Source organism: Hyla sarda, chromosome 2, assembly GCF_029499605.1.
Source record: "Hyla sarda isolate aHylSar1 chromosome 2, aHylSar1.hap1, whole genome shotgun sequence".
Classification (NCBI taxonomy): domain Eukaryota; kingdom Metazoa; phylum Chordata; class Amphibia; order Anura; family Hylidae; genus Hyla; species Hyla sarda.
Window position 1 is genome coordinate 393,850,568 of NC_079190.1, and position 231,206 is coordinate 394,081,773.

The 231,206-nt window shown below is 43.6% G+C and overlaps 3 protein-coding genes, 1 long non-coding RNA gene and 1 pseudogene across 6 annotated transcripts; 2 read left to right on the forward strand and 3 right to left on the reverse strand.

Annotated features, from left to right (window-relative positions):
- Window positions 1-17,945: 17,945 nt before the first annotated feature.
- On the reverse strand, window positions 17,946-42,846 carry LOC130356762 (protein spinster homolog 1-like). Of its 3 annotated transcripts, none has more exons than XM_056558692.1 (5): window positions 42,581-42,846; window positions 42,026-42,200; window positions 30,017-30,095; window positions 22,141-22,358; window positions 17,946-19,531 (listed from the first exon to the last, which is right to left on the reverse strand). In XM_056558692.1, exon 5 carries the CDS (start codon window positions 19,504-19,506, stop codon window positions 17,992-17,994), a length of 1,515 nt encoding a protein of 504 aa, XP_056414667.1. In that variant the 5' UTR covers window positions 19,507-19,531; window positions 22,141-22,358; window positions 30,017-30,095; window positions 42,026-42,200; window positions 42,581-42,846; the 3' UTR covers window positions 17,946-17,991. The 3 variants fall into 3 exon arrangements, with proteins under 3 accessions (XP_056414667.1, XP_056414665.1, XP_056414666.1); XM_056558690.1 differs by having other exon boundaries at window positions 42,557-42,846; XM_056558691.1 differs by lacking the exons at window positions 42,026-42,200; window positions 42,581-42,846 and having other exon boundaries at window positions 30,017-30,685.
- Window positions 42,847-45,807: 2,961 nt separating this feature from the next.
- Window positions 45,808-144,943, forward strand: LOC130356761 (apoptosis-inducing factor 3-like). Its single transcript, XM_056558689.1, has 20 exons — window positions 45,808-45,960; window positions 46,293-46,344; window positions 58,697-58,778; window positions 62,905-63,014; window positions 70,243-70,352; window positions 70,621-70,665; window positions 70,757-70,838; window positions 73,925-74,037; window positions 78,496-78,582; window positions 87,159-87,250; window positions 90,217-90,347; window positions 91,582-91,697; window positions 105,973-106,044; window positions 106,379-106,442; window positions 108,616-108,692; window positions 110,240-110,357; window positions 131,548-131,646; window positions 133,877-133,952; window positions 135,547-135,651; window positions 144,485-144,943. The coding sequence occupies exons 1-20, from the start codon at window positions 45,856-45,858 to the stop codon at window positions 144,519-144,521; spliced, it is 1,773 nt and encodes a 590-aa protein (XP_056414664.1). The 5' UTR covers window positions 45,808-45,855; the 3' UTR covers window positions 144,522-144,943.
- On the forward strand, window positions 61,657-61,782 carry LOC130359898 (U2 spliceosomal RNA; annotated as a pseudogene).
- Window positions 121,777-123,067, reverse strand: LOC130356764 (transcription initiation factor TFIID subunit 4-like). Its single transcript, XM_056558693.1, has 2 exons — window positions 122,589-123,067; window positions 121,777-122,504 (listed from the first exon to the last, which is right to left on the reverse strand). The coding sequence occupies exons 1-2, from the start codon at window positions 123,049-123,051 to the stop codon at window positions 121,777-121,779; spliced, it is 1,191 nt and encodes a 396-aa protein (XP_056414668.1). The 5' UTR covers window positions 123,052-123,067.
- Window positions 144,944-146,575: 1,632 nt separating the features above from the next.
- On the reverse strand, window positions 146,576-170,909 carry LOC130356766 (uncharacterized). Its single transcript, XR_008888985.1, has 3 exons — window positions 170,421-170,909; window positions 161,845-162,095; window positions 146,576-148,094 (listed from the first exon to the last, which is right to left on the reverse strand). It is a non-coding gene; the product is annotated as an uncharacterized LOC130356766 (long non-coding RNA).
- Between the last annotated feature and the right edge of the window lie 60,297 nt (window positions 170,910-231,206).

Sequence of the window (231,206 nt, forward strand, 5' to 3'; positions counted from 1 at the left end):
GACCGCGTCAACCAATCGACGACTACAGATGGGTTGTCGGTAGAGACACGAACGGTAGCTGATACCGGGAGCTCAGGCCTCTTGCTGTGACTCTTGCTGCAACTCGACCTCTAGTCTGCTGCGACCTCTGCCTGATAAATTTAGGCCTCTGCCACTCCTCTGAGCACGTCCTGGCACTTCTCTGCCTGACATACTTAGTGCGTATACAAGGGGAGTAAAATACGCTTCACTACACGCCTTTCACTGTATGTGGGCTTGTTGCAGATTAACAGATTCAAAAAAGTACACTACTTATTTGCAGGTATGTGGTATGCACATATGACAGAAAAAAAGGCTCTATAGTACACTTGGAAAACGTATTTTTGTTAAACACCAACGGGTGATGACTTTTGCCCAGACTTTCCCAGTATCTAGACTTGTTACAGATTTACAGATACAAAATAGTACACTTCTTAGATGTAGGTATGTGGTATGCACTGATGAGGGCAGAAAAATGTGCTACAGTACGCCTAAAAACTCAGTATTTTTTTTAAAACACCAGCCGGTGTGTAATTTTGCTTTGACTTTCACAGTATGTAGGCCCTTGACAGATTAAAAGGTAAAAAATAGTACACTACTTAGATATAGGTATGTGGTTTGCACGTATGAGGGCAAAAAAATGCTCTACAATACGCCAAAAAACTCAGTATTTTTGTAAAACACCAGCCGGTGAGTACTGTTGCTTGGACTTTCACAGTATGTAGGCCTTTTACAGATTAACAGTTACAAAATGGTACACTAATTAGATGTACGTATGCGGTATGCACTGATGAGGGCAGAAAAATGTGCTACAATACGTCAATAAACTCAGTATTTTTGTAAAACACCAGCCAGTGAGTAGTGTTGCTTGGAATTCCACAGTATGTAGGCCCTTGACAGATTAACAGGTATAAAATGGTACACTAATTAGATGTACGTATGTGGTATGCAGTGATGAGGGCAGAAAAATGTGCTATAATACGCCAACAAAACTCTGTATTTTTGTAAAACTCCAGCCGGTGATTACTTTTGCCAGGACTTTCCCAGTATCTAGACTTGTTACAGATTTACAGATACAAAATAGTAGACTGCTTTGATGTAGGTATGTGGTATGCACGTATGAGGACAGACAAATGCACTACAGTCCGCTGAAAAAATGTATTTTTGCACAGCAGCAGGACACAACAGTGCAGCACCATGCAAAAAAAAAAAAAAAAAACGGGGATTAAAGTCTAAATTGCACTCACAGAGTGTTAAGAATGTTGTGAACTGGTTTTTATACCGTCTACAGACTAATTTAAGCAGCAGATGATTTCTTGTGGAAAAATACACAGAATTGCGCTGAAAAAATCTTTCCTGCCTCCTGTGATAAGGTTCATGAAGTTCTGGCAGCTTGTTGATATGTATGAGACAACGAAAAGCTATCTGCCCCTCTGATAAAATGCTGAATGAAGTGACTGGGAGCTTAATGGCTGGCGTCAAAATCCTTCTCAGTGACAACAAGCACTGCTCTGTCCACAACGCTGATGTGGCAGTGGAACGCTGTGGTATAATCAATTCAGCGTCTCTGTGTAACACAGAAACGCAGTCCGTCCTATCTCTACAGTGAATATGGCATGATATGAGCAGCCGCAAGATGGCTGCCGATTATATAGGGCTGTGACATCACAGGAGTCAATGAATGCTGATAGGCGGCATCCCGCATGTGATTCAGGGTCTTCACGCCTACTTCACTTCCTGCCTCGCATTCCCGCCTTCCCAGCATCCCCTGTCCCATGTAATGACATATGGATCCGCCATTTTAGGTGTCCTGGAGCCTGGAACGCTGTAAAATGGAGTTTAATGAAGCAATTCGCGCAATAGAATCGCGGCGATATTCGCATTCATTTCAAATCGAATAATCCTGAAATTCGTAACGAATTCGAGTTTGTCTGCTTCAATTCGCTCATCTCTAAATGAAGTGTTTTACTGGGAACATGCAATTACAGTCATTTTATATTAAAATGCGTCACAAACACATGTTAATACAGCCTCTGATCAATGCAATAATAATACCTTAAATTCCATGTACATTTGCTCACCTGAATTTTTGGACATTAAAAGTTGACGTAAAAAATTTAAATTGCAGAGCAAAACGAGAAAAATGGGACACAAAACTGTAACCTCCCATATTTTCAAAGAAGAATTAAAAAATGTGTGGGGGAAAAAAGGTCAACTATACGTACATGGATAAAGTCATACGCAGACCGATAATCAAACCTACGGGTATCAAACCGTGTAAACAACTAAGTAGGTGCCTTAAAATATAACTTTTAATTAATAGATACTAAAATACACACCAAATAATAAGGAATACAGTGTATTTATCAAAGTGGCCTGTCACCAAAATAGGGAACAACTGAAAAGGGAACAAAGATGCACATCCCCGGTTATCGCAGAGCAATTAAAAATAACTGTACACCAAGTAATATTGACAACAAACCCCTTCTTATAGCACAAATAACCAACGCCTTTCTGTTCATGGAGAACTTCATCAGGGGTAGATGAGAATGCAGAGGTAACAAAAACACATATAATGATATGTGTAGGTGTCAGAACCAATCAAAAGACTGCAGCAATAAACCCAATCAATATTTAACCCCTTCAGGACCAAGCCCATTTTGGCCTTAAGGACCAGAGCGTTTATTGCACATCTGACCACTGTCACTTTAAACATTAATAACTCTGGAATGCTTTTAGTTATCATTCTGATTCCGAGATTGTTTTTTCGTGACATATTCTACTTTAACATGGTGGTAAAATTTTGTGGTAACTTGCATCCTTTCCTTGTGAAAAATCCTAAAATTTGATGAAAAATTTGAAAATTTTGCATTTTTCTAACTTTGAAGCTCTCTGCTTGTAAGGAAAATGTATATTACAAATAAATAAAAATGTATTCACATATACAATATGTCTACTTTATGTTTGCATCATAAAAGTGACGAGTTTTTACTTTTGGAAGACACCAGAGGGCTTCAAAGTTCAGCAGAAATTTTCCAATTTTTCACAAAATTTTCAAACTCACTATTTTTCAGGGACCAGTTCAGGTTTGAAGTGGATTTGAAGGGTCTTCATATTAGAAATACCCCACAAAAGACCCCATTATAAAACTGCACCCCCCAAAGTATTCAAAATGACATTCAGTCATCATTTTAACCCTTTAGGTGTTTCACAGGAATAGAAGCAAAGTGAAGGAGAAAATTCACAATCTTCATTTTTCACACTCGCATGTTCTTGTAGACCCAATTTTTGAATTTTTACAAGGGGTAAAAGGAGAAAATGTATACTTATATTTGTAGCCCAATTTCTCTCGAGTAAGCACATACCTCATATGTCTATGTAAAGTGTTCGGCGGGCGCAGTAGAGGGCTCAGAAGGGAAAGAGCGACAAGGGGATTTTGGAGAGTACGTTTTTCTGAAATGGTTTTTGGGGGGCATGTTGCATTTAGGAAGCCCCTATGGTGCCAGAACAGCAAAAAACCCTCACATGGCATATCATTTTGGAAACTAGACCCCTTGAGGAACATAACAAGGAACAAAGTGAGCCTTAATACCCCACAGGTGTTTCACGACTTTTGCATATGTAAAAAAAAAATTATTTTTTTTCACTAAAATGTGTGTTTCCCCCCAAATTTCACATTTTTCCAAGGGTTAATAGCAGGAAATACCCCCCAATATTTGTAACCCCTTCTCTTCTGAGTATGGAGGTACCCCATAAGTTGACCTGAAGTACACTACGGGCGAACTACAATGCTCAGAAGAGAAGGAGTCATATTTGGCTTTTTGAGAGCAAATTTTGCTCGGGGGGCATGTCGCATTTAGGAAGCCCCTATGGTGCCAGAACAGCAAAAAAAAAAACACATGGCATACTATTTTGGAAACTAGACCCCTTGAGGAACGTAATAAGGAATAAAGTGAGCCTTTATTACCCCACAGGTGTTTCACGACTTTTGCATATGTAAAAAAAAAAATAATAATTTTCACTAAAATGTGTGTTTCCCCCCAAATTTCACATTTTTCCAAGGGTTAATAGCAGAAAATACCCCGCAAAATTTGTAACCCCATCTCTTCTGAGTATGGAGGTACCCCATAAGTTGACCTGAAGTGCACTATGGGCGAACTACAATGCTCAGAAGAGAAGGAGTCATCTTTGGCTTTTTGAGAGCAAATTTTGCTCGGGGAGCATGTCGCATTTAGGAAGCCCCTATGGTGCCAGGACAGCAAAAAAAAAAAACACATGGCATACCATTTTGGAAACTAGACCCCTTGAGGAACGTAACAAGGGGTACAGTGAGCATTTGCCCCCCACTGGTGTCTGACAGATCTTTGGAACAGTGGGCTGTACAAGTTTTCATTTTCACGGACCACTGTTCCAAAGATCAGTAAGACACCTGTGGGGGGTAAATTCTCACTGCACCCCTCATTACATTCTGTGAGGGGTGTAGTTTCCGAAATGGGGTCACATGTGGGGTTTTGTTTTTTTTGCATTTGTCAAAACCGCTGTAACAATCAGCCACCCCTGTGCAAATCACCTCAAATGTACATGGTGCGCTCTCCCTTCTGGGCCTTGTTGTGCGCCCCCAGAGCACTTTGCGCCCACATATGGAGTATCTCCATAGTCGGGAGAAATTGCGTTACAAATTTTGGGGGGCTTTTTTCCCTTTTACCTCTTGTGAAAATGTAAAGTATAGGGCAACATCAGCATGTTAGTGTAAAAAATTTAAATTTTTTACACTAACATTCGGGTGTAGACCCCAACATTTCCTTTTCATGAAGGGTTAAAGAAGAAAATACCCCCCCAAACCTTGTAAGGCAATTTCTCCCGAGTACGGCGATACCCCATATGTGACCCTAAACTGTTGCCTTGAAATACGACAGGGCTCCAAAGTGAGAGCGCTATGTGCATTTGAGGCCTAAATTAGGGATTTGCATAGGGGTGGACATAGGAGTATTCTACGCCAGTGATTCCCAAACAGGGTGCCTCCAGCTGTTGCAAAACTCCCAGCATGCGTGGACAGTCAACGGCTGTCCGGCAATACTGGGAGTTGTTGTTTTTCAACAGCTGGAGGCTCTGCTTTGGAAACAGTGGTGTACCGGACGTTCTTATTGGGGGAGGGGGGCTGTGTAGGGGTATGTGTATATGTAGTGTTTTTAACTTTTTATTTTGTGTAGGTGTAGTGTAGTGTTTTTAGGGTACAGTCACATGGGCGGGGGATTACAGCGAGTTTCCCAGCGCAAAATTTGCTGCATCTCAAACTTGCAGCGAGAAACCCACTGTAAAAGCCTCGTCCATGTGAATGTACCCTGTACATTCACAGGGGTGGGGGGTGCACCAGCTGTTGCAAAACCACAACTCCCAGCATGCATGGTCTGTTAGTGCATGCTGGGAGTTATAGTTTTGCAACAGCTGGAGGCACACAGGTTAGGAAACACTGAGTTAGAAACAGACAATGTTTCCCAACCAGTGTGTCTCCAGTTGTTGCAAAACTACAACTCTCAATATGCACTGACTGTCCAGGCATGCTGGGAGTTGTAGTTTGGCAACAGCTGAAGGGCCAGATGTTGCTGAACTAAAACTCCCAGCATGCCTGGACAGTCAGTGCATACTGGGAGTTGTAGTTTTGCAACAGCTGGAAGAGCACAGATTGGAGACCATTATACAATGGTCTCCAAACTGGGGCCCTCCAGATGTTGCAAAACTACAACTCCCAGCATGCATGGTCTGTTAGTGCATGCTGGGAGTTATAGTTTTGCAACAGCTGGAGGCACACAGGTTAGGAAACACTGAGTTAGAAACAATGTTTCCCAACCAGTGTGTCTCCAGTTGTTGCAAAACTACAACTCCCAGCATGCCCAGACAGCTGAAGGGCATGCTGGAAGTTGTAGTTCGGCAATATCTGAAGGGCCAGATGTTGCTGAACTAAAACTCCCAGCATGCCTGGACAGTCAGTGCATGCTGGGAGTTGTAGTTTTGCAACAGCTGGAAGAGCACAGATTGGAGACCATTATACAATGGTCTCCAAACTGGGGCCCTCCAGATGTTGCAAAACTACAACTCCCAGCATGCCCAGACAGCCAAAGGCTGTCTAGGCATGCTGGGAGTTGTAGTTTTCAGACTCCTAGAAGCAGCAGTGAAGTTCTTCACTGCTGCTTCTGAGGACCATATACTCACCTGCCGGTCCCGTCGCTGCTCGTCCACGTGGCCGGTCCCGCGCTGCTCCTCGGTCCCGCCGCTGGATCTGGTAAGGCTGCCGGTCCCCACGTGTTCCCCCTCCTATGCCGCGAGCCCCCGCAGCCATCGTCCCCCGTTCTGACCGACTTCCAGGGGCGGGCAGTGCGGGGGATCTGAACTTTCACCCTAGATCACTGTGATTGGTCCACAGGGACCAATCACAGTGATCGCTGACCAGGACCATCAATGGATGGTCCTGGGGGTGAAGCAGAAGTTGTCCCCTGCTGGAAACAGCGGGACTTCTGCCAGTTAACCCGTGCGATGCTGCGCATCGCCGGGTTAACTGAATGTCATTTATAAACGTCGGGATGCGCGAACGCACTGCACAACCCGGCGTTTATATATGACATTCTGCGGGAAGGGGTTAAATTACAAAATTATGGATACAATGGCAGCAATGTGGTACTTAATATACATATAGATCCCTGGCAGGAATGGTAACCTGCTTATGGTCAATGCCGATTATACAGGGAACAATAACACTGGACCCCTATCCTCAGCATATAGCGTATCGCAGGGGTAGGGGGGAAAAGGTATAACATTAATTACTCAGGTTTTTGAATATGTCTACCTGTTTGTGTCACTTTTACTGTATTTGTTGTTATTTCTATTTAAATATGATCTTGGATTGTATTAACTAGCTGTACTTGGATTGCCACAAGGCAAGCCAGGAATATCTGGCAGGACTGACTCACACTGACTAGTTATAAAAATTGGTTATATGTGTTTTTTTTTATTTGAATAAACAATTTAATGCAGCTTTTAAACATTATAATTACCCTTTGATATGCAGTAGGATTACCACCAGCCCTATCTATATGATAGACTGCAGATAAAATGGGAAATTGCAATGAGTTCACTACGATGCCTACTACCTCCCTCCTATTTTGATCCTTGTACTATAGGGGTTATGTAGTATTATATAGCCCTCTGAGGTAAAGTGACAAGCAAAGTTTGGTTTAAGGGGTAACAATAAGTATTCATGGGTTAACATTGTTATTTAAAAACTGCAAAAAATATCAGATTTGTTTAAGATCTGTCTTAATATGAGACAGCATTCATTGCAGGATTCATATGCTCAGCCAATCAATGGCCCAAATGGGGCACAACTACTGCCAATATTTGGCTGATCCTGCTCGGGACACTTGACAGAGCCAAACAGGAGCTAAAGGGAACCGGAGCTAGTAAGTATATTTTTTTTCTATATTTGTCCCAGCAGGATATGAATTTTTGGGAAAACACTGGATAACCCTTTGAGGGTATGTTTACATAGGTGGGTTACAAGTGTGTTTTCCGCTGCGTGTTTGAGCTGAAGTAGATTACACTGACCTCAAAGATTTCATTGACCCACACGTGTGACCGTACCGTAAATGTCACCTCCAGATTAGTTTGTTTTTTTGGATAAAATTTTGGCCAACTTGATTATGCATTTGTCTTTATTACTGCCCACCTATTGTATTAGAGTGTGTGCTACACTAAGTGTACAGTATATGACATTACCTCCAACATGCTAGATACAGATATAGCCACAGTGCACCAGTACCTGCAGCCCTTGTACTGCTATTTATTTAAAGCTGTGCAAGTGACCATTGCTGTACATATTGCTGATCACTTACACAATAGTTTTTTTTGAGGCATGCTACACAAACAGCATAAAGCGCTACAGAAACTTCTGATCTCCTGTCAAAACCAATATGACAGTACCGTACAAAACATGCTTACTACAACTGCAGCCAGTGTGTCTAAAATAAAAAAAATAAAAAAATGTTTCCACCTTAGGTGGGAGTTTTTACTTTTTTTTTTTTTTATAAAAACTTTGGTTTTATATTACAACTTGACCACTAGGGTGTGCAATTGCTTGTACAATATACTGCAACACTAATAACTGGCTTGCTTTTATGCTGGCACTATTATGCGGGCATTGTAAATCGTGTAGGGGCATTGTGGCAGTTGCTCTTATAGAAGCTTTGTGAGTGAGGGGCACTGTAGTTAACATTGATATTGGGACTCTGTGGCCAACATTATGCCTGGCACTTAAAAACTGGGTTCCTATGTGGCATACATTTTTGCAGCACAGCTAACAGCTGTCACTCCCCCTCCCATAGGCTTGCATTGAGGGGGCGGAGCGTAATGTCACACGGGGCGGAGCTGTGACGTCACAATGCTCCGTCCCTGTGATCGACAGTAATCAGACCCGGAGCGAACACGCTCTGGGGACTGATTCTAACAGGGTGCGGCAGGGCCCCCGCGATCAGGCATCTTAACCCCTATCCTTTGGATAGAGGGGGATAAGATGTCTAAGTGCTGGAGTACCCCTTTAAAGTTGTTGTTAATGTCCTTTTCTGCAGATGTATGCACTTTCTATAAGCCAGGTTGGACCTGGAATACATATGTGACTTTTAAATGGAGATGCAACTTTTTTTCCTTATAAGTAGTGACTATTGCATTTAATCAATTACTACGTGAGCAGATTTCAGAAATGTGCTTTGGAATAAGCAAAAATCAAAAAGTCGCAGCATGTATGGAAAAGTCGCACATCCCCAGTACGTGCAACTTTTTTACGCAAAAAAAAATACTACAGAGCTTGATAAATCTCCAAAGATTTTTTTTGCGTAAAAAAGTCGCACGTACTTGCGCACGTGCGACTTTTCCATACATGCTGCGACTTTTTGATTTTTCCATACATGCTGCGACAACAACTTTTCTTGTTCTGCATCATGAAACAAAGCTACTACATTCATGTTAATTATAGAAAAAAAATTATTAACAAAATTATATAACTAATAACTATTCATTTTCAGGTTGAAAATACACACTGCACACCTTGTTAATTTTAGGACACTTACATGCTGGCGTACACACAAAATTTTTAAATTAATGATGTGTTAAAATAGAATAAGGCACAAAATAATTGTGTAAGAATTTTTACTGACTACGTAAATAACCCATATGTGGCACTAACATTTTTCATCCATAGTAATACAGCTTCATGCACATTTTGCGGTAGGTAACAAAAAGTCGCACCTGCCTTCAAAGCAGTGTAAATGTGCCTTCAAAGCAGTGTAAGTGAGCACATGCTGGGAGTTGTAGTTGCAACTCTTGGGCAGGTGGTTGGTGGCTGATGGCTGGTGGCCGGGGCAGCGTAGCCGGCCAGCTCCTAGAAATATGAAATTACACTGTAATATCATATTTCCCAGGTGGTGCCGTAATTGGCCGGTTGGTCTCAGCTAATCACGTCCCCGCCAGGAAAAATGAAATAACAGTGTAGTTTCATATTTCTGGGAGCCCTCCGCTGCTCCAACCCCTCATGGTGCCACCAGGGTGCCTCCAGCTTTTTCTAAACTACAACTCCCATCACAGAAGTTGTAGTTTAGAAACGGCGTGCCTCCAGCTGTTTCTAAACTACAACTCCCGTTATGAAAGTTGTAGTTTAGAAATGGGGTGTCTCCAGCTGTTGCTAAACTACAACTCCTATCATGGGAGTTGTAGTTTAGAAACAGCGAGACTACAGCTGTTGCTAAACTGGAGGCTCACTGTTGCTAAATTAAAACCCCCATCATTCCTAGACAGCCAAAGGCTGTCTGGAAATGGAGGGGGTTGCAGTAGCAACAGCTGGAGGCTACCTGTTTGGAAACACTGCTTTATGGGCGTTCTTCCCAGGAGAGAGCCCTATAAATGTACTATATTTATGTGGTTTTTTTTTCTTATTATTTCAGATCCGTATATGCAGAGTACTACTTCGGATTCGGAGGACTACAACGATGACCCTAATTTTTTTATTTTTAATTAATAATAAAATGGTTAACGAGAGCTTGTGGGGGAGTGTTTTTTTAAATAAAAGTTTTTTAAACGTGTTGTGTTTTTAAAAAAATTTACTTTACAGGCTTAGTAGTGGAAGCCGTCTTATAGATGAAATCCATTACTAAGCCGGGGCTTAGAGTTAGCTTCACAAACAGCTAGCGCTAACCCCCAATTAATACCCCAGTACCCACTGCCACAGGGGTGCTGGGAAGAGCTGGTACGAACAGGTCCGGAGTGTCAAAAGTGGCACTCCTGGGTCTAGGCAGTAACAGGCTGGTGTTATTTAGGCTGGGAAGGCACAGTAACAATGGTCCTCGCCCACCCTGGTAACTTCAGGCTTTTGCTGCTTGGTTGGTATCTGGCTAAGAATGAAAATACAGTTTTTTATTTATTTATTTATTTTTATTATTTCCAAAAGACGTGTGGGGTTCCCTATATTTTCATTCTCAGCCAGATACCAACCAAGCAGCAACAGCCTGACATTACAGCCAGACGTTACAGACATTACCAGGGTGGGTGAGGACCATTGCTACTGGCCCTCCCCAGCCTAAATAACGCCAGCCTGTTACCGCCTAGGCCCAGGAGCGCCATTTTTTATGCTCCTGGCCTGTTGGCACCAGCACCCCGGTGCCAGTAGGTAACAGGGTAATTGCAGGTTAGTGCTAGCTGTTTTTTAGGTTAACACTAAGCCCAGCTTAGTAATGGATTCTGTCTACAAGACAGCTTCCACTACTAAGCCTGTAAAGTTAATTTAAAAATACAGGCTAAGTAAAAAATATTCCAAATAAACACTCCCCCTACAAGCCCTCTTAAAGCATTTTATAAATAAAATTAAAATAAAAACACTGGTCATCTACATAGTCCACTGAAGACAAAGGATCTGAAATGAGAAGAAAAAAACACTGAAAATATTTTAGTACATTTAGGGGGGAAAAAAGTGGTAAAGTGGTAAAAACTTTTAATAAACACAGAGGAGAGGAGGTGGTGTTTCCCAGTGGTGTACTGAAGTTATTTATTGGTTTTTGCAAAAAAAAATTGCATTCTAAAGTAATTTATTGTTTTTTGCTTATGTAAGCCAAATTTATCAACCTGTGATAGCATGATAAATAAATACGTCATACATAAGCAAAATCAAAGAAAGAAAAAAAAATGACTACAGAACTCACTTAACAAAGCAACAATGATAAATATCCCCAATTAAGATTTGAAAATATTCAGAATGCTCATATTTCTGTATAGAAAAAGTCTGTTGCAAGTGGATGAGATTTGTAAAATTTACCACATTTCTACCGCGTGTACATATAGCTTTCTGGGGCACTGTGGCTGGCACAGCTATCCAGGACACTTTTGGCTGATACTGTGATGGAGGCTTTGTGACTGACACTCTAAAATAAACCTGGATCCAAGGATCGGATGTCATTTTTCTTTAACTTCTTTGGACAAAACCAAATGCCTGAATCATTTAATATATATAGATAGATACTTAGTTAGATAGATGGCTGACCTTATAAGTTAACAATAAGTGGAGAACAGTGCTTTCTTTGGAAGTAAATCTGTCAGCTCTGTACCAGGTACTAGGCTACAGTCACCAGCAGATAGGTCACAGTGAGATCAAACAAATGATTTCAAACTTGACACAACTTCCCCAATATCGCGCCACACCCCTACCCCTTAATTCCCTGGTTGAACTTGATGGACATATGTCTTTTTTCGACCGTACTAACTATGTAACTATGTAACATAACGTCTGCGCACTTAGAAAAGTTTTTTTTTGCAGCATGCCTCCTCCCTCCCACACCCCTCCCGCTTTTATTGATTGACATATACTATATACACTACATGCACCAAAATTAATATGCTTATTATATGACAGCTCAAATTTTTCACTGTGATCTGTAGTTTTTAGCTGTACCATTTTTGTTTTGATGGGACTTTTTGATCGGTTTTTATTACCATATTTATCGACGTATAACACGCACTTTTTAGGCTAAAATTTTTATCCTAAAGTCTATGTGCGTGTTATACGCCGATACACCCCCAGGAAAGGCAGGGGGAGAGAGGCCGTCGCTGCCCGCTTCTCTCCCCCTGCCTTCCCTGGGGTCTAGAGCGCTGCTGCCGGCCCTTCTCTCCCCCTGGCTATCGGCGCCACTGCCCGTTCTGTCCCCCTGACTATCGGTTCCGGCACCGATAGCCAGGGGGAGAGAAGCGGCGCCGATAGCCAGGGGGAGAGAAAGGGCAGCGGCACCCATTGCCGGCGCCGCTGCCCCGTTGCCTCCCCCCATCCCCGGTGGCATAATTACCTGGGTCGGGTCCGCGCTGCTGCAGGCCTCCGGCGTGCGTCCCCGGCGTCGTTGCTATGCGCTGCACGGCGCATGACGTCAGTGCGCCGCGCCGTGCATAGCAACGACGCAGGGGACGCGCGCCGGAGGCCTGCAGCAGCGCGGACCCGACCCAGGTAATTATGCCACCGGGGATGGGGGGAGGCAACGGGGCAGCGGCGCCGGCAATGGGTGCCGCTGCCCCTTCTCTCCCCCTGGCTGTCGGCGCCGCTTCTCTCCCCCTGGCTATCGGCGCCGTCACCGATAGTCAGGGGGACAGAATGGGCAGCGGCGCTGATAGCCAGGGGGAGAGAAGGGCCGGCAGCAGCGCTCTAGACCCCAGGAAAGGCAGGGGGAGAGAAGCGGGCAGCGACGGCCTCTCTCCCCCTGCCTTTCCTGGGGGTGTGTAGGGGTATACACGCGCACACACGCACCCTCATTTTACCATGGATATTAGGGTAAAAAACAGATAGATGAAAGATAGATAAATATGAGAGATAGATAGATGATATATAGATAGATATGAGATAGATAGAAATATAGATTAATAGATGATAGATAGATAGATGATAGATATGATATAGATAGATAGATGGTAGATAGATATGATAAAGATAGATAGATAGATAGATAGGAGATAGATGAATAGATAGATGATTGATAGATAGATAGAGCAGTGTTTCCCAACCAGGGGGCCTCCAGCTGTTGCAAAACTACAACTCCCAGTATGCTCATAAAGCCAAAGACATGCTGGGAGTTGTTGTTTTGGAATAGCTAGAGGCCCCCTGGTTGGGATACACTGATCTATCTATCTATCTCATATCTATCTATCTATCTATCTCATATCTATTATCTATCTATCTATCTATCTATATATCATCTATCTATCTATCTACAAAACTAAAGATCCAGCGGCACTCCCAGATAGGGTGCAAAAACAAAGTGTTTTATTCCCCCATGTATGTGTGACGTTTCGATAGCATCCCGCCATCTTCATCATACGTACAGTTATACATTCTGTAGTCTCTGTAACATCACTGTGCTTCATAATAAACTGTGACATCACTGTGCTTCATAATAAACTGTGACATCACTGTGCTTCATAATAAACTGTGACATCACTGTGCTTCATAATAAACTGTGACATCACTGTGCTTCATAATAAACTGTGACATCACTGTGCTTCATAATAAACTGTGACATCACTGTGCTTCATAATAAACTGTGACATCACTGTGCTTCATAATAAACTGACATCACTGTGCATGATAATAAACTGTGACATCACTGTGCTTCATAATAAACTGTGACATCACTGTGCTTCATAATAAATTGTGACATCACTGTGCTTCATAATAAACTGTGACATCACTGTTCTTCATAATAAACTGTGACATCACTGTTCTTCATAATAAACTTTGACATCACTGTGCTTCATAATAAACTGTGACATCACTGTGCTTCATAATAAACTGTGACATCACTGTGCTTCATAATAAACTGTGACATCACTGTGCTTCATAATAAACTGTGACATCACTGTGCTTCATAATAAACTGTGACATCACTATGCTTCATAATAAACTGACATCACTGTGCTTCATAATAAACTGTGACATCACTGTGCTTCATAATAAACTGTGACATCACTGTGCTTCATAACAAACTGTGACATCACTGTGCTTCATAACAAACTGTGACATCACTGTGCTTCATAACAAACTGTGACATCACTGTGCTTCATAACAAACTGTGACATCAATGTGCTTCATAACAAACTGTGACATCACTGTGCTTCATAACAAACTGTGACATCACTGCTTCATAATAAACTGACATCACTGTGCTTCATAATAAACTGTGACATCACTGTGCTTCATAATAAACTGTGACATCACTGTGCTTCATAATAAACTGTGACATCACTGCGCTCCATAATAAACTGTGACATCACTGCGCTTCATAATAAACTGTGACATCACTGTGCTTCATAATAAACTGTGACATCACTGTGCTTCATAATAAACTGTGACATCACTGTGCTTCATAATAAACTGTGACATCACTGTGCTTCATAATAAACTGTGACATCACTGTGCTTCATAATAAACTGACATCACTGTGCTTCATAATAAACTGTGACATCACTGTGCTTCATAATAAACTGTGACATCACTGTGCTTCATAATAAACTGTGACATCACTGCGCTTCATAACAAACTGTGACATCACTGCTTCATAATAAACTGACATCACTGTGCTTCATAATAAACTGTGACATCACTGTGCTTCATAATAAACTGTGACATCACTGTGCTTCATAATAAACTGTGACATCACTGCGCTCCATAATAAACTGTGACATCACTGCGCTTCATAATAAACTGTGACATCACTGTGCTTCATAATAAACTGTGACATCACTGTGCTTCATAATAAACTGTGACATCACTGTGCTTCATAATAAACTGTGACATCACTGTGCTTCATAATAAACTGTGACATCACTGTACTTCATAATAAACTGTGACATCACTGCACTTCATAATAAACTGTGACATCACTGTGCTTCATAATAAACTGTGACATCACTGTGCTTCATAATAAACTGTGACATCACTGTGCTTCATAATAAACTGTGACATCACTGTGCTTCATAATAAACTGTGACATCACTGTGTTTCATAATAAACTGTGACATCACTGTGCTTCATAATAAACTGTGACATCACTGTACTTCATAATAAACTGTGACATCACTGCACTTCATAATAAACTGTGACATCACTGTGCTTCATAATAAACTGTGACATCACTGTGCTTCATAATAAACTGTGACATCACTGTGCTTCATAATAAACTGTGACATCACTGTGTTTCATAATAAACTGTGACATCACTGTGCTTCATAATAAACTGCGACATCACTGTGTTTCATAATAAAGTGTGACATCACTGTGCTTCATAATAAACTGAGATCACTGTGCTTCATCCTGTAATTTGATGTCACTACAGGGTTGTTATACACAGTGACATCACAGTTTATTATTCTTGAATGCTGACTTCACTGTGTATATTTTCCCGATACAATGACATCACTGTATAGTTACCCTCTACTGTGACAACACTGCGTTTATTAACCCTGTAGTGGCAAAACTGTTTATTGTCCCTATACAAAGACATTACTGTTTATATTAACTCTGAACTGGGATGTCACTGTGCATATTTACCCTGTATTGTCACTCGCAGTGCAAGGTAAATATGTACAGTGGCATTAGGGTATACAGGCTTAATATATACAGTGATGTCACAGTGCAGTGTAAGTATCAACAGTGATGTTGCAGTATAGAGATAACACACAGTGATGTTATAGTTCAGAGATAATATACATAGTGATGTCACAGTACAGGGATAATACACACAGTGATGTCACAGTACAGGGATAATACACACAGTGATGTCACAGTACAGGGATAATACACACAGTGATGTCACAGTACAGGGATAATACACACAGTGATGTCACAGTACAGGGATAATACACACAGTGATGTCACAGTACAGGGATAATATACACAGTGATGTCACAGTACAGGGATAATACACACAGTGATGTCACAGTACAGGGATAATATACACAGTGATGTCACAGTACAGGGATAATACACAGTGATGTCACAGTACAGGGATAATATACACAGTGATGTCATAGTACAGGGATAATACACAGAGTGATGGCACAGTACAGAGATAATACACAGTGACGTCACAGTACAGGGATAATACACAGTGATGGCACAGTACAGAGTTAATACACAGTGATGTCACATTACAGGGATAATACACAGAGTGATGACACAGTACAGAGATAATACACAGTGATGTCACAGTACAGGGATAATACACACAGTGATGTCACAGTACAGGGATAATACACAGTGATGTCACAGTACAGGCATAATACACACAGTGATGTCACAGTACAGGGATAGTACACAGAGTGATGGCACAGTACAGAGATAATACACAGTGACGTCACAGTACAGGGATAATACACAGTGAAGGCACAGTACAGAGTTAATACACAGTGATGTCACATTACAGGGATAATACACAGAGTGATGGCACAGTACAGAGATAATACACAGTGATGTCACAGTACAGGGATAATACACAGTGATGTCACAGTATAACCATCTCACAGCCGGACCACCATGTAATTTCAGCAGAAAATAAAGCAGGGCCTCATGTTCATGTTACGCTTAAGGCCTCACAAAGTCTAGAGCCGCCTCTGGTCGGCCCTACCATGGGACCCGGTGGGACCATAAGTCCCAGGTGGCACTTTTCAGGGGCGGCATTTTGCTGCCCCCTTTTTTTTTGTGCCTAGTAGGTTCATGGTAGGGTTGGCGCCGCCGCTGCTCACTGTTCTAAAGCAGCTGCGGGGTATAATAGCACTTTAGACAGTGAGTCTGCCTCCGGCCGACCGGGGTCTGACGAGGGACGTCGCACAAGTGACGTACTTCTGCAGACCCGCTCAGGAGGACGTCAGTGACATCACTCGTCAGGCCGCTGCCGGAGAGGAGAAGCGCTGTGCAGGGCCGGTATGTGTGTCTCTGTGTGTGTCTGTGTCTGTCTGTGTGTTTGGGGGGGCTATGGCTACCTAATGTGAGGAATCTATGCTACCTAATGTGGGGAAACTATGTTACCTAATGTGGGGAATCTGTGCTACCTAATGTGGGGAAACTATGCTACCTAATGGGGGGAAAGTATGCTACCTAATGTGGGGAACCTATGCTACCTAATGTGGGGAAACTATGTTACCTAATGTGGGGAATCTGTGCTACCTAATGTGGGGAAACTATGCTACCTAATGTGGGGAAACTATGTTACCTAATGTGGGGAATCTGTGCTACCTTATGTGGGCAAACTATGCTACCTAATGTGGGGAAACTATGTTACCTAATGTGGGGAAACTGTGTTACCTGATGTGGGGAATCTGTGCTACCTAATGTGGGGAAAATATACTACCTAATGTGGGGAATCTATGCTACCTAATGTGGGGAAACTATGCTACCTAATGTGGGGAAACTATGTTACCTAATGTGGGGAATCTGTGCTACCTATTGTGGGGAAACTATGCTACCTAATGTGGGGAAACTGTTACCTAATGTAGGGAATCTATGCTACCTAATGTGGGGAAACTATGCTACCTAATGTGAGGAAACTATGCTACCTAATGTGGGGAATCTATGCTACCTAATGTTGGGAATCTATGCTACCTAATGTGGGGGGCTTGAATGAGCTGCGGCATATGGGAGGCCTTAATAAATAATTAGAAACTTATACAGCAAGTGACATATGGGGGTCCACCTGAGTAAGTGACACATGGAGGGGGGGTGCTGAACAATTGATGTTTTGGGGGGGGGGGCACAGGCACATTCTTTGCACAAGAGCCCTCTGCTGTCTGTGTCCGCCCCTGGGTAGAGAATAAGGGGTAAAGTGGAACATAGAACAAATGCAGTTATTTTTTTCTTAATTTTTTTTTTATGAAGTAAATGAGATAAAGGTAAGCAATGACTTTTCCTCAGTCTGAAGCGCAGTCCTCATCGGCAGGAAGCAGTGAGGAGGAGGAGGATGACGGAGGTTCTGATTCCATCTCTGCTTCTTTTTCGTCCCTCTCTATATATAGGGCCGTGGCCATGAAGAAGGCCCCTCCGATGACTGCCATTATGGTGCAGGTCATGAGGGCATACTCCAGGCTGCGGTATTTCAGAAGAGGGGATTTGGCATATCCTCGTTCGTAGGTGTCAGATATCATGCCGATGAGGTACGGGCTGCCGGCGTCACCTAGGAGGTGATAGATTGTCATCTGCACGGCCAGGGCTGAAGATCTCCTCCACGGAGTTACTACTTTTAGTATAATGTCAGATATGAGGGTGAAATTTACTGACAGAAGCGTCTCTCCGATGAAGATGAAGATGTTGGTGGCAACGAGGCTGATGTTGCCAAAAGTCAATGCCAACAGAAGAAAAGGGGCGGAGAGCATCATCGCGCATCCACACACAAGCGGGTCTGCCCCTGGGTTGAATTTGCGATATCTTTTACTTATTTCCGTCCCTGCTACAACTCCCAGAATGCCGGAAACGACTGTAACCACACCAAATATTAGGATGTCGTGATAGTCACACGGTTCAGCACGACAAGGGTCCTTCTCTTGTAGGAGTGTTCGTGCGTGGGTCAGGTATGACGGACCCCATACACCTATGGCTCCCACTATGAAGGATACAGCCGTCGATCCCATGGTGGTTAACATGAAGCTTCGATTTTTAAATAGTTTTTTCAGATCTGTCACCCATTTGGCAAACTTCTGGGATTTGTTGTTCTTCTTCCTGTTTGTAGTCGTTCTTGGAAGCTCCTTTGTGACCAAAATCATCAAAGCCACAGCTATGAGGCCCAGGCCAGGGGTGACCCGAAATGCCCAGTGCCAATCGCCCCTTGCTGCATCAGTCACTTTGGGCCCGATGATGTATCCTAGTCCGCAGCCTACAGGTATGACGGAGTAAAACACGTTCAGCATGCGGGTCCGCTGGTCACTTGTAAAAAGGTCTGCAATGATGGAGGGGGCGATGGTGCAGAAAGTCGCCTCTCCGGCTCCAACCAGTCCACTCGTCAGCAGGAAGAGCAGAAAGTACCCGTCAGGGATGAATGACAGGGTAAGTGTCATGCTCAGCCAAACGATGACTCCTGCGCAAACAGTATATTTCTTATTACAGTGGTCGCCCAAATATCCGGCAATTGGTGCGACCAGCACGTAGCTTCCAATGAACAATGTATTCAATAAACCGGACAGACTAGCATTGGTGTCATATGCTTTCTGTATATAAGGCAGCACCCCCGCCACGCTGGAGCGATTTGCATAGATGAGCAAATTAACAAAGGCGAGGATCACTACGGTGATGATGGAACGTGCGGTGGACATCACGCTTAGAGATGGCAGGTTCTGCCTCTCAGGGATATCGCCCTTTTCTACATCCATATAAATATGGTCCTCCATTGCTTCTTCCTCCTCCTTCAGCAATGGGTCTTGTGGAGAGGCCATGGTCACAGGTCAGAGCCTGAAAACACTAGAGAGAGAGAGATAAGTGAACACATTAGACAACATGTCATCATTCCTGTCATTATACAATAGATCCTTCATACAGAGCAGAAATGTCCAGCACAGAACCACAAGATAACACTAAGACCATCGCAGCCTCAGAAGAAGACGCTTCTCTATAAGTGTTTTATATGGAGACGTCTTCCCTGAGGTTACCAATGTCTGATAACCCTGAACCTGTCCGGTCCTAGTAATATCTGATAACCCTGAAGCTGTCCGGTCCTAGTAATATCTGATAACCCTGAACCTGTCCGGTCCTAGTAATATCTATAACCCTGAACCTGTCCGGTCCTAGTAATATCTGATAACCCTGAACCTGTCCAGTCCTAGTAATATCTGATAACCCTGAACCTGTCCGGTCCTAGTAATATCTGATAACCCTGAACCTGTTCGGTCCTAGTAATATCTGATAACCCTGAACCTGTCCGGTCCTAGTAATATCTGATAACCCTGAACCTGTCCAGTTCTAGTAATATCTGATAACCCTGAACCTGTCCGGTCCTAGTAATATCTGATAACCCTGTACCTGTCCAGTCCTAGTAATATCTGATAACCCTGAACCTGTCCGGTCCTAGTAATATCTGATAACCCTGAACCTGTCCGGTCCTAGTAATATTTGATAACCCTGAACCTGTCCAGTCCTAGTAATATCTGATAACCCTGAACCTGTCCAGTCCTAGTAATATCTGATAACCCTGAACCTGTCCGGTCCAAGTAATATCTGATAACCCTGAACCTGTCCAGTCCTAGTAAAATCTGATAACCCTGAACCTGTCCGGTCCTAGTAATATCTCATAAACCTGAACCTGTCCGGTCCTAGTAATATCTGATAACCCTGAACCTGTCCGGTCCTAGTAATATCTGATAACCCTAAACCTGTCCGGTCCTAGTAATATCTGATAACCCTGAACCTGTCCGGTCCTAGTAATATCTGACAACCCTGATTCTGTCCGGTCCTAGTAATATCTGATAACCCTGAACCTGTCCGGTCCTAGTAATATCTGATAACCCTGAACCTGTCCGGTCCTAGTAATATTTGATAACCCTGAACCTGTCCAGTCCTAGTAATGTCTGATAACCCTGAACCTGTCCGGTCCTAGTAATATCTGATAACCCTGAACCTGTCCGGTCCTAGTAATATTTGATATCCCTGAACCTGTCCGGTCCTAGTAATATCTGATAACCCTGAACCTGTCCGGTCCTAGTAATATCTGATAACCCTGAACCTGTCCGGTCCTAGTAATATCTGATAACCCTGAACCTGTCCGGTCCTAGTAATATCTGATAACCCTGAACCTGTCCGGTCCTAGTAATATCTGATAACCCTGAACCTGTCCGGTCCTAGTAATATCTGATAACCCAGAACCTGTCCGGTCCTAGTAATATCTGATAACCCTGAACCTGTCCGGTCCTAGTAATATCTGATAACCCTGAACCTGTCCGGTCCTAGTAATATCTGATAACCCTGAACCTGTCCGGTCCTAGTAATATTTGATAACCCTGAACCTGTCCGGTCCTAGTAATATCTGATAACCCTGAACCTGTCCGGTCCTAGTAATATCTGATAACCCTGAACCTGTCCGGTCCTAGTAATATTTGATATCCCTGAACCTGTCCGGTCCTAGTAATATCTGATAACCCATAACCTGTCCGGTCCTAGTAATATCTGATAACCCTGAACCTGTCCGGTCCTAGTAATATCTGATAACCCTGAACCTGTCCGGTCCTAGTAATATCTGATAACCCAGAACCTGTCCGGTCCTAGTAATATCTGATAACCCTGAACCTGTCCGGTCCTAGTAATATCTGATAACCCTGAACCTCTCCGGTCATAGTAATATCTGATAACCCTGAACCTGTCCAGTCCTAGTAATATCTGATAACCCTAAACCTGTCCAGTCCTAGTAATATCTGATAACCCTGAACCTGTCCGGTCCTAGTAATATCTGATAAACCTGAACCTCTCCGGTCATAGTAATATCTCATAACCCTGAACCTGTCCTAGTAATGGAGGATTATAAGGGCTTGGCTGCATGGTCACTGGGCCATGTGAACTTCATACTGTAGATACAATTGGGCTATCCTGCTATATACATTTACTAATAATGAACCTACCCCACCTCATAGGGATCTATCCGTCCCCTATATGACTTTCTGCCACTAGTTGATTTGAAAATGTTCCCTTTCGGAGTACCCAGAGTATTTCTATTGTTAGTACACACAGAATTCTATTATATACTATTATATTTCTGCCCTAATCTTTCTGTCATTCTTTTACTACACCACCAAATCTTTCTCATAGACTTATATCTTTTAGAACTTCATGAATTAGGACTCTTTTTCTTGGGGGGGCTTTTTTGGGCATAATTGCATTTTAGCACTTTTACAAGAAAAAGCTCTGGTCATGATACTATCTGTGCGTTTTATTATGTTTAATGCCTAAGCCAAGTATTGTCACAATGCTATGAGGAATATAACTTTTGTTATTTCTTTTGGGAAAAAAAAGCAACAGCAATAAAAAAAAACTGTCAAACAAAAAGCCCTGTGTATGTATGAATAGAAGAGGCTGAGACTTACCTTGTGGTTCTCTCTTCAGACAAGGAACGGTCAAAATCTTGAATTCTCTATCGCAAATAGAAACTCTCTAACAAAACACTTTGCACCACAGGTTGTGAATGCAAAACACACTGAAGAGACTGCAGCCGGCGCGCACCTCCTTGTACAGCTTACGGTGACATCATCACAAGCATGTGTGACATCACAGGGTTCTAAACCATCTTCAGGTATGTGTATATCTGTATAGTAAATGTGAGTAGCCATATTAGTCCAGTGATGCAGATTGTAATACCTTTTTTTATTGGACTAACAGAATTTTGTAGAGACAAACTTTTGGGATTCCTCCCTGATAATTTATAAAGTCCTTTATTAGTCCTTGTCTATTGGACTTGATAAAGGGAGGAATCCTGAAAGCTTGTCTCTACAAAATTCTGTTAGTCCAATAAAAAAGGTATTACAAGAGACTGCAACATATTTTTTGATTTGTGTGTGTGTGTATATATATATATATATATATATATATATATATATATATATATATGTATATATATAGTTCCAAGCGTGAGTAGGTGCCTCCAGCTAGGGTCCGTGTCCAGGATTCTGCATACGTAGTTCCAAGGAAAATGCTGTGGCACTCAAGGTATGGTGAAAAAATGAAAACTATTTATTCATCCCAAATGTGCAAAGAGCAACGTTTCAATGGTCTCACACGATCATTATCAAGCCACTTGATAATGATGGTGTGAGACCATTGAAACGTTGCTCTTTCACATTTGGGATGAATTTGAAATGAAGCATTTTCCTTGAAACTACGTATGCAAGATCCTGGACCCGGATCCTAGCTGGAGGCACCTACTCACGCTTTAGGAGTGCTGCTTTCTTCTTTGACATATATATATATATATATATATATATATATTAATATACACCTAGAAATACATCAAGTACCGTATTTATCGGCATATAACACGCACTTTTTAGGCTAAAACTTTTAGCCTAAAGTCTGTGTGCGTGTTATACGCCGATACACCCCCAGGAAAGGCAGGGGGAGAGAGGCCGTCGCTGCCCGCTTCTCTCCCCCTGCCTTTCCTGGGGTCTAGAGCGCTGCTGTCGGCCCTTTTCACCCCCTCGCCGACAGCCAGGGGGAGAGAAGGGGCAGCGGCACCCATTGCCGGCGCCGCTGCCCCGTTGCCTCCCCCCATCCCCGGTGGCATAATTACCTGAGTCGGGTCCGCGTTGCTCCAGGCCTCCGTCGTGCGTCCCCGGCGTCGTTGCTATGCGCTGAACGGCGCGGCGCATGACGTCAGAGCGCCGTGCATAGCAACGACGCTGGGGACGCACGACGGAGGGGGTGAAAAGGGCCGACAGCAGCGCTCTAGACCCCAGGAAAGGCAGGGGGAGAGAAGCGGGCAGCGACGGCCTCTCTCCCCTTGCCTTTCCTGGGGGTATATCGGGGTATACACGCGCACACACGCACCCTCATTTTACCATGGATATTTGGGTAAAAAACTTTTTTTACCCAAATATCCTTGGTAAAATGAGGGTGCGTGTTATAGGCCGGTGCGTGGTATACCCCGATAAATACGGTACATAAAAACATCTTTTAGAAAAATATTTCTCCAGACCTGCCGAGTATATCCCCGTACTTCACAGTGTCTTCTTAGTTTATATATTTTAATCTTTTGACCTTTTAACCCCACTAGGACCAAGGGCATCCTGGGACTTAAAGGGGTATTCCAGGCCAAAACTTTTTTTTATATGTCAACTCGCTCCAGAAAGTTAAACAGATTTGTAAATTACTTCTATTAAAAAATCTTAATCCTTTCAGTACTTATGACCTTCTGAAGTTAAGGTTGTTTTTTTCTGTCTAAGTGCTCTCTGATGACACGTGTGTTGGGAACTGCCCAGTTTAGAAGCAAATCCCCATAGCAAACCTCTTCTAAACTGGGCGTTTCCCGAGACAGGTGTCATCAGAGAACACTTAGACAGAAAATAACAACCTTAACTTCAGAAGGTCATAAGTACTGAAAGGATTAAGATTTTTTAATAGAAGTAATTTACAAATCTGTTTCACTTTCTGGAGCCAGTTGATATATATAAAAAAGTTTTTGCCTGGAATACCCCTTTAAGATTGAACCGATTATTATTGATATATGTCATGAATGCATCAACGGTCAGATGGTCGGACGACCAAATGATGATCACATCGTCTACATACCTCCCATACCATGCGAGGCATGTGGAAAATGGATTGGTGTCAGAAAAAATTAACTGCTCCTCCCACCAAAAAACATAAAGCTTAGCCCGAGCTGGTGATGACTTTACTCCCATTGAAGCACCCGTGCGCTGCAAAAAAAAATTGTTACCAAACATAAAATAATTGTGTTTTAACACAAAATCTACCACCTCAATAATGTAATGTCTCAAATCCACAGAATATTTAGAAAATCTCATCAGTATATCCGAGATAGCTGATAATGCCAGGTTTTGCGGAATACTGGAATAGAGCGATTCAATGTCACAAGTAAGCCACGACAGAGAATCGCTCCATGTGAATTTAGTTCTTCTGACCAGGAGTTTACTGAAAATTCAGATTGTTCAGATACCACGGACACTAGCGGGGACTCAGAACCGCAATATGTGAACACTCACAAGAATCACAATGCGAGAAGACAGTAAAAAAACGAGGAAGGCGCAGTGGCAGAAAACATAGGAAGAAGAGCTTCGGAGCGTAACAAGGACAAACAGAAAAAAGTAATAAAAGAGGATTTTCAAGTCATCAACATTTCTGCACAAATCATTACAGATGAAGAAACCTCGGTCCTGTGGAAAGGACTGGGTTTCTCTCCTACACATCATTTTGATGTTTATCGGACAATTTTGGATATAAATAAATTTGTGAGAACTTTAACAGTTAAGAAGCATTTTTTTGTGGAAAAAGCTGATGAACCATCGGACCCACCTCAACTTTCTATAAACCCTGATTTACCACTAATGCATACGTTAGCAGAACAAATTGCTTTTAGAGATCTCTGTCTCCTTGAAAATAGTGGGATATCAATTTGTGATGAAGTGAATACTGTCACGATTCGGCTTACAGGTTGTGGATCCTCTGTGTCAGCGAGGGATTGGCGTGGACCGTGCTGGTGGACCGGTTCTAAGAGGCTACTGGTGTTCACCAGAGCCCGCCGCAAAGCGGGATGGTCTTGCTGCGGCAGTAGCAACCAGGTCGTATCCACTAGCAACGGCTCAACCTCGCTGACTGCTGAGAAGGCGTGGGACAGAAGGACTAGGCAGAGGCAAGGTCAGACGTAGCAGAAGGTCGGGGCAGGCGGCAAGGTTCGTAGTCAAGATGGATAGCAGGAGTTCAGGTAACACAGGCTTTGGACAACACTAAACGCTTTCACTGGCACAAGGCAACAAGATCCGGCAAGGGAGTGCAGGGGAAGTGATGTGATATAGCCAGGGAGCAGGTGGAAGCCAATTAAGCTAATTGGGCCAGGCACCAATCATTGGTGCACTGGCCCTTTAAGTCTCAGAGAGCTGGCGCGCGCGCGCCCTAGAGAGCGGAGCCGCGCGCGCCAGCACATGACAGCAGGGGACCGGGACGGGTAAGTGACTTGGGATGCGATTCGCGAGCGGGCGCGTCCCGCTGTGCGAATCGCATCCCCGACGGCCATGTCAGTGCAGCGCTCCCGGTCAGCGGGACCGACCGGGGCGCTGCAGGGAGAGAGACGCCGTGAGCGCTCCGGGGAGGAGCAGGGACCCGGAGCGCTCGGCGTAACAGTACCCCCCCCTTAGGTCTCCCCCTTTTTTTGTCCGACAACTGCTTTACCTGGGACGAGGACACCGGGAGTGAATGGAGGGTTTCCTCAAAGGCAGGCAGTACAGCAGGAGTGGGAATGGGGAGGGAGGGCAGAGGGTGAAGCTTGGCACGGGGCAGTGTGTCACCAGGACGGGGGCCATGAGGAGGCACTGAGGCTTGCCTGACGGGACTGGGAGGGGGGGAGAGGCATTTCTTATGGCAAGCAGAGTCCCAGTTCTTGATCTCCCCGGTGGTCCAGTCAAGGGTGGGAGAATGAAGCCGGAGCCATGGCAGACCGAGGAGGACCTCAGAGGTGCAGTTAGGAAGGACGAAGAATTCAATCATTTCGTGATGAGGTCCAATACACATTAAGAGGGGTTTTGTGCGGTAACGCACGGTGCAATCCAATCTGACTCCGTTGACCGCGGAAATGTAGAGCGGCTTGACGAGACGGGTCACCGGGATGCAGAATTTATTCACCAAAGACTCCAAAATAAAATTCCCAGAGGCACCAGAGTCCAAGCAGGCCACGGCTGAGAGGGAGGAGTTGGCAGAAGGAGAGATCCGCACGGGCACCGTGAGACGTGGAGAAGCAGATTTTGAACCAAGAGACGCCACACCCACGTGAGCTGGGTGCGTGCGTGCGTTTCCTAGATGTGGAGGACGAATAGGGCAATCCACCAAGAAATGCTCGGTACTGGCACAGTACAGACAAAGATTTTCTTCTCTACGGCGATTCCTCTCTTCCTGGGTCAGGCGAGACCGATCCACTTGCATGGCCTCCTCGGCGGGAGGCCCAGGCGTAGATTGCAAAGGATACTGTGGGAGAGGTGCCCAGAGATCTAAGTCTTTTTCCTGGCGGAGCTCCTGATGTCTCTCAGAAAAACGCATGTCAATGCGTGTGGCCAAATGGATAAGTTCTTGCAGGTTGGCAGGAATCTCTCGTGCGGCCAGCACATCCTTGATGCTACTGGATAGGCCTTTTTTAAAGGTCGCGCAGATAGCCTCGTTATTCCATGATAATTCGGAAGCAAGAGTACGAAATTGGATGGCGTACTCGCCCACTGAAGAATTACCCTGGACCAGGTTCAGCAGGGCAGTCTCGGCAGAAGAAGCTCGGGCTGGTTCCTCGAAGACACTAAGGACTTCAGCGAAGAAGGACTGGACTGTGGCTGTGGCAGGATCATTGCGGTCCCAGAGCGGTGTGGCCCAAGACAAGGCCTTTCCTGAAAGAAGGCTCACTACGAACGCCACCTTAGACCGTTCTGTAGGAAACAAGTCCGACAACATCTCCATATGCAGGGAACATTGAGACAAAAATCCACGGCAGAGTCAAGAGTCCCCATCAAATTTGTCCGGCAGGGACAAGCGGAGGCCAGGAGCGGGCACTCGCTGCGGAGGAGGTGCAGGAGCTGGCGGAGGAGATGGTTGCTGCTGTAGCAGAGGCAGAAGTTGCTGTAACATGGCGGTCAACTGCGACAGCTGCTGTCCTTGTTGGGCAATCTGCTGCGATTGCTGAGCGACCACCGTGGGAAGGTCAGCGAGACTTGGCAGCGGCACCTCAGCGGGATCCATGGCCGGATCTACTGTCACGATTCGGCTTACAGGTTGTGGATCCTCTGTGTCAGCGAGGGATTGGCGTGGACCGTGCTGGTGGACCGGTTCTAAGAGGCTACTGGTGTTCACCAGAGCCCGCCGCAAAGCGGGATGGTCTTGCTGCGGCAGTAGCAACCAGGTCGTATCCACTAGCAACGGCTCAACCTCGCTGACTGCTGAGAAGGCGTGGGACAGAAGCACTAGGCAGAGGCAAGGTCAGACGTAGCAGAAGGTCGGGGCAGGCGGCAAGGTTCGTAGTCAAGATGGATAGCAGGAGTTCAGGTAACACAGGCTTTGGACAACACTAAACGCTTTCACTGGCACAAGGCAACAAGATCCGGCAAGGGAGTGCAGGGGAAGTGATGTGATATAGCCAGGGAGCAGGTGGAAGCCAATTAAGCTAATTGGGCCAGGCACCAATCATTGGTGCACTGGCCCTTTAAGTCTCAGAGAGCTGGCGCGCGCGCGCCCTAGAGAGCGGAGCCGCGCGCGCCAGCACATGACAGCAGGGGACCGGGACGGGTAAGTGACTTGGGATGCGATTCGCGAGCGGGCGCGTCCCGCTGTGCGAATCGCATCCCCGACGGCCATGTCAGTGCAGCGCTCCCGGTCAGCGGGACCGACCGGGGCGCTGCAGGGAGAGAGACGCCGTGAGCGCTCCGGGGAGGAGCAGGGACCCGGAGCGCTCGGCGTAACAAATACTGCACATACCTTCTCCACTAAAAACCCAAATTTTTACCCCATACAGACCAGACCAGCAATTTTTGATTGGTTCCAGGACCTTATTATGAAAGATTTGGTTAATCTACAATCAAAAGTAATGTCCAATACAACTCGTCCTAATTTGAATAAAAAGGAGGCTGCTGCCATAAAGAAATTAAAGAAAAACAAAAATTTGACGATCCGATCCGCCGATAAAGGCGGCTCGGTAGTATATATGGACACGGGACTGTATATCAATTTAAATGAAAATCTACTATCTGATGATAAAACTTACCTTAAACTTTGTGGGGATCCCACTGAACCTTTTAAAAAAGAACTGTTGACTCTGTTGGAAGAGGGGAAAGCCAGATCTATTTTGACCCAAAAAGAAGTGGATTATATTTTCGTGCCTGCTCCAATTATCCCTATCTTCCACTCGCTACCCAAGCTGCATAAGGACCGATTCCCGCCGCCGATGCGTCCGATCGTGGCGGGGATCGGATCCCTTAATGAGCACCTATGCGAGTGGTTGGACTCAGTACTGCAACCTCTGGTTATGCAATGCCCAAGTTATATCAAGGACACTAAGCACTTGCTAAAAATCATGGATGAATTCACATGGAGCGATTCTCTGTCGTGGCTTACTTGCGACATTGAATCGCTCTATTCCAGTATTCCGCAAAACCTGGCATTATCAGCTATCTCGGATATACTGATGAGATTTTCTAAATATTCTGTGGATTTGAGACATTACATTATGGAGGTGGTAGATTTTGTGTTAAAACACAATTATTTTATGTTTGGTAACAACTTTTATTTGCAGTGCACGGGTGCTTCAATGGGAGCAAAGTCATCACCAGCTCGGGCTAAGCTTTTTGTTTTTTGGTGGGAGGAGCAGTTAATTTTTTCTGACACCAATCCATTTTCCACATGCCTCGCATGGTATGGGAGGCAGTGGCGTTGCTAGGGTTGGTGTCACCCGGTGCGGTAGAAAATGGTGTCACCCCATACCTCCCCCCCCCCCCGAGTAAGTTTTTAGCCTGTTGTGACAGACACCACTGTTGTAGCGCATTGTGAGAAATTCCAGTATAATAATCATATATACCAGTTGCCTCAGAATGGGAAAGTGTTAAAGAAGTTTTCACCATTTAAATATACAGCTCCCAGAATTACTTAAAGGGGTACTCCACTGGAAAATATTTACTTTTATATCAACTGGTGCCAGAAAGTTAAACAGATTTTTAAATTACTTCTATTTAAAATCTTAATCCTTACAGTACTTATAAGCTGTTGTATTCTCCACAGGAAGTTGTGTAGTTCTTTCCAGTCTGTCCACAGTGCTCTGTCTGTCCATGTTAGGAACTGTCCAGAGCAGGAGAGGTTTGCAATGGGGATTTGCTCCTACTATGGACAGTTCTTGACATGGACAGAGGTGTCAGCACAGAGCACTGTGGTCAGACAGAAAATAAATTAAAAAAGAAAAGAACTTCCTGTGAATCACGTATACAGCAGCTAATAAGTACTGGAAGGATTAAGATTTTTAAGTAGAAGTAATTTATAAATCTGTTTAACTTTGTAGCACCAGTTGATTAAAAAACATTTTTTCCAGTAGAGTACCCCTTTATGCAGTGGTGAGGTTATGCTGGGAGTTGTAGTTTCACTCATCATAACTGTAGAACTGACAAGTGACTCCAGCTCTGATAGGACATAGTGAGGAGAATGTACAACGATATCAGTGACTACAGGTAACGTCTTCTCTATAGTCTTCCCTTATCTAATTCAGATAGTACATACCGCCTGGTCCAGCTAAAACTTCTGTCTGCAGAATGTGACGCCCAGACGTCTCCTCACTATGTCAGCGCATTCTCATCCTCTATATGAAAACAATAATTATTATAAACCTGCCAGACACTGTATCCTCTAAATATAATACTACTATACACTATACTCTTTGATTATAAACCTTCCATACACCGTACCCACTGAATATAATACTACCACACACTGTACATTCTAAATATAATACCAACATATACTGTACCCTCTGAATATAAATCTGCCACATACTGTACCCCTGAATATAATACCGCCACACACTGTACCCACTGAATATAATACTACCACATACTGTACATTCTGAATATAATACCATCACATACTGTACACTCTGAATATAAATCTGCCACATACTGTACCCCTGAACATAATACCGCCACACACTGTACCCTCTGAATATAATACTACCACACACTGTACATTATGAATATAATACCATCACATACTGTACCCTCTGAATATAAATCTACCACATACTGTACCCCTGAATATAATACCGCCACACAGTGTACCCTCTGAATATAATACTACCACACACTGTACATTCTGAATACCAACACATACTGTACACTCAGAATATAAATCTGCCACATACTGTACCCTCTGAATATACCGCCACACACTGTACCCTCTGAATATAAATCTGCCACATACTGTACCCTCTGAATATAAATCTGCAACATACTGTACCCTCTGAATATACCACCACACACTGTGCCCTCTGAATATAAATCTGCCACATACTGTACCCTCTGAATATAAATCTGGTGGTGTTGCTAGTTGATGATGGGGGTGCTAGTACTGGGGAGGTGTTGCTGGAGGATGATGAGGGTGCTACTGGCCATCCCCCCTGGCAGTATCACCCCCATCGTCCATCGGCAGGATCATCCTCCTGGCAGGAGCACCCCCATCATCCACCATCAGGATCTGCTGATGGAGGTGCTGCTGCTGGGGGGGGTTGCTGGTGGATGATGAGGGTGCTACTGCCAGGGGGGGGGGAGCATTAGGTAGGCAGCAGTTCCCCCACTTAAGGTAGGTAGCAGTTCCCCCACATTAGGTAGGTAGCAGTTCTCCACATTAGGTAGGTAGCAGTTCCCCCACATTAGTTAGGTAGCAGTTTCCCCACATTAGGTAGCATAGATTCCCCACATTTGGTACCAGTTACCCCACATTAGGTAGTAATTTCCCCACATTAAGTAGCACAGATTCCACACATTAGGTAGCACAAATTCCACACATTAGGTAGCACAGATTCCACCTATTAGGTAGAAGTTTCCCCACATTAGGTAGCACAGAATCCCCACATTAGGTAGCAGTTTTCCCACATTATGTAGCAGCCTTCGCACATTAGGTAGCAATTTTCCAACATTAGGTAGCAGTTTCCCCACATTAGGTAGCATAGATTCCCCACATTTGGTAGTAGTTTCCCCCCATTAGGCCGCAGGTTCCCTTGCATGTTCCCCACAATAAGTCAAAGTCTCCCCACATTAGATCGCTGGTTCAAACAAACCCCCCCTTCCCCCACACAAAAAAAACACACACACACAACATAGACACACACACACACACACAGATAGATAGAGAGAGACACACACACACACAGTCAGAGAGACACACACTCACAGAGAGACACACACAGAGTCACACAAAGACAGAGAGTCACACACAGACAGAGAGCCACACACAGACAGAGATTGCGACAGACACACACAGTCACACACACACAGAGACACACACTCACAGACACACACACAGTCACACACAGACAGTCACACACAGACAGAGAGAGACAGACACTCACTCACCCATCCAGCGCAGCGCTCCTTCTCTCCAGTCGCTCTGCGAGTGACGTCACGTCCTCCTGCGCCGGCCCTGCGGAGGGACGTCGGACCGGCACAACAGAAGACGTGGGGGCGCAGGCCGCTTCACTGTGCAGGTGACGGGGGGGGGTGCTAGTACATAGACGCAACAAGTGAGGACCGGGGGGAATGCTCTTACAGAGGCAGCGCAAGTGGGGGCCGTGGGGGGCTGCTAGTATGGAGACAGGCAGCGCAACTGAGGACCGGCGGCGTACCTGGTGTCACCCCATCAGGATGGTGTCACCCGGTGCGGGCCGCACCCCCCGCACCCCGGTCGCAACGCCACTGATGGGAGGTATGTAGACGATGTGGTCATCATTTGGTCGTCTGACCATCTGACCGTTGATGCATTCATGACATATATCAATAATAATCAGTTCAATCTTACGTTTACCCACACATGGTGTAAAAGTGAAACCGCCTTTTTGGATGTCATATTACGTGGCAACCCTGATACAAATAAAATTGAGGTTGATCCTTACAGAAAAAATATATCAGGCAATACCATCCGAAGGGCGAATTCATGCCATTCCAAGCAAACAGTAAGAGCCATACCAGTAGGTGAACTTATACGAATTAAGCGGAACAGTTTTTCCGCCGAGGTGTACCGCAGGGAAGCTGATGCAGCATGCACACGCCTGGCGGCTCGAGGTTACCCTGGATGGCTCTTGAAAAAAGCTCGGTCGAGAGTGGATCCTATGGATCGAAAATCCCTTTTTACAAGTAAGCAACCAACTGAATCACAAGATTGTCCTACATTTGTCACCACGTACAGTCCAGAATGTAATGACATCAAACGCATTGTAATTAACCACTTACCTTTGCTATCAACAGATCCCACGGTAGGGGAGATTATAAAGTCAGGTGTGAGATTTGCAGCGAGGCGGGCACCTACTCTATCCAATCTCCTTGTTCCCAGTATGGTGGACACGGCTAGTGTAACCACCCAGTGGCTTAGCACCAAGGGCTTCCACAAGTGCGGTAAATCGCGGTGTGTGGTATGTCCCTTTGCCGAAAAATGCCAGAAAATAGAAGGTACGGTGGATGGCAAATGCCATGTCATTCACAACTTTATAAACTGTGATAGCACTTTTGTTTTATATAAAATCATGTGCACACAATGTCACTTAACATATGTGGGTTCCACCAAAAGGTCCCTTAAAAAACGCATGCAAGAGCACATTAGACATGCTGCTGGCCCTTTAAGCTCGAACATTTCTAACATATCTAAACATTTTCTAATATATCATAATTCAGACACCACTTCCCTCAGGTTCTCAGGCATTGAGAAGGTGAACCTAAATAAAAGGGGAGGTGACCATATTCGATCCCTCCACAATAGGGAAATCATGTGGATTTATCTTTTGAATTGCATTTAACCCCATGGTCAAAATAGCAAAACAGATTTAATATTACATTACTGATATGTCTCCGAATAATTTATCTGTGTTTGGTCCCATGTTTTTGTTTTAATCATGCGCACATGTGATGTGGACCTGTTCCTCCCCTTCCTGTGGGAATGGGGAAAATGCCCTGGCTGCCCGGGCTTGCTGGGAGTTGTAGTTTTGAAACATCTGGAGGTCCGCAGGTTGAAGACCACTTTATCAGACATTGACAAGCGGTGATGATGATGACATGTGGTGATGATGACAAGGGGTTGATGAAGGGGGGGGGGGGATTATGACAAGGGAATGATGAAGTGGGGGGGGGGTGTTGTGATGACAGGGGGATGATGAAGAGGGAGGGTGGGATGATGACAAGAGGATGATGACAAGAGGATGATGACAAGGGGATGATGAAGGGGGGTGGGGATGATGACAAGGGGATGATGAAGGGGGTGTATGGGATGATGACAAGGGGATGATGAAGGGGGTGGGGATGATGACTAGGGGATGATGAAGGGGGGGTGGGGATGATGACAAGGGGATGATGAAGGGGGTGGGGATGATGACTAGGGGATGATGAAGGGGGGGTGGGGATGATGACAAGGGGATGATGACAAGGGGGGTGGGGATGATGACAAGGGGATGATGACAAGGGGATGATGAAGGGGGTGGGGATGATGACTAGGGGATGATGAAGGGGGGGTGGGGATGATGACAAGGGGATGATGACAAGGGGATGATGAAGGGGGTGTGTGGGATGATGACAAGGGGATGATGAAGGGGGTGGGGATGATGACAAGGGGATGATGAAGGGGGGGTGTGGGATGATGACAAGGGGATGATGACAAGGGGATGATGAAGGGGGGGGGTGGGATGATGAAGGGGGCAAACCTTTTACTTGGCTACCTACCAACTGAACTTACTACCTGCCTAAATAACTTGCAAACTTACTACTTGCCTACCTACTCAGAGAATGTTCTACTTACCTAATTTACACTTGCAAACGCACTACCTGCTTACCTAGCAAACATATTACCTGGGTGGGGGGGGGGGGGCGGGGGGGCAGGCATATTCTTTGCACAGGGGCCCTCTGTTGTCTGTGTCCGCCCCTGGATCTGTGGGAGTAAAAATTCCAGCATTTCTGGAATAGAATGCCTTAGCCAGACTATGCGGCAATTAGAAAAAACTGCTACTGACCCAAAAAGTGTCTGAATGGTGAAAAAATGGCCCAAAAAAATCCCACATGTACGTGTTTTCCCTATTGGGCCCAAAAAATGTAATGTGGTAGCTTTCCAAAAAGGCAGCATGCTGTAGCTATGGCATTCTTCTGCTTTAAACCTCTCTTAAAATAATGCCAATGTACATGTGTGTTATGTTTTTCACATTCTTCAAATGAAATCCCATGCAGATTGATAAATCTAGGCCAATGTACAGAGCCTAGGATTCTGACACTGTACACTGGGGGAGATTTATCATTCTGTATTAGGGCCCATTCACAGGACGGAATACCTGACATTCCGTGCGCAGCAGACGCCGCTGAAATCAAATGGTGGTAGGACCACGGGAACATGCGCCATCCTGGTTGAAGGCGAAAGAAAGAATGAATCTGATTCTGAAATTTCCAGAACAGAAATTCTGCAGTGTGAACAATTCAATGCAAATACCGTTGATTACAATGTTAGCTTCATGCAGCTTGATAATTCTGTAGTGAGAATAGGCTGTTAAAATAAGATTATTCTTTTTGTTGCCCATAGCAACCAACCAGATGACAAATGATAGCTGAGCTGTTATTGGTTGCTATGGGCAACAAAGAGAATCTTCCTATAAGACAGCTTGATACATCTTCCCCACTATGTTTATATTTGGGCCCTGTCACTAGTGATGCTGTGTCCATGCATCACCACCTACGTCATGGACACACTTCCTTGATTGACAGCTGTGAGCGCAGGGCTCACAGCTAGAGGAAAAATCCTCCCACTGTCAGCTTGTGTCCCGCTACTGTCAGTGAGGACAAGCTGGGAGTTGTAGTTTTGCTAATGCTAGGGGAGATGTGAGCAGACAGCATACTGAGGGAGGGGGCGGAGACCTGCACAGTGAGGCCACGCCCCCTCCCTTTGAGAGTAATTCAGACTAGTGAGCTAAATTAAAAGTGTTATAAAAAAAATAAAGGTGCTAGAGACATAACAATGATGTACATGGTCAGGATTAGGTACTGAGTGATATATTAAAAAAAAAAAGTTTTTAGTTGGATCTGATGGGCACGCTTTAATGCTATTTTCACACAGCGGAATTTCTGAGCAGAATCCGGCAGAAACATTCCACCATGCACCTGGCAGAATTTCCGCAGTGGAAACATATGCCATGGCAATTCTAGTTCCAGCCTCTGTAGAAGAATTGACATGTCAATACTTTCTGCCGAATCCACTCAGAAATACATCGCCGTCTTTGGAGACAGGGCTGGGAAAATAGGCCTCTGCCTTGATGAGGGCGCCACCTGTGGCTTTGTGAAGTCAGCGGTGATGCGCTGTCTCCTCTATCTGGCAGTCAGTATTTATTACTGTGTATGTGATAGCACTGTGCTCCTGATGGCTGAATAGAGGAGACAGCCAGGGGCATTGCTGGGGGGCTAATGGGGCTTTAGCCCCAGGTCTCAGGCATCAACCATTGCTCTTATAGGTATTCTCAAAATGTAAAATAATCCCCTAGCTTTATGATAGGGGATAGCTAGGTGATCAGTGAGGTCTGCCTCCTGGGACTCCCACTGATTACCAGAATGGAGGAGTAATGTCCCTGATAATGCTTCATGCCTTCCCTTACAGGCATGTCTGAGGGCGTGTATGAGGGTGTGGTTAGGGAATGTGGCTGGGCTATGGGCTTGAGCCCTGGGTTTTTTGGACACCTAGCAATGCCCCCTTGAGACAGAGCAGCACCGTTGCTGCATGCTCCTCCACTAATATGCAGAGCTCAACTTCTGCTTACCCTTCCCTCCATCCCCACCCCCGGCCAGGCCGACAAGATGCTTAAAGGGGAACTCCGATGGAAAAAAATGTTTTCAAATCAACTTGTGCCAGAAAGTTATAGAAATTTGTAAATGATTTCTATTTAAACATCTTAACCCTTCCAGTACTTATCAGCTGCATTATACTACTGATAAACTATAGATAAATTTGTGTAGTTCTTTCCAGCCTGACAACAGTGATCTCTGCTGACACCTCTGTCCGTGTCAGGAACTGTCCAGAGCAGGAAAGTGTATCTATGGGGATTTGCTTCTACTCTGGACAGTTCCTGACAAGGAAAGAGGTCTCAGCAGCGAGCACTGTTGTCAGACTGAAAAGAATGACACAATTTTATCTGTAGTATACAGCAGCTGATAAGTACTGGAAGGCTTTAGAATTTTAAATAGAAGTAATTTACAAATATGTTTAACTTTCTGGTACCAGTTGATTTGAAAACATTTGATTCCCACTTGTTTTCCACCAGAGTTCCTCTTTAACCCCTTAAGGACGCAGGACGTAAATGTACGTCCTGGTGAGGTGGTACTTAACGCACCAGGACGTACATTTACGTCCTAAGCATAACCGCGGGCATCGGAGCGATGCCCGTGTCATGCGCGGCTGATCCCGGCTGCTGATCGCAGCCAGGGACCCGCCGGCAATGGCCGACGCCCGCGATCTCGCGGGCGTCCGCCATTAACCCCTCAGGTGCCGGGATCAATACAGATCCCGGCATCTGCGGCAGTTCGCGATTAAAATGAACGATCGGATCGCCCGCAGCGCTGCTGCGGGGATCCGATCATTCATAACGCCGCACGGAGGTCCCCTCTCCTTCCTCCGTGCGGCTCCCGGCGTCTCCTGCTCTGGTCTGTGATCGAGCAGACCAGAGCAGGAGATGACCGATAATACTGATCTGTTCTAGGTCCTATACATAGAACAGATCAGTATTAGCAATCATGGTATTGCTATGAATAGTCCCCTATGGGGACTATTCAAGTGTAAAAAAAAATGTAAAAAAATGTAAAAGTAAAAGGTCAAAAAAAGTGAAAAATCCCCTCCCCCAATAAAAAAGTAAAACGTCCGTTTTTTCCTATTTTACACCCAAAAAGCGTAAAAAACATTTTTTATAGACATATTTGGTATCGCCGCGTGCGTAAATGTCCGAACTATTAAAATAAAATGTTAATGATCCCGTACGGTGAACGGCGTGAACGAAAAAAAATTAAAAAAGTCCAAAATTCCTACTTTTTTAATACATTTTATAAAAAAAAAAATTATAAAAAATGTATTAAAAGTTTTTTATATGCAAATGTGGTATCAAAAAAAAGTACAGATCATGGCGCAAAAAATGAGCCCCCATACCGCCGCTTATACGGAAAAATAAAAAAGTTATAGGTCATCAAAATAAAGGGATTATAAACGTACTAATTTGGTTAAAAAGTTTGTGATTTTTTTAAGCGCAACAATAATATAAAAGTATATAATAATGGGTATCATTTTAATCGTATTGACCCTCAGAATAAAGAACACATGTCATTTTTACCAGAAATTGTACGGCGTGAAAACAAAACCTTCCAAAATTAGCAAAATTGCGTTTTTCGTTTTAATTTCCCCACAAAAATAGTGTTTTTTGGTTGCGCCATACATTTTATGATATAATGAGTGATGTCATTACAAAGGACAACTGGTCGCACAAAAAACAAGCCCTCATACTAGTCTGTGGATGAAAATATAAAAGAGTTATGATTTTTAGAAGGCGAGGAGGAAAAAATGAAAACGTAAAAATTAAATTGTCTGAGTCCTTAAGGCCAAAATTGGCTGAGTCCTTAAGGGGTTAAGGTGAAGAACCTTTGATGATGTCACCATCATGTGACCATTTACATGTTGGGGCAGAGCTAAACATGCAGGATATGAGAGATAGTTGCTGGGGATAATTACATGGAGAGGAGCTTTGTTACAGTGTGTAACCTCAGTAGTAAGGTGATTACATGAGGAGAGGGTTTGTTACAGTGTATTACCCCAGTAGTAAGGTAATTACATGAGAAGGAGGTTTGTTACAGTGTGTCACCCCAGTAGTAAGGTGGGGTGTGTCAAGGGGCGGCAAAATTTGCTTTTGCCTAGGGTACCAAAAATCCTTGCACCAGCCCTGTTTGGAGATGGCGCATTTCTGAGCGGTCCTAGAACCGGCATCTTCTACCGGCACCCACTGTCTGCACAAAAAATTTCCAGATGGTCATTTTGTCATGTGAACATAGCCTTATGGTATGTTCACACAGTAGAATTTCTGTGCGGAATTCCGCTGAAGAATTCCACAAGGACATTCTGCTGCAGCAGAGTCCCATTGATTTCAATGGAATTCTGCTGCACTGGGCACACGGCAAAAATTCCGATTTGGGAGTCCATTAAAAGAATAGACATGTCTATTTTTTCTGCGGATTCCCCTTGGCTACGCATTGACATCTGTAAGACGGTGCATTTCCGAGCTGGCCTAGAGCCCGCCTGAGTATTCAAATGTGTGGAATATAATAATATTCCGCACATGTTTTCTGTGTGGACATTCCGCACATTTTGAATAGTGTGAACCTAGTCTTAAGGGGATATTCATGAATAGTAAAATAGCTGATTTCTTCCAAAAACAGCACCACACCTGTCCTCAGGTTGTGTGTGGTATTGCAGCTCAGTTCCATTGAAATGAATGCAGCCAAGTTGTAACACCACACACAACCTAAGGACAGGTGTGGTGCTGTTTTTAGAAAAAAATATCTCTGTTTTTCTATTCTTGAAAAACCACTTTAACCCCTCCAGGATGAAGGGCGTATGGGTACTTAAAGGGGTATTCCGGGCAAAAACAGCTTATGAGATATGCCTCCTCATAACGTCACACCACACCACCACCTTTGGATAGGGGATAAGATGTCTGATCGCGGGGGGCCCGGTGCTGGGACCCCCATGATCTCCCTGCAGCACCCGCATTCTATGCGGGGCTGCGTCTCCAGGCTCGGAAACCTCCGGGTTCCTGTGACTGGCAACATGACATAACACCACGCCTCCTCGTGACATCATGCCATTCATTCATGTCTATGGGAGGGGGCGTCACGGCTGCCACGCCCCCTCCCAAAGACATTAATGGAGGGGGCGGGGTGTGATGTCATGAGGAGGCATGGCGTTAAGTCATATCTCCAGTCCCGGAAACCTTCGGGTTTCCGAGCCTTGAGATGCAGCCCCTCATAGAATGCAGGTGCTGCAGGGAGATCGCGGGGGGACCCAGCGGCGGGCCCCCCGTGATCAGATATCTTATAAGATGTTTTTGCCCAGAATACCCCTTTAAGAACCGAGGGCATGCCTGTATACCCTGTTTCCATTACCAGGGTTTGAAGTGTGCTCACAAGCGGAGCACTCTTCAAACCCGATGGGCCCTGGTTGCTATGAGCCCCACGATAACACTGATCAATGTTATGCATTGAAAGATTGCATGGAGACAAAAAAAAAAAAATGTAAAAAAAAAAGGGTAAAAGGAGTACTCTGGGAAACGGACACTTAGGATAGGGGATAAGTTTCAGATTGCGGGGGGTCCGCAAGAGGGCGTGTCTGACCGATGCATGAAACGGCGGCTGACATGCCCTCTTAATACATCTCTACGGGAGAGCCGGAGTGCTGCATTGTATTGAGGGGGCGTGTCGGCCGCTTCATGTGGTGGTCGAAATGCATTATTTTGGCAAAGAGCTGGTTGGGGCTGGTTGGCAAAGAGCTTAGGATAGGGCATAAGTTTTCATATGCCGGAGTACTCCTTCAGTAAAAGTGAGTTAACCCCTTCCCGTATAAAAGTTTGAGTCACCCCCTCTTTTTCCATTTTTTAAACAAAATAATGTAATAAATAATCAACAAAATCATGTGTGGTAGCGCTGCATGCGTTAATATATGGTTAGTTAAACCGTATGGTCGATGGTGTACAAAGTCTAAAACTGTACATTTTTGATCACTTCATATACCATAAGGCTAAGTTTCTACTTGTTTTTTTTTTTTGGGGGGGGGGGGGGGGACGCCAAGAAAAACACCAATTCTGCGGCCAGATGTTAGCTGTAAATCAATGAGAAATCGCTAAATTCTTTATAAACTTGGTGTTTTTCAGTTTGCCGTTTTTTTAATCCTTTTGGGGTTTTTTTCACTCTTTTTTGGCATTTTTCAGCTCCTTGGCGGTTTTGCAATATCGCAGCATGTTGAGACACTGGCATTTTTTCCCCTGAAAACGTGGTGTTTTTCTCCCATAGTCCTCTATAAAAAATTGTATTTAATGAAATGTATCTGTTTTATAACAACATTTTTATTCATTTTTCACAGGGATCAATTTATGTGGGCAGGCAGGGCACTAAACATGTAGCTGACAATAATAAAAATGTAGTGTGTGTGTGTTTTTCACTTTTTATTCTTTATTTTTTAGGTGGTACTACTACTTCCAGCATGGAACACACTGTTCCATGATGGGAGTAGTAGTACCTGTACTAATTGACAGATCGCTCCGGGTTCTGTTGCGATCCTCCTGTATAATTTATAGATGTGGCTGGCCGCTCTTCTATGGTCCCCTGCACTGCCGTATATACACACCTATTCATATTTCCCGCAGAGAGCTGTGATTGGCCAGATGGTTCCAGCCAATCACATCTCTGTGGGAAATATGAATAGGTGTATATATACGTCAGTGCAGAGGACCATAGAAGAGCGGCTGGCCGCATCGATACATTATACAGGAGGATCACAGCGGGTGTAAGAAGTTACATCCACTGTGATCTTTCCTTAACTGCAGGTACTACAGCTCCCAAAATGGAACAGAGTGTGCTCAATGATGTAGCTCAGTGGTAGCTGCAGTTAAGGAAAGATCACAGCGGGTGTCACTCCTGACATCCGCTCTGATCATCCGATGCGATCGTCCATAATATAGCAGAGATGCGGGGCTGCTCTATACAGAGATCACATCTCTGCAATGTACTCAGGCCAGTGATGTGAATAGAACATATTCATATTTCCAGCTGAGAGCTGTGATTGGCTGCATCCGGCCAATCACCACTCTGGGTGGAAAAAATGAATGAGTGATGTTCTATTCACATCACTGGCCGGAGTACATTGCAGAGATGTGAGCGCTGTATAGAGCCACTCCGCATCTCTGCTATATTATGGACGATCGCATCGGGCGATATGTCTATTAGTACAGGTACTACTACTCCCATCATGGAACAGTGTGTTCCATGCTGGGAGTGGTAGTACTACCTACAAAATGTCAAAAAAGTGAGGAAAAAGTGAAATACACTCCCACTTTATTAAAAAATAATTAAAATTTTGTTATAAAAAATATGAATTTCGTTAAATACATTTTTTTTCCATCACTACTGCATGCTTTTTTATTGGTACCCAACAAATTTTGGGTACCAAAAAAAAAAGCCAAAGGGGCCAAAAATGCAATTTCCACACAAATGAAAAAACAACAGATGCAGAAGATTGCACTGGCGTTTTTTCAGGCATTTTTTCTTGCGTTTTTTTCAAATCAAAAAACGCAGGACAAAAAACCAAGTAGAAACTTAGCCTAAGAAAACTAATAAAAATCAATCAAAAAGTCTCATCAAAATGAAAATGATACCGATAAAAACTACAGATCACGGCACAAAAAAAAATGAGCCCTCATATAGCCCTGTATGCGGAAAAATAAGGGGGGTCAGAAGATGACAATTTTAAACATACCAATTTTGGTGCACGTAAAAGAAAGTGGAATGTCCAGCGCAGTATGGGTCCAACGAATTCTCTTTATTGATTAAAACCCAGGATACATGGATGCAGCAGGCACAAGTGGCGCGTTTCGGCTCAATAATGAGCCTTAGTCATACCAAATTTTATCCACCAACAAAACAGAACCAGACTGTGTTAAATAAATAAATACGATTTATTAACATATATGCAAAAACATGACATACATTTAAAATGGGAAAGAATAAAATACAGCACTAGAGTTACAACCGCAGAAGATGGGAGACGGCAGGATGGAAGTCAATACATGGAGTACATAATATACAGGGAGAATGAGCACGGTATCTTAATAATACAAAACATGTGGGACTGGTTGACAAGGGTAGTTGAAGAATAAATAATCTAACATTTCAAGAAGTGAAACCAATATACCACAAAAGTAATGATATAACCTGTGAAAAAACATGGAAAAGCTAACAAATGTTAGGCAAACCACACAAAAGGTCCTCCTGCCATGCAGACACACACCTCCCAGCTCCTACCCCAACGTACGTTTCGCCTGTGCTTCGTCAGGGGGCGTGTCTAATGCCCCTGCCTGATGGGTTTATGAACTATCTCTCATCCAATGAAATGCCTGATGTGGCTAGACTGATGCCTCCGTTAGCCAATCCTAACCATGGACCGCCCACCTATTAAGGTGTTCACACACAAATTACTCCTACCTTAGATGAACACCACCTGTGTAGTAATAGTGACATCACAGAATGCGTCACTGTGTCATCACTGTGTGCCCTAATAACCCCTAGTCAAGCCAATGTAAGCTGTCTAACTCCGCCCAATCATGTGACTAGAGTGACCACCATGTGATCCCGCATAACACACAGGGAATCACATGATCTCACTAGTCACAACACAGTGCATCAACAAGGATCACCCCCTATGGTGATTACTTCGGCCCGGTCATATGACTGGGGCGGCGGTAATGTGATCCCGCGTCATGCTCGGGTAGTCACATGATCGGGGCTGGAAATGCAAATTTTGGTGCATGTAGTTATCATTTTTTTCAAGTAGTAAAATAAAATTAAAACCTACATAAATTGGGTATCCTGTGTAAAAACGGAAGCCCCTAAAAATTACAAAATGGTGTGAAAATTTCACCCCACAAACATATTTTTTTGGTTTTGCCGTAAATTTTGTTATGAAATGATGGATGTCATTACATAGTACAATTGGTGACTCAAAAAACGAGCCCTTATATGGGTCTGTAGGTGCAAAATCAAAAGCGTTATGATTTTTTGGAGAGGAGGAAGAAAAAAAAAACGAAAGAGCAAAAATCGGAAATAAACCTGTTGGGGATGGGGGGCGTACCTGTACGCCCTTCACCCGCTCCCTTTCTATACGCCATGCCATGGCCCCACATCATAGCGGGTCGGGCTCGGCCTCTAACAACGGCTGGGACCCGTGGCTAATAACGTGCGGCACTGATCGCGGTGCCGCGTGCTATTAACCCTTTAGACATGGGATTCAAAGTTGAACGTCGCATCTAAAGTGAAAGTAAACGAATGCCGGTTAGCTCAGGGGGCGGTTTGGGATTGCCGCGGCTAAATCACTGCATCCCGAACAGCTGTAGGACAGCAGGAAGGTCCCCTTACCTGCCTCCTGGTGTTCGCTTGCCAAATGACTGCTCAGTGCCTGAGATCCAGGCATGAGTATTCAAGTGGCAGAATCATTGATCAATGGTTTCCTATGAGAAACCATTGATCAATGTAAAAGATCAGTGTGTGCAGTGTTAAAATAAAGTGAAAAAAAAGTTAATAAAGATCATTTAACCCCTTCCCTAATAAAAATTTGAATCCCCCCCCTTTTCACATAAAAAAAACCCAGTGTAAATAAAAATAAGAATAAACATATGTGATGTCATATATCTTGAATTAAACCGCATGGTCAATGGTGTACGTGCAAAATAATTCCAAATGCCAAAATAGCGTATTTTTTGTCACTTTTTACATAATGAAAAAAAAAGAATAAAAAGCGATCAAAAAGTCTGATCAATACAAAAATGGTACCACTAAAAACTTCAGATCACAGCGCAAAAAAACGAGCCCTTTTAAACGTATACATTTTCCTGCATGTAGTTATGATTTTTTTATGACAAAATGAAACATATATAAGTATTGTAGAATTTTAATCCTATGGACCTACAGAATAAAGAGAAGGTGGATTTTTTACCAAAAAATTTACTGCATTTTACAGAAGCCCCCAAAAGTTACAAATTGGCTTTTTTCTTCAATTTTGTTACACAATGATTTTTTTTTCCGTTTGGCGGTAGATTTTTTGGTAAAATGACTGATGTCATTACAAAGTAGAATTGGTGGCGCAAAAAATAAGCCATCATATGGATTTTTTGGTGAAAAATTTAAAGGGTTATGATTTAAGAAAACAAAAAGAAAGTTCAAAAGTGGAAAAACTCTCGTCCCCAAAGGGTTAAAGGGTATTCAGCTGGAAATATCTTATCCCCTATCCAAAGGATAGGGGATAAGATGTTGGATCGTGGGGGTCCCCGCTGCTGGACGCCGCTGCTGCCAACCCAGAGATCGTGGGAGTCCCCAGCGGCAGGACCCCCGCAATCCAACATCTTATCCCCTATCCTTTGGATAGGGGATAAGATATTTCCAGCTGAGTACCCCTTTAACCCCTTGGGGACGGAAAGTTTTTCAATTTTTGCACTTTGTTTTTTTTTTTTTTAAATCATAACCCTTTCAATTTTTCACCAAAAAATCCATATGATGGCTTTTTTTTGTGCCACCAATTCTACTTTGTAATGACATCAGTCATTTTACCCAAAAATCTACGGCAAAAACGGAAAAAAAAAATCATTGTTTCCAACAAAGCACCCCTTTAAGGTCAAAATGAGTCCTTAAGGGGCTAAATCACAAGATCAAAGAATCACATGACTTTTAATGAGAATAATGCAACTAAAACACACATGCACTAAAACATATCTTTGTGGCTAGAGATGAGCGAACTTACAGTAAATTCGATTCGTCACGAACTTCTCGGCTCGGCAGTTGATGACTTTTCCTGCATAAATTAGTTCAGCTTTCAGGTGCTCCCGTGGGCTGGAAAAGGTGGATACAGTCCTAGGAGACCCTTTCCTAGGAATGTATCCACCTTTTCCAGCCCACCGGAGCACCTGATGGCTGAACTAATTTACGCAGGATAAGTCATCAACTGCCGAGCCGAGAAGTACGTGACGAATCGAATTTACTGTAAGTTCGCTCATCTCTAATTGTGGCACTAAAAAACCATTTCTTTCTGTTTTTTTTTTATTTTTATTTTTTTTTTTCAAGCCAAATAAAAAAAAAATTTGATTTCTAAACAATTTGGAAACATTTCAGAGCCAACTTCCATGGCTTAGATCTAGTTACCAGCAACTATGCTACGTACTTCAGGTTTAACTAATTCATGAGCTGGATGTACCAGATGTGAGCATGCTCAGTTAACTATTACTAGATTATAAGTCAGTGTTCCCCAACCAGGGTGCCTCCAGCTGTTTCAAAACTACAACTCCCAGCATGCCCGGACAGCCTTCGGCTGTCCGGGCATGCTGGGAGTTGTAGTTTTGCAATAGCTGAGGCGCACCCTGGTTGGGAAGCACTGCTATAAGCTGCCATAGTGCTGAGTTGTATAATACAGGATATGGGCTAATTACCAGTGACTCCGCCTGGATAACTTCCCAAGTCTCCTGTGGAGTTGCCAGGGAGGGCTGGTTGCCAGGTAACGAGACTACGTTGGACGGTGATTGGCCGCTGGCTGGCAGCTTGCTCATGGTGAATGTGCATATCAGCTTTGTATCTGACAGGTCCAACCAGAAGAGGAAGCACAGATCTCCAGTGACAGCTACTACTTACAGCACCTACTGTGTCAGCCGGGTGAGTACGTCAAACTTTCTCATCAAACAACAAACGTATAGTTTTACAGGTGTGGACACCCTCTAAGTGCTTATAGTCTATGTCAACAAATCATCCTGACGTAGTCGCAGGTAAGACTATAATTTACGTAGACGCTCCACTAAGAATGCAAATTGGTTTGCGTAGATCTACTACGTAGATCTAAAGATCTACTATGTAGATCTAAAGATCTACTATGTAGATCTAAAGATCTACTACGTAGATCTAAAGATCTACTTTAGAGACTCTAATAAATGTTGTATAGCTTTTTAAGTCAATTGCTTAATATAAACTTAGACTTTTCTATTACAAAGGTAAATTTCATCTGTCCAGCACAACTTTCCGCGGTGGGAATACATCTTTCAGGTAGGGTCAAATTTTACGTATTTGGCGCTAGCAAATACGCTGCAAACGTACCTCCGCTGTGGATTTTGTCCTCGCACCTTGTCAGCTTTCGTATGTGCTTTGTTTCAATTAATTCATTCATCCCCGCAGCAATATTGTGTAGAAGATTTGCGTCTCGCTGGCAGAATCTTTATTTATTTTTATTTTATTATTATTATTATTATTATTATTATTATTTTAAACTTTTTTTTTTTTTTTTTTCTTTTGTTACTTTATAGCAATAGGTTCACAAAAGGGTCTTGTAAAAATCTACATAAAATAGCAGTGATATTGACAGGTTCACACATGCAGTTTTTAAAGATGTCTCGTCCTATAAATTATTGAAAAACTTATCCCCTATCTGCCCCACGCCCCCTCCATATATCTCTATGGGAGAGCCATTTGGCTATATTCTGTACTCCCATAGAGATAAATGAAGGGGGCATGGTTGCCCCTTCAGGCAGGGGTCATGACTCGCTGCTCCTGGGGGAAGTCGGGGCCCCGTACAGGAGGTCCCAGTTATCAGAACCCCCCGCGCAATCTGAAACTTATCCCCTATCCTGCAGATGGGGGATACATTTTTTCAGTAATATTTAGGATGAAACTTCTGCTTTAATGCAGTTTTAAATCAAAAAGCAAAAGCAAAAAAAAAAAAACAGTTTGGCTCTAAAACCTGAATCAAGTTTTGCATGTGTGATTTCTGCCTGATGGATTGTGCATATGTCCATATTAAAGAAGCACTCTTATATAGTGCAGCATAGGCTGTTATTAGAGACTAATGTAGAGATTCTTGTGTAAGCCTTGTGCTAACCTGTTTTAGCTGATGTGGCATGTGTGGGTTTGCAGCCATACTGGTTTGCAATTTAATCACTAAAATCATTCCCTAATGCAACCTACATTTCTCTGGCTTTGCAGAGAGATTGAGTGTGGGATTTGATCACTTCATCTGGCCATTTACTTAGGCCCATTAACACTATGGAATTTCTTAGGTGAGAAATTCTGCTTGGAAATTCCAAAGCAGCAGCATCCCATTGTCCTCAATGGGATTCTACTGAAATTCAAATTCCAGACTGACAAAAGAATGAACTTGATTTGTGTGCGAACTGCATTGCCGTCTATGGTGATAGATTTCGGCAGTGCCCACTGCAGATAGAATCTCTGCCTGGAATATCTCCGGGTGGAGATTCCGTAGTGTTAAAGGACCCCTTTGAGACTGATAAGTGGGTTTTGGTCAGTTCACACTGTGTTTTGGCATGGGTAAGTGCTGTCACAAAAAAAAAAAAATGTGTGTGTGTGTGTGTGTGTATATATATGTATTATATATATATATAATCTCCAACTTAACCCCTTAACGACGCAGGACGTATATTTACGTCCTGCACCGGCTCCCGCGATATGAAGCGGGATCGCGCCGCGATCCCGCATCATATCGCGTGGGTACCGGCGCTAATCAACGGCCGGGACCCGCGGCTAATACCACACATCGCCGATCGTGGCGATGTGCGGTATTAACCCTTTAGAAGCGGCGGTCAAAGCTGACCGCCGCTTCTAAAGTGAAACTGAAAGTATCCCGGCTGCTCAGTCGGGCTGTTCGGGACCGCCGCGGTGAAATTGCGGCGTCCCGAACAGCTGATCGGACACCGGGAGGGCTCTTACCTGCCTCCTCGGTGTCCGATCGACGAATGAATGCTCCGTGCCTGAGATCCAGGCAGGAGCAGTCAAGCGCCGATAATGCTGATCACAGGCGTGTTAATACACGCCTGTGATCAGGATGAGAGATCAGTGTGTGCAGTGTTATAGGTCCCTATGGGACCTATAACACTGCAAAAAAAAAAGTAAAAAAAAAGTGTTAATAAAGGTCATTTAACCCCTTCCCTAATAAAAGTTTGAATCACCCCCCTTTTCCCATAAAAAAAAAAAAGTGTAAAAAAAAAAAAAAAACATATGTGGTATCGCCGCGTGCGTAAATGTCCGAACTATAAAAATATATCATTAATTAAGCCGTACGGTCAATGGCGTACGCGCAAAAAAATTCCAAAGTCCAAAAAAGCGTATTTTGGTAACTTTTTATAACATTAAAAAATGAATAAAAAGTGATCAAAAAGTCAGATCAAAACAAAAATCATACCAATAAAAACTTCAGATCACGGCGCAAAAAATGAGTCCTCATACCGCCCAGTACGTGGAAAAATAAAAAAGTTATAGGGGTCAGAAGATGACATTTTTAAACGTATAAATTTTCCTGCATGTAGTTATGATTTTTTCCAGAAGTGCGACAAAATCAAACCTATATAAGTAGGGTATCATTTTAACCGTATGGACCTACAGAATAATGATAAGGTGTAATTTTTACCGAAATATGCACTGCGTAGAAACGGAAGCCCCCAAAAGTTACAAAATGGCGTGTTTTTTTTTTCGATTTTGTCGCACAATGATTTTTTTTTCCGTTTCGCCGTGCATTTTTGGGTAAAATGACTAATGTCACTGCAAAGTAGAATTGGCGACGCAAAAAATAAGCCATAATATGGATTTTTAGGTGGAAAATTGAAAGGGTTATGATTTTTAAAAGGTAAGGAGGAAAAAACGAAAGTGCAAGTCCTTAAGGGGTTAAAGGGGATTATCCAGGAAAAAACTTTTTTTTATTTTTTTTATAATATATATATATATATAAATATAATATAATATAATATAATATATATATATAATCAACTGGCTCCAGAAACTTAAACAGATTTGTAAATTACTTCTATTAAAAAATCTTAATCCTTTCTGTACTTATGAGCTTCTGAAGTTAAGGTTGCTCTATTCTGTCTAAGTGCTCTCTGATGACACGTGTCTCGGGAACCGCCCAGGTTAGAAGCAAATCCCCATAGCAAACCTCTTCTAAACTGGGCGGTTCCCGAGACACGTGTCATCAGAGAGCACTTAGACAGAAAAGAACAACTTTAACTTCAGAAGCTCATAAGTACTGAAAGCATTAAGATTTTTTAATAGAAGTAATTTACAAATCTGTTTAAGGGTATGTTCACACTGAGGAATTGGGGCGGAAATCAAGCAGAAATTTTCTGCCTCAAAATATTGTTACTTTTCCACAAGAACTCACAGAGATTTTGCGCGGAATTTTAAACGCAGAAATGAAAATTTCAAGCGGAGGAGAAGAGTATAATATATCTTTTTTTTTTTTCATGAGAAAATTCTGCGGCAATTCTGCGCCAATTCCACGTGGAAATGATTCTGACTGAAAATAAAATAAAATAATAACATTGATCTCTATGGGAGTAAGAAGCTGATTCAGCCTGAAAGAAAGAACATGTTCTTTCTTCAAGCGGAACAGACTTCCTCGTCAGAATTCTGCTTGAGGAAATTCCTCAGTGTGAACTGAGGGGCAGAAATTCTGCACAGCTCTATGGGGATTTTCACTGCTGAATGAATTGGAGAGGAAAAAGCAAGCGGAATTACTCGTGGAAATTCCTCTCCAATTCCTCAGTGTGAACATACCCTAACTTTCTGGAGCCAGTTGATATATATATATAAAAAAAAAGTTTTTTTTCCTGGATAACCCCTTTAACTCTAAAGGAAACCTTTTTAGAGTTTAGTTGGGGATATAAATAATTAGTTTTAGATATAGATATATATATAGATATGCTTAAGTCCTGTTCCTGCCTTCAGGGATAGTGAGGATATGATGCTAGAAAGTGTTCCCCGCTGGCCCCGTAAGTGGCCCCCTGGGCAGGGAGCAGGGGCGGACATATCGCCTGTGCAGCCGGGCCCCCTCACACGACACACACGTGAGCAGCAGCGTTGTGCCGCCATTGCGCACTGCTCTAAAGCGGGCGCGGCACATAATTGCGCCACGGGCACTTTTTAATCAGCGAGTTTGCAGGTGGCCGACCCAGGTCTGACGAGGAACGTCTCGCAAGTATGTCTGTGTGTCTGGCAGAGCAGTGAAAGCAGCCATGGAGTACAGTACTATAGATGGTCAGGATGACAGTTCTCTTCCTCACCCCATACACCCTATTGCCCCTCATCCACGTCTCCCTGCCCGCCAATTTTTCCTCACTCCATTCATTGTCGTGCCCTTCACAATAGAGGCCAAATATCGAGCGATCGGTGGTCACTTCAGAAAGAATGACATATATCAGCAGAACATGAGCAGTAAGAAATAGACACCCGCCATATATATCACCCCATATCACATTACCCCCTACTGGTCCTAAATCACACCACCCCCTCCTTGCCCCAAATCACACCACACCCTCCTCGCCCATAATCTCAGAGTCTCCATCCTCCTCACCCCAAAATCCCAGGGTCTCCCCCTCCTTGCCCCAAATCTCAGGGTCTCCCCCCCCCCCCCCCCCCTCCACGCCCCAAATTCCAGGGTCTCCCCCCCCCCCCCCCTTCTCGCTCCAAATACCAGGGTCTCCACCTCCTCGCCTCAAATCCCAAGATCTCCCCCCTCCTCACCTCAAATCCCAGGGTCTCCCCCCTCCTCACCTCAAATCCCAGGGTCTCAACCCTCCTTAGAGAGTGTGTCTGTCTGTGTGTTGGGGGCTATGCTACCTAATGTGGGGAATCTATGCTGCCTTAATAAATAATTAGTAACTGATATGGGTGGGGGTGGCCCTGAGTATGTGGGGGGGAGGGGGGGTCCTGAAGAATTGACGTATGAGGGGGGGGCCCAGGCACATTCTTTGCACAGGGGCCCTCTGCTGTTTGTGTCCGCCCCTGGCAGTGAGCTATACTCACCTAGGATAGCCATGACGCGGGCTGTGGCCGGGCTGTCAATCATGCTGAGGGGATAAGATTACAGCAGGAAAAGATGGAACTAGGTAAGTATAGCTCACCACCCAGGGGTTCTACTTACAAGGCCAGCTGGGGGGACACTTTTAAACTTCATTTCCTCACCAACCCTGCAGGCAGGAACGTCTCCCATGGAAGGTGAGGCAGAAGATTTTACCATATATAATGTTTTGCCATGAGCTATACATGGTAAAATCTGACAGGTTCCTTTTTAATAGAGGACACAGAAGCTGAGGTAATGAACAGAAGTTGACTGAGGACTGGTGTTGTGAAGTCATTTTCCTGGGTGTTTTGTGGGCTGCTCCACATTTATCATACATAGTGCACCTTTTTAATAGATTAGGTGCAAAAAGCATTCACACAGCACATACATTAATAAATTCCCCTCATTGTTTCTACAATGAACAAAATGGACTGCGCATGCCCAGCCAGCGCTTCATTCATCCTCTGTAGGGCTTTTGAGCATTGCTTAGCTCAGTATTCGGCAATGCTTGGAAGCCCATGGACAAATGAGCACTGGCTGTGTATATATGATGCATTCATACATTCCCTGGGGTATTTCTGATTAGTCGGGCCCCCACTAATCAGCATGTTATTCATCCTGGAAATAAGGGATAACATGTTTAGCTGGAAATACCCCTTTTATGTAAGTTTTGAAATGTCCTATCACTGGCATATTTAATCTATATATGCATATGTTTTCCTGAATTTCCTTTTTTTTTCCCCTGATGAATAATTTAAAAGAATTATCTATGGACACGGCCAACCTTATATTAGATGCTGTGCCTTTTGTTTTTCTCATCCAAAACCCCTCCACCAACCAAGTAGCCTTTCTCTCCCTCCCCCTATGTATAACACAAAGCATCATCTTTCCCTCTCATGTATCACTAATCCCCCACCTTTCTCCCAAGTATCACCTCTCCACCTGAGGTATAGTCTCTACCTTCCATGCAGGGCTGGGTCATGTGGCCTAAAAAAAAAAAGAGGAGATGCAGTGTCCAGGAACTAAAAACACTTTTTTGGCAGCCGCTGTATTGATAGAAAAAGCCTCCTTTGTACTGGGATGATCACCCATAAAACCGGGCCTGTCTATGGGTAAATACCCATGTAACATGAGTGGATAAAAACAGTGATTACAATTTTATTGTGCTCTTTAACTATTTGTTAGTATGTGTTTTTCAGTTAAAACTGCTATCCTGCAAAAACCTTCACACTACAGAGAACCTGTGTGGAATTTCCCTGTGGAAATTCCAAGTGGGGTTACAACTTGCACTGCACGCTTATTGATTTCAATAGGTTTTTGTGGTGCTCAAGTCAGGTCTCGCGCCTGAAGTTCCGCAACTGAACTTTCAATGAGCAATTGGATTCTGGCCAAAGATCAAGCATGTTCCATCTCCCACCTGAATCAATTTGTCAATGGGCCAGCGCTTAAAGGGGTACTCCGGTGAAAACCTTTTTTCTTTTAAATCAACTGGTGGCAGAAAGTTAAACATATTGGTATATCACTTCTATTAAAATTTTTTAATCCTTCCAGTACTTATTAGCTGCTGAATGCTACAGAGGAAATTCCTTTCTTTTTGGAACACTGATGACACAGAGCTCTCTGCTGACATCTCTGTCCATTTTAGCAACCATGCATAGCAGATGCATAGCAGATGTATGCTAAGGGCAGCATGGTGGCTCAGTGGTTAGCACTGCTGCCATGCAGTGCTGAGGACTTGGGTTCAAATCCCACTAAGGACAACAACAAAAAAAGCATTATTATTATAATAACGTCAGCAGAGAGAACTGTGCTCGTGATGTCATTAGAGAGCATTCCAAAAAGAAAAGAATTTCCTCTGTAGTATTCATCAGCTAATAAGTACAGGAAGGATTAAGATTTTTTAATAGAAGTAATTTACAAATATGTTTAACTTTCTGCCACCAGTTGATTTAAAAGAAAAAAGGTTTTCACCGGAGTACCCCTTTAAGTCCACGGCAAATTGCTGCGGACATAAGCACCGATTCTGGATAATTTCTGCTCCATGGTGAAGATCCCAAATCCACTGGTGCACCAAATGGTTGTTGCAACATATCTTGGTCCACAGCGCCATTCTGGGTGGCCCGCAACCATCAGGACATAGTCATGCTTGTCTGTGCCCTAAGCGTGCAGAATTCCGTGCGCTGAATTGTGCGTCGGAATTCCATGGCGTGAACTCCTAACAACATTAGTGTGAAAGGGTCTTCCGCTGACCCGTTCACACTGCGGAATTTCAGCGGCATGCAATTCTGCCGTGTAAATTGATTTGCGCAAAGAAAGAATATGTTCATTCTTTGTGCGAAAGTCCGTGAGCACTACATAGTCTTCACGGCACAGTGCCGCATGGTCCTACCGCCAAAGTATTTCACCGGCGCCCGTCAGACAGGATCTCCGCTCACAGAATTCTGCGAGCGGAGATTCTATTCAAATGACGCAGTGTGAACATATCCTAATGGTTCTGATACATTTTCTGTTTTCTGCATTAATCATTTGATATTGGTACAAGATTTGGGTGGTCACCACTTCCTCATGTAGTGCAGATGGGGATGTATAGGACCCTTATTCTCCCCCCAAAAGTCTACTACATAACTATCACACATATATGGCTTATGCTGTCCATATGTCATACATACTTCTGGTAACAAAACCCCTTTTGTTCTATTGTGACCTTTTGACTGAACAATGTTCTGCACCCCCTGCCCTGTAGAAACTGTTATTGCTATGGATACTTTATTCACCAGTATGTTCTCGCTGTCAGTTGTGCGAGCTATCGCAGTGGCTGCACCTTTCCTACAGATTACACTGTTTGGTTATTTGGGTAGGGAAAATGTAAGCAGACGTTCATAAAACTTTTTTTGCTGTGTCACTGCTGTCAAAGACATTGTGGGAAATATGAAAAATGAACTGTTTATAAACCCTTGTAAACCCTCACTAGTATCATGAACAGCTTTTCCAACATGTAATTATTCCCTTTACAAGCAGGAGCCCTAATAAGAGGTCAGGGGAGCAGTATGGATTTCAATAGGGAAACAGAGGATTCGGCGGCGTCCCCATAGCAATAGTCCCTGAGGGGCGAAGGCTCAAAGAGGTTTGGTGATATAGCGAACATCGCTCCGGGTCTGATGAATCGCGATCAGGGGGCCGGAATATCGTGACATAACGGCTCCGTCCCCATGTGACGTCACGCTCTGCACCTCAATGCAAGCCTATGGGAGGGGGTGTGACAGCCGCCATGCACCCTCCCATAGGCTTGCATTGAGGGGGCGGAGCGTGACATCACATGGGGACGGAGCATGATGTCACATGGGGCGGAGCCATGATGTCACAATACTCCGGCCCCCTGATCGTGATTCATCAGACCCAAAGCGATGTTCGCTCCGGAGGCTGATGAAAATGGGGTGCTGCATGAAAGATTGCGGGGATCCCCAGCGGCGGGACCCCCGCGATCAGGCATCTTATCCCCTATCCTTTGGATACGGAATAAGATGTCTTAGGGCCAGAGTACCCCTTTAAAGAAACGTTTTTACAACTGGAAAGTGTTACAGCAAAAGTGAAACAATTGCTGCCATACTGAGTATACAGTACACAGCCTTTTTTGGGCCAGTGCAAAAAATTCTATATTGAATCCACAAAAAGATGTCTACCTTCAAGGTTCATGGAACATCTGCTATCCATTCAAACAGGATCTGTGCCCCCAGGCTCATAAAGCTTATGAACATGTGCCACAATGGAGATTTCAGTCTCCGGATGTTTGCAGGTATCGAACACACTGAAAGTAAAGAATAGTGTTGCTCGCGAATATTCGCAATTCGAATTTTATTCGCGAATATAGCATATTCGCGAATTCGCGAATATTCGCGAATTCGCGAATATTCGCGAATATAGCGCTATATATTCGTAATTACGAATATTCGTTTTTTTTTTTTTTTTTTTTTTTTACAGTACACATCACAGTGATCATCCCTCTCTGCTTCCAGCTTATGTGGTGCAAGAAGGCTCTAATACTACTGTGTGAGACTGGTGCGCAAATTTTCGCATATGCGAAAATTTGTATATGCTAATTTTCGCATGTACGAATTTTTGCTTGTGTTAATTTTTGTATATGCAAATTTTCGCATATATTAATTTTCGCACACGCGAATATTCGCGTATGCGAAAATAAAACGAGAATATTACGAATATGCGAATATTCCCGAATATGACGAATATTCGTCCATATATTCGCGAATATTCGCGAATTCGAATATGCCCTATGCCGCTCAACACTAGTAAAGAAGCAGAATTTGACAGATATAAACAAAAGACGCAACATGGATTGTGTGCTGGGAGGACTTGGCCTAATTGACCGCAACAAAATGAATTTCTTCCTCTGGTCTCTTGTCCCCCCCTTTGCTCATACCTTTTTCTTTTTGTTCCTTTTCTGCTGTCTCATTTCCATTTTCTCTTTGCTATGTGTCTTTTCTTTACAACTCTTCCCTTAGTGTGCTGACGTCCCCTAAAAGGGCACTCTGCGCTGACGATGGGAAGGCCAGAGGAAGCGAGTGACCGTGAAAACAGCTGTTGCTGTCCTCTTTCAGACAACTTCAGCGTGATTCTACCTATCCGGCCTGATGTGTGCCCTTGTCATAGTGTAAGGGGGCAAAAACAAAATGCAACATAGGTATAAGCAAACACTTTGAGTTCACAAGACAGTCATTTATGTATCAAGATTCTTGAAGGCCCTGGCTATCTCTTATTAAGGGTAGGGTCCCACGTAATGGTTCTGCAGCGTATTTTGTGCTGCGGATCTGCCAGTGACCGACCCCTATTGTGTGCCTCCTGCTGTGCCTGCTTGTAGAAGCGATCCGCTGCTGCTACCAACATACACACAGCGACCTAACGGATCCATTACGTGTGACCCTACCCTAAAGGTCAGGAATGTTATGCGGCTGTACCCCACAGCTGAGGAAGCCCTGATTCTAAATAAATGCCCAAATAATGTGCTGGATCTAGACCAAAAGAAGAGGTGACTGTACGGACGTGACTGAAGAAACTAAACGTGGAGATTTAGGAAAAGGAAGTACAGGGTTATTTAGGGAAGAATGAGCCAGGGCCTGCAGGAGTTGGTTAAACACCTCAACAGGTCACCATTTGCTGTGAGTGACAAAATATAGTACTGTATTAGGGGACCCTGTCTGCTGAGTTTAGTTATGTCTAAAGTAGGTGAAAAAACATGAACCTCTCTACACAGGTGAGCTTTCCGTAATACTGGTGCATCATGGCGGAGTCTGGCAAACTCGCCAGGTCTAAGGAAGCTGTAAAAGGAGGCTTTAATTATGAGACTGGGCAAATAACCACAGGGAGAGAGATACAAAAGTTTACTCAAGTGCTGGAAAATACCACTGTGCACTGGTAAACTAGGGGGAGTAACAACTGTAGCACATTTCTATAAACTAAATAATTGTGGATGTGCGGCCATGTCTTTTCTACCCGGATTCACATTGGCCCTCATTTACAAAGACTGGAGTGTCGGTTAGGTTTTTTTTTTTCAGTGTACTCGTCTTTTTTTTCCTTGTGATTTACTAATCTGTCGCCCAATTTCCCTTTCTTTCTGTCACAGGTTTTTTTTCTGTCGCACAAAATGTATTCTGTGCGACAGAAAAAAGTCTCTGCAAATCCTGACTACATTAGTGCTTGTACTACTACCCCCATCATGGAACAGGGTCTGTTCCATGTTGGGGGTAGTAGTACAGGGGCTGAGGGATTGAACGCACCGGGTCTCACTTCTGAGACCCAATCCGATAAAAAGTTATTAAGCAGGGGAGCGGGCGGCATGTTCCGATCCCCTGCAATGTAGAGTAAACTTTCATTTTTAAATTCCCCACCAGAAGCCCTGAATGGCCGGGACCGAGGAGCCAATCAGGGCTCCTGGCAGGGTTTTAATATAGAAGCGCTGTGGTGGGCAAAGATGTATAGAATCGCTGGGGGGGGGGGGGGTATATATCTGGCACCTCCAGTGTTTCTATATATATTTCCCCCTGCTGCGCTATATCAAACTTAGTGGCCGCTGCGCTTGAATAAATGTACTGCCCCCCCCAGCACTATTATATATCTATACTTACCCCCGCTGTGCATATACTGACCCCCGCTGCGCATATTTATATATATATACTGCCCCCCCCCCCAAGCTGCGCATATTAATCTTCATCTTCTCCCTCCCCTGGCTGCCAATGAATGAAAACTCCATTAGCGGCGGAGCGGAAGGCTGCTGCCCGCTCTCGCTGCTAAGAGTTTCATTCATAGTGGGCAGCTGCATATCATGCTTTTAAACTCTCTGCTTGTAAGGAAAATTGATATTCCAAATAACTTTTATATTGATTCACAAATACAATATGTCTACTTTATGTTGGTATCATAAAATGGACATCTTTTTACTTTTTTGAAAAAATTAGAGGGCTTCAAAGTAGAGCAGCAATTTTCAAAATTTTCATGAAAATTGCAAAATCTGAAGGGACAGATGTTACAGAACTACAACTTCCAGCATGCCTGGGCAGTCTAGGCATGCTGAGAGTTGTAGTTTAGCAACATCTGGAGGGCTACTATTTGGGCACCACTGTAATAGTGGTCTCAAAACTGCGACCCTCCAGATGTTGCAAAACTACAACTTCCAGCATGCCCAGACAGCCTTTGGCTGTCTGGGCATGCTGGGAGTTGCAGTTTGGCTTCTACTAGGAAGGCAGCAGTAAAGATCGCTTTTACTGCCACTTCCCTTCATGCACCACGCTGTCGCCTCCCTACCTCCGCCGCTGATCTCAGCTGATGTCACCGACGGCATCTTCTCCACAGGTACCGGCCTCCATCTTCTCCCCCCATTCTGCTCCCGGGCAGAGCGGGGGAGTTCCATGGCAACACCCCGTCTTCAACTGCCATTGGTCAGCACTCATTGCAGACTAATGGCAGGGGATAGGAGGAGGTTGCAGCACTGCAACCTCACTCCTATCCCTTAGGATGATCGGTGCTGTCAGGGGGGGCTTTTGATTTTAGCCCTAAAATTTATCCATACGTCCTTAAGGGCTCTGGATGCATAAGCCCTGCGTCCTGAACAGGTTAAGCTGAAAGAAAATTGATATTGTCTCTGAGGGTCCCAGCATAACAACTCTTCGGAATCATTGTATTGTCTAGGAACCCTATAAACAAACTTAGTGTCCAACATGGACAACCTTCTTTAGAATTGGTAAGTGTTAGTGGAGAACGCAGTATAAAGGGGCAAAGCTGTAATGGTAAAACAGACAAATTTAAAATAAAAAAATTTTGCATTTTAATAGTGTAACAGAGGACATCTTTAAGGAATAAAGTAAATGTGGGTTATGTTTCTTGCTACATTAAGTCTAATAAATACATTTACAGTCGCTTCTGTATTGTTTTGTTGTTACAGCTATTACAGTCGTTCATAGTCTATTAGTATTTGAATTATCTGGTGACCATTCTAGGTTTATTTACTGCTGAAGGAATATATAATGATGGTTTTTATTACAGGAGCTGAAAATAAAATCATTATGAGTGGAAAAGAGATGATTACTCAAGAACTGTGCAAGGAGTCGGATATGAAAGATGGAGAGTAAGCGCTAGAAATAAATGTTACTATTGTTATTGGGCTAGAACATTCTTTTGTTTGCTCCAGTGCCTCTAAAATATCAAAACTGTTCCACAAAAAACTGTGGTTGTAGTCTGATCCCGCAGTCTGGTATTGCTCCCTTCTATCTGTACCTCTTCTACTGTTTGTAGGTAGGGCAGAGGAAGATTTCTCCAAGGTACATTCTGGGAAATACGCATTAACTCTTTAAAGGGGTTATCTGGTGTAGACCTTTTTTTTTTTTTTTTTTTTTTTTTAAACATCATCCCCAGACTGCCAGCATATAAAACAAAATAAAAACCTTGATGTAAACAAACAACAAAAAATGTGGTCTCAAATGGCTGGAGGTGCTCAACCCCAAATGCGGTTGTGCATTTATACTGGGGGAGCAGATCCTGCCGTAGCAAAGGGCGATCCCCAGCATAAAAATGCATACAATGGAGGATGCCTGCAGCGGACTACAAGTGCCACAATAGAATCCTACACCAGATAGACGGTGTGGATGTGTAACAATTAGAATAATACAATACAGGAATATGGGTGCACTACTGTGGTAGATGTATACAATGACATTGGCTATGCCTCAACACTGATGTTAAAATTGAGACATTCGCCAGCATATCCTTATATGAAGGACATACCAGAGCCCTCACACCAACGCCAAGGTTTCTCAAAATGGCGCGGGACCGAACGCTAATCCTACCTGTGCGTGATAAGCAAAACAGGGGCCAGTGGGCAATTACGGCAGCATTTGGTCGAATTTTATACTTGGAGGTGTGTAAACTCCATAGTTAATGCGCCTTGAATATCTTCCAGGCAGCATTAGGGTAGCACCTGTGAGGCCATGCACCTATATTAGCCAACTCGGGTGGGGCTTGCCTCCCCCCTCCCATTGTATGTGTGCTCATTCACGCTGGAGGGTACTTAGGAGGAGGTTGTGAGTCGACCGAATGCTGCCGTAATTGCCCACTGGCCCCTGTTTTGCTTATCAAGCACAGGTAGGATTAGCGTTAGGTCCCGCGCCATTTTGAGAAACCTTGGCGTTGGTGTGCGGGCTCTGCTATGTCCTTCATATAAGGATATGCTGGCAAAATTCTCAATTTTAACATCAGTGTTGAGGGATAGCCAATGTCATTGTATACATCTACCCCAGTAGTGCACCCATATTCCTGTATTGTAAAAACCTTGATGTACCTCTTGCCACTCCTCTCCTTGATTTAGAGCCATAATATTGTTGCTCGCGTCCTCAGGTGCGGTCTTCTCCTTGTTTGTCAGTGGTTGACACATAATACTGTCGCTCAGCTAATCGCCAGCTGCAGTAATGCCCTGCCTAGACTGGTGACAGGCTGAGCTACAAAGTGACATACTGAGCCCCGGGGCTCAATATGTCCCACTGCTGCTCTGCCTATTGCTGGCCGAGGCAGGACATTTCTTCAGCCAATAACTAGCTGGGCCGCAGTGGGACACTTCGACCACAGGCAACCAGAAAGAGGACCACAGGAGAGGACTGGAGCAGCGATAGCGGGGCACCAAGGTAATGATCCATATTAGACCAATATATGGAGGGTTAATCCAAACAATATACCAAAAGATCACCGTAGTGATCCACTAATTCCCTAAATTTACCATATATTAAGAAAAAATGTTTATTGTTTCATATTAATTCACACGCAAAAAAGATTAAAAAATCAGGGTGTCTCTCTTTCCAGAATTATTTAGTGCAAAGAGTACTACCAGGACTCGATAGTATTACAGTATGCACCTTCAGTGTGCCATACTGAGGGAAAGGACACCACTGTGTTTTAAAATCAAATTGTAGCCCCCCTCGACATGTTTCGCCGTACACACGGCTTTGTCAAGAGGTAACAGGGCTCTTGACAAAGCCGTGTGTACGGCGAAACATGTCGAGGGGGGCTACAATTTGATTTTAAAACACAGTGGTGTCCTTTCCCTCAGTATGGCACACTGCAGGTGCATACTGTAATACTATTGAGTCCTGGTAGTACTCTTTGCACCAAATGATTCTGGAAAGAGAGACACCCTGGTTTTTTTAATATTTTTTGTGTGTGAATTAATATGAAACAATAAACATTTTTTCTTAATATATGGTAAATTTAGGGAATTAGGGGCACCAAGGTAGCAGCAGCAGCAGGTAAGTCCAGGTTTTTGTTTTATATGCCAGCATTCTGGGGATGAGTTAAAAAAAAATTAAGTTCTACACTGGAGTACCCCTTTAACAATACAACATACTTGTATTGAATGTATGCTACCAAAAATATTGGTTGCTTCCAATAGAAAGTTGAGTATTTTCTTTACTACTGGTTAAACCCTACAACATAGCGTTTTATTTACCATTTACACGTTTGACGTAACACATTATTTATGTTTTCATTAGAAAAAAATATTTTATTTGCACAGTTATCCCTGGTGTAGCACTGAATCCACGTTTTTATACTGCTCAGAGGCCCCCAGCCAGCTATGCAAAGAACTAAAGTCATTTTAATAAATGAGGCCAACAAAAGGGGATACAGTACAAAATTGGCTCTGTGTCTCCTTTTATACCCACAATTATTGGAAGTCTGACCCCAAATGATCATAAAGTGGTGGTAATATGCCATAACCTATTGATATACCGTCACTTTATGAGATGGGAATACCCCTTTTAGGGTATGTTCACATGTTGTGAGTTAGCAGCATATATCACACAGGTAGATTTATGTGTTGACTTCAATAGGTCTGCAAATCTTCCACGAACTTACAGTAAGCTTGCCAGTATGTACAGGAGCAGGGACTCTTATTGGACTCCCTGCTCCTTTACTATGGTGTGCAGCCATGCAAACAGTGCTGTTTGCATGGCTACTCAATTGCTTCTCGGCCTTTTGGCTAAGATCAAGTGTAGTATCTGGTCTTATCAGTTGGCCACTGGTGAGGATGGATGGCTGCATGGAGGAGAAGGTGTACGGGGGGCATTCCGGGGCTGGTACCACATAACCAGCTCAACTGCTGCCCTCATGTGACCGGTTTCCTTCGGGTCTGGACATTAGGTCGGGGGGTGTTGAGCTGAGGTACTTTTGTGCCTCAAGGAGTGGTGGCCCTGTGGTGCCAAAACTCACTGGGAGGTCTGGTACACTGAGTGGACGCACTAGCACCTACCTCTACACTGTTAGCTCTTACCTCTTGATTCCCGGCCTTCTGGCTAAGATCGGATAATTTATTTTTATTTTTATATATCCGGCCGGATGTCTGGGCAGTATATCTGCACTCATCCACTTATTTACTTTTAATTTTGTTTGTCACTGTGCCACTATACGGGTTTGTGTGTGTCCACAGGATTTGTTAGGGTGCGGTAGCCCTTCTGGGTGTCCCTCCTGGTGGTCTAGGGGAGGTGTGTGCAACCATCAGGTTCCTCACCTCCCTGCAACCCTGGGAATCTTGACTGATACCTTGGTTAACACCTACATTAATGCCAGGTGCATTTGCGGCCCCTTAGTAGCTTTGGCGAAAAGGGACATCGAACCCCGACCCTCGCAGGTGGCTTTTGGCCCGGAGGGGGAAGGGTAGGTTTATTGGGGGCCTCACTCCTGTTGGAGAAGGGCTTTGCAATAGACTGCATCCTTTGTGCACTTTTTTTTTTTTTTAAAGTGTGACACGTTTGCACTTTTTCTTGCACTTTGGGTGATAAAGAGCATGTGAATCGACAAGGAAAAAAAAAAAGAATAAGGTTGCTCAATTAGGGTACCTGCAATTAAAATGAAAACTGATTTATAGTGCAGAAATGTGCACTCTATTTAGTGCTTCTTAAACAGATTTTCAGCTGCTAAGAGGAGCAGAAACCGTTGTTTCACTGTCACACCTGTTTTGGCAAAGGCCTTGTGGGTAAACCCCCATCTCTCAAGCTTTTATACAATAGAGTTTGTAGAAGTAATGGTATACCTTGGTCAATAAAGCAACATTTTAAGGTCAGATAATGCTGGTGGACTTCTCAGTAACTTCATTTATACTGCCCTTTTATTGTTCTTTTTTCTCTAGGTGTAGCGGTATTGAATTGAGCATTCTCTTCCTCCCCCCCCCAAATGTAATGTCACCATATTATACTTTGTTTTTTTTCCAGGATGCGGGAGTTTGAGGTACAAGGACAATCAATTCTCTTAGTAAGGAATAATGGTGTGTTCAGTGCTGTGGGAAACAAGTGCTCCCATTATGGTGCACCCCTAAGTAAAGGTATAAAAAAAAATTCTATATTTTTTGTTTATTTTCCATGTTTTTTTCAACACCAACATATCCATGTGTGGGTATGATAAACACCAACCAAAAACTCCCAAAAAGCTCCTATACAATGCATATTAACATATAATACAAAAAATAACAGCTATAATAAATCCCTTTCTAAACTAAGTAATCAAAGCTTCTTGTGAACAGTGGCATACCACTTTATCCACCTCGATTTTATATTCCTGTAAGGTTCTATAAAAATCTCATCATTCACTATTTTCCCAAATAATGTGTACCATTCTCTGTGAAGTCTTATCTTGTGACCGTATCCTGTCATAACATTAGATTAACCTTTGCCGCAGTGTTTCCCAAACAGTGTGTATCCAGCTGTTGCAAAACTACAACTTCCAGCATGCCCGGACAGACAAGGGCTGTCCGGGCATGCTTAGAGTTGTAGTTTTGCAACCGCTGTAGGCACACTGTTTGGAAAACAATGCTTTGCTGATTGATCTGTGATACAGTGTAAGGCATATTTTTATCGCTAGTCCAGAACTATTTTAGGACATTTGGGAGCAGAGGCAGCTCTCTAATTAGGCAAGTTAGGCAACCGCCTAAGGCCTCGCTCTTCCGGGGGCCTTGTTGGCACCTAAATCGCCCCCTAAAAATGTTAAATGAATGGCAAGTGTGCAATATGCTATTCATACATGTTCTAGTTTCGCCTAAGGCCTCACATAGTCTAGAGCCGCCTCTGCTTGGGAGATATGCATAGATATCATTATAAATGCTGTTACCCCCCTCCTTTTCTTAGAAAATATTTGTTTATATAGCACCAAATCAATTAGATGGGGAAACACTGTGGCTCAGTAATTAGTATTGGTGCCTTGTGGCACTTGAGTCCTAGATTCAATCCTGACCATCTGCATGGAGTTTTAACCTTCATTTAAAACTGTATGTAGAATATACTTGTGGTGACACTGGGGTGCTAGACATTCTTGTTAATTTGTGATGCCAGGACACCGTTAGCCTATACGCGGTCCAAGTAGCAGACAGCTTCTCCTGGGCCATACACAGGGCATAAGAAACACACTAACGTCAGGTTATGGATAGATGGTACAACACACAGTATGGAGCAGAGTAGAAGTGCTGCAGCCTTGCTGGGACTTATGGTTCTTTTCACCCACTTGGAATATAGGGACTTGAGATTTGAGACTGGAAGATTTCCCATGCTGACTAGGGTTCTGACAAGGTCCAATTACTAACACTACCAGGGCTCGACTCCCCACTGTACGGGGAACTCTTGCAGAATGGTGGGGCTGAATTGAGAAGATATTTTCTTTAGGATTCCCTCAGGATTCTCCACACACATCTTCCACTTCCTTTCCATACTGTAGCTCAGCATAAACTGGAACTCTGCACTGAACTGGGGCAACTCCTCCACCCCTACACTATATACATGAGAATTTGGGGGTTCCCATTGGGCAGATAGGGTCACCTGGTTACTGCATTTTATGTTATTTATGTACTTTATCTTTAAGCACTTTATTCTATTCACTGTGTTTACCACTGCATCTCCTCCTTTTAAACATAATTCACATTATAACAGTGGGCCCAACATGAGCAGCAGGCATTCCCGAGGAGATCCGCAGCCCACAGGACAGTCTTTGTTGCTGGGACACCACACACTGGCGCTAGGTTACTTGTGCACTCTAAGAGGTGGGAAACCCCCTATTCTAGTGTATCCTGCTATTGTACTAGTGGTTCCCCTATTAACCACTTATAAATAATGAAAAAACTGTTAAATGGGCACTGTCATTAAAACTAATTTTTACTATTGCACTCCTTTATGGTAAATAAAAAAAATCTTTCTAAAATACTTTGTTTAAAAAAAAAAAAAAAAAAAAAAAAAAAAAAAAGAAACATGGAAACAGAGAATGTGTCGGCAGATAAGAACCATTTGGCCCATCTAGTCTGCCCAATAATCTGAATACTATGAATAGACCCTGGCCCTATCTTATATGAAGGATAGCCTTATACCTATCCCTATCTTATATGAAGGATAGCCTTATGCTTATCCCATGGATGTTTAAACCCCTTCACTGTATTTGCAGCGACCACTTCTGCAGGAAGGCTATTCCATGCATCCACTACTCTCTCAGTAAAGTAATACTTCCTGATATTACTTTTAAACCTTTTCCCCTCTAATTTAAAACTATGTCCTCTTGTGGTAGTTTTTCTTCTTTTAAATATCCTCTCCTCCTTTACCGTGTTGATTGCCTTTATGTATTTAAAAGTCTCTATCATATCCCCTCTGTCTCTTCTTTCTTCCAAGCTATACATGTTAAGGTCCTTTAACCTTTCCTGGTAAGTTCTATCCTGCAATCCATGTACTAGTTTAGTAGCTCTTATTTGAACTCTCTAGAGTTTCTATATCCTTCTGGAGATACGGCCTCCAGTACTGCGCACAATACTCCAAATGAGGTCTCACCAGTGTTCTGTGCAGTGGCATGAGCACTTCTCTCTTTTTACTGCTTATACCTCTCCCTATACATCCAAGCATTCTGCTAGCATTTCCTGCTGCTCTATTACATTGTCTTCCTACCTTTAAGTCTTCTGAAATAATTACTCCTAAATCCCTCTCCTCAGATACTGAGGTCAGGGCTGTGTCAAATAATCTATATTCTGCCCGAGGGTTTTTACGTCCCAGGTGCATTATCTTGCACTTATCCACATTAAATTTCAGTTGCCAGAGTTCTGACCATTCTTCTAGTTTGCCTAAATCCATTTGCATTTGGCGGATCCCTCCAGGAACATCAACCCTGTTACATATCTTTGTGTCATCAGCAAAAAGACATACCTTACCATTGACACCTTCTGTTATATCACTAATGAAGATATTAAACAATATTGGTCCCAGTACAGATCCCTGAGGTATCCCACTGGTGACAAGACCTTGCTCTGAATATTCTCCATTGACTACAACCCTCTGTTGTCTGTTACTCAGCCACTGCCTAATCCACTCAACAATATTGGAGTCAAAGCTCAATGACTGTAGTTTATTGATAAGTCGTCTATGTGAAGTTTTATTTGTGTTTAAAAAGCTGCCACTAGGTGTCTCCCTACTTGTCCAGAGCACATTCCCCCACCCCCCATCTCTTGCACAGACTTTGGACTCCTGCTGGCCTGGCAGAAGTCCAAAATCAGGAAATGGAGTCTGGAGTGCTGAGGGGTGTGTGCGCAGCCTTAGCCAATCATAGCTCATCTCACATTGAACTTCTCTGGGCTTTGTGTAGCAGAGTGAGGGAGGAATTTCTACCCTGTATGGCTTCAGATGATGTCACGCCTGCTGGGGAACGCCCCTTCCCAGTTTGGGAATCTGAAGGAGACTGAGCAAAAAATACAGAGCAATATCAAGGTAGAAAACTAAAAAATAATAAAAATAAAGGCAGGGGGTGGCTTATCATGATGGTGGCAGTGAACTGGGAGTCACTCTTTAAATATTGCCAACAGCGCAAAGTGAGGGAGAGTAAGAGTGATGTCACAAACCGGAGAGACATTTTTTAACAGCACTACTTGGTTGAGACTCCACCTGCCGGGGCTGTCTCCCACACGAGGGGTGCTGCCCAAATGAAGGACTTAGAAATGCTATATCAATTGTTACGCCTAGCGCTCCGGGTCCCCGCTCCTCCCCGGAGCGCTCACGGCGTCTTTCTCCCTGCAGCTCCCCGGTCAGTCCCGCTGACCGGGAGCGCTGCACTGTCATGGCCGTTGGGGATGCGATTCGCACAGCGGGACGCGCCCGCTCGCGAATCGCATCCCAGGTCACTTACCCGTTCCCGTCCCCTGCTGTCATGTGCTGGCGCGCGCGGCTCCGCTCTCTAGGGCGCGCGCGCGCCAGCTCCCTGAGACTTAAAGGGCCAGTGCACCAATGATTGGTGCCTGGCCCAATTTGCTTAATTGGCTTCCACCTGGTCCCTGACTATATCTAACCTCCTCCCATGCACTCCCTTGCCGGATCTTGTTGCCCTTGTGCCTAGTGTAAGCGTATTGTGTGTCTAAAGCCTGTGTACCAGAACTTCTGCTATCCACCCTGACTACGAACCTTGCCGCCTGCCCCCGACCTTCTGCTACGTCCGACCTTGCTTCTGTCTACTCCCTTGTACCTCGCCTATCTTCAGCAGTCAGAGAGGTTGAGCCGTTGCTAGTGGATACGACCTGGTCACTACCGCCGCAGCAAGACCATCCCGCTTTGCGGCGGGCTCTGGTGAAAACCAGTAGTGACTTAGAACCGGTCCACTAGCACGGTCCACGCCAATCCCTCTCTGGCACAGAGGATCCACCTCCTGCCAGCCGGCATCGTGACAGTAGATCCGGCCATGGATCCCGCTGACGTCCCTCTGCCTTATATCTCTGATATCACCACGGTGGTCGCCCAGCAATCCCGACAGATCGCCCATCTAACCCACCAGCTGTCGGAAGTATTCACCATTGTGCAGCAACTTCAGTCGCAACTTCAGCAGCAATCAGCTCCTCCGCCAGCTCCTGCACCCCTTCCGCAGCGAGTGGCCACTCCTAGCCTCCGCCTGTCCTTGCCGGACAAATTTAATGGGGACTCTAAGTTTTGCCGTGGCTTCCTTTCGCAATGTTCTCTGCACTTGGAGATGATGTCGGACCAGTTTCCTACTGAAAGGTCTAAGGTGGCTTTCGTAGTCAGCCTTCTGTCTGGAAAAGCTCTGTCATGGGCCACACCGCTCTGGGACCGCAATGACCCCGTCACTGCCTCTGTACACTCCTTCTTCTCGGAAATTCGAAGTGTCTTTGAGGAACCTGCCCGAGCCTCTTCTGCTGAGACTGCCCTGCTGAACCTGGTCCAGGGTAATTCTTCCGTTGGCGAGTACGCCATACAATTCCGTACTCTTGCTTCTGAACTTTCCTGGAATAATGAGGCCCTCTGCGCGACCTTTAAAAAAGGCCTATCCAGCAACATTAAAGATGTTCTGGCCGCACGAGAAACTCCTGCTAATCTACATGAACTCATTCATCTAGCCACTCGCATTGACATGCGTTTTTCTGAGAGACATCAAGAGCTCCGCCAGGAAAAAGACTTAGATCTCTGGACACCTCTCCCACAGTCTCCACTGCAATCTGCGCCTAGGCCTCCCGCCGAGGAAGATATGCAAGTGGATCGGTCTCGCCTGACCCTGGAAGAGAGGAATCGCCGTAAGGAAGAGAATCTTTGTCTGTACTGTGCCAGTACCGAACATTTTTTGGTGGATTGCCCTATCCGTCCTCCACGTCTGGGAAACGCACGCTCGCACCCAGCTCTCGTGGGTGTGGCGTCTCTGGATGCTAAGTCGGCTTCTCCACGTCTCACGGTGCCTGTACGGATTTCTACTTCAGCCAGCTCTTCCCTCTCAGCCGTGGCCTGCCTGGACTCTGGTGCTTCTGGGAATTTTATTCGGGAGTCCTTGGTGAATAAATTCCGCATTCCGGTGACCCGTCTTGTCAAGCCACTCCACATTTCCGCGGTCAACGGAGCCAGGTTGGATTGCACCGTGCGTTACCGCACGGAGCCCCTCCTAATGTGCATCGGACCTCATCACGAGAAAATTGAATTTTTTGTCCTTCCCAATTGCACTTCCGAAGTTCTCCTTGGACTACCCTGGCTTCTACACCATTCCCCAACCCTGGACTGGTCCACTGGGGGGATCAAGAGTTGGGGTCCCTCTTGTTCCAAGGACTGCCTTAAACCAGTTCCCAGTACTCCCTGCCGTGACCCTGTGGTTCCTCCTGTATCCGGTCCCCCTAAAGTCGTTAGGGACTCTGCCTGCCACAGAAAATGCCTCTCCCCCAGTCCCTTCAGGCAAGCCTCTGTGTCCCCTCATGGCTCCCGTCCTTGTGTCTCCCTGCCCCGTGCCAAGCTTCACCCTCTGCCCTCCCTCCCCATTCCTACTCCTGCTGTACTGCCTGCCATTGAGGAAACCATCCATTCCTTCCCGGTGTCCTCATCCCAGGGGAGGCAGTCACCGGACAAAAAAAAGGGGAGACCTAAGGGGGGGGGTACTGTTACGCCTAGCGCTCCGGGTCCCCGCTCCTCCCCGGAGCGCTCACGGCGTCTTTCTCCCTGCAGCTCCCCGGTCAGTCCCGCTGACCGGGAGCGCTGCACTGTCATGGCCGTTGGGGATGCGATTCGCACAGCGGGACGCGCCCGCTCGCGAATCGCATCCCAGGTCACTTACCCGTTCCCGTCCCCTGCTGTCATGTGCTGGCGCGCGCGGCTCCGCTCTCTAGGGCGCGCGCGCGCCAGCTCCCTGAGACTTAAAGGGCCAGTGCACCAATGATTGGTGCCTGGCCCAATTTGCTTAATTGGCTTCCACCTGGTCCCTGACTATATCTAACCTCCTCCCATGCACTCCCTTGCCGGATCTTGTTGCCCTTGTGCCTAGTGTAAGCGTATTGTGTGTCTAAAGCCTGTGTACCAGAACTTCTGCTATCCACCCTGACTACGAACCTTGCCGCCTGCCCCCGACCTTCTGCTACGTCCGACCTTGCTTCTGTCTACTCCCTTGTACCTCGCCTATCTTCAGCAGTCAGAGAGGTTGAGCCGTTGCTAGTGGATACGACCTGGTCACTACCGCCGCAGCAAGACCATCCCGCTTTGCGGCGGGCTCTGGTGAAAACCAGTAGTGACTTAGAACCGGTCCACTAGCACGGTCCACGCCAATCCCTCTCTGGCACAGAGGATCCACCTCCTGCCAGCCGGCATCGTGACATCAATGTTAGATCTAATTTCTTCATCTGATGACACATCAATAGCAGGTACTATTTCCTCCATCAGAGAACACTATCCACATTCAGGATAGCTGCTTTTTACACATGCCAGTGACCTTCCACATTTATGACTTCTAAGTTTAATTGCTGTAAACTCTACATACCGTCTATACTGTCACACTGTCTATATTCTCACACTCTCCCACTTTGCGCTGTCGGCTATATAGAGCAGAGTGTTTGCGTAAGTCCCTCCAGATTCCATAGTTTCCTCCCAGTTTCCAAAAATATACTCCTAGATTAATTCTCTAATATTACACGGCAGTGTGTGACACAGGAATATTGGATTGTCGTCTCTTACATCAATCTCTGTCTCCAATGATGCTCCCCATTCTTAAACATTGCTATGAAATATAATCCTGCTTGAAATATAATAATGGTGATATTGACAAATTGATCTACTGAATTTCAGGGGTTCTGGTAGGGGACAGAGTCCGTTGTCCCTGGCATGGTGCCTGTTTTAATGTAAGGAACGGTGACATCGAAGAGTTTCCTGGGCTGGATAGCCTACCATGCTTCAAGGTAATGTACTTATTTAGCACGTGATTTTTTCTATTTCCCTAATACTGTGACCAATGATACATTGCCTGTACCAGCCTTTAATATATTTTCTTATTCAACTGAAATAATCTGTATTCTTTATAATCTTTAATGCCATTAGCTTATGCAGGACAAAGTGAAACTTACATTTTATGTTGAATGGATAAAGCTGGTTTGAACAATATATAGCATATACAGGGGTGTATTTGATTCCTAGTTTTCATTCTTTTGCATTTTCTCTTACTTACAGGTCACAGTGGAGAATGGCAGTGTGTGCATTGTTACCAGTAAAAAGGTAAAAACTTTAATGTATTCCTAAACTTAGCTGTCCAGAACAGCTGCGTGTATATGTTGTTATAATAAATTAATTGTTCCATTAATTGTAGTCATTGGAGAATCCTAAACGGATAAAACCTATGAAAAACCGCTCTTCTGGTGACCGAAGCACTGTTGTGATCATTGGAACAGGTAAATACAGTTTGTGTGGTATTGTAGTGGTAATTTGATTGTTTTGACACTTCTATGGTAAAACAGATTGTATTGATTTTACAGAAGAAACATAGATCATCACAAGAACTTAAATAACCCTCAAATTAAATATCATACAATTCAATAAATAGATTTTTGTACTTGCTGTAGTATCCCTTTCTCATTGGATTCATTGGTGGACAGTGGGCATTGGCTCTTGCCACAAGGAGACAAAAATAAACAGAAAGAAGGATTGGCTCTTCCTAGGCAGGTTATACTCCTCCTTCCTACACTAGCATAACCAGCAAAAAGTAGTAGGAAGGCAATAGAAAAAACAAGAACAAACAGCCTGATCCAGGAAGAAGAATCAAGAACAAAACTACCTGAGATTATAGTATTCCAAAAACAAAATGAGGATGGGAGCTATGCCCCTCCAATGAATCCAATGAGAAATGGATTTTAAGGTGAGTAAGAAAATCTATTTTTTTTTTTTTTTTTTTTTTTTGGAATGCATTGGGAACATGGCACTGTGGGGCAACACAAAAGGTGAAAATAAAGAAGAGAACTTGCCAAGCAACATGCCTAGAGCTCAGCGGCTTAAAGTATCTTGTGGCCCAGAAGAAGCAAAGGTATGGATCTGGTGGCAGACTGGGAAGCTGATGCCAATGGCGGAATGCTCAAGAATCCCCCACCTCCTGTAAACTGCTTTTCACACATGGTAGTAAATCCTGGCAGATTGAAATTTGCATGCCTTAAACGTAGTCTGAATGACAGACTCAAAGAAGCACGAGTAGTGCACGCCTTGCCTACCCAGGAGGAAGTTAATGCAGGGCGAACCAGCGGCCATGAACATAGACTTGGAAAGGAAATCTAGTTTCTTGTCCACTGGGTCACTATGAGAGGTGTAATCCACTAGGGGAAGGGTGGTTGCGAAACTGGAGGATGCACGGACAGTGAAACTGCCCACTTGGAGATCAGGTCCTTAGGAAAGGGGAACATGGTATCTGTTCTCCTTGAGGAAGACCTACATCTATCAGGATGCTTCTGCTTCTTGAAGACCACAGCATTAGAGTCTTTATGATCCGGGAATTCCACAGGAGGGTGCTGTGTCGGCGGGAGACTCGTCCTGGACCTATAGTGTGTCCCGCACCACACTGATCAGCACTTGCCATACTCCCAGCAGCAAAGAGAGAAAACTCTTTCTGGAGATCCAAGGTAAGAGGGACCGACTGGAAAGGGTAGTTGCTAAATAGCCTGGACCATGGCCTAGGAAAACTTGGAAAAGTAAAGAATGGTCTGGTACATTCTGGGGGCCAACTGGGATTTGCAGGGGGCCCTGAGAAAGAAGACCTGGAATGAAGGTACAGTTAGCAAAGGGAACTAGGCTGTCCCCATAGAAACTTCTTACCACAGCAGGCATGAGCAAAATGCATTGCCAACGCTGCAAGGCAGGGATTCCTCCTGGAAAGCGGACATGGAGGAAGATTTATCAAAACCTGTGTAGAGGAAGAGTGAAGCAGTTGCCCATAGCAACCATCTTCAATCACTTCTATAATTTTTTTAAAGTTCTCTAACAAATACAAGATCTGATCGGTTGCTATGAGCAACTGCACCACTCTTTCTCTACACAGGTTTTGATAAATCTCCATGGTGCCTGGGGAATGGGAGGAAGGAGTTAGCCTACCAGACCCTAGCTGCTGATGTGCCACCAGGTGCCCTCGAAGAAAGAGTATGACAACGGGTGACTGGATGAAAGTCCTGCAGGGAAGGAACCCTGGTGCTGTGAATCTGAGAAATAAACTGACTACTGAGTCTAGGAAGGCCCACAGAGAAAGGCACAGGCTAAGAGGATGACCCCAACAAAAGGTGTGCAGAGGAAGCGGCCCCCGAAGCAAGGTAGAGCCTACTGTAGTGCTGGACCGGAGGAAGAAACGGGTGCAGGCAGAAGGCCCACCCAATGAGCAGTGAGGGAGGAATGCCCTCGGTGGCATAGAATAGGCAGGGAAAAGAGTGTAGCCCTTTTGTCCAGACATGTCAAACATTTTGATTGTACCTTATTCCTTAGCCAATCACCAGATCCAAATCTTTCACTCTATAGACTTATGCAGTCAAATAGTCTGATTTGATTGGCAGTCGGGGAGTTAAAAGCGTGCTGCTGGGCACTTCATCTGGCTATTACTTCTGATTGCAGCAGTCTCAAGGCTGAGACCGGGTGTGACCTAAACTTTTGACGTGTCAGGACAACATAATGACACTAATGGTTTAAATAAATGGGGGGGAGGAGAAAGGTAAAGTTAGGTAAAGATTAGGGGGGGAAAAACAGGCTGGTCCTTAAAGGGGTACTCCGATGGAAAAAAATTTTTTTTAAATCAACAGATTTGTAAATTCTATATAAAAATCTCAATGAGCTGTATGCTCCACAGGAAGTTCTTTTTTAATTTCTTTTCTGTTTTACCACAGGGCTCTCTGCTGAGCAGTAGCAGTACATTGTTTTTCGAGGATGAAAAAGCTGTAAAATGCTGATGTCTCATCCAACTTAAAAAAAAAAAAAAAAAAAAAAAAAAAATGGCCCAAATGTAAACCAGATGAAAGAATCTGGATTCTTTGTGCATAAAATAAATATTAATATACAACACACTGGGGGGGGGGGGGGGGTTGTGTATATTCAAGGAATTTAGCACCACTTTTTTTGCTTGAACTGTGCCACATTTGCTTACAATGTGGTGCACACTGTTAGCGCCACATATTCAGATATTTAGCACCTGATTTAGTGCCCTGTTAGCCAATTTTTTTAAAAGGGGTGTGGTTAGGGCGTGGTTAGGCTTTTTGTGCTATTAGCACCCTATTTTGAAAGGCTTAGCTCCACTTTCTGGTGAATGAAGTGTTGCAGCTAATACCAAGTATACCTGGTGTTAAATGATTTGCTATTTGTGCTATTTGCCCCAAATTTTTAAAAGCCCAAACATTTGTGAAAATCGGGGTCAGTTAACACTCTTTGAGGCACAAAATGAAGAGCCCTAATAACACAAGTCTTTCAATATTTCCCCCACTATGTTCTGATATTCTGTCTTTCCTTTTTAATGTAGGCCCTGCTGCCTTGGTCTGTGCTGAGACACTTCGCCAGGAAGGTTATACAGGGAGGATTGTCATGGTGACAAGAGAAAAGGATTTCCCATATGACAGAACAAAACTTAGCAAGGTCTTTTCTATCTGCTTACCCTGTAATGTTCTATGAAAAGTAGTTATTGTACTTTCCTATATTGTCCTTCTATGTCAGATGTTACTCACTAATCTATACACTAAATCTAGTATTGCAGATTAAGATCCATTTTGTTTATGCGTTCTAGCACCACCCCCAAATTATATCTATATCTGGAAATTTGAAGTCCAAATTGCATCAAAACTTTTTTTTGTGTCTAAAAATTAGAAAGCAGACAGGTGCACTTTTTGTATCTAATGATGAAAGGTGGGATATTTAAAGGGGTACTCACGCAAGTCACGCCCCCTCCCATAGACTTGCATTGAGGGTGCGGGGCTATGACATCACGAGCTCCCGGCGCCAGCTCCAGTCTTCGAAACGGTTTGTTCCAAACTCTGAGAAGCGGAGTACCCCTTTAAAGAACAAAGGGATTTGGGTCAAAAAGTAGGTTCTGCCTCTCCAAAAGACGAACACTTTGATCAAGGAATGCATTTTGTGCTTGTTAGTTCTGCCAGAAATCATTTTTTTTCTTTCCTGTGTACGGTGCACTTGGAAAGTTTTCAGACCCTTCCATTTTTTTTTTTTTTTTTACATTTTGTTAGGTTGATGCCTAGTGTTAAAAAAAAATTTTAATCAATTTTTTTCCCCATCATTTTGCATTCAGTACCCTGTTTTGATAAAGGGAAAACCGAATGTTAGAAATCTTTGCTAATTTATTGGAAAGGAAAAACCAAAAATACTACATTGAAATAACCATTCAAACCCTTTACTCAGTACTTTGTAATTGCTGCCAAAGGTGCTTAACTGTCTCCAATCAGGGCTGGCTCAAGGCATTGCGCTGCCTTGGTCCGAGTTTGAGATATCCCTTCCCTACCCCAGCCCATTTCGACCGGGGGCTGGCTGACAGAATTTAGCCTGGTGGGCACTGGTCCACCTATTTAACTCCATATCACCCGCTTCCTCCCCTAAAAGCATTAATAGGGTATAAAACAAAATAATAAAAAATGTAATAAGTAAATAAAGAGAGATCCTGTATACTGAGACCAATATACAAGGAGGAATATTTTCACCATACATATTACCATTATACTTTTAGTGACCAAATCCTGTATACTGAGATCAATTTTACAAATAATACCGGTATACAAAAGGTGTTACCATACAAATTACCATTACTGTTGCTGACCAAATCCAGTATACTGAGACCAAAAGAGGACAATATTTATATTATACCACATAAAGACTAACTATTACTGCCAGTGCCACACTGCTACTTAATAAAATCTACTATGTACAGACCAATATTCTCCCCATACAGTGACCATATAGAGGCAGATGCCAGCTGTACACAGGTTCTGTAGACCATATACGTGGCTAAAGTATATGTACATCTGGTAACTTGCAGGTGTCCTCTTCTCTAAGTTAATCACAGGTGACATATTTTTTGTTTGGGGTTGTCAAATTTTTTTCCCCATTCTTTCTGGGACATCTTAAAGGTTGCTTGAGGCTACAACTCGTCTTCAGACATTTGCCGGTCAAACATGTTAAACCCATCACTTCAGTTACCATCCTCAACTCGATACAAACTCCTCATGTGAATTACACATCAGTGATTGCCCCCTTTGGCAGACTGACTGTTTACCCTGCCCCCTTCCATTACACTGTTTCTCCTGCCCACTAACTGACCCTCTGTCACACGGTTTCCCCTGCCCCTTTCCTTCACACGGTTTCCCCTGCCCCTTTCCTTCACACTGTTTCCCCTGCCCCTTTCCTTCACACGGTTTCCTCTGCCTCCTATATCACACTAATGGTTTTCCTTGCCTCCTTCCCTCACAATGACTACTCCCTATAGTTCCACCATCTCTTATAGACTGCCCCTCACCCCATATACCACTTTCACACATTGGATACCCCCCCCCCCCCCCCCCCAAAAAAAAATCAAACAAACAAAAAAGTATCTTTTCCCAGCCATGCACAAGGTTGGCAGCGGCAGTAGGAATGTCACCAGCTTGTGCCCATGCTACCTGTACTGTATTGCAGATCTTTAATGTAAAAGCATACTACCTAAACAGAAATTCCATTATATAAAATTATAATTGGTGATTATGGTATTATATAATGTCATTTTGGTTTAGGTAGTATGGGGGAGATTTATCAAAACCAGTGCAGAGGAAAAGTTGCCCAGTTGCCCACATCAACCAATCAGATCGCTTATTTTCATTTTTCACAGGCCTTTTCAAAAATGAAAGCGATCTAATTGGTTGCTATGGGCAACTCAACAACATTTCCTCTGGACAGGTTTTTATAAATCTACCCCTTTTGTCTTTACATTTTAGATCCACAAAAGCATTTCCGATCGATCGATACAGGGCAGCAAGAGTTAAAAGCTCAGTCTTTCCGTCTCCTCCTAACATCAGTGTGCTAGAGGTGGTGGTAGGACATGGAGAAATGCCGCCCATAGTGAAAACGGTTTTAGAATAACTAAAAGTGAAAAAAAAAAGGAATAAATATATTGGGCGGCGAAGTGCCACCTGGGTCCAAAGCCAGGACCTATAGTAGGACCAGCCCTACCTCCAGTCTTGGGTATGATGCCACTATGTTTGAACACCTGCCATTTTTCTTTTTAGATTCTTTTAAGCTCTGTGAGGTTAGAGGGGAACCATGGGTGAAAACTATTTTCAGGTCCAAAAATGTTCCATTGGGATCAGGTCAGGGCTTTGGCTGGTCCACTCAAGGACATTTACAGAGTAGTGTTGAGCGGCATAGGCCATATTCGAATTCGCGAATATTCGCGAATATATGGACGAATATTCGTCATATATTCGCGAATATTCGCATATTCGTTATATTCCCGCTTTATTTTCGCGCATGCGAAAATTAACATATGTGAAAATTCGCATATACGAAAATTAGCATATGCTAATTTTCGCATATTCGAATTTTCGCACGCCAGTCTCACACAGTAGTATTACAGCCTTCTTTACACCACACAAGCTGGAAGCAGAGAGGGATGATCACTGTGATGTGTACTGTGAAAAAAAAAAAAAAAACGAATATTCGTAATTACGAATATATAGCGCAATATTCGCGAAATTCGCGAATTCGCGAATATGCGATATTCGCGAATAATATTCGAATTGCGAATATTCGCGAGCAACACTATTACAGAGTTGTCCCTAAGCCACTCCAGTGCTGTCTTGGCTGTGTGCTTAGAGTCTTGTTGTGAATCTTCAGCCCAGTCTGAGGTCCAGAGCACTCTGGATAAGGTTTTCTTTAAGAATATTTCTGTACTTTGGTCATCGTAGAGAGCAAGATTAATGGAGCAGTCTCCCTGTCTCTGTCCCAGCCACTGAAAACACTGCCACAGCATGATGCTGCTACCAACTTGCTTCACTGTAAGTAGGAGATGAGCATTGCCTGGTTTCCTCCAGATATTATGCTAGTAATTAAGGCCAAAAAGGTCAACCATAGTCTCTTCAGATCTGAGAATCTTGTTTTGAGAGTCCTTTTATGATGTTTTGTGTTTTTTTTTTTTTTTTTTTTTTTTTTTTTTTTTGCAAACTCTTTTTTTTTTCTTTTGTATTGTGTGTCTTTTTTTTTTTTTTTTTTTTTTTTAAACTTAAAGTCTCCTTTCTGGTCACTCTGCCATAAAGACCATCTGCACACAGAATCTTAGGAGCTCAGTCATAGTGACCAATGGGTTCTTGTTGGTCACCTCTCTTGCCAAGGCCCTTCTCCACCGAATACTTAGTTTGGAGGGGCCAGCTCTAGGAAGAGTCCTGGTTGTTCCAAACTTCTTCCATATAAGAATTATTAAAGCCACTGTGCTCTTGAGAACTTTTAGTGCAGCAGAAATGTTTTTTTCCCTCCTCTCCAAATCTGTGTCTCAACACAATCCTTTTTCTGAGCTCTACAGGCAATTCTTTCTCTTCGTGAATTGCTTTTTGCTGGGATATACATTGTCATCTGTGAGACCTTATGTAGACAGGGTTGTGTATATCTAAATCATATCCAATCAACTGAGCTTACCACAGGTGAATCCAATCAAGGTGTAGAAACATCTCAGAGATAATTAAGAGTAATATGAGGCCCCAAGAGCTAAATTTTAGGTTTCATAGCAAAGGGTCTGAATACTTAAGTATGTGTGACATCTTGGTTCAATCATTAATCATTTTAAAAAATGTCAACAATTCTATTTTAACATTCTCGTTATGAGGTATTAAATGCAGAATGATGGGTGGGGAAATAGATTATTTTATTTTAGTACATTTAATAAAATGTGAAAAAAAAGTTAAAGGATCTGAAAACTATCTGAATGCATTGTACCTATTTTTTCATGTTGCAAATGAGTCAAATCTGCCAACAAGTATCTCGCACCTGTGTACTGTTCTTACACTTATGCATGTCCATTTGACATTCTACTCCATGATTAAAAGTTACTTTGGTATTTTCCTACAGGCAATGAATGCAAAGGCTGTCGACATCTATCTGCGGCCTATAGAATTTTACAAAGAGCATGATCTTGAAGTATTAACAGAGAAAGAGGTAATTTTTTATTTTTATTTGAATAGAATGGTCACCATTTCTAACAAACTTCTATAAACAACTAGCTCATTAAGTAAAGACAAAGGAGAAGATTCATCAAGACCTGTGTAGAGGAAAGTTGCTGAGTTGCCCATAGCAACCAATCGGGTCGCTTCTTTTATTTTTCAAAGGCCTTTTCAAAAATAAAAGAAGCTATCTAATTGGTTGCTATGAGCAACTGGTCAACTTTTCCTCAGCACTGGTCTTGATGAATCTCCCTCCCCCAAAATATTTTATTTGTTAAACTCAATTGGGGAGATTTATCAAAACCTACCTAGAGGAAAAGTTGCCAAGTTGCCCATTGCAACCAATCAGATAGTGTCTTTCATTTTTGAAAAGGCCTCTGAAGAAGTGATCTTATTGGTTGCTATGGGCAACTCAGCAACTTTTTCCTTTGAACAGGTTTTGATAAATTTCTCACAATAAATACAAATACTCTTTTATGTGTAAGGCTACGTTCACATCAGTAAACAGCATACATTTCTGTTGGTATTGTGATGTCTCACTACGGGATATGTTCCTACAGTCCTGTCAGGTAATACGTTTTGTTACCCAGAGAGCACAAGGTGACCAGATGACCCGCAGCTAGCCTATGGGCTCCTTGCACAGCCCCCCTTCATAAGGAAGGGAAGAGCTGCAATCTGCCTCTTTTGCTCTTGTGTTTCACTCTCTACTGAGGTCAAGTCCAGTGCAGACGTCTCAGAGCTAGTGTTCAGCACATCTGGAGGCCTCAAGGTCAATAAGTCAAGTCCTAGTTGTCTGCTGTCTCTATCTTCAGTCAAATCAAGTCAGTTATAGTCAGCGTGGGTGCGCTAGAGTCTCTCAAGTCACCAGAAGTCCCAGCAAGCTGCGAGGTCCTTTGTGTAACTGGACCTCTCTGGGAACCTCACTACCCTGTAAAGACTGTTAACCTTAACCTGGCCTTGGACTATTATTTACCGCTGCCTAACCTAGGAGTAACGGGATTACCTTTGGGTGGTTACATAGGCAAACCACGCCCTGGCATCACAAACACTAAGTGGGTTAACACCATCTACCCCTCGGCAACACCATCTGCCCCTTACACCTCACATCATTACATCGCACCTCGTGGCTCACTACAGTATCTCAATGCATACCACAAATCTACTGTACTTTTTGAAGTAAACATAACTTAAAGGGGTACTCCACCCCTAGACATCTTATCCCCTATCCAAAGGATAGGGGATAAGATGTCAGATCGCCGGGGTCCCGCTGCTGGGGACCCCCAGGATCTCTGCTGCGGCACCCCACTATCATTACTGCACAGAGCAGACTCTCTTTGTGCGTAATTACGGGCAATACAGGGGCTGGAGCATTGTTACATCACGGCTCCGCCTCCTTGTGACGTAACTGGGTACATGGCACATTCACACGGGCAGGGGATTAGAGTGAATTTCTCGCTGCATGTTTGAGATGCAACAAATTTTCCACTGCAGCTCAAACTCCAAGGGGGAACCTCTCTGTGAACCTGCCCGTGTGATTGTACCCTAAAAACACTACACTACGCTACACTACACCTGCACAAAATAAAGGGTGAAACACTAGATATACCCCTACACAGTTACCCCCCCCCCCCCATAAAAATTAGAAACGTCTGGTACGGCACGGTTTCTAAAATGGAGCCACCAGCTGTTGCATAACAAAAACTCCCAGTGTTGCCAGACAGCCATTGACTGTCCTGGAAAGGCATGCTGGGAGTTTTGCAACAGCTGGAGGCACCCTGTTTGGGAAACACTGCCGTAGGGTAATTTTTGTATTGGAGGCAAGTGTAACTGTTGCATCCAGGTCAGTCCCTATGCAAATCCCGAATTTAGGCCTCAAATGCGCATGGCGCTCTCTCACTTTGGAGCCCTGTCGTATTTCAAGGCAACAGTTTAGTGCCACATATGAGGTATCTCCATACTCAGGAGAAATTGCCTAACAAATTTTGGGGGGCTTTTTCTCCTTTTACCCCTTATGAAAAGGTAAAGTTGGGGTTTACACCAGCATGTTGTTGTAAAAAAATTTAATTTTTTACCCTAACATGCTGGTGTTGCCCCATACTTTTCATTTTCACAAGAAGTAAAAGGGGAAAAAAAAAGACGCCCAAAATTTGAAGTACGGAAATACCCCATATGTGGATGTAAAATGCTTTGCGGGCGCACAACAAGGCTCAGGAGTGAGAGCACCATGTACATTTGAGGTGATTTGCACAGGGGTGGCTGATTGTTATAGCGGTTCTGACATAAACGCAAAAAAATGAATACCCACATGTGAACCCATTTTGGAAATGACACCCCTCATGGAGCATAACAAGGGATATAGTGAGCCTTAACACCCCACACGTGTTTGAATAATTTTCGTTAAAGTTGGACGTGAAAATGAAAATGTTTAAATTTTTTTCACTAAAATGCTGGTCTTATCCCAAATTTTTTATTTTTACAAGGGGTAATAGGGTAAAAGCTCCCCAGAATTTGTAACTGCATTTCTCCTGAGTATGGAAATGCCCCATATGTGGATGTTAAGTGCTCTGCGGTTGCACTACAATACTCAGTAGAGAAGGAGCGCCATTGGGCTTTTGGAGAGATAATGTGTCTGGAATTGAAGGCCACGTGTGTTTACAAAGCACCCAGTGGGGCCAGAACAGTGGACCCCCCCCCCCCCCACATGGGACCCCATTTTAGAAACTACACCCCTCGCATAATGTAATAAGGGGTACAGTGAGCATTTTCACCCCACTGGTGTCTGAAAGATTATTTGAACAGTGGTCCGTGAAAATGAAAAATGTAATTTTTCTTTTGCACAGCCCACTGTTCCAAAGATCTGTCAAAAGCCAGTGGGGTGTAAATGATCACTGCACCCCTTATTAATTTCTGTGAGGGGTGTAGTTTCAAAAATGGTGTCACATGTGGGGGGGGGGGGAGGTTAGGGTCTACTGTTCTGGCACTATGGGAGTTTTGTAAATGCACATGGCCCCCGACTTCAATTTCAACAAAATTCTGTCTCCAAAAGTCCAATGGGGCTTCTTCTGTTCTGAGACTTGTAGTGCGCCAACAGAGCACTTAACGTCCACATATGGGGCATTTTCTTAATCGGGAGAAATTGGGCTTCAAATTTTGGGGTCCATTTTCTCTTATTACTCCTTGTGAAAAAGAAAAATTTGGGGTAACACCATCATTTTAGTGTTAAAAATCTAATTTTCCATTTTCACGTCCAACTTCAACGCAAAGTCGTCAAACACCTGTGAGGTGTTAAAGGGGTATTCCAGGCAAAACCTTTTTTTATATATATCAACTGGCTCCGGAAAGTTAAACAGATTTGTAAATTACTTCTATTAAAAAATCTTAATCCTTCTAAGTTATTAGCTTCTGAAGTTTTCTGTCTAACTGCTCAATGATGATGTCACGTCACGGGAGCTGTGCATGATGGGAGAATATCCCCATAGGAACTGCACAGCTCCCGGGACGTGAGTCATCAGAGAGCAGTTAGACAGAAAACAACAACTCAACTTCAGAAGCTAATAACTATTGGAAGGATTAAGATTTTTAATAGAAGTAATTTACAAATCTGTTTAACTTTCCGGAGCCAATTGATATATATATATATATATATATATATAATATATATATATATATATATATATATATATATATATATATATTAAAAAAAAAAAAAAGTTTTTGCCTGGAATACCCCTTTAAGGTTCATCATACCCCTTGTTACGTTCCTTGAGGGGTGCAGTTTCCAAAATAGTGTGCCATGTAGGGTTATTTTGCTGTTCTGGCACCATGGGGGCTTCCTAAATGCAACATGGCCCCCAAAAACCATGACAGCAAATTTTTTTTTTTTTAATCCCCCAGTTGCTCTTTCCCTCTTGAGCCATGTTGTGAGCCTGCAAAGCACTTTGTCAACATATGAGGTATTTCCATACTCGAGAGAAATTGGGCTACAAATTTTGGGGGACTTTTTCTCTATTTACCACTTTTTTAAAAAAAAATGAAAAAAATGGGTCTACAAGAATGTTAGTGTAAAAAATTTTGATTTCGATTTTTCTCCTCCACTTTACTGCTATTCTTGTGAAACACCTAAAGGGTTAACAACAAACTTTCTGAATGTCATTTTGAATACTTTGAGGGGTGTAGTTTCTATAATGGGGTCATTTATGGGGTATTTCTCACAGGCCCCTCAAATCCACTGCAAATTTAACTGGTCCCTGAAAAATTCAGATTTTGAAATTTTCGTGAAAATTTTGAAAATTGCTGCTATACTTTGAAGCCCTCTAATGTCATCAAAAAGTAAAAACATGTCAACTTTATGATGCCAACATAAAGTAAACATATTGTATTTGTGAATCAAAATAAAATTTATTTGGAATATCCATTTTCCTTACAATCAGAGAGTCATTCAATTTTGGGATTTTTCACCAAGAAAGGATGCAAGTAACGCCGAAAATTCACCACTATGTTAAAGTCACGAAAAAACAATCTCTGAATCAGAATAATCGGTAAAAGCATCCCAGAGTTGTTAATGCATAAAGTGACAGTGGTCAGAAGGACAAAAAAGGGCTGAGTCCTTTAAGGGGTTAATATACTCAAGTGTGTATTGATCTTATGTATGTGACTATGAGCGACTTGTATGCTGTAACCTTTACTTCTCTAGTGATTTACAGCAAACACAATACTGGAATGTGAAGAAACATTCTTGACAATCAATGAACCATTTAACCATTTATCAAGTCAAGCTTCATATAAAGCCACACCCTGCAACCACACTCCCCTTTCCCACCATATGGGTGCGTTCACACTGAGGAATTCACAAGGAATAATTTCGGTCAGGAAATTGTTGCCTTCTGTTATTTTTTCCATCGAGCAGTATTAAGCAGATTTTCCATGCGGAAATGGAGAGGAATGAAGGAGGAGGCTATTTAATCTACTTTTCTGAATTCCGCTCGAATTCCGCTTGAAAACAATATCTGGCAGAATTTTTTTTTTTTTTACCATTGACTTCTATTGGATTCTGCTTGCGGATTCCGCTTGAAGAATGAACATGTTCTTTCTTCAAGCGGAAAGGAATTCAGCGTAGGAATTCTGCTAGCAGAATTTCCGCAGTGTGAACAGGACAGCGGGAAAAAACATTAAAGTCTACGTGCAGAGGAGATGTGAATTACGGTAATTTGGAGAGGAGAATTCAAGAGGAATTACTCGAGTAAATTCCTCTTGAATTACTCAGTGTGAACGCACCCTATAAGGGTGTATTCACACCACATTTGTGCAGTATGGCTGCCGTATCAGTTTGATTGCTGGACTTAAAACGGTGGAAGACTATCTGACTCCCTTCGGCTCATTCAAATGAATGGGATGTTGCAGCCATATTGGTGGTGTGAACGCACCACTAAGCTTTGTTGTCTAATGCTAATTTTATGGTCATTTGGTTGTATCTCTATCAGATTCTGTCTTTGTGACCCCCCCCCCCCTCTGGAAACTCATCATTCATACAAGTGTTCGGTTGGCTGTTACAGTACAATTCATTCAAAGTTGTTCAAAATATTATTATTTCAAATTTCAGAATTTTGCAAAAAAAAAAAAAAAATGTAACCGCTTTATTGACCAGTTAGTTCAAATACTGTGATTAAGGCTAGGTTCACCTCAGCATAATCTGATGCACATAGGAAATCAATTACGCCCAACAGACCCCATTGACTTTATAGTGGTCCATTGGGTTTTCATCCTGGCGTCTGGCATTTTACTGGGATTCTGAACCTGAAAAGGAGGCTCTTATTGCAACCTCCAGTGCAGAGGTGAAGGGGGCCCTTCGCTTATAAAGAGACATGGCTTGGATATAGATGACACTTGTGGTGTCAACCTAGTTATTGTCCTTGTCTAAGAACATGATGACGTGCTGGGCACTGTCGGATACAGAAACTTTTTATATGTTTTCATCTGGGCAAAACATTAACCTTTCCAATATACTTCATAAGAAAATGTTATTTCCTTTTTATAGAAATCATGGTTTTGTCCAAGCTGAAGCACAGGAGTGGTGTCCACGGGGTGTAACTAGGAATACCTGATCACTTCGTGACACCAGGGCACCTTTATCCTATACACGGTCCAAGGTTGGAGACAGCTTCTCCTGGGCCATACACGGGGAGTAAATGAACACACTGACGTTGGGTTACAGATAACTGTTTTTACTGAGCTGGGTGCAGATGGTATTACACATACAGCTTGCTTTAGATGAGAGAGTGCAGCATAACCCTTTTGGAGCCCTGTTTCCTTGCTGTGATTTGTGGTGCTTACACCAAACAGAATTATACTGACTTGTGAGAAAGAAGGTTGAATCCTGTTAGCTAGGGTCCTGTCAAGGTACTGAAGACTTTTCAGCAGGGACATGAATTTCCTCCTTGCAGGATGACCAGTTGAGAGATTAGACTTGACGTAGGCCTCTCCTCAGAGCACACGACACACAGCACACATGAGCTAAGCTGTTGCTCAGGAGCCACACTAGGGTGAACTGACTAACTCCTCCCCTGCACTACACTTTACAGGGGAGACTTTAGGGATTCCCATTGGAAGACTGGGTCACATGGGGTTCACTGCTCTCAATTAAAGGTACAGTCCAATATAAAACATATATACATATAAGAATAATAGAATTAATTTAAGAAAATATATTATCTGACATTGCAATGCACCATTAATTTAACTATAGAACTCTGGTGGACCCAACACCTTGTGCTGCCAAGCTGCCCGAGACAGTCCAAAGCCACAGGACAGCCATTGGTGCTGGAACACCACACAGGCATGGACAAAGTCCAGTAAGTGAGGGTGGGCTAGCACTCCTCTGTGCTCTCTCCTATCTGATAGGACTCCTCTGTGCTCTCTCCTGTCTGATGCGTGCGCACAGGGTGTGCCGGGTGTGCCTGGGCACACTCTAATCAAGCCGCAGGGGGCCCCCATCACATTCCCGTCACACAGGGATGTCCCAAAAGATCTTTGCAGGACTCAAGGATGTCCCGGTTACCTTTTTGCGGTGCCGGCCCCGCATTAACTTTAAAAATGCAGGGGCAACAGGGAGGTAGTGTGCGCAGGGATGTCACTGACGTCCCCTGCATGCGCCCATAGGAGAAGAGCGGGGCATCGAGGAGGAGGACGCACGCATGGTAAGTCACCAGCACGTCGTCTTCAGTGTTCCGACGACCGCTCTTTCAGTCTGGGGACCTACTGCTAGCAGTAGATTGTGACCCCGGTCCCCGGACCGGAGGAGTGGTGGTCAGAGCACTGAAGTGGGGCAGTACACAGGCACACAGCCTCCAGCCATACACTGTATATGGCTGAAGGCTGTATGTCTGTGGGGGAACTATACTGCACCTAATGTGGGGCAATTGTACTGCACCCGTAATGTGGGGGAACTATACTGCACCTAATATGGGGGAATTGTACTGCACCCCTAATGTGGGGGAACTATACTGCACCTAATATGGGGGAATTGTACTGCACCCCTAATGTGGGGGAACTGCACTGCACCCCTAATGTGGGGGAACTGCACTGCACCCCTAATGTGGGGGAACTGTACTGTACCACCCTCTAGCCCACCCTCACTTACTGGACTTTGTCCATGCCTGTGCTTCAGCTTGGACAAAGCCATGAATTTATAAGCTATGATTTCTATAAAAAGGATATAACATTTTCTTATGAAGTATACTAGAAAGGTTAATGTTTTGTCATGATGTACAACATATAAAAAGTGTTTTAATCTGACAGTGCCCATTTAAGGGTACAGGATCTACTGCATATTTTCTGCTGCTGCTTTTGCTACCCATTGACTTTAATATGCAGCAGAACCCGTATGTGTGAACTTACCCTAAAATAGCAAAAGATAAGCATAGTAATGAAATAAAAAAAAAAAACAGTAATCCATTGAAACTTTACCCCATATTCCCACTAGCTTTAACAATGTCACCCACTTTAGCTTCTATATGTTATGATTTTAACTTATTGTATTCTATCCAGTACTGTTATATATAACATACTCTTTTAAGAATATATTTATAATGTATGCAACATTACTGCCACCTACTGTATAAGAACGATATATTTCTCTCTGGAAATTCCAATATTGCAAAAGCTTTAAGAAAAATAGAATTTTCCTGCATTTCAGAAGACTTCTCAAAGTACATTTTTGCCACAAGGCCAGCCCACACAACTGTCCGAGATACAATGTGTACACATGCAAGGGCAATAGATTGCACTGGTGCCATAACGAAGTGTTGCCTATCCAAGAGAAAACAGAGATGCTACAGCACTGAATAGCATGACAGATGTTATGATGATTCGGAGGAATACATGTGGGCGCCAGAACTTCCCAATATCACAAATGTATTCACAATAAACACGCATGCTGTTTCCAAAGACAATTTCATATTCCAGCAGGCGGCTTCTATTAAATGCACCAGAAAAGACAGAGATGTTTACTAATACTATACAAACGTGTTTCCTGCAGGGCTATAGAATTCTAACATTTCTTGCTATATGTTGTAGGCTGTTTCAGTAAACACAGATGATGCCAGGGTCAAGTTCAAGGATGGATCATTCCTTCAATACAGCCAACTTCTAGTTGCAACGGGCAGCATGTATGTATGTATGTGGTACATTAGCATCATTCTGCACTCAAAATGCCTTAATGACAATGTGAAGACAGAATGTTAGACATCTTTGCTAATTTATTGAAAAAGAAAAACTAAAATATTGCATTGACCGAAGTATTCAGACCCTTTACTCAGTACTTAGTTTAAGCCCCTTGGGTATGATGCCACAAGGTTAACACGCCTAGATTTGGGGATTTTCTGCCAATCTTCTCTGCAGATTCTTTCTGTCAGTTTGGATGGGGAATATAAGTGGAAGCCATTTTCAGATCTGTTCAGATATATTTTATTGGGTCTCTGACTGGGCCATTCAAGTACATTCACAGAGCTGTCCCTAAGCTTTTACTGTATTGTCTTGGCTGTTTGAAGGGGAACCTTTGGCTCAGAGCAGTCAGACTCCTTTTCTTGCAAACTCCAACTGCTGTGTGTTTGAATCCTTTGTCGTAATCCTGAAGAAGAGTCTGGCACAAGACTCGAACCTATTGTTGCGAATAAACCTTTTCATTTTAATCTATGGAACTGCTTGCCTAAGATTAAGAATTTTATCAGGAGGGGAAGCGCCCGGAACCCAGTCCTCCCATTATGTGTCCCACGCTTTTGGTTCACATTATTCCAGACCGCATCAGATATGCTGAGTGACTAGATCACTCAGAGGGGACTTCGGAGCTGCTGACCTCCTCTTCACCGAGCGAGATTACATGTAGATATAGGTGTTGTGGCCTGAGCACGACCACTTCTGGTAAGCTTACGTCATTTTCCTAAGGGGCTCACCTGTCTGAACCATCCGCACTAGGAGCGCACCTCTCTTTTGTCTTTTTCTATATATCTCTCTTACCAAGGCCCTTCTCATGGCCTAAGTCAGTGTCTCCCAGGCTCCATAGACTTGGGGCACCCCAAGGGAAAAATGTTCCTCTGGGCACCCCTACCAAATGTTTATTTTAGACAAAGAAATTGCTAAAAACAAGTAATGAACAATACACCTAAGTCACTATTAGCTATTTAGCAGAGGTCTTATCCCCCCAGCAGAAATCACATTCAGGGCTCATATATCGACCCCCATCAGTAATTACATTTAGGACTTACATCTCATTCAACAGTGACCAGTTTCAGGTCCCTCAGAGCCCACCAGCAGAAATCGCTTTCAGGTATCTAAAATCCCCCCCAGCATTAATTACTTTCTCACAAATCCTGTTCCTCTCCCCACCCATATAGTAACCAATTTCAAGCATCTCCTTTCCCACTCCCTCCCCAGCAGTAATAACTTCAAGGCATCTCATATGCCCCCGCAGAAATCTGATATTTCCCTCATCATTAATTTGATTCAGGCCCCCCCCCAGTATGAGGAATTTTTAGCAGATATGCCTTGCATCTGGTACCCCTGTTAGAAATGTAGGTAAAAAAAATTTGGTCACCATCTTGACTGTTGAAATGCTGCAGCTCCCTGGTTGGAATCATTGGCCTAAGTGTTAAAGGAGTACTCCGGGATATAACTTTAAAAAATTTTTTTTTTTACTTGCCCAGAATGCTGGCATTTGGAAAGACAAACTCCACGTACGGTACCTCCGGCTGCACCCATGGGGACTCTGGTATCCTGCTCCCGGCATCCACAGTGATTTGGTTCTTTCTTGTGGTTGATGCGTCACACTGCAGCTCAGCTAATCACCGGCCACTGTGATATCCTACCTTGGCCACTGATCGGAGTGTCAGTGTGATGTATTAACCACCAGCCCTGATCCTCTTCCTGGTGCCGGGATACAATGTAATATGACATGTCGAAAAAAGATATATCCTAGAGTACTTCTTTTAATAGATGTCAGTCTGGCTTTATGCAGCCACCACTAGAGGGAGCTTAGAAGTTTACTTTTATACTGCATTATTATTAAAGTCAATTTATAAATTTTTTAAGCAGTAAGCTTCTATGTTCCCCCTATTGGTGACCACTTGTGCATCGCCTATAATTCAAAGAACCGGAGTCAGATACCCTGTCTCTATGGCCTGTAGCTATTTATAATCCTCTCCTCTACAACTGTCCTTATTTTGCTGCTCTTTTTTTCTTTGTACAATATTAAAGCATTTGTATCTTGTAAATTGTAAATTCCAATTTAAGATTACAAAGTGCAACAAAGGCTACATTGAGAAACCTTTATGGGAGCGTGATCTGATGAAACCATTGGTTAACTGTTTGTGATAGTAGACCATCCTGATGATGCATTGTCTGATATTCCAATTATTTGGGTACTTGTGATATTCCTCTGTAACAATGTAACTTTAGGTGTATAGAGTTGGCAGCTGTAATTGGCACCTGGAATCTAATGGGACCCAAAAGATACCAGTATTTAAATATTACACATGGATGGTTGGGTGCCCTGTTACATATTGTGGATTGGCAACCAGGAGCTTCAGATTATGCCTCCACATGCTTTGATCCTGCAGCCCAACAAAGTATATCATTTATTTTGTGAGCTTTATGGATTTATCAAGCCATTCTTGACTGAAAACAAAAGCTTGACTGTTGGGGAAAAAATGGAATCTTAATATGCTTTAATGTCACAAAACTGGAAGAAGAACAGAGGGAGCACTCACGATTTGAAAGGAATGCAGGTGATGTCTTTATTCTTGGACGGTGCGGTGCATACACTTCATACAGCGGGACGCCATGAGCATCCCGCTGTATGAAGTGTATGCACCACACCGTCCAAGAATAAAGACATCACCTGCATTCCTTCCAAATTGTGAGTGCTCCCTCTGTTCTTCTTCCAGTTTTGTGACATGAATTGTACCTTTACTCTTAAGAGGTTGTAGCACGGGAAGATAACTTTAATGGTGGTACTGCTATTGTGAACCTGCCGCTGTTGCAAGAGTACGTATTGGGGAAATCAGTGTTCTGATACGGCAGTTGCCGACCTCTGTCTCTTCGTGCATCGTTAATATGCTTTTATGTGTGTATTTATTAGGCCTAGAGATCTTAAGTGTACCGGCTCCACGTTACAGAATGTTTTCTATTTGCGCTGTCCGGGAGATGCCAATGCAATCTCTGAAGCTGCTACTGGCAAGAATGTGGTGATCATGGGGAGTTCATTTATAGGTAGGCGCAGTTATTGTTTTCAAAGATAAAATTGGACTATGGTAAAATGCTATTGTAGATTTCTTTCATACAGGGAATGGTCTATTAGGGTGCGTGCACACTCTATTTGTTTTTGCAGGTTTTCCGCTGCGTATTTGAAAGGGGACGGGCTCTTCTTGGCTGTCTGCAGCAGATTTATGCTGCGGAAAATCCGCCGCAAGCCCCAATGAAGTCAGTAGGAACTGCGGCGGATTTTCCGCCGTGGAAAATCTGCTGCAGACAGCCGAGAAGAGCCTGCCCACTTTCAAATACGCAGTGGAAAACCCGCAAGAACAAATAGCGTGTGAACATACCCTTAAATATAATCTGTTCCCATAAGAGTTTTTTTTTACAGACATTAAAATAGAATTACTTTTCAGTTTTTGTTATGTTTACTTGAAGTTTTACAGTCACTTTTACAAATTTTTGACATGTCACACAGTCTTATCAAAAGTTTTGATTAGTCAGGGTCTCCATGCAGAGACCCCCTCTGATCTCTAGATAAGGCTATCCAATTCGGTGCTCAGTCTAATGCCCTCCATTAGAAGGATGTATCTAGAGATCAGAGGGGGGGTGTCTCGGCACTGAGACCCTGACCACTCAAAGCTTTTGACATGTCTGCGTGACTTATCAAAAGTTATTATAAATGACAGTAATGCTTTAAAAGTGTTATGTCAGGGAAACAAATTAAACATTGAACATCTGTGCAGTGGCTTGGACCAAGAAATCTAACTGCCCTATTATTCCCTCTGCCTACATCTGATCATAATAATATTCGATTTGTCATCAGGAGGCCCCATACACATTAGATGGTTCACCAATCCTGATGAAATTGTCACGTTTGACTTACATCATGTGTATGGCCATCTTTATTGTAACATTCCACAAAACAGAGCAAATTTTATTTGGAATTATTAAAAAATAATTTCCCTATTTATCAAATTAATAATATTTTACCTTTACGGGATTCTTCTGATCAAATTAGCCCAGGCTCCCACTCTCATTTTGCCAAGGTAAAATAACAAAATTGTATAGTGTTATAACCAAAAAAAAAGTGTATACTGTTAATCCTTTTTATATGACAAAATCATAACCATTACAATAAATACCCCACACTTTCCAATTCTCCACTGTGATGTTATTCCCAATGTTGGGTGTTTTTTTTTTTTGTTTTTTTTTTTAAATAAAGTCACCTAACTTCTTCTTATATATTTAGGTATGGAGGTTGCAGCCTTCCTATCAGATAAAGCAAGTTCAGTGTCTATAATAGGAAGATCTGATGTCCCATTTCAGGCTGTGTTGGGGATACAGATTGGAGAAGTTGCGATGAAGGTAAATATAAATGATACTACAAGGATTTAATCTTCATTAATTTTTAACCCCTTAAGGAGTACCGGTATGTCCTGAGTCCTTTCCCTTTCTATAACGTGGTGCCATGACCCGTGGCTAATAGCACGCGGCAGTGATCACGGTGCCGCGCGCTATTAACCCTTTAGACGCGGCGTTCAAAGTTGAACGCTGCATTGAAAGTGAAACCATGCCGGTTAGCTCAGGGAGCTGTTCGGGATCGCCGCGGCGAAATCGCGCTGTCCCGAACAGCTGTTAGACACGAGGAGGGTCTCCTACCTTACCTCCTGGTGTCCGATCGCCGAATGACTGCTCAGTGCCTGAGATCCAGGCATGAGCAGTCAAGCGGCAGAATCATCGATCACTGGTTTCCTATGAGAAACCACTGATCAATGTAAAAGATCAGTGTGTGCAGTGTTATAGGTCCCTATGGGAGCTATAACACTGCAAAAAAAAAAGTAAAAAAATAAGTGAATAAAGATCATTTAACATCTCCTCTATTAAGTTTGAATGACCCCCCTTTTCCCATAAAAAAATAAAAAAAAAACGTGTAAATAAAAATGTGTGGTATCGCCGCAAGCTGAAATGTCTGAATTATAAAAATATATTGTTAATTAAACCGCACGGTCAATGGCGTCACTTTTTATATCATGAAAAAATGAATAAAAAGTGATCAACAAGTCTGATCAATACAAAAAGGGTACCGCTAAAAACTTCAGATCACGGCGCAAAAAAATAGCCCTCATACCGACCCATACGCAGTAAAATAAAAAAGTTATAGGGGTCAGAATATGACAATTTTAAACGTATACGTTTTCCTGCATGTAGTTATGATTTTTTTCAGAAGTACGACAAAATCCAACCTATATAAGTAGGGTATCATTTTAATCGTATGGACCTACAGAATAAAGAGAAGGTGTCATTTTAACCGAAAAATTTACTGCGTAGAAACAGAAGCCCCCAAAAGTTACAAAATGGCGTGTTTTTTTTTCAATTTTGTCTCACATTGATTTTTTTTTCCGTTTCGCCGTAGATTTATGGGTAAAATGACTGATTTCATTACAAAGTAGAATTGGTGGGGCAAAAAATTCGCCATCATATGGATTTTTAGGTGCAAAATTTAAAGGGTTATGATTTTTTAAAGGTAAGGAGGAAAAAACGAAAGTGCAAAAACGGAAAACCCTCTGGTCCTTAAGGGGTTAAAGGACGTCTGTTAAGCATATATTCACATGTAAAATACATATATGATGCTATGATAGACCATTGTCCTATCCAGAGTATACATGTGTCATCTGCATGTTAAAGAAGACCAGTCAGCTATCTTGACATGTCTGATTATTCTGCACCCATCCCACATAATGACAGTGAAACCAGAATGTTAGAAATCTTTGCTAATTTATTGAAAAGGGAAAAATAAAATATTGCATTGACATAAGTATTCAGACCCTTTACCCAGAACTTAGATAAAGCCATGTTGGCAGTGATTACAGCCTCCTGTCCTCTGGGGTATTATGCCACAAGGTTTGTACACCTGTATTTGGGGATTTCCCATCATTCTTCTCTGCAGATCCTCTCAAGCGCAGGTTGGATGGGGACCGTTAGTGTAACAAAGTTTAAGGTTTCTCCAGAGATGTTCAATACGGATCAAGTTAGGGCTCTAGCTGGGCCACTCAGTTTTCCCTCAACTCTGACTAGCCTCCCTGTCCCAACCTCACTGCCTGATGCTGCCAACACCATGCTTCACTATAGGAAGTATATTGGTGTACAATCAAGGTGTAGAAACATTTTAAGAGCTACATTTCAAGTGTCATAGCAAAGGGTCCAAAGGCTCATAGCCTTTTTTTTCATTTTGAAAAAAATACCATTATCCCCTCCAGTCATTACATGGTATTGAGTGCAGAATGATGGAGGAAAAACCAGATTTTATAAAAAAAATTTTTTTTTTAGCAAAGTAACAAAATGTGAAAAAGTGAAAGGGTCTGAAATTTCTTCCAAATACATAGGGGGATATATTCAAAAACTATTGTAATATCTGTTCCAGCAATATTAACCCCTTAAGGACGGAAGGTTTTTCAGTTTTTGCATTTTCGTTTTTTCCTCACCACCTTCTAAAAATAGCACTTTCAATTTTGCACCTAAAATCCATATGATGGCTTATTTTTTGCACCACCAATTCTACTTTGTAATGACATCGGTCATTTTACCCAAAAATCTACAGCGAAACGTAAAAAAAAAAAATAATTGTGCAACAAAATGGAAAAAAAAAAAACGCCATTTTGTAGCTTTTGGGGGCCTCCGTTTCTACGCAGTAAATTTTTTGGTAAAAATGACACCTTATCTTTATTCTGTAGGTCCCTACGGTTAAAATGATACCCTACTTATATAGGTTCTGAATCATAACTACATGCAGGAAAATTTAATAATTTAAAAATTTTCCTCTTCTGACCCCTATAACTTTTTTATTTTTCAACATACGGGTGGTATGAGGGCTCATTTTTTGCGCGTTGATCTGAAGTTTTTAGCGGTACCATTTTGTTTTAATCAGACTTTTTGATTGCTTTTTATTCATTTTTTTTATGGGATAAAAAGTGACCAAAAAAGCTATTTTGGACTTTGGATTTTTTTTGCGCATACGCCATTGACCGTGCGGTTTGATTAACAATATATTTTTATAGTTCGGACATTTACGCACGTGGCGATACTACATATGTTTACTTTTATTTACACAGTGTTTTTTTTTATGGGAAAAGGGGGGTGATTCAAACTTTTATTAGGGAAGGGGTAAAATGATCTTTATTAACTTTTATTTATTTTTTTACTTTTTTTTTTTTTTTTTTTTGCAGTGTAATAGCTCCAATAGGGGGCTATAACACTGCACACACTCATCTTTTACACAGATCACTGCAAAGCCATAGCTTTGCATTAATCATTGTTATTGGCGGTTAATTGCTCAAGCCTGGATTTCAGGCTTGGAGCAATCAATCGATGATCGGACATGCCGGAGGCAGGTAAGCCACCCTCCTGCTGCGTCCTAGCTGATCGGGACATCGCGATTTTATCGCGATGGTCCCGATCAGCCCAACTGAGCAGCTGGGATGCTTTTACTTTCACTTTTAGATGCGGCGATCAACTTTGATCACCGCATCTAAAGAGTTAATGCCGGACATCAGCCCGATCGGGCCCGATTGTGAGCGCCCATTATATATGGGGATGGTCATATGGACGTTTATAAATGTCCATTTGCGCTAAGGGGTTAATCACACCTTTTTTTCCCCCTCACATTTCAAAGGTCTCTTGTGCTGCTTTGAAAATATGTAAGAGATCATTTTCATGCCACTTTTGTTACATAGTTACATAGTTAGTACGGTCGAAAAAAGACATATGTCCATCAAGTTCAACCAGGGAATTAAGGGGTAGGGGTGTGGAAGGGATGAGATTTTATATTTCTTCATAAGCATTAATCTTATTTTGTTCCAGGAATGTATCTAATCCTGTTTTAAAGCTGTTAATTGTTCCTGCTGTGACCAGTTCCTGAGGTAGACCGTTCCATAAATTCACAGTCCTCACGGTAAAGAAGGCGTGTCGCCCCTTGAGACTAAACTTTTTCTTCTCCAGACGGAGGGAGTGCCCCCTCGTCCTTTGGGGGGGTTTAACCTGGAATAGTTTTTCTCCATATTTTTTGTATGGGCCATTAATATACTTATATACGTTTATCATATCCCCCCTTAAACGTCTCTTCTCAAGACTAAACAATTGTAACTCGTTTAATCGCTCCTCATAGCTAAGATGTTCCATGCCCCATATTAGTTTAGTCGCGCGTCTCTGCACCCTTTCCAGCTCCACAGTGTCCCTTTTATGAACAGGCGACCAAAACTGAACAGCATATTCCAGGTGAGGCCGTACCAATGCTTTATAAAGGGGGAGTATTATGTCCCTGTCCCTCGAGTCCATGCCTCTTTTGATACATGACAATATCCTGCCGGCTTTGGAAGCAGCAGCCTGACATTGCATGCTATTCTGTAGTCTGTGATCTACAAGTACACCCAGATCCTTCTCTACCAGTGACTCTGCCAGTTTAATCCCCCCTAAGACATACGATGCATGCAGGTTATTAGTACCCAGATGCATAACTTTACATTTATCCACATTGAACCTCATTTGCCAAGTGGATGCCCAGACACTTAGTCTATCCAAGTCATCTTGTAACTTATGCACATCCTCTATAGACTGTACTGTGCTACAAAGCTTGGTGTCATCTGCAAAGATAGAAACAGAGCTGTTAATACCATCCTCTATATCATTGATAAATAAATTAAACAGCGGGCCCAGTACTGAACCTTGGGGTACACCACTAATAACCGGGGACCAATCAGAGTACGAATCATTGACCACCACTCTCTGGGTACGATCCATGAGCCAGTGTTCAATCCAGTTACAAACTAAAATTTCCAAACCCAAAGACCTTAACTTACCTGTCAGACGTCTATGAGGGACAGTATGAAACGCTTTAGCAAAATCCAGAAACACTATATCCACAGCCATTCCTCTGTCAAGGCTTCTACTCACCTCTTCATAAAAGCAAATTAGATTGGTATGACAACTTCTATCCATAGTAAACCCATGCTGGCTATCACTTATAATACTATTATCCCCTATGTATTCCTGTATGTAATCCCTTATAAGTCCTTCAAACAATTTACCCACAATGCACGTTAAACTTACCGGTCTATAGTTTCCTGGGGAAGACCTAGAGCCCTTTTTGAAGATTGGCACCACATTCGCCTTGCGCCAGTCCCTTGGCACAATACCAGACACCAGAGAATCTCTAAATATCATGAACAGGGGTACAGATATTACTGAACTTACCTCTCTAAGAACTCTTGGGTGTAGTCCATCCGGTCCTGGGGATTTGCTTACATTTATATCACTTAACTTACCTTGTACCATCTCTACATTAAGCCAGTTCAGTACATTACATGATGTGTTACCAGCACTGACCTGGCCAATGTCAGCTCCTTTTTCCATAGTGTATACAGAACTAAAGAACCCATTCAGTAGCTCCGCCTTCTCTTGATCGCCTGTGACAACCTCCCCATTGTCACCATCTTTAAGTTTTTTTTGCACCAAAATTGCTGAGTTTGTCACCAAAATTGTAGATTTTGGCACCAAATTTTGAATCTATGAAAATTCTGGAGGAAGCATCTCCCATAATTACTAGGACCCATACAAGCGATAACTGTATACATAAAATGTGTTCAGGAGTTAAATGTGAGTGCAGGTGCAGTGACCATGAAAAAAAAAATTTTAATTAACATTTTCCAATAATAATTATTTATTTTTAGCAATAATTTAATAAAGAATACCTTTTTCCAAAAAAAGAAAAAAACGATTTCTGTGATTTCTACACTAGCAAATAGCTGGTATGAAATTTTTGATGTGAAATGGATTCTCGCTCCTCTGAAAATATTATGTAAAACATTAAATTCACATAACTGCACCCACTTTAGCAAAACTGGTGTGACTAGTGTAAACCTTGAATCATTCTCATGTAAAACACTTAGAATATATGATGGAAACTTTTTTTGTGCCAAAATTATGGTGCAAAACGCAACATTTTTGATGTAAAGAGTTTTGAATATGACCCCCATTGTGTGTTAGTTTATTCTTTTTTACAAAACAGAACATTTGTATTTACCTCTTTGGAGCGTGAGGGTATTTTGGAGGTTTACACACTATACTATCTATAGGACCTTAGTTGAATTTGTGTTCCAATGAGCAGGGCTGACTTTTCCTTCAGGAAGACCCACATTGTCTATTCTTATTCTAAATGTTCTAACTCTGAGTAATGTCCTGCATATTTTTCTCTGTAACCCCGTCCATGTGTATGTCTTGCATACCTGCCACAATCTGTTATACATGGAGATTTGGCTATTCCTGGGAGTTTTTTTTCCTCATTCCTCTACCATGCCGTTGCTAATCTCACCCGGAAAGATCACTGACTCCACCTCAAGATTAGTCAGTACTCCAGGCACCGGAGAATGTGGCGGCATGAATCACTGTTCTGTGTAGAGCTAAGAAGATTTAACAATTGTAGAAACATAGCCAGGTTTTATTCTCTGCTCAGTACCAAATTTTACCTTAATAATATATTATTAATAGTAGTAATAATAATAATTATTATTTATTATTATTATAGTCTTTTCCCCTTTAAAAAAACATTAGTAAATATGAATGCCCTTTTTGTTTAGTTTTTTTGCCTGTAATGATGTTCTATTACATACAGATATACCTTTGATGTCCTGTACTTAATGCACCAGGTCGTACATGTACGCCCTGGAGTGTTAAGTGACTTAGAAGCAATGAGTGTCAGCTACTATCAGTATTGTGCCTCTTAAAAGATGAGGAGGTTGTGTCCTCAAGGCCAAAATGGCCTGTGTCCTTAAGGTTACATTTTTAAATCAAATAGATCATTCATTTTTGTTGCTTTTGTACTGAAGGGGGGCGTGGCTTGATGTCATGTGGGGGCTTGGCCGTGACATCACATCTCATACGGAACAGAATGCCGGGGCTGAACAGAAATTGCGGGGGTCCCGGTGGCGGGACCTCTGCGATCATACATCATATCCACTATCCTTTGGATAGGGGATAAGATGAATAAAGTCAGAATACCCCTTTAAAGTGGCCAGCAGAGAGGCTAATGTATAATTAAGGGGAGTAACGTGGCAATATATCGGTTTAATATGGCATACACAGGGTAATTGAAGTTGAAGAATTATTTCAAGCACCATAGCCAGTCACTGAGTGGAAGAGAATATATTGCCAGGTAAAAGTGGTAAACACACCAGGGGAGATTAATCAAAACTAGTGTTGAGCGGCATAGGCCATATTCGAATTCGCGAATATATGGACGAATATTCGCGACTATTCGCATATTCTCGTTTTATTTTCGCATATGCGAAAATTCATGTATGCGAAAATTAACATTTGCGAAAATAAACATACAAAATCAGTGTACGTGAAAATTCGCATATGCGAACATTTGCATATGCTAATTTTCGCATGGCAATCTCACACAGTATTAGAGCCTTTTTTACATCACACAAGCTGGAAGCAGAGAGGGATGATCACTGTGATGTGTACTGTGAAAAAAAAAAAACGAATATTCGTAATTACAAATATATAGCGCTATATTCGCGGAATTCGCGAATATGCGATATTCGCGAATAATATTCGAATTGCGAATATTCGCGAGCAACACTAATCAAAACTTGTGCAGAGAAATAGTTGACCAGTTGCCCATAAAAACCACTCAGATCATTTTACTTTTCAGGGTCCCTAGTCTTCTTCTTTTTTTTTTTTCTGCCTTCTTGACAGCTTCTGTTTCCATCTCTATTTTGCTGAGAACAGGGACTCCTTGGTAATGGAATTGATGGGATATTACCAGGAAGACCGCCATTGGTTTATTTGGCCTGTCAGAATCCCCCATAGATTTCTATAGATGTGCTCAGCCATTTTTGTATATCCAATAGAGAGCAGTTTTTATTAAGCTGCCGGTCCATACACAACATGGATATAAGATGTATGTGTGTGTGTGTGTGTGTGTGTGTATATATATATATCTATCTATCTATCAGCGCTGAAGAGGTGAGATTCAATAGAAAATAAAGTGCAATAGTCTGCAATTTACCTTGGTATAGCAATCAATGAGTCAGCTTGAGAGTCGGTAAAGTGCAATACACTGAAAGAAATGTATATGAATGACCAATGCTCAAGGGATGTATAGAACTCAGGCGTGAGTATTCAATAATTGGTAGATACCTGTATCTCCCTGATATTGCGTTTATCCAGTAAGTGGCAGCTTGAGTACGGTAAAGTGCTCTGTGCTGCGGTATAAATGAATAGAACAAAATGAAAAAATGCAGGTGGAAAAAAATTGTATTAATATATAGATATATAATTGTTGGTTTGATATTAGTAAATCAGTACGGTGTACTGGTACTTATAACTGCAGTAATATATAGATACTTGTCCCTAGGTGCAATGCTCTGCATCCATTTTCATAAAAGTACCTGTGATCCTAAGGAATAATTTCTCCCGATAGTTTGATGGGCAAAAAAAGGCATCCTCTCCAATGTGGGGTTATCTTTTCCAGCCCAAAGAATACTGATCCCTCACTTGATGATCCATGTTTGTCTTTTGTAATGTTTGGACAGGGGGTGTCCTTCAAAGCCCCTATTTATATTATATACATGTTCACTTATTCTCTTTGCAAGCATTCTTTTTGTATGGCTGACAGATTTTATTATGTATAACTTAAAAAAATCTATGTTGCCCATACAAAAAGAATGCTTGCCAAGAGAATAAGGGAACATGTATAAATAGGGGCTTTGAAGGACACCCCCTGTCCAAACATTACAAAAGATAAACATGGATCATCAAGTGAGGGATCAGTATTCTTTGGTCCTGAAAAGATAACCCCACATTGGAGAGGAGGTGATTTTATAGCCCAAATGTCACAGGCAGAAAGCTGTTGGATTTTTGAATTAAACACTCTTGTTCCGCATGGATTGAATATGGACATGGAGATATTTGGTTTTTATTAAACATTTACTGTGGACTTATAATCCTATATACATATAAAGAGGAACGGTCACCTTTTTATTTTATTTATTTTTTTTTTTTTTTTGGGATAATTTTATGGCAATGCAGGTATATGTACAATCAGGATCCGGAGCTTTATAAAAGCAGGACGGGACTAAACACACCTTCCCAGATGAAGGAAGTCGTATTACTTCCGAAACACGTCGGATTTTTTTCACCATACTGATTTACTAATATCAAACCAACAATTATATATCTACATATTAATACAATTTTTTCCACCTGCATTTTTTCATTTAGTTCATTTATACCGCAGCACAGAGCACTTTACCGTACTCAAGCTGCCACTTACTGGATAAACGCAATATCAGGGAGATACAGGTATCTACCAATTATTGAATACTCACGTCTGAGTTCTATACATCCCTTGAGCATTGGTCATTCATATACATTTCTTTCAGTGTATTGCACTTTACCGACTCTCAAGCTGACTCATTGATTGCTATACCAAGGTAAATTGCAGACTACTGCACTTTATTTTCTATTGAATCTCACCTCTTCAGCGCTGATTATTATATATACCGTACCTTATATGTTGTACACTTTTATATGGTATGCAGGGAACCATATATCTATAATTGGCAGCTATAACTTATCTCCCCGGCCCTAGGTAGCGCTTGTATATTTGTACACAATATGGATGTTGATGAGGAGTGGTAGGAAAATATTGGCCAAGATTTTGGTAATATGTTAGGGGCTCCAGTGGTTGGACCCCTATAATTTAACCTTTATCATATCTTGTGAAAATAGGTAATGAATGTTATTGCTTGAAAAACTCCTAAAAGAGTTGCCCTGGGTAAGAAAAGGGGTCTGTTTAAGCCAGAAACAGTGCCCCATCTGTCTATGAGCGGTGCCTGGCATTGCAGCCCATCCCAATTGAAATGTATGAGTCTGAACTGCAATAACATTATTTTTCATAGATCCCTTGTGATCAGAAATTAGATATTTTTTTTTTTTTTAAATAAGGTTTTACACTGTAGCTTGCTGTGCCCCCTCCTCTCAGGGTAAAGGGGGTTTTGCTACTTGATTGACCAACTGTATTTGGAACTGTATATTGCAAAATAAAATGGGGTGTGAATGTTTGGCTCAAGGGGCGTAATTAGGAGCCTCATAATCACACATACAAAACGTGATCTCGCCCCCTCAGTTTCCTAACCACAAACTCTAAGGGTCCAATCACACTACAGAATCTCCATTCTGAGAAATTACGCGGGCAGTAGGCACCAGCAGAACAAGCCGGCACTAGGACCACCAGGAAATGTTTCGTCCTCATTGACAGTTATGCAGTCAGGGCAGAATTCCTGTAGGGGGAATCCGGAATCATTATGGCAGGACATCCACTACGGAAATTCCCCAATGGGAAGGTGCAGCAAAATCCATTTGAAATGAATGGGAGGCTGCTGCACTGCAACTTTTGAGTGGAATTCCGTTTGAAAAATACGTAGTGTGAGTGGGTCCTTAGTCTAATAGTCAAAGCTCATTTTGCTGTAAAGTCTCTGCTCATCTGAGCATGCAGTGAAAAGTAAATATATGCTGGGAATGGGAGGGCATAGCAAGAAAGTAAAAACCTAAATGTAATCAGGGCACCTGGGGCTACAAAATGATATTAAAACTCTATGGTTCCTTTTTATGACCGACCACAGGTTCTCTTTAAGTTTATAGAATAAAATGTCGACACCACTAGTCTTATGGTAACAGTGGAGCCATCTGAAAGGTGAAAGCAGATGCTTTTCCTGTATTCCAGGCAACAGTATCTGTTTATTACTGTAATTTTTTTCTTGGCGAGGAGTGAAAGTTTGTGCATTACTTGAAATAACAGTACATGACATGCTGTAAAAATCAGGTCACACTGAAGTCTTTCTTCCTTTATTGTGCTGCTTTTTGATCTGTCCTCGTCACCCAGCGTTACAAGCTGTTCTCATCGGCGATTGCGGCTTGTCAGATACGTTCAATACTAAACAGTGGACGACAACGGATCTGTTACATTTCTGAGCTCAAAATGAAAGAACTTGGCGAATAGCAGGAAATCCAGGGAGTCTCCCTCATATTTGACATGCATGAGAATTCTGCTTCTAATTAAATCAACATTTGACATGATCTTGTTTCCTTGAGTACATTAAAGGGCCAGTGTCATATATATATATATATATATATATATATATATATATATATATATATATATATATATATAAACTATGCAGTGAAAAAAGTGTTAATATATCAGAATAAATATCTTTATGTATAAAATACCACTTTGGAGAATCCCTTCAGTTTTCGGTTTTGGAGATGTACAGTATTTTTTTTTTTATTTAAAAAAAAAAAAAATTATGGATTCAAAACAGAGAAATAGAAATCACAACAGCCAGATAAATTAAAGGGGTTCTCCAGTGCTTAAACATCTTATCCCCTATCCAAAGGATAGGGGATAAAATGCCTGATCGTGGGAGTCCCGCAGCTGGGGATGCCCGTGATCATGCATCTTATCCCCTATCCTTTGGATAGGGGATAAGATGTTTAAGCACCAGAGAACCCCTTTAAACATATGAGGGGGTATTTATCAATGGATTTTTTTTTTTTTTTCGTATCTTTGGTGCAATTTTTTGGCGCAGTGTTTTTTTGGCGCCAAAGTTTGGCGCATTCTCTCCACTGTCGTTTTTTGGCCACACAGGTTCAGGAAAAGTAAGCACTAAAGGTAAAAAAAAAAATAAACACTCAAATGAAAAATAAAATCCATTTCACATGGTGGTTATAAACCCCACAAAAGAAAATAACTCATGTCGCTTGCTGATATACTTCAGGAGGGACTCCGAAATGGCTGCTACAGGGTAAAATACGCTGTCCTCTGTGGGGGTAAGTTCTGTGTAAAAGGCGCTGTGAACAGCTGGTTTAGGCGTTTGCACCAAAATTACTTACAACATACGCCAAATGATAAATTTAGTGCACGTCCGCAAAAACCAAAGTGAAAAAAAAAGCGTTAAAAGAAACTGTCAACAGGCAAAAATGATTAATACCCCTTTATGGGGTGCACAAGGACCTGCTCAGTCCAGCATGTTACCACAACGTAGATTAAAAGGTATACAATAAAATTGCTTAAAGAACATCTGTAGTGCAATATAACTTATCCCCTATCCGAAGGATAGGGGATAAGTTGTAGATTGTGGGTGGTCCGAGCGCTGGGGCCCCCGGGATCTCCTGGACGGGGCCGCAGTAGTATTCTGGAAAGGGGGCGTTCCGTCCCCGCATGACGCGAAAGCCGACACGCCCCCTCCATGTACCCATAGAGATACATGGAGGGGGTGTGTCTGCCGCGGCTTTCTGCTGGGGACGAAACTTCGCTTCCTGCAGACTGCCGCGGCCCCGTCCAGGAGATCCCGGGGGGCCCCAGCGCCCGGACCCCCTCGATCTATAACTTATCCACTAACCTTTGGATAGGGGATAAGTTATTTTGCGCTGGAATACTTCTTTAAATTGAATACAAGAGCATATAAACAGTAGAATTGCAATAAAAAATAAAAATGCCATAATACAGAAACAATAAGACACACAAAGTTCAGTTTATATAATAGAAATTCTATAAAGGAATATAAACCAATATATACTAATTTTATAACTACATTTCTTTAGAGGTTTCAAAGACTCATTTTTCTCTTACTGAGCTCCACATTTTCTGCTTAATCACATACAACTATACAGTTAAAGGAGTATATTGGTGCCTGACAACTTATCCTCTATCCAAAGGATAGGGGATAAGTATCTAATCTGCACTGCACACCAGCTCTCCCCAGGAATGAAGCGTGTTGATTCCCACACAAAGCGGCGGCCGATATGCCCCCTCCATGTATCTCTACTGAGAGTCAGAGATGTACGAATGCTATATCTCCTGCTCTCCCATAGAGATACATAGAGGGGGCATATTGGCCATTGCTACCCGCGGTGGTTGACGCTCTCCTTTCCTGGGGAGAGCCTGTGTGCAGTGCAGGAGAACGAGGGGGGGGGGGGTCATGTTGGCCGGTCCAACAATTGCAATTTTGGCCTGAAGAATTCTGTCTTTAGAAAGCCCCGAAGCACAACCTGATGTTGACTGGAGGCAGACGGAAATATGTCATGAAAGAAAAAATAAACAAAAACAACCAAGGAGCGCTCCTTTTAAAAAAACAAATTAAATGTTGTAATCAGAATCGGGGAATAGAATGTGACTCACCTGGTGTAGGTGGTGATCCCTATATTTAGAAGACCACCACTAACACCTCCAGAGCCACGTTCACGTAGTACAATAATATATCACTCCTCCACCGATACGGTATCCATATAGGAGATCGCAGGGATATCCAGATATACCTCAGGTAGATCCGTAGAAATGAAAACATGAAGAAAAAAATATAGGGGAACATTTTCCAAGCGCTCAGAGAAGTGTTTAATAATCTTACACAGTGTATTATGGATAAGGACTTACTCCACAGTGGGGGGAAATGTTATTAAAACGTATCCCCCCTCCTAGTAGGCACATCAAACAGGTACAGGACCAATGACAGTCACAGGCTTCCACCCAGGTTACTGACCGATTCCGGACCAAGGAGAGCAGACCACTGAGTCGGCAGGCTGTAGATTCTTAGTAGTTTATTTGACACATGCGACGCGTTTCTGAGGTATTTTATTGGCTTGCGCCACCTCCTTCATCAGGCATATAATATATATAATACAAACAGTTTAAATACCTTCACTCTGGGTCTTCGCATGTAGCGTCTTCCAGGCGGTTCCGCGTGACATGTGACGGACTACTAAGAATCTACAGCCTGCCGACTCAGTGGTCTGCTCTCCTTGGTCCGGAATCGGTCAGTAACCTGACCTGGGTGGAAGCCTGTGACTGTCATTGGTCCTGTAACTGTTTGATGTGCCTACTAGGAGGGGGGATACGTTCTAATAACATTTCCCCCCACTGTGGAGTAAGTCCTTATCCATAATACACTGTGTAAGATTATTAAACACTTCTCCGAGCGCTTGGAAAATTTTCCCCTGTATTTTTTTCGTCAAGAAATATGTCATGGACACTATCTGTTATTTTTACATTTTGGGCCTTTAAAAAAAAATAAAAACATTCCATTACGCCCCTGAAACAAGTCCCAAGTGCTTCATTGTGTAGCTCTGTGTCTAGTGAGGGGTCACATTATTATTGCAGCCAATTACTGTCTGCAGCAGACGATTAGGAGTAGAGCTATAGGTGGTCAAGAGGTAAAGTGGGCCAAAATGTGTTACAAGGGCCCTCTGCCACATAGGAAGACACAAGTGTTACAAATAAACATGTTAGTTTGGAGATTCCACCTTGGGCCCCAAAAGCTTCATGTTACACCTCTGGTGACAATCTATCCTGAGTGATCTCACCACTGCGGGCAGCCATTGTCTTCAGTGGTCACATGATATGTCTTTATTATGGACTCGAGAAAGATGTGAGCAGGGCAGTGAAACATCAAAGAATGAGGGACTAGTATATTAGAATTAGTTTTTTAGGCCTAAAATTGTGCACAAAGTTGTGTGGCTCTGCACAAACGTATTAACCCCATAGTTTCACAAGTCTTAACCTGTAGGTTTTTTTCTGTTACAGCTGCTAAAGGAGCGTGGAGTAAATTTTTACATGAGGACAGAGGCCAGAGAGATCCGGGGAAGTGATGGACAGGTAAGACCCCTGTAGGATTACCTAGACTTATTCCATTTCATAAGTCAAGTAGCAAAAAAGTATTCAGGTATTATTGTAAACGTTATTGTACAGAGAGGGGCTTTTGACATTAGGCCTCCTTCGGACACACAATTAGTTTTGTAGAGGCCTGAAACCCTGTTGTTACTAAAAAAAAAAAAAGTGTTTTAGTAAATCTGTGCCCACAGCTGCATGAATGAAGCAGCCGGACAGTACAGAAGTAACTTACTACAGTATTATGGTATTCGCTTTATACCTTGGCATATTGAAGCCGCATGACTTTACCTGACAGTAGCTCTTCTTTGTTTCTTCATAGGTAAAAGAGGTCATTCTGAGAAATGGAACTCAACTTCCTGCTGATGTGGTGGTTGCTGGAATAGGTCTGTTTCTAATAACTCAAATTCATGTAGATAGCCTACGGCTGTGTGTTTAAAGCTACATTTCCAGGATGCAAAGCTGATGGGGTGTGCTCCATTTTTTGAGCTCCACAAACCCTACTGATCCACAGGTTGCATATCTCTCTTACAGGATAAATATTATAGGTGATCATATGAAGTCTAGCACTGCTGGGTCAGGATGTCAAATACACTGAAAGGGGTATTGCAGGATTTTTTTTTTTTATCTGACTGTAAAGTCAGGGGCTGTAAAGTTAGTGTAGTTCATAAATAGTGTCTGCACCTGTGTACCTGATAGCCTGGATAGCCTCACAATACTTATGTGATCTTTGCCCCGATGTTTATTTTTAACAGCATACAAAATGAGTGTCGTCTTAGGTTTTCCCAGGCTGCAGTGCAGCCCGAGACAATCCATCACTAGTCAGGTGTTCAAAGGAGTCTTTCTGCTTTAATGGGTGGAGCGACCGCTGGGTGGGAAGAAGATCATTCTGCAGGGAATTGTACTTTTGCAACAGCTGGAGGCACCCTGGTTAGAAACACTGGTCTATTAATTACAGCACATCATGGTAGGGAGTTAAGGTGTGCCTTAATGGGTGGGGTGGGAGGAAGAAAAGTGACCTCACATGTACAGACAAGGGATCATGGGACTTGTAGTTAGAGGGAGGGGACTCCAACAAGAAATAGCCATTTCACAAAAAGATAGCCACAATGTTATGTTGGTCTTATAACATTTAGCTTCAAGACAAGCACAAATTCTTTCTAAGCATGTCCATTACTATCTGGCAGGTAAGTATTAAAATCACCTCATGGTGGATAACCCCTTTTAATATACACTTCATTTAAGGGATTAAATGTTATAAAGATGACCAAATATCTTGGAGTTTACAGTAACGATCTGCAGTAAAAGTAATGCTTCAAGCTTAACATGTATAGAGTTAGGGAGCATGTACGTGGCATATTCTGGAATCCATGCAGTATCTGAGAAGTGGTGCAGGGCTGTAATAGCACTTACTGCACAATTGTTTCCTGGGTATAAAACTCTGTGAAACTGTTGCATACAAGGCCCTATACAGCAGCATGAAATGCTTATGACTCCTTACTATTGCCATTGTCATGTTGAGCGTTATTTCAGTTTCCTGTATATTTAAGGTGTACCTGTGGCCTAAAAAAAACCTGTAGACATGTCAGACATTTTGATCAGTCAGGGTCTTAGTGTTTAGACCCTGGGCAATTGGTAAAACATGTGGTGAAAGAATCACATTGCTGAATTTTTCTCTCCTTGCTCTCTGTGTGCATTGTGTACATTGTAAGTTCGACTTTGCCACATGGCACAGAGCCGGAAGAGAATGTGCTCCTGGTTCTTTTTAGAGATTGGTTGAGGTCTGAACATCCGGATCCTGATAGATCAAACTTTTGACATGTCTCCACGATGTTTACCAAAATTTTTGATTTATTGGAATCACCCCTTAAAATACCACTCTTGAGGAAACCGTTTTTTTTCTCCCCTCCTAGCATTGGTACGGTAAGAGCAAATTGGCAGCCCAACTTCCCATCTTACTGAGCGGTTTCGTTTTCCCCCTATGATGCCAATCATCCATCATGTTGGAATTTGTCTGCAACTTGCTGTCATGCAACTGGGATTTGGGTGTAGAAAAATAGCCAAATTGCATTTTGCATGTGACTTGCAAATTGCATGTGACTTGCTTTGAAGTCTCATCGTGACCACAATGACAATGACTAGATAAGCTGCCACCTGCTCCACTCTTCTACATCACTTTTAATAAATCTCCTTAATTGAATGCAAGTGCACATGGATAGGGTCATATAATTCTGCTATGTTTGTTATATGATATATATATTATATACCGAAGTGAGAGAAATGTCATATTTACATCTGGTTGACTGGGTAGAGGGTTTTTATGGGAGACTTGTTTTATGCTTTGTGTAGGGGGGGGGGGCTTCTTTGTTGGAAAACCTTTATTATATATTTGGTGAAACAATAGTTGTTTGATCAGTTAAAGGTTCTAGCACCTTCATAAGGTGCTGGTTGCATATGACATTTTGGTTGGGCGTAGTATAGGTTTATAAAGCCCTCATGTAGCCATGCATCAGCCACAAAAATGATAAGTTGGCTATTAATTGTCTATCTTATTCCTAGGTGTAATGCCTGTGTCCACCTTCCTGAAAGGCAGCAGAGTTGCTGTGGATACTAGAGGAGCGATCTATGTAGACCAGGTGCGTCATATCAGCCATGTTCTGTAAAATTGAATTCCATGCACTGGGGTATGTGCATATCCGTGAGCAGTCTCGTATACTTTTATTTCATGTGAGGAGATGGTTACAGCCAGGAATAAAGTCCTGCAGGAACACGTGGGAACTGAGTTCCTGCACTTTTTTTTTCTTCTTACAGCAAGAACACCGTTTTCATTAGCAAGAGTCCTGCAGGACCAGTCCTTTAGTGGAAGAGTTCCCATACTTTTTTTTTTTTTTTTTTCCCCTGGTTACAGCATTTTATTTCTTCAAAGGAGCTGCAGAAAATGTTTGCAGAAGTATGCAGTTAAAGGGGTACTCCGGAGGAAAAAGATTTTCAAATCAACTGGTGCCAGAAAGTTAAGCAGATTTGTAAATTACTTCTATTTAAACATTTTAATGCTTTCAAGCTGCTGTATACTATAGGGGAAGTTGTGTAGTCTGACCACAATGCTCTCTGCTGCCACCTCTGTCAATGCCAGGAACTGGCAAACCTCTCCTGCTCTGAAGAGTTCCTGAAATGGACAGAGGTGTCAGCAGAGAGTACTATGGTCAGACAGAAAATAACTATACAACGTTCTCTGGAGCATACAGCAGCTGATAAGTACTGGAAGGATTAAGAATTTTATATAGAATATTTTTTTTCTGGCACCAGCTGATTTGAAAAATGTTTCCCCCCTCGAGTACCCCTTTAAATCCGCAGGGGTAAACCTGCTCCAAATCACAGGGACTTTGAACTTTTCACTCCAGCAGCATGTCCCTCTCTAAAACAATGAGAAAAATCTGTGACAGACAATTCGAATTTACAGTCCTAAAATGCGCCCCCTCCCTTTTCTTCAGACAAGATGAAAATGTGTCTAAAACACAATAAATAATTGAAGTATGGCACAATGAGAATTCTTAGTGAGCCATATCCTATTACCTGGTGGTCACTGGGATTTGCAGTGACCACCAGGTAATACCAGTGATTCCCAACCAGTGTACCTCCAGCTGTTGAAAAACTACAAGAATGCCCAGCATGGGAGTCATAGTTTTGCAACAGCTGAAGGCACATTGCTTGGGAAACCCTGATCTAGGCATACAGATGAGCAGATGTCCTAGGGGTCACACACTGGAGAATAAACTTCATTCCCTTATCTTTGGTTATTGGTATGAATACAACTGGGTAAAATGTGTTGCTACTTTTTAGGACTGACAGCCTAGCCCCAAATATACCTAGTGAGCTTACATCTTCATATGTATTCCTATTTATTGCAATGTTTAGACATATATGTACATCATGCACACCAGTAAACCTTATGTATGTAGAGATTAATTTACCAGTGTGATCCCATCTTTGGGGATCAGGACCACAAATAACCACAACAAAATATAGCTGTGGTTTTATGCACTTGGAGAAAAGGTGCATGATAAAATTGATATGTGGGAGGAAAATGATGGGAACTCCGTTATAACAAACATTAAAACAATTGTCACATAGTAATAGAAGAATATGATTGCTGGATCTCTGCACTGTATTATTTTCCCTTCAGTTTATGCGTACCAGTGTACCTGATGTCTTTGCTGCTGGGGATGTCGTATCGTTCCCTCTTGCCATGATGGATGGACATAGGGCCAATATTGGACACTGGCAGATGGCTCACTCTCATGGTATGTTGTATTTTGTAAATTATTCTGAAATGTTTGTCTTTGATAAGAAAAAGGTTCACTTAACACATTTAACTTTTAGCTGTGACAGCCCAAGAAAAAAACTGTTAAACAATCACCATGTGATTGATTAACGATGATCGATTATTATTATTACCAGTAATCATTACTACAAGAATACATTTACATAATCACTGGGAGGAACATTAATATTTAACTTTACTAAGGAACTCCCTATGTCCTATGCCTGTCAGGACCAACATTGCATTAACTGGGGCTAATGAATATATACTCATGGGCCTGGACCTATTAAAGACCTCCAAGGCTGCCCTAGTATTAAACATCTGTTAGGGCTGTAATGTCCCAGTACAGGACATGGTCCTGCACTACACTTAGGATCAGTCAGGTTGAGACCCTCAGTGACCTGGGGGCTCCCCTGCAGGGTCTCCCCCTGTTATTTCCAGAATGTTGTGTATACTGCTTTAATGTATAGACAGGATCCTAATGTAAAGATAGAGCAGAGGTCCTGTGAGAGGTTGTCTTAAGAAGCTGTAAGCAGGGCTCAAGTCCTGCAGAAACTCATGGGAATGGAGTTCCTGCACTTTTTCACAGCAGGAACGCAGTTCCCATTAGCAGGAGTCCTGCAGGACCAGCCCTTAAAGGGTTACTCCGCCCCTAGACATGTGATCCCCTATCCGAAAGATAGAGAATAAAATGTCTGATCGCGGGGGTCCCGCTGCTGGGGACCCTGCGATCTCTTCTGTGGCACCCTTGACATCCGGTGCACGGAGCGAACTTCGCTCTGTGCCGGATGACTGGTGATGCAGGGCAGAGGCTCGTGATGTCACAGTAATGGCCCCTCAATGCAAGTCTATGGGAGGTGGCGTGACGGTCGTCACGCCCCCTCCCATAGACTTGGATTACGGGGCCGTGACCGTGAGTCATGAGACTCTGGTGCTGCACCCAATGCTCTAAATGAAAGCCGGGAGCAGCAGGGAGAACGTGGGGGTCCCCAGCATCGGGACCCCCGGGATCAGACATCTTATCCCCCCTATCCTTTGGATAGGGGATAAGATGTCTAGTACCCCTTTAAGTGGAAATCTAGGGTGAGTTCCCACACTTTTTTTTCCCCAGGACTTGACCCCTGCCTGTAAGTCTGTCACATGTTATGTTATGCGGTCACATGATTTGTTGTCACATGTTCTCCCAGAGAGCACCAGCTTAACCTCTGACCCGCAGCTTGACCAATGGGCTTTAGTCCAGCCCCCCACTATATAAAAGGGCGGCCATTACAATTCACTCTCTTCCTTTACTGAGAACCAGCCAGTATAGATAAAATTATTGTATACAAAAGGTTACATTTGCAGAATTTTTTTATATTCAATATTAAAATAATGGACTAAAGGCACTTTTAAACGGGCCAATTTTCAGACGGTATGTAGCATATGTAGGAAAACATAGGATAAAAGGCCAGCGATAAACTGATGAATGAGTAAATCCTTGTTCTTTAGCTGATCCCATCTTTTGTGCAGCCAAAAAAATAAAATAGGCCTCCCTTTGTAGGGGACCAAATGTGGTGATGATTTTAAAGGGCCGCATGATTGTTCAAGCTTTATGAGCGCCAATCACGATATCAAAAACAAGTCCTCAAATAGTTATGGAGCCTCAACAATTATCTAAAAAAAAAAAAAAAAAGGGAAATGCGAGGAAACAAAAAAAGAAAAAAAATGTATTGATTTTTTTTAAAGAGAATCTGACAGCTATATCACTTGCACTAAACCTAATAACCTGGGTTATAGTGTGGGTGAATAGCTGTAAAAAGAGGGTTTACTTACATTTTTAGGTTAGATATTTCCTGACTCATGTTACAATCTCATTGCCATTGCGCTCCAGCATGCAATGAAGGAGGGGAGCTGGCTTGCCCAACTCCTCTCCCTCATCAACATTCACCCCCCTCGCCTTCCCCCTTCAGTGACTTGAGAGCCTGGGGGGGTTATGAGAGCTCTGCTCCTCATTATAGCCGGCTCTCACGTCACGGAAGGGGGTGGGCCGAGGAGGGAATGTTGATGAGGCAGGGGAGCTGGGTGGGCCGGCTCCCCTCCTTCATTGCATGCTGAAGCGCAATGGCAACCTTCAAAATGTACGTAGCACCTTTATTTATTTATTTTTTTTCACCTGTATATTGGGCTTAGTGCTGGTGAAAAAGCTGTAAGATTCATTAGATCAGGCCAGTCATTAAATCAGTGGCTCTAAACCATTGACTAGTATTTATCCAAATTCCTAAGCATTTCTGGTATGTTGCAAAATACTGGCACAGGACCATCGACAGGGATATTTGTATTTGTGCTTTTTCTAACTTTTAAACCTAAACTCAGTTGCTCAGCTATAAGTGCCCTGCATTGTGTGACCTATTACAATTGGTCATCGACCTGAAGGTTGTGCTGGCATTTTGTCTTTTGCAATTACAAAACCCTATTTATGAACATATAGGGGGAGATTTATCAAAACCTATCCAGACTAAAAGTTGCCCAGTTGCCCAAAGCAACCAATCAGATTTCCTCTTTCATTTTTAACAAGGCCTGTGAAAAATAAAAGAAGGGATCTGATTGGTTGCTATGGGCTACTGGACAACTTTTCCTTAGGACAGGTTTTGATAAATTGATTCTTCAATTGATTCTTCCCATTTTTTTCATAAACCAATAACATTTTTGGGTTTTATGCAAAGCACACAGCACATTTTAGGATCCTGATACTTTGCAGTGCATTAGTAGAAAAGCCGCTATGCTGGTGTTACTACATGCCTTCAAGGGCAGGAAAATGGGACTGTGCTTCTTGCCACCCACGAAGCTTTTTCTTAGCCATGTTTACAAACCACAATAAAATAATCTACACCATTACAGCATATTAGTTGATCGCTCCAAGACTTACCTAATATTTCCATGGGAGGGAGGCATATAAAGCTGCATTGTAGAAAGGAAGAAAGACAGAACAATAAAGTTCAGAGACTGTATTAGAGGGCTTTAACATAAGTAGGGCAACAAAATGAATTGCTGGGAGGCTGTGGCTGACTCTGGGGGTGGGATTTGCTTAGCAATGAAAGTAGAAGATTCCAGCAATGCAGGGTCCTGGCTCTGTCTTAGTCCAATAGACAACACAGGCTGCAAGCCCTTATCAGGACAGATAGGATATGGGAAATACGGGCTCTAGGCCCAGCAGTTCTTAAAGGGATACTCCGGCCCTAAACATCTTATCGCGGAGGTCCCGCCGCTGGGGACCCCCGCAATCACTCCTCCAGCACCGACTTGTCATCAGCCTCATGGAGCAAAGATCGCTCCATGTCTGATGACTCCTGATACAGGGGCTGGAGTATTGTGACGTCACACCCCACCCCCTCAATGCAATTCTAGATTCAAGATACGATTCTCCGGCCCCTGTATCTTGAGTCATAAGACACTGAGCAATATTTGCTCTGTGAGGCTTATGACAAGTGGGTGCTGCAAGAGAGATTTCGGGGTCCCCAGGATAGGGGATAAGATGTCTAGGGCCAAAGTACCCCTTTAAGTTCAAGTTTTACTATGATTTTGGGAACTGCCTTAAAGAGGTACTCTGGGGAACTAAACCCATAGTCCATCCTTTCCCTCTCACCTACCTATTTATTTGTCTAAATATCAATCATTCGCTATATAGAGCAGTTTCCCTCTTTCAGCTGTCACTTGCATGCAGAGAGTGAGACATCATTATCAGATCCACCTTGTCTCTGTGCAAAGCCCTCACTGAGACTAGCCCACACCCTCTTGAAAGACAAACACCACATGATTTCTGTCTTGTCTGTCTTCACAGCCACACCTCCCTTCCCCCTCCCTGTGTGGGGATCTTGCCAGGAGATAAACAGCCCAGCATCTCCTCAGCACATAATGCTGCTCTTTGCCTCCTGTAGATCTAATCACTGACTGCTTCCATTCAGAGCTTAGCATCATTTATTGCTGGGGGGTGGGAGGATAGTTTGAAAGAAAAGACATGTACAGTGTGTGCTGCTGACTGTGTTTACAACAACACAGCATGCACACAGATAGTAAAAGCAACTGTCTGGCAGCCATTACACAGAGCCTCACTGACTGCTGGGAGTTGGAGTCTGGCTGCAAGCAAGGAAACAGATATTCATGAGACAACATGGGCCACAAGAGCTGGCTAAATCACATGACTAACTACAGAGAACACAGAACTGGTGTTGTGGTGGCTTTGGGGCATTTCTATTTTTCTTAACTTCCCCGAAGCACCTCTTTAAATACACAACACAGTCTTGTCACACAAATAATATGTCATGCTTCCTACCTGCACTCAGTATGGAATGTTTGGATGGGGAATAAGATGTCTAGGGGCGGAGTACCCCTTTAATAAAAGATTGCAGGTGGATGATTTTTAGTATAAGGTTTAAAGGAGCATTTATTATAGTTAAATAAGTCATGTATTCTGCCAGTGTCATAATTTACAGCATATTCATTGACCTCTCACATAATCTGAATTGTAGCCAGCTTACTGACGTCACATTCCCCAGAGCTGTTCAGAGATGAAGAATTCTTTTCTGGTGTCTCTTCATTTTACAGTTCATGCTTCCACAGTAAATCCGTTTTCTTATTGTGACTATTGCACTCACCTTTGATCTCAGTCTTCCCATATTTTGCCAAACTATTATGCAGATGTAAACAATTATACTTTAGACAAACCAATGGTGGGTTAAAAACCATCCCCCATGATCAGTGTGATCTTCACCCTACAATAAACAATATTATATAGCTATACCAACAAACGAGAGGGACCAGGCACTGCCTACGTGGCTTCCTATATGTATATATTGCTGACCGGCAACAAAGGGGGGTGAAAATCCTTAGCAGACCAGGAACAGTAGGGAGTGCTACATGTGACTAGATGCATGTAGTATAACAAGTATGGGGGAAAGAAAACGGAGCACACACCTGATAAATCCTGCTGCATCGATTTATTTCAAGTTCATCTGGAACATAGATAGGACATCACCCCGAATCAATAGCCGAGCTAGAAGGCAGGCGTGTGCATCTGGACGACAGCCACTGTTTCACGACATTTGGCATTTCATCAGGCCCTCAGTGCAGCAGGATTTATCAGGTGTGTGCTCCGTTTTCTTCTCCCATTGTCGTAATATTATATCTCTTCTCTTTCACCCTGTCCTGAACTTACACTGGACAATAACTGGTCTGATTGCATAGAAACAAGCAAATGTATCAGCATCCCATACCATAGTATATGAGCCATAAAATATTTATTTTTTCTAAAGGAAAACTGCACCGCACCGTCCACAGTTTGTGGTATTGCCATATTAACTTTTCACTTTCAAGAAGCTAAACTGCAATCCCAGACACAACCAATGGACAAGTGTGGCACTGTTGTGGAAGAAACCAGACATGTTTTTTTAATCCTAAATAGCTCCTTCGAGGTATTCTGCTTAAGCCATTAAATAACGTATTTAGTGTAGTGTACATAATATATATTACAAGTCGGTGCTGGAGGGTTTTTATTTATTCAACAAAATGCTTTATTTTAAAATAGAGAGAAAGATTTATAGAGACACAGAATAACGTGCACATGTTGGCTCAGATTTCTCAAAATAAAACTGGACAAATTTTTCCCACAGCGCCCAATCACAGCTCAGCTTTCACTTTGCCAGAGCTCTTTAAGATATGGAAGCTGAGCTGTGATTGGTTGTTTTGGAAAAATCTCTCCAGTTTTTCTCTTACACATTTTGATAAATCAGGGCCATTGTCTATCCGCAAATGACAAGTTTCCTTTAAGATAACACAGTAGAAATGCGTATGTTCTTCATTAAAGTCCAACCTTTAAAACTAGGACATTAAAGTGCTTTCAAACTGAATGTGTACAGTATATAGTGATATAACAGACTTAACTTCAAATAGTAAAAAAAAGAGAGAAGAAATAAAAAAAGGGGAAAAAACTAATAATTTGACTCATGTTTGGAAGTACAAAATGAAGCATCATTCTACTATACACAGGGGAAAAGCACAAATAATGCTGGACACTGTGGCAGACAGTAAAAACTGTCTTAGGGTGCGTTCACACGCTATTACTAGCAGCGGGTTACCCGCTGCGAGTTATGCAACTATTGATTTAAATGGGTCCACAGACAGTCTGCAATAGTGTCAGATTTGCTCACTGTCCGCGGACCCATTCAAATGAATGGTAGCGTAACTCGCAGCTTGTTTCGTGCAGCGGGAAACCCGGGAAACCAGCTGCTAGTTACTAGCATGTGAACGCACCCTTAGTGTAAACTTAAACTTACTGCAGACTAAAGAGGAACCAGTGTAGTACAAGTATACAAAAAAGAATCTTCATCAAAAAAATTGAGGCTCTTAGTGCACTTTTTGATCAAAATGTGTCCCCCATCCACCACGCGGAGGTGGCCTCTTGTCGGATGGACCCAAACATGCTTAATCCACTCACCTCTGCTGGGCATATGGCCTCTGCTATAGCCTCTGACTGGGTGACATGCTGGATCCACTATCAATTTAAAAAATTTCCTGTGAAACAGGGAGGGGTGCACAGCTAGAGAGGGTGCCACTCCCCCTAACTTGCATAGAAAAAAGAAAAAAAGAAAAATAGTGTTAAATATAACCGGAACGCTAAATTATAACCCGGTCTGACAATGGAGAGAGTGAGCTCTTGGTATAAAAAAAACATACATTTATTGTCATCTTCTTGACATCATGGCAAACAGTACATAAAACAAGAAATCTTCATATAAAGGCAGTCTTTAGCATAAGTACATAATGTAGGAGGGTTATGTATGGATGTCCATAAATCTAGTCTCACCAGCTAGGATTTCTTCCTTAGTACTTCATCCAGCATGGTGGATCCATCTTGAAATATCCTTTTAAGATGGCCGCCTCTTTTAGCTTCCTCTAGCTGTCCTCCTCCTTGTGCTGGAGGGCTGTACATGGGAGGGCTAGCCTCCATACCCAGGGAGGAGACCACTTTATAATTAACATTAAGTACTAAACTAAAATAAAGATGACCACACACTAAATTGGATAAACAGGCCGCGGTCCTCGTTTATTAAGAAAACCAATAACATAACATAATAAAAAACTCAATAATAAATATTAAACCAATGTGAATTTTACCACCTGTCCGCCCAGCCTAGCTGGGTGACACCCTGCTTAACAAACTCCGACCGCGACAAAAGGAACATTAAGAAAACAAGGGAGGGTGGGCGGGGGGTTCTTCTTTGCTTGACTCGCCGGCATCTGACTGGAACCAGGGGCAGCATCCTTATTTATAAACAAAGCAAGTTCCCGCCGTTGCCCAGCGACCAATCCCATGCCAGCTGAACATCTGGCCAGGAACATCTGCCCAGATACAGGTGAGCGACCAATCAGCACCCGCTGTATGTAAAACAACCATTTGATATCTATAATTTTTTTTTTTTTTTATTAACACCTATTCCAACAACTCCCCGGGCTGGAGGCGCCTCCCATGTGGCCCTTCACTTAAGGCTCCAGGCCCTTAGCATGGGAGGGCTAGCCTCCATACCCAGGGAGGAGACCACTTTATAATTAACATTAAGTACTAAACTAAAATAAAGATGACCACACACTAAATTGGATAAACAGGCCGCGGTCCTCGTTTATTAAGAAAACCAATAACATAACATAATAAAAAACTCAATAATAAATATTAAACCAATGTGAATTTTACCACCTGTCCGCCCAGCCTAGCTGGGTGACACCCCACAAACATGGATAGCCTACTATCCATGTACCACCAGACCCGCGGCCATTTCAATCAGGGTCTGAAGACCCGTATTGAAAATATCATTTCCAACATCTGACAGGTGCGTAAAGTCATCACGATACAAACCAGGGATGAAACCCTCAAGCTCCACATGCCTAAAGGAAAAACCACCCACCCGTCTCATGAAGCGGGCCATACCTCTATTGACCCTTCTTCTGATGCGCTCCAAAAATATAAGCTCTTTGGACGCCCATAATAAGCGAGGGACAATTTCTGAGAACCCCACTGAGCAAGAAGGCCAGACCAACTGGAGCTCCAGAAATAAAGCCTTTAACTCAGAAAAAAGGACTGCCGTATTTACCTTCCCAATATCATTACCCCCAATATGTAAGATAAATATATCTGGGTATGGCCAGATAGCAGCACGCTTCAGAATAACGTCCCAAATATGACAAAGCTGCAACCCGCTTACACCGCACCAGAAGATGTTGAAGTTCTCCTCCTGAAAACCAAGATTCAACGTATACACTCGTGAAGCTGCTCTTTTAGCCGCCCACCGGATAAAAGAATGGCCTAAAATCCAAACCACTTTTGCAGAAGGACCTAAAAATTAAATCAAGACCAGGTTAGGGCGAACATAACTCAGATATCTATCCGACGACCACCTACCAATTGATTTAATAGCCCGCGGATCTAAACCCCATAAAGAGGCCTCGGTGGCAGCACCAATTCTAAAAGAATGCGAACTGAAATGAAAATTACCCAAACCCAAATAACAAAGGCATTTCTTCAAGACCCCATTAAACTGACTTCTTGTCAATGGCGAACCATCCAAGTGAATGAAAAAATTTTCAAAACCAACAGGACGAATGGATAAAAACTTGGAAATAGTCCCCCATGGACAAAAGGAAATGCCTTCCACTTTGTTCAAACGTATAAAACATCCGTTACCTGCTATGTCAGTTTTTGAACGAGAAACATAAATAGAGACATGACAATCATACAAAAACACATCAGTATACAGCAAAGGGGACAAACTAACCTTGTTGGGAGAAACCAGCTCGCTAATCCTAAAAGCCCCAAAGAATGCAGTCACAAAAGCAGTCGAAAACAAATGCGCCTCGAACTCGGAAAAACAAACCTGAAAACAAGCAGCACATAACTTCTCTAAAAGACCATAATTAATAGGTCGTCGAACATCCCTCCTATATTTGGCCAACTTTAACCCCTTTAAAACCTGCTTAACCTGAAAAACGACAAAATAGACTTAACCCCAAACCATTTCTGAAAAAAGGAAATACCCGACAACTGTTTATGGATGTGGCTATGCGACACGTCTTCAGCTAACAAACCTGACACGAAACTGATAGCCAAATCCCCATCCGATCTAAGGTAATCATGACCGTGGTCGACACAATATTGCAACCAAGACTTCCACGCCTTACTATAGTCCGACCATGTCTTAGGAGCAATAGACTGATGTAGATAATGCTCAGCTAGTCCCAAACCAGCTCCCAAAGATGGTCCGGACAAGCTACCCCTTCTGGATCCGCATCCGGCACCAACTCCCGGAACCTGGAGAACTGAGAACGAGACAATGCATCAGCTATTACATTGGACACTCCTTTAACATACTTGGCTTTTAACCATATATTTAACTTTAAACAAATCAAAACCAAATGCCTAAGAATTTTGATAACTGGGTCGGAAGCTGAAGACAAACAGTTGACTGCAAAAACGACACCTTTATTATCAGAAAGAACAACTATCCTATGGTCCCTAAAGTGCTCACCCCAAATCACTAGTGAAACCAAAACCGGAAATAATTCTAACAAAACAATATTATTAACTAAACCAGCCCTAACCCAAGAATCATGCCAAGGCTCAGTGCACCAATGTCCTGAGAAAAAAGCTCCGAAGCCGAGAGACCCAGCTGCATCCGTGAAAACCCCAAGAGATCCATATTCAACAAACTCGTGCTGCCACACCGAAGCACCATTAAAGACCTGAAGGAATTCTGACCACAACAATAAGTCCTCTCTCAGACTTCTAGACAGACGGATATGCGCTCTAGGCGACTTAAGGCCCCTAGTAGCTATAAACAATCTCCTACAAAACACTCTACCCATAGGAACCACCTTAGAAGCAAATACCAACAAGCCAAGCAAACTCTGAAGTGCTCTAAGGGTAGTCTTTTTCCTGCACAACATAAAATTAATTAACTGTAACATTCTTTGAATCTTTTCACCCGGTAAATAAAAAACCATGTCAACAGTATCAATTACGATACCCAAAAACTCTAACCTGCTACAAGGGAGAACAGTTTTCTCTGACGCCAAAGGTATGCCAAAATGCTGAGAAATGCGCAGGAAACAAGAAAAAATGTCTAGACAATCATTAGTGCCCTGTCTACCAAAAAACAAAAAATCATCTAAATAATGTAACAAACCGCCCCCTTTAAATGAAGAAGAAACCACCCATTCTAAAAACGTCGAAAAACTCTCAAAATAAAAACAAGATAAAGAAAAACCCATAGGCAAAGCCTTGTCAAAATAAAAACAACCGTTAAACTGAAAACCCAACGAATTAAAACCCTTAGGACAAACCGGTAGTAGCCGGAAAGCTGATTTAATATCCGCTTTGGCAAGCAAAGCGCCCTGACCAAATTGTCTTAACAAAATTAAAGCAGAATCAAAGGACGCATACTCAACCGAGTATGCCCCAGGGTCAACAGAATCATTCAGCGAACCCTTCAGAGGATAAGAAAGATGGTGAATCAATCTAAAAGAGTTGGGCTCCTTCTTTGGAACAAGTCCCAAAGGGGATAACCTAAAATTAGGAAAAGGAGGGGACCGAAACGGCCCCTCCACTCTACCTTCCTTGACCTCCTTGTCAATCTTCTCCTGCACTACTAACGGGTTCAGATTAACTGAACGCAAATTATCCACCCAGCAGCAGCCCCGACCAGTGAACTCCGGCACCTCAAAACCAACTGTAAAACCATTAAATAGCAATTCAGCTTTCGCTTTGTCTGGGTAAAGCTCTAGCCAAGGACGCATGTTTTGTACCTTCACTGGCGTCCAAGCTCTTTGAAAGAGATTCTCTGACTGAGGGCTGCTGCTGAGAAGACAACGAGTTCTTCTTGAAACATCTGGAGAGTGAATGGGTACCCCCACAATGAGAGCACTCGTGCTTGTACTTACAGTTGGACTGCCACTTGCACTGTGACTCGTTGAAGGCAAAACACACCCCCTTCCGAAAGGAAGGAGGCGTGCTGCCCGGCACCTGTCTACTTCTTTGTGGAATCATCAAAATAATCCATAACCCCACATCCTTCTGACCCCATTTAACTGATGGGTGCACCGACAGCTTCTGCCTGAACATTTCGTCATAGATGTGCCATGCAGAACCACCGAAATTGCGGTACGCTTCTAAAATTATATCTAAGTGCTGGAACAGCAATGCACATCTATGTGGAAATTTTTCACCCATGACCGCAGAAAAAATGCAAAATGCTTGCACCCAATTATTGAATGTCTTCATTGCCGCCACCCTTCTTCTAACCTCCTCCTTTTCCTTCTCCCCTTTATCTTTGACTGGCTCCTTGAAGGATGGAAGCAATGAAAACATATCAACAAAGTCACCTTTCCAAATTTTTTTCTTTTACAGATAACGCTAAATGGTACCCTAGTGGCGACACCTCACATGTAATCGCTTCTTTCAAACAAATCTCCGGGACAGATTGGGACATCACAGGAATATTAGAAACAGACGAGACTGACGCAACATCCTGTTTGGAAACAGAAGGATTAGTAACCGTGGCAACCACACTAACAGGACTCTCATTAGTAGCAGACACGACTGAGTTAGCAACATCCAAGACAGATGCACTAGACAGCTGAGAGGAAACGGAACTAGACCTCGCAGGATCCCCCCCACTAGCTGTGGGTGGATTAACCCAGGCTGCGGCGCATGACTGCCCAGCATTAGCCTTTACAGCCCCGGTATTATTACCCGGAATGGCAGCCAACATATTAAATAAAGCCGCCATCCCAGATAACAATTGACTACCTGGCAAGTTATTTAAAGCATCCATCCCAGCCTGAGCACTGTGACCCGCATTGCTGCACTCACCCATGGCCGGCTCAGCAGATGTATCAGCCACTGGAAGTACAGGAGGCAGAGATCCAGGATTCACAGGGGGGTGAAAGGAGACCAGCTCCCTGCCAGCGCCCAAAGGGGGGGCAGACCTGCGCAATGCAGAGGAACCCGCACTGGCATCACGGGCCGGGGGGGTGGGAGCTGCTGGACCAACTGAAGAACCCCCTACCGCCGCAGGCTGCCGCTGGGTAGCTACTGACTGGTGACCTGGAGCAGACAAAGAGGACACTCGGGGTAAGCAATCCATAACACTGGCAGCAGGGGCACTAGAAACATACATATGTACATTACCCCGTCCATCCCGACGCCTCTGTCCGCTCTGCCGACCCCTGTCTCCCGGTCCTCTGCCCCCGCTGGCCACGGTCGGGGCATAGCGCTTCCTCTGCCGGCTGGCCTGCCTCTTTGAACGCCGCTCCACTACGGGCGCCGCCGGAACAGGCCCTGGGTCACCTCCGGTCACCGGCACCGCCCCAGCGTCACTTCCGGCCCTTGCGACGCCGACGTCAGACACCGGCGACGGAGCGACTTCCGGCCCAGGACTCGCCGTCCCCGACGCTGCTCCCAGGGATGGCGCTTCTCCGGCAACCGCGCTGCTGCTTTCACCGGTGAGTGACAGGCTCAGGCATCTACGGAGCCATTCCTCTCCCCCGGCTGCCTCCGCTTTCTCCAGCAGCCGCACATACAGCTCTTGTACGGCGTCTGCTGGATTAGTGGCCGAGCTGGGTCCGGGCTGACTGAACTCCATTCTCTCCATCCTTCAGGCCGCGGACCAGGGTTCTTCTTTGCTTGACTCGCCGGCATCTGACTGGAACCAGGGGCAGCATCCTTATTTATAAACAAAGCAAGTTCCCGCCGTTGCCCAGCGACCAATCCCATGCCAGCTGAACATCTGGCCAGGAACATCTGCCCAGATACAGGTGAGCGACCAATCAGCACCCGCTGTATGTAAAACAACCATTTGATATCTATAATTTTTTTTTTTTTTTTATTAACCCCTATTCCAACAACTCCCCGGGCTGGAGGCGCCTCCCATGTGGCCCTTCACTTAAGGCTCCAGGCCCTTAGCAGGACTTCCTGGAGACCTTCATCCGTTCCTCCCTCTATCCTGGCTTTCTCTGGAGCAACTTATGCTCAAATGATGGGTGTGTCCATTATGATTGAAGGTGTGTCCTCTATAAATGTGGGCGTGTTTATCCTAATTGATCATGTGTCTACTATCCATAAATATACCTATAGGGTTTATTTAAAGTATATATCTCCTCCTAGTGGGTTGGCTGAATATATTTAACTTGTGGGTGTATCCATTATGTCATGGCTATATTGTTATCTGATTTGGATACTACTAGTGCTACAAATATAGTGCTTCCCTGAAGTCTCAACGTGACTTTTCTCCTGCTACATATACACTGAAATAGTATATAGTGTCATGTTGTCTATCTATAGACATGATATCCTTTGACAACTGGTGAGCACATGACATGTACTTAAAGGGGTACTCCGGTGGAAAACATTGTTTTTTAAATCAACTGGTGCCAGAAAGTTAAACAGATTTGTGAATTACTTCTATTTAAAAAACTTAACCCTACCAGTACTTATCAGCTGATGAATACTAAAGAGGAAGTTCTTTTCATTTTTTAATTTATTTTCTGTCTGACCACAGTGCTCTCTGCTGACACCTCTACCTATGTCAGGAACTGTCCAGAGCAGGAGAGGTTTGCTATGGGGATTTGCTCCTACTCTGCTCCAAATCACCATAGCAAACCTCTCCTGCTCTGGACAGTTCCTGACATGTCAGCAGAGAGCACTGTGGTCAGACAGAAAGGAATTTTTAAAAGAAAAGAACTTCCTGTGGAGCATACAGCAGCTGATAAGTACTGGAAGGATTAAGATTTTTTATTAGAAGTCATTTACAAATCTGTTTAGCTTTCTGGAGCCAGTTGATTTTAAAAAAAAATATATATTTTCCACTCGAGTAAAAAAAACTCACCTCTGCTGGGCATATGGCCGATTAAGCATGTTAGGGTCCCATCAAACAAGAGGCCACCTCCGCGTGGTGGCTGGGGGACACTTTTTGATCAAAAAGTGCACTAAGAGCCTACATTTTTTGACCTAGAGTGCTGCTGCAACCTTCTTTTTTGTATACTTTGTATTTGCCACAGCAGCGTGCACCCGTGTATTAGGTAGTTGTGCTGGCTATTTTTCTTCTTTTTGTGTTTTTTTTTTTTTTTTTGTGTGTTTTATTTTGTGTAGTACAAGTGGTTGTTGGCACTCACTAGTTGCAAAGGGTAGATTTATTTAGAACACATACATTTACGGGATATGTTTCAGCAATATATGCCTCAGAATATATTGTCTTATAAAGACGTGGCCTTAAAGGGGTACTCCGGTGCTTAAACATCTTAAGGGATAAGATGCCTGATCGCGGGAGTCCCGCTGCTGGGGACCCCCGGGATCTTGCACGCGGCAACCCGTTTGTAATCAGTCCCCGGAGCGTGTTCGCTCCGGGTCTGATTACCGGCGACCCCACGGTCGGCGGCGTGTGACATCAAGCCTCCGCCCCCGTGTGACGTCACGCTCCGCCCCTCAACGCAAGCCTAGAGGAGGGGGCGTGATAGCTGTCACGCCCCCTCCCGTAGGCTTGCATTGAGGGGCGGAGGTGTGACTTCACAGGCCGCCGGCCGTGTGGTCGCCGGTAATCAGACACGGAGCGAAAATCTCCATAGAAGCATATCCCCATAGCAAACCTCTTCTGCTCTGAACAGTCCTGACATGGACAGAGGTGTCAGCACAGAGCACTGTGGTCAGACTGAAAAGAACAACTCCACTTCCTCTGGAGCATACAGCAGCTGATAAATCCAGGAAGGATTAAGATTTTTTAATTGGAGCAATTTACAAATCTGTTTACTCCGCCCCTAGACATCTTATCCCCTATCCAAAGGATAGGGGATAAAATGTCTGATCGCGGGGGTCCCGCTGCTGGGGACCCCTAGGATCTTGGCTGCAGCACCCCGCTGTCATTATTGCACAGAGCAACATAGCTCTGTGCGTAATGACGGGCAATACAGGGGCTGGAGCTTCGTGACCTCACGGCTCCGTTGCTCGTGACGTCACGGGTCCGCCCCCTTAATGCAAGTCTATGGGAGGGGGCGTGACGGCCACCAAGCCTCCTCCCATAGACTTGTATTAAGGGGGCAGGCTGTGACATCACGCGGGGCGGGCCATGATGTCACGAGGGACGGAGCCGTGACATCATGATGCTCTGGCCCCTGTATTGCCTGTCATTACACACAGAGCGAGTTTGCTCTGTGCAGTAATGACAGTGGGGTGCTGCAGCCGAGATCCCAGGGGTCCCCAGCGGCAGGACCCTCGCGATCAGACATCTTATCCCCTATCCTTTGGCTAGGGGATAAGATGTCTAGGGGCAGAGTACCCCTTTAAGCCATGGCTCTATTCTGGTAAGGCTGTGCCCACTTAGCAGTATGTTGTGCCCTTTGTCAAGTTTATGGCAAAAGTGTCTAGATGTCTAAACACATTGAAAATGTAGTATTAGTCATGTTAGGCAGGTTTTTTGTGGCACATATTGCCCCAGATTGGTTGCGTAGGCAGCTTTGATTATCTCTCCACTTTGGTAAAGCTACTGGCAGAAGTATGGACTCGCATTTTATTACCAGAACAATGGGTATTGATAGCCAGATGTTTAGCTTCCAGAGACAATATTAAGTAATAATTTTAAAGTAAACCTGTCATCACTTTCATGTTGCCTAAATGATGGGTCATTGCCTCTCCTTATCGGCCTTGATTGATAGATCTCTCCCTGTTTGGGTATAAGGAGAGATCTACCAATTACTGCCAACAGGGCAGGCAGAAGCCACCTGGTACTGCCCATATGACTTGTGGATTAGGCAGCATGACATGATGACTTTTAACAAGATCTGGACTCTCTGGAACCAACCAGGAGCACCATTTTGCTTATATACTCCTAAACTTTGAAATTGCAATACCACAAAGGATAAGTAATTCAAAGAAGTAGAAAGCGTCATTAGGATCGGCAAATGATCACATTTTCAAGATCTAAAGCAAATTTTTTTTCAGTCACTTGAAACATTGAACTGTGTGATTGTGCAATGTTTGGTGATGAGCCAGTTGTCATTTATTGTCTCAAACTAAGAGGGACAAAATCCTTTAGCTAAGGCTAAAATCACATTGCTGTTGTGCTTCGGTCAATGGAATTCCATCATAGGATATGATAGTAAGGCAGAGAAAAAATACAGCATGTCCGAGATAAGGTAAACTGCCCAGTACAGGTCACCTGTGTAACCCAGGAAGAAGTACAGTGCCGCCTACAAAAAATCAAAATAGACAAATCACCAGGTCCAGATGGATTTCACCCCGTGTTCTAAAGAAATTAAGTAATGTAATAAACAGACCCCCAGGACTCTATAGTGACAGGGAAGGTTCCCCAGGACTGGTGAAGAGCAAATGTGGTGCCAATATTTAAAAAGGGGTCAAAAGGTGACCCTGGGAATTATAGACCTGTTAGTCTAACCTCTGTTGTATGTAAATTGTTTGAGGGTTTTCTAAGAGATGCTATTTTGGAGTATCTTGATAAAAATAAATGTATGACTCCATATCAGCATGGTGCTAAAAATAAATGTATGACTCCATATCAGCATGGTGCTAAAAATAAATGTATGACTCCATATCAGCATGGGTTTATGAGGTTGTGTCAAACTAACCTGATCAGCTTTTATGAGGAGGTGAGCTCCAGACTGGACCAGGGGGAATCGCTGGATGTCTTATATCTGGATTTTTCCAAAGCATTTGATACAGTGCCACATAAAATGTTGGTACATGAAATGAGAAGGATTGGGCTGGGGGAGAAGGGGTGTAAGTGGGTAAGTAACTGGCTCAGTGATAGGAAACAGAGGGTGGTTATTAATGGTACTTATTCTGATTGGGTGACTGTTACTAGTGGGGTACCACAGGGGTCAGTCTTGGGTCCTGTTCTATTTAATATATTTATTAATGACCTTGTAGAGGGATTGAATAGTAAAGTAGCAATCTTTGCAGATGATACTAAACTCTGTAAAGTGGTCAACACAATAGAGGACAGTGCACTGTTACAAATGGATCTGGATAGGTTGGAGGTTTGGGCTGGGAAGTGGCAAATGAGGTTCAACACTGATAAATGTAAGGTTATGCACATGGGAAGGAAAAATCCGGGCTGTACAGTGTCCATTTTAGGACATCATCAGTCGTCAGACGTAACTCCGTCCTCCGTCGGGTGAAACGGCGTCCTGTCTCCTCCCTCGGGCCAATCTCTGTCAGGCATCAGCCGCAACTCCCTCCTCCCTCCTTTATCATCCTAAAGTCTCTCATCCGAAACTCCGTCATCCCTCAGACAAAAAACTTTCCTGCCGTGTAGCAGAGCAGAGTCAGTGTCGGGTTCTGCTGTACACCCTATTCAATGTCGGCTCTGCTATACAGACTCTATAGCAGATGTAGTGTCTGTAGAACACACGTGCAAGTTTCACAGTTTGGACTGCTATACAATGCTGTGCAGCATTGGCTCTGCTATGCAGCAGAAAGTTGAGGGAGAATCGTCTGAGGCATGACAGTGTTTTGGACGACAGAGTTTTGGATGAGGGAGGATGGAGTTGTGGCTGAAGGAGGACAAAGATTGGTGTGAGGGAGTAGGCGGGATACTGTTTCACCTGACGGAGGACGGAGTTATGTCTGACGACTTAAGATGTCCTAAAATGGACACTGTAGGGCTGGGATTATGTATCAAATAGAACACTTAGGACGACTGACATCGAAAAGGACTTAGGGGTCTTAGTTAACAGTAAATTTAGCTGTAGTGACCAGTGTCGGGCAGCTGCTGCCAAAGCAAATAAAATTATGGGGTGCATCAATAGGGGCATAGATGCCCACGACAAGGAAATAATTCTACCGCTGTACAAATCACTAGTCCGACCACACATAGAATACTGTGTACAGTACTGGGCACCAGTGTACAAGAAAGATATAGTGGAGGTGGAGAGGGTTCAAAGACTGGCAACCGGAGTAATACGGGGAATGGGAGGACTACAGTACCCAGAAAGATTATCAGAATTAGGGTTATATAGTTTAGAAAAAAGAAGGCTTAGGGGCGACCTAATAATTATGTATAAATAGATCAGGGGACCGTACAGAGATCTCTCCCATGATCTATTTATGCCCAAGACTGTGTCTATAACAAGGGGGCATCCTCTACATTTGGAGGAAAGAAGGTTTGTACACCAGCACAGATGGGGGTTATTTACTGTAAAAGCAGTGTGATTGTGGAATTCTTTGCCAGAGGAGGTGGTCTTGGTGAACTCTGTAAAAGAGTTAAAAAGGGGCCTGGATGCATTTTTGGAGAGTAATAACATTACAGGTTATAGATACTAGATTTATAGGGACAGAACGTTGATCCAGGAATTTATTCTGCCATATTTGGAGTCGGGAAGGAATTTTTACCTCCTAGTATGAGTTTTTTTTTTTTTTTTGCCTTCCTCTGGATCAATTCAGTAGGGACTCATTAGGGATATAGGTTGAACTTGATGGACTCTGGTCTTTTTTCAACCTTATGAACTATGTTACTCAATTCCTCTAAAATATGATGGACCCCATTTAAGTTAATGGAATCCATCAGGACTCGGCAGTGTTAGTTGTGCTCTGACCCATTTAGGGTCCGATCAGCGTAAAAAGAAAAAAAAACTGAGTAGGTCGGATCGCAACAGCTGTGTGAACTTAGCCTTAGTTCATCACTCTGGTAGATTGGCAGAAATGTCATCACTGTTTAACAGTGTGTGTCCCAGTGGTTGGAAAACCAATGACAAACTGGAATGACAGCAAGAGGTGCACAGAGCCAAATCTTTGCATGTATTTATTGCCAGATTAGAGGAATGGTGCATAGTGATCTGTCCTGTACTGCGAGTGAAATTGGATGCCACATGCCAAGCACAGGGCAACAAACATTGTCTACGCAAACCATCAGAAGGTGCTTGTACAATATTGAACCAAAAACTACAAAATGACCCAAAAGGGGGCTATGAGGCCAAAACAATACAATTAACCAAACCCCAAGGCCGTAGCCTGGGGTGCAAAACACCTCAATTTCCCCCCTAAAACATAACTTTTAATAGTATATATCTAAAAAGTAACAATTCCAGAAAGTGATAATTAAAAATGCAATGTCACATGGGAGAATAATAGTTATTGGGGCAACATGGCTCCAGTGTACAGGGCTCTGCAGAAGCCCAAACTTCCCAATTGTGACACTAATTAAAACACAAAATTGCCGCCTCTACATGTTTCGCCGTCACACGGCGTTCTCAAGAGGCAATATGTGGCAACAGGTGTTGTATAGTGACCTCCATGGGGTGCTTAAACGTACGAAAAAGCAGTTCGAGAATATGCAGCAGAGAAACAGTAATGAACAAAGCACTCACCCAGATTTCTTGTGCGATAAGGTGGTTTTTAAACTATACTTCTCGGTGCAAAATATCATGTACTGGGATAAAAGAACAGACAAGGGCTCCTTTTTTTTTTCTCCCAGTACCTGATGTTTTGCACTGGGCATTAAAGTTCAATACACCACCTTATCACACAAGAAACTGGGGTGAGTGCTATGTTCATTACGGTTTCTCTGCCACATATAGTTTTGAATATTTAGTTTCCATTTTTTATCATTTGTATAGATTAGCATGTCCAACAATCGTGTGATTTTTTTATGATTCCACTTCTTGATGTTGATGTTAGGGAGTGTATAGTAAAAGGGTTGTTAATTTTATGGTAAAATTATTCAGTGTTCTTTAATAGTAAGGTTATGTCACATACTCACCAACAACTGCTCCTGCTGAGCCCTGTAGTGCCGATATAAGAAGCCAAGCCCCCTTGTCTTTGTGTACTTTCTGGCAATGTGAACCCCAATCCTGTCATTCTACTTTCAGCAAGTAGAATTCTTTTCAGGATTATTGTTATTTTCCTCAACCTCTGATGTGTTATATAGTTGTTTCAGAAATTATGTGTGGTGGAGTTCCTAGGAGTTTTCAATGTCTCTTCTTAGAAAGCTTTAAAGAGTAGGATGCCCCTTTTGGCATTTCTTTGAGACAACTGGCTACATGCCATAGACAGTATATTGCCAATACTCAGTTACCAGTCGCTACATTCTAGCCACCAATGGAGGTTGCATTAACATGAAAGCCACTAAGTGGTTCCTATGTTAATGACTCTTTAAAATGTACCTTCTACCAAACAAGACCACTTTCAGGTGGCTGTAAGGTAGGTTGTAAGGTAGTTGCCTAGTTACACAGTGAATCATGGGAGACTTTGTGGTTTCGTAACCTCAGCCTGCTGAGAGCTGGTACCTGCATGCTACGACATATCATGGCTTAAATAATGGCTTATACCATAGCAAGTAAAATAAAAGAAATTAAATTCATATACTGTATAATAATATAACATTAAATAAAAAATGACTTCACATTTGGCCATAAATAAAGATTATGCCTCAACATTCAGTGGCAGCCTGTAGTAAACACATATTTGGTATCCTTAACACAAACAAAATTGTTGCCAAACAAATCATGGTCTATGGGGACATCTTTATAAAAGTTTTAGCTTGTTTTTAATGTAATCTCCCCCACCCCCCAATGATAATAGCAATTATATTTATTTTCTATAAATCCATACACCTGCTGTTTTTTGACCAGAGCCAAGTTGTGTCACACAGAAATGATCCGGCACAGCGGGAGGAGAATTATCAAAAACTGTGCAGAGATAAAGTGGAGCAGTTGCCCATAGAAACTTATCACATCGTTCTTTATTTTTAAAAAGGCCTCTGAAAAATAAAAGCTGGAATCTTATTGGTTGCTATGGGTAACTGCACCACTTTTCCCCTGCACACGTTTTGATCTCCCCCAGCATGTTTTACATAGCACTTGTTGTGGGTCTTAGCGACCTGGGCCCCCAGTGATCTAAAAACTTCGTAAACATTATAGTAACATGTCAGACCTTTTGAAGTAATAGTTATTCTTTATACCTAGGTTGCTAATGGGAATTGCTTGAACCATCCTGGAATTACATAGGCATTCTATGCAGGTGTCGGTTCTGAAATAATTTTGCATGAATATATGTACTAAATAAATCATTTCATATTAATGTTAGCTATTTCTGGATGGAATGTGTTACATGTGACATAAGGAGGATCTGTCTTTAATTCCAGGCCGCATCGCTGCTCTTAACATGCTGAACAAGCAAGTGTCTATAAATTCTGTGCCATTTTTTTGGACGTCTTTATTGGGAAAGAGTATCCGTTATGCAGGTGCGTATGTATATGACAATAATATTTGCTAGCTTTTACACGGTACATCTAGGTGATCCACAAAGGGCACATTTTAGCAAAAAAAAAAATAATAATAATAATAATTTATTCAGACAACCCCTTAAACTCAATTACCTAACAGGGTATATGAAAAATGGCTATCTGGGTTAGTAATATTTGCGGATATGTATTGTTCCAGTGATTCTATATTGCCCACATATATGTAAGTACCCTTAGGGTCTATTCACATGGCAGAATTTCCACCTCACATTAAAGCCCATAGACTTCTATGATATTCCCTACTCCCATTTAACCTTCTGAAATTCTGCTGAATGAGGTTGAATGGGAGTGCGGAATCCCATAAAAGTCTATGGGCTTTAATTTGAAGCGTAAATTCAACCGTGTGAATAGACCCTTAGATATCTGTGTAGATATGTCCTAGTAATACTTGTTAGTTTACCTTTGCCCAAGTTGGTGAAAGGGTCCAAATGTGAACTGTACCAATACATCAGGTTCACATGAGACACTTTTGTCTTAGACCAAACCAGGAAATATATTCTAAGGGTGAATTCACTCACACACACAGAACCTGCTGCGGATTTGAAGATGTAAAATCCAAAGTTGTGTATCCGCAACTGCAGATTTTACATGGTAATTCTTAAATACTTTTTAACTGCTTTGTAAAATCGGCCACCCTTAAGACAAGTATAAAGGAAATACTTTGACCAGAAAGAGAAAACAAAACAAAAGAGGCTACAATATAAATTTATGTTTTACCAGGGATGTAGGTTAGTACAAAGATGGCGACTGCTACTTTCTGGCAACAGCACCACTAATATCTGTTGGCTGTATTTGGTATTGCAGCCTAGCCCCATTGACTTGCAGAGAGGAGGGGGGGGGGGGGGGGGTTGTGTCATTTATTTTTCCTCCATTTTCATAGAACCAACAATGAAAAAAAATGGTCAAGGGGGTTGTAAGAGTCATAATGGAGTATTGATTTCACTCTGTGGATCGGTTTAGATTTTTATACATAGTTTATATCATTAATACTTCTCATCTTACCATATTTCAAAAGACATAACTTTTTTTAAGTGAGTAAATTGTTTTTTTTTTTTTTATGTTTTTTTTTTTTTTTTTTTTCAGGGGGGGAATATTTACTTTTTTTCACTCCTCAACAAGTAGTTTTAATAAAAATTATTTAATAGTTTATAAAAATGTTTTTGTGAACATTTTTTATTTTAAAATATTTTTTCGGAAGGCATTAAATAAACTGTCAGGCATATAGCCATGGCCGGCCTGGAGCCTTGGTTGGGCCCCCAACTTCTATGAAAACCACCTGGCACCCTGTCATGTTGCAAGATTGCTAAAGATGTAACAGAGGGTTGTCTGCTCTCAATAATCCCACTTGTACAATGTCTCATGATTTACCACGGTCCCCATCTGAAGTGTACACACATACATATAGGCTGCATTGTTTTTGTTAACTTACATTACGTTTTTACCAATACGGACCGTATACGGCTGGGGGGAGCTAAAACTGGGCGCTCCCGTATCCCAGCCGTATGCAGCCCGTATGTAATGTATTTCAATGAGCCGACCGGAGTGAAACGCTGACCACTGTTTTAAGTCCGGTGGGAAAACCCCATACGGAGCAAAAATGAGCTGACCGGAGTCAGCGTTTCACCCCGGTCAGCTCATTGAAATACATTACATATGGGCGGGATATGGGAGCGCCCAGTTTTAGCTCTCCCAGCCGTAAACGGTCTCGTATTGGCAAAAACGTGATGTGAACCCAGCCTTAAAGGGGGTAGTCCAGTGATGAAAAACGTAATCCCTATCCTAAGGATAGGGGATAAGTTTCAGATCGCGGGGGTCCGATCGCTGGGGCCCCCCGCGATCTCCTGTACGGGGCCCCGGCTTGCTGGCCAGATACCGGGTGTCGATCACCGCACGAATCAATACAACTCTATGGCAGAGCCGGAGATTGCCGAAGGCAGTGCTCCGGCTCTGCCATAGTTGTATTAAGGGGGCGTGTTAGCCACTGCTTCATGCGGTGGTCAACACGCCCCCTTTCCTCGCAATCATAAACTTATCCCCTATCCTTAGGATAGAGGATAAGTTTTTCACCACTGGATATCTCCTTTTAATTTTAGGGTTGTTGAAAAAGTTGTCCTCTTGGCTTCTCATTTAATAATCCTTTTTAGTTAATTTTGTACATTTCTTTGTGCAGGATTCGGGGAAGGATACACTGAGATTGTGATGAAAGGAACACTTGAAGATCTTAAGTTTTTGGCTTTTTACTTGAAGTATGTAGTTTTTTCCCTAAGCATATGGAAAATTAAAGAAGCTTTCTGGGATTTGTTTTTTATATAGTGCAGCATAGGCTATTATTAGATAATAATGTAGAGTTTCTTGTGTATTCTTTTACTTACCACTTTCTGCTGATGTGGCAGGCATGGGATAGGCTCCATTTTGGTTTACAAATGCACAATGATGATGCTCTGCAATGCAACCGACATTTCCCATGAATCCTTTGGCTGGGGACTTTGGTCATTGCAGCTGGTCATTTCATCATGCTGCTAGTGCTGGAGATCACCCAGGTGAATTTCTACAGAAATATTGCCATTAGGCAGAAGTGATTTGACCTATAATCACAATAGATTTGCTTTATGAAGATTTCATGTCTTTAGGCTAAGTTAACATGTTACTGTTTAACTGCATTGTAGCAGTTTTTGCAGCGATTTTCCAAAATCATTAAATACAAGTATTTACCATATTTTGCACAACTGTGGTACAATCTCCATTTGTGCTATGATTTGGGGGAAAATCACAACAAAAAAAGAAAAAAGCAGCAAGAAACGCAATGTGTGAACAGAGCCTCAGGGAAAGTGTATAACAATTATATATCCTAATCCCATAGAGATAGCAGATGGACCTGGAACCTAGTAGGGGGATCTGGTAAGTTATTATGTCATCCTGTAGACTACAGGATGACATAATCTGACATCCTGTTGTAACCATTAGGCACTGGAAGATTTGGAGAGTCACACTTGTGATCATATTATGTAATAGTAAGAAAATACATGGTGCAGCTGTGCTGCAATAAAACAAATGGTGCTGTAGTACTAGTTATGGTGGATTTCTTTATCTTAAATGGCCACTATCACTGAAAACTATATTTTTAAAAACAATAGAGCCATAGAAAATAAGTATATCTCTAATACTATTTCATATTTTTTTTCCAGTTTCCCTTAGAAAACTGCTCCTATAAAAGTGGCCACGAGAGGTCCTCATAAAATGTCCCCCCACCTGTTACTATGGTCTTTCCGACATTAGCAACATCAGCTAGTTGGTCGGAGTACAGGAAGTGAGGGGAAGGCTTTACAAGCCTGTGTGCGCTCCCTTTGTGAAGATCTCCAATACAGAGAGCAGAGGAGTGCTGGCAGTGTGTGAGCTGCTGTGATTGGCTGAGAGGAGGCCACACCCCCTCACACCTCCCCAGCTGAAGAATGATTGTGCACAGCTCAATGCATAGCATAGAGGAGAAGGAGCAGAAGTGTGACAGTATGTTCAGCCTTATACAGCAACATGTACCCAGTAGTAAGGAGATGGGGAGGGGGTTTGTTACAGTGTACCAGCCCAGTATTAAGGAGATTACATGAGGAGGACAGTTTAGCCATGTACTGTAAGGGCAATAGAGGGACTCGCCCCCTGCCTGTAAGAAGATGGAAATTCAGTGTGATCTGATATAAGCTGATTTGAAAAGAAATACAGAAGCTAGACACATAAAAGTTATATGTACATGATCAGGATGAGGTACTTAGTAACATATAACTTTTTTCCCCCCTGTGATATGATAGGTATGCTTTAATTATTCTTTCACTTTACTTCCTCATGCAGGGATGACTATGTGGTTGCCGTGTCGAGCATGAACTTTGACCCTGTTGTGGCCCAGGTGGCAGAAGTAATTTTCTCTGGCAAAAGAATCACCAAAAAGGATGTGTTGTAAGTAAAAAAAAAAATTCCCCAAATTGTCAGCTGCACAGGAGACATATGTTTGTAATTCTTTTACAAAACACAATATGATTGCACCTATCATTAGATGACACAGGTGCTATAGATTGTGGCATTTAAGAGGTTAAACGACCAGACGTTAAACTATAACCCCAGTCACTGTTTATTAAGTGGGCTTGCAACCATCATACAAGAACTATTGAGTGATTTAACACATGACCATACATATATACAATATGTATCCTTAACCCCTTAAGGACTCAGGGTTTTTCCGTTTTTGCACTTTCGTTTTTTCCTCCTTACCTTTTAAAAATCATAACCCTTTCAATTTTCCACCTAAAAATCCATATTATGGCTTATTTTTTGCGTTGCCAATTCTACTTTGCAGTGACATTAGTCATTTTACCCAAAAATGCACGGCGAAATGGAAAAAAAAAATCATTGTGCGACAAAATCGGAAAAAAAACACGCCATTTTGTAACTTTTGGGGGCTTCCGTTTCTACGCAGTGCATATTTCGGTAAAAATTACACCTTATCATTATTCTGTAGGTCCCTATGGTTAAAATGATACCCTACTTATATAGGTTTGATTTTGTCGCACTTCTGGAAAAAATCATAACTACATGCAGGAAAATTTATACGTTTAAAAATGTCATCTTCTGACCCCTATAACTTTTTATTTTTCCACGTACAGGGCGGTATGAGGACTAATTTTTTGCGCCGTGATCTGAAGTTTTTATCGGTATGATTTTTGTTTTGATCGGACTTCTTGATCACTTTTTATTCATTTTTTAATGGTATAAAAAGTGACCAAAATACGCTTTTTTGGACTTTGGAATTTTTTTGCGCGTACGCCATTGACCGTGCGGTTTAATTAATGATATATTTTTATCGTTCCAACATTTACGCACGCGGCGATACCACATATGTTTGTTTATTTATTTTTTACACTGTTTTATTTTTTTTATGGGAAAAGGGGGGTGATTCTAACTTTTATTAGGGAAGGGGTTAAATGACCTTTAGTAACACTTTTTTTCTACTTTTTTTTTGCAGTGTTATAGGTCCCATAGGGGCCTATAACACTGCACACACTGATGTCCTATGCTGATCACTGGCGTGTATTAACACGCCTGTGATCAGTGTTATCGGCGCTTGACTGCTCCTGCCTGGATCTCAGGCACGGAGCAGTCATTCGCTGATCGGACACCGAGGAGGCAGGTAAGGGCCCTCCCGGTGTCCGGTCGGCTGTTCGGGACGCCGCGATTTCACCGCGGCGGTCCCGAACAGCCCGACTGAGCAGCCGGGTCACTTTCACTTTCACAGCGGCGGTCAGCTTTGACCGCCGCTTCTAAAGGGTTAATACCGCACATCGCCGCGATCGGCGATGAGTGGTATTAGCCGCGGGTCCCGGCCGTTGATGAGCGCCGGGACCGACGCGATATGATGCAGGATCGCGGCGCGATACCGCTTCATATCGCGGGAGCCGGCGCAGGACGTAAAGTGTTACTGTCGCTAGAAACAACTTTTTTTTCATTTAAAACTTCCTTAAAAACTAAGCGTTTTCCTAATATACCTCATTTAAAAAAATCTGATTGCTAAAGATGTGAAAAAAATTTTTTAAGAAAATGGCCACTAGGAGTCTGTCTCTTTAATTTTGTAAACAAACCCTGGTTTCCAAATCTTTTTGGTCCTAAAACAAGATATTTTGGACCTGGAGATGTTATCTTCCTGCTGTGCCTCAGTGCGGTGTGTAATCCAGCTTGCACCAGTGTGAGGTGGACCCCTGTAAGATCCAGACAGCTTGCAGCCTTTTCACATGAACAGCATTTCCATGCTCACTGACCAGCAATCTAAGGGTCAAAATTATTATTTATATGCAAAATGATTTCCCTTTAGTCATTTTATGATCTTATTTCTTGTGCAATTGCACCATATAGGTTCCATATGTCTGCCTTTAAATTTTTTTTAATTTTTTTTTACCGTATATACTCGAGTATAAGCCGACCCGAATATAAGCCGAGGACCCTAATTTCACCCCAAAATCCCAGGAAAAGTTATTGACTCGAGTATAAGCCTAGGGTGGGAAATACATCATCCCCCCCCTGTCATCATCCAGACCCCCGTCATTAACACCCTCATCATCATCACCCGCCTGTCATCATCCCCATGTCATCATCCCACACCCCCCCTTCATCATCCCCTTGTCATCATCCCCACCCCCCTTCATCATCTCCTTGTCATCATCCCCTTATCATCATCCCACACCCCCCTTCATCATCCCCACCCCCTTCATCATCTCCTTGTCATCAACCTCTTGTCATCATCCCACCCCCCCTTCATCATCCCCCTGTCATCATTCCACACCCCCCCTTCATCATCCCCTTGCCATAATCCCCCCCCCTTCATCATCCCCTTGTCATAATCCCCTTGTCGTCATCATCATGGTCTTCAACCTGCGGACCTCCAGATGTTTCAAAACTACAACTCCCAGCAAGCCCGGGCAGCCATCGGCTGTCCGAGCTTGCTGGGATTTGTAGTTTTGAAACCTCTGGAGGTCCGCAGGTTGAAGACCACTGCGGCCTTCAACATCATCCAGCCCCCTCTCACCCCCTTTAGTTCTGTACTCGCCTCCGCTCGGCGCTGGTCCGGTGCTGCAGGACTGTCCGGTGGGATAGTGGTTCCGGGCTGCCATCTTCACCGGGGAGGCCTCTTCTCCGTGCTTCGGGCCCAGAATAGAGGCGTTGCCTTGACGATGATGCAGAAGGACGTTGGTAATGAACGTACCTCTGCGTCGTCGTCAAGGCAACGTGACTATACCGGGGCCGGGCCCGAAGCGCGGAGAAGAGGCCCCCCCCCCCCGTTGAAGATGGCAGCCCGGAACCACTCTCCCACCGGACGACCTCCTCACCAGACAGTCCTGCAGCACCGGACCAGCTCCGAGCGGAGGGGAGTACAGAACTAAAGGGGGTGAGAGGGGGCTGGATAATGTAGAAGGCCACAGTAGTCTTCAACCTGCGGACCTCAAGAGGTTTCAAAACTACAACTCCCAGCAAGCCCGGACAGCCGATGGCTGCCCGGGCTTGCTGGGAGTTGTAGTTTTGAAACCTCTGGAGGTCCGCAGGTTGAAGACCACTGAGGGCGGAGAGTTCACTTGAGTATAAGCCGAGGGGGGTGTTTTCAGCACGAAAAATCGTGCTGAAAAACTCTGCTTATACTCGAGTATATACGGTAATAGCTCTTTATTATAATTTCTCATAGATATACAAAAATAGGAAACATGATTCCAAAATTATACATAAATTGACACGTAAATTCCACATAAATTCTTCATATTTTCAGTGCGTATGTAATGATCCAAATGGCATCACATAAATAACACAATAGATATCCAGTATTACATGATGTCTATGGGCATAAAATGATACATTTTAATCATTATTTATAATCATAGTTCCTGAGAAAGGACAAATTCTAACACTAACCCTACACCAACCCCACCCACTCCTTCTGGCAGGCGACGAGAAAAAAAAAAAAAAAAAACACAACACAACACACACCCCTACCATTTATTCAAAACTTTAAAAATGTTTTCCCTACATTTATTGCTTGAAGACTTTGACCATATAAACTCATATCCTTTTGATTTTTTTTTTTTTTTTTTTGCCATAATTTGTTTCTAATCCATAATATCCGGTACTCTCTCCCCCATCCACTCTCTGAGAATTAACAACTTCGCATAGAATGTACCTCCAATGATCAAAGGGGAATTTCTACCCATTTGAGATGATTCTCTCAGTATTAAAGTTTTACGGTCCCTTGGTACAGCATATCCTACTTTTCTCTCCAGATCTTGCATTTCCTCTTCCCAGAATATCTGAATCCTAGAACAGGAATAAATTAAATGTAGAAAATCTGCCGAGGACCTACCACATTTAGGACAGATAGGATCTTCCCTAATACCCATTTTGTATAGCCGCTCTGGCAGGGCTGGATTAAGAGCATCATGGGCCTGGTGCTGATAATTTTTCTGGGCCTTTTTATGAAATGTATCACTCCTATCCTTATATAGTGATCCAGACACTGATGGTGGTATGGTATAACTCCTATCCTTATACAGTAGCTCCCCACATTAGGTGCAGTATAGCTCCCCCACATTAGATGCAGTATAGCTCCCCACATTAGGTGCAGTGTAGTCCCCCCCCCCACATTAGGTGCAGTGTAGTCCCCACCCACCCACATTAGGTGCAGTATAGTTCCCCCACATTAGGTGCAGTATAGCTCCCCCACAGACATACAGCCTCCAGCCATATACAGTGTATGGCTGGAGGCTGTATGCCTGTGTACTGCCCCACTTCAGTGTTCCGACCACCACTCCTCTGGTCCGGGGTCCCGGGATCGGAGGAGTGGTGGTCGGAACACTGAAGATGACTTACAACATACAGGTAACTCACCATGCGGGCGCGTGTCGTCCTCCTCGATGCTCCGCTCTGCTGTTGCCATGGGCGCACACACGGGACGTCGGTGACGTCCCTGCGTGCAATACCTCCCGGAGGCCCCTGCTTTATAAAGTTAACGCGGGGGCCGCCGCAGAGAGGTAACCGCCGGGACATCCTTGTGTCCTGAAAAGATCTTTCGGGACACAGGGATGTCCAGAGTTGCAAGAGTAGAGAAGATTTTAACTCATGGTCTTGCAGCGCAGGTGGCTCGGCTCCTCGACAGCCTTTTTGGCGGCCAGCTGGGCCTATTTTACTGTTGGTGCCTGGACCTGAAGCTCCATCTGCCCCTACGTTAATCTGGCCCTGCGTTCTGGAGAGAGATAGCATCACTGTATAATTTTTCCCATTCGTGTTCCTCTAAGCCCCCTATTGCTTCTTCCCAACTTTTCTGACATAATTCATCCCCCATGAATTGATGTATTTCAACAAATTGTCCAACCCCACACAGGGGGTTATATTAAATATTTTGGTGTTCTGGGTGAAAAATTTGTGCATATAAAAAATCTCATAGTGACATCAAACCTTGTGCATATTTTATCAAAGGGAAGTAATTTACCTTCCTCAAATATATGATGAATCCTACAGACCCGTCTATTAATCCAAAACTGAGAATTAACCAAACATAATAATTCTGAAACATATAGATTATTCCACAATGGTGAATAATTTGTGCCCCCCCCCCCACCATAAATTATTCCTTTCTAATATCGTGCCAAAGCTTACAGAATGATTGACAAGTGATACTCTTAGCAACGTCTGTACCTTGAAGTTGCCCTAATTCCAATAAACAAAATATATGCTCAAATTAATATTTCCTCATTAACCAATTTAAGATAGGATGCTCCCGCCATCTTAATATTGATGTGAATTGTGCAGCTAAGAAAAAAATTTTCCAGTCTGGCATAAGACTCCTTAATTAATTAATTGAGGCAGGACTACCATTTTAATGATTGACATCCTCTCTGCCATAGAAGTTAACAGTTTTGACCAAACCTTGATCCTCTTTTCCAATTTGGTCAAAAAGGGTCGAACATTATGTGTGAGAAATTGATCAACATTTGCTGCGATCTTCACTCCTAGATACGTCAAAGTTTCAGTTCGTTTTAAAATTTAATTCACCAAAATATTCTGGAATTTCATCATCAATTGGAAGTAGGCAAGATTTCCCCCAATTTATATCCAACCCAGACATTCTCTTAAACTCCTGTAATGTTGAAGTGATCAAAGGAATAACCTACACCGGTTCTTTTAACAATGGGAGGACATCATCCGCATACAACATAATCTTATTTGGGCCACTGAATCCTTAAAAAAAAAAAAAAAAAAAAAAAAAAAAGCCTGTTCTTTTAACCACGCTTACCGAGGCACTATATAGCGTGCAAATAAGAAAGGGAAATATTCGGAAAAGAGTTCCCCTCAATGAAGGCGCTGGTCCATAAATGGATATGAATATATTTTATTACATTAAAGGGGTATTCCAGGAAAAAACTTTTTAATATATATCAACTGGCTCCAGAAAGTTAAACAGATTTGTAAATTACTTCTATTAAAAAATCTTAATCCTTTAACTTTCTGGAGCCAGTTGATATTTAAAAAAAAAAAAGTTTTTTCCTGGAATACCCTTTTAAAGCAACGCGTTTCGACCCCGGACAGGGGTCTTCATCAGGCATATAGTACAATTCACAAAGGTCTTAGGCTATAAAAATAAGACCTTTGTGAATTGTACTATATGCCTGATGAAGAATTGATGACTTGTACTATATGCCTGATGGGGTCGAAACGCATTGCTTTAATGTAATAAAATATATTCATATCCATTTATGGACCAGCACCTTCATTGAGGGGAACTCTTTTCTGAATATTTCTCTAACTGTACTCCCACCAGATTGACTGACGTCACCCCGGGAAGTAACTCGTGGCAGCGGTCCAGCCTCTCCTTTATCCTAAACGCTACTGTAGGTGTTGTGCCCTGAGCGCAACACCTAAGGGTAAGGACCCATCTTTTCTCTTACCCCGATTCACTTATCTATACGGTCCTCACTAGGGGCGCACCTCTTGTTACCCCTGCTTAAATGAAATGCTCCAGAGAGTTCATCATTAATAATTATTCTGGCTTCCGGACAATTATATAGAGTTTTAAAGGAGAACTGCGCCGTAATTTAAGTCCCCCTGTGCCCGGGCTGCAAAAACATAAAAAATAAACTTTAACTCGCCTTCCTACATTCCCTCTTTGTAGAGATGTCTGTGTCCCGTTCCTCCAGTGCTGCTGGCTTCTTAAGCTCGAAACGTCACAGTGCAGGCAGAGTATTGCTGGCAGCAGCGATGTCCCGCCTCGGCCGGTGATAGGCTGAGCGCACTGTCATGTAAGGAGCTTGGGCAGCAGGGAGAAGGTAGGGCCTGGGCTCCTTACATGACAGTGCGCTCAGCCTATCACCGGCCGAGGCGGGACATTGCTGTTGCCAGCGATACTCTGCCTGCACTGTGACGTTTCGAGCCCCAGAAGCCAGCAGCTCCGGAGGAATGGGACACAGACATCTCCGCAACAGGGGAACGTAGGAGGGTGAGTTACAGTTTGTTTTTTTATGATTTTGCAGCCCGGGCTCAGAGTGACTTAAAAAATTTAAGCCACAGTTCTTAATATAGCCCATTAATCTGGGTCCAAACCCAAATTTCTTTAACACGATCCACAGGTATTCTTATTCAACTCTATTGAATACTTTAGAAGCATCAAGTGCGAATATAGCCCTGGAGCCTGCTTTACGGTTATATAAAGCATGCAGCACAAAGCTTAGCAAATGTAAAAATGTTTGTGCAGACCTCATGGTAAAGGAGGTGGGAAGGAAAGGAGCCATTTAGTTGTGATCTTGAAAAAAAAACAAAAAAAAACACTGCAATATATCCTGGAGCATCCCAAATTATAATTCCTGGACACTCTTCCTTATTTCCAGGGTTTATATTACGGGCTAAATATATTAACCATGTTGTGGCTAGTTACATACAGCCTCATCAGGCATGCCCTGAGCCATTAAAAAAACATACGTTTTTGGATACAGGACTCTCTTTAAATGGGGCTCCCTTATCCGCAGGATAAATAATAATGTCAGATCGCGGGGGCCGACTGCTTGGACCCACTGCTAGCTCCTGCCTGGTGCCCCAGCTCTCTGCATAAAAGCAGTGTGTTTACCACAGCGCCCCGCTCTCCTCATCGAGGCGTGTCCATCATGGCATAAAGCGATGGCTGCCACATACCCTCCATGCATCTCTGGGAAAGCCAGAGATACCCAAATGCTGTTTTGGAGACACAACATTCAGATAGCTCTGGCTCTCCCATAGAGATGCATGGAGGGGGCGCGTCGGCCACTGTTTCGTGCCGTGGTTAACACACCTCCATTCTTGGAGGAGAGTGGGGCACTGTACAGGAGATCGCGGGGGTCCCCCTGTAGCACCCCACGTGACTGGAAACTTACCCGCATCATAGGGGATAAGTTTATTGATAGTACTTTAAAGGGAACCTGTCACAATGAAAACCCAGTCCAATCTACAGGCATGTTATGAAGCCGAAAGAGCTGAAGAGATATGTAGTTTTGTTTAAAAAGTTGCAGTAGAGCTTGTCATTTACTCAAATGACAATCTTTGCCCATTCTCATTCCCTCAAGACTACTTAACCCATTAAGAACAGAGATTTCAATCAGTAAGTTAAAAGTTCAACTAAATACATGTTTATTCTTTAGATCAACTTCCATTGTGAAAATTCTGCAGAATGCATAAATATCCCATTAAAAAACAATGGGACTCTGTTGCAATTAGTATTTGCCCGGCTGAATGTCCGGAGTGTGAACGAGCCCTTAAGAGTGATATTGCATGGTCTTGGAATATTTCTTGTAAAATTCCATAATTTATTATGTTCCTGCCATGCCAGCCCCAAGACCGTAAAAGATACACAGAACACACATTTTGTTTAGATATATATATATATATATATATATAATTTTTTTTTTTATTTAAAACCAAACTCCACCACTAACATTTTAGCTGTCATCTTATATGGAAATTTCACTATATATCTGTCCTGTTGTAATATGACTCCTAGTGGGCCTATTGTAGAGGGTATAATGACCACTAGTTATTATAGACAATATAAAGGTTATAGGGGTACTCTGCTGTTCAGCATTTGGAACAAACTGTTCCGAACACTGGAGCTTGTGATGTCTTAGCCCCACCCCCTCAATGCAAGTCTATGGGAGGAGGTGTGACAGCCATGAATGCATTAATGGGTTACTCCGATGCTTTGAAATTATAATAATTTCCTTTTTTTTTTTGTGTGCAGGGCTGAAGATTTCATTAATGTGATCACAAAATTATGACCTTAATTGTGCTGCTATTTCCAAAGGAAAAAAAAAAAGCTTCAAAAGATGTACGACAGTATTTTGGATGACTTATTGTGCCGCCACATAAACCTTCCGGAGCCTTATGTATTGTGTAATGGACAGATCGGTCATCTCCAGGAGCTTGAAAGCTGGTTCCTCCATAATCCTACCAGGACAAGTCTTGTCATGTTTGCAACCATACATAAAAAGGCATTTCAAACAATCTCTCATTCATTTAAATGGCCAAGAACATAATTCACCACAGTCTATTATGTTCTAAGACTCTAAACCAGCAGCAGGTGCTAAGACAGCTCATGTATGGATGATTTTACCATGCTTCATACTTTGGCCCAGATTTACTAAAAGTGTCTAATGCTTAGACATTGTAAACTAAAACGAAGAATGAGAAGGAAGGATTGTCCGGCACCAGGTATGCTCTAAAAGATCACTTTTTATTCATGCCATAGCAAGGAAACAGACATCACAGGACTGTAGTAAACTGACGCGTTTCGCTCTCTTGGGCTTAACCGTAGACTGTCTACGTTTAAGCCCAAGAGAGAGCGAAACGCGTCAGATTACTACAGTCCTGTGATGTCTGTTTCCTTGCTATGGCATGAATAAAAAGTGATCTTTTAGAGCATACCTGGTGCCGGACAATCCTTCCTTCTCATACGCTGTTGAAGCCGGGGCGGGACCGGCGGGTCCGTGGCAGCACAGGTGTGTTGGGGATCTGCCTGAGCGGACACCATTGCATTTGGACGTAAAACTAAGAACGTGCTGGATTTATCACAGGAGCTCAGACTGGACAGTCCATGAATATGATAGACTTAACAGCCTATGCTTAAATTAACTATCAAAGGGAAGCTCCAGTACATTACATCTTATCCTCTATCCACAGGATAAGGGGTAAGATCACTAGGACCCCCGTGATCTCCTACCCACTACCCTGGCTCTTCTAATGCACTGAGAACCTCCCCACTGGATTATTGTTGACCATCGCACGAAGCAGTGGTCAACATGCCCCCTCCTTGTAACTCTATGGGAGAGCTTGAGATACACAAGTACTGTATCTCCAGTTTGCCTACAGAGATACATTGAGGGGTATCTCAAGCACAGCTGCCCTGAAATAAAGAGCCAGTGTTCCGAGGAGGAGAGATAGAGGGGGGGGGGGGGGGGGGGAACTTCAGAACTCTGGGCAAGAGATCGATCACTTATCCCCTATCATGTGTGGAGCGGATAATATGTAAATGTACTAGAGTTCCCCTTCAAGGCTGGTTTCACTCAGGAGTGTTATGGCTTTTTTATTCTTGTTACTGCTGTAAGTTCTGGTCAGATGACTTAGGGTACATTCGCACCTGGCATATACACAGCGTATTTCACGATGCACAAAATTTACGGCAGCAGCGGGATATACGCTGCGTAGTCCTCGTTCACTATACACGCAGGGCTTTCTGGCGGCAGCCCTATGTGTGCAGTGAGTCTTGGAGGCGCACGTCAGTCACGCCGGCACACAGTCCCACCTCCAAAACTCACTACACGCATAGGGCTGCTTCCAGAAAGCCCTGCATGTATAGTGAGCGAGGAATACGCAGCATAGTTCCCGCTTCTGCTGCAAATTTTGCACTGCGTATACACCAGGTGGGAACGCACCTTTAAAGGGAACCAATCATCAGATTTTACCCTATATAATGCTTGGCAAAGCATTATATAGGGTAAAATTGTTGTCCTCACCATCCCCGGGGGACGCTCCTGCCCCCAGGGATGGTGAAAATATGAAGTTATAAACTAGTCACTGCGGCCGCCGTAAGTAGTCACCTGGGCGGGGAGCTCTTCTCACCAACTCCCGTTCTTCGGCTGGGAGCAACGCCCCCTCCGCTTTATTAATGGGCCGCGTCATTGTTCCGCTCACTGAGCAGAGCGATGACTCTGCCCATCAATCAAGCGGAGGGGGCGTCGCTCCCGGCCGAAGAACGTGAGTTGGTGAGAAGAGCTCCCCGCCCAGGTGACTACTTACGACGGCGGCGACTAGTTTATAGCTTCATATCGTCACCATTCCTAGGGGCAGGAGCATCCCCCGGGAATGGTGAAAATAAAGATTTTACCCTATATAACGCTTTGCCAAGTGTTATATAGGGTAAAATCTGATGATTGGTTCCCTTTAAACTGACAGCTCAGGTGGGAACTTGTGGCCATATCATTCCCATGTGACACTTTACTGCCATTAAAAAAAAGGAGAATTCTGGAGCCCATTAAAACAATGGGGGAGAATTATTAAAACCTGTCCAGAGAAAAAGGTGCCCATAGTAACTAATCAGCTTGCTTCTTTCATTTTTAACAAGGCCACTGCAAAATGAAAAAAGCGATCTGATTGGTTGATATGGGCAACTTTTCCTTTGCACTGGTTTTGATAAATATCCCCCAATGTGGTGTAAGTCATGTAAGACATTTTTGTGCAAATTTTGTCAAAATTCTGGCACATTAACCCAGAGGCCAAATAGTGTCTGGTTGATATTGGTCAGACAGTTTTTGATCTCACATAGATCTGGGCTATTGTGTCCATGTGCGTTAAGCTGGCAGTGGCTTAAAAGGTGTGTGTTGGGGAAGTTAATAAAAATAAGAATGCCCCAAAGCCATCACAATACTCTTCTGTGTCCTCTGTAGTTACCCATGTGATATGGCCAGCTCCTGTGGCCCCTGTTGTCTCCTAAATATTCTTTTTCCTTGCTTGCAGCCCAGACAACTGCCAGAAGTCAGTGCAGCTCTGTGTAATGGCTGCCAGCCAATTGCTTTTACTATCTGTGTGCATGCTGTGTTGTTGTAAACACAGTGAGCCGCAACCAGCAATAAATCATGCTATGCTCTAAATGGTAGCAGTCAGTGGTTAGATCTCCAGCAGGAAAAGAGCAGCGTTCTGTGCTAAGTTGTGACTGAGAATCTTCACTGGGCTTCTCTGCAGGCAAGCTCCTCACACAGAGAGGGGGAGAGGCGGAATGCCTGTGAAGCCAGAAAACACATGGCATTTATCTTGCAGGAGGGTGGGGGCTAGTCTCAGTGAGAGGCTTATACAAAGACAAGCAGGATCTGTGAGAGGGAAAGGATGGGCTATGGGTTTAGTTCCCCAGAGTACCTCTTTGCCTATTTATGCTTTAACTTCCGATAGCTTTACTAGTGTCTGTATAAAAAAAATATTTTTTTATCAGCTTTAACCTCAAGGTGGCCACATGCTTAATAATCCAATTACACAACATATCATACGGAGCAGGATTCACACTTTTTTTTTTAATATCTTTTTATTAAGAAGAGTCAGACCTCTTTCCGTGGTCCACATGAAGACACAGGCATATTGAAAGGTTTAGAATGTAAGTACTTTGAGACACAGGACACACAATATAAAGGCCTAACACAAGCCCACAGACTGCTCCTGTTCTTCCAATGTCTTCAGAGAACCTCAGCGGATTAATAGCCAACTTCAACAGTTCTTCAACTGGCAGCTTTAGCATTGAGCATGAACATAAAGCTTGCCACTGAAGAACTGTTGCTGGTGAGCCAAAATGAAGATGACTCCATGTCCTGTGAAAATAAAACAATCCATATTTAAATGATCATGTATGAACAATATAGGTAATCTTCAATTGGATTAGGATATAAATTGCTAAAACAACAAGAAAAAAAAAAGTCTGACACTAATATGGAAGCTTTATTTGGTGCCAAGAGCTGCATACATTAGCTGGATAGCTGTTGTAGGGTATAAAAGCAAACTGTACCGTTCTCAGAAATGATGGTTGTTGCCAAACTTATAAAATCACTTTCTTATTTCTCAGTTTAGTGTCAAGGAGGCGGGGCTGATTTGCCTAAAGAGCCAGAACAGTCGTATGCCTCCTTGCATCTGCCTGCCCCTCCTTGACAGATGTACAGGACTCTTTAAATCACTTAAAAAGGGATACTCCGGTGGAAAGCAAATTTTTTTTTAAATTCAACTGGTGCCACAAAGTTTAAAACAGATTAATAAATTACTTCAATATGAAAATCGTAATTCTTCCATGACTTATCAGCTGCTGTATCCCCCACAGTAAGTTGTATTTCTTTCTGGAGTTCTTTTCCCGTCTACCACAGTGCTCTCTGCCAACACCTGTCCGTATCTGGAACTGGAACTGTCCAAAGCAGGAGAGGTTTGCTATAGGGATTTGCTTGGGACAGGTCCTGACATGAACAGATGTGTCAGCAGAGAGCACTGTGCTCCAACTGGAAAAAACTACTCAACTTCCTCTGGAGCATACAGCAGCTGATAAGTACTGGAAGGATTAAGATTTTTAAATAGAAGTAATTTACAAATCTGTAACTTTCTGGCACCAGTTAATTTAATTATAATTTCCCCCCCCCCCCCCCCACTGGAGTACCCACTTTAAGGAGGGGCTGGGAGGAATGTCTGGCTGTGGCACTTAAACAACTCTGCTCCACCTCCTTGATACTTAAGCTGAGAAATAATTTGCCATCATTTCCGGGAAAGTTTAACTTTTAAACCTAATACCTTCATAATTTTTAATCTGACAATTCTAACAAGGACCTCAAATCTGACAGCTGTCACAATGTGATCAGAATCCTACATTACAAGTGGCTGTAAAGCAGGGGGTCTCAAACGGGTGGCCCTCCAGATGTTGCAAAACCTCAACCTCCAGTATGCCCGGACAGCCGTTGGCTGTCCGGGCATGCTGGGAGTTGAAGTTTTGCAACATCTGAAGGGCCATAGTTGGAGACCACTGCTGGAAAGCATACATTCGCCTAGTGTTTGTTAATAGGATTCCATTTAGAAACTACAGGAAATGTTTATATACTAAATAAATTAAAATTAACTATATCCAAATTTAATCCAGGTGCATGGGGAAGTGTCACTTGGACTAACTAGTCAAAGGATACATATTGACTGCACAGCCATCAGATACAAGTACCTGTCCCACTGCATTATAGAAGCTCAGCTAAACCGTGAGAGGTGTCTATCGACAAGCTTGTTGACTGTTTTCAGGGACAACTTTCAAAACTGAGTGGGACTGAGCTACGAGTACCAACATGGACAAGCCAATGTGCCGATGTAACCACTAAAAAGGGAGATGTGTGCAAAAGCGACAGCCTCTTCCTTGTACTAGACCAACGTTTTCCAAACACTGTGCCTCCAGCTGTTGCAAAACTAAAACTCCCAGCATTCCGGGAGTTGTCGTTTTGCAACAGCATTGGTTGCGAAATAGTGGTCTAGACAACCAAACATTGATGACCTTTGCCGAGCTATAAGTTGATATCTGCATACAATATAATAGGTAATTAAGATTAACCTATAGTTAGTAAAAAATATTAATACAATGTGGTAGAAATACATACAAGACAACATAAAATGCAAATTTTAACAAGAAAAAAGCAAAACACCACATTAAAAGACAAAAGTAAAAAGGTGAAGTATTGTAGATATTAGGGAATAGGCGCGTAGCAGGTAGGGCCAGACGGTCGTTTCCGTCTTATAGTTGCAGGCAAATGGAGCTGTTAATATGCTTACGGTGGCAAGATCACACCAAAAACACTTGCTAAAGTTTCTCCTAATGCTTCTTACCCAGACACATCTGTTAAAATGCCGACTGGAAAGGCGAAGCAGATTCTCGGCTACGTGCGCTGCCGGGACAGGGGCTGGGATACCAAACATTCCACAAATGCCTGATACATATGATCTAGATTCCAACCCGGCTGACGGCCCCTCGGTGTCGTACACACTTTGTTCTAAGCCAGCAGCTCCACCTCTCCGTAATCTTTTCCAGGGAAAGCGTCTCCCACCCTGACTCTTAAAGGGGAACTAAATATTTACAGAAAGGCCAGACTATAATGCTCCGGCAGGGATGCATGTATGTGAAAAAGAAGCCATCATAGAAGGTAGCGATCACTCCAGTCACAAGTCATCTTCCTCCCAGTTCTAAATGACTGGTACCAGAACAGATTGTAGTCACAGACTATTTATTTTACTTAAATTTTTTAGGAAGATTTTCTAAATTTAAAATTTTTAGGTGCACGCTGCATCTTTTTTCCAACTGGATCCCACCCCATGACTTCAATTTGTCCACTGCAACATGAATCCTTTTGGAATATTTTTTTTTATTTTTTTTTTTTAAGATGCACTACTGCCCAAGTGTCTGACCTCCTACCATATACAGTCATGGCCATAAATGTTGGCATCCCTGAAATTTTTTCAAGAAAATTAAGTATTTCTCACAAAAGGATTGCAGTAAAGCTGGGTTCACATCACGTTTTTCCCTATACGGGACCGCCTACGGCTGGGGGGAGCTAAATACTTACGCTCCCGTATCCCTGCAGTATGCAGTCCCGTATGTAATTAATTTCAATGAGCCGACCGGAGTGAACTGGTCGACTCCTTTTTCCCCGTATGCGGTTTTCTACCGGACCTAAAACAGTAGTCAACCACTGTTTTAGGTCCGGTAGAAAACTGCATGTTGACTACTGTTTTAGGTCCGGTAGAAAACCGCATACGGGGAAAAAGGAGTCGACCAGTTCACTCCGGTCGGCTCATTGAAATGAATTACATAAGGGGCCACATACTGCAGGGATACGGGAGGGCAAGTTTTTAGCTCCCCCAGCTGTATGCGGTCCCGTATAGGGAAAAACGTGATGTGAACCCAGCTTAACACGTGTTTTGCTATACACCTGTTTATTCCCTTTGTGTGTATTGGAACTAAACCAAAAAAGGGAGGAAAAAAAAAAAAAGGCAAATTGGACATAATGTCACACCAAACTCCAAAAATGGGCTGGACAAAATTATTGGCACCCTTAACTTTATATTTGGTTGCACACCCTTTGGAAAAAATAACTGAAATCAGTCACTTCCTATAACCATCAATAAGCTTCTTACACCTCTCAGCCGGAATGTTGGACCACTATTCCTTTGCACACTGCTCCAGGTCTATTATTGGAAGGGCGCCTTTTCCCAACAGCAATTTTAAGATCTCTCCACAGGTGTTCAATGGGATTTAGATCTGGACTTATTGCTAGCCACTTCAGAACTCTCCAGCGCTTTGTTGCCATCCATTTCTGGGTGCTTGTTGACATATGTTTGGGGTCATTGTCCTGCTGGAAGACCCAAGATCTTTGACGCAAACCCAGCTTTCTGACACTGGGCTGTACAGTGCGACCCAAAATCTGTTGGTAATCCTAAGATTTCATGATGCCTTGTACACAATCAAGTACCAGAGGCAGAAAAACAACCCCAAAACATCATTGAACCTCCACCATATTTCACTGTAGGTACTGTGTTCTTTTCTTTGTAGGCCTCATTCCGTTTTCAGTAAACAGTAGAATTATGTGCTTTGGCAAAAAGCTCTTTTCTTGGTCTCATCTGTTCACAAGAAGTTTTCCCAGAAGGATTTTGGCTTACTCAAGTTCATTTTGGCAAAATGTAGTCTAGCTTTTTTTTTTTTTGTCTGTGTCAGCAGTGGGGTCCTCCTGGGTTTCCTGCCATAGCGTTTAAGTTAATTTAAATGTTTACTGAGTTTGCACGGACACTAATGCTCCCTGAGGCTGCAGGACAGCTTGAATATCTTTGGAACTTGTTTGGAGCTGCTTATCCACCATCCGGACTATCCTGCATTGACACCTTTCATAAATTTTTTTCTTCCGTCCATGCCCAGGGAGATTGGCTACAGTGCCATGGGTTGCAAACTTCTTGATAATGTTGCGCACTGTGAACAAAGGCAAATCTAGATCTCTGGAGAGGGACTTGTAACCTTGAGATTGTTGATATTTTTCCACAATTTTGGTTCTCAAGTCCTCAGACAGTTCTCTTCTCCTTTCTGTTGTCCATGCCTAGTGTGGCACACACAGACACACAATGCAAAGACAGTGAACTTCTCTCCTTTTTACCTGCTTTTAGGTGTGATTTTTATATTGTCCACACCTGTTACTTGCCCCAGGTGAGATTAAAGGAGCATCACATGCTTGAAACAATCTTATTCCACAATTTTGAAAGGGTGCCAATCATTTTGTCCAGCCCATTTTTTGAGTTTGCTGTGACATTATGTCCAATTTGCTTTTTTTCCTCCCTTTTTTGGTTTAGTTCCATTACACACAAAAGGGAATTAACATTTGTTACTGCAATCCTTTCCTTTCCTGTGAGAAATACTTCATTTTCTAGAAAAATTTCAGGGGTGCCAACATTTACAGCCATGATTGTATATCCTTTTAACCCAGTGTTCTCCAAACGGTGACTCACCAGCTGTTGGGAAACTATAGCATAGGAATTGCTGTGAGAATAAGTAAATTAACCCTTGCCAGTTAAGCAGAGCTGCTATGTCTTAGTGCAGCGTTTCCCTAGCAGTGTGCCTCCAGCTGTTGCTTGGGAAACACTGTGTCCCTTTTAAAAGGGTTTATTTTTTCCTAAACTCCATTCTGAGAAGTAGAAAGAGGAGAAGATGACTTAACATTTTAAATATTTATCGCAGAGAGCAGAAACTTATCTGCTGTTTTACTGAACGTGAAGTTTAACAAAAGTCAAGTTTTCTTTTTTAATCCCCCCCCCCCCAAACCACAAAGGCAGGACAGATGGAATGAGCTGCCTGTAATATCACGCTGAGGCATTCCAATAGCTACCTTCACCCCTGACCTAATTTGTCACTCGGAAAGCTTAGCAATGTGAACGTCATAGTGTGAGTCACAGTCACAGGATTAGACAGATCAGCCACTCGCCTGTTACATCACTAAGGACATCGCACGGCCCATATATTTGTTCTTCCATACATGGAAAATTATACATTGAAGATAAATCCAAACCTCTGTGTAATAACCACAGAGAAATAGGACATATGGGGAAGACCACTGCAAGCCTTTACTAATATATGATATATCTGCTAAATCATGGGGTTTTCCAATATCTAAAAAGGTATCCCTTATACTTCAGGTAGGGGATAACAACACTTCATTCATTCTCTATGGGGCTTCCTTACATTGCCAATCCTCCATCCTTATGATCAGCAGTTGGACTCGCTCCGATCAGCTTGTTTTCATCCATCCATATCGACAAGCAGGAAAGGGGAGATTTAGCAGAGAACATTTGCCCAGTTGCCCATAGCAACCAGATTGCTTATTTTTGCAGAGGCCTTGTTAAAAATAAAAGAAGCACTCTGATTGGTTGCTATGGGCAACTGGGCAAATTTTCCTCTGCACAGGTTGTGATAAATCTCCCCCGAAATGCCCACTAAGGTAGTCACTATCTCAGGTAGGTCACTGACAGATGGGCATTTCCTATGTGGAAGGAAGGAGAGAGAACAGGTGTCAAAAGGTGTCAGTCTAGCGAGGGCAGGGGAGTACTAGTGTTTTTATTTTAAAACTTCTGCCCTGAGTATTTTTAAAACATAAAAATTAACTCCCTTTAATATTTGCTATATCGAGTATATATTAGAAAATTGCTTAAAGCGTACCCGTCAGATCCCAAATTTTTTTTTATATATCACTCAGTACCTAATCCTGACCATGTACATCTAATTTATGTGTCTAGCACCTTTATTTATTTTATTACACTTGATTTAGCTCACTAGTCTGAATTCCTCTGAAAGGGAGGGGCATGGCCTCACTGTGCAGGTCTCCGCCCCCTCCCTCAGTATGCTGTCTGCTTACATCTCCCAGCAAAACTACAACTCCCAGCTTGTCCTCACTGACAGTAGCGGGACACAAGCTGACAGTGGGAGGATTTTTTCCTCCAGCTGTGAGCCCTGCGCTACCAGCTGTCAATCAAGGAAGTGTGTCCATGACATAGGTGATGATGCATGGACACAGCAGGACTAGTATGTGTCCAAGCAGGCGGGGGGGGGGGGGGGGGGGGGCAGTTGTTTGACTGGCTTCTTCAGTATGAAATACTGAACATTTTCTAATGAAAGCAATTGCAAAACCTATTGGTTTTGCATGCTTTACAACATATTAAAGTTTTTGTATCTGACAGTGCCCATTTAAAGGGGGTACTATGCCCCTAGACATCTTAACTCCTATCCAAAGGATAGGGGATAAGATGTCTGATCATGGGGGTCCCGCCGGGACCCCCTGCAATCTTTGCTGCAGTACCCCACTCATCCGGTGCACAGAGTAAACTTCGCTCTGTGCCGGATGGCTAGCAATGTGGTGTTGGAGGCTCATGATGTCACAGCCAGACCCCCTTGTGATGTCACGCCCTCCCTCTCCATGCAAGTCTATGGGAGGGAGTGTGACAGCATAGACTTGTATTGAGGAGGCGTGGAGTGATGTCACGAGGGGGCGTGGTCATGACATCACAAGCCTCTGTCGCAGCAGCCAGCGTTCTATATGAACGCCTGGTGCTGCAGGTAGATCGCAGGGGTCCCAGCGGCGGGACTCACGCAATCAGACATCTTATCCCCGATCCTTTGGATAGGGGATAAGATGTCAAGGGGCTGAATACTCCTTTAAGTATTCAAGATCACTTTCTGCTCTGAAAGTAGAAAAATTACATCTGCGAGCTATGGACGCTTATAACCGAATAATAGGGAGACCACCACAACAAGAAGCGATATTACATCAAGATATTATACATTTGTGAAGGGGGGCACCATTAAGATAAGCTAGGTGAATACACCACCACAATGGATTTGAAATGAAAGGAACAATATGTTCATTAACTGCAGACTGTCAGCTTTAATTTGAGGGTATTTACATATATATCAGGTGGACAGTGTAGGAATTACAACAGTTTGCATATGTGCATCCCAATTGCTAAGGGACCAAAAGTAATGGGACAATTGGCTTCTCAGCTGTTCCATGTCCAGGTGTGTGTTATTCCCTCATTATCCCAATTACAATGAACAGATGAAATGATCTCTGGACCTTTTAAGTGTGCTATTTGCATTTGGAATATGTTCCTGTCAACTCTCAAGATGAAATCCCAAGAGCTGTCACTATCAGTGAAGCAAACCATCATTAGGCTGAAAAAAACAAAACAAACCCAACAGAGAGATAGCCAAAACATAAGGCGTGGCCAAAACAACTATTTGGAACATTCTTAAAAAGAAGGAACGCACCGGTGAGTTCAGCAACACCAAAAGACCCGGAAGACCAAGAAAAACAACTGAATGATGACTGAAGAATTCTTTCCCTGGTGAGGAAAACCCCGTTCACAACAGTTGGCCAGATCAAGAACATTCTCCAGGAGGTAGGCGTATGTCAAAGTCAACAATCAAGAGAAGACTTCACCAGAGTGAATACAGAGGGTTCACCACAAGATGGAAACCATTGGTGAGCCTCAAAAAACAGGAAGGCCAGATTAGAGATTGCCAAACGACATCTAAAAAGCCTTCACTGTTCTGGAACAGCATCCTATGGACAGATGAGACCAAGATCAACTTGTACCAGAGTGATGGGAAGAGAAGAGTATGGAGAAGGAAAGAACACATCTCATCAGTGAAGCATGGTGGTGGTAGTGTCATGGCGTGCGCATGTATGGCTGCCAATGGAACTGCTTCTCTTGTATTTATTGATGATGTGACTGCTGACAAAAGAAGCAGGATGAATTCTGAAGTGCTTCGGGCAATATTATCTACTCATTCAGCAAAATGCTTCAGAACTCATTGGACGGCGCTTCACTGTGCAGATGGACAATGACCCAAAGCAACCAAAGAGTTTAAGGGAATGTTATGCAATGGCCAAGTCAATCACCTGAGCATGCATTTCCCTTTCTGAAGACAAAACTGAAGGGAAAATACCCCAAGAACAAGCAGGAACTGAAGACAGTTGCAGTAGAGGCCTGGCAGAGCATCACCAGGGTTGAAACCCAGCAATGTCTGCTGATGTCTATGCGTTCCAGACTTAAGGCTCTAATTGACTGCAAAGGATTTGCAACCAAGTATTAAAAAGTGAAAGTTTGATTTATGATTATTATTCTGTCCCATTACTTTTGGTCCCTTAACAAGTGGGAGGCACATATGCCAACTGTTGTAATTCCTACACTGTTCACCTGATTTGGATGCAAATACCCTCAAATTAAAGCTGACAATCTGCAATTATAGCACATCATTTCATTTCAAATCCAGTGTGGTGGTGTATAGAGCCAAAAATGTTTGAATTCTGTTGATGTCCCAAAAATTATGGACCTGACCGTAGCTGTAGGTTTAGGCATGGTAAAATCCAACATGCCTAAACCTCCCCCCCCAATCTGCCACTGGGTGAAAGATAGGACACCCTCAGGGTACATTCACACGCGCTGATTTTTTTTTAGCAGGATTCCACTGCGTATTTGAAAGTGGACGGGCTCTTCTCGGCTGTCCGCAGCAGGTTTTCCGCAGCAGAATGTACACTAGGGAAAATCCGCCACAGTCCCTATTGACTTCAATGGGGCTTGCGGCGGATTTTCCGCAGTGTACATTCTGCCGTGGAAAACCTGCTGGGGACAGCCGAGAAGAGCCCGTCCACTTTCAAATATGCAGCGGAAAACCCGCTAAAAAATCTGCGCGTGTGAACGTACCCTTATACAGGAGATTGCTGGCCATTGCAGCAGGATAACAAATTATTATATCTACTATATATTATAAAACTGCTGTTTTTCCATTCTCTTTCAAAACATAAAAGCTGCGGCAGTCACCTGACACCAGAGCACCGACCAAAGACATCCGGTGCTGAACACTAAAGACAAAACGGGGGGGGTTGAGGGTCACCATGGGAACAGAGGCAGAGGTAGGTAAAACAGGACTAATGACTGAACATGTCACAAAATGCCTAGTTGTGTAGTGGTACATGACGTGGCTGGCTCCAAGATTCGTAAATTTGTAAAGTCCTGTAGTAATTATATTTTTCATTATATATTTTATTTAAAAAAAAAAAATTAAAAAAAATAAAATAAACTTACCAGCCATATGCAAGCAGAAGAAAAACAAAAGCAAAAATATTTAATAGTTCTGATTGGCTAGGCCATTAATGTTCTTTCATGGTCTGACCCCTAGTATTCCTGCAGATCAACACAAGGATTATGCGCTACAGCTACTGTGTGCACCGCATCCCCTGTATTGTGTACAAAGGAAATAAACCTCATCTGTACCATAGCAAGATGAGCCTCCGCTCCCACAGAAGGAACGCCACACAAAAAAATAAAATAAAATAAGTAAGCAGATGAACTATTAACTTTGCATGAGGTTCATGAAAAAAACAAAGAATTTTCCAATAAGCTTTTCTAGAAAGGAAATAAAACCCGACCTGCACACATTCTGATGTAACACTAGAGTAGTTACATAAATGCAACATAACAGGAAAAGCCATATGCCAGTGCTCCGCAGTGATCGTACTGGTGCAGATGTACAAATTAGATTGTATTAGAGGGCAATGTGATATTGAGCCTTTTGTGTCTCTACAAGGTCACAGAAAGAAACACAATCTAGATGCACTCTAGCATAAAATTGGAATATCTGTAGTAAAAATGTATGCAATAATAAACCACAACTTACATGGGCACAGTAGGTACATTGTTGTACACCACTAGGGGTCCCTACACCATCCAGAACATAATGCTGTTCGGCTGCAGCATCATCTTTGTCCAAGCTAAAGCACAGGCCCGGACAAAGCCCAGTATATGAGGTTGGGGCTAGCACTCCTCTGTGCTCACTCCTGTTCTATCAGACTGCAGCATGAAAACAGGGAGGAGGGGGTTACAGAGTAGCCTGCAGTGATTGGATGAAGAGAACCAGCACTCAGAGGTAGATGAGTCATGCAGAGTAAGCAACAGAAAGGAGGCATTTGTGAGAGAAATATAGGTGAGAGACAAAAAAATTCATATGTGCACGAATTAGGTACTGAGTAACCTAACATTTTTTATTTTTAAATGGGATATGACAGGTATTCTTTAACACCTCAAAGTCGCCGTCAAGCATGACCTTTGGACCTACTATCCTTAATCTTTTTTGGTTATCGGAATTGATGCTTTTAGTGTTTTCTGACAAGAGAGTCTTTATCCGATCAATGGACTCCAGACCACAAGCTGTTGTAAAATAGTACAGTTTCTGCTTCAACATGTAAAGCAAGAACCTCCAGTAACCTTACACAATTGCTAGTAACACCGCTCCCTAATATTCTTAATGGGACTACCAAGGATGGAGTATTCAATGTCTGTTTTATATATACATATATGATCCACACAGTTGAGGGATACCGCAGGGTTTCTTCGCATAACATTAACAGGTTTCTGGTCTTTTCAAAAATATTCCTAAACTCATGAGAGATCTAGTTGAAAGAGACTATAAAGGCTGTGAGGGGTCTCTTAAAGGGGTTATCCAGTAATAGAAATACAGAGCTAACTTCCTCCAAAAACTGCACAACTTCTGTCTGTGATACCACACAAACACCTGGGGGCAGGAGAGTATTTTTTTAATTTTTTTAAAGAAATTGTTTTGTTTTCTAATGCTGGATAAGCCCTTCAAGGGAAGGTTACACAGACTGACATATCCTTCCATGTAAGCTTCTATGATCACCACAGCCTTTCCACTATAGCCATTACTATAAATCTGTGTTCCTAAATTCCAAACAATACGGTCTTCAGAATTTACTTTAAAATGGCCACCCATTAAAACAAATTTTGCTATTGCACGCCTTATGGTAAAAAATTTTTTTTAATTTTCTATGTTTTGTTTGTGCTTAAAGCTCTAGAGCACATTTCCCCCATCTCATACACAGACTTTGGACCAAAGCCCAAACACAGGAAGTGCAGCCTGGAGTGCTGAGGGGGGTCCAACCAACAGCATATGGCAGTTAAGTGTGAGAGGAGCTGTGATTGGATGAGGTTGGACACACACCCCTCAGCACTCCAGGCTGCACTTTTTGTGTTTGGCCCCCGGTCCTCAGTCTGTGTCTGAGATGGGGGGAAATGTGCTCTTGAGCTTTTTTAACCACAAATAAAACATAGAAAACTTTTTTTTTTAAATAAATTATATTAGAAATATTTTTTTTATTTACCATAAGGAGTGCAATAGCAATTAGTTTTAATGAGCTATGTATTTATAGCTATGTATACACAAAACACCAAACAAAAATGCTGCAGATTGGTTGCAGATTTTGACTTCCCTATTATCCTTATTTGGAAAAATCTGTGGAATATCAGTCTTGTGTATGCAACATTATGGTATATTCTCAAGCAGCAGATTGCCACCTTAAAGGGGATCTGTCACACAGAAAAAGGAGTCCGTCCTATCTCCAGGCCTGACTATAGAGCAGGAGCTGAGGTTTTAGGATAACTTGTTATCTATTCATGTAACTCTCTGCCTGTTCCGCTTTCTTTTGCCCCATTCTTCTAACCAATTTTGGTTGCTATTTTTGCGCACTTTGTGATGAGCCTCCAATCCCCTCCTCTCTGGGTGGTTATACTAAGTAGCCAGGGACAGCCAAAGCTGACTGAATATCTAGTCCCACCCTTACTTAGGGTGCATATAGGGAGTCGCAGGAGGTTCCTGTAGTACGTTACCGCCTTTTTTAGGGCGTCCATGCTGTTTAGGCATAGGGACTTTATATATAGGGAATTTTTAGGTCCTGAATTACACCTTCCCTCGCCTATAATTATTTAGGAGGAGGCTCCTTCATAAAGTCTGTAGCCATAGACTATATAAAGCAAAATCAAAACTTTGTTTTTTTAGGGCAGCTAAAATATGCCTATTTTCATTAATCTCATGTCCAAATTAAACTTGTCTTGTCCCCTTTTGGTGTCCACAGTCCACTCCTATGAGTGTATTTGCACATGCACTATAGGATTCTGATCCACCAAGTTATTCGTTTTAATGGTTTTTAATTTTTATTATTCATGAACGAGTCCTTGCAGGATACATTGTGATATGTACATTTCAAATTAACTCTTGCTTTGCCTGTTGATAACTATTTCTACATGTTCTTTAGCTTCCTGGTGAGCCCTTTATGCTATCTACTATGATATTATATATCCCTGCAGTTACCTACTATGAAACCAGTTGTTCTCTGTATTCTGTATACTCTATAGACAGCACTCCCAGTCATCACTCGTGTTGTTCCAGAGACTCTCTGCTCCGGCAGTGAGCCGCGCCCAAGGCCATGGTCCCGGAAGCGCTGCTTCTATAAAAGAGACGCCGGTGCGCACATGTAGCACGCGTCCCCGGGACACAGGACAGGTCTCCTGCCACTGCAGGATTATGCTTCGGTTTAAATAATCATCAAGTAAGTAACAGCCTATGCATTTATGTTTTGGTAGGCATGTTTGTTTGTTTCGTGGTCACCAGACCTTCAATGTTTTAATATGCACCCCGGTACTTCTTAGGCAGCTTGTGATTGGCCTTCTTTTCCCCGCTGGGAGTATATCGGCATATGTATACTACGCCAAGAGGGTAAGCACCTATTTTAGTATAACCTACTGAGTGCTGTATTTGGTTATTTTTCTTTTACACTTAGGGCAGTCTGTGTGCCATGATACCCCAGTGGAGTGCGTTATGAAAAACGGAGAAGAGACTAAAACCCCTAAATTGATTTGGCATTGACCTATTAGCAGGTTATTTTACCTGCTGGGGAGTATTTTTTAGTCATATTGAGTACCTCTTGTTTTGGCCACCTGCTGTAATTTATTGACAAAAAACATTTTGCAAATATATTTATTTACCCTTCTCTAACCCCTGATGATGGTCTGTCCATTATTGTTGGCCAAACAGAAACACGTTGGGTGAATAGCAAGGGGTTATAATTATGTTTATACATAATGTGATGTTTGGAATGCAATAATGGCCATTAATTACGACCGAATGGTGGGTTGTATTTTACTTCTACCATATTGATTTTCTGTTGATGATTGTACCATTCTGATACACACACACTTCTTTGATTTGGTGATGTTTTTAATAGAGAGAATAAAGGCTAAGTAGTCATGTCCTACTCATATGATCGAGATTGACAGCTCTCTATGCATGTGCATATAGAGGGCTGTCAATTACTTAGTAGGATTGTCCACTTGACTATTTAGCTTAGAATAAACATATCTACAAGAATAAATGGCAAGTTATACGGAAACTATTCCAATAGTACTTTATATCAATCTGCGCAGCTCCTCTAGCTTTAGAACAACAGGATTCCTTCAGATTGGACTGTATTATCAATATGACAGGCTCTCTTTAAAGCGTACCCGTCATATCCCCCCAAAAAATAAAAGTTATGTTACTAGGTACCTAATTCTGATCATGTGCATATAAATTTGTGTGCGTCTAGCACCAATATTTCTCACAAATACCTTATATCTCTTGCTCACTTGGTTTGTCATCCTGTGCTTTGGAGGGGGGTGTGTCCTTACCCTGCATGACTCATCTTCCTCCCTGAGTACTGGGTGTTTTCATCCAATCACTGCAGGCTGCTCTAAACCCCTCCTTCCTTCTTTGCATGCTGCAGTCTGATAGGACAGAGAAGTGCTAGTCCCAGCCACACTTACTGCACTTTGTCCAAGCTGAAGCACAGGCAGAGACAAAAGATGCTGCTGCAGCCAGACAGGATTTTGTTCTGGATGGTATGGTGACCCCTAGTGGTGTTCTTTGGAAGCCATTATTTCTATAAAAAGAAATGAAAATTTTCTTATGAAGTATATATGATTAATGTTTTGCCAAGATGTACTACATGTAAAAAGTTTTTGAATCTGACAGTGCCCATTTAACAATCCCATTCAGATTAAAGGAAGTGACTGAAACAAATGTGCTGTGTGTGAATATATTATTACTGACATTGCAGATGTCACCTCTTACACAAACTTCTGTTGCAACATATTTATATTGTAATTTTTTTTTTATAAAAAACTAGCAAAAAAATGCATAACACATCACTATATTTACAGTGATAATACTTGGCACCCCCTTGCAGGATCTATAAGTTGCATGTGCTTGTAGAGTATTGTGTACTGTGCCGTGAACTGGCTATATATTATATATATATCTCTATCTATCTATCTATATCTATATATACCGTATATACTCGAGTATAAGCCGAGTTTTTCAGCACGATTTTTCGTGCTGAAAAGACCCCCCCTCGGCTTATACTCGAGTGAACTCTCCACCCGCAGTGGTCTTCAACCTGCGGACCTCCAGAGGTTTCAAAACTACAACTCCCAGCAAGCCCGGGCAGTCATCGGCTGTCCGGGCTTGCTGGGAGTTGTAGTTTTGAAACCTCCGGAGGTCCGCAGGTTGAAGACCACTGCGGCCTTCGACATCATCCAGCCCCCTCTCACCCCCCTTTAGTTCTGTACAGTACTCACCTCCGCTCGGCGCTGGTCCGGTGCTGCAGGACTGTCCGGTGAGGAGGTGGTCCGGTGGGATAGTGGTTCCGGGCTGCTATCTTCACCGGGGAGGCCTCTTCTAAGCGCTTCGGGCCCGGCCCCAGAATAGTCACGTTGCCTTGACAACGACGCAGAGGTACGTTCATTGCCAACGTACTTCTGCATCATTGTCAAGGCAACGCCTCTATTCCGGGCTGGAAGCGCGGAGCAGCCCGGAACCACTATCCCACCGGACGACCTCCTCATCGGACAGTCCTGCAGCACCGGACCAGCGCCGAGCGGAGGTGAGTACTGTACAGAACTAAAGGGGGGTGAGAGGGGGCTGGATGATGTCGAAGGCCGCAGTGGTCTTCAACCTGCGGACCTCCGGAGGTTTCAAAACTACAACTCCCAGCAAGCCCGGACAGCCGATGGCTGCCCGGGCTTGCTGGGAGTTGTAGTTTTGAAACCTCTGGAGGTCCGCAGGTTGAAGACCACTGAGGGCGGATGATGAGAAGAGGATGATGAAGGGGGGTGGGGATGATGACAAGGGGAATGTGTGGGATGATGACAAGGGGATGATGACAGGTGATGATGAGGGTCTGGATGATGACAGGCGGTGATGATGATGAGGATGTTAATGACGGGTCTGGATGATGACAGGGGGGGATGTATTTCCCACCCTAGGCTTATACTCGAGTCAATAACTTTTCCTGGGATTTTGGGTTGAAATTATGGGTCTCGGCTTATACTCGGGTCGGCTTATACGGTATATATATATCTCAAATTTTATGAATTAAATGTATTTGTTTATAAGAAAAGAGAAGTAGAAATGGTTTGGATTGTTCTCCTTATGAACTTAACATGGCTAAGGTTCACCATTTCCTCAGTACAGAGCCCCTCTCATATGGAACTGTAAACATTTGAAGTACCTGTTGCTGCCACTAGGGGATTGAACAGCCTCAAAATGCTATCTGTGGCCTTCCCAATATTGCAAAACTACAACTCCCAGCATGCCCGGACAGCCGTTGGCTGTTTGGGCATGCTGGGAGTTGTAGTTTTGCAACATCTTGAGGTCCAAAATTTGCAGACCAGTGGTACAGAGATTTAGTCAGACCATATCTCACCTACAAAGAGATATTGATAAAACAGAACAGCTCCGAAGAAGGGCTACGAAAATGGTGGAAGCATAAAACTTATCAAAAAAGACGTTAAGAACTAAGGGGGCTGAGATTTATCGATATATGTCTGTGTGCAGCCTTTTTTTGCCATGTTTTTGGTTTATGTGCGCTAAATTTATCAGAACAGCGCTCAGGCTTTGATCAATTTTGCGCAAACTAAAACTCTCCCCAGAACTTACTGTAGGATGTCATTTTTCTAAGGCAAAGCAGAGGTGCTATGAATTTGCTTTTTTTTTTATTTTCATTTTTTATTATTAAACATTTGCACATTATTTTTGGGCCTTTTAAAAAAATAAGCACTTAATGAACCTCGTCCACTGCATAGTCCAGAATAAAGCACTGCATCTCAGTCACTTTTGTCGTAGTTGTCTATTATGAAACTGCACAAAATGTTTCCTCCAAAACTAACTGCACAAAAAGTTTGCGCCAAGTTTTGGCCAATAAAATGTCAGGAAGGCAATGATAAATCTCCCCCTAAATGTGTATATTCTGGAGGAAAGAAGGGAAAGAAGGGACATAACCGAAACCTTTACTTATGTTACAGAGTACAATAAGAAGGGAAACTGAACCCTAGAAAAAGGGGGCACAGTCTGAGCTTAGGGTGCGTTCACTTTTTTTTATCCCCGTCTTGGTTGCATTCTTGCAGGTTGTAAACGGATTAAAATACGTTTAAAAAAAAAAATCCCATTCATGGCAATGGGATTTTTTTTACAATCCGTTTAGATCCATTTGTACCCGTCTGCACTCATTTCCGTTTTTTTGACACATGCAGTATTTCTTTGTCAAAAAAAAAAAAAAAAAATGGATACAGTAAATTTAACATTGAAGTCTATGGAAAACAGATGAGCATTTGCATCCGTTTTTTCACTCAGTTTGTACTTCCGAGCATGCTCAGAACAAAAAAAAATAAAATCTTTTTTGGGGTTTATTAACAGTACAATAACGAATCCAAACTGATAACATCCGTTTGCATCCGTTATCGTCTGTGTTTCTTTAAAAAAAATATATATATTTTTTTAAAGCCCATTTTTATTTTTGACGGGAGAAGAACGGGACGGGTCTAGATGGCCCTGTGAATGCAGCCTTAGTTGGGGTAAAGATTAGAAGCAACATTATATATATATATATATTTATTTATTTTTATTTTTTTTATTTTTTTTACTGAAAGAGTAGTAGATGCTTGGAACAAACTTCCGGCAGATGTGGTTGGTAAATCCACAGTAAGTGAATGTAACCATGCCAGGGGTAAAACTATATCTAAGGTAGAAATAAAAAAAAGTATATATATATATATATATATATATATATATATATATATATATATATATATATATATATATATATATATATATATATATATATATTATAAAGGAGTACTCTGGCGAAAATAATCTTATCCCCAATTCACAGGATAAGGGGATAAGTAGCTGACCGCAGGGGGTCTGACCTCTGGGCCCCCCTGTGATCACCGGGATGCTCAGTGAGGAGCGTGTGTACCGGTAGACGGCACGCGCTTCATTTATTTCTATGAGAGTGCCGGTGATGCCCAAGAGCTGTACTTGGGTCTTTTTGGCGCTCTTTCCTGTGGATAGTTATTTTTCGCAGGAGATCTCCTTTAAAATAAATGTCAATTTTTTTTTATGTAAGAAAATGTATTTATTATAATTTTTTTTTTTTTTTGTGCCCATAATTTTTAACTCAAGAGGACCAGGCACAGTGTCCATAGTCACTTATCCTATACCGACGAGGTGCCGTCATAAGATCCATCAACAGGACCCAAGCTTGAAGATGGCTTCGGCATAGTAACCCGAAATAAATAAAATATGTCCTTTTTCTTGTGAGATTATCTAAAGTGTCGCATTTCCTGACTATACAGCCAGTCGTAAAGCTCCTGTGTCTTCAAGCAGAGGATATTTTGCCTATGCGTCCGTCTCGGAGCGGATTGTACTTCTTGTCTATTCACGAGGAACTAGCAGCCAAGTGCACAAAATGGCATCCTCCGCCGTAAGCAACAGGTGCAGAAAATACTACATTTCAGATTTCTTTTCTCACGTCAAACATGATGCACTATGAGCAGCAGGAGCTCAGATTCATATAGGGTTTAGTTGGAGAATATTCTGTATAAACCTAGACCGCAGTGTATCCCCAACCTGGGTGCCTCCAGCTGTGCCAAAACTATAACTCCCAGCATGCCCGGACAGCCTTTGGCTGTCCGGGCATGCTGGGAGTTGTAGTTTTGACACAGCTGGAGGCACCCTGGTTGGGAAACGCTAATCTAGAGGGTGGTCCTACATGGTTTCCCTGTGAGAGCATTCATAGAGAAACCCACCATTAACAGACCACCCACCATCCTGCCCCACAGGATACAGCAGTTCCATTCTGTATTAATATATAATGCATACTCCTAGTTCAATCTATAGGATTAGAAAAACACTGCTGCTTTCTTCCAGGAACAGTGCCACCCTTGTCCACAGGCTGCATCTGGTATTGCAGCCCCCGCGATCTCCGGGCCGGCAGCGGGGGTGTCTGGAACACAGAAGCTTGCAGCTTCTGTGTTTGTGACGTCGCGCCACGTCCCCTCCATTCATGTCTACGGGAGGGGTACGACGGCTATCATAACCAGTCATCAGGCAAGGAGTGGAGTTCGCTCAGTGCACCAGGCGACTGGGGTTCCGCAGCAGAAATCGGGGGTGTCCCCAGCGGAAGGACCCCCAGCAATCTAACATCCTTTGGATAGGGGATAAGATGTTTGGATAGGGGAGTACCCCTTTAAGAACCTTTGCCAACTTCTATTTTAAAAGCAAACGCATTTTAAGAACATTGACAGTTAAGAATTAAGTTGAGTTTAAGAATTTAACAGAATCTGTCATGGGGGAGATTTATCAAAACCTGAGCAGAGGAAAAGTGGTGCTGTTGCCCATAGCAACCAATCAGATTGCTTCTTTCGTTTTACAGAGGCTTTTTTTTTATTTTTTATTAAAGACTCAATCTGATTGGTTGTTATAGGCAACTACACCACTTTTCCCCTTCACAGGATTTTTTCCCTAATGACCCTATATGTGAGGTCTATCCTTCCAGAAAGCAGCAGCACTATATACAGCGCCTGCACCGCCACCTCCAGTTGCGCCCCCTACAGGCAGACGATCAGCTGCGTCTGACATTCTACTGACTGATCTGCTTTCTAGTAAAGCAAACTACACATCGGTTCAAGCACAGGGTGTGACTTTTTGGCCTTTTTTGCCGAGGAACATGCTCTCGAACCCCTAAAAGTGCAAAAAAAAAGTGCAAACGTGTTACACTAAAAAAAAGTGCACAAAGGATGCAGTCTATCGCAAGCCCTTCTCCAATAGGAGAGAGGCCCCCAACAAACCTTACCCTTCCCCTCTGGACCAAAAGGTACCTGCGAGGTTCCAGGTTCTATGTCTCTTTTCGCCAATACTACTAAGGGACCACAAATGGTCCCGGCATCCCCCTTGGTGTTAGCCAAGGCATCTGCCCGCAGAGCCGATAACGGTCGGTACCCTGCCCATGCAGGAGTACCTGGGGTTTTTGCAGGGAGGTGCAGAACCTAATGGCCACACACACCTCCCCTAGACCGCCAGGAGAGACACCCAGAAGGGCTACCACATCCTAACAAATCCTGTGGACACACAACACGCAAAAAGTGACACAGTGAGACAAAAAAGAAAGAAATAAGTGAATGTGCGCAGATATACTGCCCGGAAATCCGGCCGGATAAAAATTTCTCTGATCATAGTCAGAAGGCCGGGAATCAAGAGGTGAGTGCCACAAGGTGAAGAGATTATGGTGCCCGTGCTTCCACTCAGTGAGCCAGTATTCCCAGTGAGTTTCGGCACCTCGAGGTCACCACTCCCCGATGCACAAAAGTACCTCTGCTCTAGACCCTCTCAGCTTCATGGCGAGACCCGGAGGGAACAGGTCACATCAGGGCAGCCGTCGAGCCGATTCCTCAGAACCAGCCCCGGAACGCCCTGGTACACCAGTCCCCTCCATGCAGCATCCATCCCCACCAGTCCAAGACCGGCATAATCCTGACCACCGGGTCAAACTGATAAGAACAGATACTACACTTGATCTTAGCCATTGTTGGTATAGAGGTCAGTCATACGATTACATGTTAGATCAGTGTGATAGGAAACTGTACATAGTATTTTCAGACATGAAATAAGATATCCAATAGGGGAAGGGTCCAAAGGTTAAAATGTGTTTTTACGGAGTATCCCCACTTTTAACCATGCCATACAGTGTTGCCCTCAATTTAAAGCACCACCCATAGTGCCCCCCCATTATTAACAGCACTAACCAGAGTGGCCCTTAAAACTAACCATGTCATTCAGTCTACCCCCATTATTAACCACACCATCCAGAATGTCAATTAATCGTGACGTGAAGAGTGCCCCCATTATTTAAGGGGCTATCCAGGAAAAAACATTTTTTTTTATATATCAACTGGCTCCAGAAAGTTAAACAGATTTGTAAATTACTTCTATTATAAAATCTTAATCCTTTCAGTACTTATCAGCTTCTGAAGTTAAGGTTGTTCTCTTCAGTCTAAGGCTCTCTGATGACACGTGTCTCGGGAACCGATCAGTTTAGAAGCAAATCCCCATAGCAAACCTCTTCTAAACTGGGCGGTTCCCGAGAGCATTTAGACAGAAAAGAACAACCTTAACTTCAGAAGCTGATAAGTACTGAAAGGATTAATAGACGTCATTTACAAATCTGTTTAACTTTCTGGAGCCAGTATATATATAAATAAATAGTTTTTTCCTGAATAACCCCTATAACATTAAAAACAAAACAAAAACTGTTTGTACATAGACCACTCTACAGGTCCATAGACTCTTAGGAAGAAATGTTTCATTCCTTGCATCAGTGTAGTGGCAAACTTGCACAACATTTTCGCACAAAGTGGGCGTTGCCACTGTGCGTTAGTGCGGGGAATGATTAATTCCTCCCTTAGTGTTCCAAGCATCTCATGCTTTATAGTGGCCCATGAATCAGAGCAATCTGACAACGCCCCCCCCCCCCCAGACCAAAATAGACGTGTGCCCCTGCCCTACAGTCTAGAGGCAAAGCAGTATTGGAGGCTGACCCCATGAGTCACCCGCTTTTTGTAGACTGCAAGTTTTACCAAAGCTTCCCCACCAAGTACAAATGAAAACGGCCATTAGGGGAAGACAAGGAGAGCCATGGGAAAATTTAGAGGCAAAAATCATACCACAATGAGTATGATACAGTATAAAGAATTTTAAAAAAATACACAAATTCAAAAAAATAAACTGAAATAAAGGATCTATAACTAGGTTATCACGTCTCTCTAAAGCTCTCCCCCTCTTTAATTCGTTAAAGTGGTAAATTTGCTGCACCCTTATTAACAAATCTTATGGGTGATCATATCCTAGCCCCTCCCCCAAGGAGCTGTAAGGGCGGCCATACTGCTTGAGCCAACCAATATAACCAAGGCCACTTAATATAGTCTTAACATATCTTTTAGCAGTGAAACATCATAGATAAAATATTTCCTACCAATACCATACAATATATTTCTAAAACGAAACGTCTTTCGAAGACATTGGATGGTAAGCGCAGTCTACAATTTTATATAGTAATATCCAAGCCAAAAGACTAAGCTATAGAGTTAAAACAGAACAGTCCGATATAAGAACGGATAAATCTAGTACAAAAACATAAAATAAAATACATAAAACAATAGAGTAGTACACGTCTACATCAACACGTCACACCCAACCCAGCAGCCTGGGGACAAAATACAGGGCACTGAGAAATCCAAGGACTAGATTCACCAGTCGTTCCATCAAGGACAGGCACTGTCACATCCAATATAAGGAGATCTATCGGGAACCGTTCACACGCTGCCTACGAGTGATGACAATTCCTAGATAATGTCAAGGCCTCCAGTGACCACCTACACATAGGCTCTATCTAGACTGCAGGGAAAGCAAATACTTCAAAGTTTGTGCTCCTCTTCACTCTCCAGGGCATGACCTGCGGAGCAGTGACTGACTACTGACTGACTGCCTGCCTGCCTGCCTACCGCCCCTGGTGGTGACAGGTGGAACAGCAGGTTGCATAAGCATGAATCAGAGCTTCTGAATGTAAGGGAAGCAAACAGGATCTATGTGGAGGGAGGGGGAGGCAGCATATGGGAGAAAGTATAGAGAGAAGTAAGAGGATGAGAAGGGAGGTGATAAAAGAGAGGACATTAAACGGAAAAGATTTGGATGCTATATACAAGTGTCCTCCAACCTGTGACAAAACTACAACTCCCATCATGCCCCGACAGCCTTCGGCTGTCGGGGCATGATGAGAGATGTAGTTTTGCAACAGCGCAATATAGAGACTACAGAAGAAACATATGAGACAGCCCATAGAGATTACATAGGCAGTCAGCTTTATCCTTACCCTGAAAGAGCAAGATGTCATCTTTCCTCTATGGTGTCTTCTTCATTGGGTGTGGTCCTCAGTGGTGAAGCCTCCCTAGACCACCAAATCCACCTGCAGGATCTTTAAAGGTCTATATGGAAGCATCAGGCAGGAGGAGAAGCCAATGGTGTGCCTATGGCACCCACCACCCTGACTATGCCACACCCACCAGCCTCCATGGCCAGGCCTAGAGCTATAGGGACAGCTGATCCAGCAATGACCCTGAGCACAGTGCCACCATCTACAACCACCCACACTATACACCCTATTCTTCACCAGCACCCCTGACTATCCACCAGACCCCCAATTCTTCACCAGCACCCCTGACTATGCACCAGACCCCCAATTCTTCACCAGCACCCCTGACTATGCACCAGACCCTCAATTCTTCACCAGCACCCCTATTCTTCACCAGCACCCCTGACTATGCACCAGACCCCCTATTCTTCACCAGCACCCCTGACTATATACCAGACACCCTATCCCTTCACCAGCACCCCTGACTATCCACCAGACCCCCAATTCTTCACCAGCACCCCTGACTGTGCACCAGACCCCCAATTCTTCACCAGCACCCCTGACTATGCACCAGACCCCCTATTCTTCACCAGCACCCATGACAATGCACCAGACCCCCTATTTTACACCAGCACCCCTGACTATGCACCAGACCCCCTATTTCTTCACCAGCACCCCTGACTATACTCCAGCCCCCCTATTCTTCACCAGACCCCCTATTCTTCACCAGCACCCATGACTATACTCCAGCCCCCTATTCTTCACCAGCACCCTTGACTATACTCCAGACCCCCTATTCTTTACCAACAACCCTGACTATACTCCAGACACCCAATTCTTCAACACCCCTTACTAAACTCCAGACCCTCATTTTTTTTACCAGCACCCCTGACTATACACCAGCCCCCCTATTCTTCACCAGCACCCCTGACTATATACCAGACACCCTATCCCTTCACCAGCACCCCTATTCTTCACCAGCACCCCTGACTATACTCCAGACCCCCTATTCTTCACCAGCACCCCTGACTATACACCAGCCCCCCTATTCTTCACCAGCACCCCTGACTATACACCAGACCCCCTATTCTTCACCAGCACCCTTTGCAGTCACACCCCACCTTTAACTGCACCCATTGCACTTGGTTTATCAGCACCCTAATACCAACCTACCCTGCCCTTTCTATACACTACCTGTCCTAACAACCAGCATTAACCCTTTCATAACTCCACGTCGAGCTCTTTCCTGTGACCACCCCCTCCCATCCTCCACACTGTCTACAAGGACGACCCCACCTGTCCTCGTCCCCTCCACCTGTCTCCTACATATGTGACCAGGAAAGGGTCACTCCCAGTGTACCCCATCAGGTTCCCAGTGCCCACTAGTGTGAGCCCCAAGTTCTCCATGACACCCAACACGTCCACCCGATCGTGTTCATGTGCCCCACCCCTCTACCAAGTCATGCCTGCACCCCACCCTGACACTGCGGCACCTCCACTCCCCGTGCCCCGTCCTGTTCCCTACACTCACCTCATCTGTCATCAATTACCGGACAGCTCACCACACCCTAAATAACCCAGCAGTGTGCACAGCGTCCTATGTCCGGGACTACACGTGCCAGCCCCTCTCCGGTGCCCCCCCGGATCACTGCAATGTAGCCAGCTATAGAGAATGCACCCGGGTCTCCGGAGCCCGCACACCCCACCCTACCCTACTACCAGCACGTAGCCTCCCTACATAACTCTAACCGGGTCCAGATAGTCAGCAGGCAGCGCTCCAGCCCAGTTACAGCCGTACAGCTCTCCGGGCACTTCCCAGTGACCGCTCCCTCCAGCTGACCTGTCCTGTCTCCCCGCAACTCCCAGCAAGCCGGTGCATTGCCGTGGAATGAGATTTGCCATAGAATGAGATGGTCCGCCTCCATCACATCCTATTGGCTCTCTCTTGTCACGTGACATATTTAAACGTCACAAATCTCATTCCACAGCAGTGTCAATTTGGCTATCACAGGGAGAGGATCTCCTCACCCTGTGATAGCTGAAGCTGTACGGAGCTCTCATGGCCTCTGTGGCCCGACAGAAGTTCACACATGTACGCAGCTCATACGGCTGCCTCATATACATTTACTGTTGATCCACAGCGCTATCGGGATCCCTATGCCCGATGGCGCTGTCATCAGGATCCCCACGCCCGCAGCTCTACACCCCGTCCCCCGCAGCTGTACTTCCCGTCCCCCGCATCTCTACTCCCCGTCCCCCGCAGCTCTACTCCCCGTCCCCCGCATCTCTACTCCCCGTCCCCCGGAGCTCTACTCCCCGTCCCCCGGAGCTCTACTCCCCGTCCCCTGTGAACGCTCAGGGAGCGATCCACAGCGCTATGGGGATTCCTATTCCTGATGCCGCTGTCATCAGTGTGCGTCCCCGCGAGCGCCCCATGCCCGCAGCTGTACTCCCCGTCCTCCGCCCCCCGCAGCTGTACTCCCCGTCCCGTTAACGCTCAGGGAACGGGGAACAGAAAGTAGAGCATCGGGCGCAGGTAAAGTAGTACTGCGCATGCGCAGCACTACGCGAATAACTTAACCTGCGCCCGATGCTCTACTTTCTGTTCCCCGTTCCCTGAGCGTTAACGGGACGGGGAGTAGAGCTACGGAGGGACGGGGAGTACAGCTGCGGGCATGGGGCGCTCGCGGGGACGCACACTGATCACAGCGCCATCGGGCGTAGGAATCCCCATAGCGCTGTGGATCGCTCCCTGAGCGTTCACAGGGGACGGGGAGTAGAGCTGCGGGGGACGGGGAGTAGAGCTGCGGGGGACGGGGAGTAGAGATGCGGGGGACGGGGTGTAGAGCTGCGGGCATGGGGATCCTGATGACAGCGCCATCGGGCATAGGGATCCCGATAGCGCTGTGGATCAACAGTAAATGTATATGAGGCAGCCGTATGAGCTGCGTACATGTGTGAACTTCTGTCGGGCCACAGAGGCCATGAGAGCTCCGTACAGCTTCAGCTATCACAGGGTGAGGAGATCCTCTCCCTGTGATAGCCAAATTGACACTGCTGTGGAATGAGATTTGTGACGTTTAAATATGTCACGTGACAAGAGAGAGCCAATAGGATGTGATGGAGGCGGACCATCTCATTCTATGGCAAATCTCATTCCACGGCAATGCACCGGCTCCAAACTCCGATCAGCTGGCAACGTGATGACGCAAGCAGACTCCTGCCAACCGCAGCCAATCAGAAGCGAGACGGCACGCCCTTCTGAATAATTAATCAGGACTAGACTGCGGTTAGACACGCCCCTCGCGTCAGGAGCCCTTCCTTACTGGCCACGCCTACCCTCTTTGCCGATGATTGACGTTGAATCTTGCACAGTGACGTGTCAGGTTCGGGGAAGTGCCCGCCCCCTCAGTGCCAATGGAACGTCAGCCTAGGAGTGACGAAAGGGAAAAGGCGGTGGTGCACGACGGGAGTTGTAGTCTAGAGGTCGTCCTGCTCTCCCGTGAGTTGGCATTTTTAAAGCTCGGGCTGTGAGGCTCTGGCATGTGGAGGTAGAGGCGGGGACGAGGGTCGGGGTGTGAGAAGGAATGCAGAGGCTTATTCACACTACGGCGTTATTAGATAATAAGTTCCAGGAAGTGGCACGGAGGCCACTCGGGTATATAGAGTATGAGAATAGCGCCCGGACACGTCACGTGACTGCAGGACAACCCTCACCCAGTGTGCTGGACAGATGGGGTCCCGGCTGGGTTATATGTCCGCACATTCCTCACAACTTCTACCAGAGTTTCCCAACCAGAGTGCCTGCAGCTGTTGCAAAACTACAACTCACAGCATGCCCGGACAGCCGAAGGCTGTCCGGGCATGCTGGGAGTTGTAGTTTTGCAACAGCTGGAGGCACCCTGGTTGGGAAACCCTGAATTATACACTGAATATCCTAGTTATCTGTGAGGATGGGAGTGTTTTGTCCCCTTTCGGGTGTGTCCACGTCCGTTATTGGGAGTGTCCCCTATTCCAAGGGTGCATACACATTAAGTCTTATGGGAATTAAAAACTGTCCACTATTGAGAGGTGTCCCCTATTGGAAGGTCAACCAAACCTATTGAGAGGTGTCCGCTAAGGGAGATTTTACTGTACCAATAAAAATTTCAAATCATGATGCAAAAAATAAGCCCTCATACAGAAAGAGAAGAACGTAATAGAAGGTCAGAATTGGGACATTTTAAACATATCTATTTTGTTAAAGCTTGACTTAAAAAAAAAAAAAATCAGTGCAATAGTAAAGAAGCATGGGTATCATTTTAATCATATTGACCCACAGATGGGCATAGCTGGAAACCACAGGGCCCAGATGCTAAATATTTTGGCATGTTCCCATCCATCCACACCAGCTCCCCCAGTCAGCATGTCCCCATCTATTTACACCAGGCTCTTCCAACCAGAATGTCCCTTATATATCTACACCAGCCTCCCCATCTGTATGTCTCCATCCATACATACCATGTCCCCCTCTCCTCAGCATCCCCCCCCCCATGCCTCCACAGTGTCCTTCCTCCTCAGCATGTTCCCCCATACCCTCCACACAGTGTCCGCCATCCCTCTATACAAGTGTTTCCCAACAAGGGTGTCTCCATCTGTTGCAAAACTACAACTTCCAGCATGCCAAAGGCTGTCTGGGCATGCTGGTAGTTGTAGTTATGTAACATCTGCACATAGATAGGTATATAGGGCAGGCAGGTAGGTAGGTATAAAATGTAGGCAGGCAGGTATATAATGCAGGTAGGTATATAGGGCAGGACAGGTAGATATCTACAGTCATGGCTGTAAATGTTGGCACCCCTGAAATTTTTCAAGAAAATGAAGTATTTCTCACAGAAAAGGATTGCAGTAACACATGTTTTGCTATACACATGTTTATTCCCTTTGTGTGTATTGGAACTAAACCAAAAAAGCTAATTGGACATAATGTCACACCAAACTCCAGAAATGGGCTGGACTAAATTATTGGTAACCTTTCAAAATTGTGGATAAATAAGATTTTTCAAGCATGTGATGCTCCTTTAAACTCACCTAAGGCAAGTAACAGGTGTGGGCAATATAAAAATCACACCTAAAAGCTGGTAAAAAGGAGAGAAGTTCACTTAGTCTTTGCATTGTGTGTCTGTGTGTGTGCCACACTAAGCATTGACAAAAGAAAGAGGAGAAGAGAACTGTCTGAGGACGTGAGAACCAAAATTGTGGAAAAATATCAACAATCTCAAGGTTACAAGTCCATCACCAGAGATCTAGATTTGCCTTTTCCACAGTGCGCAACATTATCAAGAAGTTTGCAACCCATGGCACTGTAGCTAATCTCCCTGGGTGTGAACAGAAGAGAAAAATTGATGAAAGGTGTCAACGCAGGATAGTCCAGATGCAGCCCCAAACAAGTTCCAAAGATATTGAAGCTGTCCTGCAGGCTCAGGGAACATCAGTGTCACCGAGAACTATCCATCGACATTTAAATGAAGTGAAACACTATGGCAGGAGACCCAGGAGGACCCCACTGCTGACACAGAGACATAAAAAAGCAAGACTACATTTTGCCAAAATGAACTTGAGTAAGCCAAAATCGTTCTGGGAAATCGGACAGATGAGACCAAGATAGAGCTTTTTGGTAAAGCACATCATTCTACTGTTATCCAGAAAATGAATAAAGCCTACAAAGAAAAGAACACAGTACCTACAGGGAATTTATGGGATTTGTAGGCAAAAGAAGAAAACTCAAACAGGAAATACCAGTTCACAAAAAGCTTGCCACAGTATTATGGTACAAGACAAGCGCAGATCCTTCCTAAGCATGTCCATTACTGTCTGCTAGGTAAGTACTAAAATCACCTTATGGTCGATAACTTTAAATAAAAAATCCCACTCACCTTACCTCCACCCCAACACTGACACAAGGGCCTCCTGTGGACGTCTTCACGCTGCATGGCAATCAACTTACCCTGCATGCCGCTCATGATAACGTCATCTCATCGCGCGGAATACAGGCTAACTTTTTTTGTTCATTAGCTTTATTATAGGGACAAAATAATGATTGTAATTAGGACTCATTAACCCCTCCCCCTTTTTAGCTGTAGAGAGGTTTTCTTCTGCCTCAAAACCTATTAAAAGCATCTGTGACCGGTTGCAGGATCACCCATGGGGGACTATGCTGCACTGACCTAATAACTCCTTCACTCTTCACTCTCTGAGCAGTATACAGGACGCCCCTATAGTGCAGAGTGGGGAGCTGTGATATTGGCCTTGCTGCAGCACGGACACACTCTCTACGCAAAGTATATGTGTCCTGTATATCGTATAAGCGTCTATATTCACCGACTGGACTCACAGTTACACTGACTCGAATGTGCCAATCAGTGTAGCTTCCGAGAGGAAGTGGCTCGCTATTGTGACAGGTTTCTGATGGGTTTTGGGACAAAAAGCCTGTCGGCAGTTAAAGGGGGGAAATTTTGAATAAATTCTAATTACAATTTATTTTTTTCAAAGCTGTCCATAGAGTTTTTAATAGTGCTCAGAGCGCTCAACTGCAACCAATACCCGCCGCTACTGGTCCCCACTGCTGAGTGCTTCCTACTCTCTGTTCTCACAAGCATGAAATTCCCACTTAGTCACTGGTCACAGTAGTGACCCGCCTCAGCCAGTTATTGAATTAGCATTGGCTCCATGTCAGGATAGAGAGCTGGAAGCACCAGGGACCAGAACTGTTGGAACAGCACTGGCTTGGTGGCAGCTGGATACATATATTACTTTTCTATTCTACCCTTAGCATCAATAAACATAGTTATCTAGACAACACAGTTAAATATGGGACATTTCCCACCTTCCAACTATGTATTTTGGCTAGGACTACGGAACTACAGTTATTTTTTTTTTTTACTTACATGATCACTTTTCCAATTTGTCAAAGAGTGCAGTATCCCTCTTGAATGTTTAAGGAGAGCAATGTGAGGCCATAAGTCAGCTTCCCCATTTCTTTGATCCGATAAAAAAAAAAAAAAAAAAAAAGTTAATACCACAGTTTTTGATTGGGCAAAAAAACTGACTGCAAACAGGACTGAAACAAACTGAGATAACTGATCACAAAAATGACCCATTGACATCAATGGGATCGGTTCATGTCAGTTTTTCTATCTACGTTGCTGATGTCAAACTAGCCTAAGCGGGCACCCTTTATGTTCCTTAACCTCTTCAGGACATAGGGCGTATGGATACGCCCTGCATCCCGAGTCCTTAAGGACCGAGGGCGTATCCATACGCCCGTGGGAATTCCGGCCCCCACCGCTAGCCGGTTGGGGACCGGAGCCGGATGCCTGCTGAAATCGTTCAGCAGGCATCCCGGCATATCGCCCAGGGGGGTCATTATGCCCCCCCATGTCGGCGATCGCCGCAGATCGCTGGACAATTCAGTCCAGCGATCTGCGGCGATTCCGGGTCAATCGGGTCTCCGGTGACCCGGAATTACTGGCTGTTCGGGGCCGTCTCTGACGGCCCCGAACAGCCAGAGCCTGCAGGGGTGAGGTGGCACTGGTGCCACCTCACGATCGCCCTGATTCGTCGGCCGGATTACCGGCCGACCAATCAGGGCGCCTGCTGCGGGTGTCACTCCTGCACCCGCTCCGCCCCTCTTCTGGAGGACGTGAGCGGGTGCGGGACGTGCACCCCGGGTGCTGGGGACCCCGATCCCCGGCGCCCCTGTTGGGATCGGGGCCCCAGGAGCAGCTGCGGCGGCGGGACTGACCTGCAGCGTCTGGATCGTTGGAGGTGAGTGACAGCCTCCTGCTGTTGCTTAGCAACAGCTCCCAGCATGCAAAAAGGGCATGCTGGGAGCTGTAGTTATGCAACAGCAGTAGGCAGACCACCACAACTCCCAGCATGCCCTTATGGGCATGCTGGGACTTGTAGTTTTGCAACAGCTGGAGGCACATTCTTTCTATGGAAAAGTGTACCTTCAGCTGTTGTGTAACTACAACTTCCAGCTTGCACAATCAGCTAAAGTGCATGCTGGGAGTTGTAGTGGTGCATCTGGTGGTTGCATAACTACAACTCCCAGCATGCCCGTTGGCTGTCGGTGACTGCTGAGAGTTGTAGTTTTGCAACAGCTGAAGGCACACTGGTTGTGAAACTCAGAGTTTTTTTTTACCTAACTCAGTGTTTCACGACCGGTGTGCCTCCAGCTGTTGCAAACTACAACTCTCAGCAGTCACCGTACACCATGCACCGTACATGCTGGGAGTTGTAGTTTTGCAACAGCTGGAGGCACACTGGTTGTGAAACACTGAGTTAGGTCACAAACTCAGTGATACATAACCAGTGTGCCTACAGTTGTTACAAAACTGCAACTCTCAGCAGTCACCGAGAGCCAACGGGCATGCTGGGAGTTGTAGTTATGCAACAGCTGGATGTCCCCCCCCCCCCAATGTGAACGTACAGGGTACACTCACATGGGCGGAGGATTACAGTAAGTATCTGGCTGCAAATTTGAGCTGCCGCAAACTTTCTGCTGCAGCTCAAATTGCCAGCGAGAAACTACTGTGAACCCCCGCCCGTGCGACTGTACCCTAAAAACACTACACTACACTAACACAAAAAATAAAATAAAAAGTAAAAAACACTACATATACACATACCCCTACACAGCCCCCCTCCCCTCCCCAATAAAAATGAAAAACGTCTGGTACGCCACTGTTTCCAGAACGGAGCCTCCAGCTGTTGCAAAACAACTCCCAGTATTGTCGGACAGCCGTTGACTGTCCAGGCATGCTGGGAGTTTTGCAACAGCTGGAGGCACCCTGTTTGGGAATCACTGGCGTAGAATACCCCTATGTCCACCCCTATGCAATCCCTAATTTAGGCCTCAAATGCGCATGGCGCTCTCACTTTGGAGCCCTGTCGTATTTCAAGGCAACAGTTTAGGGTCACATATGGGGTATCGCCGTACTCGGGAGAAATTGTGTTACAAATTTTGGGGGGGCATTTTCTGCTTTTACCCTTTTTAAAAATGTAAAATTTTTGGGAAAACAAGCATTTTAGGTAAAAAAATAATTTTTTTTTTACATATGCAAAAGTCGTGAAACACCTGTGGGGTATAAAGGTTCACTTAACCCCTTGTTACGTTCCCCGAGGGCTCTAGTTTCCAAAATGGTATGCCATGTGGGGTTTTTTTTGCTGTCCTGGCACCATAGGGGCTTCCTAAATGCGGCATGCCCCCAGAGAAAAATTTGCATTCAAAAAGCCAAATGTGACTCCTTCTCTTCCGAGACCTGTAGTGCGCCAGCAGAGCACTTTTCACCCCCATATGGGGTGTTTTCTGAATCGGGAGAAATTGGGCTTCAAATTTTTAGGGGTATTTTCTGCTATTACCCTTTTTAAAAATAAAATTTTTTTGGGAAAACAAGCATTTTAGGTAAAAATTTTTTTTTTTTACATTTGCAAAAGTCGTGAAACACCTGTGGGGTATTAAGGTTCACTTTATCCCATGTTACATTCCCCGAGGGGTCTAGTTTCCAAAATGGTATGCCATGTGGTTTTTTTTTTTGCTGTTCTGGCACCATAAGGGCTTCCTAAAGGTAACATGCCCCCCAAAAACCATTTCAGAAAAACGTACTGTCCAAAATCCCCTTGTCGCTCCTTCCCTTCTGAGCCCTCTACTGCGCCCGCCGAACACTTTACATAGACATATGAGGTATGTGCTTACTCGAGAGAAATTGGGCTACAAATGCAAGTAAAAATTTTGTCCTTTTACCCCTTGTAAAAATTCAAAAATTGGGTCTACAAGAACATGTGAGTGTAAAAAATGAAGATTGTGAATTTTCTCCTTCACTTTGCTGCTATTCGTGTGAAACACCTAAAGGGTTAAAACGCTGACTGAATGTCATTTTGAATACTTTGGGGGGTGTAGTTTTTATAATGGGGTCATTTATGGGGTATTTCTAATATGAAGACCCTTCAAATCCACTTCAAACCTGAACTGGTCCCTGAAAAATAGTGAGTTTGAAAATTTTGTGAAAAATCGGAAAATTGCTGCTGACCGTTGAAGCCCTCTGGTGTCTTCCAAAAGTAAAAACATGTCAATTTTATAATGCAAACATACCGTATATACTCGAGTATAAGCCGACCCGAGTATAAGCCGAGACCCCTAATTTCAACCCAAAATCCCAGGAAAAGTTATTGACTCGAGTATAAGCCTAGGGTGGGAAATACCTCATCCCCCCCTGTCATCATCCAGACCCGTCATTAACATCCTCATCATCCCCTTGTCATCATCCCACACATCCCCCCTTCATCATCCCCTTGTCATCATCCCACACATCCCCTTATCATCCCACACATCCCCCCTTCATCATCCCCTTGTCATCATCCCACACATCCCCCCTTCATCATACCCTTGTCATCATCCCACACATCCCCTTATCCCACACATCCCCCCTTCATCATCCCCTTGTCATCATCCCACACATCCCCTTATCCCACACATCCCCCCTTCATCATCCCCTTGTCATCATCCCACACATCCCCTTGTCATCATCCCACACATCCCCTTATCATCCCACACATCCCCCCTTCATCATCCCCTTGTCATCATCCCACACATCCCCTTATCATCCCACACATCCCCCCTTCATCATCCCCTTGTAATCATCCCCACCCCCCTTCATCATCCCCACACCCCCCCCCCCTTCATCATCCTCTTCTCATCATTCGCCCTCAGTGGTCTTCAACCTGCGGACCTCCAGAGGTTTCAAAACTACAACTCCCAGCAAGCCCGGGCAGCCATCGGCTGTCCGGGCTTGCTGGGAGTTGTAGTTTTGAAACCTCCGGAGGTCCGCAGGTTGAAGACCACTGCGGCCTTCAACATCATCCAGCCCCCTCTCACCCCCTTTAGTTCTGAGTACTCACCTCCGCTCGGCGCTGGTCCGGTCCTGCAGGGCTGTCCGGTAAGGAGGTGGTCCGGTGAGGAGGTGGTCCGGGCTGCTATCTTCACCGGGGGCGCCTCTTCTCCGCGCTTCCGGCCCGGAATAGAGCCGTTGCCTAGACAACGACGCATCTGCGTCGTTGTCAAGGCAACGTGACTATTCTGAGGCCGGGCCCGAAGCGCTTAGAAGAGGCCTCCCCGGTGAAGATAGCAGCCCGGACCACCTCCTCACCGGACCACCTCCTTACCGGACAGCCCTGCAGGACCGGACCAGCGCCGAGCGGAGGTGAGTACTCAGAACTAAAGGGGGTGAGAGGGGCTGGATGATGTTGAAGGCCGCAGTGGTCTTCAACCTGCGGACCTCCGGAGGTTTCAAAACTACAACTCCCAGCAAGCCCGGACAGCCGATGGCTGCCCTGGCTTGCTGGGAGTCGTAGTTTTGAAACCTCTGGAGGTCCGCATGTTGAAGACCACTGCGGGTGGGGGAGTTCACTCGAGTATAAGCCGAGGGGGGTGTTTTCAGCACGAAAAATCGTGCTGAAAAACTCGGCTTATACTCGAGTATATACGGTAAAGTAGACATATTGTATATGTGAACCAAAAAAAAATGTATTCGTAATATCCATTTTCCTTACAAGCAGAGAGCTTCAAAGTTAGAAAAATGCTAAATTTTCAAATTTTTCATCAAATTTACGGATTTTTCACCAAGAAAGGATGCAAGTATCGACAAAAATTTACCACTATGTTAAAGTAGAATATGTCACGAAAAAACAATCTCGGAATCAGAATGATAACTAAAAGCATTCCAGAGTTATTAATGTTTAAAGTGACAGTGGTCAGATGTGCAAAAAACGCTCCGGTCCTTAAGGCCAAAATGGGCTCCGTCCTGAAGAGGTTAAAGTCCTTTGCACTTGAATTGATCATTCTCTCCACCAGTGCAAAGTTGCACAAACTTTCACTTTATGCTATTTTTTTTGGCAGATAATAGCACAAACAGTATGCGCTCTTTTGCCACTTAGCATTGGCACAATGAATGATCAATTCCTTTAGTACTTCCTGTTTTTTTCCCCAGATACGTGTATTTACTACCTCTGATCAGTGCTGGAAAACTTATTTTTTAATGTTCAGTGTGGGAGATCTCCACTGATTTTGTAAGTATGGGGGAGTAGGCAAATATGTGAGAGAATAGATAACATTACAGTTACCTGAGTGACATCCCCACTTGAGATTTATAGCAGTAACTGAGACATTTTAACTACTAACTCAACTACTTATGTTCTGATAATTTAATATAAAGGTCACCCTAACCATTATTGTTAGGAAACAAGTCTGATAAGCAACACGTATACAAATTGATTAAGCTGAAAATCGGCTACTTATCTGTAGTACCTAATAGACTTTTTATAGACACATCCTATACCAGTGATAACGAACCTTTTTGAGCCCAAGTGCCCAAACCGTAATGCACGCCAACTTTTTTTCCCCTCAAAGTGCCAGCACAGCAATTAAATCAGAATACTGAGGTTTAAGTTTAAAAAAAACAACTCCTACAGTTGCCATAACTAATTAACATCTTTTGTTTTAAACAACAACAGAGTTCAATGATCCAAACTTGTTTTTTAATTGATAGTTTATAGTTCCCCCACATTAGGTTGTAGTTCCCCCACATTAGATTGGTACCACATTTCCCCCACATTGGGCTGGCAGTATAAGTCCCCCCACATTAGGTTGTAGTTCCCCCATATTAGGTTGTCAGCATAGTTCCCCCACATTAGGTTGGCAGTATAGTTCCCCCACATTAGGTTGTAGTTCCCCCACATTAGGTTGGCAGTATAGTTCCCCCACATTAGGTTGTAGTTCCCCCACATTAGGTTTGCAGTATAGTTCCCCCACATTAGGTTATAGTTCCCCCACATTAGTTTGGCAGTATAGTTCCCCCATATTAGGTTGTCAGCATAGTTCCCCACATTAGGTTGGCAGTATAGTTCCCCCACATTAGGTTGTAGTTCCCCCACATTAGTTTGGCAGTATAGGTCCCCCCACCTTAAGTGTGTTAGTATAGTTCCCCCACATTAGGTGCAGTATAGTTCCCCCACATTAGGTGCATTATAGTTCCCCACATTAGGTGCAGTATAGTTCCCCCACATTAGGTGCAGTATAGGTCCCCTACATTAGGTGCAGTATAGCTTCCCCACAGACATACAGCCTTCAGCCATATACAGTGTATGGCTGGAGGCTGAAAGCCTGTGTACTGCCCCACTTCAGTGCTCCATCCACCGCTCCTCCGGTCTGGGGTCACATTCTACTGCTATGGCCTACAGGAGCGATGGTCGGAGCACTGAAGATGACGTACATACAGGTAACTTACCATGCGCACGCATCCTCCTCCTCGCTGCTCTGCTCCGCTCTGCTCTGCTGTTGCTATGGTCACATGCACGGGACATCAGGGACGTCCCTGCGTGCGCTACCTCCCGGCAGCCCCTGCGTTTTTAAAGTTAATGCAGGGCCAGAGAAAGGTAAATAGGGATGTCCCGGCGTGCCACAGGTTTGCCATCACTGGCCTATACGTTATCAGCAACATATGTCCTCCCATTATTTTCATTGGGTTTAAAGGACATTATATGGTCACTGTTGTTTCAACAAACTTTGCATGAATCAAGATTACAGGTGAGTATAAGAAATTTTGTAAGATTTCTTGTCAGAGAAAAAATGTTCCTCTCTTACCAATCACCCCCAACAAATTTTTCATCCACCCTGAAAAAAAAACATATGACCTCTGTCCTCTGTTCAGAAGACAGACTAGCAGCTTACCGAGAGATCAGGCTACATGCGGACCATACAAGCCTATGAAGTGGTGAAGGAGGATATGGGAGGCAGTGACAAAGAGATAAAACAAGAGCTCACTGTAAGAATAAGATATCACCCCTGGGCTTTGTTCAAAGCTTACACTGTTTACTACTGTTCTATAATGCCCTTCTTGCTGATTCTTATGTGGTAGCATAGAGATTTAGGGGAGCAAGATCCTTTCTTTAGTGTATGGAAGACCTCATAGAGGTAACCATTAGCTCAGAGGCAACTGAGAATGACAGATGAAGCCTCCAGAACAGATATGGGAAAGATTGCACATATGAGTTATATAATAGCTAAAAAGTGTATATCTTCATATAGTACAGCTTATCTTATTAAGTTAGCTTAGGGTCCCTGATCCCACACCTTTTTACAGTTTCTTGATATGCCCCTCTGTTCTTAAGATATGAGGGTTTTTAATGTCTGACATTCAGGGAATCAGTCAGATGGGTGTGGGCTTCATTTTAAAAATGGGAGTGAATATCAGGTGATGGGTGTGATTCTATAGTCAGGGGGTGCGTATGCTTTAAAACAAGCTCCTCAGTGTAAAAGCATACATACCCCTGACTATCATCCCGTCCATCATCTTAGTCACTTTCATTATGAAAAATATGAAAAATCCCTGGACGTCAGACAAACTATAAAACCCACATATCTGGTACGGACGGGCGTATGAAGAAACTCTAAAAAGGTGTGTGATCAGGGCACCATAAGATATCTAATAACTGTAACATCTCATTTTTTTGAGTTGGCTACAGGTTCTCTTTAAAGCGTACCTGTCAGATTCAGAGCCGTTTATTTATTTTTTATTACACTTTTATTGTTGCTCACTTGCTTGAATTCCTCTCCAAGGGAGGGGGTGTGGCCTCACTGTGCAGGTCTCCGCCCCCTCCCTCAGTATGCTCTCTGCTCACATTTCCCCTAGCATTTCAAAACTAGAACTCCCATCATGTCCTCAATGTCAGGGCATGTTTGGAGTTGTAGTTTTGCTAATGCTAGGGGACATGTGAGCAGGCAGATGGCTACATATTCCTAGCATTAGCACGACTACAATTCCCAGCATTTCCACACTCACTTGCATGTGAGTAGCGGGGCGGGCAGCTATGGGAGAGAGAGAGATGTGAGCGGTGGTCGGTGGCTACATGAGCGGCGGAGAGAGGTCTGATGCGGCGATGATACTTGGAGCTGCACCAGCCGACATCAGCTGTTTTCCCTGCACTCCTAGCACTCACAGCATCAGTGGTGCTAGGAGCGCTCTGATGTAGGCTCCAGAGTGGCAGTGCAGCTATTTACTTACCCAGTAAGAGTGAGGGGGCCAGGAGCGAGCACAGCAGCTGGATCTGCTGTCAATCAAACCTGGGTCCATGACGTAGGCGATGACCGCTGGACACAGCTGAACTGGTATGTGTCCAAGAAGGGAGAGGGACACCTAGTGGACAGTTTTTTTTACTTGGTTTTTCAGCATGAAATCCTCAAAATTTTTGATGAAAGCAATTGCAAAATATATTGTTTCGCAATGCTTAACAACATATGAAAAGTTTTTGTATCTGACAGTGCCCATTTAAAACAGTCCAATGAGAGAACAGCAAGCATTGCTTTGTTCCTTTATCTTGTCTGGCTTTTCCATTAATGGAGACACACTGAACCTCATTTTTCCATGGTATTTACTAATGTTTTCCTCCATTTTGCCCTTTTCCCTACGTTTTGCTTTTTTTTTTTTTTTTTTTTTTTTTTTTTATATATATATACACAAGCTCTGAGCTGTGGGGTTTTCCTCAGCTCAAATCCACCACTGTGGAAACCTTAGTAAATATGTTGTGATTTTTTTTTAAATGTCGGCGACCTTGCCCCCTTTTTAGTTTTTTGTTTTTGGAGAGTTGGTCGTGTTTTTTTCAATTCTGGCACAAATTCTGGTGCAGACAGAATTTCTGGCGCACAACCGACAAAACATGTTGGGTTTACAATAGTAAATCAGGGCCATTGTGTAAAACTACTGCACGTTGGGTGGTACAGCTGCCAGTACAGTGCCTCTGTAACGGGAGAAAACAGGCACAGAACCTACATTTTTATGAAGATGGCTGCCATATTTATTTGCTTCTTCTTGAAAACCAGACATAAAGCACATGTTAGCTGCCAGTCCTACAGATTTATATGCAGACTCCGAGTACTAAATTATTTGGAACTATATGGCAGTATTACCAGAAAAAAACATTATTTTCGTGATATGTCAACATTTTTTACTTTTTTAACATATTTATTTTATTTGTATTCACCTTTATGTAGATTTGCACATAGCTGATAGGTGGCACAAGACGATCAGTGTAGTAGTTGCAATGTAATCGAGGATTATGCGTTCCAGCAGTTCTTAGCAACAGGAACTAAGTGACACAGAACTAGGAGTGTTATGAGACTGTGTCCCATTCAGACGATTCAGACTTGAAATTCAACAAAATATGAATGGACTTTTCCTCTCGCTTGAGAGCTTAGTTATGAATCATGCTACTGACTACACCACTCTGCCCCAACACTGTTCAGAGCAAACATGGGTGTACCAGAAAATTCATGTGCAAATGTTATGCTGTCTGCGCTGTTTATATATCTATTTTATATACATTTGTACTTTTGTTGCATAAGTAGTCATTTTACATACTTTTGTGTCAATTACTTCAGTGCTACTAAATCCTGTTTTAAGAAGGAAGAATGACTCTTCCCAGCCTTAGCTGGTGCCCTTCTTAAAGCAAAAATAATATAAGTGCTTGTCTTGTATTCCCGACTCTTGACTGAATGCTGTTTTGTGACGAACATGTAGAAATTCGGGGTGCTGGAGCATCATAGATATGTGGCACCAGCACTTTGGTATTATGGGGTGCCGGTCATATCCTCTTCCTGCTCTTTGCTACATAGTGACAACATGTTCTAACATTACCATGCTACAGCCATCATGAATGCATTAACCCCATTAAGGACGGAGCATTTTTTGTTTTTGCTCTTTCGTTTTTTCTTCCTGGTTAAAAATCATAACCATTTCAATTGTGCACCTAAAAATCCATATGATGGCTTATTTTTTGCACAGTCCAATTCTACTTTGTAATGAAATCAGTCATGTTACCCAAAAATCTACAGCGAAACGGAAAAAAAACCCAGCCATTTTGTAAATTTGGGGGCTTCCGTGTATACGCAGTACATTTTTCAGTAGAAATGACACCTTATCTTTATCCTGTAGGTCCGTACGGTTCAAATGATACCCTACTTATATAGGTTGGATTTTGTCGTACTTCTGAAAAAAATCATAACGACATGCAGGAAAATTTATACATTTAAAATTGTCCTCTTCTGACCCCTATAACTTTTTTATTTTTCCACGTACGGGGCGGGATGAGGGCTAATTTTTTGCACTGTGATCTGAAGCTTTTAACGGTACCATTTTTGTTTTGATTGGACTTTTTGATCGCTTTTTATTCATTTTTTTATGGTGTAAAAAGTGACCAAAAATACGCTATTTTGGACTTTGGATTTTTTTTGTGCATACACCATTGACCGTGCTGTTTAATTAATGATATATTTTTATAGTTCGGACATTTACACACACGGCGATACCACATATGTTTATTTTTATTTTTATTTACGCAGTTTTTTTTATGGGAAAAGGGGGGTGATTCAAACTTTTATTAGGGAAGGGGTTAAATGACCTTTATTAACTTTTTTTTTTTTTACTTTTTTTTTTTTGCAATGTTATAGCCCACATAGGGGACTATAACATGCAGTACATTGATTCAATACACTGATTACTGCCATTGCATTCAATGGCAGAGATCAGTGTTATCGGCGGTTGATTGATCAAGCCTGGATTTCAGGCTTGGAGCAATCAATCGCCGTTCGGACGTGCAGGATACTTTATTGCGATATTGCGATTTTATTGCGATGGTCCCGATCAGCCCGACTGAGCAGCTGGGATGCTTTTACTTTCACTTTTAGATGCGGCGATCAACTTTGATCACCGTGTCTAAAGAGTTAATGCCGGACATCAGCCCGATCGGCGATGTCCTACATTAGCGGGGGTCCTGGTTGCTTATAGCAACCGGGACCCACCGGGTATGATGCGCGCTCACCTCGTGAGCGTGCATTATATATGAGGACACGCATATGGACATTCATAAACGTCCATATGCGCTAAGGGATTAAAAGGGCACTCCAATGCTCAGCGTTTGGAACAAACTGTTCCGAACGCTGGAGCCAGCACCGGGAGCTTGTAATGTCATAACCCCGCCCCCTCATGACATCACGCCTGCCCCTCAATGCAAGTCTATGGGAGGGGACGTGACACTGTCACGCCCCCTCCCATAGACTTGCATTGAGGGGGCGGGGCAGGGCGTGACATCATGACGAGGCGAGGCTATGATTTTTGTTCCAAACACTGAGCAGCGGAGTATCGCTTTAACCCCTTAAGGACCCAGACAATTTTCACTGTAGGACCCGACCATTTTTTGCACATCTGACCACTGTCACTTTAAGCATTAATAACTCTGCAATGCTTTTACCTTTCATTCTGATTCCGAGATTGTTTTTTCATGACATATTCTACTTTATGTTAGTGGTAAAATTTTGTCGATACTTGCATCGTTTCTTGGTGAAAAATTGAAAATTTTGATGAAAAAATTGAAAATTTAGCATTTTTTTTTTACTTTGAAGCTCTCTCCTTATAAGGAAAATGAATATTCCAAATAAATAATATATTGATTCACATATACAACATGTCTACTTTATGTTTGCATCATAAAGTTGACATGTTTTTACTTTTGGAAGAGATCAGAGGGCTTCAAAGTTCAGCAGCAGTTTTCCAATTCTTCAAAAAATTTTCAAAATCTAAAATTTTCAGGGACCAGTTCTGTTTTGAAGTGAATTTGAAGGGCTTTCATATTAGAAATGCCCCACAAATGATCCCATTATAAAAACTGCACCCCCCCCAAAGTATTCAAAATGACATTCAAAAGGTTTGTTAACCCTTTAGGTGTTTCACAGGAATAGCAGCAAATTGAAGGAGAAAATTCTAAATCTTCATTTTTTACACTGGCATGTTCTTGTAGACCCAGTTTTTGAATTTTTACAAGGGGTAAAAGGAGAGAAATCTTCCTAAAATGTGTAACCCAATTTCTCTCGAGTAAGGAAATACCTCATGTGTATGTCAAGTGTACGGCGGGCGCAGTAGAGGGCTCAGAAGGGAAGGAGCGATGTAGGAGAGTGAGTTTTTCTGAAATGGTTTTTGTGGGGCATGTCGCATTTAGGAAGCCCCTATGGTGCCAGAACAGCAAAAAAAAAAAAAAAACATATGGCATACTATTTTAGAAACTACACCCTTCAAGGAACACAACAAGGGGTACAGTAAGCCTTAAAACCTCACAGGTGTTTGACGACTTTTTGTTAACGTTGGATGTGTAAATGATTTATTTTATTTTTTTCCACAAAAATGCTAGTTTTCCCCAAAATTTAACATTTTTACAAGGGATAATAGGACAAAATGCCCCCCAAAATTTTTGTAACGCCATCTCTTCTGAGTATGGAAATACCCCAAGTGTGGACGTCAAGTGCTCTGCTGACGCACTACAATGCTCAGAAGAGAAGGAGTCACATTTGGCTTTTGAAAAGCGAATTTTGATGAAATGGTTTTTGGAGGGCATGTCGCATTTAGGAAGCCCCTATAGTGCCAGAACAGAAAAAAAAAAAAAAACACATGGCATACTATTTTAGAAACTACACCCTTCAAGGAACACAACAAGGGGTACAGTAAGCCTTTAAACCTCACAGGTGTTTGACGACTTTTTGCTAAAGTCGAATGTGTAAATGCAAAAAAAATTTTTTTTCAATAAAATGCTGGTTTTCCCCCACATTTTATATTTTTACAAGGGGTAATAGGAGAAAATTACCCCCAAAATTTGTAACCCCATTTCTTCTGAGCATGGAAATACCCAATGTGTGGATGTCAAGTGCTCTGCTGGCGCACTACAATGCTCAGAAGAGAAGGAGCACCATTGAGCTTTTGAAGACAGAATTTGGTTGAAATAGAAGTCGGGGGCCATGTGCATTTACAAAGCCCCCCCGTGGTGCCAAAACAGTGGACCCCCCACGTGACCCCATTTTGGAAACTACACCCCTCACAGAATTTAATAAGGGGTGCAGTGAGTATTTACACCCCACTGGTGTTTTACAGATCTTTGGAACAGTGGGCTGTGCAAATGAAAAATGAAATTTTTCATTTTCACAAACCACTGTTCCAAAAATCTGTCAGACACCTGTGGGGCGTAAATGCTCACTGTACCCCTTATTACATTACGTGAGAGGTGTAGTTTCCAAAATGGGGTCATATGTGGGGGGGGGGGTCCATTGTTCTGGCTCTATGGGGGCTTTGTAAACACACGTAGCCTTCAATTCTGGACAAATTTTATCTTCAAAATCCCAATGGCGCTCCTTCTCTTCTGAGCATTATAGTGCACCAGCAGAGTACTTTACATCCACATATGGGGTATTTTCTTACTCAGAAAAAATGGGGTTACAAATTTTGGGGGGCTTTTTTTTCCTAGGTACGCCTTGGGTCCTTAAGACCCAGGTACAGAAGGCGTATCCATACGCCCTAGGTCCTGTACGGGTTAAGGGAATTCAAAGGACTGTTGGATAATTCCTTTTATAGTGGAGGTATTATACTGTACATGTGATGTACTTGCTATTGTAATACTTTTGGGTATTATAATTTGTGAGGACACAGTGTGTGTTATAATTATTAAGAAAAAAAAAGACCGTAAAATGGTGCCTCGTGTATTACCCAGACGTATTCAGACCCTAATAAGGGTCCACAGATGTAATAAACGCCTCTCGAAAATGGCCACTCACCTGATAGGGATGGTATATGCGTCTGTCACCCCAAAATTGGATATAGCAATACCTGGATACTATGGGTCTTTTTATTTTTTTTTACTTCCAATGTGTATAATTAGTTTGAGTGTACATTGTTCATTATAATTAATTTTAGGAGGCACAGTATGTGTATCATGTGTATGTAATTGTATGGGAAGCAGATTGTATCAATACATTTTAGGAGCACAGTGTGCATTATAAATAATTTTAGGTCTCATTGTTAGACCCTGTTCACATCACATTTTAGGGGTAAGTTTCAAAAAAGGTAGTTTCGAAGTATACTTTCATGTTTCCATGGCGTGGCCATAGCCTTTGATTTAAAAAAAAAAAAAAAAAACATAGTCTACTAGTGAATACATTTGGTCAATTTTGTAAACGTATACGTTTTGTTAACAGGACACACAACCCTTGTACAGGATATCAACAAGACTGTTTTGTGTAGGCATATGCAAAAAATCCTGGAGAATGACACATGTTTACTTTTTATATTTACTTTTATCATTCCTTTCTAAAATTAGTATTCCTTTAAGCACTGAAATGCTATTAGTATTTATATTATTGTGCTTGTTCTTTGAGAAAATTTTTTGGACAAAATGAGATGATGTCAGGAACTCCCAGAAATCTAAGTCAACTAAATATCATTGTCTCCAGCCCGGCATGACGTCTTAAATCCCTGGAATATTTTTTAATTATCTATGCATACTTACGTGCAGAATCAAAGTGAGTCATCCTGACCTATGAACGTTTTATTATTCCATTATGACTGTTTTGTGGCTCAGAGGAACAATGCAAGTGCTATTAAGGCAGCACATGTATTAATATTACTGGCTACACAAAAGTACATTACAGACTATTAAAGAAAACCTCTGCTCATTAAGGGCTAAGCATTCAAGTAGGCGGTCCTACTCTTTGAGTGACAGCAATTTTAGAAGTGTGCATATATAAAGAGAGCTGTCACTTAGTAGGACCACCTACTTGACTACTTAGTGCATAATGAGCATACCGTATATACTCGAGTATAAGCCGACCCGAATATAAGCCGAGGCCCCTAATTTCACCCCAAAATCCCAGGAAAAGTTATTGACTCGAGTATAAGCCTAGGGTGGGAAATACATCATCCCTCCCTGTCATCATCCAGACCCTCATCATCATCACCCTGTCATCATCCCCCCCTTCATCATCACCGCCTGTCATCATCCCACACCCCCCCTTCATCATCCCCTTGTCATCATCCCCTTGTCATCATCCCCCTGTCATCATCCCCTTGTCATCATCCCACACACCCCCTTCATCATCCCCTTGTCATCATCCCCTTGTCATCAGCCCCACCCCCTTCATCATCCCCTTGTCATCATCCTCTTGTCATCATCCTCTTGTGAACTATCCGCCCTCAGTGGTCTTCAACCTGCGGACCTCCAGAGGTTTCAAAACTACAACTCCCAGCAAGCCCGGGCAGCCATCGGCTGTCCGGGCTTGCTGGGAGTTGTAGTTTTGAAACCTCTGGAGGTCCGCAGGTTGAAGACCACTGCGGCCTTCGACATCATCCAGCCCCCTCTCACCCCCTTTAGTTCTATACTCACCTCCGCTCGGCGCTGGTCCGGTGCTGCAGGACTGTCCGGAGGGGAGGTCGTCTGGTGGGATAGTGGTTCCGGGCTGCCATCTTCACCGGGGGGCCTCTTCTCCACGCTTCGGGCCCGGCCCCAGAACAGTCACGTTGCCTTGACGTCGACGCAGAGGTACGTTCATTACCAACGTCCTTCTGCGTCATCGTCAAGGCAACGCCTCTATTCTGGGCCTGAAGAGCGGAGAAGAGGCGCCCCCGGTGAAGATGGCAGCCCGGAACCACTATCCCACCGGACGACCTCCCCACCGGACAGTCCTGCAGCACCGGACCAGCGCCGAGCAGAGGTGAGTACAGAACTTAAAGGGGGTGAGAGGGGGCTGGATGATGTCGAAGGCCGCAGTGGTCTTCAACCTGCAGACCTCCAGAGGTTTCAAAACTACAACTCCCAGCAAGCCCGGGCAGCCATCGGCTGTCCGGGCTTGCTGGGAGTTGTAGTTTTGAAACCTCTGGAGGTCCACAGGTTGAAGACCACTGCGGCCTTCGGGTGAGAAGTCTAATAGTAGGGCATGTCTTTGGGTGAGAAGTCTAATAGTAGGGCATGTGAGAGGCTGTTCATCAGTATTTTGTAATGTTAGTGTAAGGACTGGTAAGACAGTGGTGCTTCTGGGAAATTAAGGCTGAAGACCTGATTTGGGCATGTTACATTTTGTTTTCTACAGTTAGAAAGCTATAGAGTTTTTTTTTTTGAAAGAATGTAATATTATGAGATAACCCCTGTTAAATAATTTTTTTATGTTTAGATGACAAACCTAAAGAAGCAGCACTTTTTTCTATAAATTATAAGCTTGTAAGGTTAGAAAACAATAGTTTTTTTTATTATCCAAGATTGGCACATAAAAAGGACCCAGTCTAACAAAAGCCCATTCCTATTTCCTCCAGACCAGACTGCTCAGGATTGATATATAAAAAATAGCGGTCTATCGCTAAGCCCTTCTCCAACAGGAGAGAGGCCCCCCCAACAAACCTACCCTTCACCTCCGGGCCAAAAGGCACCTGCAAGGATCCAGGTTCGATACCCCTTTTCGCCGAAGCTACTAAGGGGCCGCAAATGCACCTGGCTTCAACCTAGGCGTTAACCAAGGTATCAGCTGAGGAGCCGTATACTGATGGCATCTTGACCTAAGTCAAGATGCCCAGGGGTTGCAGGGAGGTGAGGAACCTAATGGCCTCACACACCTCCCCTAGACCACCAGAAGGGACACCCAGAAGGGCTACGCATCCTGACAAATCCTGTGTACAAACAAAACACGCAAAGTGGCACAGTGACGTATAGAAATAATAAATAAGTGAATGAGTCCCCATGAACAGATGTCTGTGCAGTACTCAAGACAGTAATAAAATATCCAGTAGACAAGATGAGGAGAACAGAATCAAAGAAGGCATTGCCAACATGACAAGCACCAGATAAGCAAAGTGAATTGAAAGTAAAGGACAAAACAACAAAATCAACCCTTTCATAGACAGTAGGTAGAATAATAGAACAGTATGGTGATCCTGGTGATATAATAATGTACCAATAGATATAAAAACAGGAACGAGGGTCCAGCAAGGAACATGCAGTTTTACAGTAGTAAAATCAGGCATGATAAAGGGAAGTTATGTGACACGTTTCAGGTGTTCATCACCCTTAGATGTGATTTTTCTTGTAACCGGTAGGGTGTATGCGAGGGGGGGGGGGGGGGGTTATTGGAGTTGTATTAGTCATATATCTTTTGTTATTTTTACCTTTCCCCTTTTATAACATACCTTATTACTTATTTTATATTTCCACCAATATTCACCATTTTTATACAAGGAATAAATATGTTTATAGTATTTTTTCTTTGTCAAAATGTATTCAGTTTGTTAAAGTTAAACTGACAGCCTGGTAACCTGCACTAAACCTGACACATTGGGTTATAGTGCGAATGAACAGGAGTAAAACGATATGTTACTTATAAGAATCGGTCCTATAGTTTCAAAGTTAGTCCCGGTATTATTCTATTGCTAAATAGTTTCTGTGCGAAATGGAGGCGAGGAGAACTACATAGAAGGATCTTGTCAATAATCTCAAGTCAGCTGGGACCATAGTCACCAAGAAAACACACTATGCCACGAAGGACAGAAATCCTGCAGCGCCTTCAAGTTCCTCCTGCTCAAGTAAGCACATGCCCATCTGAAGTTTGCCAACCTTTCTTTCACTGTTCAAATAAACCTACCATTAAAATTATAGACTGATTATTTCTTCTTTGTTAATCGGCTAACGTAAAACAATCAGCCAGGGTCAAATAATAGTTTCTTTCACTGTAGATACAACACAGATGTGAACATAGCCTAAGGGGTTAGACAGAGGGAGCGAGGTATGGTTTGCCATAGGCACAGTTGTTTTGGCAGCGATGGTAGTAATAATAGTAGCAGCAGCAGCCCACTTTAGGTAGTAGTTGCAGACTCTCTTTAGGTAGCAGGAGTAGCAGCCCCCTTTGAGGTAGTAGTAGTAGCAGTCCCTCTTTAGTTTATAGTAGTTGCAGACCCCTTTTAGGTAGCAGTGTCAAGGATGGCTGCGGATGAGGCCTTAACCCCTTAAGGACACATGACGTACTGGAACGTCATGTGTCCACTCCCGATCTATAACGCGGGGCCACGGCGTGGCCCCGCGTCATAGCGGTTCGGGCCCGGCCTCTAACAACGGCCGGGACCCGTGGCTAATAGCGCGCGGCATTGATCGCTGTGCCGCGCGCTATTAACCCTTTAGACGCGGCGTTCAAAGTTGAACGCCGCGTCTAAAGTGAAACCGAAAGCATGCCGGCTAGCTCAGTGGGCTGTTCGGGATAGCCGCGGTGAAATCGCGGCATCCCGAACAGCTGACAGGACAGCGGGAGGGCCCCTTCCTGCCTCCTCGCTGTCCGATCGCCGAATGACTGCTCAGTGCCTGAGATCCAGGCATGAGCAGTCATCCGGCAGAATCGTTGATCACTGGTTTCTTATGAGAAACCAGTGATCAACATAGAAGATCAGTGTGTGCAGTGTTATAGGTCCCTATGGGACCTATAACACTGCAAAAAAAAAGTGAAAAAAAAAGTGAATAAAGATCATTTAACTCCTCCCCTATTAAAAGTTTGAATCACCCCCCTTTTCCAATAAAAAAAAAAAACACAGTGTAAATAAAAATAAAAATAAACATATGTGGTATCACCGCGTGCGGAAATGTCCGAATTATAAAAATATATCATTAATTAAACCGCTCGGTCAATGGCGTGCGCGCAAAAAAATTCCAAAGTCCAAAATAGTGCATTTTTGGTCACTTTTTATATCATTTAAAAATGAATAAAAAGTGATCAATAAGTCCTATCAATGCAAAAATGGTACCGTTAAAAACTTCAGATCATGGCGCAAAAAATGAGCCCTCATACCGCCCCATACACGGAAAAATAAAAAAGTTATAGGGGTCAGAAGATGACAATTTTAAACGTATTAATTTTCCTGCATGTAGTTATGATTTTTTCCAGAAGTCCGACAAAATCAAACCTATATAAGTAGGGTATCATTTTAATCGTATGGACCTACAGAATACATATCAGGTGTCATTTTTACCGAAAAATGTACTACGTAGAAACGGAAGCCCCCAAAAGTTACAAAACAGCGTTTTTTTTTTCAATTTTGTCGCACAATGATTTTTTTTCCCGCTTCACCATAGATTTTTGGGCAAAATGACTGACGTCATTACAAAGTAGAATTGGTGGCGCAAAAAATAAGCCATCATATGGATTTTTAGGTGTAAATTTGAAAGAGTTATGATTTTTTAAAGGCAAGGAGCAAAAAACGAAAATGCAAAAACGGAAAAACCTCCGGTCCTTAAGGGGTTAAAATGTGTGTGACTGCTGCTGTATACTGCTGAGCGTCGACATAAAGAAATATACACCAGACAAAAAGTTGGTATAAAACTCATTCTCAGCAGGAAGCTCAGAGGCTGTCCCAGGAGTGGTAAGAGTTCTGTTTAATACACGGAAGTACATTGGTTTTTACATTTGACAAAAAGGGGAGGTTAGTTATCACGTCAAAATCATCATGTTATATTTTGATTGGTTATTTGAGTTTTGTGTCTGTATACATTAGCATATTAAACATTCATTTCTTTCTTGGCCGTAGTTCACCATCCCCCTATTCTACCAGAAAATCCCAAATCTCTCTGCCCTTCTACACCGTCTATATCTTCCTCAAATATTTTGTCTTTTGACTTCTCATCTTGGTCCTTCTGGCATCATCCCAAGGTTTCTATCTTAGTCATGAGCAGTTATTGGTTAAGGGTGGGTAACAAATATCTTTTTGCAGCATTAGCAATGGCATATAAGTATTAATATATATTGATCGGCAGTCAGAATCATTTTAATCAACTTGTCAGTAGTATTTGCAGGCCTTCTTTAGGTAGTAGTAGTAGCCCCCTTTAGGTAGTAATAGCACCCCACATTAGGTAGTTGCAGCCAAGATTAAAACAAACAATAAAAACAACAAAAGGAAATCATACTTACCTGGCTCTTGAGCAGTACTTAATGCCACCTCTCCATAAGGCCATTTTTATTTTATATTTTATTTAAATCTTTACTAATCATTTCACAAAAACCTTTGTTCAATTAATGTCTGGGTGTTTAGACCCCCATCCCTCTCCTGCAGCAAGCCTGGGAGAGAAGCACCATGCTTTTTCTGCTTGTCCTAATGATCGGTAGGGATCTGATCACCCTGACCCCAAGGATTAAAACACTGTAAATATACATATTCTTATAAATTATTATGAATATAATATATCCAATAGAAAATAAAGGGCAAAATGGATCAGTTGTAGCTTTTTTATTCATAATCTTACTTTTATAAAAAAAAAAAAAAATCGGGCACCAGGGCTCAGACATGACTGATAATTCTATTCCCCCATAGTTATGACCCTGACTTTATTCTTATACAGTGCATAGTGACAGTATTCGGCCCCCTTGAACTTTTCGACCTTTTGCCACATTTCAGGCTTCAAACATAAAGATATAAAACTGTAATTTTTTGTGGAGAATGAACAACAAGTGGGACACAATCATGAAGGGGAACGAAATGTATTGGATATTTCAAACTTTGTTAACAAATAAAAAACTGAAAAATTGGGTGTGCAAAATTATTCAGCCCCTTTACTTTCAGTGCAGCAAACTCTCTGCAGAAGTTCAGTGAGGATCTCTGAATGATCCAATGTTGACCTAAAGTACTAATGATGATAAATAGAAGCCACCTGTGTGTAATCAAGTCTCCGTATAAATGCACCTGTACTGTGATAGTCTCAGAGGTCCGTTTAACATGCAGAGAGCATCATGAAGAACAAGGAACACACCAGGCAGGTCCAAGATACTGTTGTGGAGAAGTTTAAAGGCGGATTTGGATGCAAAAAGATTTCCCAAGCTTTAAACATCCCAAGGAGCACTGTGCAAGCGATAATATTGAAATGGAAGGAGTATTAGACCACTGCAAATCTACGAAGACCTGGCCATCCCTCTAAACTTTAAGTTCATACAAGAAGAAGACTGATCAGAGATGCAGCCAAGAGGACCATGATCACTGGATGAACTGCAGAGATCTACAGCTGAGGTGGGAGACTGTCCATAGGACAACAATCAGTCGTATACTGCGCAAATATGGCCTTTATGGAAGAGTGGCAAGAAGAAAGCCATTTCTTAAAGATATCCATAAAAAGTGTCCTTTAAAGTTTGCCACAAGCCACCTGGGAGACACACCAAACATGTAAAAGAAGGGGCTCTGGTCAGAGGAAACCAAAATCTAACTTTTTGGCAACAATGCAAAACGTTATGTTTGGCGTAAAAGCAACACAGCTCATCACCCTGAACACACCATCCCCACTGTCAAACATGGTGGTGGCAGCATCATGGTTTGGGCCTGCTTTTCTTCAGCAGGGACAGGGAAGATGGTTAAACATGATGGGAAGATGGATGGAGCCAAATACAGGACCATTCTGGAAGAAAACCCGATGGAGTCTGCAAAAGACCTGAGACTGAGATTTGTCTTCCAACAAGACAATGATCCAAAACATAAAGCAAAATCTACAAATGGCATGGTTCACAAATAAACATATCCAGGTGTTAGAATGGCCAAGTCAAAGTCCAGACCTGAATCCAATCAAGAATCTGTGGAAAGAACTGAAAACTGCTGTTCACAAATGCTCTCCATCCAACCTCCGTGAGCTCCAGCTGTTTTGCAAGGAGGAATGGGCAATAATTTCAGTCTCTCGATTTGCAAAACTGATAGAGACATACCCCAAGTGACTTACAGCTGTAATCGCAGCAAAAGGTGGCGCTACAAAGTATTAACTTAAGGGGGCTGAATAATTTTGCACGCCCAATTTTTTAAATTTTTTATTTGTTAAAAATGTTTGAAATATCCAATAAATTTCGTTCCACTTCATGATTGTGTCCCACTTGTTGTTGATTCTTCACAAAAAATTACAGTTTTATATCTTTATGTTTGAAGCCTGAAATGTGGCAAAAGGTCAAAAAGTTCAAGGGGGCCGAATACTTTCACTATGCACTGTATCTATTACAAACACATATCATGTTTACTTTTTAATTTTATATATACAGAAATTCTTTTTAACCTCTTAAGGACGTAGGGCGTACCTGTACGCCCTATGCCCGGTATTTAAAACGGGGTCGGCCAAGGTGGCTAATGATAGCCGGGACCCTGGGCTAATAGCGTGTGGCAGCGATCGTTGTGCTGCGTGCTATTAACCCTTTAGACGCAGCGATCAAAAATGATCGCCGCGTCTAAAATGAAAGTGAAAGCTTACCGGCAGCTCAGTCGGGCTGATCGGGACTATCGCGATAAAATCGCGATGTCCCGATTAACTAGCACGCAAGCGGAGGTCCCCTTAGCTTGCTCTGTCGCGTCCGATCAGCGTTTGATTGCTGTTTGAAAACTGTGTAAACAAAAATAAACATATGTGGTATCGCCGTGTGCGGAAATATCCGAATTATAAAAATATATTGTTAACCCCTTAACGACGAAGGATGTATATTTACGTCCTCCGCCGACTCCCACGATATGCCACGGGGTTACGCAGTGACCCCGCGTCATATCGGGTCGGTCCCGGCGGCCATCAACGGCCGGGACCCGCGACTAATTCAAGACCTCACCGATCGTGGTGATGCCCTGTATTAACCCTTCAGACGCGGCGATCAAAGCTGACCGCTGCGTCTGAATCGAAAGTGAAACTATCCCGGCTGCTCAGTCGGGCTGTTCGGGACAGCCGCGGTGAAATCGCGGCATCCCGAACAGCTTACAGGACACCGGGAGGGCCCTTACCTGCCTCCTCTGTGTCCGATCGCCGAATGACTGCTCCGTGTCTGAGATCCAGGCAGGAGCAGTCAAGCGCCGATAACACTGATCACAGGCATGTTAATACACGCCAGTGATCAGCATGAGAGATCTGTGTGTGCAGTGTTATAGGTCCCTATGGGAGCTATAACATTGCAAAAAAAAGTGTTAATAAAGGTCATTTAACCCCTTCCCTAATAAAAGTTTGAATCACCCCCCTTTTACCATAAAAAAAATAAAACAGTGTAAATAAAAATAAACATGTGGTATCGCCGCATATCCGAACTATAAAAATATATTGTCAATTAAACCCCACGGTCAATGGCGTACACGTAAAAAAAATTCCAAAGCCCAAAAAAGCTTATTTTTGGTCACTTTTTATACCTTAAAAAATTAATAAAAAGTGATCAAAAAGTCCGATCAAAACTAAAATGGTACCGATAAAAACTTCAGATCACAGCGCAAAAAATAAGCCCTCATACCGCCCTGTATGTGGAAAAATAAAAAGTTATAGGGGTCAGAAGATGACATTTTTAAACGTATACATTTTCCTGCATGTAGTTATGATTTTTTCCAGAAGTACGACAAAATGAAACCTATATAAGTAGGGTATTATTTTAACCGTATGGACCTACAGAATAAAGATAAGGTGTCATGTTTACCGAATTATGCACTGCGTAGAAACGGAAGCCCCCAAAAGTTACAAAAAGGCATTTTTTCTTCGATCTTGTCGCACAATGATTTTTTTTTTCATTTCGCCGTGGATTTTTGGGGAAAATGACTAATGTCACTGCAAAGTAGAATTGGTGGTGCAAAAAATAAGCCATAATATGGATTTTTAGGTGAACAGTTGAAAGGGTTATGATTTTTAGAAGGTGATGAGGAAAAAATGAAAAAAAGGAAAAACCCTGCGTCCTTAAGGGGTTAAAAAAGTATTCCTTGTATATAACAATGTGTCATATGTTAGAAAATGTATAATTTCTGTTGAGGCCATCAGCCCATTTGATATGTCTTGATCCCATCTAATCTTAATTCTTCAGGTCATAAAAAGATGGTTGGATTCTGGTTGAAAATATCCATCAGAAATATAATGTTGAGTGCAACGTCATCCTGGTTGTGTTGGGAGCAGATGTTTACATGACCCAATGAATCATTTCTCCTTTAGAGCTGGGAACAGGGAGTGTTTTAAAGAAAGATGATCTTTCTTCGAGCTGGCTTTACAATGAATCACCATCCTTTATGTGGAGAGATTAAGCAATATGAAACAGGAAGGTGAATGATCTTACATATAAAGGGAAAAAGGTTTTTGTGTCTGGGGAATGACTGTAACATTATGTATATATACACACATACCGATCAGCCATAACATAGGAACACAGAACTCATTGCTTAATGTGTCCTGTGCTATCTGATACCAAGATGTCAGCAGCTAATCTTTTAAAGAGGACCTTTTGACAGTATTATATATTTAACTTTGTAGCCTCTGGTAACCTGTTTTTATTTTGATGCTATGCCCTCTCAATACAGGCATTTTACATTAGGGTAGAATTTTTATTTTAAAAACAGGTGTGAATGCTAGGCTCAGAAGGTGTGAGCCAGATTTAGGGTGCGTTCACACGGAGTAAATGAAGAGTAATTCACGCTGAAAAATTTACGGGCGGAAAAAAGTTTTTTTTTTTGCGGGAAATTTGCGCGGAATTGCGCGCGGACATGGGGGAGAAAGGTGAAGGGTTTTTCAGCCATTGCACGTGAATTCTGCGCAAATTGCATGCAAATTGCCCGCGAATTCCGCGCAAAAACGATGTCGGGCGGATTTTTTTTTACCATTGACTTCAATTGATTTCTGCTAGCGGATTCCGCTTGAAGAATGAACATGTTCTTTCTTCAAGCGGAACGGAATTCATCGTCGGAATTCTGCTAGCAGAATTTCCGCAGTGTGAACAGGCCAGCAGAAATAACATTAAAGTCAATGGGCAGAGGAGATGTGCATTAATATGGAGCGGAGAATTCAAGAGCAATTACTCAAGTAAATTCCTCTTGAATTACTCCGTGTGAACGCACCCTTATGCTCCCTCAGCCTCATAATCCGCCCCCCAAAAATTGGATGGTTAACAAAATACAGAATAAAAACAGCATTTGAATTAGTGCCTTTCTAGCTGTCCGTGCATGCCGGAAGTTATGGTTACAACAGCTGGAGTCTCCTTGTTTGGGAGGACACTGCTAGAAGGGTTTGTTCCCATTATACAAAACATACAATGTGAACAGAGCCTTATATTTACCATCCCTGATTCCCAGGCTGTAGCTCCACCTCTAATTACATCATCACTAGGAGGCGGAGCTGCACCTGAGCAGCAGCCAGAAATGTAAGTAGATGTCGGCTTCTTTATCCAGTATACCCAGCTATGTATAGATAGCGGGGCATAATGTATAGCCCCAAAGGGTTAACCAGCACGGCTCCTATATAGTATACAGCAGTGTGCTATGCATAGCTGTATACTTTATGGCCGGTGGAGGTGAGTAGTGAGGCTTTACATCACTCCTTACCTCCTTTAAACTCCTTGGGCCGGGCACTCTGCATCCAACCCACGGAATGGTACCCTGAAGGCAGTGAAAAACTATGCAAACAGGGGTAAAATCTATTCTACCTTACACCAACATTGATAAATGTCCCCCTCTGAGTTCATATGTTCCAGAACATTTAACAGCTGGGCCTGGGCAAATGGGCACTGACAAAAGAGGTGCAAAGTTGTTTCCTCAGCGAAATGACACCTTGGGCAGTACCTGGTGTTGCAAAGTCCGCGGTTTGCATAAGTTTACAGGGACAGGGCCTCCTAAACGGTCATCCAGGTCCTTGTGACAGGTAATGTCAGAAGCCACAGATTTCAACACGGTCTCTGTGGCTGTGATGAGCCTTGGAATAGACTCCACTGAATCATTTGTCACTAGTAGACTATGTTCGGGTCATTACAATTAATTTGCATACTCGCATATGCACAGAGGCATACTGCCTTTTCGCTAAGATCAAGTGTAGTACCTTTCCTGCTAGTTGGCGGTGTGGAAGACCACCAAGGCAGGATGGGGAACCACACAGTAGGACAGATGTACCAGGAATGGCTGTGGAGGGCAGCAGTCATCTCTTATGAGACATGTTCCTGCTGGATCTGGTCTTAAGGTCTGGGTAGAGTGAAGGCCGAGGTGCACAAGTGCCCTGGTAGTGGTGACCCCAGGGTGCTGGAATTCACTTGGGATTGGCAACCCCAGGAAAGCATGGGCACTCACCCTTAGTATCCCACCTTCCAGCTAGGATCGGGGAATTTTTATAGATCTGGTCGGATGTCCGGGCAGTATAACACACTGTGCACATCCACTTATTTTTTATTTTTTATTTTTTGTCGCTGTGTCCACTTTTTGCGTTCTTTTTGTTCACAAGAATTTGGTAGGGTGCGGTAGCCCTTCTGGGTGTCGCTCCTGCCGGTCTAGGGGAGGTGTGTGTGGCCATGAGGTTCCTCACCTCCATGCTATACCCCGTGGCAACCCTGCTTTCAGCAGGATGCCAAACCGGTTTTAATGGTTCCTTGGTGACAACCTGGTTAATTCCTAGTTGTTCGCCAGGAACACTTTCGGTCCCTGAGTAGCTTCAGCAAAAGGGGACATTGTACCTGGAACCATGCAGGTGCCTTTTGGCCCGGAGGCTATGGGTTTGGTTTGTTGGGGGGCCTCTCTCCTTTTGGAGAAGGGCTTGTGATAGACCGCATCCTTGTGCACGTTCTTTTGTGTGAACACTTGCACTTTTTACTTGCACTTGGGTGATTTGAGAGCACGTACCTTGGCTCTTCAAAAAAAAAAAAAAAAAATGTGCAGAGGCATAGCTTGTAGCTTCTGGGCCCGATGCAAAATCTGCAACAGGGCCCCATATACCAATTATAATACTAGTCTCTTATGGGGAAGATGTGTTTTGGGGCCCCAGGGCCGGCATGAGGGGGAGGGGCATCCTAGGCAGTTACCTAGGGCCCCCATCCAAAAGGGGCCCCTGAAAAGCTTTAGGGCATTACTAACAATACTGCATTTTGCGCAAAATCGTGGTAAAATTGCTGCATTTTTGCCGCGATTTTACAGCGATTTCACGCAAAATGCAGTATTCAGGGCTTAAGGCACCAACACTCCTCCCCCTGTCCTCAGCATCCTGGAGGAGCACTGCTTGCGCTCCATTAATCAGACGTCACCACGCTCAGGCAGCTCTCCACTAGTAAACCCCCCTCACATCCTCATCATATTTAGTGGAGGAATTTACACTGCTTGTGCTCCACTGCTCGAGGCCCGGGCGATAACTGCAAGCACTTTTTTTTTTTTATTCTATTATGTGCGGCCCTGCAGGGCTGAGGAGGCCAGGGGCTGCTGGGAGCTCCTGCTGACGTGACCCTGGTGCAGAAGCAAGAAAGCATAGGGGCGCACGCCAGAGATAGCGCACGCCGGGACGTCACTGCCCATAGGAACGGAGGCGCGGAGCATCGAGCAGGAGGACGCCCACTGGCCAGCATGGTAAGTCACCAGCGGCACGTCATCTTCAGTGCTCAGACCACTGCTCCTCTGGTCCCGGGACCTACTGCTATGGCCTATAAGCCAGGAGGAGCGGTGGTTGGAGCACTGAAGCAGGGCAATACATAGACATACAGCCTCCAGCCATACACTGTATATGGTTGTAGGCTGTATGTCTGTGGGGGAACATACTGCCAACCTAATGTGGGGGAACTATAATGCCAACCTAATGTGGGGGAACTATACTGCCAACTTAATGTGGGGGACCTATACTGCCAACCTAATGTGAGGGAACTACAACCTAATGTGGAGGGATCTATACTGCCAACCTAATGTGGGGGAACATACTGCCAACCTAATGAAAGGGAACTATACTGCCAACCTAATGTGGGGGAACTATACTGCCAACCTAATGTGGGGGAACTATACTGCCAGCCTAATGTGGGGGAACTACACTGCCAACCTAATGTGGGGGAACTACACTGCCAACCTAATGTGGGGGAACTATACTGCCAGCCTAATGTGGGGGAACTATACTGCCAACCTAATGTGGGGGAACTATACTGCCCACCTAATGTGGGGGAACTATACTGCCAGCCTAATGTGGGGAAACTCTACTGCCAACCTAATGTGAGGGAACTACAACCTAATGTGGAGGGATCTATACTTCCAACCTAATGTGGGGGAACATACTGCCAACCTAATGAAAGGGAACTATACTGCCAACCTAATGTGGGGGAACTATACTGCCAACCTAATGTGGGGGAACTATACTGCCAGCCTAATGTGGGGGAACTACACTGCCAACCTAATGTGGGGGAACTATACTGCCAACCTAATGTGGGGGAACTATATTGTCAACCTAATGTGGGGGAACTATACTGCCAACCTAATGTGGGGGAACTATACTGCCAACCTAATGTGGGGGAACATACTGTCAACCTAATGTGGGGGAACTATACTTCCAACCTAATGTGGGGGAACTATACTGCCAACCTAATGTGGGGGAACTATACTGCCAACCTAATGTGGGGGAACTATACTGCTGACCTAATGTGTAAAACATTCTTGCAGCACCCTGTGTCATCTGCTGCACAGAGCGAACTTCACTCCGTGCCTGATGACGGGCGATACAGGGGCCGGAGTATTGTGACGTCACGTTCCGCCCCCTCAATGCAAGTCTATGAGAGGGGGTGTGGCGACCGTTATGCCCACACTCCCATAGATTTCAGAGGCTACATTAGACTGATCTCTCTCTTCTTTTCAGTAGAGAAACTGGACCAAAGCAAGCTCCTCTCTTCTCTCTGAAATGTTCCTAGTTGAGTGTTTGTTTGTCAGGGAGCAGAGCGGTAACATCTGCCATGCCCAGGTTGTCAATCACACCTGAGAAGGATTGGTTACAGCCCAGAGCATGGTGACTACTACAGGACTCTGCACGTCCCTATGAGTACTTATGGGGCATTAGCATACCAGTTATATATGCTAAAATCTGATGAGAGTTTCCCTTTAACCCTGAAGGAATACTCCAACATCAGGTAAAGAAAACAAAATAAAATAGCTGCAGTGTAAAACATTATAAAACAGTGCAAATTAGCATAAATATCATCTCAGTGGGATACTGCAGATAATTGATGTTGAAGAATCATAACCCAAAAGACATGAAGTGCAGTACAATCTAAAGGACAAACAACAACAAACAGAACAGAAAGAGGAATGGAAAGGATGGAATAGAGTGAGATCAGTGGAGATATGACTGAGCACTTACCCCCGATGTCCTCTATGGATAGGGGGTAAGTGTTAAAGGGTGGAATACCCCATTGTTATTCAGTTATTTACAGCTGCAGGAAACATTTGTTGGGAGTGGTAGCTTATTTTGTATATACACTGTGAATGTTTAGCCAAAGTGGGGCAACAGAGCCACTTTGTCAATACTTAGTCTTTTTTTTTCTGAACATGTAATTGGAATTTTGTGACTATGAAGACATTGTAGCATTTATCAGAAGCTGAATTACCATTTCTCTTTCTGAGGACCTCAAAAAAGAAAAGTCCTATAGAAGGTTAGTAATTTAGTAGGAGGGATTGATTGTTGTACATGGGATTCTGGTGGAGTACAATTTAGATTCAGTGTCTGAACCAGTGGGAAGGATCCTATGAGGACAATCTTCTTCATGGGCATGAGCCACCAAGCTCTACAAAGTCATAGCAAATCTAAGCCGCTAAGCACCTAGTACAAGACCAATCCAAAATGAAGAGTCTACCATACCTGCTGAGTGGAAATTTGGATTATAAACCAATCATGTTAAATCACTATTTAGCTATATAGATAGCCCTTGTGGAAATAGGCAGGTATCCATTGACATTGTACAATAAGTGGTAGGGATCGACCGATATTGATTTTGTAGGGCCGATACAGATAATCTGTCACCTTACAGTTACGCCGAGCGCTCCGGGTCCCTGCTCCTCCCCGGAGCGCTCGCGGCGTTCCTCTCTCTGCAGCGCGCCGGTCAGACCCGCTGACCGGGAGCGCTGCACTGACACTGCCGGCGGGGATGCGATTCGCATAGCGGGACGCGCCCGCTCGCGAATCGCATCCCAAGTCACTCACCTGTCCCAGCCCCCGGCTGTCATGTCCTGGCGCATGCGGCTCCGCTCCTTAGGGCGCGCGAGCCAGCTCTCTAAGATTTAAAGGGCCAGTGCACCAATGATTGGTGCCTGGCCCAATCAGCCTAATTAGCTTCCACCTGCTCCCTGGCTATATTACCTCACTTCCCCTGCACTTCCTTGCCGGATCTTGTTGCCTTGTGCCAGTGAAAGCGATTAGTGTTGTCCAAAGCCTGTGTTCCAGATCTTCTGCTATCCACATTGACTACGAACCTTGCCGCCTGCCCCGACCTTCTGCTACGTCTGACCTTGACTCTGTCTAGTCCTTCTGTCCCACGCCTTCTCAGCAGTCAGTGAGGTTGAGCCGTTGCCGGTGGATACGACCTAGTTGCTACCGCCGCGGCAAGACCATCCCGCTTTGCGGCGGGCTCTGGTGAAAACCAGTAGCAACTTAGAACCGGTCCACCGACACGGTCCACGCCAATCCCTCGCTGACACAGAGGATCCACATCCAGCCTGCCGAATCGTGACACTTACAGGCCGATAGCTGATAACATATACCGATATTCCGGTATAAGTAATCGGCTATTTCAACCCCCCGGCGGGGCAAAAGCCGTTGCAGATCAATGATTTAATGCGGGCGCTTTAAATCAATGAACTGCAGCGGCTTTTGCCAGGCCAGAGACCACCACTGCCACCTGCTTCTCTCCCCCTGCCTGTCCTGGGGTCCTGAGTCTAACCACCGCTGCTGCCCCATCGCCTCCCCCCCATCCTCTGCCCACATACTGCCGCCGCCCCATCACCTCCCCCCATCCCCGGTGTTATAATTACCTGTTCCCGGGGTCCACGCTACTTCTGGCTCCGGCGGCGTCCTGCGCGGTCACTGTGCGCACTGACGGTGACGTTGTGTTGGGGATGTCACTCGTCATTGCGCAGCACACAGCAACAGCGCAGGAGCCAGAAGTATCGCGGACCCCGGGAACAGGTAATTATAACACCGGGGATGGGGCGGCGGCGGTATGTGGGCAGAGGATGGGGGGAGGCAATGGGGCAGCGGCGGCGGTATGTGGCCAGAGGATGGGGGGAGGCAATGGGGCAGTGGCGGCGGTATGTGGCCAGAGGATGGGGAGGCAATGGGGTAGCAGCGGTGATGGTCGTCTCTGGCCGGGGGGCGGAGCAATATCGGCAAAGTAATTGCCGATACCGATAATGTCCAAAATCGTGAATATTGGCCGATAATATCGGCCAAACCGATAATCTGTCGATCCCTAATAAGTAGTGGATCTGATTTTAAAGGCATGAGATAGGAAAAGAGTGGTCTTTATGCTTTACTTTTGTAGCACACACTTGAATGCTCCCATTGATTTGAATAGGATTCTGATGCGCTATTCACACAGCAGAATTTCCATGCCAGATGTTTTTGCCGCAGAAATTCTGATTCCAGCATCCACCGAAAGAATAAATAAGTCTATTCTTTCTTCGGATTCAGTCCACAATGAAATGCATTGTCATCTATGAGATTAGCACATTTCTGAGCAGTCCTAGTGCCCCCCGATTTTTCAAAAGTGCAGAATGTCCACCGGTATTTCCGGCGGACATTCTGCACATTTTACACCTGTGTAAACATATGTCATATACAAAAGAAAGTCCCCCAAAGGTTACAATGACCCAACGCTACTTTACCAAAACACCAAGATAACAAATGCGTTTATGCGGAACAAATTCATAATTTATTAATGCAAAGTTAGACATGAAATCGACAAAACACAATAAGAACAATTAAATTCATAGCATAATTCCAAAAATTGTGGTCCAGTGGACAAGAACTGATGGGCGGTGGCTAGAACAAAGACAATATAATTACAAGTAGTGAATGGATCAAACAATGATCTCCATCTGAGTCACAAGGAACAGCAATATTGGTAAGTAAAGTACAGTCTTCAAAAGTGCATACTGTAAATAATCTCCATCTGGATCACCAGGATGCAGCAGTATGTGTATGTAAGGTGCAGTAATTATCAATGCATGCTATAGAGGACATATACCTGCATGGTAACAATTATATAATAAAACCTAGTGAGACAGATAGCATACCTAGCCGACCGCCAAGCCCAATGTGTAACACTCATGTTTCTGTAGACCAGAACGCTGGTAGTAGTGGATCCGCTGGACCTGTGTGGCAGATGACTCGGACCGCACCAGGGAGCGGAGTATAAGGTGCCACTGTTTTTCACCAGAGCACGCCGCAAAGCAGGATGGATTTGCTGCTGCAGGCGGCACCCAGGTCGCTACTCCTGGCACGGCTCGACCACACAGGTGCTGAGGAGTTTCGAGGCACAGGCAGGATACGGCAACTTGTGGTCAGGATAGCAGAAGGTCACGGCAGGCGGCACAGGTGCATAGTCAAGAAAGGAGCAGAAGGTCAAAAGGCAGGCAGCAAAGGAGCAAGATCAGGTCACAGAGCTAACGGTCAGGAACACGGCAAGACAGCTAACAGGTATGCTTTTTCTTAGGCACTGAGGCAACAAAGATCCAGCAGGGAAGTGTGGGAGGTGGAGGAACTTATAACTGAGCCACAGGTGTACACGTAATTATTGGGCATACTGGCCCTTTAAATCTCTGTGCTCCGGCGCGTGCGTGCCCTAGGAGATGGGGACACGTGCCCTAGGGGACAGGGACACGTGCACTGGAGGTAGGAGAAGCACCAGGTAAGTGATGGACTGGGACTCGCATGCGGGCGCGTCCCACGATGTGAATCCACGCCCTGTCGACATCAGGAGGTGATGGGGCATTTTGCTAATCACTTAAAGACTGCACTTTACTTACCAATATTGCTGCTCCTTAGTGACTCAGATGGAGATCATTGTTTGATCCATTCACTACTTTTAATTATATTGTCTTTGTTCTAGCCACTGCCTATCAGTTCTTGTCCACTGAACCACTATTTTTGGAATTATGCCATGAATTTAATTGTTCTTTTTGTGTTATGTCGATTTCATGTCTAACTTTGCATTAATAAATTATGAATTTGTTTGATCCGCATAAACGCATTTGTTCTCTTGGTGATTTTTTTTACCCGTGTAAATATAGCCTATTAGTCTCTTGGAGTGCAACAATGCAGAGAGTAGCTTTGAATTTCACATTCAACTTTCACTGTCAGCAACAATGGCAGGAGTCAGGCTAGGTCAATGTGATGTACATTGGGCCATGATCAGACCATGTGACTGTGAAGAGGGGTGTCATGGGGGTAAATGGTGGTTTATTAAGATCTAACCAGCTGTGAGTTATGCAAAGGGAAGAGTAATAGCAGGGCTTAAAGGAAAGCTGTCAGCTTGCTCCCTCCACACTAACCAGCTGTACTGGCTGGTAGTACGGGGGACGCTGATCAGTTTGATGTTTACTGTGCCCGGATACGCCCGGCTGTTCGGTCAAAATCTTTGTTTTTCCGTATATGCTAATTAGGTGCTAACTGGCACTCTGACGTCAGTGACCACCGGCTAAAGCGCCTCCCAGCTCGTCAATATTCCTCCCCTCCCGCCACCTCTCCCTCTTCATTACTGAGTGGGGAGAAGAGGGAGAGGCGGAGGGAGGGGAGGAATATTGATGAGCTGGGTGGTACTGCGGCCGCTGACGTCAGAGTGCCAGTTACGTCGCCTGTGCCAGTTAGCACCTAATTAGCATATACGGAAAAACGTGTGGATCTGGGTATGGTAGGCATCAAACTGATCAGTGTCCCCCGCAGCCAGTACCGCTGGTTAGTGCGGGGGGAGAAAGCTGAAAGTTTTCCTTTAAGTCCTGCAGAAATGCATGGGAACTGAGTTCCTGCACTTTTTCCACAGCAGGATCACTGTTCCCATTAGCAGTAGTTCTGCAGGACCAGCCCTTGAGTGGAAATCTTTTTTTTTTTTTTTTCCAGGAATTGATCCTGAATAATAGATAACATTATTTACAGTATGTAACATTAGGCAGCTATTGGTCAAGTATTGGTCAAGTGTGGGCCAAGGGGAGAACAAGATTCACTGCTGTGCATAGACGCATCTAAGGAAAGATTAGATGAAAAGTATAAATCACCTCCGACTATTTATGTCCCTCTACAAATGCTTCCAATCTGTGCAGAAGAAGTCTGGGTAAAGGACAGTCAATGTAAAAGGTATAGAATATAATGATATTTTTGGAAACATATATTGTCCCTCTGTGTCATATAGCATTACTAGAACAGTGTGTGGCAAGGATTTTTGGTTTCCAATACTAGTTCCTTCCGATTTGGATTCCGAATAAGTACTATGATGACAGAGGGGGAAGTACATATTGACTAACTGAGCAACTGTTACAGTTAGCGCTGCAGTCCGACTCGCTGACCGCAAGCGCATCCCTTCCCCTTCTGCCGGCACCGTTGCGGTTCGCTTCCCGCGATGCGAACGCACGCAGCTGCCGGGTAACCTGTCACCTCCTCGCTCCTCTGCTCTCTGTGTCCGCCAGCACGCGCGCCCCTGCCAGCTCAGTAAAATGTAAAGGGCCAGCGCACCATTAATTGGTGCTTGTATAGTTTTACCCTATATAACCCCGCACTTCCTTTATCTCTTGCCGATCTTTGTGCCTAGTTTGCCTAAGAGAAAGCGTTTACCTGTGTCTTGCCTTGCTGTGTATCTGACCCCTTGCTACGTATCCTAACCTTGCTTTTGTGCCGCCTGCCTTCTGACCTCCTTGCTACGTGACCTGACCTTGCTTCATTGCCACCAGCCCTGACTACGTCTGCGCCTCTACCCTCCTGTGCCACGTTATACCTCGGCTGCCTGAGGGGACGAATCGGGCAAGGAGTAGTGACCTGGGTGCCGCCTGCCGAAGCAAGTCCATCCTGCTTTGCGACGGGCTCTAGTGAAAACCAGTGGCACCTTAGACTCCGCTCCCTGGTACAGCCCATGCCATCATCCTCACAGTTAAGTGGATCCACCTTACCACAGCCATAACAGTAAGATCCGGTCATGGATCCCGCCAGGTTGCCTCAGTCCTAGCAAATTGCACAACAAGCGCAGCAGCTGCATCAACTGTCTGCAATGATGCAGCAACTCCTCGCAGTCCAGCAGCAGCAACAACAGCAGCAACTGCCACTACCAGCTCCAGTGGTTCCTCCGGTATCTGCAGCATGCTTCAGTCCCAAAATTTGTTTATCCCTGCCGATGAAGTATGAAGGAGACCTAAAATTGTGCAGTGGATTTGTGACCCAGTGCTCCATGCATGTCGAACTGATGGCCGATCAATTTCCAACAGAGCGTGCCAAGGTGGCCTTCGTGGTTAGTGTGCTTTCTGGTAAGGCTCTGGCCCGGGCCACTCCTCTCTGGGACAGAAGCGACCCGGTTACTACCAACCTGCAAGCTTTCCTCGCTGAGTTCTGCAGCGTCTTTGAAGAGCCTGCTCGGTCTTCCTCTGCAGAAACTGCACTTCTGAACGTCCGCCAAGGGGATTCTTCTGATGGCGAGTATGCGGTCAAATTTTGTACCCTGGCTTCTGAATTTGATGCAGCCCTTTGTGCCACCTTCAAAAAAGGTATTTCCAGCAGGGTCAAAGATGCTTTGGCCGCACAGGTTCCTCTTTCTACCTTGAGTGAGGTCATTCTCCTGTCCACTCAAATTGATGCGCTTCGCCGAGAGGCAAGAGGAAATTCGTCTCTGCCTTTATTATGCCAGTCCGGAACATTTCCTCAAAGACTGTCCGCTTCATCCTTCTCATCCGGGAAAGGCACGCACCTAGGGCACGTTGGAGAGGCGTCCCTAGGTGAGAATATCTCCTCTCCTCATTTGTCTATGTCGGTCCAAATCCTCACCTCTTCTGGGACTTTGCTTCATGCCCTCCATCAATGGTGAAAGTTTGAACTGCGCGGTACAGTACCACACGGATCCTCTGACCATGCACGTGGGGGTTTTACACAAGGAGAAGATCATGTTTTATGTGCTTCCTTTTTGTACTTCTGCAATTCTCTTGGGTTTACCTTGGTTGCAACTTCACACACCGGTTCTCAATTGGCAAACTGGAGAAATTTCTCGCTGGGGTCAAGACACTGTCAGAAACACTGCCTGTTGGCATCACAATTGAAGCGCTCTCTTCCTGCACCTTCTTCTCTGCCGGGTCTGCCCTCTCCTTATCAGGACTTTGCTGATGTGTTTTGCGAGAAACAAGCCAAAAGTCTTCCTCCACATCAACCTTATGATTGTTCTATTGAGCTTTTGCCTGGTACCGCACCTCCCCGGGGAAGAACCTACCCTCTCTTTGTGTCAGAAACGTAAGTATATTAAGGAGAACCTCCAGAAAGGTTTTATCTAGAAATCCTCCTCTCCTGCCGCAGCTGTATTCTTTTTAATGGAAATGAAGGACGTCTCTCTTCGCCCTTGCATTGACTACTGTGGTCTCAATAAAATTACCATCAAGAATCGGTATCCTTTACCTCTTATTTCTGAGCTCCTCAACCGTCTGTGGGGCGCCAAGGTCTTTACCAAATTGGACCTGTGAGGAGCATATAATTTAATCAGGATTCGTGAGGGAGACGAGTGGAGGACGGCTTTTAATACATGTGATGGTCACTTTGAGCACTTAGTCATGCCGTTTGTAACGCCACGGCTGTCTTCCAAGAATTTGTAAATTACATCTTCCAGGATCTTCTTTACGCGTGTGTCGTGGTTTATCTTGATGACATCTTGATCTTTTCTACCAACTTGGAGATGCATTGCACTCATGTGCACCAGGTCTTACGTCGCCTGCGGACGCCTGGGTTACATTGTCTCTAGCCAAGGCCTCCAGATGGATCCAGTCAAGTTGTCTTCGGTACTCAATTGGCCACGACCTTCTGGCCTACGGGCCATACAGCGTTTTCTCGGATTCGCCAATTATTATAGACAATTCATTCCACATTTCTCCTCCTTGAATGCTCAGATTGTGGCTCTCACCAAGAAAAACAGTAATCCCAAGTCTTGGTCCACAGAAGTGGAATAATCATTTATCCAATTCAAGTCTGCCTTCACTTTTGCACCTGTTCTGTCTAGACCAGACCCAGAAAAGCCCTTCTTTCTAGAAGTTGATGTCTCTTTAGTAGGAATCGGTGCCATCTTAACTCAAAAGTCCTCAAGGGGAAAAAGTTGACTTGTGGTTTCTTTTCTAAAATGTTCTCACCTGCTGAGAGGAACTATTTTCTCGCCTTAGAAGAGTAGCCTATTGGAAGGATCTACTCATCCTGTCAGTATCTACACAGACCATAAAAATCTTTTATAACTTCAGTCTGCCTGTTGTTCTTCAGCAAGTTCCTCCAGGGAAGTCTTTTGTACCTCCTCGTCAGAGACGCAAAGTGTTGTTTTGGGGCCATTCTTCTTTACTAGCTGGATATGCTTGAGTACGGAAGTCTATTCAATTGATCACCGGACATTACTGGTGGCCGAATCTGGAGCGTGATGTCACTGATTTTGTATGTTCCTGTACGACCTGTGCCCGTGACAAGACTCCATGGCTGAAGCCTGCAGGACTTTTACTTCCTTTGCCTATCTCGGAGTGCCCTTGGTCACACATTGCTATGTACTTTGTTACCGATCTGCCTCCCTCCTGCAACAACATAGTCATTTGGGTGGTCGTTGATCTTTTTTCCAAGATGGCTCGCTTTGGGCCCCTCCCTGGACTGCCTTCTACTCCACAACTGGCGGATCAATTCCTTTGGCATATCTTTCGTTTGCATGTCTTACCATCTCACATTGTCTCTGATCGTGGGGTTAAGTTTGTTTCCAGATTCTGGCAGGCCCTCTGCTCTCGTCTCAAGATCACGCTTGACTTATCTTCTGCATACCATCCTCAGTCCAATGGACAGGTAGAGAGGGTGAGTCAGATTCTCAGAGATTATCTTCATCATTTTGTTTCTGCTCGGCAACACGATTGGTCCAACCTGCTTCCTTGGGCAGAGTTTTCGTATAACCACCAAAACTCTGAAGCTACTAAAACTTCCCCGTTCTTTATCGTCTACGGCCATCACCCTCGTCCTTCACTTGTACCTACTGAAGTACCTGCAGTGGATATTCTGTTATGGGACTTTTCCTCTATTTGGCAAGAGACTCTGCATTCTTTAATTCTTGTATCCACCCACATGAAGTTGCAGGCTGACAAAAAGAGAAGACCTACTCCGATCTTTTCACCTGGGGACAAAGTATGGCTGTCTGCCAAGTATATTAGTTTTAAGATACTCAGCTGTAAATTGGGTCCCGGCTTCCTGGGCCCTTTCAAAGTCATGCAACGCATTAATCTGGTGTCTTACAAACTCCACCTGCCTCCATCTCTAAGCATACATAACTCGTTTCATGTCTCTCTCCTCAAACCCGTTATTCTTAATAGTTTTTCTCATGGGCATGTCCCTTCCACTCCTGTATCTGGTTCCTCTGACATCTTTGAAGTTAAGGAGATTTTAGCCACCAAGATCATCAGAGGAAAACACTTCTTCTTCTTCTTCGACTGGAAGGGGTTCGGGCCTGAAGAAAGATCTTGGGAACCTGAAGAGAACATACTGGACCAAGGTCTGATCCACCAGTTCCTATGGCCCAAAAAGAGGGGGAGACCTAAGGGGGGGTACTGTTACAGTTAGCGCTGCGGTCAGACACACTGACCACAAGCTCATCCTTTCCCCTGCTGCCGGCGCCGCTGCGGTTCACATCCTGCCATGCGAACGCACGCGGCCGCCGGGTCCCCTCTCACCTCCTCGTTCCTCTGCTCCCTGTGTCTGCCGGCATGCGACCCCGCCTCCTAGGGAATGCGCCCCAGCTTTGTAAAATTTAAAGGGCCATCGCACCATTAATTGGTGCTTGTATAGTTTGACCCTATATAACCCCGCACTTCCTTTAACCCTTGCCTGATCTTTGTGCCTAGTTTGCCTAAGATAAAGTGTTTACCTGTGTCTTGCCTTGCCGTGTATCTGACCCCTTGCTACGTATTCTGACCTTGCTCCTGTGCCGCCTGCCTTCTGACCTCCTTGCTATGTGACCTGACCTTTCTTTATTGCCGCCAGCCCTGACCTCCTGCCAGTCCTTACTACATCTGTGCTTCTACCTTCCTGTGCCACATTATACCTCGGCTGCCTAAAGGGAAGAGTCGTGATAGGGGTAGCGACCTGGGTGACGTTTGTCGCAGCAAGTCCATCCCATTTTGCGGTGGGCTCTGGTGAAAACCAGCGGCACCTTAGACTCCGCTCCCTGGTACGGCCCACGCCATCATCCTCACAGGTCAGTGGATCCACCTTACCACAGCCGTAACAGCAACATGGAAGAGTTGTGCAGTGGCAAATAGCAACTAATCAGATAGCTTTTTTCATTTTTTAGAGGCTTTTTCTTTTTTTATAACTCCTTGGGGATGGAGCCCATTATAACCCTAAGGATGGGAGCATTTTTTGATATTCTGACCACTGTCACTTTAAGCATTAATAACTCTGGGATGCTTTTACTTTTCATTCTGATTCTGAGATTGTTGTTTCATGACATATTCTACTTTATGTTAGTGGTACATTTTTGTCGATACTTGCATCATTTCTTGGGGAAAAATGCCAAAATTTGATGAAAAAATTGAAAATTGTGCATTTTTCTAACTTTGAAGCTCTCTGCTTGTAAGGAAAATAGACACTCCAAATAAATTCTAGATTGATTCACATATACAATATGTCTACTTTATGTTTGCATCATAAAGTTGACATGTTTTTACTTTTGGAAGACATCACAGGGCTTCAAAGTTCAGCAGCAATTTTCAAAATTTTCAAAAAAAATTCTAAATCGGAATTTTTCTGGGACCAGTTCAGTTTTGAAGTGGATGTGAAGGGCCTTCATATTAGAAATACCCCATAAATGACCCCATTATAAAAACTGCATCCCTCAAAGTATTCAATATAACATTCAGAAAGTTTGTTAACCCTTTAGGGGTTTCACAGGAATAGCAGCAAAGTGAAGGAGAAAATTCAAAATCTTCATTTTTTTTTACTCTTGCATGTTCTTGTAGACCCAGTTTTTGAATTTTTACAAGGGGTAATAGGAGAAAAAGCCCCCCAAAATTTGTAACCCAATTTCTCTCGAGTAAGGAAATACATCATATGTGTATGCAAAGTGCTTGGCGAGCACAGTAGAGGGCTCAGAAGGGAAGGAGCGATAATGGGATTTTGGAGAGTTTTTCTGAAATGGTTTATGAGGTGCATGTCACATTTAGGAAGCCCCTATGGTGCCAGAATAGCAAAAAAATAAAATAAAAAACAAATAAAAAAAACAAATGGCATACTATTTTGGAAACTACACCCCTCAAGGCATGTAACAAGGGGTCCAGTGAGCCTTAACACCCCACAGGTGTTTGACGACTTTTCGTTAAAGTCGGATGTGTAAATGAAAAAAATTTTTTTTCACTAAAGTGCAGTTTTCCCCCCCAAATTTAACATTTTTACAAAGGGTAATGGGAGAAAATGCCCCCCTAAATTTGTAACCCCGTCTCTTCTGAGTATGGAAATACCCCATATTAGGACCCAAAATGCTCTGCGGGCGAACTACAATGCTCAGAAGAGAAGGAGTCACATTTGGCTTTTGGAATGCAAATTTTTCTGAAATGGTTTTTGGGGGGCATGTCACATTTAGGAAGCTCCTATGGTGCCAGAACAGCACTACAATGCTCAGAAGAGAAGGACTGCCATTGGGCTTTTGGAGACAGAATTTGTTTGGAATGGAAGTCAGGGGCCATGTGCGTTTACAAAGCCCCTCGTGGTGCCAAAACAGTGAAGCCCCCCCCCCCCCCCCCACGTGACCCCATTTTTGGAAACTACACACCACACAGAATTTAATAAGGGGTGCAGTGAGCATTTACACCCCACTGGCATTTGTCAGATCTTTGGAACAGTGGGCTGTGCAAATAGAAAATAAAATTTTTCATTTTCACAGACCACTGTTCCAAAAATCTGTCAGACACCTGTGAGGCATAAATGCTCACTGCACCCCTTATGACATTTCGTGAGGGGTGAAGTTTCCAAAATGGGGTCACATGTGGGGGGGTCCATTGTTCTGGCACTATGGGTCTTTGTAAACACACGTGGCCTTCAATTCTGGACAAATTTTCTCTCCAAAATCCCAATGGCGCTCTTTCTCTTCTGAGCATTGTAGTGCACCCGCAGAGCACTTTACATCCACATTTGGAGTATGTTCTTACTCAGAAGAAATGGGGTTACAAATTTTGGGGGGCTTTTTTCCTATTTTCCCTTGTGAAAATGAAAAATTTAGGGTAACACCAGCATTATAGTGAAAAAAATGTTTTTTCTTAATTTTCCCATCAAACTTTAACGGAAATTCGTCAAACACCTGTAGGGTGTTCAGGCTCACTGTACCCCTTGTTACATTCCGTGAGGGGTGTAGTTTCCAAAATGGGGTCACACGTAGGTATTTATTATTTTGCGTTTATGTTAGAACCGCTGTAAAATGAGCCACCCCTGTGCAAACCACCAATTTAGGCCTCAACTGTAAATAGTGTGCTCTCACTCCTGAGCCTTGTTGTGCACCCACAGAGCATTTTACGCCCACATATGGAGTATTTCCATACTCAGGAGAAATTGCGTTACAAATTTTTGGGGTCTTTTTTTTCCTTTTACCTCTTGGGAAAATAAAAAGTATGGGGCAACACCAGCATGTTAATGTAAAATTAATTTTTTTACACTAACAGGCTGATGTAGACCCCAACTTTTCCTTTTCATAAGGGGTAAAAGCCCCCCAAAATTTGTAGTGTCATTTCTCCAGAGTACAGAAATACCCCATATGTGGCCCTAAACTGTTTCCTTGAAATACGACAGGGCTCCGAAGTGAGAGAGCGCCATGCGTATTTGAGGACTAAATTAGGGATTGCATAGGGGTGGACATAGGGGTTTTCTACACCAGTGATTCCCAAACAGGGTGCCTCCAGCTGTTGCTAAACTCCCAGCATGCCTGGACAGTCAGTGGCTGTCTGGAAATGCGGGGAGTTGTTGTTTGCAACAGCTGGAGGCTCCATTTTGGAAACACTGCCGTACGATACGTTTTCATTTTTATTGGGGGGGACAGTGTAAGGGGGTGTATATGTAGTGTTTTACCCTTTATTATGTGTTAGTGTAGTGTTTTTAGGGTACATTCGCACTGGCGGCAGTTTACAGTGTGTTTCCCGCTAGGAGTTTGCGCTGTGGTAAAAAATTTGCCGCAGCTAAAACTTGAAGCAGGAAACACTCTGTAAACCCGCCCGTGTGAATGTACCCTGTACATTCACATGGGGGCAAACCTCCAGCTGTTTCAAAACTACAACTCCCAGCATGCACTGACAGACCGTGCTTGCTGGGAGTTGTACTTTTGCAACAGCTGGAGGCACACTGGTTTGAAAACCTACAGTTAGGTTCTGTTGTAACAATAGAAGGAAAAAGTTTATCAGCTCACCCGGTTGTCTCCAAGGTATATGGAACGTGGCACAATACACCTACACCAGCGGGAGCTTCGGATAATCTCTGAGGCCAAGTCCTCAGGTGAGGCAATCAGGAAGGAGAAAAGGAAGTTCCAGCTCCCAAGGCTGGGTAAAAAATCCAAGTTTATTTCTTCATATTAAAAGTTAGGTTCTGTTACCTAACTCAATATTTTCCAACCAGTGTGCCTCCAGCTGTTGTAAAACTACAACTCCCAGCATGTACTTATCACCGAAGGGCATGCTGGGAGATGTAGTTATACAACAGCTGGAGGTACGCAACTACAACTTCCAGCATGCTGAGACAGCTGTTTGGGCATGCTGGGAGTTGTAGTTTTGCAAGATCTGAAGGGCCACGGTTTAGAAACCACTGCACAGTGATCTCCAAACTGTGGCCCTCCAGATGTTGCAAAACTACAAATCCCAGCATGCACTGACAGACTGTGCATGCTGGGAGTTGTACTTTTGCAACAGCTGGAGGCACACTGGTTGGAAAACCTTCACTTAGGTTCTGTTACCTAACTCAGTATTTTCCAACCAGAGTGCCTCCAGCTGTTGCAAAACTACAACTCCCAGCATGTACTGATCGCCGAAGGGCATGCTGGGAGATGTAGTTATGCAACAGCTGGAGGTACGCATCTACAACTCCCAGCATGCCGAGACAGCTGTTTGCAACATCGGGAGGGCCACAGTTTGGAGATCACTGTGCAGTGGTCTCTAAACTGTAGCCCTCCAGATGTTGCAAAACTGCAAATCCCAGCATGCCCAGACAGCAAACTGCTGTGTGGGCATGCTGGGAGTTGTAGTTTTGCAAGTTCTAGAGGGCCACAGTTTAGAGACCACTATATAGTGGTCTCAAACTGTAGCCCTCCAGATGTTGCTTGGCAACTCACCGGCTTCCGTAGGATCCAGGGAGCTGCATCGCCGTCCTCTTCTGCCGCTGATCCCTGCTGCCGATCGTCGCCACCGCCGATAGGTAAGTGGATCTTCGGCGCCGGTCCTCCTCGGTTTCCCCATTCTGCTCCGCCTATTGTGTGTGGGCAGAACGGGGAAACCAAAAGTTAACCCCCCCGCCCCAATCTGCTATTAGTTGTCGCTTCTAGGCGACCAATAGCAGGGATAGGAGGGGTGGCACCCCTGTCACCTCACTCCTATCCCTTCAGGGGGATCGTGGATGTCTTGGACAACCCCGATCCTTCTTATTTCCCAGGTCACCATAGACCCAGATGACCCGGAATAGCCGCAAATGTGAATTCACACCAGTGATTTGCCAACATGGGAGGTCTCAGGACCCCCCTGGGCAATGGCACGGGATGCCTGCTAAATGATTTCAGCAGCCATCCCGGTCCTGGGCGGTGGTCGGAAATGCGGAGGGCATACAGGTACGCCCTCCGTCCTTAAGTGACAGGATGCGAGGGCGTATCCATACGCCCTCCATCCCCAACAGGTTAAAGAGTACCCATCACTAAATAAACTTTTCTAAACTAACTCAGGATATATTCCCAAACTACTCCTAACACCCCTCCCACCCTTAAAAAAAAAATTTGAGAGCTTTAAAAAGCTCTGTATCATACCTTTATTCTTGCTCACATAGTGAAATCTTCCAGCGGAAGAAAGTGGGCATTTCCCAGCAGGCATGATGTCACTGAAGCCTGCTGGGGGACCACTTCCGCCCTTACATCGTTGCAGTGCTGTGATGAATAGAAGGCCTCAAGCTCTGTGCAGCAGCTTTCAGTCTATGCTTCTTTCAGTTAGGTTCTGTTCAGCTTTTAGTCTGTGCAGCTTAGTCTGTGCAGCTTCTTTCAGTAAAGCTCTTTGCAGCTGTCAATCAAGCTCAGTGCAGAGAAACACTTCCTGAGTTTGGTCTCCTGCCATTACAAGCAGGAGACAAAAATCTGAGATTTTGACCAGACAGAATGTGTTCTGGCCAAGAAGGGAGACCCCTGGTGGCCAGAAGTATACAGCCGAAAAACTAACATAAAACATTTTTTTCATATCGGTTCGGTCCCGGCGGCCATCAACGGCTGGGACCCGCGGCTAATGCATGGCATTGATCAGTGTAGGAAATCAGTGTGTGCAATGTAATAGTTCCCTATGGGAGCTATAACATTGCAAAAAAAAGGGAAAAAAAAGTGTTAATAAATGTGATTTAACCCCTTCCCTAATAAAAGTCAGAATCGCCCCCCTTTTCCCATAAAAAACTATGTAAATAAAAATAAATATAAACATATGTGGTATCGCCACGAGTGTAAATGTCCAATCTATAAAAATATATTGTTAATTAAACCACACAGTCAATGGCGTACACGTAAAAAAAATTCTAAAGCCCAAAATAGCATATTTTTGGTCACTTTTTCTACCATTAAAAATGAATAAAAAGTGATCAAAAAGTTTGATCAAAACAGAAATGGTACAGATAAAAACTTCAGATCACAGCGCAAAAAAAAATGAGCCCTCATACATCCCCATATGCAGAAAAATAAAAAAAAATTATAGGGGTCAGAAGAGGAAATTTTTAAACGTATACATTTTCCAGCATGTAGTTAGGATTTTTTCCAGAAGTACGACAAAATCAAATCTACATAAGTAGGGTATCGTATGGACCTACAGACTAATGATAAGGGGTCATTTTTACCGAAAAATTTACTGCGTAGAAACGGAAGCCCCCCAAAAGTTACAAAATGGCATTTTTTCTTCAATTTTGTCGCACAATGATTTTTTTTTCAGTTTTGCCGTGGATTTTTGGGTAAAATGACTAATGTCAAAGTAGAATTGGTGGTGCAAAAAAAAAGCCATAATATGGATTTTTAGGTGGAAAATTGAAAGGGTTATGATTTTTAAAAGGTAAGGAGGAAAAAACGAAAATGCAAAAACTGAAAAACGCTGAGTCCTTAATGGGTTAAGCTGAGTCATGATTGAGTACCAAAGGACTAGGAGAAAAATTAGAGAAAAAGTTTTAAAAATAAATAAGACTTAAAGGGGTAGTCCAGTGGTGAAAAACTTATCCCCTATCCTAAGGATAGGTGATAAGTTTGAGATCGCGGGGGGTCCGACCGATGGGGTGTACGGGGACCAGGCTCTCCAGCCAGATACGGGTGTCGACCTCCGCACGAAGCAGCAGATGACACGCCCCCTCAATACATCAGAGCCGGAGATTGCCGAAGGCAGCGTTTTGGCTCTGCCATAGAGTTGTATTGAGGGGGCGTGTCGGCCACCGCTTCGTGCGGGGGGGGTCGACACACCCCCTTTGCGCGGGCTGTCAGGGCCCGTACAGGAGATCGCAGGGGGCCCCAGAGGTCGGACCCCCCGCGATCTCAAACTTATCCCCTATCCTTAGGATAGGGGATAAGTTGTTCACCACTGGGTTCACCACTGGACTACTCCTTTAAAGAAAACTCTCACTTGTTTTAAGCTGTACAAACCATGGACAGCAGGAAACAGGGACAGACTCCTTTTCACAATGATCTATGATTAACAAAACACCTATGAGAACTCATAGTTGCAGCTTTAGCCGGGAATGGAGCCCCAAGTCATCTGCTTATTCTCGACTAAGTAGTCAGATAAGCAGTCCTGCTCAGTGACTGCCAGATCTCTGTATAGGTTTGCAGGACTTCAATGGGTAGCAAAATCAGATGCAGAAAATGTGCAGCAAAATATGCACATGTGAACGTACCCTTGGGCCAGAGTCTGTTCTAGTGACAAACAACGGACATCAACAGGTCCTGATGGGTCTACACTGACTTTGGATGGGTTTCTGTCTGGCTTCCAATGTTTTTCAGGAGCTGAGCAGAGAAAAAAAGGGACCTGCAGTATTTTTTTCTATGCCCAACTCCTGTCATCTGAATGGACTCAACAAACAGCTCCCCTGAATGGAGCTCAATGCCGATGGAAACTTGGCCTAAGGTTACGTTCACACGGGCAGATTACCTGCAGAATTTCCGCAGCGTGACTTCAGTGGGTCCTATGGAAAATCTGCAAATCTGCCTCTATTGCGGATTTTCTGCTGACCCATTAAGGTCCGCAGGTAATCCGACCAAGTGAACGGACCCTTAGGGTATGTTCAGACGAGCGGATCCACAGCATATTTTATGCTACGGATCCGCCATTGAAGGACTGCTACAAGGTGCCTTTAGAAGTGCCTGCTCGGAGCGGCAATACACGCAGACACACTGCGATGTGTGAGTCCCCGCACGCATGCGCAATTTACTCGCACATTGCTGCTGCTCTTTGCCTAGCTCAGGGAGCAGGGGGAGCGCCAGCGATGTGTGCGAGTAAACCGTGCATGCACAGCTACTCGCACATCGCAGCAGTGTGTCTGCTCATAGCAGCGTATTGCCACTCCGAGCAGTCACATCTAAAAACACCCAGTAGCGGTCCTTCAGTGGCAGATCCACAGCGTGGATCCGCTTATACGCTGTGGATCCGCTTATGTAAACATACCCAAAGGGTACTTTCACACGCGCGGATTTTTTAGCGGGTTTTCCGCTGCGTATTTGAAAGTGGGCGGGCTCTTCTCGGCTGTCCACAGCAGATTTTCCGCGTCGGAATTTACACTGCGGAAAATCCACCACAGTCCCTACTGACTTCAATGGGGCTTGCGGCGGATTTTCTGCAGTGTACATTCCGCCACGGAAAATCGGCTGCGGACAGCCGAAAAGAGCCTGCCCCCTTTCAAATACGCAGCGTAAAATCCGCAAAAAAATCCGCGCGTGTGAACGTACCCTTATGGTGCGTTCACACATGCGTATTTTTGCTGCAGATCTGCAGCAGATTTGCTGCTGCAGATTTTGCTGTCCATTGACTACAATGGGCAGCAATATCTGCTGAAGCAAATCTGCAGCAGATCTGCAGCAGAAAATATGCACATGTGAAATAAGGGTTTTTCAGGACTATATGAACAGTGATTGATATCCCATCCTGTGTATAAGCCATGAATCATACAGTCCTGGAAAACCCTTTTAAAGGGACCACTGGGATTCCTGCCGAGTGCCAGAATAGATGTGAAATGTACCCCACATTAGTCATTGTCTATGGATAAATCCGACCCCACCTGCCCACTGTTACTGCTGGTCATGTTGTAAATCAATCATAGATTGTGAGTATATATGCATCGGTAAGTAGTTTGCTGTCATCCTTGTTTAAATGACATCAATATTGTGTCAATGTAGAAACTTTTTAGGGTTGTAATACTTCTAAACAGTTTATCCTTTTTAGTTTTTTATCAGTTCACAGTGTAGTGGAAACCTTCCAAAAATCCCACTGTATTCAATGAACACTGATAATCTAGACCAGAATTTTCTGCGCTAAATTTTTTAAGAGGATCAGCCTTCTAGGAGACTAATATTTTTATATAGAAAGGGTCTTATTCAAAAGGTTTAACTGTATATTCTTTAAATAGAATGAATCCTAAAAAAAAAAAAAAAAAAACAACAACATTTAAGCATACCTGTCATATCACAGAAAAAATAGTGCTTATATATGTTAATCACTAGGTAATGCAGATTTTTTTTTGTGTTTATCTTCTGTATTTGTTTCAAAAATCTCCATGTTCTGCTGCTTACTCATGCTGACATCCACTGCTCAGGAAGGGGCATGTCCGAAGCAAGCACTAGCCCATCCTTACTCACCATTACGGTGTCCAATTCAGGACATCGCCAGTAACGTGAAACAGCATCCCGCCTCCTCCCTCACACCAATCGCCGTCCTTCTTCAGCCACAACTTCATGCTCCCTTATCCGAAACACCGTCGTCCAAAACGCCGTCATGCCACAGAGATTGTCCCTCAGACGCAACTTCCTGCCGCATAGCAGAGCCAATGCTGCACAGCATGTATAGCAGTTGAAAGGGGTAAATGCCGCAGAGAAGTGTAGCAAACGTCGCATGGAACTTAAAGGGGTACTCCGGTGAAAACCTTTTTTCTTTTAAATCAACTGGTGCCAGAAAGTTAAACATATTTGTAAATTAGAAAAAAACTATGTGGATGTGTGCAGCTCACAACTATTACGCACCGAGGTCAAACAGGGCAAGCAACTATACCTTAATTGCTAAGAAAAGGGAAACCAGAAAAATGCAATGTAGCCCGGACCTTCTAGGTGAGTATAAAATGGATATACAAGGATCGTGCTTCAATAATAATTATCATTTATTTATAAAAATAAAATTTCATCACTTCTCACAGGGCCCTTGTGAGAAGAGCATACATAATAAAAAGGCAACCTAACAAGGTATTAGACAATAGTATTAAAATTAAAATTCTACACTTGGCATAGAGTATAGAGTAATAGAATAAAATAGCAAAGTAAGAGCTGTACCATACAAATATATTAGAAAATTGCTCTTCTAGATGTTTTAGGGTAAATATGTCCCTTTTTTGGATACAGTGACAAACAGTCTGTATTGATAGCAATTGTTACCGGTCTGTCGATTGTAGCTCAGGCGGTGGATGTTGCTCCCGCAATAGTTAAGTGTCCGTAGTGTATACAGTCCACTGTGTGGTGCCTCCAATTATAAGCTTGGTCCAGTAGGGTCTGAGCGTGGTGGCAGTCGCTGTCGGATAAGGCGCTGGCAGGTGCCAAAGATCGTGATGGTGTCCGGGGACTGCTGGCGCTAGCGTGCGCTAAAGTTGATATTCCTCACCGCTTCATTAGTTGGAAAGCAGGACCATGTACTGGAAGGCTGGAGGTTCACCTCGTGGTGCCGGCGTCTGACGTCAGAGCCGGGATGGTTACAGCAGGATAGTTGCACCGGGATAATTGCGCCGGGATGGATCTGAACTGCTGGACCGGGTGAACAGCAAAGCGTGAGCACAAATGGTGGTACAGTTCATAGAATGTAACTGGCCATAGAATTTGGGCACAGTTTTGATACTGCTATGCCAGTAGATAAAGACTAGACGCGTTTCAGGGTTGTATGGTATAACCCTTTCCTCAGTAGTCATAAATTATGACTACTGAGGAAAGGGTTATACCATACAACCCTGAAACGCGTCTAGTCTTTATCTACTGGCATAGCAGTATCAAAACTGTGCCCAAATTCTATGGCCAGTTACATTCTATGAACTGTACCACCATTTGTGCTCACGCTTTGCTGTTCACCCGGTCCAGCAGTTCAGATCCATCCCGGCGCAATTATCCCGGTGCAACTATCCTGCTGTAACCATCCCGGCTCTGACGTCAGACGCCGGCACCACGAGGTGAACCTCCAGCCTTCCAGTACATGGTCCTGCTTTCCAACTAATGAAGCGGTGAGGAATATCAACTTTAGCGCACGCTAGCGCCAGCAGTCCCCGGACACCATCACGATCTTTGGCGCCTGCCAGCGCCTTATCCGACAGCGACTGCCACCACGCTCAGACCCTACTGGACCAAGCTTATAATTGGAGGCACCACACAGTGGACTGTATACACTACGGACACTTAACTATTGCGGGAGCAACATCCACCGCCTGAGCTACAATCGACAGACCGGTAACAATTGCTATCAATACAGACTGTTTGTCACTGTATCCAAAAAAGGGACATATTTACCCTAAAACATCTAGAAGAGCAATTTTCTAATATATTTGTATGGTACAGCTCTTACTTTGCTATTTTATTCTATTACTCTATACTCTATGCCAAGTGTAGAATTTTAATTTTAATACTATTGTCTAATACCTTGTTAGGTTGCCTTTTTATTATGTATGCTCTTCTCACAAGGGCCCTGTGAGAAGTGATGAAATTTTATTTTTATAAATAAATGATAATTATTATTGAAGCACGATCCTTGTATATCCATTTTATACTCACCTAGAAGGTCCGGGCTACATTGCATATTTGTAAATTACTTCTATTAAAAAATCTTAATCCTTCCAGTACTTATTAGCTGCTGAATGCTACAGAGGAAATTCCTTTCTTTTTGGAACACTGATGACATCACGAGCACAGTGCTCTCTGCTGACATCTCTGTCCATTTTAGCAACCGTGCATAGCAGATGTATGCTAAGGGCTGCATGGTGGCTCAGTGATGAGCACTGCTGCCTTGCAGCGCTGGGGCCTTGGGTTCAAATCCCACTAAGGACAACAATAAATAGAGAGTTGTTATTATTAATATTATGATGTCAGCAAAGTGCACTGTGCTCGTGATGTCATCAGAGAGCATTCCGAAAAGAAAATAATTTCCTCTGTAGTATTTAGCAGCTAATAAGTACAGGAAGGATTATATTTTTTAATAGGAGTAATTTACAAATCTGTTTAACTTTCTGGCACCAGTTGATTTAAAAGAAAAAAGGTTTTCACAGGAGTACCCCTTCAAAGGAGTAGTCAGTTGGTGAACCCAGTGGTGAACAACTTATCCCCTATCCTAAGGATAGGGGATAAGTTTGAGATCGCGGGGGGGTCCAACCGCTGGGGCCCCCTGCGATCTCCTATACGGAGCCCCGACAGCCCGCGGGAAGGGGGTGTGTCGACCTTCGCACGAAGCGGCGGCCGACGCGCCCCCTCAATACATCTCTATGGCAGAGCCGAAGCGCTGCCTTCAGCAATCTCTGGCTCTGCCATAGAGATGTATTGATGTATTTTTTTTTTAAATCAACTGGTGCCAGAAAGTTAAACAGATTTGTAAATGACTTCTATTAAAAAATCTCTACCCTTCCAGCACTTATTAACATCTGTTTGCTACAGAGGAAATTCTTTTCTTTTTTGTCTTGTCCACAGTGCTCTCTGCTGACACCTGATGCCCATATCAGGAACTCTCCAGAGCAGGAGAAAATCCCCATTGCAAACCTATGCTGCTATGGACAGTTCCTGACACGGACAGAGGTGTCAGCAGAGAGCACTGTGGACAAGACAAAAGAAAAATGCAAAAAGAAAATAATTTTCTCTGTAGCATACAGCTGCTAATAAGTACTGAAAGGATTGTGATTTTTACATAGAAGTAATTTACAAATCTGTTTAACTTTCTGGCACCAGTTCATTTAAAAAAAAAAAAAAAAAAAAAGAAAAAAGGTTTTTCCACCGGAGTATCCCTATAATACAATGGTCTCACAGAGCCATTTCAGTAGTTCTATAGGGCAGGGTTGACCTGCCCTGTGATAACTTCTAAATCTGTCCCGTGCGAAATGTATGCAACATTTCACAAACATTTTACACGTGATAAATCAGTGACCACTGCACAAAGTGCTCTAAATAAGAACACTTCATGGTAATGAAATGTAAACGTTCTAAATGAAATGTCACAGAAAATGTCGCACGGGGCCAGCCTGCGACTTTTTATGCAACAAATTTAGACTAGTCTTCCTTTATCATACAGCGAATTTCCCGCCATCTTCCCAGCGGTGACACGGACATACCGTCGTTCAAATAGGCAAAAACAGTTTTCACTACAAGGGGTTAAATGACATCCGTCATATTGACGTTTCCTGTTTGCTCCTGTTTACTTCTCCATTGTTTCACTCAATGAGACGCGACGCTTTATTTTTAGGCGACGTTTTGTGTCTTTCAGCGTTCGCCTTCCCATTGCAAAAAATCCCAGCTGATCCTGTTACAGCTGGAAGCCAGTTAGTACGATCAGTCGGAATCAGATGTCTGGACTCCTGGACCAATCGCAGCGCGAGCGGGGCGGGAGTAATACAACTCGGCTGAACCCAATGACTTGACAAATCCTGCCGCATGCAAGATGACTTAACACATTCTTTCGGGGCAGTCTGATGAGAAGGTTCATATCTATTCACATTGGCACAACTCCCAGCCACAAAGCTTGGACCAGTTTCTTGCTGCTTAAGTTTTGTGTATTTGGCAGCCCTACCCTCAGACATATATCTGTAACTATATATCTCAGGATTTTATTTATAATGCTGAGCAGGGGATGTTTAAGGACTGAGTGGACAGAACATTTGCACCAGGCTGCATCATCCATTTGACATCATCTGAAGGGTATTTGCTATTATAGTCATCGTGCCCCTCAAACCCATAGCTTAGAGACATTTATATTTCAGCCCAGGTTCTTGCTAGTGTTTCCAACCAGTAAGCCTCCAACTATTGCAAAACTACAACTCCCAGCATGCCCGGACAGCCGTTGGCTGTCCGGGCATGCTGGGAGTTGTAGTTTTGCAACAGCTGGAAGCACCTTGGTTGGGAAACACTGCTCTAGACTGAAAAAGAAGTCCGATTGTGAGGGTATGTTCACACAGCGGAATGGAAGTACAAATTCCGCCGGAATATTCCGCACGGACATTCCCCTGCAGCAGAGTCCCATCGGGATTCTGCTGAGCTGTACACACGATGGAAAGCCTGATTCTGGTGTCCGCAGAAAGGATAGACATAGTAACATAGTTCATAAGGTTGAAAAAAGACCAGAGTCCATCAAGTTCAACCTATGTCCCTAATGAGTCCCTACTGAGTTAATCCAGAGGAAGGCAAAAAAAAAAAAAGAGAATCCTCATACTAGAGGTAAAAGATTCCTTCCCGACTCCAAATATGGCATCAGAATAAATCCCTGGATCAATGTTCTGTCCCTATAATTCTAATATATATAACCAGCAATGTTCTTACTCTCCAAAAATGCATCCAGACCCCTTTTAAATTCTTTTACAGAGTTCCCCATGACCACCTCCTCCGGGAGAGAATTCCACAGTCTCACTGCTCTTACAGTAAAGAACCCACGTCAGTCATGTCTATTCTTTCTGCGGATTTCGCATGCAAATGCATTGCTGTCTATCAGATGGCACATTTCCGGGCAGTCCTAGCGCTCGCCGGAACTTTCCCATTTTACTACTGTGTGAACATCCTCTTATAAATAACACAAATTAGGTCCAAAATTAGACAAAATTTTCCTGCATATGTGTTCTTACAATCTAAAGAAGTACAGTGGTCCCACAATATATGATATTAATTGGTTCAAGGAGGACCATTGTATGTTGAAACCATCGTATGTTGAGTACATATGTTTATGAAAAACTAATAATTGGTTCTGGAGCCCTGGAACCATTGTATGTTGAGTACATACTGTATCTCTGTAGAAAACTGGTAATTGGTTCCGGGACAATCATTGTATATTGAGTACATATCTCTATGGAAAACTGGTAATTGGTTCCGGGGTGATCATTGTATGTTGAGTACATATCTCTATGAAAAACTGGTCTTTGGTTCCGGGGCGATCATTGTATGTTGACTACATATCTGTATGAAAAACTGGTCATTGGTTCCGGAGCCCCAGAACCATTGTATGTTGATTACATATCTCTATGGAAAACTGGTAATTGGTTCCAGGATGATCATTGTATGTTGAGTGTGTGTAGGTCCATACGATTAAAATGATACCCAACTTATATAGGTCTGATTTTGTTTTACTTCTGTTAAAAAATTGTGGTGTCCCGGTACCGTATTGTATACTAAGTGCCAGGGACCAGACTACAGGAGAGGTAAGGCCTCCAGCTATCTCCACAGTGGATCGCCCCCCAGCAATCGTGCTCATGGGAGGGAGAACCACCCCACTGGGCCGCCAGGGA

Coding starts and splice junctions, on each gene's coding strand:
- LOC130356761 (XM_056558689.1), top strand. CDS start 45,856: ATGGTGAATGTGCATATCAGCTTTGTATCTGACAGGTCCAACCAGAAG. Junction 63,015..70,242: donor TGGTGCACCCCTAAGTAAAG/GTATAAAAAAAA, acceptor ACTGAATTTCAG/GGGTTCTGGTAGGGGACAGA. Junction 108,693..110,239: donor GAGCGATCTATGTAGACCAG/GTGCGTCATATC, acceptor TTTTCCCTTCAG/TTTATGCGTACCAGTGTACC.
- LOC130356764 (XM_056558693.1), bottom strand. CDS start 123,051: ATGGAGAGAATGGAGTTCAGTCAGCCCGGACCCAGCTCGGCCACTAAT. Junction 122,505..122,588: donor GAGGCGTCGGGATGGACGGG/GTAATGTACATA, acceptor TGTCTGCTCCAG/GTCACCAGTCAGTAGCTACC.
- LOC130356762 (XM_056558692.1), bottom strand. CDS start 19,506: ATGGCCTCTCCACAAGACCCATTGCTGAAGGAGGAGGAAGAAGCAATG.